This window comes from Diabrotica undecimpunctata, chromosome 4, assembly GCF_040954645.1.
Source record: "Diabrotica undecimpunctata isolate CICGRU chromosome 4, icDiaUnde3, whole genome shotgun sequence".
In the NCBI taxonomy this organism is placed as follows: domain Eukaryota; kingdom Metazoa; phylum Arthropoda; class Insecta; order Coleoptera; family Chrysomelidae; genus Diabrotica; species Diabrotica undecimpunctata.
In genome coordinates, this window is record NC_092806.1 from 68,872,107 (window position 1) to 69,160,464 (window position 288,358).

The 288,358-nt window shown below is 32.0% G+C and overlaps 3 protein-coding genes and 3 long non-coding RNA genes across 7 annotated transcripts; 3 read left to right on the forward strand and 3 right to left on the reverse strand.

The window, feature by feature from the left end:
- The first annotated feature begins 7,664 nt into the window (after positions 1-7,664).
- Positions 7,665-26,523, forward strand: Vps2 (vacuolar protein sorting 2). The gene is made up of 4 exons (XM_072529682.1): positions 7,665-7,946; positions 7,997-8,307; positions 19,041-19,174; positions 19,701-26,523. Exons 1-4 carry the CDS (start codon positions 7,779-7,781, stop codon positions 19,823-19,825), a joined length of 738 nt encoding a protein of 245 aa, XP_072385783.1. The 5' UTR covers positions 7,665-7,778; the 3' UTR covers positions 19,826-26,523.
- A 5,540-nt stretch (positions 26,524-32,063) lies between these two features.
- LOC140439646 (uncharacterized) lies at positions 32,064-33,524 on the forward strand. The gene is made up of 2 exons (XR_011950673.1): positions 32,064-32,398; positions 33,061-33,524. It is a non-coding gene; the product is annotated as an uncharacterized lncRNA (long non-coding RNA).
- A 5,790-nt stretch (positions 33,525-39,314) lies between these two features.
- Usf (upstream transcription factor usf) lies at positions 39,315-59,126 on the reverse strand. Its single transcript, XM_072529683.1, has 4 exons — positions 58,962-59,126; positions 53,216-53,370; positions 52,343-52,605; positions 39,315-40,180 (listed from the first exon to the last, which is right to left on the reverse strand). Exons 1-4 carry the CDS (start codon positions 58,988-58,990, stop codon positions 39,821-39,823), a joined length of 807 nt encoding a protein of 268 aa, XP_072385784.1. The 5' UTR covers positions 58,991-59,126; the 3' UTR covers positions 39,315-39,820.
- Positions 59,127-71,320: 12,194 nt separating this feature from the next.
- Positions 71,321-215,879, reverse strand: Nep5 (M13 family metallopeptidase neprilysin 5). Of its 2 annotated transcripts, XM_072529684.1 has the most exons (15): positions 215,598-215,879; positions 189,768-189,828; positions 180,206-180,300; positions 168,968-169,267; positions 153,862-154,114; positions 153,562-153,784; positions 151,119-151,498; positions 137,261-137,357; positions 133,611-133,787; positions 123,854-124,013; positions 107,686-107,734; positions 107,565-107,632; positions 90,012-90,142; positions 80,701-80,865; positions 71,322-71,810 (listed from the first exon to the last, which is right to left on the reverse strand). In XM_072529684.1, exons 1-15 carry the CDS (start codon positions 215,689-215,691, stop codon positions 71,634-71,636), a joined length of 2,430 nt encoding a protein of 809 aa, XP_072385785.1. In that variant the 5' UTR covers positions 215,692-215,879; the 3' UTR covers positions 71,322-71,633. The 2 variants fall into 2 exon arrangements, with proteins under 2 accessions (XP_072385786.1, XP_072385785.1); XM_072529685.1 differs by lacking the exons at positions 180,206-180,300; positions 189,768-189,828 and having other exon boundaries at positions 71,321-71,810.
- Positions 215,880-222,620: 6,741 nt separating this feature from the next.
- LOC140438265 (uncharacterized) lies at positions 222,621-223,208 on the forward strand. The gene is made up of 2 exons (XR_011950472.1): positions 222,621-222,752; positions 222,964-223,208. It is a non-coding gene; the product is annotated as an uncharacterized lncRNA (long non-coding RNA).
- Positions 223,209-250,205: 26,997 nt separating this feature from the next.
- On the reverse strand, positions 250,206-277,845 carry LOC140438266 (uncharacterized). The gene is made up of 3 exons (XR_011950473.1): positions 277,639-277,845; positions 255,783-256,020; positions 250,206-250,319 (listed from the first exon to the last, which is right to left on the reverse strand). It is a non-coding gene; the product is annotated as an uncharacterized lncRNA (long non-coding RNA).
- Positions 277,846-288,358: the final 10,513 nt, after the last annotated feature.

A 288,358-nucleotide genomic window follows, 5' to 3' on the forward strand; every position in this document is an offset into this window, starting at 1 on the left:
TGTCAAATGATACGAAATATCAAATGAAACAAAATGTCAGATGAAACAAAATGTCAAATGAAATAAAATGTTAAATGTCGAATGACACAAAATGTCAAATGAAACAAAATGTCAAATGAAATGAAATTTAAAATAAAATGAAATATCAAATTAAATTAAATTTCAAATGTAACGAAATGTTAAATAAAATAAAACGACAAATTAAACGACAAATCAAATGAAATGTAATGTAAATGAAACTAAATGTCAAATACAATAAAATGAAATGAAAGGTTACATGAAATGAAAAGTCATATGAAATGAAATGTCAAATAAACGGAAATGTAAATTAAATGAAATGTCAAATGAAAGTAAATGTCAAATGTGATGAAATGTCAAATGAATTTAAAAGTCAAATAAAATGAAAATTCATTTAAAATGCAATGTCAAATAAAACGAAATGTCAAATAAAATAAAATGTCAAATGAAATATGTTTTAAAATAGAATGAAATGTCAGATGAAACGAAATGTCAAATGAAACCAGATGTCAAATGTGACGAAATGTCAAATAAATTCAAAAGTCAAATGAAATGAAAAGTCGTATGAAATGAAATGTCAAATGTAACGAAATGTGAAATGAAACAAAATGTCAAATAAACCAAAATGTCAAACTAAATAAAATCTCAAATGAGATGAAATGTCAAATGAAATGTATTATTTAATATCGAATTAAATGTCTAGTTAAATGAAATATTAAATGACATGAAACGTCAAATAAAATGAAATGTCAAATAAAACGAAATGTTAAATAAAACAAATTGTCAAATGAAAAGAAATGTCAAACGAAATGAAATTTTATATGAAATGAAATGTAAAATTAAATGAAATGTAAAATTAAATGAAATGTCAAATTAAATGAAATGTCTAAAAAAAGCAATGTCAAATGAAACAAAATGTAACATAAAATATAACGACAAATAAAATGAAAGGACAAATAAAACCAAAGGTCAATAAAAATTAAACGTCAAATAAATTGATATGTTAAATGAGATGAAATGCCAAATAGAAATGAAATATCAAATGAAACGAAATGTCAAACGCAAGGAAACGTCAAATTAAACAAAATGTAAAATTTAAACGTCAAATGAAATAAAATGTGAAATGAAATGAAATGTCAAACGAAACTAAATGTCAAATGAAAGAATATGTTAAATATATCAAATTTATTAAAACTCCAAATGTAATGAAATGTGAAGTGAAAGAAATGTCAAACGAAAAGAAAAATGTCAAATAAAATAAAATTTCAACTTAAATAAAATGTCAAATGAAATTAAATTTCAAATAAAATGAAATGTTAAATGAAACGAAATATCACATTAAATGGAATGTCAAATGTGACGCAATGTCAAATGAATTCAAAAGTCAAATGAAATGAAAAGTCATATGAAATGAAATGTCAAATGAAACGAAATGTTAAATAAAACAAAATATCAAGTAAAACTAAATGTCTAATTAAATAAAATGTAAAATGAAATGTCAAATGAAATGTCAAATGAAATGTCAAATGAAATGTCAAATAAAATGTCAAATAAAATGTCAAATGAAATGTCAAATGAAATGTCAAATTAAATATCAAATTAAATGTCTTATTAAATGAAATCAAATGAAATGAAATGTCAAATGAACTAAAATGTCAAATTAAATGAAATGTCAAATAAAAAAATGTCAAATTTAATGAAATGTCAAATTAAATAAAATGTCAAATGAAATGAAACGTTAAAAATCGGTACGTTAAATAAAAAGAAATGGCAGATGAAATGTCAAATGGAATATAATGTCAAATAAAATGCAATGTCAAATTAAATAAAATGTCAAATGACACGAAATGCCAAGTATGATGAAATGTCAAATGAATTGAAAAATCAAATACAACGAAAAGTCATATGAAATGCCTATAAAAATAAATGAAACGAAATGTCAAATAAAACGAAATGTCAAATTAAATAAAATACATTATTACGTAGTTGGTAACTAAGCAATAAAAACACAATAATAAACTAGTATGATATAAAATTAATTATACCATTTTTCAAAGTAAAAACGTTGCACGTCACAATTTATATAAAGGCACGTCACTTATATTTAAAACTTCCAGAACGTCAACCTTAGAGTTCAAATTTTCCTAACACAGCTAATAATACGAAACCCATACGAAACTGCTCGATCTTTCGTAGGCGTTAACATGGTATAATAATCAGAAAATGTAATCATGATTATATTGGGAATTTTAGAATTATATTGATTAAATAACCAAAAATATTTGTTATATTATAAATTTATAAATATTATAAATTTTATGAAATAACTCTTTAAGTCTAATATTCCACAAAATAATAATTTTAATTAAATTGATTAGGCAATTGTATGCAACTGATACGGGAATTAATTACTATTTAACTGGGAATAAGCCACAATTAAAGGTTAAAATACGTTTATTGACGTTTCAATTTCCACTTCGGAAATCGTTCTCAAAATACAAACAATGTTTGTATTTTGAGAACGATTTCCGAAGTGGAAATTGAAACGTCAATAAACGTATTTTAACCTTTAATTGTGGCTTATTCCCAGTTAAATAGTAATTAATTTAAAATGCCACAAGAAAATAGCTTCAGAACAATATTATGATACGGGAATACTTCAAATATCAATGACAATTCAGCATGTGGCAAAATTGTTTAAAGTGTTGCCGCTTTTTAAGAGTAAGAATTTTGTTGATGTTTCGATTTCTTACACAATTTGATCATAATATATTATATATTAATAAATTGTATTTTTAAATACATATTAAATTTAGATTAATAGCTTTAAAAACTAATTATTGTTGTGTATTGTGATTGTGCTATGCCAAAACAACCAAATAGTCTATAGAAAGCTGATATGCTTTCATATAAGATAGATTATTTTGAACAAAAAAAATAATGGCGGGACGTTTTTACTATTAATGCTCTAAAAGAGGTAAGTTAAAAATTTAGAATATATAATTTTGTATTAAAATGTTTTCTTATGTATTTTAGTGTGTTGCAGTAGTCTTAAAACAAAGTGTATTTACTGTTAACCCTGCGTTGGTCGCATGGTGAGCGCAACGCTCACCATTTTACTTTTTTCTTAACCTTTTTCACAATTTTACTCACATTGGCAACTGCGCTCATGTAATCCTTCCTACTACTACTGTGTATATAATGTTTTACGCAGATTGTGATCGAGCAACCGTCACGTCAGTCTATTCCAAGTATTGATTAAACGCAGATGTCGAGAAATGAGCGACATAGATTCAGTAGAAGTCAGTTCTAATCATGAGACAGACTCAGAGTTTTCGGCCGATGATACGACAAATACTATTTCAACGTTTTGGTCTGAAGATAGTCCCAAATATATCGGCAGAGATATAGAATATAGAATATAGATAGAAAAACTAGCCGTATTCGACAGCACAATATTATTAGCAAACTACCGGGAGTGAAACATGCGGCAAAGGATGCTAAAACTCCATATGAAAGTTGGAACCTGCTCATAACAGATGATATCATTGAAGAAATTGTAACGTGCACAAATTTGTACCTAGAGAAAATTAGAGGTAACTATACACGCGAACGAGATGTTTTAGATACTGACTGTGACGAAATAAAAGCAGTGTTTGGATTGTTGTACATGGCAGGAGTTTTGAAATCCCGACACACCAACCTAAATGACCTATGGAGCAACGATTCTACAGCACCAGAGTTATTCAAAATGGTAATGCCCCTGAAACGTTTCTATTTGTTGCTTCGAGCACTACGTTTTGATAATATTCACACAAGAGCTGAACGCAAATTAATTGATAAGCTAGCTCCAATAAGAAATATATTTGAGAAATTTATAGAAAGATGCCAAACATAAGAATAGAAGAACCAAAGGTAAAAGGTTTGCCTAAGATTTGTCGCTTAATTTATGAATAATGTTGATTGCTAATAAACTACTTCAACTGTTTAACTTAATATGATAATGACCAAAGAAAGTGTACTTACTAGTTATTTATATAAAACAAAATTGTACATCAAATAAATATCTAACTTTACTTCAATTCATAAATTTGTCAGATATAATTAAAATTTTTTTATTTAGTTTAACATAACTATACACATTAATTTAAATTGTAAACGTCAAATATGTGTAAATTTTGTCCCTTAATTTTAGTTTTCATTTGTTGTTATGTATAGTATAATTTCTTTTCAATCAAACATCTTGACAAACATCCTCACTTAGTAAGTAAAAAAACTAACTCATCATGTAAGATATACCTAATGACCATCCTTGTATGATGGTCATTAGGAATATCTTATGTATGTCTTATATCATCTATCTGGTATATAAAGTATATCTTATATCATATATCTGGTGATGCCTATGAAAATAGGGGAAATATATTGGATATAGTAAAAAGAGTATAACTTAGTATATCAGCTGTTTACTCAATTATTTCCCTCCTTCGAATTCAAACTTGAGTCAGGTGTTATCAACCGATGTTCTTCTATATATATATATATATATATATATATATATATATATATATATATATATATATATATATATATATATATATATATATATATATATATATATATATGTTCCAAAGAAACACATGGACGATAACAAGCCACATGTGAAAATTATGACGAGCCGATCCAAAACAATCGAAAAGATTAGTGTGGTTTGACCCTCGAAAGAGCTTAAACCAACGTTCAAATGAAGCCATCGGTTAAAATTAAATGAACTAATGTTCTTACAGTTTTACTTGTATTTTTTGTTTCGTTTCTCCCGTTTAGTTTTTAATCTTTAATGTTTAGTTATCGTAGAGTTTTTATAACATCTTTAAAAAAACCCTACAAATTGTTTTTGTAAGTATGAACCCTGTTGGTTTGTTTACTTATATTCTAAAATCTTTTTTATTTGTAGTGAACTGATGATGCTTTTAAAAATAAAAGCGAAACGTATTCGAATAAAGCAATAAAGTAGTTGACGTCTTTTATTTGCCAATTATTGACCGATAAAACCTCTGCTATTCAACCATTGAATATATTCCAATATATATATATATATATATATATATATATATATATATATATATATATATATATACCTATACGAACAATAAAAATAAAATGCAAAGGCTGGTGAATTCTTGGACTGAAGTAATACTAAAAATGAACATGAAGGTGATTAGAAAAAATAAAACAAAAACGATGCCAATCAATCAAAAGGAAGACCAAAACAACAAGGAGATTAAATGGAACAATATTACAAAAAAATATCTATGATATTAATAATGAAATATTGTAATGCTACCCAGATATTCATACATTGCTATGATGGCAAAATCGATGCGGAAATAATAAATAGAGGAAATAAATTTACATAATTATACTACACAGTTAATACTACAATACTAGGTCATAAATATGTAAAAATAAAAGTCAAGAGGAAAATACATAATACAATAGCAGTGCCAATAATAACACACGCAAACGAAAACTGGACAATTCAGAAAAAATATAAATCAAAAATCAGTGCAGTCGAAATAAAACATTTGAGAAAAATGTAAGGAAAAACAAGGTATTTGACAAATAACAAAGCAGAAACCTATTAGTGAGTACATTTAACAGAAGCAAATGTTCTGGTTCGGATTAATAGAATGATACCAGAAAAATTGCACGGCAAATATCAGAATTGGAAAATAAAAGGAAAGGGAGAAAGGGAAGACCCAGAAGAAAATGGATAGATGAGATCGAAGAAATAGAAAAAAATAAAGGGAAAAGTATAGAAAAATTGAAATGTCAAATAAAACGAAATGTCTAATGAACTACCATTATTATAAAAATACATTTATTTATTTAGAAAATATCATTTAAGTTAGCTTTAATTAGCAGGACGGGACAGCGAAAATAGCTGCGGGACGGGACAGATGGAAAAGTGCGAGACGCGTTTATTATTTTTTACTTGTTCTAGCTAACCTACTCTTTTTTACTTCTAGTTTATTATTTTTATATATTCGTATGTAATTATCTTATTTTTTATATTTCCTTTTCCATTTCTATGTTAATTTCTATTAATACTAATTATAATACTAAAACAGATAATTAAAAGTATTTAATTATTTTTTGTTTAAAGTGATAGAGTATATTACTCCCACAATATGCTTTAGGAGCCCGGCGGAGGTATCCCTCGTTACCTTGACGTTTTTTTTTATGTTTTTTGGTGCGTATAATCGATTTTTCGAAAGTACCGATTGTTAGAACCGGAGTTATAACAAATTTCGTAAAAAAAATTGCAAAAAGGACATTCGATGGGGCTTTTCCAAGTATAACTCAGTTTTCATACCTGCGATTAATTTTCAAAACCCCCTCATTTTAAAGGTAATTATTTCAGTTTAAAATAAAGTTTGCAAAATTACTTTAACTGTAGTAGTAAAAAGGTTATAACTATTAAACATAAAAAATTTCATTAAAAAGTTGCAAACCAATTTGTGTATAAGAGATTTAAATAAAATTAAGCTATAAAAGGAAAGACAGTTAAGATTTGATTTTACGTATAGTGTGTCTGTGTATCCGCTTATACGTATTTCACCCTAAAAGGGATCTTCGGAGCGGCTATTCACAAACGTTCTGAACGTAAAAATAATCTTTTCTGTCATAATAGAAGCAACTTTAAAATGGCTTCGATCTGGACGCAATAGCGACATCTGATAAATAAATCGGTCAACTGATTTTTGAAACCAAATTCAGATTTCTGCTTTAATCTGTGCCTTCTAAGAATTGCAAGGCAAAACAGACGTTTATAAAGATGTTATTAGAGACATGGGGAATCTAAAATTGCATTCCACAACATATCTCCCCAACTAAGCAAAAATCCTTAGCGAATTTTTTTCTTGTACTCATAAAGAGTATATCGGAATAAAAGGAAAGATAGATAAGATTTGATTTTACGTATAGTGCGTCTGTGTATCCGCTTATACGTATTTTACCCTAAAAGGAATCTTCGGAGCGGCTATTCACAAACGCTTTGAACGTGAAAATAATCTTGTCTGTCATAATAGAAGCAACTATAAAATGGCTTCGATCTGGACGCAATAGCGACATCGGTTGAGTTTACCGAAAGTACAAGTACAAATATAAAAAGATAAAGCTTTAGAAAAGTTCATTTTGTTTATATTATGTTATGAATTTTTGATTTATATAAAACAACAATGAGTAAATATTTGTTTCTTTGTAGATTAATTGCAGTTAATTATTAGAAATTTTTTTAGCAATTGCCCATTATACCCTTTGATAGATTAGGGGATAGATTTGGCAATCGTCAAATCAACAGTTGCCAGATTACAACAGATGTTTAATCTCGAAAGAGACAAATATTTACTCGTTATTGCTTCATATAAATTAAAAATTACAGAATTCATAAAATAGTATAATCAAAATGTACTTTTTAAAAGATTTATCTCTTTATATTTGAGGCATACAACATATATATGCATTATAAAAACATGCCAACACTGCCAAACCGAAATATTTTTGACATTTGCGGCTATATTCAGCTTGTACTTACTCAAACATAGAACATATGTTTATATTTTTGCCATGTAAGTGTCAAAAAGTCAAAAACGTCAAGTTTTATTGGGTAGTGTGACATGAGTGTGACTCATTTTTAATTTTATACATTGTCAAATATTTAGGTGTTTTTCTGGTATTTATTATTATATTATTTAAAAATGGAGTGGTTATTTGGAAAAAAGGTAACCCCTGAAGAAATGCTTCGTAAAAACCAACGAGCGTTAAATAAAGCAATGAGAGATTTGGATAGAGAAAAGCAAAAGATGGAGCAGCAAGAGAAAAAAGTAATAAACGATATTAAAAAATTAGCCAAGGAAGGTCAAATGGTAAGTTCTATATCTCAATTGAGATAATATTTTAATAAAATTATTCATAGGACGCTGTCAAAATAATGGCTAAAGATCTAGTCAGAACTAGAAGATATGTGAAGAAATTTATGTTGATGAAAGCTAATATTCAAGCAGTATCATTAAAAATTCAGACTCTTAGATCCCAAAATACAATGGCACAAGCCATGAAAGGTGTGACTAAAGCTATGCAAAGTATGAATAGGCAGCTAAATTTACCACAGATACAAAGGATATTACAAGAATTTGAAAAGCAATCAGAAATTATGGATATGAAGGAAGAAGTTATGAATGATGCCATTGATGATGCGATGGAGGGAGATGATGATGAGGAGGAAAGGTAAAAACTAGAATTTAATAAGGTTAAGATAACAATCATTGATACATCTGCTATATCCTCAGCTTACTGTGAAAAATGCATAAGTCCAAAATACCTGATTTTACAGGAAACACAAAAAACCACTTTTGAGATTGAAATTTAAACAAAGTGCTAATCTACTGAAGTGAATACAGTTTCTAACTTAAAAGAATGTTGTTAACTTTAATTTTAACAATTATTTAAATAGGCATTTTTCATACTATAATTGTAAACTAAAATGGACTTATGCAGTTAAAAAACGCTAATCGGAACGCTAATGTTCTTTCAAAAATCATTAAATTTTCAAATTTTCCTTTTTTATTTTTAAGGACTGATTATAGAGGGCAGGAAATGATGCAAAAGGTACATAAACTTAATTTCTACATGGTCTAATTGGTAATTCCCTAAAATTAAGTGTTTGTCTAATTTTTTATTTAACTGTTCCTTTTAAGTTATACTTTAATGCTCTATCATTCACGGTGGGATCACCTGGTTCAAATCCAGGGCGAATGTTTTTAAGTAACTTTAATTCACCAAAATTTTTGTACTGTTAATGATTTATATAATTAACCTTATAGGGCTTTGAATTTTTTCTCATGTTTTTCATCTTTGTTTGGAGAATATAGTGCCAAGTTAAGTTCTTCAAAAACGTCATGAAATGTTTTTATACTTAAAGCACTTACCTCGTTTTTGATACGCCAATTGTTTCTATAAATTTGGTAAAGTTAGGATTTTGATTTAAAATGTGGTTTAAGTTACGGCTTAGATGTTGTTTTTCAGTAATAGTGAGATTAGAGCCTAGTTAATTTATTAAAAAATATTTGCTAACTTTTCTTCTTGAAAATCTTCCATTTTTTCTCGTAATATTCTGATTTGCAGTCAAACTATAATCACTTTTAGTGGGACTTTTTGTATCACTTTCAGTCTATATTGTTCTTACTAAAATACCTATAGACTAAATCTGTTCAGATTTTGTATTTAGGAAGTATTGATAGGAAACAGATCTTTGGCTACTGTTGTTTTTTTTGCACAAGCTGTAGTCAGTAACAATACCCTGGATGACACATAAATTTGTTTTCAAAAAACACTTTTTATTTTATAAACAATAAACAACAAAAAATGTAAACAATTATAGCACTAACTGTACAAGCACAATAAGGTAATATGTTTGAACAGGTTGGCCACTAATAAGAGCACTTGTGCAGATTTCATATGGTTGTCAAAATTAACAAGACTTATTTGGGGGGGGGGGGGGATCACGAACAAACTGGAGGAAAATTTAATGGTGAGTTTTATGGCACTTTTCACACACTTCTGGGTACCATAAAGAGATTCAAACCTTATTGTTATTAAAGTATATTTATTTATCTAGCAACGAAAAATCAGCAAATTTTAACCTAACCCCTGCACACAGAAGCATAGAAGGACCTCTCTGCTGTAGCCGCACTGACTCAGAAATACTAAAATACTGTATATACAAAAATTATAAAAAACTATTAACTAGCAAAGTCAAATTACTTTAAGTAGTGGATAGGATAGTCCTTCAAATAGTTGAAATCGTGGAAACAATTTTATCATATATTTATAATATATTTGAATAGTAAAAACAAATACATAATTATTTTAATACACCTACTAAATTGGTTATTTTGAATTAATGTTGCAAATAATATTATGCAAGCCAACTTCTTTTAATATTTGTATAAAACATAGAAGAGTACTAATTAGTGAGTTTTATTGTAATTACTTGACTTGTACATCTATAGTAAAGTAATATTTATTCTGTTTATGATTAAAATAGTTTTATTAGAAAATAAATAGGCCTGTTTAGTTACCTAGAAGAGTAGCCAAGATTTTTAGAAGGTTGTAGATTATAGAAAAAATATTGGCGTCACAAATGTCAAGCACCTTTGTTACTTCATCTGGCAGTTTTGCATTTCTCTCCTTTTTATTCTTCCAGTAATTTTCATAAATCTAGTTCACCTTCAAATAGAATGTTTGTCTGTGTATCACCAATGTCCATGATAGGAGAAAACTGTTCGATTTCTTCAAATCTTTTAATCGTTCCAATTCTTTTTCTTCTTGGGAATCAGTTAGGAGTGTGGGATTAATACCCTTAGCCCCTAGCATTCCAGTGAGGTGGCATGCAGTCTAGATGTTAAATTGGTACAAACATTGTTTAGAAGAGATATGTAAATTGAATGTCTGTAATATTCTTCTGGGCCACCTGGATGATTGATTCTCTTAGTCTGCCTACCCACAAATATAGGTAACTTCACTTCAACCTCTAATTTGTCTGCTAATTCCTTAACTAAGATCTTACTAAAACTTTCTTCGCAGTTAGATCTTCTATCTTTCAAAGTCGACATGGTATTGGAAACAACCTTAGTCACCAGGTTAGCATCAAGAGATTTTTGTTTGAAGAAGTTGGCTTAGTGGCAATGTTAATTTTAGTCTGTCAATCAGTGACATCATCGACACTAGAAACTCAGATGTGCATAAAGAATTAATTAAAGTTGATGCAAATGTAGCAATCTTGGGATCTTTCCATGTTGAGATAGATGTTAGTGCTTCAATTATATGTAAAATGCCAGATCTGAACTGTATTATGCTTTCATGGATCTCAACTGATCTTGTTTTGCATAAACTTGTTAAATTTTGTCTGAGTTTCAGTTTTAAAAGTTCATGTCTCTTGGCTGACATGTTAAAAAAATTATATTACCAACTTTATTGTTCCCACTGTGTTTCTGATGGACGATACATTAATAGAAGTTGAAAGTGAGTTGTTTAAAATATGATTCAAGCAAGGACATCTAACTGCATTTGTTGCAATCTTTTTTATTTCTGTTCTATCTATTCCATGTCTATCACCGACTGCTTCAGAGCTCAATATGCTACTACTGTCAGTACCGATTCCTACACATTTCTAGTACAGTTCTTTCAACTTTTTTTTTGATTTTCACTAATTATTTTTATGTTCTCATAAGCTTCAATGAACTTGACAAAGTTTTCAAGAATGTCGTTATTGATATGTATCACAAATTTAGGAAAGCTTTTTCACGTGGGATACGTCAGTCATTTCATCAAATATGACAGAAATTTGCACTTTTAACCACATTCATTATTTATTAATGGGGGGGGGGGTGGAGTGGGAACAAACGCAGACGCTTTAGTCTGTTGCTTTGTACAACAGGGCGTGGTTGTGTTATATATGTATGGCTTAAATAGACACATATAGCATGGTCCCCTCTCTGACACCGCCTTGGTACTATGCTAGAATAATGTTAACAGATGCCACCGAAAGTCTACTAAAATTGAATATGTTGGTATTAAGCATTTTTCGCAGTAAGCTAACGAAATGTTGTTTCTTTATATCTAGCTTTTGTTAAAGAGCCAATCCATGTAAATTTTTGTATAAATTTATTTATGTCTTTCACTTTTAAGCATTTAACATAAGCAAATATAATAAAGTGATTACCTAGTTCATGGTCATAGCTTGATTGGACATTATATTTAATGATTGTAATATATAACCAACTATATAATCAACTGTGGCAGAAAGAAAAGTACTTAAAAGTTGCATCCCTTCCAAATGTAATTTTATATTATTATTAAATGTAGTTTAAACCCCTGTTCCTATTAAAATAGAATTTAGAATGACATTAAGCTCATATTGAATAATTCCAAGTTTACAATCAATTCATAAATAACTAAGTAGAACATTATTGTCAAAAAAGCATAAGAAACAGTACTTTAGAATAATTTATGCAGTCATATAAATACCTTGTCTTAGCTAGTCCTGTATTGTTAATATTCTTTGAAAAATTCTTAGATATACTATTAGTGATCTATTTTAACATATTAATCATCAGAGCAAAATAGTTTGTGATGATCATATTTAGTTTATTTTCGTTAATGAATGAATCTATGAATTTTGCGAATACTTTCTATCTTTTGTATTCTTATGTGAATTTTAGACTTTATTGGTATTGTCAATTGTTCTTGTAATTTCATATACATATACATATATAATATATATATATATATATATATATATATATATATATATATATATATATATATATATATATATATATATATATATATATATATATATATATATATATATATATTGTTCTGAAGCTATTTTCTTGTGGCATTTTAAATTAATTACTATTTAACTGGGAATAAGCCACAATTAAAGGTTAAAATACGTTTATTGACGTTTCAATTTCCACTTCGGAAATCGTTCTCAAAATACAAACATTAGTAAATTAAACAAATTTTGTTTTTGTTACTTAGTGAAAAATTCTTCTATTAATTTAATTTTATCTGACTCATCTATATTGACAATTCAGACATACATTATACATTTTAAAGTAGACGACTTTAAAATAATATTGCCAATATTGTTGAGTTGCGTTCCTGGGACGACTTTACTTATAAGATAGTTCATTCGATTACATGAAATCAACTTTAACTTGAGAATATCCGTCAGAAAAGATCATAACATGTAATTCGTCTTTAAAAAGACAAATACATGCCATGATGACAGTAAAATTCTCCTGTTAGTGATTCCATAGTAAATTATGAGGGAAAAACCAGGAAAAAAAACCTCATAATACTATCCCGACATGGTAAGTATTTGATCTTGCATTTATTTTACCTTCAATAAATACCAAATTCCGATTTTATATGTTTGTTATTTAAAAAATATAAATGATGTATTCTCCATATGTTACTGACTTACCAATACTGGTATTTTCTTTTTAATAACTTCCTCTTTCAATATGGGTAACCAGATCCTACTACATTCTGCCGAGGAATTCGCGACACAATTGGTCTCATTTAGCATAATTAGAGCCGCTTCTTTGATTTTTCTCTTGAAAAATAGAACAAGACTAAATATATCAGCTATAATGGAGTTAATAACAGTATGTACTGATAATACATATTTTCAACTAAATAATGAATTCTATAAACAAAGTTTTGGACTAGCAATGGGCTCTAGTTTATCTCCATTATTAGCCGATATATTTATGGAAGATTTTGAAACAAATATTATTTCTAAACAAAATTTAAAACCCTCAGTATGGTGGAGATATGTAGATGATGTATTCTCAATATGGCCTCATGGATCAGAGTTGTTGGACACATTCCTAAATGATATAAACGATAAAGAAGAGACAATAACATTTACCATGGAAAAGGAATATAATAACACATTACCTTTTCTGGATGTTTTAATCTCTAAGAACGATACTGGATACGAAACTCAGGTGTATAGAAAACCAACACACACCAACAGATATTTAAATTTCAAATCAAATCACAATATTAATATTAAAAAGGGAATCATTAAATCCTTATACGATAGAGCCAAAATTACTTGTTCTAACCAAAATTCGTTCTTGGAGGAGAAACATTTGTTAACATCTGTTTTATTAAAAAATGATTATCCTTTATCGTTTATAAATAAGGAATTTTCAACAATAGATCGAATAGAACAAAACAACTTAGAACGAGATCCTACAACATATACAAGGGATAATACGAGGAAAATAACAATACCATATATAAAAGGATTATCGGAAAAGCTTAAAAGGATAGGAAATAAATTCAACATTTCAACAACATTCAAAACAACAAACACATTGAGATCTATTTTGTCCAAAACCAAACCTAACAATGAACAAGAAAGGACAAAGAATTGCATTTATAAAATACCTTGTGAATGCGATCAGTTTTATTTAGGTGAAACATCAAGGCCATTAAATGTTAGAATAAGTGAACATCAATCCTATATTAAAAATAGAGAATTTGATAGATCTCAAATATGTAAACATGCATGGGATAATGAACATAGGGTTCAATGGAATGATTCAAATATAGTCCTAAAAGAAACGGATGGTAAAAAGAGAAAAATCAAAGAAGCGGCTCTAATTATGCTAAATGAGACCAATTGTGTCGCGAATTCCTCGGCAGAATGTAGTAGGATCTGGTTACCCATATTGAAAGAGGAAGTTATTAAAAAGAAAATACCAATATTGGTAAGTCAGTAACATATGGAGAATACATCATTTATATTTTTTAAATAACAAACATATAAAATCGGAATTTGGTATTTATTGAAGGTAAAATAAATGCAAGATCAAATACTTACCATGTCGGGATAGTATTATGAGGTTTTTTTCCTGGTTTTTCCCTCATAATTTACTATGGAATCACTAACAGGAGAATTTTACTGTCATCATGGCATGTATTTGTCTTTTTAAAGACGAATTACATGTTATGATCTTTTCTGACGGATATTCTCAAGTTAAAGTTGATTTCATGTAATCGAATGAACTATCTTATAAGTAAAGTCGTCCCAGGAACGCAACTCAACAATATTGGCAATATTATTTTAAAGTCGTCTACTTTAAAATGTATAATGTATGTCTGAATTGTCAATATAGATGAGTCAGATAAAATTAAATTAATAGAAGAATTTTTCACTAAGTAACAAAAACAAAATTTGTTTAATTTACTAATGTTTGTATTTTGAGAACGATTTCCGAAGTGGAAATTGAAACGTCAATAAACGTATTTTAACCTTTAATTGTGGCTTATTCCCAGTTAAATAGTAATTAATATATATAATATATATATATATATATATATATATATATATATATATATATATATATATATATATATATACAGGTTGGTCCTTAAGTAATTGTACAAACAGAAACCGTAGATTCTGCACTTTAAAATATTACGATTTAAGCATGCTTAATTGCTTTAATAAAATGTTAATATGTATTAAGAAAGATACAGGGTGTTAAAGTGGAAATTTAAAATTTTATTTTTCGCTATAACTTTTACGTTTGTAAATATTTTTGGACAAAAATTTACAGTTGGGTGCTTTTGAGTAGGGCAAATTATAATTTTATACATACTTTAATGTAACTAATAGAAGGCGCCACATATGCCACATGTGGCATACATTTGCGCTTAACTTTTTTGCTCTTTCAGTTAGCTCTATTTGTGTTAAAAAATATTAAAGATACATTATTTTTACAAAGAAAAGGTATACTTGTTAGTAACCTGAAAATTCAACCGTTTTCGAGATAATCGCATTTTATAAGTCAGCTGCATAATAATTCTTAGTTTGATATTTGTGCGGTAAAGCACTGAATACCTGTTCTTCTTCTTCATGTGCCGAGCTCGATTATCGAGCGTTGGCTATCAAATTGGCTATAGTAATTTTGTTGACGGCAGCTCGGAAAAGAGATGCAGAGGATCTGTTAAACCCATCTCTCAGGTTTCTAAGCCATGACGTTCTTCTTCGACCTGGCCCTCTTCTTCCGTCTACCTTGCCTTGTATTATTAAATGGAGTATATTATATCTCTCTGGGTGGCGCATAACATGGCCAAAATATTCAAGTTTGCGATTTTTATCTGTTTTGACGACTTCCGTAACTTTTCCTATCCGATGAATACCTGAATACTGAATACCTGTAGATAAGCATAATTCATAGTTTATTCTTATTAAAACAACTCAAAGATGATAATGTAACATCACAAAATGCTTTTATATGGGTGCTAAATGTCTTATTGGAGAAAAGATTCTTCATCTTCTTCTTTAGGTGCCGTGTCCGTATTCAGACGTCGGCCGTCATCATGTTTACAATTTCCCTTTTCTATCGCTTCTTACGTTTCTATAATGGCGTTGTATTACTTTTTCTCTATCGTAAAATTCTGAAAGCCCAAAATATGTGGTTTATGCAAGATGGTACACCACCACATTCTAGAGAGAAGGCAGTTAGAACATACTTAAATACAACTTTTCTAAACGTTGGATTGGTCGTGGTAGTCATTTTCCTTGGCAATGTGGTGAGATATTGATATAATTATTTATTTCATAAAAAATCCGAAAAGAATACTTATTATTCATTACGTAAATTGTTTACCCATTTTTATTAGGACAAATAGAAACTAGAGCACAGGTATTGAATAACATATATATGTCCTGTTTCATAATACTTTTGCTACAAATCTAACCTGAAAGACTCAGCATTTTTACAAAAACATCATCGTTGGCCTAATAACCGATATTGTTATAAATATAGTAAACACACAGGCAATTTAGTTTAGCATAATATTAGTTCGTTAGTAAATCATAATAGTCCATTTGTTTGAGATGTAATTATAGTTACTGGTAAGCTGTAACGTAATCATATAAATAAGTAATATCATCGATAGGTTATTCCGTGTGTATATAAGTAACCAATGAACGAGATACATCACAGTTTAATACATTATTTAACCTCTGCGACAAATAAGATGTAGTTCCATAATATATCATAAGATTTGGATATATCCAAAATAATATAATTCATCCATTATACATTATAGCCACCACGTAGCCCAGAATTTAATCCGCTTGATTTTGGTATATAAGGCGCATTAAAACAACGTGTCTATAAGAATCCCATAAACAGTCGCAACCAACTGTGGGAAGAAATAAATACTGCAGCAGTTTCTTTAGAACCAATCTTTTATCGAATATATTGACAAATGAATTAAAGAAAATGGTGGACATATCGAACACTTACTTTGACAAAAAGTTATGTTATTTAGTTTAACTATTTCTTAATTTGGTTTGTAAACAAAATGTTTTGATTACGACTCTAATTTAACATAAAAAGTAAAATGTTTGATGTAAAATCCTATTATTCTGTTATTTTGTCAAATCCTATTATTAATAATCCTGCTGATATATTTATTTTATTTAATATTTCGTTAACTATTAACTTTAGTTAAAGGTATTTTATACCAAAATTCAGAAGTATTAATGTTTTTGTCTATTTTTTCTTCGTCGCCTGGAGTAATTGCCTTAAATCAGAATTATGCAGCTGATTGGTAAAATGCGATTATCTCGAAAACTGTTGAGTTTTGAAGTTATTAACAGGTATACCCTTTTTTTGTTAAAATAATGTATCTTCAATATTTTTTATCCCAAATACAGGTAACTTAAAGAGCAAAAAAGTTAAGTGCAAATTTATACCACATATGTGGCATATGTGGCGCCCTCTATCAGTTACATCAAAGTGTGCATCAAATTATAATTTCTCATATTTAAAATTTTTTCATATTCCCAGCTGTTAATTTTTATACATAAATGATAATTTATATATATGATTTTATACATAATTGAAAATAAAACAAAATAAAATTTTAAATTTTCACTTTAACACCCTGTATCTTTCTTAATATTAACATTTTATTAAAGTAATTTGGATTAAATCGTAATATTTTAAAGTGTAGAATCTACTATTTCTTTTTGTACAATTATTTAAGGACCACCCTGTATATATATATATATATATACATATTTACATATTTACGTCCTACTATCCTTATGGACTCAAACCATAGCGATAAGTCATCTTGTGTATTAAATCAAGAGACAAAACATTCTTAATGCACAAATTTCTGTTTGGATAAGATGAACTTCAATACTTTTCCGTTAGGTGCTCCTGTCATTACCAACTCATTACGATTTCCTCTTTTTACAACCTTATCAGTATAATTTTTATCAGTATTGTGTTACTGTGGTCTCATATACACGCCTTATAGACTCAGACAGTGTTGTCAGTTCGCTCACTGCATATTTAGATTTTAAACAAACACTTATAAATGACAAAATATTTTTATCATTTCTAAAAATTTGAACCTGATATTTATTGAAAGAAACATAATACTTTTGGTTAATTAAAGTCAATTTAATACTTTTTTAAAGAATATTTCAAGTTCTTCTGTCGTTTATTTTCCGGTCGGTAATCTAGAATTCCAGTGTAAAGAAGAAGGGGGCGACCTAAATTCAAATATCTGGACGATGTACAGGATGATTGAAGGGAGATTATAGTAAGGGAATGGAGAAGACCGACACTTAACATAAAATGATCTAAGAATATTTTGAGGCAGACCAGCTCACGGAGGGCTGTAGCGCCAACTGATGATGATGAATCTAGAATTCCTACTTAATATATAGTGAGGAAATTTCTTGAATTTTGATTAGAATTATTCTTCTTTTGCACGGAGTTGAGTCGTGGACTCTCACATACGCTAATCGACGCTACCGACCAAGTTACTAATCAGGACGTTTTATTAAGAATGCAAAAAGGAAAAGAGTTGCTAACCACGATAAAAACAGCCAAAATCGAATACCTCGGTCATATCATGAGGACCAGCGAAAGATATGGGTTGCTGTTGCGAACGACATATGTGGTTCACCACAACAACCTTAAATCTTTTCAGAGTAGCAGTTTGCAAAATACAGATTGCCATGATGGTCGCCAACATCCGAAACGGATAGACACTACAAGAAGAATTCTTCTTTTACATAGGCAAATTGTATATTTTTCTTCGATGGTACCTTCTACCCAAGTGGAATATTTTCCTTCCGTCTATTTTATGGTGGATCTGTGCTTTTTTTTTAAATGGTGACTTATCCTGTACTATTCTAACTATTCTGTTCTCTTCTATTCTGCTAAGCCCGTTCCATTCTCTTTTTCTTTTTTGCAATAATTCTTTAATGTTGTCTATTCTGTGTAGGTGTCTAATCTCATTACTCATTTATATGTTGAATAGTGTCTTCGCAGGTTATTAAAAAATGTAGTTCTGTATATTATTTACATTATTATTTACATTTATTTTTTTTTCAGTGATGCAATTGTCAATCAAGTTTTAGATGAACTGGGTCTTCAGTTGAATGATACTCTTTCTGGACTGCCTCAACATGCCGGATCTTTACCTGCCTCTGGGCAAAAACATCCTGCAGCTGCAACAGCTGTTGCAGGTAACTTTAAAATCATTTATTTCAGAGTCCATGAGTCCATTTCAGAAATCGTTCTCAAAGTACAAATTAAACAAATTGTGTTTTTGTTAATTGGTAATAAATATTTCTTCTAATAATTTAATTTTATCTGACTCGTTCACATTGACAATTCAGACAGATACATTTTAAAGTAGATTAGTTTTAAATGATATTGGCAATATTGTTGAATTGCGTTCCTGGGATGACTTCATTGGATAAAAAATTTTAATAATCGAATGAACTATCTTCCAATAAAGTCATCTAAGTAACGCAACTCATTTTACAATTTACAATTTTACAATGAGTTGCGTTACATGATGATTTGACAAATCATTTTAAAGTCATATAATTTAAAATTATAATTTGAGTCTGAATTGTCAATATGAATAAGTCAGATAAAATTAAATTATTAGAAGAATAAGTACCAAGTAACAAAAACAATAGTTGTTTAATTTGTATTTTAGAACAGTTTACATCTCATAATTATTATACAAACTATGTTTTGTAGGAGGAGGCAATGGTGGCACTGGTGGAAGCAACAGCAACAGCAACAGTGGCGGCGGTGGCGGAGGTGGCCTTTCTGATGCCGATGCTGATTTGCAAGCTCGACTAGATAATTTACGCAGAGAGTAGATATTAAGTAAGATAAAAGAGCAATTAAAAAATAAGGAACTTTGTATACATATTCTATTGTAAAACCTACGAACATTTGATCTTTCTATTTTATAAAGTTTATTAACAAACCAAATTCTTGTAGCTTATTGCTTCCACTTACTGTTTTGATAATGGTGTAATTATCTGTGATTTTTTCAAATATAATAATCAATCTATAATACTTTTCATCATTTAGCAATTTAACAAATCAGTTAAGGCGAATATGTTCTGTATATAATTAAATATTTTCACATATAAAAGTATTTTAAATAAAAGCATTTGATGTATTTACTTTTATTTTTAATAAAGAACAAATACATAATTAATAAAAAGGACTACCCGCAAATGGTTTTATATTTTAAGTTTAGTGAAAATCCCGATATCTATCTTGGTGATAGTGAAAATACTGTTATGATCTCTCCTCGATCTTGACCAGTTATACCTAAGTACTTGACCAATATATGACCTTTGTATTAACTTTCCCTTGACGTGATATGATGATACATGATTTGGGTAATGTTAATATGAGTCGCGTCGATCGGATTAACCAAGCGGGCTGGGCGGCTGGCTTCTCCTTCGCTTCAATGCTAGAGATGTCAGTTCGATCCCCGGCTCGGTGTACAGAAAACAAAAAGGCTAACGCAGCAGTTTAAAATTCTAAAATGAATCTGCGGCTTAGTCTAGAATATGCTGGTATCTGATCGGCCTATGGTGGAGCAGTACGGCAAGAGATAAGGGCTTGCGGCTAGGTGATACTCCTCCATAGATCCTTACCGGAAGGGCGTCGAACGCCTAAATACCGGGTGTATATATATATATATATATATATATATATATATATATGAATCGCATGGCTATAAACAAATTTTCAACAATCTACAGGATTCCGTCTTAAGGCTTGGACACGCCTGTTATGCAGCCTTCCGATTAGTGTTGTATCAATCGCGATTGATTCATTCATTTTGATTCAATTACTTCAAAGTATTGAACGACGGCACCAATCGAACCAAAATAAAATCCCACAGCCAATAACCTCATTATTTTCGGTCCTCGGTCGTTCCTCACTTGCGTCGAAGACCGATCAGCTGAATGCGTTCGTTTGAATGATTGAAATATTAAAATACTAAATATTGAATTAAGAATTGCGTGCAAGGCAGAAACTTAGCTGCAGACCGGGAGTATTGGATTTGGAAAATATTCTATCGGGCCCCAGCGATTGCTTTCGCTTGTATTGTTAATAGTTTAGTTAGGTAGTTAAAATCATAAAATATCTATTTGCACGCCTTTTAAACAAAGCTAGAGCGAGACCAAGCGTTTAAAAATATAATAAATTCTAGCTTTTCGAATAATTTCTTAAGAATCTGTACGAACTTAAATGTTAAAAAATATATATTTAGGTGATAAAAATAAACGTGATATTCCAAAAATTTGAAAATGAATACACATATGAAATACCGTAAGCAATGCTCTCGGTTTTCAGTCGATTCAGCTAAATCAATCGGTTACTCGTTATTTCTTTGAAATGGCGACGAAAAGAATTGAAACGAACCAACGATTGAAATAATTCGATCGTATTCGGAGTCGGTCACTGATTGATTCGGTCCTCGTAAAATAAACGATTGATACAACACTACTTCCTATCATACATAGTTCTGCGGTGGATAGTTGAAAACTATTTTATATAAATTGTTTCGCTGAATACAAATATGTAGTCCCCCGTCTCATTTTATCATAAGATGTAGTCTCCCATAAGATAGAATAGTTTTTAACATGTATACAGAAAAGAACTCAGCTGTCGAACTATATATGATCGGAGTAGGATTGGAAGGCTGTATGATGGGTGTGTACCGGGTTTTATGTTGCAGAAATCGGGAAGGCACTCTGCACGTACTGTTAGAACAGTGAACGTAAACATTGAGTACATGATGCTTTTACCTCATTTGTTGGATGACGAGACTTAATTTTTTTTCAATACTTCAGAACGCCGATGTACAAGTTCAATGAGTTGAAAGACACATTTTAGAAGAGCTATCACTCCCAGACACCGTTTGGCAGTATTTTTAACACATTCGCTGCCACTTCGCCAAAAGGCGTTTTGTGCTACTTGAGTCAAACTGTCGCCTTTTCGCATTCACAAACTATGGAATTAAATTTAAAATAACTAATTTTAAACATTGAAGGTGTACTAAAGGAATTTATTATCATAGTACCGTAATCTCAGTTTTAAGAAAACAACACCGCGCAAAATTTAAACATCACACGACAAGCATCCCGCAGCATGAATACAAATAGTCATGAGATAATACTTAATTGGAATATTGATCTGATCTTCCACCTGGCTATGTTAAAATAACTAGACCAGTACATAGTTAAAATGACAAGTGATGCAGCATATGGGATACAAGTATACTTTGATTTATGTCGAGGTCTTTGTGACATAAATAGAAAGACCTCTATAATGCAAAATATCGGTTGGCTCTTTATAAATTTTCAAATAATCATATGGCACCTTTCACACTTAAAATGGCTTCACCCAAAAATATGTGGACATATAAACGTATACCACTACATTGAAAATTGTAAATTAACTTTTTACCCTAGTAAACCCTAAATTAAATATGACTGGCAATAGTGAAGATCGTCAAACAATAATTCTAAATAAGAAAGAACTTAATATTATTCTGTTTAATGATAATAAGCCACAATTTTACTTTAAAATAAGTTTATTTAACGTTTCGATTTCCACTTCAGAAATCGTTTTTTCAATGCAACTTCAATAAAATAATATTTTTCCAAGTTACATTACCTGCTAAACCATGATAATACAAGTTGACTTTCGGTAATAACACTAATTACGAATAAAATTGTGCATTTAAAAAAATTACTAAATGTTTTTAAATTAGCAGAAATTGTATATAGACCAAAAACAAATCAAAAGATATGATGGGCTTTCTTGTCCGACATTATTCGTCAAAAGTTATGCAATTGTTTACATTTTTAAAGCTATTAAAATATTTTATTGAACTTAGTGGTTATTATATCTAATAATTATGTTTTTATCAACAACTATATCATCAATCAATGGGACTACAGCCTTATAATAGAGCCTCAACTTTCCCAACTTTATTTCGCCAGTCAGCCCTATCCTTTGCCAGTTTGCTGCATCTATTTTTCTAGCATCTTCGTCTACACCATCCCTCCATCTAAGCTTTGGCCTACCTCTCCGTCTACTTCCCACTGGCTGTGACATCAGGATTTGTCTAGAAAGGTTGTTCTGCTGCGATCTTGCTATATGCTCTGTTCATCTTGATCTTTCTATTTTTATGGTAGATATCACGTCTTTATCACCAGATTACTGATTGTATTTGTGATATATCTTATGTTGTACCTCCTCCTCCAAAAACCGTTTTCACAGATGCCATCGAATATTTCTCTCAGGACTCTTCGTTCAAATATGAGCAAGAGTTGTCAATAACTTAAGCAATGCAAAGTGCAATATAGTCATAAAGAGAATTTTACAACTTTCTGTGTTGTAGTTGTGGTTCATTTTGCGTTATTGTATCGATGTGAGAAAATTGAATTTAACAATTAAAAGGCCAGCCAATGTTAAAATAGTCTAACAGACTTCACAACTTGGCATTTCAGGTTAAATTATTAACATGTTAACATCCTCATCCGGTCGCGAGGACACGATTTTATGCGGTTTTAACATAGGAATGTGTCCGCTATGGCCCTGCAATATAGAATGTTGAACCAGGTTCTGTGTAGCAATTCCGATTAGAAAAATCTAGTGTAAAAACTAACTTGAAGTCTTTCATTAAGTATAGAAATAAGAATACCTACAATTAATAAAAAAATGTATTAAACAAATAAGCTATAGAAATACATATCTATTATAGGTATGTATATACATGTATTTCAAAAAAATTAATGAGTTTTGTGAAATAAATTAAAACATTCCAGACAAAACCTAGGACTATTTTTGTACTGGGCACAGTACGTTATTACTTTCTTCACCTTATTTTTATCTATCAGTCCATCCTGTTTTCTTTTGTAACATCCCTTGCAGTACCGTCTTTTTTCCCGTGCCTTACAGTCTAATTTTGTAAATACGTGAGCATTGAGGTTTACTGCATATAGAAAATCATTTATGGATATGTTGGTCTATTCGGCATTCTTGTAGATGAAATGGGCATTAAAAATTATTGAAGTACCTAATACAATTTCTATAGCTATTTTTTTGTACCAACGGACAGTTCGTCGCAGCGCCGTACTGTAACTCGACATATGATCGGATAAATCAATGTAGCTTTTACTTGAATTGAAATCAATTACCGCTTTCGGTTTTTGAAAATTATTTCCCCGACGTTGAAGTTAGACCATTTCAGCGTTGTGGCAGGTGGATAAAACCAAAACATCAATTTGCAAAACATCATGCCACTTGAAGACACATATTCTTTCATTTTCTCTGGCAATTACTTCACCTTTTTTAAGTTTTTTATTTATTACTTCGACTGGATTACCTTGCGATTATTTCGCAAAGTTCCGAGACAATAGGTGTTGTTATCCAAAAATATGTACGCTAATTGAAGGCTTGTATACCAGTTATCAGTTACACAAATTCTACCAGACCCTAAAAGACCTCGCGACAAGCACTGCACTGGTAGATGCTGTTAATTCACCTTGCTTCTCTTTGCCTGCATATACACTTAGGTTCCATGTATAACCATTCTGAGTACACAATTTAATTATTTTAATGCCATATTTATGGCATTTTTGTGGATTATACTGCTTGAAGAGTAAACGTCTCTGAAACGGTACCATGGCTTCGTCGATGCAAAATGTTTTCCCTGTTGTAAATATTTTTTGATAGTTGCTTATGATTTGGTCTATAAGTGGTTGCACTTTATACAGTCGGTCTCCTTCTGGGCACTTAGAGTTATCTGAGAAGTGCCACATTTTCAGAAGTAACTCAAATCGGTTGCGGCTCATAATATTAGGAGCAACATTATTTTTGAACATCCACTTCGTTGACGAATAATCCCGAATGGAATTCATTCACACTATTCCCATGTAGCCCAGTAAACCTAGAAATTGTGCAATTTCCTTTCGTCGCGTCATCGGACACCTCGATGAATATGGTGTCCGCTCGTTTTGAACGTCTCCGGTGGGCCATGGCGGACACCGGTGACCGCTCTATTTTTTTTAAAACTGTTAACAAAAAATGGTTCGAATGGTGGGGATTCGATTTGAATGCGGATTAAATGGTAAAATTTTGTTTAATATTGCTTCGGTCCAATGGAACATTTTGGTGAAAAATCCTTCTTAATCTGTTAGTCAAAGTTCTTGGCAGAACAAACCGCAAAAGATAATTTATTAAAATCGAATACAAATGCGACATAGGAGGAATATAAGCATTAATTCTTGAATTACGAACACAGGGATGGATTGCATGAGCTTATATTTGTATATTTTTTTAAAAATCGGGAAGGAAAAAGTTAAGACCTCGAAATCGGAGGCTACCACGTCCATATTCAGAATTAACTAATCGTCTGTCGAGTTTTAATTTCTTTTTAATATTCTGTTACTCGAACGATTACTTTGTGTCCACAATCCAGAATATTACTCATCGACATTTAAAATCTACTACATATCTAAGTGCATATAAATCTTACTTTTTGACACTACCACCCAGTTTGCATATATTCGCTATGCTACAAGCAGAATATCGGGACCATTTTCCGACCATCCCAAAAATTTTTCAAATTTCCCCTTGCTTTCAAAGATCTATCATTTTTTTGTGGTGTACTCGAAACACAAATCCAAAAATACCAAATATGCATTAGATCTTTTTTAAAGTTTTATCATTATTCCTTTTCTACGGTGGAAAAACTCTGCCAAGATAAAGTACCTACTTTTCATAATGTTTGAAAAAAAATATTCTTTCCAAAAATCTCTACTTCTATTTTTAAAAAATTTGTGAAACTGTAGAAATCCGAAGTCATCTTGAGAATATAACAGAGGGAAATTTACATTTTATCCCCTATTTGGAACCAAAGACTGCAGTGCCCGCCAGACTGCGTCAAGAGACGAGACGGCCGAAACCAGCAACCGCCGCCATCAGGAGCGTCACGACAGTAGTCGAGAAACCAGGTTGCAAGATGTATAAAGGCCAATGCATAATAGTGTAAACTTAGAAGCTACATAAAAGGTAGTGAAACGGTGAGATGAGCCACATACAAGTCGTTAAAAAGCAGTCAAAAACGAAAAGGAAAACCGGAAGACGATTAGTTTAGTATTCAGTTGGTTGAAATATTTTAAGAAGAGTGGGGCATGTGTAACTAACTTCTCGTTCTGACTGTGGATACTGATCTTGCGATATCAAAATAACGATATGTAAACAAATAAGTTATAACATTTAATAAGTATTAGTTATAACAAATTTTAAAAAATCTCAAACTGAACATTCATATGAAGCTTCCTTATTTTTTATTGCACAATAAACACATTTGGCTTAATAAAACTGTAATATAGGAATAAAATAAATGTAATATATATACCTACACCAGCTAACTTGTTAAGTAGTTTAGATGCTAGAATTTTTTAAAGGATTTATATATTTTTGAAATTTTGTTACATTGTCACAAGTGGATGCAAATTAAATGTCTTGCGTTTTATTGTTGTTTCATGTTTATTTTATGCAATAACAAGGTAAAATGTATTTCATTAAACACGTAAAAAATCAAATCACGTTTTTAAAATTTATGAAAAGATTTTGATCGGTGGAAAATATAAATATCCGTTGAGGATTTTGGGTAATGATTCGGGATACATTTTATGAAACGATAGTCTACAAGTGGATGCCCTAAAAAACTTGATTTTTAAGGAATGGATAGTTACTTCCAGCATAACCGGATCGAAAGAGAAAACTTATGACACTTTAATGTCGCGTGATACCCGCAGCTGAGGCAGCCTTAGCTTCCACTCGATTATGCTAACCTTACAGAATTGTTTATGCACAACGGCAAGGTCTTGCAGCTTTAGGAGGGCTGATAATCTTGATATAATATTTTACATTATATCTACATTGTATTTGAATCAGACCTAAATGGATGAAAAATGATCGTTAGAATATTGACGTACATTAGATATCCGTATCTAATTCTAAATGATCCTAAAATGCTAGATTTTATCACTATTGAAGTATAATTAAGAAACAATACAGAAGCCAAAGTTGTAATGATCTTAAATTTTTGAACAACTGGAAACTAAGGTTGTTACAAAAAAGGCATTGGTGAGAAGGATAAATCTTAACTTCAAGATATAAGAGACTACAATAGCACAGGTAGAAACACTCTTTACTGCGTTTCTGTGTCGGAATTCATCTCACTAGTAAAACATAAGGTTTTAAGTGCAGAAAGTCTGAAATCGTCTGAGATGTATTGAAATTTATAACTTTCAAAGCATAAAGTAGACAGGTATTAACTCCCTTAGTGTGAAAGTTCACACTCATACATTATTTAAAGTACGAGAACATGGGAACTAATATCGATGTTGAAGGATTAAACCATTTAGGCTGCGCTGACGATATTGTGTTGATTTTAGATAGTCTCAAATGCCTAAGAGTTGTTATGTACAGTAAATACTGTATCAACCGAGGTTCTTTACAAATTAACCCTACAAAAAATCAGCATATGGGAAACTTAGTCCATAACAGTAACATATCCATAAATGATGCAGTAAACATATCTTATAAATATTTGAGCGATGAGTTTGAATAGGTCGGGTTAAATAAACCTGCGAAATTAAACGTGTAAATAAAATTGGCGTGAGCGAATTTCAGCTACTAACTAATATTAAGATGAATATTTTGTGTTTACATAAAAATTAAGTAACAAAAATAAAATGTCACAGCTAGAGAAATTTTGATAACGGATTTATCTACGTGAAAAAACACACCAAAATTATATGTAATATTTTACTTCAGTCATAAAAATTAAGTAGTTTATTAAATAGTTCTATGCTGGGCCAGCAATTTATTTCGATACGAGAATTTGTGTTAAATTTAATATTGTCGCTCCTTTAAATTCTTTGATTTAACATTCCTTACCGTCAGAACTGTGAGTGGGTTTTGCTTTTTTCTCATGTTAAACCAAAATAAAATTTAATACTTTGCGCTGTATTATATAACAGTATTGTATAACAGCCGTACTGTTATTTGCAAGATTTATAATGCTAAGGGATTCCGAATTATTGCTTAGGGGCCGCGATCGACAGGTAAAGGCAAAAAAACATGGGTTATACACCTTTCACATTTAAACTTTAGTGGGAAAAATGTGCCTCTTTATTGTTTAATAGGTTTTCTAATCGTGATCTATATTTGATACGCAAGTAGCTAAAATAATTTTTCAACTGGAGTCTATTTCTGTTCTTAGTTTTTATATTAACCATTGAAGAGAAAATTAGTTCAAAAGGTAATAAGTAGCGAAATGAGGTAATAATTACAAACTTTCTCATGTCAGCTCAGGATATTCTTCTTCTCACTTCATTTAGAAGACGGTAATGGTTAATGGAAGACGGAATTCCCGCTATACGCTTGTTCTCGGCAACTAAATTCATAAAATTTTCCTTCGTCTTAAATAGAAGATTACCTATACCCGTTAGCTTGAGACTTTAGTTTTCTAAAGTAATTGAACAATAAGTGCGTAATAAATGAGTGTTCCTTTTAAATTTTCAAGCTTGCTACCACACAAGGAAGTGAGGAGTTCCTACTCACGATTGGTCCATTGTAGTTTCTTCGACAGGCTTCTGAATGCAAGGGAAAGACATATATCATTTTTTGTAAAGATGTTTATCAAAAACAAAACTATAGGAGTAGATTGTAGCTGGTTTAAAAGGGGTAATAAGGCATTATTGAAATTTGGAGGTTGCTTCAGGTTCTTTTGAATGAATTTGAATGAATTAGTTATGCGACAACTAAGACATATTTTTACTCAACTGGCTTTAAAAAATTACTTTTTTACGTAAGTTGTAAAACAGATATTATCTAATATTTGTATAATATCCAAGTTCGTCGCAAATAAGTATATAATCTTAGCAAATATTAAGTAAGCTACTCATGAACCTGACTCACTCATATGGTGACTTCAATGTACGAACGAGACGATGAAATCCGATATTACTGAAAACATTTGTCTGCAGTGCGTTCTCACGGCAAGACAGAACCGAACTAGTTTTTGCATTAGTAAAATAGTTGGAGTATTTATTGTTTTTCTGCTAACTGTCGTTTGTAAGACTTTATATGATACTAAAACTGTAAGTTAAATTATGTTTATTTTAATATTTGTTAACTTTTTTTTTTCTTAAACATGTGATATTTAATATCTTATCTATTATCTAATATCAAGTGGTTTTAACAATAAAAAGTGGTATATTGCTAAAGCAGGCAAATTGTTAGAAACGTTATTGGCATATGTCAGAAACGAAGGAACTGGTAAACTATCTTCTTTTAAAAGGACAGAATTTCTAATATAACTCCTGTTGCGCAATTCAGTATAAAATTAAAATCAATGTTTTCAGACTCATTTTTTGTCGGGCATGTGCATTTCCAAGGTTCATGAGGTTTTTCTTCAACTCTAATATATTAACCCATCTCATCCACAGCCCTAGTATCGGAGGAGTCTTGTTGACCTTGTTTGAGTGGAAGAGGTTTATTTAGCGCGGTGAGTGTGGCATATATATATATATATATATATATATATATATATATATATATATATATATATATATATATATATCGAACCACTTATTGACTAACATCTTTGGTCGGATGAGTTGGTAAGTTGTAGATCACCATTTTGTCCTGGGGTTCAGAAATCGGCTCCGAAGGCGGATGAACAACATTTGGTCAGCGGCATAAGGATAAAGAAGCACAAGTAGTTTAAACATCCCATTAAAAATCCACAGCGATATTAAAACCAATTCCGGAGTAAGTCCTCCGATCAGTTCTCCATGAAGTACCGTTTTGAATTCACCAAAAGATAATACATTAAAGTGCAGAAAGAAGATCAAGATCTACACATAAAATCAAATTATTAAAAGAATGCGCATTGAAATCATGGGAATAAAAAAAATGAGATGGCCAGATTCTGAGGAAACACAAGTGAAAGATCACAAGGTATAATACTCGGTAAAAGTGATGGATCACATGAATATGAAGTAATCGTATTAGTCAATATTGCCAAATGCTTACTAACTTTACACTAATATCTGAGTGTTACTACAAGTACAAGCCAACCTAATCAATATAAACATCATCCAAGTTTATACTCCCACTGCAGACAAAGAGGAAGAAGAAGCAATTGAGTTTTAGCAGAAAATCAACAGAAATAGTTCAAAATGTGAAGGGAAAACACTTAAATGCAGATAAAATAATCAAGAAAACAGAATGATACAAAGCGATAAATATAACAAAGAAGCAAAATCTTGAATAAATTGAGACTGCAGTAAAAATGCGATAGTCACAATGTACATAGGAAAGTTAAAGAACTCATAGGTGGACTAACACGGAGGGAGAAAGGAAATATAACTGATTCTGAAACATCATCTTGGACAAAAAGAGTAAAATAAGAACGTGGAAAGAATACCTAGAGAAACTGTATAAAGATCGAAGAAATAAATGATCTTAAAGTAGAAGGCCTCGATAATATACAAGCTCAAACGAATGGATAATGAATAGATAGCAATAATCACAAAGATACTCAACAATACATACATCTCTGGGGAAATACCAACAGAATGGCTGAAGTCTGAGTTTATTCCACTTAAAAAAAAACAGGTGCCAAGAAATTCGAAGAGTACAAGAGAAACAAAATTTTGGTCTAGCAATGGGCTCTAGTTTATCTCCATTATTAGCCGATAATGAAACAAATATTATTTTTAAACAAAAATTAAAACCCATAGTATGGTGATGTTTAGATGATGGCCTCATGGATCAAAGTTGTTGGATACATTCCTGAATGATATAAACGATAAAGAAGAGACAATAACATTTACCATGAAAAAGGAATATAACACACTACCTTTCCTGGATGTTTTATTTTCTAAGAACGATACTGGATATGAGACTTAGGTGTATAGAAAACCAACACACACCAACAGATATTTAAATTAATAAACCAATCACAATACGATATAACCAAAATGCTTGTTCTAATGAAAATTCGTTCTTGGAGGAAAAACATTTGTTGACATCTGTTTTATTAAAAATGATTATCCTTTATCGTTTATAAATACGGAATTTTCAACAATCGACTAAATAGAACAGAACAACTTAGATCGAGATCCTACAGCACACTTGAAAATAACAATACCGGACATAAAAGGATTATCAGAAAAACTTAAAAAAGGATAGGAAATAAATTCAACATTTCAACAACATTCAAAACATCAGACATATTGAGATCTATTTTATCTAAAAATAAACCTAACAATGAACAACAAAGAACAAATTGTATTTATAAAATACCTTGTGAATGCGATCAGTTTTATTTAGGTAAAACACCAAGGCCATTAAATGTTAGAATAAGTGAATATCAATCTCATGTTAAAAATAGAGAATTTGATAGATCTCAAATATGTAAACACGCATGAGAAAATGAATATAGGTTTCAATGGAATAATTCAAGTATAGTCCTAAAAGAAACAGATAAATGGTAAAAAGAGAAAAATCAAAAAAGCGGCTCTAATTATGCTAAATGAGACCAATGGTGTAGCAAATTTCTCGGCAGAATTCAGTAGGATCTGGTTACCCATATTAAAAGAGGAAGTTAAGAAAAAGAAAATATCGGTATTTGTAAGTCAGTAACATATCGAAGATACATCATTTATGTTTTTTAAATAACAAACATATAAAATCAGATTTTGGTGTTTATTGAGAGTAATCTAAATGTAAGACCAAAAACTTACCATGTCGGGATAGTATTATGAGGTTTTTTCCTCATAATTTATTATTGAATAACTAACAGAATAATTTTACTGTCATCATGGCATGTGGTTGTCTTTTTAAAGACGAATTACATGCTATGACTTTTTCTGAGGGATATTCTCAGTTAAAGTTGATTTCATGTAACCGAATGAACTATCTTAGTCGTCCCTGGAACGCAACTCGGCAATATCATTTTAAAGTCGTCTACTTTAAAATGTATAATATATGTCTGAATTATCAATATAAATGAGTCAGATAAAATTAAATTATTAGAAGAATTTTTCACCAAGTAACAAAAAACAAAATTTGTTTAATTTATTAATGTTTGTATTTTGAAAACGATATTGAGAAAAGGTTGCTAGGTCATACTTTATTTCTTCAGTAGATTGAGAATAATGGATATACATCAATAGATTTTTCAAAATTTATAGTTGAACACTGACATAATACTCACTTTTTGAACATGATTTTCTCATTACATATTTTTAGAAGATCGATATAGTGTTTCAGTAAATCAGTAAATTGAAGTTGAAATCAGTAGATCTACTGAAAAATCAGTAGACCTGGTAAGCAGAAACTGGCTTTACTTTTCGAAGATTTATTAAATGAGCATTACCTGTCCTCTCTCTTTCATTTTCTAAGCTTATTCCCATTAAAATAGTATCTTCTATTAGCGTCATATCAAAATGTCGTAGGACCAAAAACTGATTTTTTTTTCGTAACGTAGTATTGTTTCCGATATAAAATATATTTTCTATTTCTCGCATTTGAAAGTATAATATTCAATCCAATGTTGTATTATATGTTCAGTTCTTTGACTTCCAACGATGTAAACAAGTCTGCACAAAGTACATGAATTGGTTAGGAGTCCGATGATTATCACATTGGTATATTTAAAGAATACAAATGTATTTATACTTTCATATTCATTTATTTACAACAGTTTTTAAGTTTAAATAACCACTGAACTAAAAACCTAAAAAAATATGCAGTGAATATCTGTACATTATTTTTATAATAAAGTAAAAAATAAAAAATATACAAACATAACTATTCGTAAAAAAAGCTACGAAAGGCCACTAGCATTATTTTCGATATTTTTTCAAATAAATCACAATTTTACTAGTATTAAAAGTCCTATGATCACAAATACAAAATACTTATTTGTAGCATTCACATTACTAAATAAATTATTCATTTTATTATTTCTAAATTGTACTATTTTCAGGAATAAAAGTGACAGACAACAAAACATTGTCACTTATATATTTTACAGTACCATTTAGAAAATAAATGAACTTAGAAAGGGATAAATTCATTTAATAAATGTAAAATATATAAAAATAAATTAACAGAGTTGGAGAGAACGATAATTATTGCACCATATAACAAATTATTTGGACAAAGCCAGAAAAATGTTAAAATCGACTGTAGAGAGCATCTCAGAAAAAAGTACATAAAATGGATCAAGTAGACTTACAAATTTTTAAACCGCAACAAGAGATATAAAAATTGAAAATGGGATAGTTTTTCAACGGAGAAGAAGACTAATCATGGGTTGTCCCACGCATTGCATTGACGTTCATGTGCTTAACAATCATCTTAATGTTATCGATCTATATATTTTTAAAATGTTTTATATTACAATATATTGTCATACGTTAAATAAATAAATAAATATTATTGTTATAGTTTTTCTTTTCAGTATACGCTTTTAGATTGACTAACTCGAATCAGTTCATTCTTTTAAAGTATAGGTATGTGCACACACCATGTATTTGACGAAGAAAAACACGCATATGGATGGAGAGAGAATCCCCCTCATGGGCGGCATATAAATGATGTCAGCCAGGACTACGTCAACAATACAGCGTCGAACTATTGGTTGAGATCAGGAAAGATGTTTCTTGAAACAGAGGGTCCTGAAAATATCTAAGTTTATAGCCCAACATCTTATCGGGGTTGCCAGTAGAAAAAATGCTTCATTAAGAACAAGCTCACAAACTGCAACTTCCACACATCAACCATCTCCCTTTAATAAATATGTTCCTAATATGCTTGAGAATGACAACTTAAAGATGTTGTATTGGGACCTTACTATGCCCACAGACCAACTAATGGGTTAAGACCTGATCTCATACTAGTCAACAAACTAATTAGACAAACAACGCTTATTGATATGGCAATATCTAACAACAATAATCTTACCAAAAGCGTGTTAAATAGAATAAGAAAAGCGCTAAGTGTAGATACCTTGAGGTATAAATAAAGAGGCAGTAGAAATTGGAAATTACCCAGATGATATCTATAATCGTATCAACTAGGGTGTCATTTCGCAGAGACTACTAGAGAAAATCCAAGATGTGGTAAAGGCATGAAATAAATGATGAGTTAAACATAAAGAGGTAGGTGTATAAAGATAAAAAGTACACAAAAAGACAATTTCAAAAATTCTCAATTCTAATAATGTTGAATAGAACAATTTAGGCGGTTACCAAACTGCTTATCAGAAACTAGAATACTAACATTAAAACTAAAATAATAAAAAACTGATGAAGAAAATAAAAACAAATCAGCTAAGAGAAGGAACAAATACAAACAACGCTTTAAAAATTATTTAACATTTTTATAAAATCGCAATTTACAGCTAACAAAATGAACATGATATTAATTAATTAGCAATATTTCTAAATTTATTTAACATAATGAATTTTGTTGATTGTATTATCAAGAAATTACTTATATACTCAAATAAATTATATTAACTCCTGTAAATGAAATTATTGACTAGTCCTTAGCCATATTAAAATAATTTGTAATCAATAGAACGATAATTTTATTTTTAAACAAATAAACGTTACTTAAATAATATATTAAACTAAATTGTGAATGTACAAGTATGTTTTCAACCCATTAAAATTTAAAAAATAAAAATTAAACTAATTAATCTGCTAAAAATAATTTTCGATAATTTTTCTAAAAAATTTCTTTAATCGGTTCTAAATATAATTCACAAGTATGAAACTCAATTCGTTAATGAGATACAAGAATGTGTAGACCAAATTCCATTATTTTTCCGAACACTCGCCATACGCTTAATACTAACAAAATCCTCAATCACATAAAAATAGTTACCAAACCATAAAATTTTCGTGTACCACACTTATAAATCAATCAATAATTTTAGTAATTATAATCAATGATACAAAAAACCAATTTAAATTACGAATCGCAATTACCAAATAGGTGTATGCTATATACAGTCATGATATTATTCTCCTCAATATTGAAGAATAAACCAGAAGAACTAATAGAAATCAAGGAAGAGCAATAAGGATTTAGAAAAGCGGATCTGCAAAAGGCGCACTGTTTACTAAGCAAATAAATAGCATACAACACATTTTCACATACATTATTCCCCTTGAAGCTTGTTGCACGCCATCAATGAAAATTTTCTATGTCGTAGTGCAACCAACAACCAACTGATTAGAAATTCTCTAACGATAATTTTAGAACTATTTTAACTCATTTTCAATAGAAAGATACTATTACCATCCAGAATGCTATAAAGTGACATATTTTCAATAATTTTTTCTGAATGGAAATGGAAATATGGAATAGAATGGAAAAAAAATTCTTTCATTTTTTTTCCATTCTATTCCATATTTTTAAGAAGGCGGCTTCCTGCCATGGATTTTAGTGCTCCATTCCGGACAGTTAATCTCTGGAACGGCAAATCTGAAATATACAATTTAAGAAGGGTTTTAGAAAATAAGTGCCCTTACATGATAGTTTACAAGAAACATTGAAAATTCTTAAAAAAAAAAACAAAATGGTGGACATTTGAAAAATTTGCTCAAAAATTGACCTTTTTTAGTCACAAAATTTTAATTATTTTTTTTTTGGTCAAATTGTAAACTATCATAGAAAAAGCAAAACAAACAAAATGCATCCAGGTTTATTAAAATCTACCAATTGGATTCGCAAATTTACCTCTTCCTCCAGTTTTAAAAACGTAGTTTATCTCAAAACTTTACTCTCCGAATATAGTCGGTCGATTTTAATAAACCTTGACGCATTTTGTTTGTTTTGCTTTTTTCTATGGTAGTTTACCACAATTTGACCAAACAATGGAAACCAATGGAAAAAACAGAAAAAATTTTTTTTGTAATCTTCACAAGTTGTATAATATAAAAGAAGTTTAAATGCCACATATAATGAATAAGGTACAAAAAAATTGTTGAAAATGTGCCATTTTTTAGCATTCTAGATGGTAGGGGAGCATCTTGTACCTTGGACAGTGTTGTACCTTGGTCACAACACACTTTTCAGTATTTTTGTTCGTTTGATAATCAATTGGCAACGCTGCTAAAATCTTTGTTTGTAAAGTCTATAAACTGTGCATAGTGATAGCACGTCAAACTAAACCTGTTAAAATTTCAAGGAATTTTATATTTTTCCGCTATAAAGTAGATTTTTTTGATAATATTTAAGTCAAAAATTAGTATTCTGAAGACCAGATCATTTAATTACCTTGCAATCGTTTGAAGGTTAGAAGGTTGTAAGCAACACTTTTGAAAATCAGTTGTCGAACGTTTATATTTATTTTCTTAATAATTGCAGGCTCTAGAAAATATGCCACACAGTAAACAAGGCATAAAACGAACTCCACTCGATAAAGAGCAGTTGCGACAGGCCGCTCAATTGTTATGAGAAAAGAATATGTTACGCTAAACATTTTAATATCAGTAGAACTACTCTGAGGCGTCATTTTCAACATTGAACTGATACAGGAAAGAAAATTAGTACCTTACACGATAATTTAATGTACCATAAAGTCTTTACAGATAAGGAAGAGATAATTTTGTGCGATTATATTAAAAAGGCTGCAGATTTACAATATGGATTGACTCTAAAAAACGTTCAGATTGTGTTCAGAATATTATGCATGGATTTAAAGCTACGGAAATGTATCCAGTTAACGAAAACATTTTCGCCGACTCGGACTATTTATCAGCACAGGTAACTGATCGTCCATATGATGTTACTTCCGATAAAAACGAAGATACAATTACAGCCGATAATTCTGACATTTTACCTCAATTAGCTACAGAGTTGCAGAATCTGATATTTCATCTCAACCAGTCCCAGACGCCGATACTCCATCCACTTCTGCGATTAAAAATATTGTTACACCAAATATGATTAGACCTCATCCTAAAGCTGCACCAAGGAAGGGAAAGACAGAAAGGAAAGTCGTGCATTTTAACAGATTCGCCAGAGAAAACCAGGATTGAAATATTGAAAATTGTGAGTCCAATAAAACAAAAAAAGAGAAGAACAAATGTTAAAGTTTCCCAACGAAATTCAGCTAAAGGCAAAAACAAGAAAAAGTCAGTTAAAAGAAAAATCGTTTCTGATTCTGAATCTTCCATATTAGATGATAATTTTTCGTTACAAGACTCAGATATGTCTGAAATGTCTTTTGAAATATATGATAATGAAATTGAAAACCCAAACATTGATTCTGAAGTTTCAAAATTTCAATTACATGATTTCGTGATTTTCGTTTAAGAAAATAATTATTTTCCTATAAAATAATTGTCGATATTATAGAACAAGAATTTGTAATAGCGTCTATGGAAAAATCACTCAAAAATTGGAAATGACCTGAGGGAAGATCGAAACTTATACCCAGCATGCGATTAAACGTAAAATTGGACCTCCAAAAAAAATTCATTGCTCTAGGGAGGTTTATAAAGTTCCAGAGATGTTAAACTTTATAAAATCAGTTTAAACTACTTTCTGTTTTTTTTTAATATGTATAATAGTTTTATTTTTCATTAACTTTGATTCGTTTAATTTTGTGTTTATCATTTTATAAAGGTTTGTTCAAATAAAATTTATTTTTATATTTATCGTATACTGTGTCCATGGTACAACATCCTTGTGTTCAAGGTACAACACCAATGTTGTACCTTGGACAATTTGTCACTATTTTTTGAAATGACCTAATTTTTGTAAATAGAAATGTTATAAACATCCTTATATACCTTAAAAAAAGTTTAGTACTTAAAAAACAATAATTTACATTAAATATCATTGGAAAAATAGTAAGCAGATGACAGTTAGAAACTTTTACTTTGGAATTTTTATACTACCACAACGTTTTGTGTTGCAAATACTGGAATCAGCACTTTGTTGATGGTGTGTCTGTCAAAAACATGCCAAAACAATTCAACAGTCGTTATAAGGAACTTGCCTGTTTATTAATTTAATATTAAAAGAAAGGCCGACTCTTGGTTGTTGATATTTAAAAAAAAGTGTTTTATATTTGCCTCTTCTGTAAGTTCTGCAAATCCCTAGAACTTTACAAGATACAAAATGTTAATAATTATGAATATTTGGTCAAGTAGCAGTTTGTTTTGTATTTACATTTAATAACAAAAAAACTTTTTCTATAATTAATTATTTTGTGTCGTTGAAATTTTTATCATGTAGCTTCGAACAGATAAATTTATAATAATTATTTCTTTACATTTATTCAAAATCAAGATCATTTCAAAATCTCCGGATGATGTACAACTGAGCGGCCAATATAAGAACTTCGTAAATGTAACATAAAAATTTTGGATAGGTTGCGACGGTATAGTATAATAGAGATATCAAAGAGAAGGAAACACCCAATAACAATATAAAGCAATTAGAATGCATAAATGTAAATAATACCATAAAAATAAAAGTAGCAAAGCAAAAAGTATACCCACATGGAGAGGAGACAGGCAGGAAGACTGCCTTAGTCGATTTCTATCAGTTGAAAAGACAACGTGCATGCCCATAGCTAGAGATCCAATAAGATGCAAATCCAGAAGACAAAAAATTTAAACTTATTACGAAGTATATAAAGCAAAACTAGAAGATAAGGGAGCGTAATGTGGGATACAAGATATAGTAATGTGACGAAAACAGAGGTGACGTCAACGGTATGTCATGTCACAAGAAATGAGAAAGACAGACTGAAATTGTACCAGAGAGAAAACCTGTTAAAAACAGCACGCATAAGGTCACCGAAGAGATGGACAAATCGTAGACAATCTACTTTCCAATAAATATATCAGCTATGAATAAAAAAAAAACACTAAAAATTATTCTATAATCCAAAACGCCAAAATAGGGAACCTAAACTATCACACATCTTATAAATTGAAAGAAATAAAAACATTGCTCTACGCGTTAGAGGGTCCAGCGAGTCTACCAAACAATCAAAGGAAAAGTTCTACGCCATACTTGTTGAGCTAATGAGCATATGTTAGTAGTAACGGTAAAGCGTATAAAAATTTAATGTTTAAAGAAGACAGTGCTTGAGGCGGTTTATCTTCTAAATTAATAAATAAAATATACAAACGGTACTGTTAGAGAAAGATGGAGTTGTTACGGTTATGTGGTATTTACAACCGCTCGGAATCAATTTCTTTCATTCGATTTTTAATTTTTATTGGTTGTTCTAAAACAACATTATAGATCGAGTTTGCACTATGTAACTATCGATTTAAAAATGACAAGTCTCTATATAAGGGTATTATGAACACAAAAAGCATTTTTTGCGTTATCGTACATACGTAGCACTATCAATTCTAAATACGCGTGACTTGGTCATCAAATTGCCAACTTATTTTCGTTAGACCGTTTTTAAATGAGCTTTTTCGAAAAGTTATAGTAGGCAGACTTACTTCTTTCAAGTTTTTCAGAATTAAATATCATCACAATGTTAAACAAAGTTACAAAAAATAGTCAACAACTTGAATTATCACTATAAAAATCAGCTGATAAAAACTTGGCCAATATCAGTTCAATTATTTTTGATTTCATACTTCTGAATGATAATATACGCACAAGTTATATAGTCGTGTTAAAAAACCGAAATGTGACCTCGCCGTGCTTTCACAATATGTACTCTTAAAATAACAAAATTTCAAAACATAACAACACTAAGAAAGATTATTAGGTACGTAGAGAATGCTATTCTTTTTCAAAATAGCTTTAAGTTCTTTATTTTCTCTCTCTAGGGATGAATTTTTACTATTAACCATCTCCAATGCATTTAGAAGTTCGTTATGCTGTCGTGACAAATTCTCATACTTTTCTACCATAGTTTTGAGATCCATAATGTAGTCACAAGCCTTGGCTAGAATACCACCTTTTGATTGACCGTCGTAATGGCCGTTGGCTCGAGTCTCGCCGTTGCAATTTTCGGGAATTATTGTCGCTAGCTTCGTTATCCAATTGTTGATTTTGTCACGACGTCTTCGTTCTACTTCGTTGTGAGTTGCTCTTCGTCGTTCATCTCTCTAAAATATATTTAAAACGAATAAATATCGCAGCAGATATTAAATTAGGATCAAAATGTTTATCGAAAACACAAATCAAAATAATTAAAATTGGAAACTAGTAGAAGCAAGAAAATTAAGTTTAAATAAATTCATTCAGAATTACAGATAAATTTGTAGAGTTGTGAATTCAGATTAAATTAATGAAAATAACACATTTTTATAAAACTCATAGAACTATTAGCTTCCTTCCAGTCCGCCAATAAAGTTAATTCAAAATATGTAAATCTAATTTTTGAGCATCTGCCTACAAGCGCAATGTACTCATAATAAATTAGAATATAAAAAGTATAAGTTTTCAGCAGAAACTTGTCTTCGCATATTTAATTTATACTCAGAATTTACATTCATATTCAAGAAATTTTTGAAACAGTAGTAGAAATCAGCACGTTTTTTCCAATGGCTAACAGCCCAAATCGAGTATTGACTTCCAGAAATTTCTGCCTTCAGCATTGTTGGATATTGGTCATTATCAGCCCAAACCACCCCACTGCCTTATAAGCCTCCTCAACAAACTTCTTTTCCGATATATTCTACGTGTTGTAATTCAATTGGTACTGATCTTAATGTCGCCAGCCCATCTGATTGGGAGTTTTCCCGAATTTTATTTATCCGCTCTTTTTACCCGTTCTAAAATGTTTGTGGTCTATCTTGGTTTATTCTGGTAATATCTCCTGCACACCTGCATTTAGGTTTAGTTCTGTGTTCTCTACAACCCTCCTATGAATTTATTATTTCCTTATCATGTCTTTCAAAGTTATACCTACAATGTAATGGGATAGTGAAGGGCAACATACGAGGGTTGTTTTTTTAGTTCTGCATATAGCCATAAAGACAAAAAATATATAGATTTTATTACTTTATTGCTTTTCAAAATATGTTCCACCAAGACCGATACACTTTTGCATACGTTCAAACCAATTGGTAAAACAGTTATTCCACTCTTCAGTTGACACCTGCAAAATCGCTGTTTAAAAGGCACCGATGGCTTCTTCTGGCGACTGGAATCGCTGCCCACGCATTGAATTCTTGATCTTTGAGAACGTGAAGAAGTCGTCGGGACTTAGATCGGGTCTATACGGTGAACCATTCGATGTTATGAAGCTCCTATTGTCTTTTGGGTAGCGTGAGCACTAGCATTTTCCTAATGTAGGATGATTCGCCGTTGTGCGTTGCTTTGTCGGAGTTTTGCGATAACTTCTGGTAAAAAACCTAAAATATACCAATCAGAAGTAACCGTTCTTCGATCTTCTAAAGCAATTGTTGCCACATGACCTGATTTTGACACAAAAGTTGCCACCATTTTCTTTGACACAGTTCGAGAACGGATCACTTTTGTTGGTTTTTTCTTATCGTGAAACACCCACAAAGCGGATTGGTATTAACGCCATTAACAATACTATAAACGTTTCTTGAGCTCCTTTGTTGAACCGTCCCAATGTTTTTCGACACCAATTGATGCAAACTGTTTTTTGGTCTTCTGTGAGCAAATGAAGGATTCAACGGGAAACAACTTTGTTTGTTGTAACACCCAGTTCTTCATGTAGGATCTTTTGGATCGAGGTCTTTGAAATGCCCAAAGATGTCTCTATCTCCCGGTATGTTACACGGCGGTCATCCTTAATTAGCTGGCGAAACGCATTAATGTTTTGCTGTGTGACTGCTGTTTTCTGTGGACCTGGCCTGGATTCATCGCTGAAACTGGAGTGATCACGTTGAAATTCGCAATACAAGCGGGAAATAGTTGACTGGTATGATGCATCATTCCCAAACACAGAAACCATTTCAGCGAGACATTGCTGTTGGGTTAATCCTCTCCGAAAATTGGAAAAAATTATTGCTTGAAAATGTTCTCGGCTAAGATTCATATTTCGACCGACTTGCTAATTTCAAAAATTCACTTTATCTGTACGCTTTGTATCCCAATGAAACTCTCGATTTATGTCATCTATATGCAAAACTAATATAACCTCGTATTGCCACTCTTATTCAAATGTCAACTTCACCTGCTCTTATGATGATCTAGATCATGGCCATCTGGTACATCATGTTAGATAACTAACGGGACTCTAACGTCCGAGTGTTTGCCGCGATAAGCAATGCACCATTTACTGACCAACAGCTTCGGGCGGATGAGCTAGAAAGTGGAAGGGCACTCTGTTGTCCTGAGACTGTGGAATTGTCGGCGGAAGAACCAAGAAAGTGGTCAACGGCATCAGCATGCAGAAGGCAACGAGAAACCACTGGATTAAAGGTCCCTGATAACATCTCTAGTACAAATTCTAATGGCTAGCACTAGTTACGCGAGAGACAATATTGATTATGGTAATAGGAGCCCAAAATCGGCAGGAGAGGACAACCATTAAAATGCAAGGGCTCCTCAGTGGTCAACATGTAAAACCTTTGAAAACAAAAGCAAATAAATAAATAAATAAAGCAGATAAAAATAGCTACCTGGAACGAAAGAAGTATGTATCACCATGGAAAAATACATAACGTTATTAAAGAGAAAGAGATGCTAAAAATAGATATACTTTTAATACGGAACTGGAGGGATATTTATAAATATCCGCAATAGGTTTTACACTAGCCGTTTCATGACCGGCTGACACGATCGTGAGCTCATGTTTATATGGGTATCAATATCAAAATAAACATATTTTTACTGCGATAGATGATTCAATATGTTGTGTCTATCATGCATTATCAGCACAACTGAAATTATTTAACGAATTCGCGATTAGTTTGCAATAGAATACCCGAGAAGATGGCTGTGTATTTTGATGACAAAACCGGTAAACGTAAGTAAAAGATATTTTGTTTTTATTTTATGTATTTATTTTATGGTAACGGGTTTGTGGTATAAGTAAAGTTTAAACTTCGTGATAATAAACAAGATTTAAGAAATTATTGGTTTGTTTGTAGAGATCTTGTCCCATAATATTTGAATATCACGATAGTGAGTTGTCGTCAGAAATACAATTTTCAATAGCAGGAAATTAAAAATACTAAATATTTATTGGTTTAACTTTTTATTAATTTTTCTCTATTTAAATGATACAAATATTTTTTTCTAATTACAGGTGTGCCTCTTACCCACGATTTGGCTCTAGAGTTATTAAATGATGGCAACGAGTCTGAAATAGAAGATTTAGATGACGAAAATGATGATGCTTTTGAGGTTCAAACATTTGAAAATGACATCGATGACAAGGATATTGAAGAAACTGTATTGGATGAAGAACCTGTTCCTTCAACGAGCTCTTCTTCAGCAAGGAGGTAATGGAAAGACACGACATTTCAGCAAAAAAATCATAATTATCCAGAAAGTACACCTAAACCAATCAGAAATGCTATGGAGTACTTTTCCGATTATTTAAATAATGGTTTCTTTGATTTAGCTGCAAATTGTACAAATAATTATTATATGCGTAAGACAGGTCACATGCTGAACACAAACAGTGAAGAAATAAAGAAGTTAATAGGTATACACTTGATTATGGGATGCATCCCTTATCCTAGACTTCACATGTATTGGCGTCAAGAGATGCAAGTTCACATGGTATCAAGCCAAATGTGACGAGACCGTTTCAAGACATTGCGTACAGCCTTGCATGTAGTTGATGAGGACATAGCACCTGAAGGTAATACGAATGCACTTTGGAAGGTACAACCCATCATAACTGCAGTTAAACGAGCATGTGACAGATTAGAAAGACATCCAGGTAATTATTCCATTGACGAACAGATTATTCTTTTCTGTGGAAGATGTCCAAATGGTTTAAGACAAGTAGTTAAAAACAAACCGCGACCTCAAGGCCTAAAAGTGTTTGTGACTACAACAAGCGACGGTCTAATGATAGACTTTGAGGTATATCAAGGTGCAAGGACTCCCTTCCCTGACAGATCACTTGGAGTTTCCGCAGCTGTGATTCTACACCTATCAAAGTCAATTCCTCCAGGATGCTGTCTCTATTTTGATAGATATTTTTCATCAATACCCCTCATTGAACGTCTATCTCAAATGAAACTTTATGGAACAGCTACTTTGATGATGAACAGACTCCCAGAACGGAGAAAGATACCTTTTAAAGAAGATCGTTGTATGAAACGAGGCGAATCACAGCAATTTGTGTGTGGAGACTTAGTTGTTGTTAAATGGAAAGACAATAAATCTGTGCTTATGGTATCGAATTGTACATCAGCTGACAATACAGTGAATGTGAATCGCTGGGATAAAACTTCTAAAACTTATATTCAAGTTTCCATGTCAAAGCTTATTCACAACTACAATACCAACATGGGAGGTGTGGACGTTCTAGACCAAGGTATGGAATATTATCGCACATTCATGAAAACAAAAAAATGGACCCTCAAAGTAATATTGCACTTTATAGACCTTTGTGTAGTGAATGCTTGGCGCCTTTATATAACTGAAGCCATCAATGCACATATTCCGAAAAAGAAAATAGCAGATTTGCTTCAGTTCAGATTAGAAGTAGCCGATGGTCTCATTGGAACGAAAACTAAAAATCCTTCATCAACAAGTGAAGACACTCAATCTATGGATATTGATCCAGTTGTAAACCAAAAAAGGTATCGACCAGCCAATAATCCAAGTGACTCAAGGAGGTATGATTGTTATGAACATTTTCCCATTTTTGATGAAATTCCAGCTCCTAGAACATGCAGATTTGAAAATTGCTCTAGTAGGTCTAAAGTTAGATGTGAAAAGTGCAATATTTATTTGTGTTTGTCACGCAACAAGTCCTGTTTTAAAGATTACCATAAAAAATAATAATTATTTTTTTGAAATTTCTGTACCTGACAATATGTTCACGTATAATTGCTTGAAATTTACTCCTAGTTTTTGTTTTATTTAAGGTTGTATGTAATAAATGTTAAAAAATTATAAAATAATTTTTATTTGGTCCTAACCTAATCCTAATTAGGTTTAATAAAAGTGAGTTTTATTAAACACTCACGATCGTGCGTTGATAGAACATAAGCCGAGAGCGCACGAACGTGATATGTCATTTTTGACAAATTCAAACTGAATTTTTTTTTCTGCATTTTTTATACCTTTTTTTGGATAGTGTATATCGTATTTACTCAAAGGGAAACTTAATTTTCACTCAAAAAAAGTTCAGGCCTGAAAGGGCTAGAGGAGATAAAACTGATCATCGATACGGAGTAGCGTTTATCATAAGCAACACAATTAGAAAATCAGAGCTAGGTGTGGTTCAAATTTCAGAATTAATATGAATTAAGTCACACTGATAAGAACGAAGATGAGATCGAAAAATTTTGTTCAGGATTGCACAATGCACTGAAGTTAACAAACTCTAGAGACATTACGTACATTTTAGAAGACTTAATGTATAAATTGGAGTAGGTATAGTTGAAAATATAGCAGGACAGTTCGGATTAGGCACTAGAAATGAGAGAGGAGAAAGGCTCATAGAATTCTACCAAGAAAAGAATAGAGTAGAACCAATACTTGGTTTCAGCTTCCTAAGAGAAGACTATATACATGGACGTCCCTACACATACAGAAAACCACATTGTTAGAAATTAAACAGATTTTATACTTGTAAACAGCAAATATAAAAACTCTATAACCTCAGTTAAAACTTATCCTGGAACAAATGTTAAATCAGATTCCAATCCGTTAGTTGCTGTCGTGAAAATAAAGTTAAAAAGAATTAAAGAAGTCTCAGAAGACAAGAACCAAAAATGAATATAAGAATAATGAAAAACGATAAAATTAAATAATAATGTGAATGTTAACATGCAAAAAACACTAACTGGCAAGAAACAAATTATGGACGTAAGTAAACATATTACTGATACCATATCAAGACAGTTTGACACGACACAGATCAGAGGCTAAAAAATAATGGATGACAGAAGAAATACTACTACAGGTGGAAGAAAGAGGGAAATATAAAGGAAAAGATGTACAAAAATATAAAAAAATATAACGAAGAATTAAAAACAAAATCAAAATAGCTAAGGAAATGTATTTGATGAAACAGAGAAAAGAGATAGAAGAACTAGAAACAAAATATGATATAAGAAATATGCACAAAAAAATAAGAGAAATGATCGGAATGGGTAAAAAGGCAACAAGGACACATAAAAGACAAGAAAGAAGTGCTACTAATAGATTTACCCAAGAAATTAAGAAGATGGGAAGAGTACGTCAGAAAAATTTTCGAAGATAAAAAAGGTGAAATGAAGGTGATACAAGAATTAAATCCTTTAACTCTAAAGATAATAAGCTGAATAATAGCTGGATTAGACCTTAGAGCTGTCAAAACTAGTGGAAGAGGATAACTTAGAAGTATTGACAGATTTGTTCAACACGCTGTATTTATAACCATACTTAAAAACAAGCAGCACAAGAGTGCTCTGACTATCGAACTCTGAGCCTCACGAGTCATACTTTAAAAGTACTGATTAAAGTAATACATAAGAAAATCTATGAAAAGTTATAGGAGGTGAGGGATAAATTTTATTGATCAAAATGGCAAAAATCGCGCAACGTTGATATATTTAACACCTTTATAAAAATTGACTTCATTTGCGGCAAAGTAAAAAAATTGTATACGGAATCCGCACTCTTTACCTTTAAAACGCATTTTGATTTTTGTCGATAGGAGTCGGATGAAAAGATATCGAATTTTTACCGTCGAGTTGATACAAATTTTATTTAAAATTGATTTCTTGCGCGCAACTAACATTTAAAATTACCGGTCGCTTCAAGCGTTGTTTCTGAGAGAACGGTTCATCCTACATAAAAAGGGCTAATTATCATTTTTATTAAATATTATCTCAGCTACATTTTTTATTTTAAACATTTTTTTTTCTACGGCGTAGATTCTTGGTAAATTGATCCCCCCGCCCCCCTAATTATAACAGCTATAAAGAATATAACAGCTTTCCCAAGAAATGAATTGCCAAACTAGAATTAATTACGCTAGTTCTTGTACGTAGATCGATTTCATAAGACGACCATAGACCTATGAAGTGACTGTAGATGGCAATTGATAGAATCCCCCTTCGCATGGTGACGAGAAAAATGACTAGTTTTTTTCATAAAAGGCTTGATGTAAATGAATAATATCGACATGTATAAATAGTTTTTTGTTTTCACCATGTGTGGTTTTTAAGGGAAGAAATTGATAAAAAAACTCCAACATTAAAGCTAATATCTGTTAGTTTCATTATAAATAGCATATTGTGGTGTATTTTTAGATGGTATATAGAAGGTTCAGAATAGAAGTGAACAAAATCCACTTTATCTACATTTGAGCTACAGAGGTTTAAAGTTAAAGCTTCATAATAAAATTACCCGTTAACATTTTTAAAAGTCTATATTCAATTTAAGAAGGTCGATGAGTAACTTGACATTTACATAGTTTTTAGTGGCCAAATTTAATGTAATAACCCCAAAAATTTACATCTACTTGGAGATCAGATTCTTCTTCTTCAAGTGCCATCTCCGCGGCGGAGATCGGCAATCATCATAGCTATTCGGACTTTTAAGACGGCTGCTCTGAAAAGTTCATTTGATGTACATCCGTACCACTCTCTCAGGTTGCGCAGCCATGACATTCTACGCCTCCCTATGCTTCTCTTTCCTTGGATCTTTCCCTGCATAATCAGTTGGAGCAAGGTGTATTTCTCTCCACGTGTAATACGTCCGAGATATTCTAATTTTCTTGTTTTTATTGTATTTAAAATTTCCATTTCTTTGTTAATCTTTCCCAGAACCTCTTTGTTTGTGACGTGTTCTGTCCATGATATTTTCAGAATTCTTCTGTACACCCACAGCTCGAATGATTCCAGTTTTTTCATTGATGTCGCATTCAAGGTCCAAGATTCCATTCCATAAAATAAAGTCGAAAAAACATAGCACCTCGCCAACCTAACTCTTAGTTCCAGTTTTAAATCCCTGGTACATAACACTCTTCTCATTTTGTTGAAATTTGCTCTAGCCTTTTCTATTCTTATTTTGATCTCCTGATTGTAATCATTTGTGGAGTTAATCATTGTTCCCAGGTATGCATATTTGTCCACTTGTTCAACGTTGGTTCCGTTTATTAGAATATTCTCGTTATTTCTTTGAGTTTTCGATATTCTCATAAATTTCGTCTTCTTGACATTCATTGTTAGACCATACTCTGCTATTCTGGTCACCAGTCTCTGAAGATCTTCAATGTTTTCGGCTAAGATCACAGTGTCGTCCGCATATCTAATGTTGTTAATGGGAACTCCATTTACCTTTACTCCAGCTGTTTTTTCAGAAACTCTTCGGAGTAGGCATTAAAAAGAATTGTCGACAATACGCATTCCTGTCTCACTCCACATCTAATTTCAATTTCTTCTGACAGCTGTTCGTTAACACGTACTTTTGCTCGCTGTTTATAGTATAAATTTAATATGATCGTGAGGTCGTTGTAGTCAATCTTCTTTGATTTCAGGACATTCATTAACTGTTTATGTCGTACTTTATCGAATGCTTTATTGTAGTCAATAAAACATGCGTATATATCTTGATTGACGTCCAGGCATCTTTGTATTAGTATATTAAGTGAAAAAGAGCTTCACGTGTTTCTAGGCCTTTGCGAAAACCAAATTGTGTATCATTAACGTCTATGTCCAGTTTGTGATATATTCGGTTATGGATGCCTTTAAGTAGTAACTTTAGCATATGAGACATTAAGCTAATGGTGCGGTAATCGGTGCATTCTCTTGCGTTTTTCTTTTTAGGGAGACAAATAAAAATAGATGTTAACCACTCTTTGGGTAATACGCCTGAACTATAAATTTGGTTCAAGAGTGTCACTAAAACATCAATGTGCTTCTCATCTAGAATTTTTAGGATTTCTATAGGAAGCATATCAGGTCCATGACTTTTCCCACTCTTCATTGTTTTTAATGCGTGTAATATTTCTTCTTTTCTAATATATGGACCTATTTCTTCTGACGTAAGTTCTATGTACTCCAGATCTCCTCTTTCATCATCGAACAATTCGTCGATATATTCTGCCCATCTTTGTACTTTCTCGTCCGTATGTGTTATAGCAGTCCCGTGTCTATCCAGAATTGCACAAGTGGGATTTTGTTTTCTTAGTCCTGCCAGTTCTTTGACTTTCTTGTGTAGGTTAAACAGATCATATTTATTTTGAAGGTCTTTTGAAGAGATCAGATTAGAACTATTAAAACAAAATATTACATCTTAGATGAAAGGAAAAGTTAATTGACATAAAAAAAAAAACGAATTGTCGCCGTAGGTATCATTTCCGTCAGTCGCTTCGTTGTCCTGGGTTTGACGAGTTGGGTGATTTCCTGGAAGGTTTCTGAAGTATCCATGATGAATATGGGGTATGTAAGGTAGCAGAGACATGTCCCCTATTTTTTTTTTGAAATTAATTTGTCTTCTCATTAAGTAAAGCTAATCCTGCTCTACAATCAACAAGGTTTGCACTTCTACGGATCTTCCAGAAAGTGTTTTACTTGTATTTTTCGAGATGTTCAAGGTTCGGAAATTCGAAATTTCACCGAAAGATTCATTTATTTTTAATTGGAAAAGTGATCTTTTTTTAAACCTCAACCTCCTTATCTTAAGTCAAATGATTTGCCTACCTTCAGTGTCCTGTTTCCTGTTCGTGATTAAATCTTCGAGGGATTTTGTGCTCAACAACTCTTCTCGTAGTTTTACAACTTCAAACTGAGGCTTTTTTCCTTTTGCAGTTTTAATGATGTTGTACCAGTCATCAGCACATTGATGGTCCTATGTTTCTTGGTTGCTCTCTTTATTATACCGAATTCAGTATCATTGAGAAGAAAGAGTGACCTGGTATCATAAATTTTAAATCCATTGTTTTCACATCCAATAGAGGGTCTTGAACAAGTTTCAGTAGAGTAAGGCTAGTTTTTATATTCTTGTTTTGCCCAGTCCATGAGTCAGAAAACATTACAACCTGTTTAAATGTCCTGATATGTTCATACAAATGTTTCCTAAGGCATGAAACTAAATCTTCAGAACCCCTTCCACCATTAGTCTCATCATAGACGTGCATATAGGCAGTGATGTTATTAAAGCAATGAATGCCAAAGTTGTAGATGTAAAAAATATTTGTCTTATTGTAGACTATTGAAGTTGTGAGTTTGGAAATAGGCAATGCCTTTTGAAGCTCAAATGTGCAAACATATTTATCCTACGAGGCTTACGCTGCCTCTTTTTTCAGTTCTACGCTCGCTTGTTCTGCTCGCCTTAAGTGCAGTTCTCTTTGTCCCTAAGTCGGCTGTCTTTTTCTCATCAGTTTCAGCACGGATTTTTTGAAATAACTTGTCACAGTTGATGCAAGTATCATTTGAAGGAGGTTTAAATTGCAAGTTACATTTTTGACTAAAGACTTGGTAGTAATATTTTTCTTTTACAGGATTTCTGTTCTCACTTTCACATTTCTCTTTGTATAAATCATACTTACATTTTTTTTGATATTCAAATCTGCACTTAAGTATATCTGGTTCTCATTGTCTTTTCTTGTATAGTGGCTTTGTTGGCAACATCTGATTCGTCAATTTTACGCGACGCTGTTTTTCCGTCAATAACGGTAGTAACTTCTGTTTTATTTAAGCATCTTTATAATCTTCCCCAACTTATTCGTAACATGGTAAGAACGTAGGTCTTACAAACCCTCAGCTGATTATTATGTTCATCTGAACTAACGTCCTAATACATCTTTGATTTTGCTTCTCCTGATCCGTCTCTTGTCCAACGCCTACTGACAGTTAATGCCTTAACTAAGCCCCGAAAAAACGTTTTTTTTGAGTAATCTGCCAATTTCCAGAATGAATTAAAAAATGATTTCAATGTATCTTCTGAAGGGAACTTCTCACGGCACTTTTTGGAGCATTTACAGTCATATCCAGAGGGAAATATCTTTGCTTGGGTTACCTTATTATTGCGAGATGTGTACTCTTTACCGCTGTTATGATTCAACTTCCTTTTGTTCTTTCCAATTTTTTAAAATTGCTCAGGCGCTTTCTTCCTCGTGAAATCTCTTCATTTTCCCGATCTGAATGGAGAGGGGTAGGGATGATGTTGATGTTAACAGTTATCCGCTGGAGCGTCATCACCTTCAAACAAACAATTACTTAAATCAAGTAAACAATATTTTCCCATACAAAACATATTTATAAGACAGTCAAGAGAAACAAATAGACAAAACTTTAAGTTTGTAAATATCTTGCACTAGAACCAATTTATTTTAAACAATTGATATCATCATCTGCTGTCATCAAGCATTAAAATATTCTTTTTTAGACTTTAGGCGTAGTTAAAAACCTATTGAAACAATATTTTAGAGATTAAGATACCTTTTTCTCTTGATGTACTGGGTTAAGTTAGTTCATGAGAAATGTTTTCGGTTAGAAGGCTCTTGGGCGGACATCTCCGTTTAAATTTGGCCGACAGAACAGTCTTGTTATAGTCAGATGAAGTTTCACCCTCTAAAAAATATATGAAATCAGATGTTTACTGCAATACGTCAGGCTGTGATACACATTTCAACCAATATAAAACACTTTTAGTAGTTATCCTAAACTAATCTATAACAAGATTGTATTTACCTGTGTCAAATTCGCCTAGCGACCACTCTTCACCTGATCAAAAGCTATAACTAAAGGTTTAAAGCACGTCAACACAGAACTGTACAAAGTAAACAAACACAACCTGGACTTGGTTCAGTAGTATTCTGACAGAAAATAACAATCTGTTAGTAAACACCAGAACTTGCTCCTGCCTAGCTTATATTATTAGAACAAGGACTTGGATCCTTATTACACTGAAAAGTTACCTATTTGGTGCATATTATAGCATTGTTAACTCGTAAATGACAAAACGTGGACTTGGTTCAGTTCTATTCTGAACCCTCCATATAATACATACAAGCAAAAAGTATCCAACCACTAGACTTATACAAATGAATAAGAACTATAACATATTGAAGTGCATCTTATGTAATATATTGAAAATGTACCATAAGGTTGATACTGTAAAGTATTTCTAGATATTGCGTATATGACATTTCTTAATCGTTATATTACCCTTTTAATGCTCGAATTGATGCTAGAAACAACAGTATTATTGGATGGGTCAACAATGGTAGTTCTAGGAGCTATTGCTCTAGTTCCACTTTGTGTGGCAAACATGTCATTAGCATTGCCTATGAGGTAAAGTTGTCCATTCACGTTACTACCTATTACTTGAGGAACTGGATTATTAAAAGCCCCTGTAGTTGCAACAAGATGTGGCGTAGTTTCAACTGCTGAATCATCCACTTGGAGAACTCTGTATGTAAACATATTTCCTAAAATATAAAACAGTAACTAATTTAATTAATCCTATGGCACGTTAAACCAAGTAGCGTATCGTACGTATATTCAAACTATTACAAAATAGTAGCAACAAGTTATAAAAAAAGCTTACAACATCACAGATCACTGTTTCATATTAGAAAAAATAAGGCGAAAAAAAGTTAATGAAGGACTACCAAAATATATGCTAAAAGGTTTAGTTTGGTTTGGAGAACCAAATATAGATAATATACATATATTGAATTACACATTCCAAAAATAGAAACATTTAATTACTTAGGAGTGATACATTATAATGACTCAAATAATTTAAGTGTAAACTTAGGAAATATAATATATTGGAAATACCAAAAGTTACTAAAAGACAGCAACATAAATATGAGAGGAACACAAAAATCAAAATATACAAAGATGCCATGGAGATATATTAATAACCCTGAAAGGAGCAAAGTCAAATTTTCGGATCAAACAAATCCATCTTGCATCAAAAAAAAAATATGATCGGAGCAAAATAAAATCCAAATCTGATAAACAATAAAAATGGTTTAATATAAAAACCGGGACTGCTTATACATGATTTTTAGTATTTACAATAATGTGTACCTTCTGTAGGTTTCAATGCATATTGCACTTCATGGTCAGGTGTTTCCAACAATGTTTGTGGGGATAGTTGTTCTCCATTGGCATCTTCATCACTTTCAGCACCTTTAATATGAATTTCGTTTAAAATTATTTTACTTTCCACTTCTTCAGGTTCTCTACAATATAAATAACAATATATTTATTATATAATACAAGATTTAACATGACATCTAATAAAAATATCTAATAAAAATAATGTAGGTATCTCATGAATTAAAAAAATGTTTGTTTTAAACTATCTAATATTATTTAAACTGGGAATCAAACTAAAATGTATAGAAGGGAAGCCTAACAAAACCAAGATAAACATTAGGAAATTAAAGGATCCCAACATTAAACAAGTACAGGAATCCTTAAGAAGAAACATTGGAAACTTGAGTGAACCCGCACAAGACGCAGTTGCTAAATGGGAAGAAATAAAAAGAGCTGTTGAAATGACAAACAAGACACTTCTGTTACAGGAGCGCGTAAAGAAGAAAGAATGGATGACGGATGAAATCCTTGATATGATGGAAGAAAGAAGACAACACAAATGCAAAAATCAAGAAACAAGTCACAATATAAAAACAAAGATAAAGGAAGCGAAGGAACGCTGGCTGAAGGAGAAATGCGATGAAATCGAAGAGTGAGACAGAAGATATGACTACCACAACATGCACATAAAGATCAAAGAATTAACAACTAAAAAGAAAACCAATAATCCCCACCCACACTAATAGACGCAGACGGTAACCTTATATCAGACGACTTGAAGCTCATTGACACATGGAAAGATTACGTAGAACGACTTTTTAACGATAAACGCAGAGCGTCAGTGGACCAAGATGACGACATGACTGGACCCGAAATACTAAGGTCTTAAGTGGAAAAAGCCATTTCATCGCTAAAAAACGACAAAACCCCAGGTCCCGACAACATACAGAACGAGATCATAAAACTCCTATGCGAAACGGATGACCACTTCCTCGATTTTCTGACAGGCCTTTTCAACACATTTTACGACAAAGGGGAGATTCCGGAGGAATGGCTTCGATCGACCTTTGCAGCCATACCTAAAACACCAAGTGCAAAACACTGTGATCAACACCGCTTAATAAGCTTGATAAATCACATTACCAAAGTTTTCACCAAAATCATACACAATAGAATATATAACAAATGCGAAGCAAATATATCGGAGTCACAGTTCGGATTCCGAAGCGCATTGGGCACAAGAGAGGCGATCTTCAGTCTGCAAGTTTTAATTCAAAGATGCAGAGACCTGCACAAGGACGTCCACTTGTGCTTCATCGACTTCTCCAAGGCGTTTGACAAGGTCAAACATGATAAACTCATGGAAATGCTCAGGAAGATGCATATTGATGGCAAGGATCTGCGCATAATAACCAGTCTCTATTGGAACCAAAGTGCTGAGATAAAGATGGGCAACTTACACAGTGGGAAGATAGATATTAAAAAGGGTGTACGATAGGGATGCGTCCTCTCGCCGCTCCTGTTCAATATATACTCTGAACAAATCTTCAGAGAAGCACTGGGAGAAGTTTCGGAGGGTATCAAAGTAAACGGAGAGGTAATCAATAATATTAGATTATGCTGACGACACAGTTATTATCGCAAATGACTGCAACGAGCTTCAAAGACTCATGCAAAGCATACACACAGCAAGTCAAGAATATGGTTTAGAACTCAATACAACCAAAACTAAATGCATGCTCATCAGCAGAATACAACAACCTCCGATGCAATTGACATTAAACAACCGAAAAATAGAACAAGTGGAGACATACACATACCTTGGAACCACAGTCAACACAAAATGGGACCAGTCAACAGAAGTAAGATCACGAATTGAAAAAGCACGAAACGCGTTCAACAATATGAAAAAGTGGTTCACAAGCAAAATCTCAATGGAACTAAAATTAAGACTGGTCAAGTTTTATGTCTTCCCGGTCTTGTTCTATGGAGCAGAGGCATAGACCACAACGGAAGCCACCCTGAAGAAACTAGAATCCTTTGAGGTGTGGATATATCGCCGTATTCGTCGGATATCCTGGACAGACCACATCACTAACGTGGAAGTAATGCAGAGAATAGGCAAGAGCAAAGAAATAATCTTCACCGTAAAGAAACGGAAGCTTGAGTACTTCGGACATGTCATGAGGCATACTAAGTACCGGCTGCTACAATTAATAGTCCAAGGAAGAATCGACAGTAGGAGGTGACCGGGAAGAAGACGACACTCATGGATGCATAACATGCGACAATGGTTCGAACTAACATCGACCGAACTGTTCAGAGGTGCCGTAAACAAAGTCAAAATAGCCTTGTTAATAGCCAACGTCCGAAACGAATAGGGCAAAGGAAGAAGAAGAAGAATATTATTTTATTTTAAGAAGAATCTTCTTAAAGGAACATTGTATGGTAGTATAGAAAATAGCTGAATATATTAAGCTGTTAACACATGTACTAATTTTATTGAGTTCTGGACTCTGGTTAACTATTGTATCACCTTTTTAATATATATAAAATTCTTGTATCAAAGTTTTAGTCTTCATAATCCTCCGAAACGGCTGGACCGATTTTTATAAAATTTTATGTGTATTCGGTAGGTCTGAGCACAGGTTGTACTATTTTCCATATTCCTATGTGAAAATCGTGGTACACTCATTTTTGTTTTTATTTTTTATGATGTTACATTAAAAAATACCTACCTTAATTTTCACTTTTTTATCACCAACCCCTATTTTTCAATAGCCAATTTAATGTTACAATGTTAGTTGCCATACTCCTATGCAACGTTTTGACAGATTTTTATGAAATTTTATATGTATATTCGGTATGTTTGAGAATCGGTCGTAATATATTTTTCATACCTCTAAATGAAAGGTAACCCCAAACCAAACCCCAAACATTTTTTAAGTTTTTTAGATAACATTTTTTGTTTTTATTTTTTTTGCGGTGTAACATTAAACAATACATACAACCCTTAATTTTCACCCTTTTATCACCAATCCAAATTTTTTAATAGCCATATTAGTGTCACATAGTTAGTTGCCATCTTTTTCTTTGAGTACCGTGCCCAAATTAATTGTGGTGGGTTAGCTTCCATGACTATTTCCCGATATTGTTCTCGATCTTGCGCGGCATGAAACCATTCATCTGTATGAACCAGTCCATTGACGAAGGTTTCGGAGCCATGAATATTTCTTCGTACCAATTGGTCTTTTTTCCTCAATCTTTGCGTTGAGTATTAACTGTAGTATCCAGTATCTGCTCCCTCTTATTATATGCCCCAGATATTCAAGTTTTCTCTATTTTATCATCTTCGTCAAGTCACCTTCGCCTTGACCTATTCTGTTTAAAACTTCTATGTTTGAGATGCATTGAACACATGATATTTTGAGCATTCTATGATATGACCACATCTCGAAGACTTCTAATTTGTTCATCATATTAACCTTAATGATCCAGGTTACAACCGTATAGTAATACAAGATACACATAACATTTTAGGAACTTGATTCTTAGTTATAAGTTCAGCTGAGAATTGCACAGTATAGATCTAAGTTTCATAAATTACAATTTCTATACGAGTTTTAATTTCTTTATCCGGATTTATTGTCTCGTTTATCTAATATCATAGGTATTTAAAATGGTTAACTTTTGTAATAGGTTGATTGTTGACAATTAGTTGCATAGGGTCAACGTCTTGTTTACTAACCACAAGTAACTTTGTCTTTGATGTAGTTATGCCAAGTCCTTTATTGAAGAATTCTCTAGTGACTCGATCTATAAGCAATTGAAAATCATACTTTCAGCCATGATTGCTGCGTCATCTACATATCTGATGTTGTTAATAGTTTCTCTCCCAATTCGAACTCCACATTGCCCTTCCAAGGCTTCGTTAAATATCATTACTGAGTACACATTTAACAAAGTTGGGGATAATTCACAACATTGTCCAGGATTTCCTCTTTGAATGGAAATTTTTCATGTTTCGTTGCCGTCTACCAGAATAGAAGCTTCTTGATTCCAATATAGATGTTGTAAAAGCCTCAGTTCTCTATCATCATCAGATCCTAGTCATGATGCGACATTAACTGCTACTGGTAATGCAGCTTATTTTATTGATAATAAGTACCTTACAATTTTTACTATTTTAGGAAAATGTAATAGACAAGGTGCTGAAATTTCGAAACCACAGTGCATCATTGACTATAACAAAGCTAAAAAAGGAGATTTTAGTGATCAAATTTCTTCTTACCATACATCAGTTAGAAAATCCCTGAAGTGGTATAGGTAAGTTACATTGTTTGTCAAATTGTTGCTGCATTTTACATTGCTAATTTATTGTAGAAAAGTCATGTTTGAATTAATTTTGGGTACATCATTAGTTAATGCATCTTGCCCAAACTAAGATTGGAATTTTGGAATTCAGGAAACAGTTAGCTGAAAATCTTGCAGTATCTGATGAAATAGTACAACGCTCTGTAGATGATATGAGAAAAAGAGTTCATATGTTTGTAAAACCTGATGGTCCAGGTCGAAAAAAGAAGAAACCATGTAAAGGATGTTACCAAACACTACGAACAACTTTAAACAGCAGAGAAGCTGACAAAAAAGTTCGCCATGTAACAAGTTTTTGTAATAGTTGTCCAAATATGCCTGGATTTAGCTTATCTTGTTTTAATAAACACCATGAGTAACTTTTTCTTATAATAGTTAGGTATATCTTAAAAAAAATCATATTTCGTTTGTTATTATTTTCTTGTGGTAATAGAGATTAAGTTAATTTATTTTGGTTCCATAATTTATTATTTTCGTTTGATACAATTAGACACTTTTGCTCAGAGATGCCAAAATTTCCACTTTACTTACATATCCGCAGGGACTTGTAACGCACAAAAACTTAAGTGTACTTACTTATCGCCGGCGATATGTAATGCAGAGAAGGACAACATACAGATTTTCCGTTACGCAGTCAAGGTGTTAAGTAAAAAAAATCTTTAAAAAAAATTCATAATGCCTAAAATAGGAGAAGAAAACAAAAATCTAGCTGACTTGCTCACTAGGACGCTACTACTATATTAGTTAGTACCAGAGATGCTGGTTCCACCCTACAATAAGTCCCATATGAAGACAATAAAAAATATCAAGAAGTTCATGGTAGAATTGATAATGATGAGTATATACAAAAGCATGAAATTGAAAGACAGTAAGAGAATATGAGAGAGTATCAAGAGATTACAAGGGTAGGCAACATTAGCTATAGAACTATGTATTTGTATTATGATATATTATTGTTATAAAAACATAACCTGTAAGTAAGTATATAAAAACCTCCTTTGCAATATATTTACTTTTTTTTAAATGAGATTATATTGGTGTACACGGTAAACATGATTATTTATTGGTAATTAGAGGGTTTCATTATAATTATCTGGTACTGTAACTTATTTGAAATATAAAATTAGATGTTTACTTAGTGGATCTATATAAAAAATCTAGAGGTAGATTTTGGGTAAATAAATGTTCATTTCTGTCCATAAACAAGGTGTGCTTCACAACAAATATAAACAAACAATATTCTCGTTGTATACAAATATATTTAAAGATCTTTGGGAAAATTACTGATTGACCTTGTCATCAATACGTAGTTATATAACAAGTGAAAAACAAAATTGTATGTACTTATATAATAACTTACCCCGTTTCTAATGGATCGAGCATATCCATGATTGTATTATTTTATTTATCTTAGCAAACAATTTTGAATTTTCCTACAATTTTGGTCACGGGGCCAATGTACAGGTCATGTGACGCGAAGGCAAAATTGAAAACTGTTTAGTGCGCAACTCGAGAGATCCGCCATTAAAATTTTAATCTTTGGCTACAAACCCAATACCGTGAAAATATAATATGGACATGTATAATGTTCCTTTGATAGGGTGTTTAATTTGATCTAATGTTTCGTAATCAAATTTTACATATTGTGTATAAAAATAAAAGAGTAAAAACTTTTCAATTTACAAATACACATGTGTAAATTTAAATATACTTCGATCATATTTACTCTAAGCAGGTTTAAATTAAAAACTGGATGAAAAATAACTATAAAAAGATAACTAAATCTAGACATTAAATGAGAAGTAAAAAAATTAAAAGAATATCTGTCACGATTGTAACGATTGTAAACGATTCGATCCGTAACAATTATCAAAATTTAAAACAACATTGAATCATCTGTTTAAATTTTTATAATAATTCTCGTTTTAAAATAATTTCATATAAATACCATTATTATTTTTAAACAAATTATTTAGTTTATATTATCATTAAATTTACTATCCAATGATATTTATTTATATTTTAATATTAATATATGGCCTGACTTTGACTGGTTTGTCCTAAGTAAATAACGTAGGAATGCTTTGTTAATACGTTAACAGGTGGCGTTAGAAGTAAACAATATTTTTATTGAATTTGTTTAAATATTTAAATAATTTGTTCCTATAAAACTTTTCATCAAAATGTTTACAAAATGTCTGTTCTCAAAAAATAGTGTCAGCAAATTTTTTAGAACAGACATTTTGCAAACAAATCATATAGATAATTAATATCAAAAATACCAAAGAAAGTCTAGTTATTAAAAAAAAATAAAATGCCACAGTTAGTAAATTAATTTTTTTAAACGATTATTATTATTATGATACCTGTACGAAAAGGAACAAGGAAACGGTGTTGTTTAGCTGTAAATCATTACAATACATATATTATTTTATAAATTTTCCTTTATTTCTTTATTAAATAAAAAATATTTATTTAATAAAAATATCTTTATATATATATAAATCTTATGTCAGGGTGTTTGTCCAAGCTAATATTCAAAAACCACTGACCGTTTGCAATAAAATTGTCTGAAAGTGTATTTGTTGGTCCAACTTAGGAGATAGGATATTTTTATCTTGACGAATGACCCTTATTTTTTTAATTGTAAATTCAAAATGTTTTATATGACACTTCACCTCTACAGTTTTAGTTCATTTGATCCGTCCTGTCATTTTATGATATTTTACAACTACATATAAAATATTATAAAATAACATTTGGCAAACGTCATTTTATATTTTTATAACTTTTTTTTAAATTAAATCGAGAACGACTAAGTCGATTTGGCTTACTTTGGTTTCGAAATATTTATTTGAAAACCTAGGAACGTCTAATAGGTGAGACAATATGATGAAATTATAAGGAGAATAGTAGAAGCAACCGTTTTATTTTTCCATACAAATAGTTACATTATAACTTTATACAAAATGTTTTAAACGATTCTACCTACACTTCTTCTACAGTGGTAGTTCATTTGAACATAAAGTGACGTTTAACAAACTTCATGTCTATTTTCTTTTTCCGCTTCGTTTAAATTCGAGAAAACATAAAAGCAGTTTTACTTTCTTATACAAACAGTTATAATATACTGATCTATACCATATACCATCAGATGTCAACTTTTATTAATTGAATATGAAGTGTTTTAAAAAATGTAATTTTTACTCAGGACTAAAATATTTTTATTTTTAACAGAATTATTTATGTTTAGAATTAAAAATAATTTTAAAATGTTAAACATTGTTTATTTACAATATAAAAGATTTTTCAACATTTTCTCTGTAATAAAGTTAAGAATTTAAGTTTGTGAATTAATTCAATAATTTTATTATTTTGTATATTTTTATCGTAAGTCGTTGAGTTGCGCCATTTTGTAGGCAACTTACAGTTATATGCAATGCTAAGCATTTCATTTAATATTTCTTTAAAGTAACGAAAAAAATTAAAAGAAATGATTCTAAATGAATTTCATTATTTAATTTTCAAAAGTTTTATTTTATTTATTAATTCTTTTACTATACACCAAACAAATAGTGATGTCCCAAAAGCTATTTTGTAAATAGTAACCTTTTTATTTGTAAATACAAATCTATAGTATTTTTCATATAAAAATGCGTGCACGTCATTCAAGATTTACGACGTCAGAACCTCACAGCGTTGCCAAAACATCAGAATAGTTAGTAAGTGAGGAATTTTTAAAATGTCGACTATTTGTCAAACTATTAAATAAAAGTAAATACACTTTGTTTTAAGACTACTGCAACACACTAAAATACATAAGAAAACATTTTAATACAAAATTATTATATTCTAAATCTTAAACTTACCTCTTTTAGAGCATTAATAGTAAAAACGTCTCGCCATTATTTCTTCTTCAAAATAATCTATCTATAAGACTACTGTGTCATCGAATGCCATAGTCTGTGGACTAGTGCGCATTTCGATGCGCATCGCCCCGCATCGAATTTTCCCATTGGCTCTTGACCTGGAAATCCCTATTTATCGCTCGAATAGCGCATATAAATATTGGCGATTTTTAGGTCAGCCAAGTCAGTCCCTCACGGGCTCTCCGAGAGCTTAGTGCTCTCGGGGCTCTGTTTCCTGCATTTATTTTCCATACTCTGTGGCTAAGAATTGTTTCAACTTAACTTGGTGTCTTATTTCGACGAAGAAATTGTCATGTAAGAAATATCTTGCCTTTTTCAAGGCAAGAATTGTTTCAACTTAACTTGGTGTTTTATTTCTACGAAGAAATTGTCATGTAAGAAATATCTTGCCTTTTTCAAGGCAAGACACCGAAATATTTACAAGTCCATAACCCGAAAATGGACTTAAAGTACTCTACAGAGCACCCGGGGATATCAGAAGGTGGTTAGACCCTTAATTGTTCCCCCGAGGTGACAACTGCAACACACTAAAATACATAAGAAAACATTTTAATACAAAATTATATATTCTAAATTTTAAACTTACCTCTATTTAGAGCATTAATAGTAAAAACGTCCCGCCATTATTTCTTGTTCAAAATAATCTCTCTTATATGAAAGCTTATCAGCTTTCAACAGACTATTTAGTTGTTTTGGCATAGCACAATCACAATGCACAACAATAATTAGTTTTTAAAGCTATTAATCTAAATTTATTATGTATTTATAAATACAATTTATTAACATATAATATATTATGATCAAATTGTGTAAGAAATCATTACATAAACAAAATTCTTACTCTAAAAAAGTGGCAACACTTTAAACAATTTTGCCACACGCTGAACTGTCAAAAAATTTGAACTCTAAGGTTAACGTTCTGGAAATTTTAAATATAAGTGACGTCACTTTATATAAATTGTCAAAATTTTCCTAACACAGCTACTAATACGAAACCCATACGGAACCGTGCTATGATACGGAACTGCTCGATCTTTCATAGGCGTCAACATGGTATAATAATCAGAAAAATGTAATCATCATTATATTGGGAATTTTAGAATTATATTGATTAGATAACCAAAAACATTTGTTATTATTAATAATATAAATTTTATGAAATAACTCTATAAGTCTAATATTCAACAAAATAATAATTTTAATTAAATATATTACACAATTGTACATAACTGATACGGGTATACTTCAAATTTTTTGACAGTTCAGCGTGTGGCATAATTGTTTTAAATGGTTGCCGCTTTTTTAGAGTAAGAGTTTTGTTTATGTTTTGATTTCTTACAGAATTTGATCATAATATATTATATATTAATAAATTGTATTTGTAAATACATATTAAATTTAGATTAATAGCTTTAAAAACTAATTATTGTTGTGTATTGTAATTGTGCTAGGCCAAAACAACTAAATAGTCTGTAGAAAGCTGATAAACTTAATATAAGATAGATTATTTTAAACAAGAACTAATGGCGGGACGTTTTTACTATTAATGCTCTAAAAGTGGTAAGTTTAAAATTTATAGAGTAGAATATATAATTTTGTATTAAAATGTTTTCTTATGTATTTTAGTGTGTTTACTGTAGTAATCTTAAAACTAAGTGTATTTACTGTTAATATAATAGTTTGTAGAACGCTGTGGGGTTCTGACGTCGTAAATTTTAATGACGTGCACGCATTTTTATATGAAAAATACTATATACAATTAATTACACAATTTCAAAAATAAAAATATAAACCTTTGATTTATTGTTTCACGCAGTTTTATTTTGCATGTATTAGTAGTGAATAATTGCTAGTTTACAGGCACTTCCAGTCTGTCAAAATGTAACTAACTTAGTACCTATACATACTATTTTGATTTTATTATCATTCTTTCAATGTGTTATTTTATATACATATTATTAATAACAGTACTCAAATTTAAATTAAGTTTTGTGTATTATTTACACTGTTACTTCAGTTTATTTTCATTTACAACATACAACATCCGCTCCATGGCAAAAGATGAAAAACTCAACGAACTAGAAGAGGAATTGGGGAACTTGAATGGGGACTTCTTTTTACGAATACCTTAAAAAAGCTATAGACAACAACAAAGAATCCAAAATAATAATAAAGGGAGACGTTAACGCCAAAATTGGAAGTAAGATTGAAGACTCTGAAAGCAAGATTGGAAATTTTGGATTCAGCACAAGAAACACAAGAGGAGAAAAACTCATGGAATTCCTGGAACAAAAAAACATGTATGTTATGAATACCTTTTACAAAAAGAAACCTAACAGAAAGTGGACATGGGTAGCACTTAACGGAACTACTAAAAATGAAATAGACTATTTTCTCTCAAACAACAAACGAATATTTGAAGACGTCACAACAATAAACAACGTAACAACGGGTAGTGACCATCGTATAGTTTGAGCAAAAATAAATATTAACATGAAAGAAGAGAGAAAAAGGATTTTTAAAAAACAACGAGGATAGATGCCTTTAAACTAGAGATTAATAAAAATGTAAATAAAAACCTTCTCGCAGCAGGACTACAAGTCGCAAAGAAAACAAGGACTAAAGAAGACAAAATAAGCAATGAAACTAAACAGCTAATGACGGAAAGAAGACAACTACTAGCGCAAAACAAACGCTATACTCAAGAATACAGAGAACTTAATAAAACAATTAGAAAAGAACTAAAACGCGATATACAAAAATGGAACGAGAACTTAATAGAGGGAGTCATTGAAAACAACAGAGGCTTAAAATGTCTAAGACCCACACTGGGAGTTCAAAAAATCATCAAAATCAAAGACGCCAATAATAAGGAAGAGAAGGACAAATATAAAATAACAAATATTGTCGAAGACTTCTGAAACAACAAAGGAGAACGTCAAAAGGAAAATAAAAAACGTGGGATCAGAAGTGCTACCAAATATAAAGAGATTCGAAATAGAAAGAGGTTTAAAAGAGCTAAAAAATAATAAAGCTTCAGGACACGACGGTATAATTGCCGAGCTCTTTAAAACAAGTAAGACATTAACAATACCTGTACTAAGAGAGCTATTTATTAGATGTTTCCATAATAGCAAGATCCCTAAAGACTGGAACGAGAGTCTAGTAATACTCCTACACAAAAAAGGGGATAAATGTGATCTACAGAATTATAGACCTATATCGTTGCTCAGTCAAGTATACAAACTATTTATGAGAATTATTAACAACCGGTTAACCTATAAAATGGACAATTATCAACCGGTTGAACAGGCTGGCTTCCGCAAAGGATATAGTACATCAGACCATCTGCTGACAATGAGAACATTGATAGAGAAGACAAATGAATACCAACTACCCGTATTTCTTGCCGTCGTCGACTATGAAAAGGCGTTTGATAGTATCGAGATGTGGGCCATAGAATAAGCTAGTAGAATAGATTCGAGATATAGGCAACTAATACATAATATATATGAAAATGCAACTATGATAGTTAGTACAGCTAGACGAAAATACAAATCCCATCCCCATTAAGAGAGGAGTGAGACAAAGAGACGTAATATCGCCAAAACTTTTCAACCTAGCCCTAGAAGACGTCTTCAAAACTACAAATTGGTCAACCTATGGCATTAACGTTAATGGCAACAAGTTAAACCACCTCAGATTCGCTGACGACATAGTGATTATAGCGAGCACATTCGAGGAACTGCAAATTATGATGGGGGAATTAGCAGCCAGCTCCCAATACGTCGGTCTAAAAATGAATGTGAAAAAAACAAAAATAATGACAAACACAGATGATCCCAGACGTATAACTAGAAATGGCAGTGAGATAGAACAAATTCAGGAATATATCCACCTAGGCCAAATCCTGAGACTTAACAAAGAGAACCATAGTGCGGAAATTACTACAAGAGCAAGACTAGCATGGGCAGGATTTGGAAAACTTAGTTGGTTACTTAAGAATCGCAAAATACCCCAATATTTGAGGAGCAAAGTGTTCAACTAATGCATCCTTCCTATCATGACATATGGATGTCAAACCTGGACCCTAACCAAGGCAAACATAAATAAACTAGCCACAACAGAAAAATGGAAAGAGCAATGACGACAGAAGGCTAAGAAGAAGAAAAAGATCTTTCTTAGGACTTTTCTTTTAAAGACTTCCAGTTTCGTTTTGTGTCTTCTGTCACCACCCATGTCTCGCATCCATAACATAGTATTGGTCTGATAATAGTTTTGTAGACCTTGATTTTCGATCTCCAGTGTGTTTTTAGAGCGGAAAATTTGGGCGAATGAAAAGTAAGCTTTGCTTCCTTTTACTTTTTACCCTTTACTATTCTTCTTTGAATTTCTGGTTCTAAACTTGATTTTATTCAATTATTTTTTGAAATTGTTTTAAATCATATAAATTATCATTTTTTGTAAAATGCCCCGAAGAAAATCAAACCTCAACAGTGCATGTACCCAAGCCGCAAGATGTAAACGAAGTGCAGGGCTAATAGATTGGGCGAACAAACTACTCAAATAAATGAAGATCAGAGAACGAGGTCAGAAGAGAACCGTGCACAAGAATCTCATATACATCATGACCAACGTGTACGATAGAATATATTAAGAACAAGAATTGCACGTGGGCAGTATATAGTTACATCAGAACACAAGAACGAGAAAGACAGCGAATTCACCGCGCATTTACACTTATATCATTTGTTCGTCTTGCATTTCAATATGCACCAGACATTAATTATTTTGCGAATTTTAAAATTGCCATTGGTGCAATGTACACAGTATGCACAGTATGTCAGGCATTGAAGTTTCACAACCAAGCACTTGACATCTGTTGTGCATCAGGAAAAATTTTGTTACCATTTCTTACCACTCCGCTAGAACCTTTAAAATTACTTATTACTGGTGATTCAGCAAATTGTTAGATGGTGAGCGAACAGCACATGCAGTACTCAAGCTACCATTAGACGTTCGTAGTAAACCAAATGCAATGTGTACCATTAAAAAAAGAAGTGGAATTGTTTCAGTGATGCAAACGAGTTCAGATATTATCTGGAATGAACGTACTATGGCTCATAAACATTCACTCGAAGCATTACATAAAAGTATGTAAGATTTAACCATCAACGACAAATTGTTCGATGGTGCTGTCTTACTATTCCTCTCTTTACATATGCCGATGAGATTAATACATGTTTAAAACAATCGTTTTTATGGCGAACTGTGGAAACCATTGACCATTAACATAAGAGTACAAGTGAAAATGATTTATTGGGGCAAATATGTTAAAAACATTTGCCGGATATTGGAAACATAAAATAAAAATAAATCCAAATACACAATGCATTAAACTTTCAAATAATTTCTGAGCTTTTGTTGAGACCAAACATGAATTAATTGTAAGTATCTTCCAGGTTATACTAAATAATTACTTGCATCATAATTGGCCCAGTGAGCACGCAATTTTGGCGGCGAATAATGCTGATGTTGATGAAACTAACTTCCAGAATCAATAGTTGTTACCGGATGAACTGATGTCTTTTAAATTCTGATCTGATAAGTCTGAAATTATCCAATAGAATTTTTAAATTTTTTGGATATACTAGGGATACGCAATTTGAACCCACCCAGAATATGCAACGGCACAAGTTTAAAACATGGAGGCCGATGAAAAGTTTTATTGCACCTGAAAACCATAGACATATACGTAATATATACGTCTATGCAGAGAAAATGCTACGTCTACAATATTATAGAAATCTTGATTGATTATTGCAATATGAACATAGGACAGTAGCTTAACCAATGACATTAGACGTCATTGAGCTTAACCAAAGAGTACATCATTGAGCCTAACCACAGCACATATTATGGTATGTATATACCATGAGCCTAACCACAAAGAATAACCAATAAGTATGTTTTTTTTATCAAGGGTAGGCTATAATCAGTACGATAAAAGTTCATCACATCACACGAGGATACAAAAACTAATATCATAAAGAAAAACATTATGATTTTGGAAACAGAAAGTAAACTACACATTTTTTCTCAGAGTAACTACAAAGGAATAAATACTTGAATGTAATAGGCGGATATTTGTGATAGGAAATATCTGTATAGTCAAAACGTTAAGACTATGTACGAATGCCGCTTCGCTCACAAAACAGTTACCACAATAGAGCTCACCTTTAATTAAAAAGTAAATGCAGCAAGTAAAAATATTCATTCTGATCGAGGTCGTATTATTTATCATCGTTATAATCATCTTCAACATCTCCGTAACTAGTTATATCCTACCCCGTAACTAGTTAAAGAAGAAGTACGACAACAAAGAAGAAAAAACACCAAAAAACACCAAGACAAGACACAAAAACAAGAATCTATAAAGCAGCAATTAGACCTATATTAATATACACGGCGGAGACAAGACCTGACACATCTAAAACGAAACGACTACTAGAAACAACTGAGATGAAAATACTCCGACGAATATCAGGTAAAAGTCTGTTGGATAGGGAGAGAAGCGAAAACAGGAGAAGCGCATGCAATATGGAAGACATAAATGGATGGGTGACAAAACGGAAACAGGAGTGGAACGAACACATTAGTAGAATGGCAGAGGATAGGATAGTACGAATAGCACAAGATAAGTCATCAAATGGACTAAGAAGTATTGGCACACCAAGAAAAGATGATGCGATAATTTAAACAATTAAGGAGGCTAATATTGAAGAAGAAACAGGCTTTTAAGCCTACATACAAGAAGGAAGAAGAAGAAAAAGTTATAATCATCTGAGGCTGAATAAAGCCTCATTCCCTTGTTTCCAACCTATCTATCATAGACCGTTCTCATTTAATTTTTATTCATTATCTTTAAGTGGTTGGTCCATCGTGTTCGTGGCCAACGCTTCGTTTGTACTCAAGTGGTCTCCAATGCAATAAGCTCTTTGTTCATCGACCTGTGCATTATCAACATGTTCATTGTGATATTGTTAACAATAGCATACCTTCATCATTATCAGTGGTGCTACAGCCCTAGCTAATCCTCGACCATCCCCAGTCTATTTCGCCAGTCGTTTTTGTTCATCGCCAACCATTTCCAGTTTGCTGCGCCAATGTTCGTCACGTCCTCGTCTATTTCTACTCCTATTTCCCACTGGTGCCGCGAATAGGGTTCGTCTGGGTGGGTAATTTAACCTTACCTTACTATGTTAAATATTCTGTTTATATTTCTGGAGTGGAAATCGAAACGTCAAATTTTTGCAGTTGTGAATATAATAATTATCATTCAATCATCTATACCTTAAGATACCTACTGTTACCGCCCAGAATGATACAATTTTGTTTCTGTTTTTTTTTTAAATTGTTTTTGTGTATTTTAAAGATAGCGCCAAAAATTTTTCGTCCAAAGATTACTGCATATCATGGAGGACAGTTAACCTCTGGGACAGCAAATCTGAAATATAAAATTCGAGAAGGATTTTAAAAAAGAAGTACCCTTACGTGATAGTTTACCAGAAGAATTGGAAATTCTTAAAAAGGAACGAAATGATGGACATTTGAACAAATTATTTAAAATTGACCTTTTTTTTTCGACTTTTTTGGATTACGAAAATTTTATTTTTTTTTTGGTCAAATTGTAGTAAAATATTATGAAAAAACCAAAACAAACAAAATGCATCAAGGTTTATTAAAATTGACCAAGGCTTTACCATTCTGTAACCACCGTCAGAGTCTGTTGCATTATATCTCTGACTTATATCTATTAAATTTGGTGTGTGCTAAGATGACCAGGTCATCCGCATACCAGGTCAAGGACAAAATGCCTGTCGTTGCTGAGTCTAGCTATCAGCCCATCCATGATAAGATTTCACAAGAGAGGAGATAAGACTCCCCCGTAGGGACAGCCCCTGTCTACTTGTACTGTAGGACACTGTATGCCCCAGTAACCTTGTGTGTATCACACGCAATTTCTTTTAGACGAATCGCCCTTGTGATTGCTTCGTAGGTATTGTCAAATGCTGCTTCTATATCGAGAAATTCACCCAGCATTAACTCTTGGTTTTCTAGGAGGTACATCCTCCAGAGTCGTTAACGTAGAAAATCTTGCTCTATAAGGATACTGTTCCTGATGTATCAGACTTGCATCTCTAATATGCCTATCTAGAAGTTTTTCTAGAACATGACAGACTTATCGGCCTCAGCGACTTAGCTTTTTCTGCACGGTTTTAACAGGTTTGAGTATGAAGGCCATCCTCATAAGCCTCCAAACTTTTGGTCCGTACCTAAGTTCTAAGTTAGCCTATAGTATCATACATATTTTTTTTACAGAAGATCATTTCCCCTCTGTAAAAGTATTAGATAAATCCCATCTAGACCCTGTGATTTATTAATCTTTTGCCATTAGCCAGTTTTCCATAAAACTATAAGTCGTGGTATTCATTTCAGTCTGCTTACATGTGTCTATTGATATCAGTTTTGTGTTAAACTCAGGAAAGTGCACCTTGAAAAGTTCTTTCAGGCCTTACTCACCATTCTGAGTTTATTCACCTGATTTCTTTTGGAGTGAAGGAATACTTATCTCTTCATCTGAGGTTTCTTTGGGAGAACTTTATGGAGCCTAGACATTTCTGCAGTCTGTTCTATCTTGTCGCAATGACTTTTCCATAATTATCTTTGTCATTCTCAAATCCTTATTATATTCAGCCAGAGCCAGAGCTTTGTTATAACCGCCCCACTCACCTGATCTTTAGACGAAAGAACTGACTTCTGTTCTTTGATCTGTTAAGTTTGTTATTCCATCAGTGAACTTTCCTCTTAGAATTTCCCAGTGTCTCCAGAAATCTTTAAACGCTGACATGACAAGCTGTTAAAATTGTTCGGCGGCCATGTCTAGGTCCAGTGTATGCCTTATCATCCCTTTACTGTCTAAACAATATTCCAGGTCCGTTTAATATGCTTTCCAGTTTATTTTACGAGGGTTGCGATAAGTTTCCTTGATAGGTTCATTAGCTGTTATTTTAAAACAGATGTGTCCTTGATCTGAACAAGACAACTCATCTTACACATGCCATTTTTTAACAGATTACCAATTACCTACTTTCGTGTAAGGTTAAGAAAGTTTGTTTGTTTTCTACGTTTTATATGTCTAAATCATATTCGGTAACAAAATGTAATACTGACTCACCTCTTTCATTTGTATTTGTACTGCTCCAAGTCAGAGAAGGTGCGCATTACATCACAGCATCGTATCACAGCCGATGATCAATTGTAGTCAATTTTACCTGCAATATCTCAGTAGCTCAAGTAGCTGTTCTAAATCCATTGGTGGTGGTTATTTGGAATTATTATATGGGAGATAAGCTGATCTGAGAATGATCTCCTTCATAATTCCTTTCTCTGTGGTTTTCACTTTTACTAATGTAACAGTGGTTGTTGCTTGCTGATATATGTTATAGGTATAGTATAAAAGAACTAATGGCCGTTATATTAAGGTGGCCGCTATTGTCGGGTTTTGCAATAACATATACATAAAAGATATTTGGAACTTTATTTATTTCATTATTAAAACAAATATTATTTGATACATGAACGAAAAACTACTAAAATTACATATATGCCAATTTTTCTTTATTTTAAATTCTTTAGCTGTCATTATTATCAAGGTAGTTTGATTTGATTTCTCGATTGTTACTGGGTGGGGTCGAGTAGTGAGAGTATTGGCCATAAACCGAACGATTTCAGATAGCGCCAGGTAGTGACACTTTATTTTTATTATTGCTCTTGTATAGTCACATACGTGGAGGTATCCGTGCTCCGCCATTGTATTCTATATATGAAGCAATAATAATATTAGATGTATATTTTCCCCTTGATAGTAAGAATCATTTAACGACATAAAATACTTAGAAACTAAAAAACGATTTATTAACTTTGTATTACACAATATTAAACTTAATAATATATTTATTGCTAACAATCTTCACTTTAATAAATATTAAACTATTAGATTATCACCCATTTAAAATATAAAAAACACTAATTATGATTTTTCACCATATTTTACATTTGTTCTTTGGATTCATTGGACTTCCAGCAGGACAGTGAAAAGCGTTTGCAAAATCTGGTGAATTCTGAAGACTCCCCAATACTCTTATAGCATTTGGACAGTGTTCATCATATTCGATTGCGGTTGTGAGATCTTCAATTGATGCCGTTTGACACCATATCTAAAATAAATAATAAAGTTCCTAAAATGTAATTTATAGTGTATTTTTGTAGTTTTAAAAGAAAACTGCTAATTAAACTGTTTAATTAAGGAGGCCGTCCTTGGCGGTACATAAGTAAACAGTGCTTTTCTTCGGTCCTACAAAATTTGCAATTTATGGTGAGATTTATGCATAGTGTTTAGATAAGTTATAGTGCAATAATTAGCTGATAAACTGTAAGTCATCTGTATATAATTATTAGCCGCAAATCAAATTGGTCTCGATTTACAATTTAAATAACCTTAAAATTTCGTATCGAGGTGTATTGGGGTGTGCATGCCGTTGTTATCAGCAACTGGACAGTCAAAACCAATCTACCACCGTTAAGTCATATTCAGCTTTAGCCCAGCAGCAACTTCCAAAAAAAGATCACGCTATATGATTCCAATGGCCCAATCGAGGTTTAAGATCAAATTATTAAAGATGGAGATATTAACATTTATATCTTTTATTGTGGCATACGTCAATAGCTTTAGAGGTTGCCTTCTAAATGCATTGTTTCATATGTGTAGGGAGTTTTTCTAAGGATCGTTAATTATCTTGACTACGTTTTTGTCTAATCATTTTCAATATAAAGTAGTTGTTGCTACCACAAGTTATTCTCCAGTCACTTTAAAGTCTTGATTTTTTTTATAAATGCTGGTCATACTATCAATTATTGATTTTAAGATACTGGTAGATTGTATTCGTTTTTTTATTGCTCATGTCCTCCAATAAAATGATTTCTTGGAGATTCCTACATTTTTTATATTATCATTAAATTATTTAAACAAATGTTCTTTATGAAATAGAAATTCAAAGTGGTATGAAGTTCAAATAACGTGATATCGATTCAATTAAGAACCGACATAACACTATTTCAGAACAGAAATAACACTATTTGAGGGATAAAAATGAGCATTTTGACATTTTACAAAACAGTTTATTGCAATAATTTAAGGACTGAAGAGTCCTTACTTTAGAGAGAGACTTTTTGAGTCATACATAATAATTTAGAAGTTATGACTAAGATTAAAAGGAACGATTCAGTTGCTGCGCCACGAAAGTTTATAACCAAGTTTATATCATTAACTACAAATTCAATGTATTCAATTCAATTCAATTCAATTCCATTGTACTAAATTTAATGTTTATCTGTACTTAATAGAAATACAGAAACAACAGACAAGTGATACTAAATTTTTGGCAAATAAATTTGTAAAAAGAAAAAAACAGTGGCCATAGAAAGTATATAAAAAGCAATATAGGTCGATTTATACATATCCTTGCTGTGTCCGTTCCGTGTCAGTGCCGAGTCTGGGTATTTTTAATGTTATATTTATATACAACAACGTTGGAACGGTGTGAGTACCGGGCCGAATAAGAGAGGAAAACGTTATTACATATTTCTGTGTGAAAGATAGTTGAAAATATGGCGCCTTGGATAGAAGACCTTACCATGTTGGCATTATCACTTGATGAAGATAAAGAGCAAGAGCAGAAAATGAAAAAACAAAAAGTGTGCATCCTATGTGGAAAAAAAGAAAAACCGAAGAAAAATTTAAAATGTACAAAAAATTATTGGACGATGAAACAAAATTTCACGAATATTTTAGAATGTCGCAGTACTCTTTTTTTCTTTTTTCTTTAATATATTATATAAAAAATCATAACATACTAACCGCACATCTCCTGCTTATCTGTTTACCAGACCTCGCGTTTACAAAACAATATAATCGTGTTTATACAAGTCCGTGCGGTCCGCGTCATTTCCGTGCATCATCAGTGCCGGAAACAAAAATATTGTTTGGGGTTAATTACAGGCCGGGCACGGACGGCCCCCATCCGGAAAACGGTAATGTATAAATATACTAATAAGAGTACATTATTGTGTTTTTTTGCTAGTCACTGTCATAACACGGAACGGACAAGGCACGGTTATGTATAGATCGACCTTAAACGTTCAGTCTAAGACTCATAGACTAACAGTAATTGTGATAGTCCTTAACCCTTCCTGTAAATAATTTACCAAAATTTAAAATAAAAAGCTGATACCAAATAACAATACAAATATAAGGCATCAATGGAATTTTTCATCAGTGTTATAAATACTATTTATCAATAAAGGCAAGGAAACGAAGCACTAAACCTACCAATTTTCCTCAGAAAAATGAACCGGTGTGAAACTTTTTGCTTTCGATTCGGAAAAGTGTCAGCAAAGTTTTTAAATAAAATTCATAGTTGTAAAATGAAAATTGCGTTTTGTACGCAAGAAAAATGCATTTCCAAAGTGCATAGAAAATGTAAAATTTACGACTAGGAAACTATCGACAGTAATGAGTTTAATTATGTTTCAAGAAATTTTCGAGTTCGATGACCTCGAATATGATAACTACAATTATCTTCGAGCTGCCTGTTGCACACAATGTACCTGGTCTTCTGGAGTATGTTAATTTTATTCTAAATCAGTTGACAGTCATAACTCATGGGTTTTCGAAGTCGCTGAATACAAATATTATAATGACGATAGTGCTCGAGCTATCAGGTGTTCAGGATGGACTTCGTCTCTTAGGGTTTTATATTATTGTCATTCGTAACCAGTCGAAGGTCATTACTTGGAAGGTTTCCGCGGTCGCTGAACACGAATATTATGACGGTGATGATCCTCGAACTACCTGGTGCATAGGATGAACCTCGTCTTCTGAATTCTTATGTTATTATCATTCGAAATCAGTCAAAACCTCCTCGGGGGTTTTCGAGGTCGATGAACACGAATATTACTACCTAGAGCCCAGTATGGACCTCGTCTCTTTTATGTTATTTTTATTTAAAATTAACCGAACGTCATTATTCGTGTGTTTTTGGGGTTGCTGATCACGAATATTACGACGGCGATGATCTACAAGGTATCTGTTGTCCAGTGTGGACCTTGTCTCCTGAATGTTTTTGTTATTCTGTTATTTATTATTTTTATTGACATAAACTCCAAGAGACGAGGTTACACTTGGCAACGGCATTGGCCGTTGTAATATTCTTGTTTAACCACTCCAAAAATGGTGAATATTGGGTTTGTGATGGTTGCAATCAGAATATTCATCATCAATGTGCCAATCTGACAGCATCAGAAATCAGGGTGTTGGAGTTGAAGGGAAGAAGAGTCCTTAAAACTTTTTTGCGAATCCTGTGAGGAGGGTATTAAAATGATTCCTATGATAAAGAAGCAAATCAGTTCTCTTGAACAAAAGGTGGAACAACTTATTGATAAAATTAGCTCACTAGAACTGCCTAGAGATAACAAAGCCACAGATCTTGACACCATCATTCAGGAAGTGGAGGAACGTAAATTCCGTGAAAATAATATTATTATTTATAACCTCCATGAAACCAACTCTAGCACAGCACCAGCAAGAATTGAAGAAGATATGAAGAAAGTTAAACAAACTTTAAGCGTGATCAATCCCAATATTCAAGTTAAAAAAGTCATTAGACTTGGTAATATCAAGAATAATATGTCACGTCCACTTAAAGTAGTTCTTGAAAATAAGAATGTAGCACTATCAATTTTAAAAAATAAAAATAAACTTGCTGCATCCAATATTAAGATTAGCTCCGATTCCACCTATCTACAGAGAAAATACCTTAGTGAACTTCGTACTAATTTGGCAGATAGGGTTTCAAAAGGTAAAGAAAATCTTACCATTAGGTACATTCGTGGCGTACCAAAAATAGTAATCCAGAAAAAAAACTGAATTCCAGGGGTACCTCCCACATTGTGTCTAATGAACTAACAGTATATTATCAGAATGTTAGAGGAATTAGAACTAAGCTTGGTGCTCTTGAAGAAAGTGCTGCTACAACTGACTATGATGTGCTTATATTTACTGAGTCGTGGTTGTGTGATGGTATCAGTAGTGACGAATTGGGACTTTTAGATTTTAATATATATCGAAAGGACCGCTCTCCATTAACTAGTGTTAAAGTAATTGGAGGGGGTGTCCTTATTGCAGTTAAAAAATGTTACTCATCGAGGTCTATTCTATTACCACATGCTCACTTGGAGGAACTGTTTGTCGAAGTTCGCACTCTGAATCAATGCTATATACTTGGTACAGTTTATCTTCCGCCTAATTCAGCCTTAATATGCTATGAGAATCATTATATTAGTGTAGAATCTGTCTGTAACAATTTTCCTGAACACAAGTTCATTCTAACAGGAGACTACAATCTGCCAAACAGCGAATGGTACCATGATGAAAGAGGTGTCTTTAGTAATAATAGTAACACTGCTACTGATACTTTAGTTGATACTTTTGCATTTCATAACCTATTTCAGCTCAATCAAATCACAAATTGCAACGGAGTTTTACTTGACCTAGTTTTTGCAAATGATAATGAAAATGTAACAGTTGAAATTGCTAACGATTACTTATTGCCTTGTGATCGTTATCATCCTGCGTTATCAATTTCTTTAGCTATAAAAGATAATATGCCCGAGCTTCAATATGATAGTTTTGCCTTCAATTTTAGGAGAGGAGACTATGTTGCTCTTAATATGTATCTTGCTAGTATCTCCTGGGAGAACGTTTTAGGTATTTGCAGAGATATTAACGAAGCCACGGAACTGTTCTACTCCATACTGCAGTTTGGTGTCAATTGTTCAATACCACGTACAAGATTAAAAAATCCCAAATTTCCTCGTTGGATGACTAATGACCTAAAATCATTAATATTTAGGAAAAAAATGGCTCACAAGATATATAAACAAACAAATTCTTGGGACGATTATCTACTTTTCTCTTCCTTGAGAACCAAATGCAAAGAACTAAGCAGGTCATGTCATGAAATTTATATAAGTCAAACTGAATCTAGAATTAGTTCAAACGTAAAGCACTTTTGGAATTTTGTTAACAGCAAACGCAAAAATAATGGTCTACCAAACACAATGTTTTTTGGAAACACAATGCTTAATAATGGTGCGGATATCGTTAATAGCTTTGCGCAATGCTTTCAAAATATTTACAGAGCAAATGATGATGATTTAATACAGCCCATCTTAGAGTATGAGAAAACAGTGAGTCTAAATTCTTGTAATGTATCTATTGAAATCATATTTGAAAAATTAGCCAATTTGGACATTTATAAGGGCTCAGGGCCAGATGGAATTCCACCCATACTATTAAAAAAATGTAGATGTACTTTAACCCATCCCTTATATTTTCTGTTTTCTCATTCACTTGATTCAGGTATTTGTCCAAGTTTGTGGAAATCTAGTTTTATTGTTCCTATTCATAAATCAGGTGACAGGAGTAACATAGCTAACTACAGACCAATAAGCATTCTTTCTTCTATTCCTAAAATACTAGAGAGTATAATATGTGACTCTATTAAAACACCTTTATGCAATGTACTAATTGAAGAGCAACATGGTTTTCTTTCAGGTAGATCAACTTCGACAAATCTTTTACTTTTCACGCAATACATATCTGATGCTTTGGAAAGGAGACTACAGGTGGATGCTATTTATACAGATTTCTCCAAAGCATTTGACACTGTGAATCATAAATTGTTGTGTAACAAGCTTAAAACTATTGGATTTACAGGCAATCTGTATAACTGGTTATGTAGTTACCTAACTAGCAGAATACAACGTGTTAAAATTAAACACTTTCAATCTAGTGAGATCTCCGTAACATCTGGTGTTCCACAAGGAAGCCACTTAGGGCCTTTCCTTTTTAATATATTTGTTAATGACATTAAATCTCAAATTAACTTTAAATTTTTGCTATTTGCTGATGATTTAAAAATCTATAGAATTGTCGAAGACGTCTCAGATTGTGAAAAACTCCAAATTGATATTAACAAAATTATGGCATGGTGCAATTGGAACCAAATGAGCATTAATGTTGGAAAATGTCACTTTATTAGTTTCTGTAGAAGAATTAACAACCTCTCTTATAATTACAAATTAGCTGAAGAACCACTGAAGGCTGTCTCAACTGTAAGAGATCTAGGTGTTCAATTAGATTCCAAACTAAATTTTTGCGCTCATTTTGATTATGTGAATAACCAGGCATTTAAAATGTTAGGCTTCATTATTAGAACCTCTAGATGTTTGCATAACATTAATTCCATCAGACTGATTTACATTTCCCTAGTAAGATCTGTTCTTGAGTATTGCTCAGTCGTTTGGTCACCCACTTATGAAGTCCATATAGCCAAGCTTGAAAAAGTCCAAAATAAATTCATTAGGTACTTAAGTTTTAAATTACACAAACCTTTAAGCGACCATTCCTACTCAGAAATTAGAAATACATTAAACCTTCCTAGGCTATCTTCCAGACGGATGTATGCTGATGTTTTGTTTCTTCATAAACTACTGAATTCAAAAATTAATTGCAATGATCTACTGTCTCTAATCGACTTTAATGTTCCCTCTAGAGTTACTAGAACATCTCATAATTTTGCAATTAAATTTCATCGCTCTAACTTTGGTAGGCATTCTCCACTGAGTAGAATCATTCTAAATGGAAATAGAATAGACTTTGATTTGTTGCTGTGCGCTTCAGAAAATGTCTGTAGAATGTGTTTAAAAAAAATTTTGTAATTTTATGTGATATGTATTTGCTATGTGCTTTATATAGTTTTAATATTTGTTTTTTTTTTCTATATGGCTGCATCGCCAATTCTTTTCATACATATTTGCTATATCTTTGTAATTATTGTATCACTAGATAATACTTGTAATACTTTGTGTATATATTGAATTGGGTGGTATCCCGTTAATAAATAAATAAATAAATAAAAAACCCCCGAGTAATGACTTTTGACTGATTTATAATGAAAATAACACAAAACTCCCAGAGAAGGTATCCACCCTCCACCAGATAGCTCGAGAACCATCGATGTGATAATATTAGTATTCAGTGACCTCGAAAACTTCCGAGTAATGACTTTCGACTGATTTTAAATGGAAATAACATATAACTCCAGGAGACGATGTCCACTCTAGGCACCAGGTAGCTCAAAGATCATAGAAGTTATCATATTCGTATTCAGTGATCTCAAAAACCCCCCGAGTAATGGCTGTTGACTGATTTCTAATAAAATTAATATACTTAGGGAGACGAGGTCCATTCTGGGTACCAGGTAGCTCAAGGACAACTGTCGTTATAATATTCATATTCAACGACTTCGAAAACCCCCGAGTAACAAAATTCCAATCATTCCTGTCGATATTTTTTAAGTTGCAAATTTTTTATTTAGGCAGCTTATAAAAGAAATATGGACACAGAAATCCCTCCCCAATGATTGGAATATTGGAATACTTTGCACCATACACAAAAAAAGGAGATATCTTTTAATGCTCTAATCACATAGGAATTACGCTTCTAAATGCAGCGTATAAAATATTTTCTACAGTACTATGTCATCGTATGCCACCATATGCAAAACGCATAGTAGGAAAATACCAGTCTAATTTCAGAGGTGATAAATCGACAATTCATCAGATTGCAACCCTGAAACAAATTTTGGAAAAAACACTATAATATGGCATTGATAATCATTACATATTTATAGACTAGGAAGTTGCCTACGATTCTGTGAATAGAAGAGAAATGTTCAAAGCAATGAAAGAGCTAGGAATACCAAATCAGTTGGTAAATTTAACAAAACTAACCCTTGAAAAAATTGAATGTAGAGTACGAATTCAGGGGAACCTTTTAAAACAAATAACGGGCTGCGTCAGGGAGACCCTCTTTCCTGTATGCTGTTCAATCTGGCTCTGGAGAAAGTAATACGTATGTTACAAATAATAACCACTGGTTCAATATATAATAAATCAGTGCAAATCCTGGCATATGCTGATGATATCAATATTATTGGGAAAACGGAAAACGCTGTACGAGAGGCGTATGTAGCATTAAAAGAATCAGCTACAAAAATGGGTTTAATAATAAACACCAACAAAACGAAGTATATGAAAATAAGCACGCAACCACAAATACTACGCCCAGTTGTTATAGAAAACGACGTCATCGAAGCAGTGAACGAATTTGTATACCTGAGAGTGCTCCTTAACACTGAAAATAATACTACCGCAGAGATAAACCGCAGAATTTGCACGGCCAACAGATCCTATTTTGGGCTCAATCTCCTCCTTAAATCCACAATTATATCGAGAAATGCAAAAATAAAACTCTACAAAACAATAATACGCCCAGTCCTACCGTATGGTTCAGAGACCTTGATTTTAACAAAAAATAATGAAAACATGTTAGGATGCTTCGAAAAGAAAAGTACTAAGGCGAATTTATGGAGCACTAAATGACAATGGAGTGTGGAGAAGACGATACAACTTCAAACTTTATAGAATATACCAGGAACCTGATATCGTAAAACATATTAAGATAGGATGTCTGAGGTGGATAGAGCATGTCATGCGAATGGGACAAAATGACCCAGCTAGAAAGAGGCTCCTTGATAGACCTATTGGTGAGAGAAGAAGAGAAAGACCTAGAACAAGTTTCCTTGATAGAATCGATGAAGACATGAGAAATATGGGAATACGTGCTTGGCGGAGAAAGGCGATAGATAGGGACGATTGGAGGGAAATTCTTGAGAAGGCTAGGACCCAGGTGAGGTTGTAAAACCAGAATGATGATGATGATGAATTTTTTATTTTGTATGCACTTTGGAAATAGATTTTCCTTATACACAAAATGTGTGGATGTTGCTGCGGATAATTGGTAGGTTTAGTGCTTTTTAATGCTTCATTTCATCGTCTAATAAAGGTAATACTACCTTTACTAGGTATTTCTAAATAATATAATTTATGATAGTCATTTCTACTTTTCGAACAGCAAAAACTTACATTTGCATAAGCAATAAAAAACAGTTGAAAGCTGGTATAATTTTCGAAACCTGGCAATTTTGGTTCTTCGCCGTGCTTAGCTACATATCTTTTATAAGCACCAATTGCTTCATTTAGACCACCATTGTCTGCTATGTTTTCTCCCAAAGTCTGTTTACCATTTATCTATAAAAAATATTAACAATATAAAATATTGCTATTAAAAATGGATTTGTTAAACTAAATACGTTATGGAATTACAAAAACAATTTTTTTCAAAGATGTGGGAAAAAATAAACTGTAATAACATTAAATAACATAATTATATCTAAGTTTCTTTTGTAAAAACAAATATAATTAAAAAATGCCAGAAAAAAAAGCAAATAATAAATCCATACCAAAAATTTTCTTTCGATAGAACAAATAAACATGTACAAATTCTTTTTGGGTATATGATTTCATTAGAGTGTCATAAAATATTGGTTATAAATTGAGTTGCTCAGAAGCACAAAGTCCTAAGTGTAAAATTTTTGTTTTGAAATATCGGCAAATGTTTTGAAATTGAACTAAGAATGAAACCAGTTTGTTTTATTAACGAGTATTATTATATTCACTTACACAAACATTCTTGGAACCTTATACAATATATAAGTCAAAGGAAAAAAAGATTAATAAAACTTTCACTTGGGTCACCCATTGATATGTTTCCGATCCAATATCTATTGCCTCCACTTTTTTGACTCTGAAGGTCTTTATATTTTAGTTGCTCTATGGGTCTTCCAGCAGGATAGAGGATGTCCAAGTCTTCTCTTTTTATCTGAAAGACGTCTGTTCTTTTTTTTGAGACGTCAATACACTCCCGTTATTAGGATATTTAATATAGATTTTGAAGGGCTCTTCTGCTTTGAACATTAGTCACTGTATTTTAAGCCATTCTACTTTTATATCTTGCTTCTCTCTTTTCCAGTTTGTAAGTAACTTCTTTAGTTTTTCAGTACACTTTTGTTTTTCGTCTCAAAGTCTCTGTCACAATGGCAAATAGGAGTGACCGGATACTAGAAACTTGTGATGTACGACTGTGGGACTGAAAGTATTAGAGACAGTCATGTATGTACAAATATATGCCAGTTTAATATTTCGATTCTGACCTCTGCATTGATCGCTGTACAAGATCAAACCGGTGTGTTAACATACGTTTTTACGTAGTGTAAAATGCAAGAACCAATTTCTTGTGGGCCACGTGAGGCTATGCTTTCATGCCATACATGTTGGCATTAGAACATGAGAGCATAACAAACAGTTTGCATTAGAGCATGGAAAAAAAAGTTATTGGATAGGGAAAAATGAAAGGAAGTCCTGAAGCAAGCCAAGGCACATGAAGGGTTGCAGAGCCCTGGTCATAATGATGATATTCTGATGCCAAAGATTGTGAATTACTATAAACCTCCCCGCTTTTTTGCCTGAGATTTTAATGTAATAATTGTTTTTCAGGCAGCTCTTGACTTTGAATTTCCGAGGAGTCTGTCAATGTGAGTACATTGTTTATCCCAAAATTCATTTTTATCTTTCTTTACTGCTTTTTTGTTTATAATTGTATATGGCATATATTTTTCTATCCTTTGGTGTTCTTACACTAAGCAATTTTTCATGACTTTGTCTTTTTTTTTCTAATTCTATTTTATATCTTACATGTTCACCAATATGGTTTTGGATTCCTTATATTTGTTTTCTCCTCTTTTTCTGATGCTTTCATAACAGTATGCAGATACTCTTTAAGTTTTATCTATTTTCCTCCGATGTTTCTTCGTGTGTTTTCACTAGTTTTTTTGCTATTATCGTTTTGGGTAAGAATCTTATAGATTCATATTGGATACTATCCAAATAGTATTTAGGGTATTCTGGATATTCGCAGTGGTTTTAGTTTGCGTTCTGTTCTTTAGTTTTGCTCCATAGGTATATTTCATTTATATATTACACATAACTAAAAAATGGTCTGTTAAGCACATTGCTTCGCGTTTTATTTTAACGTCCAAGGGTCTTATTATACTTTGTTGTTTAGAATGTTTAGATAATATTAGCAGAATTCTATAAGCCGATCTTCACTATCATTTGTTGTTTTCCTTCCAAACGGTCCTACAATAATGCTTTGAAGATTTCTACGCAAACTCCATTAAAATCTCCTAGGATAATAATTTTTTCTTACCGCTTATATTATCCAGAAGAGATGCTAGAACTCAGAAGTTTTCAAGAACTCATTTTTATATTCTACACGTGCATAATAATTATCCTGTGCATATACACCTACTACAACTATGACTAACTCCTAAAAGCACTATTGTGGTAACCTTTGGAAGGGAAACAACAAATTATGATAGTGAAGATCGACTTATAGAATTCTGCTAATATTATCTAAAAATTTTAAATGGCCGTTTCCAGCATAGAGACATACAAAAGTATACATGGACGCAACCTACGCGGAACCTTAAATAAATCACTAATTATGTTGTGATTAAACAACAAAGTAGGATAAGACCCACTATGAATATTCAGAATACCCTAAATATTATTTGGATATGAATCCAATATGAATCTATAAGATTCTTACCCAAAAACACAATAGTTTATTTGAAAAGAACTTCATTTTTCTTTTGTCGTTCATTTAGAACAAAAGTCAGTGTAATAACTATAAATATGAGTAATTTAGAAATGATTAGTGACGATGCTCTGTACATTCCTGCCACTATTTCAGCAAGTGTCTGAAAAGTAAAATTACATATTTTTCTTAGGTCTTTTTCCGACGACGGTTAAATCAGAAGCGATCAAAAAGACGGTTTTTTTGAGACAAGGGCCACAATCCACTATGTACGAACTTATAAAAGACGGCCCAGTGTGGCGAAAGAAAAAGAAAGGATTCTGGCTGGTGCCCATCGAGTATTACCGAATTTTCATTTATCAGCTACACGTGAAACAATATATCATATGTATTCAGTGAATAACTTACCAACTTTAAATAAACTTTTGAGTGAATTAAGAAACAAAGAAATAATCCCCGAGTGTCATAAAATTACTTTTTAGAGGTTTTTAAAATCTAATCTTTGGACAGAAAAGAAATTTACGATTGTTGTCAGAACAACGAATATACAAATATAACCACCTTTGTTAATACCTGATGTCTTTCCTTAATGTACGTATACCTATATGTCCGAGGCCTATCTTTTATCGTTTATAAAAATGCCCTGATCGGCCCCTGGGCGAGAAGAGTGTAGTCCCTGTGTAATCCTTGCATTGTATCTGTTTTTAAAAATTTGTGTCTGGCTGTGTGGGTATTTACCCTAAAGCCAAAAAAAATCTAATGGTTTTATGTTTAAAACAGTGAATAAACGGCAGGCAATTATGGAATCCAGTCGTTTAATAAAGTGGAGGTTCGATTATTTGGAGAGTTTAAGGTCTTTTAGGAGTGAAGGAAAGAACTTGTATTATTTGGATGAAACTTGGTTTGACATCCACGATATAGTTAAAAAATGTTGGAACGATGGTAGTAAGAATTACGTCACCAATTTTCCTCCCTCTAGAGGGAAGAGAATTTGTATTTTACATTGTGAGGGAGAATCAGGATGGGCAAAAGATGCTTTATTACTCTTTGCTAAGAGTAAAGTGATTGTCACTTAGATTATCGTCAATATATGGGTAGTACTTTGTTTGAAAAGTGGTTTGAGCAGCAATTACTAGCTAAATTAAAAAGAAATAGTGTTATTATTTTGGATAATGCTCCGTATCATCATTGTAGACTAGAGAGTAAAATTCCAAATACTAATTCAAACAAAGCTCAAATTCTAGAATTTTCATCAAAACATGAAATATACAAGGTGGTCCAGAATTATGTACATTAATTTCTAGAGCTCATAGTACGTCCAAAAATAAGGGTACTTCTTCATGTACACTTTTTTATAAAACTGAATAATAAGGGAGATACAACCCTTTAAAGGGGTGAATTAAAATTATTATTTTTTCAAATATCTTCCAAACGGTTATGAATACGGAGTTCATATTTTGGGAGTGATTATAAGACATTAGGACAATTAATTTTATGTCACCACCTACCACATTACCTATATTACCTATATTAATACAGGGTAGTTTTGGAGGGTAAGTGGGGGTTATTGCGTCACATGTTTTTTAATTTTTACATATTTTAAAAAAATATTTTAAAAATTGTTTCCTTAGACTTTTCTACGCAAAAAAGGTGCTCTTATAATATTACGATCACCGTTTTCGATTTATTTAAACTCGAAGGTATACATGTATTTTATTGTAATCGTTACATTTCTTAATATTCATCAAGTATGCTTTGGAATTGACACTTGTGTTGGCAACAACACTTTAATCTCAAGTAGTCTATGAATTGTCAGTGACGTTTAATAACAATTAAATTATTTTATCTACACTTTTATTGTACTCGACAGTGAAATTTGTTTAACGCGTCTCTTTTGCTATATTTTTAAATTTGTTTGCCCACAATATGGCACACTATTCAAATTCTGAGATGACAGACATACTTTTAGTATTAGGGGAATGTTCGGGAAATGCTGCTGCCGCGGTAAGACGCTACAGAGAAAAGTATCCGAACAGAAATATTCCCAATGCCAGGACTTTTGTAAGTACTGAACGACGACTGAGAGAAACCGGTTGTCTTCAAAGAAGGAATACAGATGCTGGTCGTCGTAGAGATGCAAGAAATGTTCGCGTTAAACAGCAAATATTGGATGCTGTAATAAATGACCCCACAATAAGTACACGCAGGTTAGGATTAAAAACGAATATTTCCCATCAAAGTGTTTTAAGAGTTCTGCATGAAGAGCAATTACATCCTTACCACTATCGACAGGTGCAGGAATTGTTACCTGACCATATACCACTTAGAGTTGATTTTTGTGAAGTATTGCAAAATAAAGTTCAAACTGCACCAATTTTTTTAAGCAACATTCTGTTTACAGACGAGGCCACATTTACAAGACATTTACATTTGTTCAATTCTAAAAATATGCATTTCTGGGCTGAAGAAAATCCAAGGGCTACAATGGAAACTCATTTCCAACACACGTTCAAGATAAACGTTTGGGCAGCTACTTTAGGAAATAGTTTCATAGGATACTACATCTTTCCCGGAAATTTAAATGGTAACATGTATTACAATTTTCTAGACAATATTTTACATGATATTTTGGAAGATATTCCATTACAAATACGAAGAAACATGTTTTTCATGCATGATGGTGCTACACCACATTACACAAGAATTTGTAGAAGGTGGTTACATAAACATTTCCCTGATAGGTGGAGAGGCCGGGGTGCGCATGTACCGATTCATTGGCCTGCTAGTAGTTGTGATCTTAATCCAATGGACTTTACAGTATGGAGTTATTTGAAATCAAAAGTGTATAACACTCCAATTAATACAGTAAATGAATTAAAAAACAAAATTGAACAAGTATTTACCGATTTACAAAACGATCCAGTAACATTAAATGGATTAATGCGTTCGCTAAATAAAAGAATTAAATTATGTATTCAACAAAATGGAGGACATTTTGAACAGTTGTTGTGAAATATTATTTTAGCCATTAATTAAATGTTAAGTATTAATTAAGTTTTCCATTTTTTTGTAATATTATTGCTAACACAAGTGTCAATTCCAAAGCATACTTGATGAATATTAAGAAATGTAACAATTACAATAAAATACATGTATACTTTCGAGTTTAAATAAATCGAAAACGGTGATATTTATCGAAATATTACAAGAGCACCTTTTTTGCGTAGAAAAGTCTAAGGAAACAATTTTTAAAATATTTTTTAAAATATGTAAAAATTAAAAAACATGTGACGCAATAACCCCCACTTACCCTCCAAAACTACCCTGTATTAATATAGGTAATATAGGTAATGTGGTAGGTGGTGACATAAAATTAATTGTCCTAATGTCTTATAATCACTCCCAAAATATGAACTCCGTATTCATAACCGTTTGGAAGATATTTGAAAAAATAATAATTTTAATTCACCCCTTTAAAGGGTTGTATCTCCCTTATTATTCAGTTTTATAAAAAAGTGTACATGAAGAAGTACCCTTATTTTTGGACGTACTATGAGCTCTAGAAATTAATGTACATAATTCTGGACCACCTTGTATTTTATGATTCTTACACAAAAAAAAAACAAACTATTAAAAGTAGTTAAATGTGAAAAAAATTATGTTATCGACAGGCTAGCTGGGAATTATGGATGGAGTAACCTAAAACCACTGTGAATATCCAGAATACCTTAAATACTATTTGGATAATATCCAATACGAATCTACCAGATTCTTACCCAAAACGACAATAGACAGAAGAAATATCGGAGGAAAATACACAAAACTTAAAGAGTATCTGCATACTGTTATGGAAGCATTAGAGAAAGAGGAGAAAACAAAGAAGAAATCCAACACCGTATTGGTGAACATGTGCGATAAAAGACATAATTAGAAAGAAAAGACAAAGTTATGAAAAAAAACTTATTGTAAGAACACCAAAGTATAGAAAAATATATGCCATATACAATTATGAAATACAAAAATGTATGTACAATTGTACTAAGATTGATAGACTATTCGGAAATTCAAAGTCAAGAGCGGCCTGAAAAATAATTATTACATTAAAATTTCAGGCATTACATTAAAAAAAGCTGGAAGGTTTTTAGTAATGCATAATCTTTGACATTAGAACATCATCATGTTCATTAGGAACCCTTCACGGTCATTGGCTTGCTTCAGGACTTCCTTTCATTTTTCTCTATCTAATATGTTTCTTGTCCATGCTCTAATGCGAACTGTTTCCAGATTCTGTTCCACGGCGTCGAAATATCTAAGTGTAGGTCTTTTATTTTTTTTTATTTTGGAAATAAAAAGACGCATACAATTGTCTTGGGTAGCTTTCGGCAAGTTAAGCTTTATTTTGAAGAATAAAGATATACCAATGTGTCTAAAACCTAGAGTTTATGACAAATGTATCTTGCCTGTAACTACATATGGACTGGAGACCATGGCCTTTACAAAGAAAATCTTAGAGCAGTTCAGTACAACCCAAAGAACGATAGAGAGGGCCATGCTAGGGATTGGTTTGAGAGACAGGATTCGAAATAACGACATTCATCAAAGAACAAAGATTACTGATGTCGCAGAACGTATAGCAAGGCTCAAGTGGCAATGGATCGGACATGTTGCCCGAGATAATCCCAAAAAATGGACACAGAGATTAACAAACTGGAGACCAAGAGAAAACAGGCGAGGAGTAGGCAGACCACAGAAGAGGTGGGCAGATGATCTCAAACAAGTCATGGGCAAGCAGTGGATGAGAATTGCCAAGAGTAGAAATCAATGAAAGCAAATAGAAGAGGCCTATGTCCAGTGGATGAATACAGGCCAAAGAAGAAGAAGAAGAGGTGCTGCTCTTACTGTATTTCCTACTGGGTAGGCTATGTCTACGTTAACTTCAAAGGCTGAGGACAGATTTCCCTGGACACGTACCTGACACACTACCTTCTCCATTATTAACTTCACGAGTTTCATCTTCAGGAGTTCACAAGTTCCTATGCAGCCTTTAAGTCTACAAACAAGTGAAGTATTTGTCTCAGCGTGAAAATCTGGTGAGTAGCCGATTTATCAGCTATATAACCCGTCTGATATTTTCTAACTAACATTTTTGCGTATGGTCTTCGGCGACTATAAAGAAGTGTGGAAAATGTTTTATAAACGCTGCTAAATAAAGTTTAATACAACAAGCCAGAAAGATAAAAGAAACTATATAAATGAGATGTTAAATTAGTCAGAGAAAGCAGCGCAAGAAACGACCTACGAACATACTATACAATTATAAGAAACCTAACAGGAGAAGCACAAAGAAATATACGAGAAGTTAAGGATAAATAAGGAAACATAATAAAAAATCAAAAAGAAATACTACTAAGATGGAAGGAATACTTTGAGGAAATATATACTAAGTATGAAATAAAATAAATTACGGAAGATGAAAAAGAATCACCAGAGCTAAAAATAAATATTAGAGAAATTACAAGAGAAGAAATTGGATATACACTAAAACTTTTAAAGAATAGAAAAGGCGCAGGAATAATATATCCATAGACCTACTAAAAGCAGATGCTGAGCAATCAATAGAAAAGCTACATACACTTTTGAACAAGATATGGGCAGACGAAGAATAAAAGAAGTGGAAAGAGGGATTGATAATAAAAATGCAATATTTGGCGGCAATAACACTATTAAGCGTCGCATCCAAAGTGTTGAACAAAATCATATTGGAAAGATTAAAGCTGGAACAAGATAAAAAACTGAGAAGTAACCAAGCCGACGTCCGTGCCAAATGCTCCACCATTGACCACATTGGCACTCTTAGAATTATCTTGGAACGAACAAATAAATGGGATAAAACTATTAATGTGAGTTTTATCGACTTTGAAAAGGCATTAGACCGCGCAAATAGGGTACAGATGTAACAATCCTAAGATTATATGGGATAACATTTTTATTAAACTCTTCTACGAAGGATACAACGCCAAACTGGAACAATCAGGTAAAGTAACAGAAGAAATAGCCTTAGAAAGTGGAGTCAAACAAGGTTGTGTACTATCACCTACCCAATTCCTTATTATAATAGATTGGGTAATGAGAAAAGTAACTGACGATCGAACAGGCATCAGATGGAACCTATTCAAACAGTCAAATATCAAATTTGCGGATGACTGACTTTTGGCCAAGAAACGCATAAGCGCCCCATACTCCACAAGGAGGGATGGAACTACAGTGAGGAAATAATGTTCATCATTCTGGGTGACTTATTGTTTGATAGCTTATTTATTGCTTCATTTCGTCGTTTTCTCTTACTAGTTTATTTTATAGGTCTACATCTATTCGTCTTTTCTCGCGTTCTGCTTCACTTTCTGACTTAAAAAGTTCACCGAAGTGTTCTCTCCATCGGATTAGTATTTTCTATTTGTTTGTTTTTTACACCGTGTTTACATCATTTTTTTACGTGGTGTTATTCTAGGTTAGCATGTTATTTATTTCTTCGATATCTCGTAGTGGTTATTCATATAAAGTTGTTTCCTTCGCGTCTATAGCGTCCGCACATTTCTATGATCACAATCTCTTATCCGTATTACAGTTAGTATTAGATCTCAAGACGAAAAAAGAATAATCACTGAGGTTTGCACACAACTGGTATACTGAGGATTAAGTTATACGTTTTTAAACGTGTACTAAATGAAAAAGAACTTACATGTTTTTCGATGCCTTCTATAGTAAAGTTGTCATATTGTTTAATAAAACAATCTGTTAGGTTTTCAAAAGTTTCTATAGTTTTGTTGGTCCACCAATGTACATAGTCACCATATTTGTTGTATTTTCGTCCTAAAATATACAAATTGTAGAGTAATTTTCAAGAAGGATAAATTTGTTAAAAGTAAATATTCAATAATTATTTTTATCTAAAATACAGTTTAGAAATAACTTGAACCTAATAGATTCTATTGAACAGGTGTTGAGGTCTCGGGCAGTTTAGGTATTTACTTATCTACGTTTACACTTATATGTGAATTTTACGGGTCTACTGCAAAACTTTTTTATGTAGACGAAGTAAAAATATTTTTTTTTAAGTTTCACATTAATTTATTTTATGTAGATTAATGTAAAAATTAGATAAGACTTTTATATAAATACATTGTACTCATAACTGCGGTACTGATCACTGAAAGTACTTGAAATGAGTAGGTACTTAAGTACTTTGGTTAAGCACTTTAAGTAGAAACAAAAACTAGATGAGTGTTTGCAACGCCTCTATTATTGGCAAAGGTAAGTGAAACTATTGAAACAAAGTTAAAAAAATCAAAACAATATTTGATTTTTTTTTAGTTTTATAAGTTCCTATTTAAAAGTTTCAAAACACCAGAAGGATATTATTCGTAACGTAATGTTTGATTTTTTTAAAGAGTTTATTCACATTAATTTTCTAATTAAATCCAAAATTCGTACCAAAGTTTCATATAGTAATCATACTAAAATGTACACAATTAAAAATAAACTTGAAAACATTATTACTAGATTGATAGATATGTAGATTAGACGATTCATCAAGCCGTCTGGCGGCACTCGAATCTAGAACTACTTAAATGGATATTATTAAATTTATTAAACTAGCAATATGCCAATAGTATGGCTCAATCCAGCAGAGTTAAAAACGCTTATTTCTGAAATAAATTTTATAAGTAAAACTTGCTGGAAAATGCCAAAATATAATTTTTATACCACAAATCATCCTGATGAGAAAGGAAACCACACACGAAAGTTCTGAAATAATTATCAAAAGTAGAATAAAACATTGCGAACTACGGGTGCCTGTCCGTTCCGAACGTTAGAGATCATTCTGGCTATGATGACTTTGTTGGTTGCTATAAGAAATAGCTGTGTTGAGGTCTTTCTATACCATGCTCTCAGGTTAGCAAGCCAGGAAATTCTTCTTCGTCCTGGGAACTACAGGCAACTGTATAGGTACTCGGTTTACTGATCCCAGTCCCAACTTTCTAGTTAATTTAGTAATTATTTTGTGCTACGTTAAATGAAGTTTGACCGAATGGCAGTGGCTGAAAATTACTATACAACCAATCATACGCACCCATAGACAATATTTAAACAAAAAATATTTACATGCAGTTTATTAACAAGATAAAACTGCATCAATTGAAACAAAAGTTTATTTTTTAAAATTTTATAGCCGTTTATAGATCAGTATTTACAAATGAAAAGTTTTTAATAAATATACACTCCAGTTATTTATGATTATTTTTCTTTTTTCGATGAAAGAAGTCTGTAATATTAAGTTTACATTAAATTATTAATAGTGAAAGTTAAGAATTTTTGCGTTGTATGTTTCCCAAAATCGTATGATCAGAAATCAAAGAAGCCCTGAAGAAAATGAAAAATAATCGAACCCCGGGTGAAGATGGAATAGTATCAGAATCACTAAAAATTGGAGGGGATGTATTACTTGAAAAATTTAAACAACTTTTCAATATCTGCCTTCACAGCGCCAATATTCCAACAGACTGGAACAACGCTACTATGATTCTATTACACAAAGCAGGAGACAAAGCAAATTTAGAGAATTACAGACCGATTAGCCTCCTCAGCCATATATATAAGTTATTTACGCGAATACTAAATAAGAGAATGGAAAGAAAATTAGAGACTTATCAACTAAGGGAACAGGCATGATTCAAAGTATACAAAGTATAAAAACCATAATAGAGAAAGCAGTGGAATACAATAAACCTCTAGTTCTAATATTTATCGATTTTCACAAAGCCTTTGACACAGTTGAGCTAAGCAAAATATTACAGGCGCTTAAAGAATGCAGGCTAGATTATAGATATACTAAATTATTATACAAAATATACCTGCAGGCAACAACCACTGTCAGATTACATACTAACAGTAATCGCATAAAAATAGAACGGGGGGTTAGACAAGGAGACCCAATGTCACCTAAACTTTTTAATACGGTGCTAGAACATGCTTTTAAGAATTTGGATTGGATGACAAAGGGAATAAAAATAGATGGAGAATATCTAAACAACTTACGTTTCGCCGATGATATACTTATAATAGCTGAAGATTTAGGTATGGCAAGAGAGATGGTACAGGAACTCGTTGTGGCTACAGAAAATGTAGGTTTAAATATAAATATCTCGAAAACAAAAATCATGACCAATTTGGTACCCAACCAGAACATCAGTATTGGTGGAAAAGAAATAGAACTCGTAGATAGATATAAATACCTGGGACATGAAATTATGATTGGCAGGGATAACCAGACTCATGAACTGAAGAGAAGAATCGGCCTTGGGTGGTCAGCATTTGGAAAACTGAGAGAAACTTTTAAAAGTGAGCTGCCCACATGCCTAAAGAGAAAGGTATTTGATCAGTGCGTCCTCCAAGTCTTGACGTACGGAGCAGAAACACTTACCTTAACAAAAGCAGCAGCTACCAAACTGAGAGTCACGCAGAGAAGAATGGAGCGGTCCATGTTAGGAATAACTCTGCGAGACAGAATAACCAATGAAGACATCAGGAGAAGAACCGGAGTGACTGACATCATAGAGAAGATAGCCAGACTAAAATGGAGATGGACAGGACACATAGCCAGAATGACAGATGGGCGATAGACAAAGAGGTTATTGGAATGGAGGCCAAGGAAAGACAAGAGAAGCGTCGATCGACCACCTACAAGATGGACTGACGATTTAAGAAGACTCAATAAAAACTAGATAAGAGCGGCGCAAGATAGACGGGGTTGGAAACATGAGGAAGAGGCCTATGTTCAGCAGTGGACTCTTGAGGCTGGATGATGATGATGTTTCCCAAAATGAATAGGTCAAAATTTTACTAAGCTGAGCAACTGGACTATATCAGAACCGCAGGCTACAAACATAGTAACTGAAGACTGGAGAGTGCCAATCATTAAATAAGCATTATACTGTTCTCCCTAGTAGACAATTAAAGTCAGAATCATTATTAAATTCAATTTTCTGATTTTTTTAAATCACTTGGATAAAGAGTCCTCGCCATACGCACGGTGCGAATCATCCTTTTTGGGGTTCTAGATTGATGAACCCGTGTGGCTGACAACTATTTCAGGCATTTAACCCCTTAAGAAACTATCCCGAGATAATTCGTCTTACACTTGTTGTATCTAAAATAACTAACCCGAGATATATCGTTTTGAGGTATTTAGTGGGAATTTAAGCGATTTATTTCGTTTTTTCGAGTCGGGCTTTCGAAATTTGAACGAATTTAGACGGAGTAGTTGTTACAAGTCCTGGGTGCGTAATATTAGACAATGTCGAACGGTCGAGGATTTGTTTCATATAACTGCCGATCGAGAAACATTTCATCAGCTTGCGTACGACGATAGACAACTCTTAAAAACAAGCACGGCACACAAAGAAGAAGTTGTTACAAGGTTGTGTGCCGTTAATAAAACGATGGAAGAGGAATAGGACTTGTAAATGACCTCAGTATATAAACAACACGTGCTGCGTTCGGTTGTGTATACGAAATAGAATCGTTATTTTATTCACTATGAATTCTAGCTAGGGTAGTGATGATTCAGATGACAGTTTTGAGCTAGATATATCAGGAACATCAGAAAGTGACAGATCAAGTGACTCAGATTTAAATGAAGATGATGACAGTGCAACTGGTTTCCTTCAAGCAGTATGGCAATGGCAGACCGGCCAGGACCGGCTCCATCCAGGTTTTCTTTTACTGGGAAATCGGAGTGTCTTTTCGATATACAGAATGTTGAAAATAAGGTTAAGCTTTTCAATATGTTCTTCGATGATGGACTAGTGGCCAAATTGTTCAAGGAACAAATCGTTTTGCTCACAAAAGGCGATCAGGCTTTTGTAGAGTTATAAAAGAGAACAAAGGGACACCAAAGGATACGGATGAAATGCGAGTATTTTTGCAATTATATTAGCTTGGTAAATAAACCAGTACACTAGCTTTATTGGTCCAAAAAACCAATAATTAAAACATCTTTTTTTTTCCGTAAGATAATGAAATATAAAAGGTTCCTCAAAATAAAGCAATACCTGTATTTCTCTAATAATGAATCTTTCGACAAAGATACTCACCCAAGTCAGAAACAGAAAGATCTGGGAAGTTTATGAACACCTAAATGCTAAGTACAAATCTTTGTATAATTTGGAAAGGGATGTAACAATTGACGAGAGCTTACTTCTCTACAAGGCAGACTCAGATGGACTCAATACATTTCAAACAAAAGGGTACGATTTCCAAATTATAAAGAACTACATGCTGTGTGAATCCTCCTCCGTATATATTTGGCATAACATAATTTATACAGAAAATAATAAAAAGTTTGACGAACAATATAAAGATCTAGTGTCAATACGTATTGTGATGACACTAATGTTATGAACTACTTTCGACAGTGTCGAACATTGGGCAGTGAAAAGTTCTTTGATTAACAGCAGAATTGACCACATATATACGGAACTAATAGCCAATATATATAAGGAAGCCAAAACAACAATTAAAGTATATGAAGGAACAAAATCAATACAAATACAAATACAAATACAGGGTGACACAATATCACCGAAACTTTTCAATCAGGCTCTGAAAGATATTTTTAAAAGATTAGAATGGGAAGAAAAAGGTATAAAAATTTGTGGACAACGCTTGAACTATCTAAGGTACGCTGATGATATCGCATTGATAACCGATAAAAAAGAGTTATTTATTAAAAAAAGAATTATTTGAAATGATGAAAGAACTGGACGTAGAAGCTGGAAAGATAGGCCTTAATATGAATTACAGCAAGACAAAAATCATAAAAAATACAGATGAAGACATCACAATGAGGATCGGTTAAGATGAAATGGAACAAGATCAGGATTATATATATATCAGGGTCAAACTATAAAACGTAACAAAGAAATCCAAAAAGCAGATACAAAAAGACGAGTTAGACTGGCATGGGCGGCATTTGGCAAACTAAGCTACATTCTTAAAAACAAAAGATATCCACAGCATCTTAAGACCAAAGTATACAATCAATGCGTACTCCGTGTTCTCACTTATGGTTCCCAAACGTGGACATTTACAAAAGCAAACATGGACAAAATCATAAAAGCCCAAAGAGCAATGGAAAGACAAATGTTGCACATAAGACTAATGGATAAAAAGAGAAACGAGTGGATAAGAGTGAAAACAAAAGTGAGGGATGTTAGACAATAAGTTACAAAATTGAAATGGAGATTTGAAGGACACAATATAAGACAAAAAGAAGACCGATGGAACAAAATTTATTTTGCTACAAAGATAGCTACATATAGATGTTTGCTACAAAGATAGAGGTGTTTTCAAGAGGAAGACATTCAACGCTTCCAAATTCACTTAATCTTACTTGTCGACATTTCCCAGAAGTTGTTTTTGTCATAGGGAAAAAAGCTCGTCCAACTAGAGTGTGTGAGTGTGCAGTAAGGCGAAGTATGTATCTGGAAAGAAGTTGAGGCGCGAATCAAGGTACTTCTGTCCTGATTGTGATGTGGGTCTTTCTGTGACACCCTGCTTCAAGACGTACTATATGGTAACTAACTTTTAGTTTCTCTTGTTTGTGTTCATTATTATAAAAATATAAATACATATATGCTTGTCTTGTTCTTTACGCTATAATGCAACTGTAAGATCTTCTGAATAAACACTTTTTGATCATCATCCAAGCGTGCATAAAAACTTTTGTTGTCTAGTTTGCTGACAATGGCTTCTAGATGAAACACGAACACACAATGCTCTAGGTAAAGTAAACAACAAAACCTTTTGCTCCCAGGTTTTATTTATCCAAAAACCCGTCAACGAGATATCTCAGGATAGTTATTATATATATATATATATATATATATATATATATATATATATATATATATATATGTATATATATATAGTAAACTCTTAAATATTGGGGAAATCTGCAAGAAATACTCTAATGTGTATCAATTGTTTCGCCGAACGTTTTCGCCAAAGAGAATTAATTTGGCTTCTTCAGGGCTGAAAGAGAATAAATTATAATTAGCTACCATATATTATCTATTAAAACATTATTGATCTTACCGTAACTTAGAATTGTAGAGTTAGAATATTAAAAAACTTTGCTAGTAACATAGTGGTGTTTTTTGTTACTATGTGCAAAAAAAGTTTTTTATAAGGATTAAAATAATTATAATTTATTCTCTTTCAGCCCTGAAGAAGCCTTTCTCTTTGGCGAAAACGTTCGGCGAAACAATTGATACACATTAGAGTATTTCTTGCAGATTTCCCCAATATTTAAGAGTTTACTATTTAACTAATCTGCAAAGATTAAATTTCTTTTCTTTTTAGAGGAACATGGGGTTCTATAACAACATACGGGTTAATTATGGTGCTGAGGCGTTGAGGTTGCTCAAGGATTACCAAAAAACTAATGTAAGACTAGCAAAAGAAAGGAATCGGAGACTTTTTTCGTCGTTCTAAAGGTATAACACCAAAACACATTGTTCATGCCACCTCCTCTGTCCAAAACTATATTCACAGAAATGGTTTCTGGCAATTGCAGGGATGTCAACAAATTAACAGGTTAGATAGCAAACTTTTAAATGTTGAGATTGCAACCAATCATAGAGTTCTCAAACAGTTAGAAAAATCACTCACTGAACAAAAAACCGATATCATTAGATCAACCTCGGAATATGATTGGATGCAATTTTCACATATTCAATCTATTAGATATAATAAAATATTTTATTCAATTAAATCAGACAATATCAAAAAAATTAACTCACTATATCAGTCTTGTTGTAAATCTGTTCTTAAAACTGATCCAAAATGGATTAAAAATTTATCTACCACAACTATTCCTGATGATATTCTAGGTTTCTTGGCATTAGGAAATAAATTTAGCATCGAACCAAAGTTAGGAAAAGATTTTCAAGTAAAAACACTTTTAGCAGACTTAGAATACATAATTTCTTCATTGCCATCTGAATTAGAACAAAACTTAATCCGATCAAGAACCACCAACATTATCACTAATCACATTTTGAATACTTCTAAATCATCTAATACTTTTTTTCATAACTTATATACTAAAACTAAAAAATTTCTTAAATACAATCCTGAGCTCTTAGTGACAAAAGCAGACAAAGGCAATGTTACAGTCATCTTAGAAAGAACTCACTACTTACAACTGTGTTCTTCTCTTATAGATAATGATAGATCTTATGTTTCACTTACATCCAATCCCACTTCTTCTCTGCAAAGGAAATGCAATACATTAATCGCATCCTTAGCCTCTTCCAATGAGATTGACCGTAACACAAAGAAAAAACTAACAACATATAATGGGAACATTGCAAAGTTTTATGCTTTGCCAAAAATCCACAAACCAACACTATCGGTTCGTCCCATAGTAGCTTCCATTGGAACACCCACTGAAAATATCTCAGCTTTTGTTACAGACATACTTACTAATGCATATAATTATGAAAGTCAATATTACATTAAAGATTCTTTTGAGATGGTAAATAAATATAATGGCTACATACTTCCATCAAATTATGTCCTCGTTAGCCTTGACGTTGTATCCTTATTCAGCAATGTTCATCTAGGAATATGTTTGACATCAATAGAGATCAACTGGGACCGTATTAGAGGTTGTTGTTCCATGTTTTACGACAGATTCATCAGCATCGTCGAATTTCTCTTTAACAACACTTACTTCTCATTTAATGATAAATTCTATCAACAAACTTTCGGTACCCCTATGGGAGCTAAGATTTCTCCTATCATTGCAACTTACGTTATGGATTATGTATTAGACTCAGTCATTCCTTTACTATCCTTTAATATTCCATTTATTAAAAAATATGTTGATGATATCATTTTGGCTATACCCAATGACAAGGTAGATGAACTATTAGACACTTTTAATGGTTATGACCCCTACATCCAGTTCACTATAGAGAGGGAAGATGGTAATTGGTCCGTCCCCTTTCTCGACATAAGGATGATCAGGGAAACCAACAACATCAAAATAGATTGGTATCAAAAACCGACCCATTCTGGTAGATACCTTAACTACAACTCATACCATAATAATTCTACCAAAGTCAACTTAATCAAACAGATGAAAAATAGAGTAACAAAACTATCAGATCCTTCATTTCATACAAAAAACCTACAAATCCTACAGAAACTTTTTATTTCAAACGCTTATCCAACACCATTAGTTAATAAGATTTTGTTTAATACTATCCATGACGAAGATATTTCACCTTCCTTCGCGACTAACAATGCTGATCCTGATGTCTTAAGTGGGAACCCAGTCTCTGATACTCCTATAAACAAATATTTTTCATTACCATATTTCAGAGATATCACTCCGGGGTTAACAAGGATTCTGAAAAGTGTTGAAAATAGCTTTGGCAATAATAATAACAACATTAAACTTAATGTAGCTTGTAGATCAGCCCTAACAATTAATAATCTTTATTCTAAGATAAAAGATAAGACTCCCATAGATAGGCTTAGTAATATTGTCTACAACATTCCATGTCTCTCTTGCAACAATTCCTACATCGGTCAAACATTTCAATTATTGAAATCACGTATTACACTACACAAAAGTGATTCTCGACTTCACCCTGACCGTTGTGCATTAGCCAAACATGTCCATTCCACTGGTCATCTCATGGACTATACTAACACCACAATTCTCCACCGTGAGAACAATAAATCTAAAAGAGAGTTCATTGAAATGTCTTATATTTTCCTTAACGATTTCTCCATTAATGTTAAGAGTGACATCAAGAATCTAAGCGATATATACCACCTGTTACTTAAATCAGATACCAAGAACAATACTATATCACAGATTACTAACTTGACTGATATATCCATTAACAACTAACATACCTTTATAATTAATTTTCATTAACAAAAAATATATAACATTCCCTTGCTTTTCTTAGATACGTCTCAATAAGATTCAATAATACATGAACAATATAATATAATTAAATAAAGAAAATCAAAATAATATTTCCCTTTACTGGGATTTAAATTCATTCGTTTTTTACCAATGAACCTTAACGACATAAAGATTCATACCAACTAATAATGAAGTTGTCTGCGCTTGCGTTCTGGCTTAAACAGAACCTCACTTTTAACTATCTAAAAATCAAAAATTTAGTTATTGCCGACATTTCAAAGAATTACCTCCTTTTAAATGTAGTTGCATTGGGTTTTTCGATTAACCTTGGGTAAGCCTTTACGTGTCAAGTTCGAAGCTACCATACATTTCAATCCTTATAAAAAACTTTTTTTGCACATAGTAACAAAAAACACCACTATGTTACTAGCAAAGTTTTTTAATATTCTAACTCTACAATTCTAAGTTACGGTAAGATCAATAATGTTTTAATAGATAATATATGGTAGCTAATTATAATTTATTCTCTTTCAGCCCTGAAGAAGCCAAATTAATTCTCTTTGGCGAAAACGTTCGGCGAAACAATTGATACACATTAGAGTATTTCTTGCAGATTTCCCCAATATTTAAGAGTTTACTATTTAACTAATCTGCAAAGATAAAATTTCTTTTCTATATATATATATATATATATATATATATATATATATATATATATTTTCAACCGTTAAAAAAAAATAAAAAACAACATTGAATAACATTTTTAAATTCTGCAAGAAGTGAAAAAGCAAGTACATTAATAAAAAAAATGGGTTTTTTTGGGACTGTTGTTAAACAAATAAATGGTTCGTTAAGGGGTTAATATTAATAATCTCAAAATCTCAAAAGTCTCTCTACAGATGAATCTACATATTAGCCGACAGACAGAAGAAAACTTCCAGACCTTCTTGATTTCTGTAAAACCAAAGATATAGCAGATAATCACCTAACATCTACTATAGAATATTCATTTGACCTAACGACCGATGACTCACCAGTATTTCTCACCCTGTCTTCTAAAATAAATTGTTTACCGAGACCTTTAGCTTTATTTATCAAAAACACATTGGAATTTATTTCAAGAAACCATTACTAATAACAAACTTATTTCTAAAAACAGAAAAAAACCTGGATACTGCTGTGGATCCTCTCAAATTATGTATAAAGAAGCATGTTGGGAATCCACCCCGTCACCCAACTATAAAACTAGTAAGGAGTTCTAGCCTGAGGCCATTATACAAAAAAATGAAGAATTTTTGTGACCTAAAGAGACCTAAAAAATACATCAATTGCAAAATCTGAAATGAGTCAACACCATTAGAAGCCGCAAATTACAGTGTTTGGGAGGCTAGCAGAAGATTGTTACGACCACAACATATACCGAAAAACTGACATTCGACATGTACTGATGACGAAAGACATAGGTATTTGAACTGCCCATACCAGATGCCTACCAAACTTTTTACAAAAGCCGAAATTGTTGACGCAATACTCAATACTCATAAAAAATAAGCTCCTGCTTATAAGCTAATTAGTGGATTTGTCTTATGTCAATTATGCACAAAATAATATTGCTCAAAATCCACTGTTGTAAACACAAATCTACAACGCTGTATTAAGATTAGGTTATTTTTCTTCACAATGGAAAGCGGTTTAAGTTATTTTAATCCATAAATTCTTCAAACCTTTAGAATCCGTAACTTCATATGGACCCATTAATTTATTACCTTCTCCTTCCTTCCTTTTAAATTGCCTTCTCCTCAATGGAGGTCGGCTACTACAATTGTAAACTCTTTTCTGTCATCAGCTTTTCTTATTAGCTATTCAAAATTTACCCTGTATATTGTCGGATGTTTCTTAGCCACGATAGTCTTTTCCTTCCTAGTCCTTTCTTTCTCTCGATCTTCCCTTTCTTTATTAGTTGAGCATATTGATACTTATTATTTCTCAGTATGTGGCCAAGTTATTTGGTTGTCAAAAAAACTCGCTGCAACTGATCATGTGCACAGAGTTAAATATACTTACGACTTTAGTCCTTCATACTTTACATAATTTAAAAATAGTCTTCACACTGTATATTATACAGTGTGTCCGTAAAGTATGGAATAAATTCAATATTTCTAAAAAAAATCTAAAACACGTCAATTTTTCAGTTTAATGTTCTACATTTTAGAATAAAACTTCATTATACAAGGTGATACACATTGAAATGATGACGTCATCAGCTCTTTTTTTAAGTGTAACACCCTATATTTTATGACATTTTTAGATCGATAAGAATGAGCTGATTCCAAAAAAGTATAATACTCAGGGTCTAACGGATATAATTTGAAAGATATGCGCCTAGAAAATTAATTTTTATTGATTTCTAATATTAATAAATTATAATAAATAACTTGAAAGTTATTCAGTGATTAATACATGAGTTTACCTTAAATGTTCGAATTGTAGCCCTTGTTGTGTTTGACAGTAACCCAAACGTTGTACAAATTCTTGTAGGACCTTGTTTATGGTTTCTTGAGAAATAATGTTTATTTCTTCACGAATTATTGTTTTTAAGTCTTCAATATTTGCAGGTTTCGTTTTATAAACAACATTCTTCAAATGACCTCACATAAAATAATCCAAAGGATTGAGGTCTGGCGACCTCGCTGGCCATTCAATGTGTGCACGTCTTCCAATCTGTTCGGAAAAAATTCGTTTAGGTACCTTTTAACATCTGCAGCATAATGCGGAGGCGCACCATCCTGTTGCAACCATAAATTTTCATCAAAACCTCCAGGATTAATTCTACTGGGGAATAAATTAACTAAAGTAGGTACGAGATACCCTCTTTAAAACCGAAGGTATGCTGGCCCGTTTAAATTACATTCGAAAAAGTAGGGTCCGATGATTCTATTTCTTACAATGCCAGCCCATACGTTTACCTTTTGCGGGTATTGTGTATGATGTTCCCGCATCCAGTTGGGGTTTTCTTTTGACCAGTATCTACAATTCTGACGGTTGACCTCGCCATTTAATGTGAATGTAGTCTCATCACAAAAAATAATATTTTGAACCAAGAGAGGGTTTCGGTGGCTGTTATCCATCATTGTTTCACAAACTTGTATTCTTTTATCTGGTTTATCCTCGTTTAATTCCTGTATAAGTGTGTATCTAAAGGGGTGCCATTTTTCAAGTTTTATTACCTTGTGTACCATTGTTTTGCAAACATCGAGATCACGACTAACTTTACGAACAGAAGTGTGTGCATCTTCAAAAGCAAGTAGAACATCTAATGTTGTATCATAATTTACAGAGGGACGACCTGATTTGCGTGCATTTTCAACCGTACCAGTTTCTCTAAATTTCTTTTCAATCTTATTTACTGATGACTGCGTTATGGGCCTTTCTGGATATTTATCATTAAATAAATTACACACTTCCATCTGAGTTCGCGATTTGTCTCGATATCCAATCATCATGAGTATTTCAATTCTTTGCTTGACAGTCAAATTCATTTCTACTTCAAATTAATTCTAAGCAATAATACAGAACATTCACGAATTAATACAATTATTATACTACTTAATTGTTATTGAACGTTACTAAAAATCATTACATTTCACTAAAAACTAGTAGTAGGCTACTTTTTGCAATTGATATAAATAATTTATTTTCTAAGCGCATATCTTTTAAATTATATCCATTAGACCCTGGGTATTATACTTTTTGGAATCAGCTAATTTTTATTTATCTAAAAATTTCATAAAATATAGGGTGTTACATTAAAAAAAAAGAGCCGATGACGTCATTATCTTAATGTGTATCATCTTTTATAATGAAATTTTGTTGTAGAATGTAGAACATTAAACTTAAAAATCGACGTGTTTTAGATTTTTTTAAAAAAGCTTTTCATTTAGGAAATATCGAATTTATTCCATACTTTACGGACATACTGTATGTCCATACATATTATGTCAAATGTTAAATTATTTAAAAATAACGCTACACTAGAAAAACTTTGACATGTCCTTAAGGTTTTTATTAGAACCGTATATTCTCTTGGAAACGTAAGTTCTGAATTTCGTCGAATAATCGGAAATTATTTTAAATTATAGATGTCTTTGATAAACATCAGTTTTGGCACACCCTGTATATAAATAATTTACTATTTTTATCTACATATATATATATATATATATATATATTTAAATAGACTATAACAATTGGATTGAATACATTGTGAGGATTGCTGATTGACATCTAATAAATTTAAATGCATTTTCACATCGCCGTCGATCTCTTTCAATTTTGCTTCCAAAGCAATTGGCCGATCTACACCTCAAGAACGGAAGAAAAAAACATTACGAGCCTCAGATCAGACGAGCAACGAGCATTAAAACTGAAAAATCTTTGAGTACATGCCGCTGAGACCGGTTCGTCTGAATCATTTGAACAACGAGAAGTGAGGTTAGAAACTGATCCAATACGTACACTACTCCGGCCCGTTCGTCTGAGACGGCTGAACAAGTGGAAAAGAGACTGGAAAATGTTCGAATAAGCACCGCTCGATTAAGACGAACACTGCACGCTGATTTAAATCTTAATGTATTCCATTATGACAGTAATAATGATCACAGTCTTCATCCAAATATCGTCATTGGAAAAATGGATACAATTTGCATGTATTGTAACGTCCTCAAATTTAAGAATGAAACGCAAGGAACATGCTGTGCCAGTGGAAAAGTTAAACTGCCAGAACTACATTCAGGTGGTACAGGCAAGACTTTTCTTCTTTCACCCATTTTGGTAACCATATGACTACAAAAAATATTGCACTGGCCATTGTATCATCTGGAATTGGGGTAAATCTTTTGGATTGTGGACATCCAAACAGCGCATTCTGCATTGAAACTGCATTTGAATATGCAAGACACCGAGGTACCAATATGCAACATCAGCAAAAACTGTGAAATGGGAAAAGTACTTCAAACATATCAGAATATCATATGGGACGAATATATTAAGTCTCACAAGAATGCATTGGAAGCGCTTGATCGAATACTGCGAGATTTAAAAGGAAACGTACGGATCTTCGGTGGCGCACTTATTTTATTATGTAGTGATTTTCGACCAACACTGATTATATAATTTTTAACACCCAATGATGAACTTAATGCAAGTCTTAAATCATCAGTTTGATGGCATTATTTAAAGGATTGACTTTAAAAACTAACATTCTTGTACAACTACAACGGGATGCATCGACTGGAGATTTTGCAAACAACTTAATGCAAATTAATAATTCTACGCAATGTATCACCTTGCCGGCAAACTTAAATTTCTCAAACATTGCACAGAACTAAAAATCGTCAGTAGCTTGCACCGAGTCCGTCACTTCAATAATCATTGAATCGCTTTAATAAAATCTTAAAATCAATATTCAGTCGATATTTCTTAGTAATTTATAATTTCTAAGTTGGTATTAAGCAGCGACTCCACGCGGCAGTTTTGGAAAACTATATACAATTTAAGAATATTAATTATTTTTTGGGAAGAAGAGAAGTTGAAGAAAGTTTTGGTTTATTTTTGTGTGTGTCCTGTTTGGTTTATAGCCACTCTGAGCCGATAAGTGGATCTATAACTATCGACAAAAAAGTATAAAAATCATCAGCCATTTTGGTTTCTAAAATATTGCCATTTCTTCTTTGATAGTTGATATATGTATATCTGTCATTTTTCACATCATTTTATTAAGAACTATTCTAAATAAAAAATTCATTAATAATATAAAATCATATGTCAATTTTCTATTTTACTTATCAGCCTTAAAACCATATAATAATCTATCTTTAAAACTATCTACTATCTATTAAGACTATCTATAAAAATATTCTGTCTCATACCGTTCTTTTATATTCTAAAATATATCCAGAGCATGCTTTTTGTTAATATTATCTATTTAATCAATCCTTATTCACATAAAATATTGTCAAACCATTAAAATGTCACAGTTTTACAAAACCATTAAGTTTTTGCCTTCATACAAGGTTCTTTAGTAATTTTTTGTAGTTCTTTTCAAGGTTAATAAACCTTATGTTTTTCCCTACTTTTTCTCAAGAGTAAGAAAACACAAATGTTCTTTTTAGCCTACTAAAGGAGTTAATCAGGAGTCAAGAATTCCTTAGTTTGTTTTTTTTGAGATTTGTTTAAAGAAAAAGGGTTAAGTTGTTCCTGGTTGGATTGTACACCTGATCCCCAGGGTTGGGTCTCGTCATCCTTGGCTGTTCATTTAGAGATCCAGATCTCTACCAGAATATTCCCGGACAACTTCGGAAAGCCAGCCGGAAGGACCTCCCTCATTGATTGGAGTGTGGAGCATTGTCAATTTTTATTATAAAGTTTTGTTATCAATCAATTTTAATAATTTTTCTATAATAATTTTTTTTTACTTTAAATAATACTATTTCTTCTAATAATAAAGACCCGTCATTTTTTACACTAATACTGAATATTATTTAAGGACTAATTGTCAACTACACGTTGAAGTTTTAAATCCTCCCTATTAACTCTATTGTACGGTTTTATGTGTATACATTTAATCAGAGAGTTCTTTATTGGTATTTTCCTTAATATATATTTAAACCTTTGGACATATCCCGTCAGGATATAGTGAACATATAACCTTATTTGTACCTTTAATTGAAAGCCGAAGTACAGAATTATATTCTAGTAGGCAAGTAAATTACCTTTTTAGGTAGAATCATTAAATTTTTTTACTTATATTTATAATTTGTAAATTGAGATAATCAGGGATCAATTGTGTATAACCAGGGAATTTTTTTTAGTATTTAAGTAACTAGGTTAACTGTACATAAATGGTGATGGGTAGCATAAAGAATTAGACTGTATATATTTGGCTAGGTATTAAATTTGTTGTGGAGAATAAATATTTCAATAAATACCTTTTTTTTTCATTTCAGCACAACGGGTATATATACAGCATTATAAGATACCTTGGAAAGTAGATGTTAATACTTTCCTGGCGCCCACTCACATCTTAGAGCAACTTCCATATTCTGCCACTTACATTTACATCTATTCATATATTTTTTTTTTGATTACCTTGTCATCTATTTTCTCATTTTACGGCTGTGGGACATGAAAATTGGCCGAATCATCTTTCGAGTGTCAAGTAATCACTCTCCGGCACAGTCCGCTAGCCAGCCTTAATTCATTTGTTTTTTGTTACATTGGCGCTCTGTTGTAATTTGTTACATTAGCCCAAAATACTTTTGTTACATTACTATTACACATTTTTGTTACATTGGCGTCCAACGCCTACTCTCATTTTTGTTACAGGCCCAGTAATAGCAATATTCAGAATGGAATACCCGGCGAAACGACAATATGTAAGTCCATCAATATTGTAGTGAATCAACATGAAGATGTCAATAATCCAACTGAATTCTTGAATTCGCTTAATTTGCCAGGAATGCCACCGCACAATCTTACATTGAAAATTGGCGTACCCATCATTATTCTTCGAAACCCTCAGCCCTCAGTCATGAAAATAATGAACAATGTATCGAGGCAACAATTTGGGTTGGAAAATTCAAAGGTGAAGACGTAAAGTTGGCCCGTATCCCAATGCTCCCGATAGATATGCCGTTCGAATTCAAACGTTTACAGTTCTCAGTGCGACTAGTTTTTGCAATGACTATAAACAAAGCACAAGGACAATCATTATAAGTGTGTGGATTAAATTTGGAGAATCCTTGCTACTTACATGGGCAGCTCTAGGTGGCCTGATCACGCGTCGGAAAATCTTCTGATTTATTCGTTTACGCACCAGAAGGAAAAACAAAAAATATTGTGTATCCCACATCACTTCAATAAGTATCGAATTGAAACGAAATGCTGCAATGTCACAATTTTTTCGAAATGAACAAAATCAATAAAATGACTCAAAATGAGTTGAATATTTTTGTGTAATGTCTTTCCTTCAAATTTATTTTAGTTGGTGGCGTAGCAACGCGCGCAGGGTACAGCTAGTTGGAAATAAAGTTTATTTTGTCGTTTCCGAAGCGGAAATGATTACAAAAATCTGGTAACTTATGTATTATTTTTTTTTCTCTTGCATCTTTAATTACAGATTCTATTTCAGAAGGCTCACCAAATATTAAATAAAATAAAATAATAAAGAGGTATCATTGATTTAACATTTTTGTGTTCTGTAGTATATTTGAATTTTTGTCTTACCCGTATTGTCGAACGCATGGGTGAGTTCATGGCCTAGAATCGTTCCTATAGAGCCATAATTTAAAACCCTAAAATAGAAAAACATTTGCATATTTTAACAAGCAATGTGGAAAATACTTACTCTAGTCCTAGATGGTACATAGGGAAATTTAAAATAGCCATTGGAATATCTAAAAATTATAATATTTTAAGATTCATGAAATAGTATCTAAAGATTTAGATTTAAAATTATTTTAGATAATTTAAGTTGCCAGAACGAAATTGACAGGAAGTAATTATTTCAAATATTTTGTAAATTCACCTAACTTTACATATTTTCTTGTTTCTTCTCTTAACAATTTTTTATACATAATTTTATGCTTTTCTTGTTAAGGTTCTTTATCTTACTCTTACTTTTCTATTACCGGCGTAACAGATTTTTTAAGTCGTTGTTTTATTTTTTTAGTTTTGGACTTTGACTTCGGACTTCCTACATTTTTCTTGAAATTTTATTCAAATTTTTGTAATTATTGTAATTATAATTCCTGTAGTTATCCACTCTTTTTTTTGTAGATTATAGATGTGATTTACTTTTTGCGGGTATTCTTTTCTTGTTTTGGTCGATATTGCGGTTTATTCTTTTTGTCCGTTTTATCCCAACCTTTTTCTATATATTTCATTTCTTTTCCTCAAATATTCAGGTTTGCAATATTAAGAATTAATGATTTGTTCAGTTTTTTATGAATTCTCTATTTTGTTTAGAGTAGTGAGTTGTATTCCAAGTAAGGGTTTTCGTAGGTTTTTGGTATACTCAACTCTGTCCACAAGCCTTTCCTTGTGCTTTTGTACTAAAATATTTAAAAATTTAATCTGTTTATTGCTCTCTATTCTCACAGTAAACTGCTAAATATAAGGCTTATTATTCAACTTTGTTTCACAACAAAGCTTACAATATTTAGGCTGAATGAAAATAATAAAAGAAAAACATTTCACCAGTTATTTCAATACTTTTGGTCATCGTTTCATTGCAGAAAGGGACTTCAATGCAAAGCAAACAAGATTAAGTTCCAGGTTAATATGGTCACGCAGAAGAGAGCTTATAAAGAGCATAAATAATAATAATTTGACTCAAAATTTCCCTGTACAACCAACATACTGGCTTAGAGATAGGAATAAAGTATCCGATCTCATCAAGTTTGTTATATTGTTGTCATTATAAAAGTATATTGATCCGAAGCTATTATCTTGTCACATTTAAATATTATTTACTATGTTTATTGGGAATTAACCACAATTTTAGTTTAAAATACGTTTATTTGGATGTTTTAAAAATACGAATTAAAAATTCCACTCTTTGATCACAGCCAAGTTTTTAAACCACACTCCCAAATTGTCTCAATTTGCGAAGAAAAATTCAAGCACGAAAACATACACGTGCAGCCTAGCAGAGTCACCTCCTATACTCCGTCCGGGTTGCGGAGATGAGAATACAGCCAGGCAAGATATCCCTGCCTGTTGTAAGAGGCGCCTAATGGGAAGGAATGAAGAGGTGGAGAACCGTCGTTCGAGGTGTCGGGTTTGTAAAAACGCGCGCAGGGCGCTTCGGCGTTACGGTCACCGGTCTACACTCCTAGTATCCGAGACGAGTCTCTCGTGGGACCACTCTCTACTCTCATTCCAGAGAACTAAGGTGAGGTTGAACGTGCTGCGTCCCTCATACACCCTTTCGCCATTGAGGGCGTGGGATTACGGCACGTACCCACCTTGGGAGACTTAAGGGAGAGAAGAGTTCCTTGGCGGCGACCTGTCCACGTGCAAGGTCAAGCTGCGACCTGCGTTCACCTTTCTGTCCCGGGGAGATAACGGACGGGTGTTCGTACCGCAATACAGGTACTACGGGGAGGGTAGAGCCCCACGATGCTGCTTGCAACGCGCCACCCTCAAATGGTTTCAGACTCGTAGGGGTTAGTGACTAGCTAAAGGTCGTGTGCCAAAAGGCCAGGTAGACCTAGGTCCTGCCGGCATTTATTGTCGGGGGTACACGAATTTATTCATGACACCTCATATAGAAAAGATCAAAATAAATGAAATCAAAGATTGAATGAAAAATCTCAATATAAAATCTCTATATAAAAGCTCTCTCTGATGACGGGAAGACCCAGAAACACGTGTCAGGGAGTGGTAAGAAGCTCAAATTAAATCGAAACGCAACCATTTTCGTATATTTATCGTCCTTACTCGACGCAATGAGTACAAGAAAGATGGTAATTTATATGAGTAAATTGTTGATGCATAGTGGAATATAAATATTCCCAGCATCGCTCTTAATGGCTTGATTAAGCGTGAGTATACAATTTACTTTAATTGCTATCGACACATTTAACTTCGTCTGTGATCTTCTTGTCTGATTGAGACTGATTGAGATATCGTCATTCCATTTGTCAAATGCTTTTCTCATTACATATTTCCCATATTAGTTGAAGAGACTTGGAGATATAATATATACTTGACGGACTCCCCTAGAAAGATTAGGACACTGTCTTTAATTAGGTAGGACTTACGGTTTATAATTCTTATTATGGTTTCATTATTCTCATATAGGCTCTTATAGACCAGAGAGAGATGATTAGGAACTTCCATCTCGTGTAGAATTTTTCTCAAAACTTTCCAGTTTAGATAGTCAAATGCCTTCTGGTAATTCAGCAAGAAGATGATTATAGGAATTATCGAGATTTTTTAATGAGCTGTTGCATATTGAGAATTTGCTCCCTTGTGTCATTACCTTGGCCTATTTGTTCTTGTGGTATTTGTCTAGCCAGGTATGTCTGTATGCGACATTTGATGATTCTAAGTAGAATTTTACTTTGGAAGTGGAATTTTTAAGATGGTTTTGTAGTTGCGCCTTTCTTATGAATTAGAATAAATAGCGCAGTACTTAAGGCCATTTTTCATATCTGATTACATAGTTCCCAGATTAGACCAGGGGGATTATTAGAAAAATAGTTAAGTGATAACTTCAGTAATAATATTTGACTTATCTTCCCTCTCAAATAGATCGGGAACATTAATAAAAAATTAAAATATTTAAAAATTAACAAAAACATTGATTTTTTTCTACTTTCTTTGCTTATAACTTTAAAATAATACATTTTGGAGCAAAGTCGCAAATAAAATTACGATAATTGAATTTTTTATAGGATACAGCTAGTCCCAAATGTGTTAATTTATTGCCCTTGTTGCAAAATAACAGTAAATACAAAAAAGAGCAGAAACAAGCAGTTTCTCATTCAATGTTTTTTAACCACTTAGAATGCACTTAGGACCTTTATTATTCGTCTAGAATATCTATAGCTCACCAAATTTCATTTAAATAGATTTAATAACTTTCGCAAAATAAGTTTGCAATCTAAATTTTTTTAAAGAAATTTAATTTTTTAAAAATTTTGCACAACAAAAACTAGACCTAATAGAAGTTTGCCAATTTTTTTACTTATAAAAACGTACATATTCTATTTAACGAACTTTATGGAATTGACATTGGATTATTTGGACAACTTCAGGACTGTTTTAAAATTATAAACAATTTTTTGGCTTATAAACAAACAGAATATCTCAGGAACTATTAGTTTAAATTAAATTTAGGCTACGGCGTTGGAAGATTGGCAAGGCATTTCTTATTGAAACGCTTTGCCAATCAATTTCTTGCCAATAGCCAATCAATCAATTACCAATTGTTTGGAATTTGCGGCAAAGTTATAAAAAATAGAATGTTAAATTTTAAACCATTACTTTCATATTTCGGAGCTCTTTCTCGAGCTCCGAAAAATTCAGAACGAAAATTCCAAAAATTTTCATATTTTCAAGAGATTTATAACATATATTATAATAATAAAAACCATCGGTATTGTGCGTGAAAAATACCAAAAAAAATTAGGTTGAAGCAAATTTAATTTCAAATATCGAAATCGGTATACGTAAAAAAATGTATTTTTTCGGCTTCTAATGAAGCAATTTTCTTCATTTTTTTTTTAAATTCTGATGTAACTCAAATAGGGCCATTTAAAAAATGTATTACCAAATGCCGGAGATGCTTAAGTTTTGTTATAGTTGTTATAGTAATAAATAAATTTATTACTGCAGTCATCAAAGACGAAAATTTCACTGAACCTCTAAAAATCATACGAACAAGCTGAATTTTTCTGAGAATGTTAACTTTGGTTCCCCAAATAATATTCAAAGAAGTTTACTATTCCTACCCCCGGCTTTCCACCTAAAACCACCCTCACTCGTAGGGGAAAAACGGAAAAAATCGATTTACCTAGAATTTGTACGTCGTAGAAAAAAATATTTCAAATAAAAATGTAGCTGAGATAATTCTAAACAAAAATAGTTACTAGCACTTTTTGTGTAAAATAAAGCGTTCTCTCAAAAATATAGCTTGAAGCGACGCGGCTACGCTCGCGAAGACAATTTTAAATAAAGTTTTATCAATTAGAGGGTAAAAATTCGATATCTTTTGATCAGAGTATCCTATCTACAAAAATCAAAAGAAGTTTTTAAGGTGAATAGTGCAGACTTCTTATGTAATTTTTGTATTTTGCTGGAATAAAAGTGAGTTTCTATAAAAGTGTTAAATAAATAAACGTTACTCGACTTTTGTCATTTTTTACGATTCTCGTGAGATCAATAAAATTTATCACTTTTCCATTAACCAGTGATAATAAAATTATATATTAAAACCTATGGCATGCAATTTCGGTTTTGATTTTTAGCAACAAATGTGAGGCATTTGAAATATGCCTATAAAACGCTGAATTTAAACTTTTGCATTACAAACTAAAATATTTAAAACTGCTTTTCTTCAATTATTTCGATTACACAAGTACGTTTTTCTAAACTAGACTACTTCAGCTACAAATTTAACCCAATGCCGTCTTCGTGGAAGTATTTTTCGTGACGTGACATCGTTTGTAATGTGAAAGTTTAAACTCGTTTTTTAGGCATATTCGAAATGCCTCACATTTGTTGTCAAAAATCAAAACCGAAAATTTATGCCATAGGTTTTGAAGATTGGGCTTTAAAGACGGAAATTCCATAGTGATTGGGTAATGGAAAGGCGATAAATTTTATTGACCTCATGAGAATTTTAAAAAATAGCAAAAATTAATACCAAAATTAATTAACATTAAGCTACATTTTTTATTTAAAATTTTTTTTCTACGACGCACAGATTCTTGGTAAATCGATTTTTAACTTACGAGAAGGACTGGCTTTATGATTATTGTTAACTATGTGGGTACGCATAGTTAACTTTTTTGCATATTTTTTGGGGTCCCAAAATTAACACTCTCAGAAATATTTAGTTTCTTCCTTTGATTTTTAGAGGTTCAGTGGCATTTCCTTCTGTAGCGACTGGAGTATAAATTAATTAATTTTTTTGTAACAAAACAAAGCATGTCCAGCATCTAGTAATACGTTTTTTAGATAGTTTTATTCGAGATACATCCGATTCAAAAAATGAAGAAAATTGCTTCATTAGAAGCCGAGAAAATACATTTTCTTACGTATGCCCTATTTTTCACGCGCAATACCGATGGTTTTTAAAGTTATTAAAAAGAAAATACTACTATTAGTGAGTCAGTAACATATCGAGGATACATCATTTATGTTTTTTAAAGAACGTATAAAATCAGAATTTGGTGTTTATTGAGAGTAAACTAAATGTAAGACCAAATACCTGCCATGTCGAGATATTGGGCAGTGTGAATAAAATTGTAGTATGCACTTAAAGTACCTTTTTCGTAGCAAAAGCTAACATTTTTGTGAATAATATTAAGTCGTAGCTTAAACTTATAAGTTTATTATGTTTGCTTTAAGTATGTTCTGTCTTTTTGTAGTAAAAGCTTTAGATGTGAATAAAATACAGCATTTACTGAAATTTTAAAGTAACAACTTTGAATTTTTCAAGCCAGGTAATGTGCAGTTTAAAAATTAGTCTTGTATGGAACATCAATCGAACACGTTTAAAAATGGCTCAATTTATGAACATCAGACGTCCAAAATATTATTCTCAACGAAGTGAGTGTCGGGATGAGAAATATCATAATTTATATCGTTTTTCGAGAATTAATGTGGAGTGGTTAGCAGAAAATTTCCTTGAAGACACTGGAGAAATAAGGGGAGGAGCATTAAATCCCAGACAAAAATGCAGATATTTCTTCGATTTTTAAGTGATCCTGGATTTCAAATTGGAGTTGGCAAGGATGAAGTTGTTCATCGAACAACAGTGAGTAAAACTGTGAAATTTGTTTTGACTAAAATAATTAAAAAATCACATATTTGGTTACGTTTTCCTTTAAATAATATTGCTGAAGCACAACAAGAGTGGAGTGCTAAGTATCAGTTTACTTGTGCATTTGGTGCTGTTGATTGTACACATATAAGAATTCCGAAACCATCTGAGCATGGAGACGAATACTAGTAGGCAACATGTAATGCAAAAGAAGAATTTACTTCCATAGACGCTCAGTGGCCTGGGTCAGTAGGATACTAAAGAATTCTGCAATTTATGTCGAACTGAATAATATGCGGCATTATAATATGGTGTTATTAGGTGATTCTGGTTATGGAATCGGACGTTGGCTGAAGACGCCATACAGAAATCCCGAAACTCGCGAAGAAATTGCGTTTAACACACTTTTCATGAAAGAAAGAGTCATAATCGAAAGGTGCTTTGGCCAACTGAAGAGAAGGTTTCCAATTTTGCAATATATGGTTAGAGTAAAACTAGACAGAGTTGCATCTGTTATTATTAGTTGTGCTGTACTTCATAATATATCAAAGTATTTGAACGATCCACTTGACTCCAACGGAGTTGGGGGCATAAAGGGGAATGAAGACTCCAATGAAGGGGACTATATATATATATATATATATATATATATATATATATATATATATATATATATATGTATATATATATATATATGTATATATATATATATATATATATATATATATATATATATATATATATATATATATCTAAAGTATTCAACTAGTGAATTCAGAGGTTTAATCGGTCATTCAGGTTGGCAAATAAAAAAAGAAGTCAACTACTTCATAAGTTTATCGAAGACGTTTCGCTTTATATTTCTAAAGCTTCATCAGTTCTCTAAAATATAACAAATGACATAGAGTTTATAAGAAATACAGATGTTTATAGTTCATAACTTACAACTCAATATGTAGTATATTATCGATGTTATCATATATCTACTGTACACTTTACTCATTATATATATATATATATACAGGGTGGTCCTTAAGTAATTGTACAAACAGAAACCATATATTCTGCACTTTAAAATATTACGATTTAAGCCAACTTGCTTTAATAAAATGTTGATATTAAGAAAGATACAGGGTGTTAAAGTGGAAATTTAAAATTTTATTTTTCGCTATAGCTTTTACGTTTGTAAATATTTTTGGACAAAAATTTACAGGTGGATGCTTTTGAGTATGATAAATTATAATTTTATACATACTTTAATGTAACTAATAGAGGGCGCCACATATGCTACATGTGTGACATAAATTTGCGCTTTACTTTTTTGCTCTTTTAGTTAGCTCTATTTGTGTTAAAAAATATTAAAGATACATTATTTTTACAAAGAAAAGGTATACTTGTTAGTAACCTGAAAATTTAACCGTTTTCGAGATAATCGCATTTTATAAGTCAGCTGCATAATAATTCTTAGTTTGATATTTGTGCGGTAAAGCACTGAATACCTGTAGATAAGCATGATTCATAGTTTATTATTATTAAAACAACTCAAAGATGATAATGTAACATCACAAAATGTTTTGTTATGGGTGCTAAATGTTTTATTGGAGAAAAGATTCTTCGTCTTCTTCTTTAGGTGCCGTGTCCGTATTCAGACGTTGGCCGTCATCATGTTTACAATTTCCCTTTGCTATCGCTTCTTAAGTTTCTATAATGGCGTTGTATTACTTTTTCTCTATTGTGAAATGCTAAAAACCCAAAATATGTGGTTTATGCAAGATGGTACACCACCACATTCTAGAGAGAAGGCAGTTAGAACATACTTAAATAGAACTTTTCTAAACGTTGGATTGATCGTGGTAGTCATATTCCTTGGCAATGTGGTGAGATATTGATATAATTATTTAATTCATAAAAAATCCGAAAAAAATACTTATTATTCATTACGTAAATTGTTTTCCCATTTTTATTAGGACAAATAGAAACTAGAGCACAGGTATTAAATAACACATAGGTGTCTTGTTTCATAATACTTTTGCTACAAATCTAACCTTAAAAACTTAGCATTTTTACAAAAACATCATCGTTGGCCTAATACCCGATATTGTTATAAATATAGTAAACACACAGGCAATTTAGTTCAGCATAATATTAGTTCGTTAGTAAATCATAAATGTCCATTTGTTTGAGATGTAATTATAGTTACTCGTAAGCTGTAACGTAATCATATAAATAAGTGATGTCATCGATAGATTATTCCGTATGTATATAAGTAACCAATGAACGAGATACATCATAGTTTAATACATTATTTAACCTCTGCGACAAAGAAGATGTAGTTCCATAATATACCATAAGATTTGGATATGTATCCGAAAGAATATATTCATCCATTATACATTATAGCCACCACGTAGCCCAGAATTTAATCCGGTTGATTTTGGTATATGGGGCGCATTAAAACAACGTGTCTATAAGAATCCCATAAACATTCGCAACCAACTTTGGAAAGAATTAAATACTGCAGCAGTTTCTTTACGATTTTCTTTACGAAGAGACGATCTTTTATGGAATATATTGACAAATGAATTAATGAAAATGGTGGACATATTGAACACTTACTTTGAAAAAAAGTTATGTTATTTAGTTTAACTATTTCTTAATTTCGATTGTAAACAAAATGTTTTGATTATGACTTTAATTTAACATAAAAAGTAAAATGTTTGATGTAAAATCCTATTATTCTGTTATTTTGCCAAATCCTATTATTAAATTATCCTGCGGATATATTTATTTTATTTAATATTTCGTTAACTATTAACTTTAGTCAAAGGTATTTTATACCAAAATTCAGAAGTATTAATGTTTTTGTCTATTTTTTCTTCGTTGCCTGGAGTAATTGTCTTAAATCAGAATTATGCAGCTGATTGGTAAAATGCGATTATCTCGAAAACTGTTGAGTTTTGAAGTTATTAATATGTATACCTTTTTTTTGTTAAAATAATGCATCTTTAATATTTTATATCCCAAATACATGTAACTTAAAGAGCAAAAAAGTTAAATGCAAATTTATACCACATATGTGGCACATGTGGCGCCCTCTATCAGTTACATCAAAGTGTGCATTAAATTATAATTTCACAGATTTAAAAGTACATAGCTGTAAATTTTTATACACAAATGTTTACAAACATGAAAGTTATAGCGAAAAATAAAATTTTAAATTTGCACTTTAACACCCTGTATCTTTCTTAATATCAACATTTTATTAAAGCAATTTGGTTTAAATCGTATTATTTTAAAGTGTAGAATCTACTATTCCTTTTTGTACAATTACTTAAGGACCACCCTGTATATATATATATATATATATATATATATATATATATATATATATATATATATATATATATATATATATATATATATATACAAATTTCTAGATATTCAAAGAGACTACCATGTTAAACCCTATCAAACACTTTCTCAAAATCTATAAAACAGACGTACATTGGTTTCTGTACTTCCCATGATCGTTGAAGTAGTATTAGCATTGAGATACAGCTAAAAATAAAAAAAAACAAATAGAGTTTTATTTCCTGACCGATTGCTGATACTCTAAATCAATATATATATATATATATATATATATATATATATATATATATATATATATATATATATATATAATTCCAAATTATATTCAAAAACTGGTGAAACAAATAAAAATATACAGGGTGTGTACCTTAAAAAATATATCATATTTCATAATTTATAACATTGTACCTAAATATTTTATCTAAATATAAAGAAGTTGAAATTTCGGGACCTTAGCTTTCGGGACCTTAGGTTTCGGATAGACTTTGACGTAGCTTGTTCCATAAAAGTTGTTCTCGCTCGATCTGCATGCGCGTAAGTTTTAACTGCTCAAGAAGAACCAGTCTTTGTAGATCTGCTGTGCATAATTTTGCAGTCTGATCTGTTTCTTGCCCTTCCAGCTTATTTCTTTTTTGCTTGTGATGGTGTAATATAAGAGGAACGAGGAGGAGGTCTGACTAAAACGTGCCTTGTCTTCGCTGGTATTTCCATTTCTACATTTTCCAACGGCTTCAATGCCGTTGTCGCCGCCCCAGGAATTTTATGCAATGTTGGGTTTTTCTCATCTTTATATATAATGTCCAGCCATTCTTTTTCCCAATCTTTCAAAATAATTTTTTTATTTCCAGTTGCTTTCATATCTGTTTTCTTTTTTAATTCGTTTTTTATATTTTGAATCTTTTTTTAATTGTTTTACATTAATACTTTTCCATACATCGTTTGGTATCATTCCTGCATTTTAATTAAGGAAATTTCCTTATTTTTTCTTATTAATGGCAACTGCGATTTATCAAATAAAACTTTGTGATTAGATAAAGCCTATATGAAGCGCAAATTGCCTTTTTTTTTCTACACCAACTTCGGAGTCAGGATATTCACTGTCGTACTCTGAACTCATTTTTAACACTTTTACAAACGTGTGTCTGCTAATGGTTGTAATAAATAACTAAACAAACTGAAAAATCTGTTCACAAAAATAGAATACGGCCGGTTTTTATAAGTTTTTTCTAGATTTGTGTTTCCTGTTGTTAGTTTAAACTTAATTTTTTTAGTATACACTTATAAGTATAAGCAAAATATTATTCACAAATTTTTCAGAATGTACTTAAACTTATAGCTGAATCTAATAAGATTGTACTTATAGTATAACTGAATTCTTAAAGTAAACACTTATTTTTTATTCACACTGCTGATTATTAGGAGGTTTTGTTCCTGGTTTTTTCCTCATAATTTACTATGAAATCACTAGAGAATTTTACTGTTATCATGGCATGTGGTTCTCTTTTTAAAGACGAATCACATCCTATTATTTTTCTGACGGATATTTTAAAATGTCTACTTTAAAATGTATCATATATGTCGAATTGTCAATATAAATGAGTCAGATAAAATTAATTATTAGAAGAATTTTCAACAAGTAACAAAAAACAAAATTTGTTTACTTTATTAATGTTTGTATTTTGATAACGATTTCCGAAGTGGATATTAAAACGTCAATTAACTCATTTTAAACTTCAATTGTGGCTTGTTCCCATTAAAGTAGTAATTAAGATGTCACAAGAAAATAGCTTCAGAACAATTTGTAAACATGTTTACAATAATTATTTCACTTTATTTTTATATTATTTACCTTTTTATAATTTTTTAGACAATTATCTAGTCTTATTACGTGTACAGATTCCAACGATACACTTTTTAAAAGTTTCTAAAAAAATATCTTATACCTTACGTTAACTGGTTGAAGATGTATCAAACATGATAAGTAAATTAAAAACTGAGTAATCTATGGAAAATATAAAAGTAGCAAGGCAACGATAAAATCTTAGTTCCAACCCATCCTAAAAAGTCCTTTTATATAACAATTTTGGCATACTACATAATAATTGATGATTGATGTAGATCTGTATCAGTCAATGAGATTTCTTTTTCGCAAAAAATAACACCAAGAAATAATAATTAGAGACAATACCGTTAGAGCCAAAACCCTTCTTGCAACCTGCTCTTACGGATATTTTCATTACAGAAATATATTCTCAAAATACAATACCAACAAAAATTTTTAAAATCTTATAGTGGTGAAAATTCTGAAGAGAATATCAGTCCTTTTACAAATATTATTTGTTATTATTGACATATTTTGTTTATTTAAAATGTTTATTTACGTGGCACAAACAATAGTCCACAATTTTTGTAATAGTTTAATTTATTCTCTTTTTTACTAAACAAATTACAATTCATTTAAAATTAGAACATAACATATCAGTCTTCAAGAACTATCTTAAATAAAAATAAATCATTATTTCACTAAGATTTATCACAAAAAAATATAAGAAATGGCAAGAAACATAATAAAATTAAGCCCAAATATTGTTACAGTCACTGCGAATTGAATTTACATGTTCCAAACAAAGATACTTTTTATAAATCAAACAAAAATATTTTGTTTTTCGTTTCTTTTTCCATTCACAGTCACCACACCTTCCAATAATTGCTCTCACGACATCTTCATCCAAATCACAGATCTCCTTTAGTCGAATCCTTATTTCTTGGGTATATAGACATTTTAGCTTCAATTCTTCTGGTGATTGTACATAAGACTAAATGCTCAATTTGTCAAAACTTCTCGTCGGGTCTTTGCGGAATTTGGAATGTTTTGGAATTGTAAATAACAAAGGAATTTATTGCTATAACATTTAAAAAGATATACAAAACAACCATAGGCCATCTTCTATTACAACGTGCCACATCATATTGTGCGCATAATTTATCTACGGTATTAACACCGCTTTTTGTGCTGTTATATGCTAATTTGATTTCCGGTTTTCCAGTTACAGGATCAATGTCGTCTCCATGGTGCATAGTGGAATATAACAGAACGTTTTGGTTTTTTATAGTCTTTTTATAGAAGTTATATGACACTAGTGTTCCTCTTAAACCAAACACAAATGTACTGGAGCCAATAGGTCGTCCTTGGTTGTTAGAGAAATATGCAGTAATTTCTCTTCTATTTACTTGTACCAATTGATAGTGGTTATATTTCTCTTAGATCTGTAGAGATGTTGACAGGCCCGTTCTGCCACTGACTTGGTACTAGTGTCTAGATAGTATGGACTACCCACTTGGTTTTTGTCAAAATATACTTCCATGTTACTGGTATAAAATAACTTCGCATTAGACAGTGCAAATATTTTTATACCGTATCTATTAGGTTTGCTTGGTATGTACTGGCGGAACGAGCATCGTCCTCTAAAAGCCTCCAACTTTTCGTCCATGGTTACATATTGCGAATAAGAGAAACATTTTTTCTGATTTTCGTTTCACTCTGTAATAAGATCTCTTATTCGCGCTAATTTATCCAAACTAACTCTATCTTGCCTTGTATTGATATCATTAGTTCGCATGGACCTTAGTAAATTTCTGAACCTCGTGATGGTCATTGTTAGTCGGAAAACCTCTATACCAGTGTCATCCGTTTTCCACAAGTCTATTGTATTGGTGACTTGCCTTTCTTACACCTGCAAGATATACGAGACCTAAAAGTGCATAAATTTCATCAATGTTTATTGGATATATATCTCACTCGCGACTGAACTTCTGCTTTTCTGCTTCTATTTTTGTATTGGTTCCATCAACAATTATTTGCAACATATCGGTATCAAATAGATTGTTCAGATATCTAAAATATCGGTTTCCTATCTGACACATTGTTTTGAACCCGGAAGCTGCAGAACAATATTTTCACTTCGAGTTCCGACGTTCTTAGGGGTAATATGCTTAGCCCATTTTGCTTTATTATCTTTGCCCAAAAAATATGGACCAATAGCATAATCTGTCTCATCATCGAATTCCTCATTATCGTGTTCTGTATCGCTTCCCTCCAAGTTATCTTCTACATGATCTTCTTCTCCCGATTTCTCTTCATCATCATACTCATTACCCATCAAAACTACTTCAAAAAGTGCTAACAATATTTTTGCTCTTTTTTATAATCCATAATATCTGAAAAGCTCCGCTGACGCAGTACAAAGCAGATGGGTTGAGCACTTCAAAGAACTACTTGGTACCGAAGTTGAAAATGATGCGTCACCCCAAAAACCAAGAAATAACACTCACGTAGAACTTCCTTCAATATTTGAAGTGAAAGACGCAATCACACGACTCAAAAATAGCAAGTCCCCAGGAGTGGATTGTATCCCCGCAGAGCTCATCAAACATGGAGGTAACAGCATTATGCACCAAATTCACAACATAATAGTCAAAGTCTGGGAAGAAGAACAAATGCCAGAGGAATGGTGCACTGGAATCATATGTCCACTGCACAAAAAGGGAGATTTGTTGGAATGTAAAAATTATAGGGGTATAACTCTTCTGAATACAATGTACAAAATATTCTCCAACACCCTGTACAGCCGTTTAAGTACGTACGTGGAAGAAATCCTTGGTGAGTATCAAAGCGGTTTTAGGCCAGGTAGGTCAACAATTGACCAGATTTTTGTGCTACGTCAAATCTTAGAAAAAACCAATGAATTTAATATTGACACGTTCCATCTCTTTGTGGACTTTAAGTCAGCGTATGATAGCGTCCTAAGAGGTAAATTATACGAAGCCATGAATGAACTTAACATTCCCCATAAATTAATAAGGCTCGTAAAAACAACTATGAGTAAAGTAATCTGCAGAGTGCAAATACAAGGCGATATGTCACAAGCGTTTGAAACATATGCAGGGTTAAGGCAGGGAGACGCGCTGGCGTGCCTTCTCTTTAATATAGCGTTAGAAAAGACTATAAGAGATGCCGAGTTACACAATAGGGGAACAATCTTTAATAAATCAACGCAGATTATGGCTTACGCTGACGATCTGGATTTGATCGCACGTACTACACGAGGACTTAAAGAGATGACTTCCACCTTCTTGACAGCCGCACAAAATATGGGCCTTAAAATAAACGAGGAAAAAACCAAAATGTTAGCATCTATTCCAAATAACAGAGATAGAGCTAGAAACGCCGAAGAAAACTTCAGTATAGACCAATATAATTTTGAGGTAGTAAATAAGTTTACATATTTGGGTTCTCTCATAACAAACGATAATGACACATCTGAAGAAGTAAAACGGAGGGTACTGCTAGCAAACAAATGTTATTTTGGACTAAGCAAGCAGCTAAAAAACAGAAATTTAAGCCAGAAAACCAAACTAATAATATATAGAACACTCATCCTACCAGTGCTGACATATGGGTCAGAAACATGGACCATCTCCAAAACAGACGCAAATCTTCTGCTCGTCTTCGGAAGGAAGATACTAAGAAGAATAATGGGCGCATTCTGTGAGAATGGTATTTGGAGAAGGCAATATAATTTCGAATTGTACGAGAAGTATAAAAAAATAGTAAATGGTAGAGATGTAATATCCTTCATAAAAATAGGTAGGCTTAGATGGGCTGGACATGTGTCAAGAGCAAATGAAAATTACCCACCCAGACGAACTCTATTATCGGTCCCAGTGGGAAATAGGAGTAGAGGCAGACCACGACTGAGATGGAGGGACGGTGTGGACGAGGACGCAAGGAAAATCGGCGCGGCAAATTGGCAACGGTTGGAGATGAACAGAAACGACTGGCGAAATAGACTGGGGAAGGTCAAGGCTCAACTAAAGCTGTAGCAGCACTGATGATGATGATGATAATATCTGAAAAATGAAGTTTTTATTATAAAACAATTACTTACAAGTCACAAAATTCTATTATGTACTTCTCTAGACACACACGGTCCACTGCACCGGATTTACAAATTACAAACTTACAGTTCCAGCATCAACACTGCAATGCAATGATACGCAGTCAATAAACGATAAATGTACCTTATAAAAAGAAGGTACAGAGCCGGAGAAACTCAAAAGCTTCCGATTGGCTTTACAATTGGCCGTCATCGTTTCCAATATCGTCCATTGTCCAATATTTCAATCAACGCCGTCATTGACTCCAACTGGTCTTCTAGACAAGCTGCCTCTACTGAACGGTTAAACCCGTTCATAACGTAGAGTTAGCCGTCACTATCCCAAGAAGTAATTATAAGAATTTATAATCATAAAATCACAAGTATGACCGACAACAAATCGGATACTTACTCGTCCTTATCTAACAATAGTTATCTCAAAATTGTAGTGTCAAATCTATCAAAAAAATCTCTTACCATGGATAGTTATCAACAAGCCTAAACAAAGACAGGAAAAAAGTTCACCCTAGCTCTGTATTGACAGTTCCTTTAAACAGATTTTATTTATAGATATATATGTTAGAACACTTAAGAATATTGAGGGCTGATAGTGGGATGATTGAATTCTCGATAGCTAGCGTAGTCAAAAATGTTGGTATTACGTTTTTAAAGCATGTAGATTAAATCAAAAACGTAAAATAGTTACTTACTTATAGAGTTTTCAGAAAAATAATTAAAAGCGTTAACTTCAAGAGGTTCGCTAGCCATTTCTCTTTTGTGAATCTTTCGTAGACTTTTTAACAATCTTGTGGATTCTGACAATATCACGCTTACCATATTTTCCAAGTATGTATCTTCGTTTATTATAACCTAAGAAAATAAATAAGTAAATGAGTAATAGAATACATTAAACTCATGCACGTTTTATTTTATTTCCAATTGATATTAAATAAGTAATACTTCAAAAATAAAATCCGCCCCCAGTAGCAAGCAAATTTACGAAATTATCAAACGCGTATTAATGTCGCGTAGTATGAAAAACATTTTTACTTAATACTCGTATCATTTACTGGTGTAGACAGATTTTTCGCCTGGTTCACATAAGTGTAGTGGACTACACTAGAGTCAAGTTTTATTCCTACCAGGTTGGTTTGATAGTTTTTGTTTCAGTGACTGGGTTCAGTCCATTGCAATTCCCTTTTTCAAGGACCTAGAAGGGAAAAAATACTTGATTGGGGACAACTTGTCGTCTCACTTGTCAATCGATTTAATTCAATTGTGCCAAGAAAAAACATCAAGTTTATATTTTTACCAAGCACTTCCACTCACCTTACTCAGCCCCTGAATGTGGCATTCTTCAGACCCATGAAGATTATGTAGCGCAAAATAGTTGAGGAATGGAAAACAAGACCAGGGAGGAATGAATCCACAGTAGCTAAAGACAAGTTTCCTAGACTATTAAAGAAACTGGTAGATAGTCTTTCAGAGGAAAATGCCAAATCAGGGTTTAAAAAATGTGGCATCGTGCCTTTGGATCGCATCAAAGTCCTAAGGATGCTGCCGAATTCAGACAATGATAATAGCAGACAATCTGGAACACAAACGCCCTCGTCAGGTTCTGTTCGCGTAGAAGGAATTAATGACACTTTTAAAGAACGTTTGAAGACATTAAGACAGTCTGATACTCAGAGACAAAACAAAAAGAAAACAAAAATGAATATCGAACCGAGAAAAAGTGTTTTGGTGACAGATTTAGAAAAAGAAGAGTTTGAACCTGAATCAGTACCATCAGGAGTTCAGAATATAGAACTGAATCCATCAAAAGAAATTTCCAGGCGCACTAATAAGCTAAAACGAGAATCTAGTGCTTCAGAAAACTCTCTCCAAGACAGTGACAAGGAGCTAGTGTTATCATCTGATGAAGAAACGAACACTTGCGTTAACATTGCAGACTTCTTAATGGTCAAAGTGTATGGCAAGATCAAGCAATCTTTCAGGCTCTACGTTACTAAAGTTCTCTATCATCAAGATGGCGGCTACGAAGGAATCTTTTTTAAGAAGGTTCCCCAGGCTTGGAAATTTTCCGAAACTGAAGAGGGAGCATTTTTTAAACCCGATGATATTATAAGACAGTTGTCTAAACGTAAATACCTCGTCTCGGTTTAAAAACATGATTAGTTTTAATAATGATCTTAGTGATTTGTGTTTATATTAGCCGACCTTAAAAGTGTATTTTTCATTTCAACAATAAATTTTTCCAATAAAACAAACTTTATATTTATATGTGTATGTTACTTTACACCTTATACACTTTTTACCTGTTTCTATTGACCCTACAAATGTATGAATAGGAACACAATAGTTTTTCATACTGTTGTTCCTATTCACCCCACTTGGTGGGGTGAATGATAACACCAGGTTTTGATTTTTTTTTGTGATTAGAGTATTAACTTTCTAATTTTTTAACACCTAAATATTAAAAGAGGAAGGGGTTCAAAGGAGTAGTGATGCGCAATATAAGGTGTTGCTTCCTGATAACACCTCTAGCCACTCCTACTCAATTCCTATCCTCACTTCCAAGAAGTGTGACTTAATCACACGGGTGGACCCTGGCAAACCTGAGCAACCCTACCGGAGATTAGGTAACCAACCCCAGTGGAAAGTAGGGTCAGGGCCGACGAGGAAGGGAGAAATGGTCCTCCGAAAAGGGGGTAAGGCATAGGGCTAACAACCCTATCCTAGAAAACACACATGTTACGAATGTTCAAGGAATGAAAACCGGACTGATCAAACGACGACGACTGCGCGAGAAAAAGGTACATGATTTAAGAATCGCGACATGGAACATCCGATCCCTATACAGATCGGGAGCCCTCCAAAATCTGCTCGGTGAACTGAATAGATATGAAATAGATATAACAGCTCGGCAGGAAATAAGATGGACCAGGAGTGGCACCATTGACAAAAGACACCACATTATATTCTATAGTTGCGACGCTAAAGACCACGCACTAGGTACTGGCTCATTGTAAATAAGCAGGTTAAACACCTCGTACGAGACTTTCGTGCTATGAACCCTAGAATGTGCATCCTGAGACTAAGGGGAACATTTTTTAATTACAGCATCTTAAATGTGCATGCCCTACAGAGGAAAAGGAAGACGATGTCAAAGAAAAATTCTATGAAGAACTAGAAGCTGCATACCATTCATGCCCAAAGAATGACATTAAAATTATTTATGGTGATCTCAATGCAAAAATAGCAAAAGAGCTACCATACTTACCAACTATAGGTAAGCACAGCCTTCATGAGGTATCCAATGACAATGGCATCAGACTAATAAATCTAGCAACTTCCCTTAACATGGTCATTGCCAGCACATGCTTCCAGCGAAAAAATATTCATAAGGGAACGTGGAGATCTCCAGATGAGGTTACAGTAAACATGATCGATCATGTTATTATTGACTCAAGACATCACTCACACGTAATAAACGTATGCAGCAGAAGAGGGACAAATGCAGACTCGGATCACTATCTAGTGGAAAGTAGAATAAGAGCCAGAATCTCAAACATTAAAAAAGAAAAGAGATCCAAAATTGAAAAATATGAAATAAAAAACTTAGCAGACAACAGCAAAAAAGCAAAATACAAAGAATATATAAAAGGAAGGCTAGAAAACAGACAAAAGTACGAGGATATAAACAGAGAATGGGAAGCGTGTAAAAACATCATACAAGACGCGGCCAAAGAGACCCTGGGTCTACAAAAAAAGCCCAAATCAACTGAAGGACAGTGGTTCGATGAAGAGTGTCGTAACATAACAGAGAGGAAAAATAATGCATATCAACGACTACAACAACGACATAGAACACGAAAGGCAGAGGAGAAATATAGAATGCTAAGGAGGGAAGAGAAGAAAATACATCGCAGAAAGAAAAGAGAACACATAGAAAAAAAACTCCAAGAAATGGAAGAACTAAATAAACCATCAGAAACCAGAAAATTCTACCAAAAACTTAACAAAAGTAGAAAAGAATTTAAACCAAGAACAATGATGTGTAGAGGCAAAGAAGGATATATAGTAACTCAACAGAGTGAAATACTATAAAGATGGACAGAATTCTTCAAAGAAAAGTTTGAAAAAAACGAAGATCCACTATATGATGGAATTATACTGGATCAAACGGATACCAGAGAAACAACCCCCCTTCAGTGGCTGAAATGCAAGAAGCAGTTACCAGACTGAAAAACAACAAGTCACCTGGATTAGACAATATTAGCGCAGAATTAATAAAGGAAGGTGGAGACTCCCTATTGAATGCGATACACGAACTAATAGTGAACATATGGAATAATAAACAACTGCCACAAGACTGGAATACCGGAGTAATTATTCCACTACATAAAAAGGGAGATCAACTTCAATGTAAAAACTACCGGGCAATAACGCTACTGACTGTGGCATATAAAATACTATCAAATATTGTGTATGACCGATTGAGACCATATGCGGAACAAATAGTTGGGGGATATCAATGTGGTTTCCGCGGGCAGAAGTCCACAATAGATCAGATCTTCGTCTTGAGGCAAATCTTGGAAAAGGCTAGTGAATTTAATATAGACACACATCATCTTTTCATTGACTTTGAGAGTGCCTATGATAGCATCCATCGAGAATTTCTGATCCATGCACTGAAAGAGTTTAATATTCCAACTCAACTCATTGATATCATAAAAGAAACACTTAAAGTACAAAGCAAAATTCGAATTCAAAACGAACTAACAGATACAATTCATGTGAGAACGGGCCTACGACAGGGAGATGCCCTATCCTGTATTCTATTTAACATCACATTAGAGAAAATAATTAGGGAGTCAAAAGTAAACACCAGAGGAACAATAATAACAAAAAGTGTACAAATATTGGCATTTGCAGATGATGTTGATATCATAGCTAGAAGCGAAAGAGAGATGATAGAAGCATTTAATGCGATAGAAAGAGCGGCACAAAACAGTGGCCTAAACATTAATGAAATAAAAACCAAATACATGAAGGCCAGTAAATCGACAGGCCAAAGAAACCTACAGAATCTGACAATAGGAGACTATAACATCGAAAGCGTGAAAAATTTTACATATCTAGGTTCACTAGTTACCGCAGATAACAATGTCAGTGAAGAAGTTAAGAGAAGAATACATATCGCTAATAAAACATATAATGGACTAATTAAACATCTAAGATCTAACAACATCACAAGAACAACTAAATGCAAAATATACAAGACCCTGATAAAACCGTTCCTTGTATATGGATCAGAGACATGGACACTGTCGAAAAGCGATGAAAACCTATTAGGAACATTTGAACGAAAAATCCTTAGACACATATATAAGGGGGTGAAGGAAAATGACATATGGCGCAGAAGATATAACTTTGAACTATACGCAGCATACAATGAACTCGAGATCATAACATCCATAAAGATCGGGCGTCTGCGCTGAATGGGCCATGTTGAACGAATGTTGGAGACTGAAACACCAAAACATATTATGAGGCAAATACCAGTAGGAAGAAGGTCAAAGGGAAGACCCAAACTTAGATACATGGAACAAGTGGAACAAGATCTGAAAACACTTAAGATTACCAACTGGAAAAACAAAGCAAGGAACAGAACAGAATGGCGGAAAATCCTAGAACAAGCCAGGACCCAGAAAGGGTTGTCGAGCTACTGATGATGATGATGATTAAAAGAGGAAGGTAAGACCCAAATAACAATGCATACGTTTTATGTTTGCAACATGTGTTAGTGTTTTTTTTTAGTTGAACGTTGGAAACCGTTCTTATTCACCCCATTTTATGGTACGAATAATGTTTAAAGAAAATATAGCTTTACTATTTTTTTTATAAATTTAGTGAAAGCTAAAGACGGCCTTGATATATCTGCTGTACAAATAACCTTGATTAATTTAAACAAAATCAATGAACATTTTCAGTTTCCACAAAGCCAAACAATATCGTTCATGGATTTGTAGCGCTGCCAAGAAACGTAAATCGATATAAAATAGGAACGTTTTAATGAACATAACTGACCTGCTCATAAATAAACAAGACAAGTCTTGGAAAAAAGCTGAAAAATAAACCCGAGCAATATATAGAGAGTTTCAAAATAAGTGGTCAAAAATGTAGTTTCAAAAGCAATTTAAAAATAAATTGTCGCAAATTTGATACTTCTGTAAAATATATAAACTAAAAATAACGATTAATAGACCATCAAATTTCCGACGAAGTTTGACCATGATTCTATCCCTTATGCCTTTGAGAGTATTGAAAGATGAAATCAAGGGAAGTAAAATATGTGAAAACTGTGGGGTTTCCTGGGGACATTTGCGTGAAAATTGAATTTTCTTTTGAATAGAAAATCTTTTTTTGTAAGATAGCTTTCTCCCTTATGTCATTTTAGAAATATATAATATATAGAAGTATTGAACCTTTTTCAAAATTTTGGCATAAGGGCTGCTGGTACCCTAAGGGTGTTAATTATGATCTAAAAATGTAATGTTTGTAGGTCAGTGTCCGTCATTATTTTCTTCATGCCACTTGAAAGTTTGTTAGTTTTTACGATAAGGTATCTGCACAAAAGACATAACGGCATAATTTAATTCTAAATTTCCTTTTTTTTGCTTATTTAATATAACATTTACAATACCTACACAAAAAGGCATAAGGGATTAAATCGTGGTTGAACTTCGACTATTAACGTCCATTATTGAATAGACTATTACATGGTCAATAACTAACTAAATCATTGTATTGATAATTGCGTCCAGCACTTAAAATATATTGCACTTAATCGCTTAGAATTTTTGAAGTTATACTTCTATACGCGCGCTCCACGTTGGAAATTTGTACGGAAGTGAATCGGTGAAATCATTACATATGTAAGATAATGAGTAAGAGAGAGACAGAAGATACATTTTCTCTCTCTCCTCCTATCTCGAGAATAAAAATGTTCCTTTTGTATATATATTTAATATTATATATTATATTATATATTATATTATATATTATATTATATATTATATATTATATATTATATATATATATATATATATATATATATATATATATATATATATATATAATATTTACTAATATTATTATTTATGTGATATGTTTTGTATTAATTATTATTAAATGTTCATAATTATTTTAGACTTTTGTATTTCAAAATAATAATCTCAACAAATCACTGTATGACCGAGAACAGTCAATTTTGAAATATGTTTGTGTCATGTCTAATTGGCAAATATTTTACGTGTTTGGTTCATACGCTGGTGTATGTGAGTTCGAATCCCAATATGAATTTCCTTTTTTATTTTTGAAATATTTAAAATACCCACGTTAATTTTATTAAATATATGTAATATACGCAAAAATACTAAATTTTAAAATAAAATGAAAATTTATAACATAATCCGAGTTGTTGGTTTTTGAAGTTATACTTCTAGACGCTCGTTCGACTTTGGAAATTTGCACGGAAGTGAATCGGAAATTTGCAAGGGAGTAACAAGCCTCGTTAGGCATGTTAAATTATAAATTAAAACTTGTAAATATCTCAAGAAAGTTCAAATGTGTACTTACATACACAACAAACAACAATTAAGTATTGTATTTATCAATTTCAGATAAATTGACAGTTGTATCACCAAAAAATATTTTTTTTATTAATATTGTTATCATGATAAATCAAACATATGCGTAAGTAAGTTACGTATATTGTCATTTTTAAATACTTATGAATATTTCATTTTATTTAAATTTGTCTTAATATTATTATTATGGCAAATTCAACATATGGGTAAGTAAGTTATGTATACCTATTGTCATTTTTAAATACTGATGAATATTATTTATTTAATATCTTAGCATTTTTAGAATCGGAAACATTTATTTGTTATTATTTCCACTGATTGATTACTTTATTTTTAATTATTAGCGTACTTATTTATATAAAATGGTATATTAAATTAATATTAAGTACATTATTTCTTTTGTAAACAACTGACCTAAATTTGTTTTAATGGAATCTTAGGTTAGAGTTTTAAAATATTAGAACTATAATCGTAATACACATCGCCTAATTAGCCATGATCGTCTAGTGGACTAGTTGTTCGGATTCCAAGTTGTGGCTGTGGTAACCCAGGTTCGAATTCTGGTCACGGCAATGTGCTAACATGTCACGGATTTTACAAATTTTTAATGGAGTTTAGAATAAAAATTTTACAACAGCGATTCATTGCTCAGTTTTTGAAGTTATATGCGTTATAATAATATGTAAGTTATGTATATTGTCATTTTTAAATACTTATGACTATTGCATTTTAATTTGTATTGCATTATTATATTGAATTATATTGCAGTGTATTGTATTGTATTTTTATATTAATAACAAAATTAACAATGAATTTTACTGCAGAGTATGTGTAAAAAATTTTTTTTTGCATTCAACTCCTTTCATACATATATGAAAATAAAAATATACATTTTCATTAAAATATTATTATATTTTGATGAAATCCTCCTATTACAAGTCAAATGTTGTTTATATACAGCAAAAGATCCACCATATACCTACATACCTAATTCTGACAGTGCAGAATAGAAGAACATTGCTAAACAGGCCAAGCCTCACAAAGGGTTGTAGTGCCATTAGAAGAAGAAGAAGACTGATGACAAACCAAACTGATGTGTTATTTGTTATGCTGCACTTTTAAATGAGTCCATGAAACCTTCAAAATTGAAGCGACACTTGGAAAAGAAGCACCAGGAATACCGTGGTAAGCCAATAGATTTTTTTATAAATAAAAAGCGAGAATTAATAGCTACCAAAAAGACTAGGGCTAGGAATTTTTCTCAGAACGCTCAATCTGAAAACATTGTACTGGTTCTTATGAAATATCAAAATTCATTGCCGAAACCGGTTATCCTCACACACTTGCCCAAAAATTATTAGATCCAGCAACGAAAATAGTAGCATCTTATTTATCAGTACTAGAAATCAGTTCGCCAAGGACTTTGAGAGTTGCTTCCCAACACAGAAAAGATTTGTTTTTACGTTCAGAGCCTCTGTGAATAGCCATCTCTGATGATCCCTTTTAGCGTGAATTAAGTATATCTCGTTTCTATATCTCCTTCATAACATCTTCTATTTTTTGATTTTTTTTCGATATAAATAATTTCTTTGTGTTTTGCCTTTGATTTTTGTATTTTTCTCTTCTTTGGTTGTGCTTAACTATTTCAATCTTGTTTTATTCTTTTCTTCCACTGCTAATTTGTACTCATCGTGAAACCAATTATTTCTTCTTTTATTTTGCATTTTGTTAACCTTTTTCTCTGCTGCATTGTCTATTCCTTGTTTGAGTTTTCCACTGTTTCTCCATTTGTTGTTCTTTAAACTGCATCTCTGTACTTACTTCTTGTACAAATCTTCTTCTTACTTCTTTCTCTTTCAATTTATCTATGTCCCATTTTCTCTGTGCTTTTCGTCTCTGCATTTTTATTTTACATTTTGTTATCACTAGCATATGATCGATGTTGACCCTCTGTGAGATCTAACGTTATTTATCGCTGTTGTTTGTGTATCTTTTTGTCTTGGAATCGTATTGGATTTTAGGTCAATAGCCAAAAGTGATTAAAGTTAAAAAAAAGTTCAGATGAGGACATAGAGTCTTGAAAGTTGGTATATACAGTGTTTAAAAATATTTTATTCTAAGATATTACTATCTAGATAGCCATAAGTTTTTAGTTGCTCAGACGGCAACACTGAAAGCTCTGGGCAAAACCGTTTCAATTTTATACAGGCAGTCTGTTTTCATATTGTACCTTAAGAGCACAATACAGACAGTGTGAAGAGATTTCGTCGTAGCAAAATCGACAGGATGTCTCAATTAAAGTTTAGATCTAACCTAACCAAACTTCACCAAACTTGAATTAGTTACCAAATCCCGCTTGCTCTCACCTCAAAACTCATGTTTTTTGTTACCTTACACCTTTCTGTAACACAAAAATTCCTTTTGTAAGACAAAAAATCTTACACATTTGGCGTGAGTAGACTGACTACAAAATGCACTTTTAAAACAAAAATTAATTTTGAAAGTAGTTTTACAAGCCACTATGGCTATTTTTTAAATTTTAATCGTTGATATCACACGAACTTTATTATTTGCAGCGAAAAATAATGTCATATTCGTACTCATCACTTTTTAGTCGACTTTGAAGAATATTCGTCACTACATGCTTAAATGCATTTAAGCCACCAAATTAAGAAAGTACACTTTTTTACAAGTTAACATTTTTCGTCTCATTATTTCTAAATAAAGACAAAATATAATGGATTATAAAAGTCCATGACAATTGGACGATTCTTTTGAGTAAGCGTATTTTTTACATATGCATTTAACTTACGTCACTGTAGTATCTATCTAATTCGCCTTCTTGATACAGCCAATCTGGATATCCGATAAAAGATATCGTTTCCTTACTTTTTTCTACGGTAACTTTTTTGGTTTTACTATCCATCCAAGTTATTTGGTTAACACTATTTATAAACGAATCCTTCAATCCTTGAATCATTCTTTCAACCTAAAATATTTATTATGTATTTAAAAAGAATAATTAAATTTTATTTTATTATATTTTGTTTATGTTTTTAACTAGTGCCCAATCACAGTACCATCCAAAAATTAAAATACAGCACAGTAAAATTATAAAATAAAATACATTGAAATAGATGCAAGTTTATATAAAGATGAATTAAAACAATAAAACTCATATTTCGATTAACCAATGCATGGTTGACATAAGCTAATGCAATGTCGTTGCATTCCATTAAGTCTGCATTAAAGCACTCTTTAACATTTTACCAGACGACACTGCAGTAGGTGTCTCATTGATTGGTTCACACAGCGTGCACACCTGTCATCTCCCTCATATCATATTTAATGGCACATATTATACTACCAGCATATCATATTTTGTTTGGATCTTCCGATACCTGTACGCAGTCAATTCAGTGTTTTCCTTCTTTGCTAGTACACCTGGTGGGAGTAGTTCTGAGATATTCACGATATTTGCTATTTGCTGCTCTTACCCATTATGGATCTCATCACTTTTGCATTGTGGGATAATGGCTTAACTGTCAATAAATGATATTCTAGATTTAAGTCATTTACGTATAGGAATATGGACGAATAGGGGATGGCGATGGTCGTTTATCTGTTTATCTCGTACTGTCATGCTGTGCGTTTTCCGTCTAATAACTAAAGAAGCAATTTCTGACAGTAAATAGAGGTGTTCAATTCTAGTTAGCTTCACGCAGCCAGTAATCAGTCAGTATGTGTTGTTTACCATACTGTCTATTACTAGTATTTTAAATATGCTGCTTGCAGCTTAATATTCTATCTAGCGTAACTCAGAGGTACTTGAGGAATGGGCAATGTAACTATGTGGATTTTTAGGCGGTTGCACGTTCATAAGAATAAATAAATATTTTAAGGTATTAATGACGTGTTGGTCATTCTTGTATTGATTGAAGAGTATTGGCAAAAGTATTCCTTTTCATGATACTCCATTTTTTGAGCATGCCATCTATATAATTTTTTTTGCCTTCAAACTCAACATGGAAACATGTTGTTTTGGAGTATTCGATGGTTAACAGTATAATATGCAGCTCTTAGATCAATTAATACGAGTCCAGTCGTTAATTCCTTTTGATATACGTCCTCGAAGTACTGCGTAAGATTAAGGGTTTGGCTAGTATATGACCTTTACGCTCTAAAGCCTGTCTGTTCCTCTATAAAGTTTTCTTCTATATATGGATTGATTCTATTTAATATCAATTTTTGGGTCCTCTGAATCTTTTTCTGCCATGCCATGACCCAATCTTTATTTAAGAATGTTAATACCTATGATTTACCTATCTGAACTGCTGCAATGGCGATGTTCAGTTTGTCCTTTGTATCAGGTTTTAGGTACTGTCCTTTTTTTATATGCTTGGGATGTTTTTGTTCTTTACGTGGGTTACCGTTCTAAAGAAGTTGTGTAGCTATCTTATCTCCAGCTAGACTCTTTATTCATTTCTAGGCTTTCCTGCTACTGCGTGTTATATTAATCGGTTCAACTCTCTGTATCCATGCCTGGCGTGTAGTTTCTAATATTGCCGCGACTAATTTTTCGCTTGCTTCAACCGTCGTTGGGGATAGAACTTTCTCATCATATAACTTGCAGTAGTTTTCGATCAGTTTGTATTTTTTCTCAACAATTCTAGGAATATAATTGACTCTACATCCACTAGGGATGGCCTATCTTTACGACAGTTTGATTGTTTTTCCAAATGCATACAAAGTTTGCAGGCTCTGCTTTCTCTTAAAATTTCTGCTAGTTGGCTTTCTTAAAATTGAAACATCTCCTGAATGGGATTGTTTTTGATTGAACAGCTGCTTTAATTTGAATTACTTCTATTTCTTGTATAATTATTAATAATACCAGAATAAAGTAAATTATTAATAGTATCTTAATGTTTCTCGATATTTTATAAAACGCTTAAAAGTAATTAAAGTACATTTTATTATATGTTTTACTAATAAAATTTCAGTAAAAGAAACTAAGAAATTAAGTAACAGAAAACTTAAAATGATTCAATTACGCAAAACGCAAAAATGGTTAGTTTATTTATTGACTACTTTATAAAAATATGACAAACTCGATAAAAACAAAAGAAGAAAACATTAGTGAAACACTTTTTACCACAAAAACCTTATTATTTCTCATTCTTTATAGCTTTTTCATTTTCTACTGTAAATTCCGTTATTTAATGTTTAGAAAACCGCACATTCAAACATCGACTATCAGTACCCTTTCGTTCAAAACATACTATGTATCATCACTTTCTCTGGGAAGAGCTGTATATAAAAAACAGAATGTTAAAAAAAGTAAACCGAGCATACCTAAATTATTTCGGCCACATAGCTAGAAGAACGGTGACCATGAAACTATTGGTAGTAGAAGAACAGGTAGAAGCCCGAAGACCAAGAGGATGATCTTTAATCAGACCAAATGAAGACTCTGGTGGGAAAATCCCTACATGAGCCGTCTATATGACAAAGGATCGCAGCCAATAGGGACAGCAAGCTAACAATATTTACAGTGTCACTACACCCTAATAAAGGCTCAAGAAATGAGGAGGAGAAGGAGGATCATCACTTACAAGGTTAGGTTATATTAGTATAATTTATATTGAACACCAAAGTAGCAAAGATTTCTTGGCTGACGAAACCAAACTTCAGATTTTTGCTTTAATCTGATCCTTATCTAAATTGCAAGGCAAAACAGACCATGAAAACATCTAAAGAGAGACATGGGAAATCTAAAAATTGCATTGTACAACATATCTCTTCATCTAAGTAAAAATCTTTGGTGAACTTGTTTCTTGTACTAATAAAGAGTAAACCGAAATAAAAGAAAAGACAGTTAACATTTGATTTCAGGTATAGTGCCTCTATGTATTCGCTTATACGTATTGCATCCTACCAGGATTCATCAGAGCGACTGGTACAGAAGCTCTAAAAGTGAAATCAAATCTTTTCCGTCAAAAGAAGCAATAATAAAATGGCTTCAATATGAACGCTATAGCGTCATTTGAGAATAAAACACCAAAGTAGAAATGCGAAAATTTCTTGGTTTTAGAGCTTCTGTACCGGTCGCTCTGATGAATCCTGGTAGGATGAAATACGTATAAGCGAATATATAGAGGCACTATTCGTGAAATCAAATCTTAACTGTCTTTTCTTTTAATTTATATTGCTTGATATTTTATATAGTGATTAAAAAAAAAAAAAAAGAAAATCAATTATTATATTGAAGACTTTGAGTAGACTATTCACCTAAGACTCTTAGATAAAGTGCAACAAACATAGTTATACAAGAATACAATGTCATCAAATCGCTGAGAGTCAAACAATAAACATCTACTTCTAAGACAAAAAAGCAAGCCGTGAAAAATTAGTACGCTGTAGGACTAATAAATGAAAAACAAGGATACAGAAAAACAGTTTTACCTTTGGTTTTGTTGTGTTAGCAAAATTTGTATCTCCAATTATATAACTTAAACCATATCCCATATATGTTTGCGTTACTGTACTGCAAACTATGGATCTAAAATAATAATTAAAGATAGTTAATAGTAAATGTTCATAGGAACAGAAATTATTGTTTTTTTTGTATCTATTATTTTAACCAAAAATTTTTTTTATTGATTTATTTAATGTCTTCCGAACCACTGAGGTTATAGACGACAACAATGAAAAATACATATTAGAACACAAAAGGTAAATATGTATTAATTACAAACTAACATGGAAGAAGATTGATATATGTAATTTGTGATACAGACTAGATTTTAATTTAAGTATCTTTTATGCCTATAGCCGTTAAAAACTTTATAATATTGTTTAGATGATTGTTGTCTCTAAGAAGCTCGCCTATGTCGCTGGGAAGGTTGAGTTTACTTCTCGTTTCCTGGAAAATTTGACATTCGGTTAAAATATGTTTTACTGTACTGTTAGTTTGACACTGGTTGCAGTATGGAGGATTGTCTCTTGTAATTCGGTAAAGATGTGTATGGCTACGTCGAAGTCGAGAAAATATGACTTGTTTTTTTCTAGGTAACACAAAGGCTTATTTTTGTAAAGCATTGTCTTTAATTTGCCTTAGTTTTTCGGAACACTGTGACCATTTGTTTTGCCACTCACAACTAACTACGTTTTTTAAGCACAATTTAAGATCACTTGGCACTATTTTATTTAATTGCACTTGACCATCACTTGTCGCTGCTTCGTGAGCTAGACGGTCCACAACCTCGTTACCGTGTATTCCAGTATGAGATGGAACCCAGATTAATACCACGTATTTGTTTTCCTTTGCAGCATTTTGAAGTTCTTTGTAAATGTCTTTATGAATAGGGTTGCTGGAGTATATGTTTTGGATGTCACAAAGGGCATTCCTTGAGTCAGTTATGATTGTGTAATTTCTCTGGTTCGTTTTGTTAATGAATTTTAAAGCTTCAAGAATTGCGTATGCATTGGAGATAGTCCAGTTGCTATGCAACTTAAATTTAGCATTATGAGTATTACAGAAAATGGCTGCGCCGACTCCGTCCGTTGTTTTTGTTGCATCTGTGTAGATCTGTCGGTAGTCGCTAAATCTATCCATAATATATCTTTGAAGTGGTTTATTAATAAGGCTGGTGGGGATTCATGTTTATTAAGTTCTGATAGATCAGTGATTACTGGTGGTTTATTTACAGTCCATGGAGGAGGAGGGTTTTCGGAAGGGTGGTATATTGTCGGGAATATTATGCTATATTTATAAAGTAATCGGTTAATTCGTTCATAGAAAGGCGGATTACATTGAGGATGAGATAAGAAGTAGTGGCTAAAACGATTGCTATGAACGTTATGGTAGACTGGGTTGTCTAGAGAGGATATAACTTTACAAGCAAACGACAAACTTAAAAAATCAATCTCTTCTAAATTCTAAAGGGGTTTGCCCTGACTCACTGCATATACTTAGTATGAGGGTATTTTGAATTACATCTAGTTATTTAAGAACAGATTTCTTAGCTGAGTTATATACCATTGAGCCGTAGTCAATTTTTGATCGAACTAAGGATGACAAGATTCGTAGAAGAGTTGCCGTATTGCTGCCCCAGGTGATGTTTGACAGTGTCTTCAAAATAATAATGCTTTGCTGGCAAGTACCTTTTAGATTTTTAATGTGACTTTTCCAATTCAATGTTTTGTCAAATGTCTTTTTTCGCTTTTTTGAGAAGAGCAAGCATTTTGTTTTTTCGTTAGAGAAACTGAGTCCTGTTTTGTCAGAGCATTTCTGGAGATTATTTAATGCGCTTTGTAGGATTCTTTGGGTGGATTCTAGATTTGTTCCTCTTAGTAGGATAACCAGATCGTCTGCGTATAGTCTTGCTTTTACTGGATGTTGACATTGTTCCAAGATGTCGTTAATTGCAACAAGAAATAAAGTTACACTTAACACCGATCCTTGGGAGACTCCATTTTCCTGGATTCAAGTTGATGATAGTGTTCCATTTGCTCGTACCTTAAATGTTCTAAGTTGAAGAAAATTTTGAATAAAGTTTAGGAATTTTCCATTAATACCCCAGGAGTATAGCTGTTCTACTATACCATATCTCCATGTGCAATCGTAGGCTTTTGTTATATCGCAGAAAATAGCTAGACAGTGTTGTTTGTTAATGAGTGCTTCGTGAACTTCGGATTCAAGATCAACTAGATTATCCGTCGTTGATCTATTTTGACGAAAGCCATTTTGCTCCGGGATAAGTAATTTTTTATCTTCCAGAAACCATGTAAGACGACGGTTTATAATCTTTTCAAATAGCTTACAGGTTGACGAGGTTAGGGATATTGGTTTATAGGACTGGGGATCTGTTTTTGGTTTTTGGGGTTTAGGGATTGGGATAATATATGATTCTGACCACGAGTTTGGAAAGTAGTACGGAATCCACATTTGGTTCAAAATATTAAGGAGGTATGTTCTAGAGTTTGTGCTTAGCTTTTGGAGAAAAATTATTGGTATATCATCTGGACCCGGAGAAGAGTTTTTTATGCCAAACAATGCATCGTCCATTTCTTCCAGTAAAATTGGAGAGTTCATGTAGTCTTCCGTGTTCTCTGTGATCATTATCTTCTTCTTTTCATTTCTAAATTTAAATTGAAGAAAATTTGGAGAGTAGTTATTAGTGCTGGAATTTTGTTCGTAAAGGTCTGCAAAAATTTCTGTGATTTCTTCTGTTGAGGTAATGAATTGATCATTATGTTTTAAGAAACTAATTTGGGTGTTTTGCTGTTTTCCAGATAGTTGACGAATTTTCCTCTATAATGCAGACAGGGGAGTAGAGTTGTTGATGGATGCCACGAAAGATTTCCAGTTTTGTTTTTTGGTTTGCTTAATCTGATATCGAGATTCAGCTCTTAGTTTTTTATATTCTATTTGATTTTGTGTAGTAGGACATCGTCTGAATTTGTTAAAAGCTCGCTTGTATTTTTTGATGGCTTCGCCACATTTGGTATTGCACCACGGTACTGGCGTGTGAGTTTTTAGAGTTTTGGTTTTTCCGACTGCTTTGTGGCCTGCTTCTAATAGTACCTCAGAGAATTTTAGATAAGTTGAAGATATATTTGAGGTACTAGGGTCAGGGAGATATGGGAGTTTTTGGTCTACTTGGTCTGAGAAGAGTATCCAATTTGCCTGGTCTAATTTCCATTTTGAGAGAGGAGTGGTTAAGGCGGTTTTAAAAGGACGGGTTATAAAAATAGGAAAGTGATCACTCCCGTATAAGTAGGGATGGACTTCCCAATTTAAGGATGTTTGTAGGATCGGATCGCACATGCTCAGGTCGATAACTGAGGATTCTCCTGTTTGTATATTAAATCTTGTGGGTTCCCCTGTATTCAAGATGTTTATATTGTTACTGTCAAGTAATCGTTCTAGTACTTTTCCTTTTAATGATCAAAATTTGGATCCCCAGTAGGGGCTATGATTATTAAAACTTCTAATAGTATACGAGGAGATGGGATCTGTTGAAGTAGTTCCTAAATTACGGCAGTTGAAAAATTTTCACTCGGTGGAATATAAATATTGCATATTGAGATCTTTATATCACTATTAATTGTGATTGCAACAGCTTCTAAGGATGTATTTAAAGGTATTAGTTCTGCTTCATACATTTGGTTGATATAGATTGCTACTCCACCACTTGCTTTATCTCTATTGGTCCTGTTTTTATAAAAGCATTTAAAACCCTTTAACCTTGCATGGTAAAAATCTTTGAAATGAGTTTCTTGAAGGCAAATAACTGATGGCGTTTGTTGAGCAATTAGCTTTTGTAACATTTCGCAACGGGTGTGGTACCCATTGAGATTCCATTGTATTATACATCTGAATGTTAAGTACTTAAGTTTTCTTGAGAGGATGAGAGTTCGCTGTCCACTGATGCAGATGTTCTGAAGAGTTGATGCTGTAGTTTTCTTTTAATGTTTGTGATTTTTATTTTCAACTTTTTTGAGCTTTTTGTGTACATAGTGTCCAGATCCTTAAGCAAACCTGGTACATTGTCTGTATAGGTTTTAAGAAGATCCAATATGTCTGCGTTGTGTGGGGCTGATTCAAAGAAATTTAAAGTTTGGTTATAGTTCAGTGTAAAATTGTTTCTATTGTCTTCAAACATTTGTTTTAATGGTTGCATTTCATCGTGAATGGATTTTTCCGGTTTTAATTTCTTATGTTTGGGTTTTTGAAATGTGGTTTGTTTTTGGAGGTCTTCATGCGGTGTAGACTCTGACATTTGTCGTTTAATGGAAACCGTTGAAGTTTCTTGGGCTACCGTTTCAGATGCTTTCATTGATTCTGTATTCTGCTTATTTCGTGCTTTGGTTCTACATTAACATTTTGATTAACTGACGATGCGCTTATGTTTTGACAAGATTCATCATTAGATGCTAGAGTGTTGGCGGCTTCTGTGCATTGGGTGAAATTCTCTAAAAGAAGTTTGCTCGTTATGTGGTAAAAGTGTGCATACTACAGCTAAGTGACCTGATTGTTTACAAGAAAAACATTCAAGGTTGTCGCTTGCTAAGAAAATTCTGTATGATGTATTGTCGAAATTTATTATGAAAGAAGCTGGTAATGTTGAATTGTTTTCTAAATGAGTAATATAAGTTTGTCGGCGAAAACTGAAAATATGACTAAATTCTGGGCGAGACGCGTTTATTTTAAGAAAGTTGATAGGCGATAATAAATTTGGACCTAGCTTTATTAGCTCTACTTCTAAAATAGAATGTGGTATGCTGGGGCATACATTGGATAAAACAATTCTTTGGCTTGGAGTGATTAATTTGCGGGCAGTGAGAATTTGATTGTTGACTTGAAAATAATATCTTTAGGATTTACAATACTGCCCAAGGCTATTAGATAATCTTCAATTTTTACGTCGTCAATGGAAGTAAATAAGATGGCTTGCTGTTTATCGGGAAATTTATGATGTTTGATTTTTTGTTGTAATTGATGCGTATGATTGGGAATTGTATTGAGTTGAATTACTAGGTATGGGAAGGTTCAGAGGAGGGACATTGTCCGCTGGATTTTTGTTATCCATTATTTGAACGCCACATTAATAATTTAAATTGTGGGTGAGTGCGGTCCTGTTCATTCGACGAACTTGTTTTGATATTTCAACTAAGCAAAACTTCGAAAAATGATGGGTGTTTTTCGATTGACAATAAATGCTTAAATATATGTAAACAAACTTTGTTTACTTACTGGTTTTTGCAGATTCAACCATTGATCCTAGATGAATTTGATTATAACACTGTTTTTACCCAATGAAAACTAATTAACTCGAATAGGATTTTGATTTAACTACTATTCACTATTTACACGTTCAGAATTTAAGAAATAATCCTTTAAATATTTAAATTTTTAGGAGAAACTTTGAAATGTGTCTATACACTTTGATAGTTGTTTGACGTTTTTCACCAAATAATTATTTCATTTAATAAGATGTGTGTTCTTCTTCTTCTTATTATTTTGCTACTAAAGGTACCGTCTTAATTCGACGGTTGGTGGTCATCATTACTATTTGTTTTCTGTTTACGGCTGGTCCAAAAATATTTATTGGAACAACACTAGAATAATTCTCTGAGATTACGGAGCCAAGACATCCGCCTTGCTCCTACGCTACGTTTTTCTATAATAAATATAGAGATTGTAATTTTCGTCTTTATATTTCATTGTTCAATTCTATTTTTTTCGAGGGTCTTCGAAAATCCTCTTCATTGATAACTCGGTATTTTTAGTACTTTTTTTGTAAAGCTACATCTCAAAAACTTCCGGCCCTTTCATCATCGATTTGGTCAGCGTTGCTACTTCTGTACCATATAACATGATAGTAAATATGTAGTATTTCAACATGCGTATTTTTTAATTTTTACTTAAAGTTCTTTTAAAAAACAACTATTTCATTTCCATGAACTATAGAACATGCAATTTCAATACGTGATCTTAGTTCTATCGAGAAAGCATATTATCTTTTGTTAGCATTCTAAGATACTCATATTTTTGCACACGTTCAATATTTTGGTTAGCAGTAATGAGTTGTGCGTTATTATTTGGTCTCTTGGTAACTATGAGAAACATTGGTTTGTCCAAGTTCATGTTTAAGCCGTAGTTTAGACAAGCCGTAGAATATACTTTTTGAAATATTCTTTGAAGATCATTAATATTCTCCGTTAATATCATAGTGTCGTTTGAATATCTCAGATTTTTTATAGGGATTTTGTCTACTGTAATTCCCGCAGTCTCAGTTTCCAGAGCCTATTGCATGATCGCTTCAGAGTACTAATTACAGAGAAATGAAGAAAGAATGTACCCTCATGTTGCCTCATCAACATCATCAATCAGCTCTGATTTATCTATTTTTGGACATAGGTCTCCTCCAGATATTTTCATCTATTTCTGTTCTGCGCCTCTGCTATCCAGTTGGTTACAATTTTTTTAAGGCCGTCGGTCCATCGCGTTTGGCATCTTCATCGGCTTCGCTTATCTGCCCATGGTCTCCACTCAAGCATTTTTTTGTCCACCTGTCGTCTTTCAGTCTTGCAACATGCCCCGCTCATCTCCATTTTTGCCTTGTAATACGTTCGATAATGTTTTCCACTCCTGTTCGTCTATGAACTAACTTGTTTCTTAGTCTATTTCTCAAACTTATTCCAAGCATCGATCTCTTCATTTTACGTTGTGTCTATGAAAATCAATCTTAAAGAAATTTTTTATGTGCATTTTTAAAATTATTTTTATTTAAAATCCGTAAACTAATTTTCGAAACCAAATTCAGATTTTTGCTTTAATCTGTACCTTTTAAGAATTGCAAGACAAAATAGACGTTGATAAAGATGTTAATAGAGACATGGGGAATCTAAAAATTGCATTCCGCGACATGTCTCCTCAACTAAGTAAAAATCCTTAGCGAATTTGGTTTCTAGTACTCGTACAGAGTATATCGGAATAAAAGGAAAAGACAGTTAAGATTCTAAATAAAATCTTAACTGTCTTTTCCTTTTATTTTTATTTAGTGCTTTAAATATGTCATGGTTATATAGTTCAATAATTCAAAAGGCTTTTCTGTAGACTTCTATTTCAAAACTAGGCGTTGCTAGCGCCCCTTTGTATATAATTTTATATAATGTGAATTTATAGGATATACGATTATATATTTAAAAAATTAGTCTTAGTACAAACAATATCGGAGTCGTAGAAAATTGAAAGTTTCAATGATCCACGTAATAGTTTATTTATTATTTAATGAAAGTTAATATCGACTTTCATATATTAACTTTATAGATGAATATGCACGTTATAATGCATTGTTAACATCATGTTTTAAATCTAAATCCATATTTTGGAGATGATAATCTAGATTTAACTTCAGTGTATTTGTGTATTGTCCACTAGAGGTGTATTAATCGGTGATAAAAGGATTGCGTAAGATCACTAGTGTATAGAGAGAATAGTAATAAACAAAGATTAAGGACCTCAATATTTAACGTCCAAAAAAATTGAGTTGTGCCTATCTATGCTGACTGTTTGTTCAAGTCCTTAAATATATTTACAACTTTGTGATAGAGCTTTATCTGAAAATTAATTATAACTTAAAATATTTGTGATTAAGGTAGCAGGTAGATATTTATGTATGATCCCGATAGGTGACAGATCTATTTCAGAGATGCGCCCCTGCATACGAGAGCATAGATTATCTTAATACCGTACATGGGAAACCATTGCCCTACCCTCAGTCTATATTCAAACCTATTATGTGCCTCCTAGTATCTTACCGATAACGATTGAAAAGAGCCGCTATTTAGATTGAGTATGGAAATGATTTTGATTAACGAATAGGAACTACGGTCCTCCGAAAAATTGGGTGTTGAGGCGCTGGAACTGTTACTCGACACGGAAAAATCATTATGCAAAAACAATCCAACACAGCCTCGGAATTTGGATGGAAACAAGGATATATGACTTAGGCAAAGAAAAAGGACTATGACAATAGAAACGTGGAACATCCAAGGAATCGTAATGAAACAAAATGAAATACTCCCAGAAATCGGAAGATTAGGCACAAAAATATAACAGTTTTAAGTGACACAAAAAATGTCAAGGAGAGAAATTATATTAAAAATATGTTCACACATAGAAGATCATCATCATCATCATCATCAGTGGCATTACAGCTCGTTATGTGCCAAAGCCTTCTTCAGAACAATCTTCCATTCGTCCCTGTTTCTGGCAACTCTTCTCCATGCTTTAATTCCGATGGATTTTAGATCATCCTCTATGTTATCTTGATACCTAAGTTTTGGTCTTCCTCTGGCTAGTCTTCCCACTGGCCCTCTTCGGCCGAAAATTTTTCTGATCGTTGCATCTTCATCTCGCCTAATTACATGTCCTATCAATCGAAGGCTTCTTCTTCTTAAAGTTCCATCTCCTATCGGAGGTTGGATATCATAACGGCTATGGTCACTTTGTTGGCTGCTGCTCTGAAAAGTTGTAGTGAACTACAGTTAAACCATTCTCTAAGGTTCTTCAGCCAGGAGATGCGTCTTCTTCCTATGCTTCTTCTTCCTTGGATCCTTCCTTGCATAATAATTCTCAGCACCTCATAATCGAAGGCGTGCTAATTTAATACATTTCACAACGTTAGGTTCCCCAAAACTTCTATATAACTCAAAGTTGTAGCGCCTACACCACAAACACTGTTCTTGGATTCCTCCATATATTTTACTTAGAATTTAAGCAATTCTTGGTCGTTCTGTGTAAGTGACCACGTTTCTGACCCGTATGTTAACACTGGCCTTATTAGTGTTTTATATATGGTAACTTTAATTTTTCTGAGTAGTTTTGGGGCTACCTCTTTCCTGAAGCCATAATAGCACTTATTGGCAAGCACTATTCTTCTTTTAATTTCTTCGCTGACAGTGTTCTCTTTGGTCAGCAGCGAGACCAGGTAGACGAAGGTGTCCACACCTTTCAGTTCCAGATCATCAATTAATAGTCTAGGTATCTGGTTGCCTGATCTAGTACAATACATATACTTGGTTTTCTGTGCGTTTATTTTTAATCCTATTGCTTCGATCAGAGATTCTGTGGACCTAGCAATAATGGTTACGTCATTTGCACATCCGACCACTTGTACAGATTTATTAAAGATAGTGCCATTCGTATTAATATGGCACTCTCGAATTACTTTTTCTAGTGCAAGGTTAAATAAGAGACACGACAGTCCATCTTCCTGTCTCAGTCTATTTTTACAATGGAATGGTCTTGAAAAGTCGTTTTGGATTCTGACTACACTCTCTACGCCTGTGAGTGTAAGTTCCGGTAGTTGAACAAGATGAAGCGGCATTTGAAATTCCACCATAGCCTGTAGTTTTTGTCTGTTGACTGAGTCGTATGCGGCTTTGAAATTCACGAATATGTGATGGGTGTCGATTCCGAACTCAAGCGTTTTCTCAAGAATCTGCCTGACTATGAAGATTTGATCCGTTGTTGATTTATTGGGTCGGAAACTGCACTGGTAGTTCCCAACTATTTGTTCAGCATAGGGGATCAATCTTCTGTACAATACTTTGGACAATACTTTATATGCCACGTTAAGTAGGGTGATGCCCCTATAATTATCACACACCATCATATCTCCCTTTTTGTGAAGAAGGTGCATTACACCTAATTTCCAGTCCGCTGGCGTTTCCTTCCGTTGCCAGATTTTGGTTACTAATTTATGCATGTGTTTAAAAAGGGTGTCACCACCATTTTTAAAGAGTTCGGCAGGAAGATTGTCCAAACCGCGAGCTTTGTTATTGTTCAGTTTTGAAATGGCTTCTCTAATTTCTTCTTCGGTGGGGGGCGGCTCTTGAGCGTTTTCATCCATTTCAGGCAAAGTAATTTCTATTTGGTCTTCTTCACGACTATTACTAAGCAGTTCTTTAAAATGATTCGCCCACCTGTTTAGTATCTGTTCTTTGTCACTAATTATGGAACCATCTCTGTCTTTACATGCTGTTATTCTGGGTTTGAATTCTTTTCTGAAGCTGTTTATCTTCTGGTAGAATTTTCGTAAGTCTTTTTTATTGTGGTGGTTAACAATCTCGTTTAGAGCGTTTTCGTATGGTTCTTTCTTTTTCCTTATAAACGTCCTTTTTTCTTCTCGTTTAAGATTTTCATAGTCTTCCAGGTTTGATATCGTTCTGCGCTGCTGAAGCCTCTTATATGCTTCATTTTTCTGTTGGTTAATGGATCTAAATTCTTCGTCAAACCAATCTTCGTTTATTTTAGCCTGCTTAGGTTTTAAAAAGCCTTTAGCCACTGTATGGATAGCTTGTAGTTTTTTCCTGCAGTTATCCCTAGCGTCTTCAGATTTTAGCACATCAGTATTATATTTAGTAGATTTTGTGCTCTGGCCCTTCTTAGCGTTTGATACATGCTCTTACATCTAGAACGTCCGAGAAATGTCGACTATCAATTAGTACATGGTCAATTTGGTTTTTTGTTTGACCGTCTGGTGATTGCCATGTGGCTTTGTAGATATTTTTGTGAGGAAAACATGTACTTACTACCACCATTCCCAATGATGCTGCGAGTTCAATCAGGCGTAAACCATTTTGGTTGCTGACAGCATCAAGACTATGCTCGCCGATCGTGGGTCGATAAATAGTCTCTTGGCCGACTTTAGCGTTAAAATCACCAATAATAATATTTATGTCATTGTTTTGACATTGTCTGTAAGTGCACATAGAAGATTACCAGCAGATAAATAAACGAATAGAGGAAATTAGGACGAACATATTTAAAAACCAACAATAATTGTTGGAGTATATGCAATTAATGACAATGCGACCATAAGGGAAAAGGAAGATTTTTTTCAACGCACTAAAAGATGTATTAGACAAAGCAAAGGAAAAAAGAAAATATTCTACTAATTGAAGACTTTAAGACTTTAACATCCACATAGTGAGACGATTCAGAGAAGACGAAATTAAAGGCCACAATGGAATTCGACTAATTGAAATATGTCGAAAATAGGATTTGGAGATAACTAACACAAGATTACAGCATAAAATCATACATAGATACACATGGGAGAAACCTAATAGAAACCAGAGATCTATTATTACTTTAATAATAGTAAGAAAAGCCAGAAAAACAATAATAAAAGATGTAAGAGTATACAGAAAAACAGAATGAGTAAGTAACCCCGATTAGTAATAGGGAAATTCATATAAATGGGAAGACGACATAAAGACAATATCCAGAGAGATTATGAGATGCAAAAAATTTCAAATACGAGGTCGAAAGTAGAACTTCTACAACAATTCAGTATTCGAGTACCAAATCAGAATAGGCTACATAATATGCTATAGATGAAAGAAGAATGGACCCCAACAGAAATGTGTCAACACCCAAATGAAAAAATTAACAAAGCGGCAAACGAAGTGCTGGATATTGAACAACACAAGAATAAATTTGGAGCAATACAGTAACGACCTAGAAGAGGAAAAAAATACGTTTCATAACTGGCTAAACAACAGAGCCCCAGCAATACGAGCAAAAGATGTTACCCCCAGAGAATAAGTGAAGCAAAGAATAAGGCTCTAGAAGAACGATTACTGAGGGAGAATGTATAGAGACATAGACACCACGATTGGATATAAGTAATAAACGAAGTAAAAATATAATACAGGTAATGACACTCAAGGAGTGGACAAGCATTACACAAAATTATTGCAGCAGAATAGACCGCAGTATATCTCACTAGATCCTGTAATAATAATAACGGAGAAAGCCCAAATGACAAAGGAAGATATAACTAAACCACTAAAGAAAGCCAAAAACAACAAAGTACCAGGACCAGAAAACAGAAAAATAGAACTACAGAAATATAAAGGCGCAATGATTGTGAATCAATAATATTAGATATACTAAAGAAACATCGTGCAAAGACATGCAGTGATTATCAAACAAGAAGTCTGATGAGTCACGTTTTGAAGATCTTGCGAGTAATATTTAGCAGAATATAGACGATATTAGGAGAGAATTAGCAATATTTAATTCGGATTTAGAAGTGGCTTGGGTACTTAGTATCCAAGTTCTGATCCAGTTTCTATCCAATCAAAATGTATACATCTCTAATCGATTTTGAAACTGCTTTTGACAAGGCCCGAAATAACAAAACCCTAGAAATATTGAAAACAGCTGGATTGGACGATAAAGATTCCCAGACACAGCGTAATTTCAACGTCTTCTGCGATGGAATAGATAATTTCGAACAAATTTTAAAAATACTTGGTATCCGATGTTTCTCGAAAAAGTTTTTTGCATCTTTTTAGCCATTTTATCAGTAGGTTTCAAAAAAGCGTTGCCAATAATTATTATTTAGGAGGTTGTTAATCACCGAACAGAATCAATCGAATGGATGACATCCTTCTGATCTAAATACCCTAACTTAATTAATAAAATCAAAAATTCAGTTTTTGCATAACTATTCACAACTATCAAATTTACGATCACGAAATTGTCACGTTTTTTCTGCAATCAATGAATAAAATCTAAAATATAAATATAAAGCGATATTAGAGCACGTATTGAAACTCTGAAATGTTCAATGTGGTATAAAAATGAATGGCGTCAATATTAATAATTTGAGATATGCGGATGACACAGTGTTAATTGCAAGCAATTACGAAGAACTTAAACATCTAATTAATAGGATTACCACAACATGTGATGAATATGGCCTTAAGCTAAACACCGCAAAGACAAAGGTGATGGTCGTCAGTAAAACGCCAATACAACCGGAAGTGGTAACAGCTTATGGTGAACAACTGGAGAGAACTAACAGTATCACTTACCTTGGTTGTAATCTAAATGAGAACTGGGACATGAGCAAAGAAATTAGAACACGGATAGAGAAGGCCAGAGCTACATTCTTTACGATGAAGAAACTGTTATGTGGAAACAATATTACTTTAAGTCTGAAAATTAGATTAGCGAGATATTATGTGTTCTCTACTCTTTTGTATGGTGTCGAAGGTTGGACTTTGACGGATACACTTCTCAAGAAACTGGAACTGGAAGCCTTTGAAATCTGGGTGTATCAGAGAATCCTACGAATAAGTTGGGTGGATAGAGTTCGTAACGAAGCTGTTTTGCGTCGGATGGGAAAAGTTACGGAAGTCGTCAAAACAGTTAAAAATCGCAAACTTGAATATTTTGGCCATGTTATGCGCCACCCAGAGAGATATAATATACTCCATTTAATAATACAAGGCAAGGTAGACGGAAGAAGAGGGCTAGGTTGAAGAAGAACGTCATGGCTTAGAAACCTGAGAGATTGGTTTAACAGATCCTCTGCATCTCTTTTCCGAGCTGCCGTCAACAAAATTACTATAGCCAATTTGATAGCCAACGCTCGATAATCGAGCTCGGCACATGAAGAAGAAAAAGAAGATTGAAACTTACTTTCTAGAAAAATATGGACTTCAACCAGTCTGATGAAATCCTATATAAGTAATATGACTTACTTAGAGATTCTTTCAATATAAGAAATATTAAGAAAAGTAACAAAGATTCTCCAAGAAAGAAAGTTTCAGAATTATAACAAAGAAAAATGTTTATCTTAATGAGACCACTGTCTTGATAAAGAACAATGAATTCTAGATGATTTTAAAGTAGACCTACTTTTTAAAAAGTTTTGGTGACAATTATAAAAACTCTTTTAAAACTGTTTCGTTTAATGTTTCTCACATAATAACTTAAATATACACTTACCTCGGCCTTACAACATCAGCTGAATCACCTTCAATAGAATTTAACTGCTTGGTTATATATTGGGAAATATCCTCAGATGTATTGATAATCATCGCATATGCAGCCATCCACCACATATACAGCTCAATTTTGATATCTGATAAATCAGCTAAATAGTTCATAATAGTTTTCAAGAAAACTTTATCTAATTCTGTTACGTATAACGAATCATTTAAAGTAACTGTAACGTTAGTACCATTAAAAAGATACTTAAAATACGGCAATAAAAAACTTTTTTGGGGTTTGTTTAATATTGCTATTATTTCTTTGTCGAGATCCATAACTGTAATAGAGTATATATCATCTTCACTGAGCTCTGGATCAGTAGTATTTGTTTGTAACTAAAAAATATTAACTTATTACATTATTCATGTATATCCACATCAATCTATATTACAGATAACTTTTCTGAAAATTTTAATTAGTTAAGGCTGCGAAAAAGATAAAAAATATTAAGCGAAACATTTTTTTCCGATAAGGACATCACACGTTCAATTTGTATAATAAACTTGTCACACAAAGTATCGCTTAATTTTTATAATAGAAAAATATTTAAAAGTAAATATAAATTTTTAGTACACCAAAACGTTCCAAACGCAAGAAAATGAGGGTTAGGTAGTTTTTTTTTAATGGTTTGCGTTTCAAACGTACTATATTTAATTCAAAATACATTTTAATACTGTCTGAGAACAAAAAAAAATATGTTTATTTTACAAACAAAAATTGCTTTTAGCTCAAATTAGATGTTAAAATTTCCATCTACCTTTTTTTGACAGTAATTAAACCAACGACGACAATCTTCTTGAACATTGTGGATCATTTCTGGAGTTACATTACGAATTTCCAGTATAATTCTATTTTTTGTACATTTAATGGTGGATCAGCAATTTAGATCATTCTCATTGATTTCTTAAAATATATTGAATTAAATTCCCGAAGTCCCAAATTTTTTATTTTTTGTCTACTATTAAAACACTTAAAAAAATTATAAATAAATGTCTAGCACTGCACTTCTCCCTCTTTCAAGATTTATATCCAAAGTCGCCCATTCTCGAAAAGTTTATAAGTATAGACGTTTCGATTTCCACTTCCGAAATATTTTAAATATTCGTATTTTGAGAACCTCAAAATGAACCTATTAGGAAAATTATGGCTTATTCCCGTATATATATATATATATATATATATATATATATATATATATATATATATATATATATATATATATATATATACACTGTGTCCGTAAAGTATGGAACAAATTCTTTTTTTAGCTAAACAAAGCATTTTAAGAAATACTCCTGAAACACGTCGATTTTTGATTTTAATTTACCGTATTTTAAAATAATATTCTAATATACAGGGTGAATTACTTTCGAGTAATGACGTCACCGTTATTTTTTTAATGGAACACCCCCATTTTGTCTCAATTTTCGGATTACTCTAGCTGAGCTGATTTTAAAAGTGTATCACATGTTGATTCAAACTGGTACAGGGTGGACAAAAATACAATAGTTTTGTGTGTGTTCATAAAGTAACGCGTTAGTTAAATTAACAATATTCGAAAATGATTTACGGATTTTAATATCAGATGTCGCTATTTGCGTCTATACGAAGCCATGTTAGAGTTGCTTCCTAAGACAGAAAAGATTTATTTTCACGTCCAGAGCAACTTTGAATAGTTGTCTATGAAGAGCCCTATTAGGGCGAAATACGTATAAGCGGATACACAGACGCACTATACGTGAAATCAAATCTTAACTGTCTTTTCCTTTTTATTCCGATATACTCTGTACGGGTACTAGAAACCAATTCGCTAAGGATTTTTGCATAGTTGAGGAGATATGTTGTGGAATGCAATTTTTAGATTCCCCATGTCTCTAATAATATCTTTATCAACGTCTGTTTTGCCTTGAAATTCTTAGAAGGCACAGATTAAAGCAAAAATCTGAATTTGGTTTCAAAAATTATTTATGGATTTTAAACATTTAAATTTAATAAAATCTACATATTTTGTACTGTATTTAAGACCTTCCAGACTACATAAAATCATAAGTGTTACATATGGTTAAACTCGTATTGAATAGGCGATTACAATAATGACTGAATATACAGGATAATGAATTTGAAAAAAAAGTTACTAATAATATAAGAGAAACGGCAAATCTGGCAACATTGCAAATATCAAATATGGAATCTTCGTACCTCAAAATACGTATACCTTAAATTTTGTACAATTATGACTGATAATTTACGAGATAATTGACGTTTCAAGACATTTGGGCCACTCTGTATATTGTATTGTTTTTTTTTTGTCAAAGTTAATAAATTTTATTATATCAGTAACTGTATTTAAATTTAGATCAAATTTCAATATTATAATAATATATATAGCTATACTCACTTCGTCAATAAACTCCCCCACGTCAAGAATTACGGTAGATGCTGTTTCAAGTACATCTTCTGCTGGAGGTTTTCCGGTAACATTAAGCACTATTGTCGTTATTACATATTTGACAATATTATCATGAACATTTCTCTCCAATTGTTTATATTGATCTTCATCAGTTTCAGTTTTCCTTCCGATAATATTGTGGTGCATCGATTTTCTTTTATTTTTCGTCGGACTGAAAATATATAGTGTAACTTTTTGTTCTACATGTTATTATTAGTACTATTTTCTAATTAATATATAAAATTTTACCTGGGTAATGGACTCGTTTTAGAAAGTTGTCCCACATAAAGTACATTTTCAGATCCATTAAAAACATTGGAAGCCACATCAACTCCCATAAAAACGTCCATTAGTAAATAGTTTTTTATTAAAGTTTCTGTTCTTGGCCAATCAAATACAAAATTTTTATCATTCGGATCCGTCAGATAAGTAGGAATAGTTGGTAAATTTAATTTTTCCAGAATGGGGTAGATTGTTGTCGTTTCAAGTTCGTCTAAAGTATCTGCAACAAAAAATACCAATACTATAACTACTAGTATAATCAAAACATATGACTCCTACAACTACCTTGGATGATGATGATGATATGGTTATAATTACTAAAGATTGCTCTAGTGAGGTCAAAATTAAGAAACGAATTAGATACGGTAACCAGGTGACACAACAAATAAATTGCATACTGGAGAACACACAAATTAGACCAGATACAAGAATCAGAATCTACAAGACCATAGTCAAGAACATCACAACTTATGGACTGAGGTCTGGAAAATGACAAAATTTTCAAACAGAAGCTACTGTCAATGGAAATTGAGTCTAAAGACGTTGTTGTAGGCTAAAACTTTACGACAAAATAAGAAATGATGTGATACGGAAAATAATGGGAATATTTTATCATCTATCTCTCTCCAATGGTGCTACAGCCCAAATCAAGCTTTGGCCTCCTCCAAACTATGCCTTTAACTTTGCTAGTCCTGCGCCGATGTTCTCCAGGTTCTTACGTCTAGCAAATTTTGCGCGTCCGCTGCCACTTTATCCTCCCCATCTTTTTCGAGGACTTCCTTTGGGTCTTGAGTCCTGCATTTTACCATCTAGGGCTCTTTTTGGCAATCTTTCAGTTTCCATTCTCACTACATGATAAGCTCATCAAAGTCTTTACTACATGACCAGCTCATCGAAGTCTCTGAAGTTTAACGAATTCTGAGATCGGTGCCTCTTTGAACAGTTGGTAACGTACATGGTTGTACCTGGCTCTCCATACTCCGTTTTCGTTAATAGGTTCAAATATCTTTCTTAGGACTTTTCTTTCAAAGACTTCAAGTTTTGTGTATTCTGTCATCACCCATGTCTCGCATCCATAAAATACTATTGGTCTGATAATAGTTTTGTAGACCCTGATTTTCGATCTCCAGAGTTTGTTTCTGGAGCGGGACACATGGGTGTGTGAAAAGTAAGCTTTGTCTCCATTTACTATTCTTCTTTGAATTTCTGTGAAACTTTCCCCTAGCTCTTGCCTGTGTTAGTTTTTTTGTCTTTTGAATATTTATTTTTAGTCCGGTCTCTTCTGCCCCTGTTTTTAATTGTGAATATATTTCTGCCGCCTTTTTTATTCTACGAGGCATGATGCTAATGTCATCGGCATAGGCGGCAATCTGTATTGATTTATTTATTAGGAGATTATACCTCTTTCTATATTCAGCTGTCTAATAACATATTTAAGAGTCAGGTTGAATAGTTTCGGTGCCAGCCCGTCTCCTTGTTTTAATCCTTTGACTATTGAAAAGTTCTCAGTAAGCTAATTTTGTACTCTGATAGTTGCTGTTGACGAATTCAGCAGACCCGTATCCGGGAATATTTTATCACAGTTAGAAGTAAAGAGAAACCAAAGAAAAACTCCCTCAATAGTTAGAGTTAAATTAAGTTAACCTTTAATCAGTTCTCTGATATTTTAATTAGAAGCATAAATGTTAGGGTAGTAGCTAAGTTAAACTATATCAATATTAGTATTTATGGTTTTTTATGCGATACATCAAGGCTCGTGTATACGAGCACAAGCCCCGAACTCTGGACGATTTGAAGGAGGCAATTTACGTGGAAGTCGTCGAAGTTAAAAGAACGATATTGAGAGAGTCTACGCAAACTTTCAAGAACGCCTCCAGCAAGGCATCGTCAAACACGGTCACCATCAGACTGATGTGACTTTCCACACTTAATTGAAATAAATACTATTTTATTGTAAACCCGAATCCGACAATAAATTTGTTTTTGAGTAAAAATTACTAATTTTGTGATTTTTAAAAAAACCCTTTTAAAAACCTTTATACCGGACCCTGTATAGTGCGTAACAGTCAAATATAATAAATTAGATTACAAATACATGGGGACGTGTTTGACATAACGATTCGATACATCGAATCGTATTTTTTGTTACGTATTTTTTTTTTCAATAAAAACATTTTAAACGTAGTGTATCATATAGCTGTGGCCGATAACAACAATTTTAATTCGTTTTTTATTTTTCAGAAACATTCGAGACATATTTCATATACAATGTCCTATATCCATCTTTAGCTTTTTCGGAAATAATATGTGTATTCAGATTTATTGTGTAACAGACTGAAGAATTATTAAGTAATACTGTTTATTTGTTAATAACATAAAAAACAACACAACAAAATAAATTTAATGTCAATATAGAATACGTTTAACATGCTCGCCGCGAATGTCTTGGTAACATACTAATTTTATATAAAAATTTCTTTTTACTTTGCTCAACATCTCAAAGGTGTCCAATCTAATCACAAGTGTTATTCAAAGCCAGCTAAGTTGAGGGGTTTATCTTTGTATACAATAATTTCGACATAATTCCATAAGAAGAAATCTTAAAACGGCAAAAGTGTCCAATTTTACTAAAACCATATCATATAAGCTAGAATTTGTGGGTTTTGCTGAATCAGAATATAAGTTCATAAAAAATTGCACATTCTTTTGGAACAGTGCTAAATACTTATCTTTAATCACATTGCCAGAAAACACAACATTTTGTAATTTTATCACATTGTTATCTAGTTTTGTCACCATTTTTCGTCAAAAATAGGTTTTCCTATCAAAGTTGTTTTCCACGAGCTCCTGATTTGGTATACTTTTATGGGAATGCATTTTATTTTCGTTAGGGTTCGAATAATGGACGATCAAGTGAACATTGCGGCAGCTTTTCGATTAGAATTATGTGGATTTTCTTCAAACTCCAGAATTATATCCAATTTGGTATCACCACTTATTGCAGTGGTAATGCAGTTGTACTTAGTTCACTGGAAACTGTTTGTCTATTATACTTTTATACTATCGAATGTAAGTGGCAAATTTGTAAATTTTTAATGAAATATCAAAGCAACTTCCTCTTATGTCCGTGTGCTATCTCCATAACCAATCATCTGAAAAATTGCTATTTTGTGCATTTATGTTAAATGAACCATTTTCGGATATAAAACTAATGAAATTCAAACGACTACAATACTGACAAATAATAATGTCAATACTGAGAACTACCGTCGTGCAACCAGACAAATTTGCTAGGGCCAGGCGTGTTAAACATGTTATTATTATTAATTCTTAATTTACCAACAGTAAAAAGAAACGCTGCAATGAGTTTTGCTTTCATTTTTAGTATCCAGACCTCTCCATACGAACTGGACTGGAATACTCCAGTCACTCGGCTATTTACCTCCCAATTTTGTCGGACTGAAGTAAACTGAAGTGAACCGATTCACTTGAAATTTGATGAATTAATGGGAAAGTGCTTAAATAACCAAAGTTATATAACGCCAAAGTGTGCTTCTGTCCCATGGATTGTTTTGCCAATTTTTGTTTCATAGAGTTCTTTTAAGAAATTATTATTGTTTAAGCTATTAATGGTTGAAAACAGCGTATTTTCATTGAAAAAGTTACGTTTTTTAACGCTTTTTCCTGAATAACTCAAAAAAATGTGCCTTTGATTGAAAAAGTATACAGAGCAAAACTGAAGCGTATAAAAAAGAATAAGATTATTTTTTACAAGTTATTCTAGCTACAATATAAAGTGAGATATGGTCGGTGAAAGGAGACATTTTTTTTCTAATATTTGGATGAATATATTTAACGCTAAGATGTAAGAAAACGTTTGATTTTTTGAGGGTAATGTAAAGTTATTTATAGTCAATTAAAAAACCTTTAAAATGAGCACTACAAAAAGTGCAACAAAACAAAAGAAATAACAACAATACACCATGGTTCAGAAAAGAAATAAAAGAGAAATGTAAAGAGAAACGAAAAGCCTACACGAAGTACAAATCATCAAATACCCCAAAATCCTGAGACACCTATAGAAAAATACGAAATGAAACAAAGCAGTTGGTAAGAAGAACAAAGGGAACAGTTTCCAAAAAGATGGAAAGCGACTTCTACGGTACACAAAAACAAAAATGGAGATTTATAAGAAACCAACGGAAAGAAATGGCAGAATTAAAGGAATATAATAACATACCAGCAAATGAAAGATACCTGACGGAACTGTTTAAAGGAAAGGATAATCAACACAATAACGTACCTGAATTAAGACACGAAATAGAAATCAGTTTTCAAGAAGTAGAAATAGCCATAAATTCACTTAAAAATAAAAAGTCACCAGGACCAGACGGAATAACCAACGAACTTGTAACATTTTATTTATAATTAAAATAATAAATAATTTTTAATCCCTTTACCCCTGTTGCTGAGACGTCGATGGCTGTAATTGCAAATATATACGCAAGTGGTCGTGTTTACCATTAGGAAATTTTATTGGAATTTACCGACTATCTCAAAAGACGGAAGGTCCGACTTATTAAAGACGCGAAGTAGTATACTTTATTGTAGGGCTTAGCTTATCCTTTCCGGTGACAAGTGGGTTCTTTTTTGATAAATTTAATAAACATCGTCAAAGGCACGTTATAGTAATTTTCTGAGAAAACCTAATCCAAAAGGATTTATCTTTTATCACGTTCCTAGATAGAAGGGTACCGATATTTTCGATGTCGTTAGAACCTTTTACCTTCCTAGAAATACATATAGGCTGTCCTGTCATTTTTAAGTGGGGGATATCACACCTTATTTTTGGGGAAGCTTTTGAAATTTTTAGAAGAAGGACTTTACTTCTGGCAGGGCGATCTTTGAGTAAAGACGCTTGCTTTTATTACCGTCTCTGTGTTATCTTACCGTCTCTGTGAATTTTTTCTTTAAGTATGTATACACTTAAGTGTTTCAGTTTCTTAATCTAATGCCATATTAGATTAAAGATTAGTATAAACTACCTTTAATTTAATTAACATCAGTGTTTAATACAAGTAAAGTATTTAGCTTCAGTGAAGAGTGCAGTAGTCATCAAGGTTTATCGTAAGTTGTCATAATCATATTATCTTCAACTATCTGGGCGAATCTCATTCGACTATTTCTTCTTCTGTAGTTAAGGTTAACTACTGAGTTAGCATTCAATCAAGAAACATTTAATATTTTCATACGAACTTACAATCAGCTATTAAGAACTTCTAAATTACGAACATTTAATTCTCAGTTAATCATTAAACAACAGTGCGATACAGATAATAAATATAATAAACCTTTTTGTATTCTTTAGAATTTAAATTTAATTATTTTGTTATTTGCTATAATTGTCATACATTTTTAACCCGTTATCTCGAGATAAGCCCTGCTTCTATTAGAATTAGTTGAATTTTTTTAAATACTATCAGGCTCTCTTCGCTGATAATTTAAACTGTGCATGATTTTATTATATTCTTGTATTTGTAAAGGTATTCCCTAATTATAATACTGTTTATTGTTATATGTATACCACCATTTAATAATTGATGGTGCATTTTTTTTACATGTGTGTACATTCAGTTGCCTATATCATAGTGGTGTTGAATATATTGTTTTGTTCTATCAATGAATTTAATTTCTCGACTCCTAATAAGTTTCCTGATATAACAATACCTCTGAATGTCTGTTTATTATATTAAATAATTATTATACCTTTGACCAGAAGAAAGATCAGGCTGATTAAGTTTCGTAGGTAAGTAGGTGGACGGAGTCCACCTAATATATTTATTATTTGTTTATATAGTGTGTTGACCAAAGTTATTTAATAACTAACTGTTGATATCTTTCCTTGGATTTGGTCTCAGAACCTAAATATCTTTCCTTACCTCTTTTCTATTATAAGGTTTCTTAATTTTCTCCTTGAACCCAAAAAGTTAAGTGGCGCCCTGTTTATATCTTATCTTATTTTTGGTAATTTTACCCGTCTATCTTTTTGTTTATTTCTATATCTTTTCTAATATCTCTTATCCTATTCTACCTTTACTTATTTCGTCCGTTGGACCCATTCCCGGTTCCAAAAGCTAGTTTCGAACCCACGACTAGCTCTCCAACAACCATCTGGCTGTCGTCCGCAGTGTCTCCATTGGTGACCTTTCTAGCACCATTCAAAAAATGTTTCCGAGGTTACAAACTTCGAAAACACGGAGGGGAAAGTATAACTCTAGAGATGACAAAATTTATACAAAAACTAATATTGCACTGCAAGATACCAGACGCATGAAGAAACAGCAGAATGATACCAATGTTTAAGAAAAGAGATAAAGAAGACCTCAACAATTATAGAGTTATAAATCTACTGAACACCACACTTAAGCTTACATCAAAAGTCCTAACCAACAAAATCAATAAACTAACAACTTTATCAGATGAACAACAAGGATTCAGATCTGAAAGATCCTGCGAAGACGCCGTATTTGTACTAAGATAAATCACAGAAAAGGCCATCGAGTACAATAAACCAGCATATCTGTGTTTTATAGACCTGACGAAGGTTTTTGATCGCATATAAGTCGAAGACGTCTTACACCTACTACTATATAAAAGGAACATACCAATCAATATTATACAAACCATAGAAAACATCTACTTCCATAATCGAATACAGGCCAAGATAGATGGAAAACTAACACAGTGTATACCAGTACTAAGCGGAGTCAGACGTGACTCGTTAAACTCACTTCTCTTTAATATAATAATGGATAAAATAATACAAGCAGTATCTAAAGGTCATGGCTACAGAATGGGAACAAAGAAGTCAAAATATTATCTTATGTAGACGACGCCGCATTAATCGCCGAGACAGAAGACGAGTTCCAAAGATTAACACACATCTTCAATACAACAGCCAAGAAATACAATATGATAATATCAGCAGACAAAACCAAATGTATGACAACATCTAAATACCCACTACGATATAAAATCGAAATTGAAGGGAAAATAATAAAGCAGGAAGCAAGGTTTAGATATCTGGAAATAGTTATAACTAGTTACGGAGATGTTGAAGAAGAAATACGACAACAAAGCTTAAAAGCAAGTAAAGCGGCGGGATCTCTTAATGACACAATCTGGAAGAACAAACACCTAAGACAAGACACAAAACCAACAATATATAAAGAAGCAATTAGACCCATATTAACATACACGGCAGAGACAAGACGTGACACATCTAAAACGAGATGACTACTAGAAACAACTGAGATGAAAATACTCCGACGAATACCAGGGAAAAGTCTGTTGGATAGGGAGAAAAGCAAAAATATAAGAAGAGCATGCAATATAAAAGACATAAATAGATGGGTGACAAAACGGAAACAGGAGTGGAACGAATACATTAGTAGAATGGCAGAGGATAGGATAGTACGAATAGCACATGATAAGTCACCAATTGGACGAAGAAGTATTGGCAGACCAAGAAAAAGATGGTGCGACAATTTAAACACTTTAGTAGGCTAATATTGAATAAGAAACAGGCTTTGAAGCTTACATACAAGAAACAAGAAGAAGAAGAAGACTACAAAAAGTCATTTGCATGTAAACTAAGTAAGTTACAGCTCGTTATAGATGGACTCTTCAAATATTTTAAGGAAAAAACGGCAGTATAATTAACCTAATATCCAACAGAATCAAAATAATCGTTTCCCTTCTTCATTACATTTTACTTTAGTGTTTTTCATTAGATTCAGGAGTTTGACTGGTTTAAAAGGTAATATTTTAAAAAAAGGTATATTAAATTGTATCGTTTATTTTGAAAATTTCTAAAAAACTGTTTTTTTTTACAAAATAACTTAAAAATTATAATATATACGTAAAAATTATATAATGCAAAACTTAAGTTTTTTTCAATAAATATCCTCGTTTTTTATAAACTTCTGTACCGTAAAAAACAATTCAGATATCACCGATTAAAATGTACGTCTTGGTGTAAACACCTCCCGCTTCTGGTAATTAAAACCTTAATTTTTCAAAGTCGAAGGGTAGTTTAGCTTTCAAGTGACCCTAGTCTTGTAGCCCTCAAAATTACCTTTTAAATAGCTATGTATGAATATATCAAAGCTTGAAAATTAACTGACTTATTGAAGAAAAACCAATAATATTTTGGACCGTGAAAAATATATGTATTTTGGAGTTCTCACATAAATCTAAAGTACGCATACTAGTTTTGTAGATGAATATCTCGGCACCAATAAATCATATTCAGTGTTTCTGACTGTTATTAGCATAGGTGGTAGTTTCTAAGGGTTAAACAAGTTGCAACAAGTTTAAAATTTTAATGTGTACAAAATTATTTTTAACGTTGTAGTCGTCTTTAGGAATGATTTTTAAGGGTTGAAAAGTTTAAACTAAAGAAATATTGTTTTATAAGCGAGGAATGTATTTTTAGTTATCTAAATGGTAAATTAAAATATTTTAAACTATAAATAGGTAGATATATTAAGTATTTTTTTGCATAAAGAGAAGCTTTCTGGGATTAAAAACTTAAAACCAATAAAACATCATTTCACAAGCGATAAATGAATTGTTATTAATTTTAATTTATAAGTTAAGCATTTTACAACGTAAAAAATTATTTTTAAAGTTGTAAAGCGTAATCACCGTTATAAGCGGTGATTTCTAAGGGTTCAAATATGTATTAAACTGCAGGTTATCATTATCAGGATTTTAATGCATACAATGCTTAAATACGCGTTTCCTATTTTTTCTCTTAGGGGTAGTTTTAACTTCTTAAAAAAGCACACTACGCCCATAAAACATTTGCAAAGGAGGGCAAGATAAGCTCAAATCCAAATTTCAACTAAATCCATGCAGTCCAACAGAATTGGAAGATAAGGTCCAATTTCTGCCTGAGTTGCTGGACTATAAGTAAGAAATAAGTAATTAGTGTTTTGCAACGAAGGTATTTAACCAAATTAATAGTTTTTTTAATGTTGGTTTTTAAATCTAAAAATATTTAATATTTTCTTAATATTTCGGAAATGGACATTGTACATGAAATATGTCTAGAGTTCTGAGTATTCTAAATGTTGGTTAATATACAGGATGTTGTATTTAAAATAGGAAAGTTGGTATTGGCCACTATTACATACATCCTGTATAAAAAAGAAGTTTTTCCTAAAAAAAGCAGCAAATTAAAAATAGAAGCCAACACGTCCGAGCTTTTTTTCGAACATGTATTTATTTGTAATGGAATTTATTGCTTTTGGGTGATACACACTGTATAAAACTGATTTAGAGAATAAATAGTGTATCAAGGAACTGTTAAAAGCTAGGACAAATTGATTGGGACAGAAAAGAGATGAAAAAATGAAAAATGTTCAATACGCGAAAGAAACTAATAACTAAATTTCCCCATTTACACTTTAATAGCAATATTAGGGGTGTAAACTAGCTCTAAACTAATTCTTGACTATGAGTTCTATGTTCAAGAGCCATGATCTCACCCTAGAAATAAAAATAAGGCTCCTTAAATGTTATGTGTACTCAGTGCTTCTGTACGTAGTAGAAACGTGGACATTGAAGTCGGAAACTATCAAAACTTCAGGCTTTTAAGCTATGGTCATACAGAAGGATCCTGAAGATACCATGAACAGACAAAGTCACCAATGAAGAAGTACTGCGGAGAATGAACACAACTGCGGATTTGGTCAACATCGTGAAGAGCCGTAAGCTGCAGTACTTGGGACCTATAATGAGAAATCAAGGCAGATACAAGCTACTTCAATTCATTTTACAAGGTAAAATTGAAGGGAAAATGGCTTCAGGACGAAGAAGAATATCCTGGCTCGTTAACCTGAGGGCAAGGTATAGAAAGACCTCAATACAGCTATTTCGTATAGCAACCAACAGAGTCATCATAGCCAGAATGATCGATAACGTCCGGAACGGACAGGCACCCTAAGAAGAAAAAACTAGCTCGCTTACGTGGTAAATACCGCACGGGCTCCATAGGTAACGCTAAATTAGCTAGAGCAATCGGTACCAGATAATATCCCAGATAATATTTTTGATCTCCTGGCTACTAATCCTTCCAGCAAAATTCTCTCACCTCATTATGTATTAGAGAATCAGAATTTGCCAAATTAACACCGAAGAAGCAGAACCAAGAGTGAATGTACGTCAAAACTCATTTTAGAACAAAATATTGACATGACCATCACCCAAGAAACGCACATATAGAACGAAGACCAGCTACGATACAGAGGAAAGAGTGTAGAATATGACTTGTTATATGCCACCTATAATCGTTTCTACGATGTAGCGATTCGAGACAGTATAGAAAACTGCCAGTTGTTTCAAAACTATTTATGTGGAGACATACACCAAGTTTTCATTAAAATAGATAACATTACTGCCTTTAATGTATACAAGCCTTCCGCAAAATCATAGCCACTAACTACAATAAATACACAATCTATGAACACGATTTCAATAGCCACCATACGGTATGAAAATCCCGAAAAACCGATGACAACGGAGAACAACATAGATAGTTAGAGGTAAATCATCTAAGTCTATTATTTGATGCCAAAGGTAAGAGTTCCTTTTAATCAACAACTTAAAATACCGAAACCAGTCCGGATTTATGCTTTGTCACTGAAGATGTCTCTCATCGTCCCATTCCAATTTTAAGACAACTTCTCAATTACGCCTCATAAGACCAGCACCGCCCCATAATTCTTAAAGTAGGTTATAAATTCCCAATTTTTCTCTCCACTCCTAAACAAATATGGAACTTCAAAAAGGATCACTGATAAACTGGACAGAATTGTTAAATGGATTCCACCTAAGAATTCTAATTACCACAGATTTACCGGCGACTTGAACAGCAAAGAAGTTACAGCGGACCACATAGCTGCACGGATGGTAAAGTTCTCCAATGCTCCAAAAGTAGAAAAACACCACACGGTAATTAAAAAGGAACTTAGAAATCTTTGCCAAACCAATGGAATCCGGTTCTGAATAATCGAAACTCTTTGAAATAAAGGAGGAAATAATCATTAGGATTGAGCGATACCAAATCTGGAAAAGCACCAAGATTTGACAGAATCCTCCCATAATTCCTAAAACATTGTGGGATCAATGCTTACAACGGGATGTCTGCCAGCAGGTTTCAAAAAAGCAAAAAAACTGCAGTACTTAAACCCAATACACCCAAAAACGTTATGGAAAGCTACCGTTCGATTGCGCTGCTAAGCTCATTTTACAAAGTAGTAAGAAACTAGTAGAAAGGGACTACTCACGAACAGACTCAGCTCAGTCTTATCATACATATACAAGCTGGTTTCCAACGACGTTTAAAAACTACGCTAGCTTGCGTTGAATTAACTACTGATTATAACACCGTATGTAGGGACGGCTTATCTTTAAATTTCTCAACACTATCCAGTTGCTAACCTACTAAAAAATATGCTGTGCGATAGGCCTTTCCATATAATACTCGGTAGTAAAAATATCAGGGTAAGAAAATTGTAAAATAAGCTCCCTCAAGGATCAGTCCTTGCCCCAATTCTCTTTAAATTGTATATATCTGACCCTACAACGATGGCAAAGAAATGTGCGCATGCTGATGACTTAGCACTAGACTTCCGCCATAACACAATAGAAGGCACAAGCAACATACTGACAGACGAATTGGTACTTCTCGGTAAATACTTCAGTCATTGGAGGCTTATCTTATATATGAATAAAACGGATGTTGCCTTATTACGCCCGAATAACAATCAGGCCAATAACAACCTTAAAGTATATTCTAATAACAACCTGCTTTGTTCTAACCCATACCCGAAATATCTAGGCATCACAATGGATAGAACGCTGTCATTTAGAAAATACCTAGAAAACACGGCCGCCATAATAAAAGACTCGCAATAATATCATTTAAAAATTATGCGGAACATCTTGAGGAGTAAAGAATCGAACGTCAGCTCCAAGTTTGGTCTACTAGGTTGCCGAATACTGCGTTCCAGCGCGGCTGAACAGCAGTATGTAACGGTTCGATACCAAATTCAATAAAATCATAAGAATTATCAGGAGATGTATAAAAAGTACTCCTACTCCATGACATGAATTTTATTACAACTCCAAACTTCCATTGACAAGAGAGACTCGTAAGGGAATACAGGAACATAATTGCTAACCCCCAGCTACCGATACATATATAGATGTCCCACTGTTCAGATATCGCACTGAAGCGGCTTAAATCTAGATTGTCAACACTTCTTATGACAAGCCAACTACATAAAGAAGGTTACAACGCCCACGCAAAATGGAAGGAATACTGGAAAACCGTAGCCTCACCACATATAGCAATGAAACCCAATGAGCGATTGGAATGGAGCAATGAAATTAACCCACTTTGAGTGAGAGATTCTAAACCTTATTAGAACCACCGGTTGTGCCACGACGCACTCTTCAAATGGAGACTGAGCCAGATACAATCATGCGACTGCGGACTGCGGAGAACCTCACCAAACTATTAAGCACATTGTGATGGAAAGTCCCCTGACGACATACTTTGGTAGCATGGTCTTTTTTTTTCTATGCTACAGTTGCTTCATGGGATTAATAATCTCCACTAAAAATTAAAATTATGAATATAACACTTGTTCCTGCATCTGTGGCAATATGTTACATATTTAACATGAAATACATATACAGGGTGTCCCCAAAAATGGTGCGTTTCTTAAAGGTATAGCTAGAAGGCACCATTTATTACAAAAAAGTCTTATAACATGTTTTTTCTAAATTCAACCGTTTTACCAAAAATCTGTCAACTACGTGCAGTACGAAAATCTAAACGTAGACAGTCACAACTTTAATAAACAGATATTTTGGAACAATTGTGTTTAGTGTCACTGCTAAAATGTTTTCCATGATATGTTGATTATTAATGGAGAAGCGCAGTGTAACAGTAATTAGCTGTCCAAATTTATGTCGAGAATTTATGTATATTGAAATGTTAAAAAACGTTGTTCATAGAACATTTAGAGAACAACTTCTACATCCATACTGCTATCAAATAATACAAGATTTACAGGGTGATCTTCCTGTAAAATTAAAATTTTGTAGGTAGTTTCAAGATACACTCGTCAGAGAACCTGAATTCATCTAAAGTGTTATTGCCACATATGGTATGGCGAGAACCATTATTTAATACGTAGGACAAATTTTCAACGAAAATTTAGCATATATTTAACGACTAGAATAGTTAACAATCATTTGATAGGACTATATAAATTACTCAGAACACTAAATAGAGAGACCTACTATAATTTCTTACAAAATGTTTTGCTGGTACTTCTTGAAGACGTGCCTTTGCAAACACGTCGTGAAATGTGGTTTCTTTACGACGGACCCCTAACACATTTTACCTGAGCTGTTAAAATCTTAATACCACTTTTTCTCGTCGTTGGATTGGTAGAAATGGACCCATTCTGTGGCCACCACTAAGTCTCGAATGCAATGTACTGAATTTTTATTTTTGGAGACATCCGAAATCGTTAGTTTATGATAACCGAGATGAAATCGAAACAGAAGCTGAATTACGGGAACGAATCTTTAATGTTGCAGGAACTATTCGACATAATTTAGTTAACTATGGCAATTGGATTCGTTATCAATTTAAGGTGGAAGTCACTTTAAACATTTATCTTAATAATTATTTTCAGGCATCTAATTTAGTTTTAGTTCACAAGTAAACAAATTACTGATAGTCCGAGCATAGTGTGAAAAAATAAATTAGAATTATTTAACGTTGTCCGTTGTATTTAATTTCCACTGTAAACTATGTAATTCAGTTAAAGCCCTCGGCATTCAACACCTTAATCGCTTAACAAATACGTGATACTAGTTTAGTTAAAAGATAAGGTGTTTTTTATTGTAAACAATTGGAATTTTAATAATTAGTTTAAAAATATGCCATATTTCAATACATTTCAGAAAAACATTACAAATAATTGTTACAGATAAGTTAAGAAATAAGTTAAGAAAAAGTGTTACAGGACTTTTCTGTTCCAAATTGTGTATTATATCTATAGCTTAAAGGAACGTACTATTTTCGGGACTGTATGTTTTGATATACATTTATATATATATATATATATATATATATAATATATATATATATATATATATATATATATATATATATATATATATATAATATATATATATATATATATATATATATATATATTTATATATATATATATATATATATATATATATATATATATATATATATATATATATATATATATATATATATATTACTAAGTTCTGGGGAAGAACCGCGTTGAGCCAAATTCCAAATGCCAAATTCTCAACGCGGTTATTCCCGAGAACTTGGTATACTCGGTTCGCTATCTCCAGTCCGAACTGTCTAGTGAATTTAGTAATTATTTTTTTGCGAAGTTAGTTAATTTTTCACAGACTAGAAGTGGCTGGAAATTACTATACCACCAAGCACACGTACTTATAGCCAATATTAATAGTAAACAAACTAAATAGTACATAAAATAGAACTTTACAAATTACCGACAATCAATATTTTTTTTGTTTACATCATATATAATAAATAGTTATGTTAAATTGTAACAACTAAAATATATATTTTAAATATATACTACCCAAAATGTTAGTATACACTTCCACATTTAAAATAATTCTTCTTTTTCTAAAGAAAGAAGTCTGCAATAGTAGTATACTTGAGCTATTAATACTGAGAAATAGGAATTGTTGTGTAGGTTTCCGACAATGAATCTGTCAAAATATGCCCGAGCTAAGCGAATGGAGTATAATTTTCATTTATCTGACCGCGGAAATTTATCCGAATATTTGGTTTTATAATACATTATAATCATTTATAATAATATTGTTCATGTATGCCATACTCTTAATAAAATAGGTACGATTATTAAAACCAAATTATTTAATCGTATTATCTTTTAAAGAGACTTACCTACATCCATACAAGATTTAAAAAAGTCTCTAGTCTTTTTTACTGCTTTTGGTGCATTGAGATTGTCCGGTTCTTCGGTTAAGGCATTTGCGGTTTCGATAATAATTTTTTCTTCTATAGTGGAAAAACTAGAAAAAGTATTCCACCATCCGTGATTTAGATGTTCTTCTGACCACTTGCCGCATGCAAATTCGTAAAAATTATCACAAGGATCTACGCTGTAATCTATTGAGGAAACATAACTTGATGCCGTCTTGATGCATTCGCTTGATGTACATATTTTGACTTTTGGTTTTGAATCTATAAAAAGGATAATATATTAAATATTAGTTGCCAATATCAAGTAATATATTATTTTGTGCCACTATCTCGGGTGAAATAGCAAAACTGCGAAACCTATATTAATTCATACTACAAGTGATTCATAGTGCAAAAGAAAAAAAAAGTGCATTAAAAAATCAAACTTTCAAAATAACAGAAATCTTTGCCTTTTGCAATAGACGAATTACCTTTTTGGACTAAATATTATATTTGTTTATTTTGGGTTAACTTTTTTAATTTCTTATTACACTTTATTCCGCCAGGAATATGTCATTTTTATTTTCCCGTTTTACTAATTTCCTTTATTTGTTAATTTTTCTATACGTTTATCAATGTAGTAGTTTATGTGCTAATCTCTTCCATTTTTATTTAAATTGTACTTTTACAATTAATTATGCAACTGTTAATCTTTCCATCTTTTAAGTTGTCGTTTAGTCTCAGTTTATTATTGAGGTTGTAAGTAAAATTTATGTGACACTTTGTAATATGGGTACACGTAAATTCATCACCAATTAGCATAAATACCCTCGTACATAGTACAAACTCATCACCGCCATAAAAATAGTAATTTTAAAATAGACCCCGAGAGATTGGTAAACTTATCACTGGCCTACCTGCATCTCGTGGAAGATATAGACCATAAACCGCTTGCAAACCGCTAAGATTTGGTAATTTGACAGAATAAATCTAAAATAGATGTATTAAATGCAAACGCAATTCATTAGTTTTTATTTGTGAATTTCACAAAATTCTATTGATAGCTCCCTAAAACTGTGCGAACAGAAAAATGTCTCTTCATTCGACCTTGTTCCTTTAAAATGGATAGTGAACTGCTCATTGATTACGTTTTGAACCAACGCGGACGAAAAATGATAGTTATCAATAATTTCAAATGTAAATTGCGAAAGACTTCTAAAATCGAATTACCTTTTGTGGACTTGTGCGACGAACGGATGAGGCTAAATGTCATACAACTGGTGAGTAGATTTTATACCGTTTTTTAGTTGTTTCGCACCGGTGGCAGATCATTCTGATCAAACAAAAAAAATCAGCTTAATTAGGCTCAATTGTACAAGATGTTTTTTGTAGACAAGGCATAATATTACATCGTATTCGAAATGTGACAAATTTGTCAATATAGGTTTTTATGTTGAGTAATGTTTTTCCCATTTTTGTATGTTTTTTTATTTAGCGTATTATTTTTATAATATAATATAAATAAAATTCGTGTTAACATCTTACATTGAGTGAGTTATCGGGAAAAGATGTCGCGCCTTTTTTCTATCATATCGGAGATCGCTCAGATTCCGGATGCAGAAGGCCCTTCTGTAATCTCGGCAGATGCCAACGAAAGAAAACTAGCCAGGCGGCAGAGAATAGAACGAAGAATCGCTGCCATAAAATTGCAGCAAATTAAAGACATGGGTGAAATAATAGAGGAAGCAAAACATCCAGTTGAAATGCAGATGGAGACTAGTGCTGATATTTTGGAGCAATTTCTTCAAGAATCGCAAGAGTATTTAGAAAATATTAAAGTGGCTAATGATTCTAGAGAGATTGATAGGAGAGAAGTTGAAACCATTAGAAGGCAACAGGTGATAGCACAGTTAGAAGCTGAAGCTCTAGAAGCACATAAACAATTTAGTGAAATCTCAGGCAAATGGGCTGGAATTCAAGAATACAAAGATCCTTTGCATATCCACGAAGATATTCTAGAGCAGAAGATAAAGTGTGATGAACTGATTCAACAGAAAGACGAAATCATCGAAATGTTGAGGAACGAGCTAAAGATATCTGAGAAGAAGTTTACGAGCGATCAAACGAAACAGAACCAAGATATCAGCATTCTGGGTCAAAGGATTGAGAAGCAAATCCATTTTATGAAAAGTGCTTACGCCGCCGAATTTAATTTGATTGAGCAGGTGATAACCGAAGAAAAGCAAAAATATATCGATCGAAGCAACCAAAAATGGGAGGAACTTGCCCGAAAAAGACACCAAGAAGAAATATTATTATCTGAATATATATTTAAGAAACGAGAAGAAATAGCACATAACATTGGCCGGATGACCGTACATCACGAAGATCAATTCAGAAAGACAAAAATCCAGTTGGAACTGGACGTTCAGAATGCTCAGAATGAATTCGAAAAAATCAAATGCCTCGTTCTTTCGAATACGGAAAGACTGGATTATAATTACCAAATATTAAAACGGAGGGAAAATGAAAATATCACCATCAAGAGTCAGCAGAAGAGGAGGATTGGTAAATTGCAGGATACAATCAGTGAACTGAAAAGCTCTCTAACTAGTTATCGAGAAAACACTAACAAACAAATAAAAAAAAACCAGCGAAAATATCTTAAAAATGCATCAAAATATATTGGACATCGATTCCAAAGCTGACCACTTCGCTTTAACCAACGAAAAGAAGTTCAACGAGGTTTGGGACCTCAACAACAAAGATTGCCTTGCGTTACTGGATAAAATAACCGGTATTGATAAAATATTGCATCAACAGCAGTTGGGTGCGCGCTGGATTCCACCCAAATATAAGAAAATTACATTGTTGATTTAAGTAAATTACCTTTTCTGATATTACATTTTCAGATACTGATTAAATTGAGTAATTTTTCACAGGAAACGAAAAAATATGTAAAGAACTCTTTAAAATTTTAAAACTAAAGAAGACTTTATTTAATGGAATAAAATCCAGTTGTCTGAAAATGACCAGTATGCGTTTATATTTCTATAATTAAGCGTAAGCGACCTTCGAAAGCTAAGCCGTCAACTCATCAGCATTTCCTGCAAGATGAAAGCTCAAGAGGACTTATCAGAGAGGCTATCAAATACCATTCACCAAAAGATTTGAACTTCTTCTTTCAAAGAACACCTGTCAATAACGGACATCATCTCATGTATTCGGAGAAATATGAGCTACGATCGTTTGCTTTTTGTGCCACTCGAACTGAAGATGATGGAGAAGCGCATCAAGCAATCCGACAGATGAATCTAAAGACGGAGCGCGATAAATGTTTTGTGTTGTATGACGATTCGCAAGAAAATATTATTATTTTTGCCATTCTTGAGAATTTACCTTACTTGGCGAAAGCGAGGCATATTACATGGATGGTACATTTCAATATGTTCCGAAATTTTTCTTGCAATTATTTACCGTCCATAGCTTGTTAAATGGGTATTACGTGACTTGTGGCTGATTTTGAAATTTCGATTCGCAAGGCCGTAATTGCGTTGCGAAAATGCTCTTTTCCCTCTAACTATTAGGTGATCCCAGTCTAGCCATATACATTTCACAAAAAATCCATGCGAATCTTTTCATTCCCATTTTTCCAGCTGTTTTTACCATTCTCATCCCAATATCCTCACTTTTGTATCTATGCTTCTACAGTACTAAACAATGGTGTACATAGAACTGCAGAGTTTACATGTACCTGTCCGTACACTCATTAGGAAGGTCAAGCAGGCTAAAGACGTGTTACGTAAAAAGTAAGAAGAGCTGAGTAGGAACGAAATTTTCGATTACGAATTTGTGAAATTTGTGCCATACAGATATCATAAAAACTTGTAAAGGTAAATTATACTGCAAATAAAATGTTAAATTCGGCGGCTTATATAACTATATAAGCCGAATGACAACAAATAGAGTAGTAAACATGGCAATAGACGGTTCCCCAATAGGAAGACGATCAATCAGTAAGAAGAGCATGAAAACGATGGAACGACAACTTACTAGAGGCACATAGTCATGTGTACATAAGAAGAAGAAGAAGAAAAAGAAGAGAAAATATATATGTATATATATATATATATATATATATATATATATATATATATATATATATATATATATATAATATTTATTTTCTTTTGCCTATCCACATAGATTTCGTGATGTTTTAAATTTTATAGTTTTCTTCATTTTCATATTGGCGAAAAATTTTAAATTTAGTTCCATATTTCAAGTTTTTAAGACATTTAAATTTTTTTGCTGTTTTCACAGGTAATGTTTCATTAAGTAGGCTTTGATCATTTATAAAAGCCAGGAAACTGTACTTAAGCATTTTGATTCATTCGGTCATAATAAATAGATTTCTAATTATTTAATAAGTTTGGGGAATAATTACGATATAAACGGAAACAGCACATGCATTTTCATTATATTCACTTTCGGATACATATGCAACTGAATTTTCAGATCTCAAAACCATTTAGATTGGCAGATACGTCTAATAGGCCACACCGTAAGAAATCAGATATGAATATATATTTTAAAGCAATTTGCTTAACATAATTTCTGGATTTAATAAATAGACAGGTAAACAAAAAGTGTAACAGGTAACAGGTAATCTTTCGAATTAGAAACCAGCGCCTCGAGCTAAAAATGCTGGTCATGAGTTTACCCATATGCGGTGATGAGTTTACCTATCTCCAAAGGATGCCGGTGATCAGTTTACTATATCTCCGAGGGTCTAATAATTTTATGGGGGGTTATAAAGTAATGAGTTCGTACACATCCTGTAATACTTCAATTTGTGTGTTTCCCATATGTCCATACTGCATGAGAAATTTTAATTCTGGCTTTGATTTCGTAGGTTTTTATTTTACTCTTCATATTTAATCAGGATTAGTATTGTCATATAGTATGAGAAAAAGTATAGACTACCCGTAACAATTTGTTATCGTTCAGTTTCTATGGAAAACGCTTAAACACGCCAATTTATTTTTACATTTTCCCATAGTTTAGTTTGGGAATTTAGTAATTTTTTTAATGATAAAAACAATGCAGAGTGCTTTCTATAATTGCAATCTAGTTAACGAACAGTTTTGTACTAATCTAACTTATGCACAATTCTTGAAGAGTAAGGTCCTATTCACTAGTGTACCTTAAAGTGTAATTACTAATACCTTTGGTCATGTGCTACACAAAACCACGCAATACTCTGCTTTTAACTTTCACAGTCACTGAAGCAATCAAAAAGGCTTTCTTATTGTCATTTTCAGCAGTTACCACTGGAAATATAGTCCCACTACTACGGACACGCTGGCTAGGAAAATTATTCTCTAGGAAAAAATTGTTTAAACAATTTTTTTTATCAAATTGTAACATATATTTGGCAATCATAATCATTATCATTATTATTGCCAACCTCTGTAGGGAGACGGCACTCTAAGAAGAAGAACATATATTTTTTACAAAGAAAAATCAGATATCAAGCACTGAGCCTTTTATTAAATCTTGTCCAAGTACTTTTAAACTCAGAGCATTCTCAGCGGCCTTTCGTCAAAAATTGACTATCCAGCACATTAAGGAATGTCATAAACATTTAAGTACACTTATACAATTACTTATACATCATGGGTAATGGCAGAAGATAGAAATATTGACGAAATGACCCTGAAGATGCTATGAGAGCGAAAGTACTTGTTCAAGATTTAATAAAACAACTATGGTTTATATCTGCTTTTTTTGGTAAATTCATATTTTAGAGCATATCTTACATATTTTTTTCCAAAACAGGTTATTGGCTCATTCTGACCAAAATAATCCTAATGACTTTTCTCTAAAATGCATCGCAAGTTAGAAATACTTTAATGTCTGAAGAAGCGCGAAAAGGCTCATTAACTTACTGAAAACATAATATTTTTCAGTTTAGCATTCGTCAAATTAAACCTAAACTCCATTTTACAAGATCCTTACACAAGAGTTTTTATCCATAACTTTATTGTAATCTATTGTTTTTCATATATCATGAGCATATATTGTAGAAAAAAATCAGTTTCATACCCACAAGCTGAAACTTGTTTTAATCGATAGATTATGATGCCAATATGCTATTTTTAAAAGTTTGTCCAAAATTTTCCATGGAAACATATAAAAATTTACTTTTTTCGTTTTAAAACCACTTTTTTTTAATTTGAATTGAGAAAAAGAATATCTGGGTTAAAAAACCTGAGGAAATGGTTCTCCACAACAACTAATCTATTTAAAGCATCAGTCAATAAAATAACTATAGCCAGAATGATCGCCAATATTCTAAACAAACAGGCACCAAAAGAAGAAGAAGGTTTAATTTGAGTATTACTAAACATAAAAATATTAATATTTCACAAGTTATTGAGATTTGACCATTTTCGGGCTTTTTGAGACATTAAATTGTTTATAACTCGAAAACGATGCATTTTAGAAAAAATCAATTAAGGGCCTTTTTTTGGTCAGAATGAGCCAATTAACCTTAACATCTTGTTACGGACAAAAAAATTACATTTTATAATTTGTTTAAAAATCATTGTTTAATCAATTTTTGACCATCATTCTCTCTTGGCAATATACACTTTTGTTATAAGGGGACTATATGAAGTAAGATTATGCAAAAATATAAATTGGGGATATTTTTCCTAGCCAATGTACCCATACTATCCGGACTAATAAGTAATTTTTGTTATTATTAACGAATCGTTCCAATTTTTTATTAAATTGTGTATTTTTTTTTTGTTTTATTTAATATTTTTCGTTGTTCTAGTTTTATTCATAATAAATATATGTGCAATAGTTTGTTTTTTCTCATAAACAAAGAAAAAATTATTCTCTTTTACTGGGACTCAATTTAAAATAATTTTCATAATCAATACCAGCAATTTAAAAAAAAAGCGAAAAAATTTAGTTAGAGATATACTAAATGAAACGTGAACTGTAATATAATAATATGAGCCATAATATCGTAATTAAAAAAACTTTTCAACTACGTCATATTTTTGACAGAGCAATAAAAAAATCAAATGACTTCTATAAAACTGTTTAGAACTGTAAAAAGCATTGCCGTATTTGCGCATTTTCCATAAATGCAAGATACCCAATTATTTCCAGGGGCTCAAAGTAGTCCATATTTTTTTCACTCTGTGTGTATAAATTTAACCTTTCCCTTCATTTTATTAATTTTTGCTACATATCCCTATTCTACGGCATTATTGCATAATTTAGGGCTAGTTATCAAGACTCTCGGTATCTAACAACTACTTTTGATTTTGGTGATAATAATACAGGATAAACAAAATATGCAAAAGATTAAACTTATGAATAATATATAAATAATTTGAGATCGTTATTTGATTTTAACTAAAAGTGACACAATTTCACTGAAAAAGTATAGAAAATCTTTGAACAGTTATAGAAAATGAGACTTTGTAGAGTTATTTTTGTTAATTTTATGCTTAACTATTACACAAACGCTTCACAAGTCGATTTTTTGAAAATTATTATTAACTTATTATTAAAGGTATATTACAGTATACACCAGTGTTGGCAAATTGTACCAATTACATTAAGAAATGAACTGTGGATATAGTCAAGGCGATGAAGGACCTGTTGAAAAAATGACTTTAGTTGAGTCCAATAATATGCATTTGCGCCCATGGTCCTTATCCGTGTCTTCGAGGAAGATACCCGCCTATGAAAACAAAGCCTAGATCATAGGACGGAAGAATGGTTATTAAAAATTTGGAAGATCGATGGGCTGGATAAATCCTAGACTTTTCGATCGACAAGGGTTCTTACTCGTTTAAAGCTGCTTATTTAAAGATGTATATTCTTCAAAATATATTCTTCAAGACTATCTAAAATCTTGACAACTCCAATCAGAGTCCTGGAAGCAAATATTCAACTAGTAAAAATATACAAATCTTACTGTTGCTATGAGAGGGTTGCATAATGTAGCTTTAATGCAAGAGCCCTGAAATTAATAGGGCCCAATAAGCGGTCTATCAGGCGTTGATATGTCTAAGTTCCAAAAACTTTTATAATAGTCAAACGATATATTAAAATTCTACCGTTGATGAATTTGTGTTCCAGGACTTTAACGATTAAAAAATAAATATTCCAAAGGGGGAAAATATAAAAGCGTTAATATATCAGCATACCTTATATTTAATAGGTAACACCGAACAACATTCATCAAGGGGATGAAACAGATAGTGAGAGATTGAAGTATACATTGACTTTACCTAATTTAGCTGTGATGCGAATGCACCCTATTTGACTTGTTACAGCACAAACACACAATAAAAGAGTTAACTTGCACGAATTTTAAAAACTACACAACGAAAGAAGTTAATTGATATAACAGTAGTCACGAAACAGGTGGCTAGAACTATTAAAAAATATCATGTGTCAGATTAGGTGTTTTGGACTATCGGTTGTACATTTACATCTGTTTTAAAATATGAAATAATAACCGTTTTAAGAAAACTATCGCAACCCTTGTAAAACCAATTTGGAAACATATCAAGTCGACGTAAATATTGTTTATGCAGGCTTAAGTGGATAATAACTCATACCTTGGATTTAAATGTAGCTGCTAACAATATGCAAGATAAGAGGTTGCTAGGGCGGCATTAGACGAGAATTAACTATAGATAGCGAGGAATTTCTCACAGTAACAGTAAAGAACGCATTCAGCACTACCTGCTGTAAGTACCATGTAATAACTACCATGCAAATCAAAGGACAGTCAAAAAAAAATTTAATTTCGCCATAAGATTAGCTGAGTGGTTCGATAATGGTTCTGGTTGAATATAATAAGGTACTAAAAAGGACAAAAATAAAATCTCAGGAAATGAATTGCGAGGAAATAGAATAGAATACAGAAATGTCAAGGTTCCATAAAGTTTTCTCTAAGGACCCTCAGATAAGTGGACCTGCACTTCAAGAGAAGTCAGGTAAATACACTCGTTATGGTAAAGATACCCTGATATAACTTTTCAGAGTGCACATTCCTGAGTTTATAAAACTAAACTAATACCACTAGACACATGTAGGCAGCATACTGCACTGAAGATCATAATATATGGTTCTAGGGGCTGCAAACGTAGTTTTTATAACTAAACTTAGTGTATCTTTGATAAAGACAGGAAAAAGTCTTTAAGACCCATACCATTGGTACTAAAAATTGTAGAAAAACGGCTTAATAGTCCATAAACGATATGATATTGATTATAAGTCAGATATATTATGGGCAGTATGTGGATAGAGCACGATTATCTACGAAATTGCATTATCTCGTACATGCAATAGAATACCTTTTTGGAGACAAAAGAGATGATGTTGAACGCATTGTAAAAGAAAATACACAATACGTTTAAAAGAAATACCAAAAAAAAAACCAAAAAGTATCGAAGTACCTTCTATGACTAACACATATTTTTACCGGAGACCGGTATTACAATAACAACTTTAAAAATGAATTACTTGTTCGTCGTAGATAAAATATAGTATGCAAATCTTTACGTTGTTCCCTTCCCTTTCATTTAACGTCTCGTACGTCAAAATCGGATTAATAACAACGAAGATATGATTTTTTTATTTATTCTGTAAACAATAACGTAACCTGCAATTTCTTCTATATCTGCATTTTTTCTATTTTCTGTGATACCTTACATGTCGTTCTACAAACCTAATGGCTCTTTGACCGGTCGTCATGTTTGATTTTTGTCATTGTATTCTTTACGTTATATCCTTTCCAGCAATACATGAATTGCTTTGACTTTCTAACTATACCCTGTATATTACAAGAAGTGATAGACGGAAAGAAGAAAAAAAAAACGATGACACGTCGTAGTGTCTTCTTGATATGACGCTAGTCTATTTTAAAATATCTTACTTGTATACTTATAATAATATTACTTAATCTATACGTATTGTACCGTCAGAGTGGAAGTGGAGGGGGGTAGCCCAAGCGGCCCATACTCTGCTTCCTTACTAAATACTTTTGATTTTTTTGGTGGATTCGGCTACCAAACAATAAAAAAAACACTAACAAAAAACATAAGCAAGCCACAAAAAAAAATATAAAAAAACCACAAAAACCCGGGCACGTAGGGCCCAACTCCTTGAGCACCAAGTCTCCGAACTGAGCCTAGCTCAGAGAGCAGACTTGAGCTCCAAGTAAGCAATTTTAGTTCGCGGATAAGCCACATTATGATAACAGGCTTACAGCGACAATGCGCTGTCCTGACTTTGATTCGGTTAGTAATCTGTGTTGGAGTTCTATTATCCAGGACTTCCACATGAAGAGCATTTGGCTGATACTTGTGCCCCTATTGCGCATCAGAGTGCTATAGGGGGAAAAGGGATGGTCTGGAGCATTGGAGCGCGGTGTAGTGACTCCTGTTTTTACTCGAGTTAATACATCTCGTTCCAATGAATTGTTACACCCGAACGTAATTCTTAAGGGTGAACCTGTCTCGCAGGCTGGGTTTAATTAAATTGCTTGCTTACTTTAAAAGAAATACACGAAAAAAGCTGCAGATGGATAAAGTGCATGCTGAGAAGCCGTGAGATATACGTAACGTTACTGGAGGGATAAAGTAAATTCGGACAAAAAAGCGTAGTATAGCGCATCATAGAAACAAGTCATTTTTGACAGGACTTGACATCCGAATCACACTAACTCATCAGTCAATCACTGAATACAGAGAGCTTAATCATGGAGTATAAGTGAAATATGTAGATCTATTAATTAAGTCCTAACATATTCAAAGTTATTCATATTCAAATTATATATTCGCAAGAAGTTTACAGTCTTTGACAGATACTTAATATTTAGGTAGCAATAATTCTAAAACTTTGAATTGTAATTTATTCCTTATTTTCGTAAATCTAGGTATACAAAATTTATATTTTTTGCATTATTTATAAATATTTTTATAACATAACATTTAGTTTCGAAAACTATCAATGCCATTCTAGTTTTAATTCTAGTTTCACTGAAATATTTAAAATTAAATAAATAAGAGCTCTATGGAAGATATTGCTGTAATTGGTAGAAATATCCTAGAAGCTTTTTTTATCCGTTATAGTATACAAAACCACTAATTTAATAATTTAAAAAGTAAATTAACTTACATAATACTATAAAAACTATCATTAAAATAAAGAAAATTATTGCTAGAACTAGAAAAAGTATTGACAGTCTCTTATAGAAATGTGGTCGTTTAAAACTGAAACAAAAAGAGATCATTAATATTATTACAAATTTGTTATACAATGTATAGTATACCGTGTGAGGGCTTAGGTTGGAAATCTCAAATTATGTATATATATATATATATATATATATATATATATATATATATATATATATATATATATATATATATATATATATATATATATATATATATATATATATATCGGTTGGGAACCGTAAAGTATATTTACTAATAGATAAAATGTAAACAAAATCTCATGAATATGACATATTTTAAAATATGTTTTCATTTATTTTCAATATCCGTTTAAATAATACCATCATAATGACGACATAATGTATAGTCTGCGAAATAAAAATAACGCGGATTATGATTTTAGCCGCTTGAATATGTTACGGTAAATATGATTAAATGGGAATTATTAATAATTACCGGTTACTATTAATACAACCCGAATAGCTAGGTAAAAGTAATAAATATACCAGAAATAATCACATTGACCGGTTATTATTAATAAATTCCGTATTCAGACGGTAAACGTGATAAATGTTGAATACCAATAAGTTCTTAGCAGCTTGGGGGTGGAGGGAAGTAAGTGTATTAGTCACTGCGACATACCAGTGTTAAAATAAGGCGCGCGTATTACCACAGTGATAGTAAATCTGTAGTCGGAAGAGGTTCTGTGTCGTTGTAAAATATTTTTGTTTAGTTGAACAAGCGGTGTGAAGTTTCGAGTGTTCTGTGCATACCTACTAACTTATTTTATAGGTAATGGATTTTGACAAGAGCTGTGATCTTGTAAATAACAAGTAAACTTGTGTACTGCATCGGCATGACTTATAGCTCTTGTCAAAATCAATTACCTCTCTAATGAGTGATTTCGAGTCCATGAAAGCATGATTTAGCGATACGCTTAAATCTGGAAAAGGAAACAATCATCAGTTATTCACCACAGATGAGTATTATGCATTTTTAATGAAAGTTAAAACAACCAAAGACAAGACTTCCCACAAAACACCTGAAGAATATCAACGGTTATCCCGGTATGATATTGTAAAAATTGGTAATGTCGAGAAACTCGTTGTGCCAGTAAAAAACGACAGAGATTCTATTGTTTATTATGAATTTATGGAGGAAACTTTCGATATCATTCACGAGACTCATATTTCAATTGGACATGAAGGCCGCAACAGAATGATGAAAGAACTTAAGACAAAATATAAGAACATCACTGTGGAGTTTGTCAAGGTTTACTTAAATCTTTGTGTACCGTGTCAAAAGAAAATGAGTATTCCAAAAAAAAGGACTCGTTGTGAAGCCAATTTTAAGTAGTGCTTTTAATTCGAGATGTCAAGTCGATCTTATTGACATGCAGTCACAAGCGGATGGTGACTATAAATTTATTATGGTCTATCAAGACTATCTTACGAAATTTGTCCAGCTCAGAACATTAAAAACCAAGCGTGCCGAAGAAGTTGCGTACCATTTGTTGGAAGTGTTTACCATATTTGAAGCTCCACACATTTTACACAGTGATAATGGTCGAGAATTCGCAAATAAGATTATTGAAGAAGTCTGCAGTATGTGGGACGAATTGAAAATTGTCCATGAAAAACCCAGATATAGCCAGTCGCAAGGTTCGGTAGAGAGAGCGAACCCAGATATCGAAACTTCTATCTGAAAACTTCTATAATGTTTATTTTAATAAGTTACAGTTATTTTTAATAGCAAATATTTTATTCAAAAGAAACTTTTTATTTATTCTGATGGACTTGAGGTCCTCGGTTTTAACATAATTTTTCATTCTGCGTTTAATTTTTTTAAAAATACTTATTAGTTTTCTCAAGATTCCAAAAAAATGAATATATTTAAAACACATTGAAAATTTTGACAGGAGACATTTTGCGCCTTTCCCCTTAAGTGTCTTAACTGTTTTTACTTATTACATGTCTAGTTAGGTTTTTTTATTGATAAATGTTGTTTAAGTGTTTAAAGTTTGTTGCCAAATACAAGTCTAGTTAGGTTTTTTTGATTGATAAATTATGTTTAGGTTTAGGTGTTTAACTTTATTACCAAATTCGAGTCTGTTTTTACTTATTACATGTCTAGTTAGGTTTGTTGATTAATAAGTTCTGTTTTAGTGTTTTATTACCAAGTTTCATAAATAAACAGTAGCGAAGCCCAAAATGCGTTTTTATTACATTTACCAGAGCTGTTAAGATAGTATTAATAATAACCGGTTAATCTAATTATAAAAGCATTATTAGTCACATTGACCAACTGCTAAGGTTATTATTAATATTTACCGGTTATTATTAATACAGACCGGACTTATCACATTGACCGTAACATATACATAAACTATTGTTTACTATTAATAAAAAATTGAATACAGTCCGTTTACAAACAACATTTATATTAACAAAGCTAATGTCATGCACTGACATTAGCTAATTTTACAAACACTTTTATTTTAATTTGTCTTGAAAATAACTATGTCTAAATTACCACTTTGCTATGTTGAGTCTCCACGGTTAATACGTAGAAATAGCGAGATATGTAATTGTGAGTAGAGCCAGATTTAAAAAATTCTCGGACTGCTGACTAGAGAATAATGTGATTTTGAGAGTGTTAGATAATTCTGATTGTATGTGGGAGGAAACCAGCCTCTTATAGAAACTTTCAAAGCAAGAGGAGATTTTACGATTTTTTTATGGCTTTCCAGTTTGTAAATTCAAAAGAAATAAGATATTTTACGACCGAGTATTAACAAAACTTGTTAGTGAGAATAAAAAGATAAAAAATACAGATGTAATATACTACAGGTGTATTAATTCTATATTTGTGGTGTTTTACTGGAAACACCACACGAAATTGTATATAGCCGAAAACTTAACCGGTCTCTAAACGGTATCATCGTTTCGTCTGTACAGACTTTCTTGCCAGGAATATAAATATTCTGACACGTTTTAACCACCAAACGCCCTATAGGTTGAATATTTTAAAATTTGTCATTAACTGTAGTAATTTTGTAATCACATAAGTGTAAATTAGAGAAAAGGCTTTTAAATCTAATTCTTAACATACCAGTGTATTGTCCAAAGTTGTTAGTGTACACAAGATTTTTACTAAAGTAATCTTTCAACGTAGATTTATGATCTAATCCCATCCACATTCGATATCGTAAAAATACTAGAATATCATCAGGACCTCTTTCTTTCTCCATAACGTTAGCAAAGTTGTAACGTTATAAATGTCACATGTTAGTTATTTTTCTTTTAATAATTATTTGTTTTTATTTTATTTTTTATTTTAACTTTATCTTTCGTTTTATTATTTTTATTTTTAAAATACTTGGCGCTAAAATTTTAATTAAATTTTTTAAACAACCAAATATCCTATTTAATCTTTATTTTTTTATTGTGAAAATTTCATCCTTAGTTTTAATTTTAACAATTCGGACCTTGTCATTCCTGCCATGAAAGACCTATATCGCTATAGCAAGTGGCCAATATAAAGGTAGTGTATTAGACTTCTCTTAAAGGGAAAAAATCATCTACTTAAACATTCTTATTTGAATTGATATAAGATTAAATGCTCGAATAAATGAACTTTGAAAATTAAAGGCAGATATCGAGCACATTTTTATTAATTAAATCTTGCCCATGTACTTTCGCTCCCTACAGCATTTTCAGGGGCATTTCGTCAATTTTGGGCTATCTAACAATTGCAGAAGGTCAGTTTAAATTATTTAAAAGTCGAAGCTACATTCTGGTCGGCAACAGGAGAGAGAATCTCTCTCCTTGTTTGTCCTTGTTTAGTGTAGCGTTATGTTCAACTTTATGTTTAGTTTTATGTGTACGACATTCTGCAATTATTGGATAGCCCAAAATTGACGAAATGCCCCTGAAGATGCTCTAGGGAGCGAAAGTACTTATATAGGGGCAAAATTTAATTAATAAAACTGTGCTCGATATCTGCCTTTAATTTTCAAAGTTCATTCTTATTTGATGTGCGCCATTTGGCATGGTTTTGTAAGCAGACTTGCCGTCTATCTATCTTTGCCAGTAGACTTGTCGGATTTTTGTACCATTTTCCCAAAGGTTTAATCTAGATGATGGTATTTCCCTTATATTGGCTTCTAAAAAGAGGTGAGGGGATTGCATATTAAAATATTACCAGGTGTAAGGGCTGACAGATCCCCAGGCTGATTGGGCATGGCACAGAGGGAATGAGAATTGAGGACAGCATCTATTTGTGTCATTACCGTGGAGAGTTCTTCGAAAGTGAGTATTAGGTTTCCACCACACCTGTGGAGAGGGTACTTTGCACTTTTAATTACGCTTTGCTAAATTCCACAAAGGTGAGAGGCGTGACAAGAAATAAATTTCCAAGTGATAACTGAATAGGCCAGAAAATCCTTTATTGAAGCTTGTGTATTCTTATTCTTTAAAAATTGTGCAACTTCCTTCAACTAATTTTTTGAGCCAAAAGAAATGGACTTTCGGAGCAGGACTTTTTATAAGGCGTCAAACCTTGTGACGACCTGTCGAATTGGCTTAGAGGATTTTAATGGTTGCAGGTTGCTGATTCTTTATTTTGCTGCTTGTGGGGCGAAATTATACATACAATTTTCTTTACTAATTTATTAATCTTATACACAAAACACTTGGTGACTTACTTTGAATAGTTTGCTTTTATACAGAACGAATGAGCAAGAGAGGGAGAGAGAGAGAGAAAGAGAGATAGAGAACTAAACTAAACAACTTTCTTCTTTGAGTTATGTGATGAGATTGTTAGAGCGAGGGAGTGGAAGGCGGAAGTCGGAAGTGATTTTTTATAAGAAAGGGGAAGCTACCTGAATTTCAAGGGATTTTCTCTGACAACATAAGGTTATAACGAATGTTTATACTTGGTTTTCCAACACTTCGTTAAAGGAAATACTAAAAGATTGATAAGGAAATACACTAACGATATGCCATGTGTGAATTTTTCCATATAATTGTATGCTAGATGACTAATACCTACTATGTTTTATTTATTAACTACCTTGTAGAACTGTTCAACTACAATACAGTTCAAATTTGTTTAATTTTAATAATTATATATTTATTTTAACATTTTTTTACACCTTTTTTCATGTTTTAATTTTAATTTTCTTTCACCTAGTTCATTATAATCTCGTGAACTTAAAGTTTGTTCACTATTGGATGTTATAAAAAAATTTGGCTCCGGGATAGAATCATTGTCATTTTCAGAAAATTCATACTCAATATCATTCATATTTTCAATAATTTCCATAAGTTCCTCAGGCCTCAACACTTTTTTTGTCATTTCACGATTTTACTGTATGCTAATCAATGTTAATCAAATACAAGTTCACTCTACTCATTAAATGATTTTTATTGCATAAAACAGTGCGACAAGCAGTCCCATAAAAGTACCGACAATTCCTTCTATTGGCGAATTGCAGAACTGTTCCGCCAGCATTTACCCACAAATTGAACCAAGCATTTAAATTTCATGTAGTTATCCTCATATAACGTACACACCAGATAAAATTATTGCACGTTCTCCATATAAGCACATAGTTTGTGTTTAAGAACTTATTATGTACCACTTATGGTACGCACAGTAAAAAAAAGATACAAAGTGTAGCTCAATTTGTGTGAAAATGTATAAAATATTTGACAAATAGTCAGTGTTAAACTGATTTAGAAAAAGAAGTTAGTCATCCAATTATAGTTAAAATTTTTCAAGGAAGTTAAGTATAGACAATAAATATTTCGTGTCAGATGATTTAAAGGTTGGTAAAAGATGATTTAAAGAGGGTGAACAAGTAAAAAAAAGATGGATTGTAACCAGAATATTGGATATGTTACTTTCTACATTATTTTCGCACACATTGGGACAATGTAATGGCTATCGAAATATCATTAGAACTTTTAATCGAAAAGCTACGTTCTAGAGAAGATTGACTAAATGAAGTAGACACTTTAAATCGAAATGCATTAGTAAGCAAATTAAAATAAATGAAGGCACATATACCAAGGAGTTGTTAGGAGTTGAATATTTCAAATGTGGTCCCAAGAGCCCCATCAAAAAAAGTGCAGGAGTCGTCCTTAACTGGCAACTCCATTGCCAGTTGCCATTCCATCTAGAACCCATTCTGTCGAGGTCTGAGGGTCAGCAACAACCCCTATTTCCATGCAGGATATCTGTTAAATCCTTTAACATCACAACATATTTTCTACAATAATGTAAAACAACAAAATTTGTAACTTTTTAAGGGTTTTAGCCAGATATTTAATAGCTTGACTTTTGTATACCTGGTAATATTACACTGATGATGGACCTTTTAGTCCGAAAAGGATGTGTGATGTAGCCCTAAAGAGTATTTTTAATTATATACATTTTTTAAAGGATTTTTAAATAAAACTGTTGTGATTCATGGTATACAGCCAGCTACAGGAATTTCATTTTCCTCGTGGATTCTAAAGATTTTACTTTACCAGCGACCTGATGATGACCAGAAAACTGTAGTGGTCGAAACCGGAATGAGCATTGGGCAATAAAAACGGTCCTGGGATTGGCGATAAATTTTGGCTATGCCACAGTAAGCTGTTTCTGAGTTTCTAATCAGCATTTGTTTAAAATGTTTGTTATACAGTTTTTTTACGCAGAATTCAGTGTATTTCAGGGATTTTTTTCAAATATGATATTTTTTGATAAACGAAGCAATTTAAAGGGAATACCATGTTCATTGTTTAACAAACTGTCTATTACTAACTCGAGACTAATCATGTGTAATATGTAATAATATTTTTTTTTTTAGTTTAGCCTTTCTGTTATACCGAAAATATCAAATTTGGAAAAATATGGTATCTTAACCACTGGATTTTAGTGGAAAACTATATAAATTTTTAAAGTTTTTTTTTGAAAGTTGGAAAATAAGTAAAACCGACCACAAGAACAAAAAAAATCAAAATCCACAAGGAAACTAAATTCCTGTAGCTGGCTGTATACCATGTATCGCAAATAAAATAAAATTAAATAAAAAAATCAATTTTGTCTGGTTAGCAAAAAAATGAGCATATAATTGCGCAAATCTCAAGTCTGTGATGCCGACAGTACTAACAGTGCTACACTGCAAATAAGAGGAACATATAATTAAGCGTTAAGCATTACATTAAGCACCCCGTTTAAGATATATAAAGGATAAAGAATTTTTGTTGACACTAACTAGCGAAAAAATAAAACTCAATTTAATTATTCTTTTTCTTTAGGTATAGTCAAAATTTATACTTGTGTTACATTTTTGCTGGTTTTGTTTTTCCCCATGATTTATTGTCATATACACAAATTATGAAGAGCCTTTCTTTTCCTAGAAGGTAAATGTCCGAAAGTGGTATAGTTGTGTGGTCGTAAAGTCTTTATGGTAAGTCGAGATCCTGCTGGCCGACCAGCACTTACTTTTCATTTTCCCGGCAAACAATGCTTTCGACGTCCAATAGCAGTCGGTTGTTCTCCAATTTGATAAGACCTGCGAGATTTAGTAGATTTCAAAGTTATTTTTTGCTCTACTCCACTGTAACTTACAAAAGTTTAAAAAGTAGAAACCAAACATGTCTCAGTGTTTGCAAAACTGGCCGCATTGAATAACATTTTCGGAATCACAGGTACAAATATGGTGGGATTGAATTTAGCTCCATTTTTTATTCGGTCAAAGAGAGTTTCTAATTGGATTAATTCTTGGACAGAAAGAGTTTGAGATTTTTCAGAATCAGCATTGCTTCCTTGGTCTTTCACAAATGGTACATTATATTTCTGTGTCGCAGATCTTTCTGGAAGTGTTTGAATATTGCTGTATAAACTCTTTTCCAATGAGCAAAACCATTCTGGTCGTGGCCGAATACCATTAGCTATAAATAGCGCATCCCTCTTGGTTCTTATACTTACCAAATTGTATGCAGTTTTTATATCATTTTCAAGTGAGAATATTACCGCAGATTATTGTTCACTATTTTTTTGAAGTGCCTAGGCTACAGGTACATGCTCCTCTAATAATGTTTACTGTTCTCTTCCTGTAAACTTTAAACTTTATACACGTCTGGTGCATTAAATTGCTTCTCTACAGAAAAGTCATTGCTATGTGGTAGAATTTTTTTTACGGAGAGAACTAGAATGTCTTCCATTTCTAAAATCTGTTAGTCTCTCTGTTTCAAGTACAGTTCTTAACGAGTTATGATAAAATCTACTAATTGTATAAGATTAAAGCCAATGTTCTAATTAGTACACAGTCTTTTAAAATTCTAAATACTATTTTAATATACTTATAAAATAAACAAAACATAAAACGTAAAAATTTCAGGTTAGGTAAATGAGATTTAAATTAGGACCAATCGGAGGTTCGTATTTATTTTCCTATGTCGTACGTTGTGGGATTGGCGAATATGCAAACCGGTCTTCGCTTACTAAATAAACAGATTGTCAGTAAGTCTGTCTTTTATTTATTTATTTACTTTTTATTTAATTAATGGCTTTGGATAACTTGATCCATTCAGCCACGATAATGTATTTGACTACTTGAATTTGTTAATGATGCATTGACCTATTGCATTTGTTAACAAAATAGTACTTCGCCTAGAGGTAAATTAAAAATATAATGTAAACATCAGTATCACAAGAATCAGTAGCTTGGCAAGAAACCATACTTTCATTCGTTACATTGAAGGCCCTTATGAACTTAAAGTGAATAATTAGAACCAACAAGGGATTACATACTATAGGGATATTTTTCACGCTATGGTACCTTTCATAGCGACTTTATTACAACACAAGACAGGCAACGGCTAGGAGGTAAATATATAACATAAGAATAGACAGAGAGAACAAAGCTAGATTTATACATTCACATTACAAATTCTATCCTAAATTTGTCTTTTAGTTCTGTTTATATATTCCAAAAAAAATTGGCTATGTCATTTAAAAAAGCCTATGTTATTTATTTCTACTACCTAGTAAGGTGGTTGTGTAACAACTGTTATTTTCAAGCAACCTGTGGAATATTTTCTCAACCAAATTTTTGAAAAATGTCAATTATTTTTAAGAATTATTCTTAACCTACATTTTGTTTTTTTTTGTGCCTTTAAGTGCATTGGTTCGATTTTAAGAGAAATAATGAACTTGTCACAATCATTGTATTTATCGATGCAGACAAATTAAACGTAAGTAATTTAAAAAAATTACATTATTATGACAACATTATTCAAACTACCAACGATGAAAATACAATTAAAACTATATTTAACAATTATCGGCGTTTCTCGGCGTTTTTGCTCCCGGCGATTTTGCTTACACGTTACCTAACGTAGATAAATGAGATTTACCACCCAAAGCATTCACACTGTATGAAAAAGGATCGATTCTGATGTTAAATGATATGGGTATTATGTGTGATTATGTATTGAACTTACATTTTCGCTCTTGAATTGATTTCTACTAGATAATCATTGCGGTCGCTCCTAGGTTGATTTCCTGCAATAGGAAAATACTCGATTTATTCATTGAATCAATACAAAAGTAATCAGAGGTAATTTGTGAACGATAAAAACTATTGTTATATGGATTTGGATTAAAAAATAATATATTCCACTCCTTATTTCACTGACATGAAAAGTATTTTTCATATTATATCATGAACAGGGTAATAAGGAAATGATCTAAAATATATGATAATAAAAATGTAAACTGCATTGCACAAAACCTCAAAAAATTCTAAATATAAAAAGGTAAAAGGTCCAATTAAGTTTAAATTTGAAATCGATATTAAGATCAAAAATTAAAAATATACTCAGTTTGCCGATCCCAGTCCCAACTGTCTATTAGTAAATTTAGTAGTAATTTTTTGCGACGTTGGTGAAATTTTGATCCACTGCAAGTATCTGGAAATTACTATACAACGAAACACATGTACTTATAGCACATTACTTCTTTAGATTTTACTACATTTCAGTGGAGAGTTGGTGTGTACCTACTGCTAACTTAACAAGTTAACTGTCAAGCTATATTTTAAAATTAGGCCTACAGGGCAACTGAACTTGGACAATAATTACTGTTAGATATTTAACGTCATTGTTCTAATTTTTTTTTTAATTAATAATTAAAAAAATGATAATATTTGACTGCCGGTCCGATGGGCTCGACGCGGCGAAGAAAGAGTTTGAAAGTTATTTCACGCCACAGCGGTCCAACTTCGTAGGTAGTGGGGAGAGAGTTTTGGCACGCCACGCAGAGATTTAGTGTATAGCATTTTTCATATAAAAATGCTTGCACGTCACAATTTATATAAAGTGACGTCACTTATATTTAAAATTTCCAGAACGTCAACCTTATAGTTCAAATATTCCTAACACAACTAATAATACGAAACCCATACGGAACTGCTCGATCTTTCATAGGCGTCAACATGGTATAATAATCAGAAAAATGTAATCATTATTATATTGGGAATTTTAGAATTATATTGATTAAATAACCAAAAACATTTGTTATTATTAATAATATAAATTTTATTAAATAACTCTTTAGGTCTAATACTCCACAAAATAATAATTTTAATTAAATAGATTAGACAATTGTACGCAACTGATACAGGAATAGTTCCAATTTTATTAACAGTTCAGCGTGTGGCAAAATTGTTTGAAGTGTTGCCGCTTTTTTAGAGTAAGAATTTTGTTTATGTTTTGATTTCTTACACAATTTGATCATAATATAATATACAGGGTGGTCCTTAAGTAATTGTACAAAAAGAAACAGTAGATTCTACACTTTAAAATATTACGATTTAAGCTAAATTGCTTTAATAAAATGTTGATATTAAGAAAGATATAGGGTGTTAAAGTGCAAATTAAAAATTTTATTTTTGGCTATAACTTTCATGTTTGTAAACATTTATGCATAAAAATTTACAACTGGGTACTTTTAAATATGAGAAATTATAATTTGATGCACACTTTGATGTAGCGGATAGAGGGCGCCACATATGCCACATATGTGGCATAAATTTGCACTTAACTTTTTTGCTCTTTGAGTGAACTGTATTTGTGATACAAAATATTAAAGATACATTATTTCAACAAAAAAAAGGTATACCTGTTAATAACTTTTAAACTCAATAGTTTTCGAGATAATCGCATTTTACAAATCAGCTGCATATTTCTGAGTTAAGGTAATTACCCCAGGCAACGAAGGAAAAATAGACAAAAACATTAATAAATCTAAATTTTGGTATAAAATACCAATAACTAAAGTTAATAGTTAACGAAATATTAAATAAAATAAATATATCAGCAGGATAATTAATAATAGGATATGACAAAAAACAGAATAATAGGATTTTACATCAAACATTTTATATTTTATGTTAAATTAAAGTCGTAATCAAAACATTTTGTTTACAAACCAAATTAAGAAATAGTTAAACTAAATTACTAAACTTTTTGTTAAAGCAAGTTTTCGATATGTCTACCATTTTCATTAATTCATTTGTCAATATATTCCATAAAAATCATCTCATATTAAATAGCATCATTGGTTCTAAAGAAACTGTTGCAGTATTTATTTCTTCCCATATTTGGTTGCAAATGTTTATGGCATTCTTATAGACACGTTGTTTTAATACGCCCCATACACCAAAATCAAGCGGATTAAATTCTGGGCTACGTGGTGGCTATAATGTATAATGGACGAATCTATATCCAAATCTTATAGTATATTATGTCGCAAAGGTTAAATAATGTATTAAACTGTGATGTATCTCATTCATTGGTTACTTATATACACTCATATAAGCTTACGAGTAACTATAATTACATATCGAACAAATGGACTATTATGATAATGATGATAATATTATGAACTAACGAACTAATATTATGCTGAACTAAATTGCCTGTTTGTTTACCATATTTATAACAATATCGGTTATTAGGCCAACGATGATGTTTTTGTAAAAATGCTGAGTCTTTAAGGTAAGATTTGTAGCAAAAGTATTATGAAACAAGACACGTGTGTTATTTCATACCTGTGCTTTAGTTTCCATTTGTCATAATAAAAATGGGTAAACAACAATTTACGTAATGAATAATAAGTATTATTTTGGGTTTTTTTATAAATTAAATAATTATATCAATATCTCACCACATTGCCAAGGAATATGACTGCCACGTCCAATCCAACGTTCAGAAAAGGTATATTTAACTATGTTCTCAACGCCTTCTCTCTAGAATGTGGTGGTGTACCATCTTACATAAACCATATATTTTGGTTTTTCAGCATTTTACAATAGGGAAAAAGTAATACAACGCCAGTAGGTATAGAAATTTAAGAAGCGATAGAAAAGGAAAATTGTATACATGATGACGGCCAGCGTCTGAATACGGACACGGCACCTAAAGAAGAAGATGAAGAATATTTTCTCCAATAAGACATTTAGCAGCCATAACAAAAATTTTGTAATGTTACATTATCATCTTTGAGTTGTTTTAATAAGAATAAACTATTAATTATGCTTATCTACAGGTATTGAGTGCTTTACCGCACAAATATCACAACTAAGAATTATGAGGCAGCTTACTTATAAAATGCGATTATCTCGAAAACGGTTAAATTTTGAGGTTACTAACAAGTATACCTTTTCTTTGTAAAAATAATGTATGTTTAATATTTTTTAACACAAATAGAGGTAACTTTAAGAGCAAAAAAGTTAAGCGCAAATCTATGCCACACCTGTGGCATATGTGGCGCCATCTATCAGTAACATTAATTTATGTATAAAATTATAATTTATCCTACTTAAAAGAGTCCAATTATAAATTTTTGTCCAAAAATATTTACAAACATAAAAGTTATAGCGAAAAATAGAATTTTAAATTTCCACTTTAACACCCTGTATCTTTCTTAATATCAACATTTTATTAAAGCAAGTTGGCTTAAATCGTAATATTTTAAAGTGCAGAATCTATGGTTTCTGTTTGTACAATTACTTTAGGACCACCCTGTATATTAATAAAAAATTATATTTATAAATACATATTAAATTTAAATTAATAGCTTTAAAAACTAATTATTGTGATTGTGCTATGCCAAAACAAATAAATGTCTGTAGGAAGCTGACAAGCTTTCATATAAAATAGATTATTTTGAACAAGAAATAATGGCGGGACGTTTTTACGATTAAAGCCCTAAAACTAGAGGTAAGTTTAAAATTTAGAATATATAATTTTGTATTAAAATGTTTTCTTATGTGTGTTGCAGTAGTCTTAAAACTAAGTGTATTTACTGTTAATATAATAGTTTGACAAATAGTTGACATTTTAAAAATCCTCACTTACTAACTATTCTGATATTCTGGCAACGCTGTGTGGTTCTGACGTCGTAAATCTTAAATGACGTGCAAGCATTTTTATATGAACAATGATATAGGTGGAGTACTTGTCGATACATGTTGAATTGCTCAAATAGTTCAGATGAACATGAATTTTGCGATGATTCAATTATAGATCGTAATTATGAACCTAATTCCGATGAAATCTCTGATAATTCTGGAGACGAACTGGAAACTTTCGAAGAACGTAAGTTGTTTTACTAAGTATTATGTATTTTTGTACCCACTGTTATAAAAAATTTTATAAAATGAGGTTTAATTCTTTGTAAATAGGTATATTTTTATAAAATGTTTAACACTTTATTATTATAGCATTAAGCACACAAGATAATGCGAATCATCAGAATATATCGACGTGTGATGTTGGAATATCAAAGAGAGTAGATGATAATTGGACAGAACCAAAAGGCAATCAAGTACAACTGCCAACTTTTTCAATTGAAGCTGGTGTTAACAGTGATATACTGACATGTTAGCAATGGGTAAACCAGAAGAGTTCTTTTCCGCTATCGTTACTGACTCAATATTTGAAATGATAGCAAATCAGACAAACTTATACGCTACGCAAACACTGGTCCGACACCGACACCCCTTCATCTTCTAGAACTAGAATCACACAGATACTGTTGAAATAAAAAAGGTTTTTGGTTTAATAGCTTGGATGGGACTTGTAAAATGACCAGCATTGTCAGATTATTGGACTCAAGATCCCTTGTTCAAAATGGGGTTTGCATCAATTGTTATGCCTAGAAATAGGTTTGAAATTATATTGCGAATGGTTCACTTTTTAAATAATGGGGAATATATAGAAGGAGACAGATTATACAAAATAAATAATTTAGTTTACTTAATTTTGAAGAACTATCAATCTATTTACGTACCTGGAGAAATTGTGTGTGTGGGCGAATCAATGGTTTCTTTTACAGACAGGCTACTGATGAAACAGTACAACAAGCAAAAACGACATTAGGCATTATTGTGAAGATGTGCACACCAATATTAGATGAAAATAGAACTGTTTGTATGGATAACTGGAAAACCAATATAGAGGTAGCAAACAAACTGCTAGACAGAAATACACATCTTATAGATATAATCAGACGAAACAGAAAATTACTACAAAAAGAAGTAGCTAACCGAAAACTAAAAGTAGGTGAAGTAGCAGCTATGGAGAATAGCAGAGGGATAACTTTTCTAAATTGGAGGGATAAACGAAATGTGTTAATGCTGTCTACTTGCCATTTGATAGAAACTGAAAATGTACAAAGAAAACAAGGAACCACTTTAGTAAAACCAAAAATGGTTATAGCTTACAATATAGGCAAAGCTGGACTTCATTTATCAGATGTTATGACATCATATTCCAGTCCACTACATAAAACTATGTGGTACAGAAAAATAGCAATAGAGCTATTACTAAACAACACACCCCCTTACTTTGCTATTTATTAACAGGTATGTTTGATTTGAACATAATTTGCTGTTCTTCTCGATTGTCGATCATTTGACCGTCGCTCAGACAGCTGTTTCGAGATAGTTCTTTCACATTCATTGATTCTGCGCATCAGTGCGATTTCTTTTAAGCAATAATTATATTAATGTATGTAATAAGTAATTGTAATATTTGTTATTAAGTGAGCGATAAGTTAAATAAAGTTATTTAAACCACGTCCTGCTTTACTTAATCTCTGAATCCACAGAAAAACGTAACGACTGGTCTTAGAAATGGAATTAAGTGAAAAAAAAAGACATTTTCGAGAATTTGTATGGTCAAAACAAAAAGAGAAACTAATATGGAGAAAATTGGAAATATGATTACCGCAATGGAATAATGTCAACGGGAAGAAAAAGAAAATCGTCGATAAGAAACTGAAGAGAGACCTCGTTGGCAAAAAAGAAGATGAAGAGAGATGTCGCCAGGAAGAAAAGAAAGCTAAAGATAGATGTCGTCTGAAAGAAGATAAAGCTGAAGAGAGACGTCGTCAGGAAGAAAAGAAAGCAAAAAGGATAAGTAGTCAGGAAGACAAAGAGCTGCTCATGAGTCTCATAGCAAAAATAAAGGCTTCAAAGGTGAGTAAAGAAGATATGAAAAAAGAAATCAAAGAGACAAAAAAAATGACACGATTAAAGAAAACAAAGTAACAAATGGTCCAGCAGAGAAAAGACATAATGAGGTAACGAGAACTCTAGAAAATATCCACCTAGAAATTGAAAAGACTAAGCAACTCAGAATTTAAGGTAAACTAGAAGTGATTTATCCCACTGTCAACGGAATAAATAAGACTCGACAAATCTGACGGCGAGACTTCCTGGACAGTGACAGAAGGCAATTCGACGCCGCTGCACAAAATAATGAATGGAAAAATGAACAGAAGGCAATATCTCTCATATTAGCACTCTAGAACTAAGATATGGCAACCAATATTTAAAACAAATCTACCAGTCAACTGGTAGAAAAGATGGATGATTCGCTTTCGGCATGAAGCTCCAGAAGAGTTTCTGAACCAATTTAGCATCCAATGCTTCTGCGATGGCGACCAACGCAAAGTACCAAAAGAACAAAAGTAAGAGGTGTTGTCGAAGTCGAAGAAGACGATCTAAATACGTTGCCCCAAATGTTGGCCGCCCAATTTAAGAAATATCTCGGCCTAATAACCGATTCTTTAAAACAAAAACGTCAAAGGCGGCCCTAGTGTTTCGTTTGTGGATTGGTAAGCCGCTTTCAACGTGACAGCAGATAATGTACAAGATCAAAGGGCAGAAAATTACAGAACAACGCAGTTCGCAAAACTAGAAGAAGCCAACGTCAAGCGGCGTAAGTTGACTGCTCTGACCTAAGTCCACAGATTCTCAATATCCACAATAAGACAAAGTAGACACAGTTTAGTTGCCGATGAACTTCTTAATGGCCACAGATGCAATTTTAACATTTTAATTCATGTTTTGCATTTGTTTCTGTAAATTCGTAAAATTTGCATTTTTTAACACTTATTTATTTGCTTATTTTACCAAATTTACCTGGGCGTTTAAAGTCTATGCATTTTCAATTAAAAATATTTACGATATTGCTATCTGGAGCGATTACAAAGGTTTTCCTATTCATCTTCATCTTAATTGTCTGTGATTATAGTTTAATAATAGGTCTAATATTCTTGACAAATTTCATAAATCCCTTAATATATTTACGTTTTTAATGACGGCACAATAAATATTTTCAAAATCGCTTTTACGATTTTTCGTGTAAGAATGCATAGACTTTATCTATGCATTCCAATATCTGTAGTTTATTAAGGAATTAGTACTCTTATTTTGAAAGATATTTAATGTTATACTAATATTTTAATAAATCATTTAAGCTCCTCAGGTATCAAAAGCTGTGGAACCTTTAGTTCCAGCAGTAAAGTTGAGGTAGTTAGTTGTGTTTAATAAATATGTCAAAAGTCTAACCTAATGTGGATCAAACGGTATCCAGAACTGAGAATAGACGGAGAACATTTTCCTTACACCGTGTGTATGAAACTGTAAAGTACGAAAGTTATTTTTATTGTTTACATATATGTGCAGGTAAGATGAATAATACAAAGAGGAGAAATCCCAAAAATAACTATGCTGTAGATCTTCTAAAATAACTATGCTGTAGATCTTCTTCTTCTTCTTCTTTCTACTACAATTTTAAACTCTTCTCTATCTTCAGCTGTTCTTATTAGCTGTTCAAAATTTAGCCCTGTCCATTGTCGGATGTTTCTGAGCCACGATAGTCTTTTTCTTCCTAGACCTCTCTTTCCCTCGATTTTTTCCTTTCACTATAAGTTGGGCATATTGGTACTTATTATTTCTCAGTATGTGGCCTAGGTGTGATGTTTTTCTAACTTTTACTGTGTTAAAAAGTTCTCTATCCTTGCCTATTCTATGCAGCACTTCTTCGTTTGAGGTATGCGATGTCCATGAAATTTTGAGTATTCTCCGGTAGATCCACATTTCAAAGGCCTCCAATTTATTTACGGTTGCTGTTAAAGGGTCCAGGATTCAACTGCATATAGAAGAGTTGACCAGACGTAGCATTTTGATTAACGTAGTCGAATTTCGAGTTTTATTCGAGAATCACAAAGCAGTTTTTTTATTTTTTCGAAAGATTTTCTGGCCTGTTCTATTCTCGATCTTATTTCTAGATCAGGATTTAGGCTGCTATCGATCCAACATCCCAGGTACTTAAATCTATTGACCTGTTCTTAAATGTGCCCATTTATTGTGCAAGGTTGATGCTGTAGATAAAGACATTTATTGGCGACAACTACTTTGTCACTATAGTTGATAAAACTACAGATTTTTGTGGTAGATATATAGCACATCTGTTAATTGAGGTGTTAAAGAAAATAATCCAGGAATTTCTTATTTAATATCATCGAAGCAGCTTGACAAATCAAATAAAATAAAAATTATTAGGTTGATACAAGATACACTTACAAACTTATTCTTACCTAACATAATGCCTAGTAAAAAGTTTTTAATTTTATTGTCGGATGCTGCACCTTATATATAAGAAAACTTAAAGCAGGACAAAATTTAAAATTTTTTTACCAGAATTTAATTCATGTAACGTGTTTGGCACATGGAATTATTAGAGTAAAATAAGGTGTGAATTTTCATTAAAATAAATTAATTAGTATCGCCAAGAAAGTTTTTCTCGAAGCTCATTTGAGAATTCAATTATATAAGAAAAAACTTCCGGATCTACAATTGCCACCTCAACCTGTAAAGCGATGGGGAACTTGACTTAATGCAGTAGTTTTTTATGCCAAACATTACGATACTTTAAAATAATTAATTCTCGACATAAGTGATCCTTCTCCCTCAAAACGTAGTTTAAGTGTTTAACAAGTTAACTGCAGTGCTGGACCAATGGGACGACACCACAATATTCCATCATGCCACGTCGGTCCGATGGGGCTAGCACGCAAAAATGCTAAATTTTAAAATAAAATGAAAATTTACAACATAATCCGAGTTGTTGGTTTTTTATTTTTATCTTCGTAAAGTAAGTTATGTATATTGGCAGTTTAAAATATTTATGAATATTGCATTTTAATTTGTATTGTATTATTATATTGAATTATGTTGCAGTGTATTGTATTGTAATTTTTATATTAATAACAAAATAAACAATGAATTTTACTGCAGAGTTTGTGTAAAAAAATTTTTTTGCATTCAACTCCTTTTATACATATATGAAAATAAAAATATATATTTTCATTAAAATATTGATACAAGCCTTCATTTACTATACTACTATTACAGGTCAAATGTTTATATACAGCAAACGATGCACCATATACCTATATACCTAATTCTTTTTTTTCTGCTATCTCTTACCTATAGCATTAAATATATAATGATTGTGCAGATTGACTCCCATATAAATTTGTAACGGTGGACGCGTGTATAGAAGAATAACTTCTACCGGCAGTCCCACTGGACTGCCACATCCGTTTTTTTTCTCTTGTTGGGTCTTCACTGTGTAGTTGACGTTGTAGATTTTGTTGATTGTCTATGTTCTAGACAAGCATGCTAAATCATAATAGGAGCGATATCGACCACCACAACCTCATCATAGAGGGCATATTTGACCTTCATTCATTACAGGTAGGTTTGCTTTTTCGTTTCCGTTACTACCAGTAAAAATTCAATGACCTATATCAGTTGTACACCGATCCAGATGTAAAATTCGTTAAAGTGTAGAGACTTAGATGGGCTGGACACATTGCTAGGATGTCAGATCACGAATACACGAAGATATTAACATTTTCAAAACCAGAGGGCAAAAGAAGTAAAGGATGACCACGAAGGAGATGGGTTGATGATGTGGACGAAGACCTACAGATTCTAAGGGTCAGAAGATAGAGGGAAGTTGCCAGAAATCGACAGGACTGGCCACTTCTTTGCGAGCAGGAGAAGATCCACAACGGATTGTTGACCCACTTATAATGATGATACAGATGGCTCTACGAAGTCACGAAGATAATCCAAGGCTAAGGTTTAGTGAAAGCCCAGGTTATTCCTTAACTAGCTTCCAAGCGAAAATTTATGCTATAGAAATGTGTCTGCAGGAACTAATAAAAAGGATCTAAACGCATAGATACATAAAAACTATATCTGATACCGAAGTGGCATGAAAATGACTGGAACCGAATCAGCGTAACTTTTAGAATTGCCTTTAGAATCTCGGATCGGAAAAAGTAATAAAGCAAGTTTACTCTAAGTGTCTGGATATACTGGTAGTAAAGGGAATGAAAAAGCGAACCTACTTGCCAGGTAAAGAAACATTCATGGACACAGAACCTTTCATTGGCATAACCAGAAATACAGCAAAAAAAAAACAATATCGCACTGACAACAAAGAAGATCGACAGTTCTACTAGATATAAATAGGAATGATCTGCGAGTTATCGTAACTCTCCTAACAGGACACTGTCGCCTTAAGCTACGGTTTGTTAGAACAGTGCACAGCGCACAGCATACACGTACAGCAGAATCAGTTGTAGTCGACACACGGCAGTTTTGGTTGAGTCGGTTTGTTAGATTAATTCGCATAAATATTCTGTCGCTCTAAAAACAAGTTTAGAAATTAGTTTCACGTTTATTCTCGCAAAGGTTGTACGTTTAAAAAATGAATTCTCGCAAACTTAACGCAATAATTTTATTACTCCAAGAAGAGGAGGAAGAAGAAGAGTTGATAACGTTAACTCTAAATAAAAGAAATAAAAATGTAAACGAAATTTTTTCATGTCTTAATACAGAAGGTGCTTTTAAATTAACAGTCAAAGAAAGATTGTTTCAAAACGAGGAAAAACTTAGAGAATATTTTAGACTTTCCAGGGATATATTTGGAACTATCTTACAATTTGTACTAGATCCACTAGTCTTTCATCTTCCTCGAGAGAAAATTTAGTAGACATCACTTAATTATTACAATAATAATTACTATATAAAAATACAATTATAATTTCGGTATAGATGTGTACGCTGTGTCAGGCGGATAACGAGTAGACGGAATACGTTTTGTTCAACTGCCTAGCTCTAGACTAGGATAAGGCTTAGTACATTTAAGTATTATCAACTAGAGCCCTATCAGTTGAATTTTGAGCTCTAGTGTTAATAAACAATGGAAATATGATTTTAAAAATAAAAAGCTAACTTGGTTCCTATTGGTCAAAGAAGGTACTGTTTTGTCTTTTTCACCACATGTTCATTGAACCTACTTATAAGTTGTGACATAAAAACATCAAAGTTATTATAAAGGTTTATAAGCTAAAAAGCCAACCCTTTTAGAAACTGTTTTTAAATAAAAAATTTAATAGAATGTTGAAGTTTCTTTAATATACTAACCGCTCTCGGGGTAAACAAATTCAGTAACTTATAAACTATTTGTTAGATCTGGTTTGTACAATTTAGTAACTTATTAATTGCCATAATTTTAAGTAGCTATGTTACATGTCAATATACAAAAAACAAAGTTATTATTATTTATAAATTACTGCAAAAATAACGGTTTTTTGCAATTATCTCGGTCAATTGTTTATGTATTTTAATTTGGATACTCTCAAAATTACAGATCTTTTATGATCTACAACTTTTATTTGAACCATTTCACTGTAAAATGTATAATAAACGTTTTATTGTTAAAAAAAAACAAAAGCTTAATTAGCTGTTCGTCTTCACGGATTTAGAATCAGCTACCATGTCATCGTATGCCATAGTCTGTGGACTAGTACGCATTTCGATGCGCATCGCCCCGCCTCGAATTTTCCCATTGGCTCTTGACCTGAAAATCCCTATTTATCGCTCGAACAGCGCATATAAATATTGGCGATTTTTAGGTCAGCCAAGTCAGTCCCTCACGGGCTCTCCGAGAGCTTAGTGCTCTCAAGGCTCTGATTCCTGTATTTATTTTCCATACTCTGTGGCTGAGAATTATTGCAACTTAACTTGGTGTTTTTATTTCGACGAAGAAATTGTCATGTAAGAAATATCTTGCCTTTTTTAAGACAAGACACCGAAATATTTACAAGTCCATAACCCGAAAATGGACTTAAGTAGAGGAGCTCTCGACAGTATATTCGAAGCCCTCTACAGAGCACCTGGGGATATCAGAAGGTGGTTAGACCCTTATTTGTTCCCCCGAGGTGACAACCAGTCATATATCTTTTAGAATTTGCAAATATTTGTTTAAAATTTTTACGTGAAAGCAGTGATTTTTCCAGTTTTTCACATTAGACTGGTTTTTCCCAGTCAAGAGAAAAAAGCTGAAAAAAATCTTATACAGATATTTAAAGGTTCTAAAAGGTATATGAGAGAGCTGATGACAATGATTTGTCGACGTACAGCTAGCTCATTTTGCTTTGTTTTTTTATTAATCAATCGTAAAAAGTGAAAACAAAAAATAGTTTTTACCCATAAAACGTTTCTTATATAGTTTACTGGTTCAAATAAAAGTTGTAAATTATAAAATATCCTTTAATATTAAGAGTTTCAAAATTATAATACATAAAGTATTGACTAGATAATTTCAAGAAACTCTTTTTGCAGTAATATATAAATGTTAGTAGCTTTGTTTTTTACATGTAATATTACTACTCAAACTTGTGACAGTTAATAAGTTAATAAAGTGTGCTAAATTATAAACGGATCGACCAAATGAATTATTTATAGATTGTTAGAATCTATGGAAATTAACAATTTAAAAAACATAAAAATAATTCTGAATGACTAACTTGAGAAAACAGTTCTTCCCTCCTCAACCTATTTCCTTAAAGACTATAAAGTGTAAATGCATACCAAAAATAGATCACTTGAGAAAGGCACTCTGCCGAAATAGCTGTAGTGACAAGATTTTATAATAAATTTTTTGAAAGTTTTGAAAACAAAGTTTTCAGTTTATTTATAAATTATTCAATTTGTTTATCCTATAGAGCGATTATTTAAACAACTGTACTTACCCAAACAGTCACTCTAGAGGTATTTTAAAAATCGCAAATCGACATTTTTTATGTCACCCCTTGTAAGTTGGCCCAATGAAAATCTGGTGAAAAAATACACTTTTCAAATAAAAAAAGCAGACCCTTCTATGATCCATAAGAAACAAGTAGCATTTTTTGCTTAAATCAATATTTCCATTGTTTATTACCATTAAGAGCTAAACCTTGAACATATTGTCCGTGAAGATCTAAATTTTATGATCCCACGGTTGTGAGCCTACTCACAACCGTGTGACGTAAAAAATATTCGTGATTATAAATGTTTAGCCCCTAAATTTTCCTGTAACGGTATTTTACGAGTAACTTTACTTTAACGGGTTCTTACTTTTTACCAATTTACGGTATAAACTTTCTATAAAATAAATTGTAAAATGTACGTCTTCGTTTATAATCTGTTCAAAGTTCAGCCCTTAATGTTAGTAAGCAATGAAAATGTGATTTTAAGAAAAAAAGCTATCATGTTTCCTATTGGTCACAGAAAGTTGTGCTTTTTTTAAGTGAAGCTTCTATACTGCCGTTGCATTAGTTTTTTTTACAGTAAATTGCTGAAGTAAGCGTCACGGAACTAGCGCCACAAAACGGCATCGTCACAGATAGCGTCACAGAATAGCGGCTTTTGACATCGATTCACTACTCTCGATCAATTCGTTTTTATTCATCATATATTTGCTCTTAACAGGTTTAAATTAAAAACTGTGTAATAAATAACAAAAGATAGAGATTAAATAAGAAGTATAAAATTAAAAGAAAATCTGTTACTAAAACATCCGATTCGTGACGATTGTCAAAATTTAATAAAAGTCATAAATGCCATCCGATTAATAACAACATTGAATTATCTATTTAAATTTTTATAATAATTCTCATATAAAATAATTTCATATAAATACAATTATTATTTTTAAAAGTATTATTTAGTTTATATACTAATTAAATTTACTATTAAATGATATTTATTTATATTTTATTACTAATTTATGGTCTGACTTTGACAGGTTCTTCATAAGTAAACAACGTAGGTATGCTTTTTTAATACGTTAACACGTGACGTTGGAAGCAAATATAATAATTTATTGAATTTGTTTAAAATATAAAAAATGAATAAATAATTAAATAACTTTATTTAATTTTAAATGTATTATTTAAATTTTAAAAATATTCTTGAATATAACTTGTTATTTTTAAACAAATATTCTAAACTTATTTAGTTCATATAATAATTAATTTTACTCTTAAACGATATTTATTTATATTTTCATAATTTCATGTATAATATATATATATATATATATATATATATATATATATATATATATATATATATATATATATATATATATATATCGGTACCTCGGAGCTAAAGGACACTATGTCCATTTTCTTACTTTTTCAGGAGAGCAGTTTTAATATTTTTTAAATTTGTAAAGTCCAATTGTTTTAAGTTATATCGAGTTTTAGATTCAATTAGGTGAGCATCATGATCAGCCTATACACTGGTTAGTTCATCTGCAGTAAGATTATTTTTTTATTGAGCGGTGAATGTACTGCATGTATCGCAAATGTCTCTTTCGGGCGGTTTAAACTACAACTTGAAGTCTTTATTAAAAATATCTGCGTACAGCCACTTTTTTGCTCTGAGCTTTGGATCTACATGTCTTTCATTGCATTCATCAATGTACAGTTGATACATCTTTTCTATTGTAAGTTCTGTACCCAGATAATCTCTCTTACTCCTTTCTCTGGAATAATAACTCTCGTATTTTGGGAATGATTTAATATGTTGATGTATACTATTTATGGTTTCGGTAGGAGTTTTATTCGTTAGCGTGTGTCTACCTCTTTGATCAGCTTTTATTAAACCTCCTGGCTCAATTTTTTTCAACATATTTACTACTACTAAATTAGATATACAAAGTGTGTTTAAAAACATAACCTTGCACACCTTCAATAGCTGATTGTTCATAGTAAAATGGTAGTGTAGTGTATTATTTTTAGATTTGGTAGAATTTAGATCTTTTTTTCTTGATCGAAGAGTAGGTTGGATGTCGATACATGAGAAGATAAATTGCTTTTTAAGATCTGAAACGTTTGTCTCAATCCAGTATGAGTTGAAAAATGTTTGTCTTTCGTATTCTGGCAATCTTTCAGAGCATTTCATGCGACACATGCAAGGAGGCTTTAAAATTTTTGCAGGCATGTCTTTGCCTCTTTTACTGAGATACTCTTTCCCACCAGCTATTTTTCGTTTGCGAACATTACAGGCCCAATTTTGGTCATTTACTACACGTTTTTTACCTTTTTGTTTGCACTTAGTTATATTTTGTACCTTTCTCTTAACACTTTTCTCTTCTTCTAAAATAACTTCATTATGTTCATTGAAATTGCCTGCATCACTGCTTAGGGATAAATCGTCCTAAAGAAGATTTTTTTATTGCCCCACTAATCGCTAATCGTAGGAGTAATAATAGCTTTCTCTTTTACCTTTGTTTTCGCTGGTTTACTTATACGTCTCATATCATTGTCGTCCGATTCTGAGCTTTCACCACTTAGAGGCTCATAGATTTTATCAATATCCGAATTTTCATCTCCAAACAAATTATCATTTTCGTCCACTTCTTTCTTATAACGAATATATTATATCAAACCAGCTAAAAGAAGGACTTGAATCGTGTTTTATTATAATTTATGAAAATATTTTAATTCAAAAATAATGTTAAAAAATAAAAAATTTAGACATGACTTTAAATTATTATGTTTAATTTCAAATCGAGAGCTGTCATTCCTTTCTCGTAAAGTGTAGCACAAAACTGTATTGAGTTGTGGCATACTAGAATAAATAAAACACACTGGAAAAATTAAAAATTTAATTTGAAATTAATACAAAATGTGTGGAATTTAAATATATGTATTATAATTCGAAACTGCTGAAATAATAGTATTTTGTCATATCTCCATTATTAAAAAATTCTTCAAACATTTTGGACATTAACTCAACCTTCTCTCTGGTTATTAAATTTATTAGATACCGTTTTTTGTTGTTAATAATAAAAATAATATTTATCTAAACACATTTTTGAACGTTATTTTTTTATTTAGATTTAGTGCAATTCCGTTATCTGTGATATATATATATATATATATATATATATATATATATATATATATATATATATATATATATATATATATATATATATCACGACCCGACTATAGCTCCTCTTTTCAAAATGCGGTTATAAGTCGTCTTCTAGAAGGAGTGAATATCTTTAAAATATTATTCGTGTATATTAATTTTTTTACAATTCTTATAATGTATCGAAAATAAAAACATTATAATTTTTTATACAATTACCAAATTAAAATCAATTGGTCTTCCATCTAAAATTACTATACATACCTCCTCCAATGTATATTAAATTAACAAAATAAATCTTTCTGCTATTCAAAATATACGTCAAAACTACATTACAGTGGTTTACTCCTCCAAATATAAATCAGAGACTAAACGACGGTGGATACGTAAACCAAATAATATATTAGAGTATATTTGGCGCGAAAAAATCTGTAAGCCTAACGATTTCTAACGTTTTGTTTTGCAGTGATAAAATATTCTTTATTCATATTACACGTGTAGTGCACTGGAAACTCTAGGTATGTACTTATAAAAATTTTATTTTGTTACAGAACGGGTAATAAATACAATTTAATATTGTTTCAATTTAATAGGTAGTTGGATTGAACAAAACTACTAGATAATTATGCAAAATAATATATTTTCTGTCTTCTCCACATTACACATCAGATATTTTTGTACACTTTACAAATATATCTGAACTACATTTATGAACACATATTATATAGTGTATCAAGGGATTGATTTAACTATACATGTAATGGATCAAACATTTTTGAATCTCGTTTTGATATTTTGGCGTCTCGGCTGGTTAGAGTTGCACAAGTTTGACTTGAATGTTTGAAATTGACTTGAGTTTGACTTAATTTCCAGTCAAACTCAAGTCAATCCTTTTGACAAATAATTCTTCTTCCTGTGTCACTCCTATCGGAGATTTGAAATCATCAAGGCTATCCTGACCTTGTTTACAGCTGACCTAAAGATTTCATTAGTGGTGCAGCCAAAAAACTCTCTCAAATTCCGCAACCATTCTTTTACGGTCCAGATTCCGTTTTCCTTTTATTTTTCCTTGAATTATATTTTGAAGTAATGCGTATTTATGTCCTTTCATTAGGTGACCCAAATATTCTTTTCTTCATGTTATCGTTGGTAAAAATTTCTGGGTCTTTTCCTTTCCTTCTTAATAAGTTCCCAAGTATTTGTAACTTTATACTTTTTCAATTTGAATGCTGTTTATACTAATATATGCTGGTTGTGTCATGTTTTCACTGAAGACCATATACTTGTTTTTTTTATATTGATATTTATGCCATAATTGTTGCAAGCAATATTTATGTTTGTAAGTAATCGTTGTTATTCTTCTACTGTTCTTGCAACTAATACAGTGTCATCCGCGTATTCAATATTATTTATAACCTCTCCACTGATTACGATTCATTCGTTTGCTTGCAAAAGGGGTTTCTGGCAGATACTTTCACTATAAACATTACATAGCAGCGGTGACAAGATGCCTCCCTGTCATACTCCTCTACGTATTTCTATTGCCTGTGATGTCTTATTTTCTATTTTTATGATATTTTCCTGATTCCAATATATTTATATTGTGAATTATTCGCAGATCTTTATTATCTATGTCCTCTCTTTCAAGAATATCGCTTAGCTTATCATGGCGTACTCTGTCAAACTTTGGCAAATAATTCAAGTCAAGTCAAACTGGTCAATGGTTAAGGCTTTGAAAATTCAAACTGTTTGTTAAACTAGTTTGAAAGAGTTTGAAAATAATTTATTTATTTTAGTAGATATACTTTTTTTTCAAGATAAAAATAATATTAAGATGCCAATTTAGATAACAAAATTCGATTCAGGTCAGAATAGAGTCGTAAATTCAAGAAAATGATTCATTTACACGTAAAATTGCCTGCTTAGCAAGTTTCATTTTATCGGTGATAATTTTATGCCTTCTATTCTGTCAACGATATCATTTTTTTGTTTATTTAAATGTTGCATAGATTACGGCAAAAAATCCGTTGGATAGTTTTTTTATAATACCAAGTGTATCTGATTTAGTGAAATTGATCCGATTTTTGTGAAATTTTGTATTTTGACATAATTTCATATTTTGAAAAACTTTTATTAATATAATTTTGCCGTATTATTGACCGAAATGAAATTTTTTTTTCTCAACTGTCACGGACAACTTGAATTTTAAAAAGTAAACATGTGCTTGAAATTATTTTCAGATCAAGCAGGCCGGGACCCCAAAACATCAATACGAGCATAAAAATTTTGTATAAAAGTTTAAGAGTATAAAAAAAAGTAGGGTTCAAATTTTTGCCCACTCAGTTAAACAATACTTAGATATTTTATCACCAGTATATTTTTAGGATGAAACCAATTCGTTTTTGTAACAGAGCGTTAAGTCCCGTAAAAATTAACCAATCAGTAAGCGAGAAAGTAAATTCAACTGAAATTCTTTCGGTAAGTTCCAGTTAGATTTTAAAAAAAAAACATTGCTTATACTTAAATAAAAAAAATATTTTGTAGATCAAAAGCTCTCAATTTTATAGTGGATCTAAAGAAAATATACTCCCTTGTAATTTTACACTACAAGAACAACATAACAAAGATGAAGATCAGTATAAAGTTGGTAAAAAAACCGCTAATGAAATATTACCGATTGAAAATTCTAATGCATCTGACATTTCTTCCGTAAGTTTAACATTTAAGAGCATTTTATTCTCAAATATGAACAGTATGCGGCAAAATAAACAGTACTAAAATGCGTATGCCTCAGATTTGTATGTGTCATGCGCCGAAACGTATTAAGTGATTTCTGAACGACGTTATAACTTATGTGAATGTCATGATAATTTTAGGTGCTTCAGGATGGTCCTTAGTTTTGCAGAAATTTTTTTTATCGTGGAGTACTATTTTCGATCATACGGAAAAGGTCGCGAAATCGGTCCAAAAAGCTTAAAATCGACAATAGTTTTAGCAGGACGGGCAATCTGTCACACGGTCAGTGAGTCTCTTCGAATACTGTTCAGTGATTTTCCATACCCATCGCAATTATCAGGCCTAACCTAACTAACACCACATGATACGTACATATGGGGAATGCTGAAGGAGGCAGACCGATACAATGTCTGACATTCCGGAATAACAAACTCCAATTAGATTTTTTTAGTGCCAGAGGTCATCTTTAACATCTATTTTATCGGAAACGTCGTCGTGAATAATGTTGGTAAGGCTACATCATGTATACTAAATATATAGATATTCATATACATTTCAATATTTATTTCAGTACTGTTTATTTTACCGCCTACTGTATTTCCCTACTTCAGTCACTTTTTACTATGAAAAATAATTTTAGGAAATATCCTTAAGTTCCCCTCAATTTTATGGTTCACCTGACAGTATCTTCACACCTGAAGAAAGTGATAAAGATAACACAGATTCTCCAGACTTAGAAACTCCATCACCAGCTTCTGATGAAATGTTAGATTCCAATTATGTTCCCTCCGATGATTCTTCAGTAAGTGCAATAAAACTTTTAAAAGAATAAAATGTGTTGTGTACTCTGTAATATTGAAATGGATAACAGAAAAAATATAATATTTATTTAATTGGGTTTTTAGGAAAAGTCTTCAGGTTCTCCAGAAATAAATAATTTTTCTTCCCATTTTTGTCCAAAACAAGTTAACAAAGATGAGTTAAATATTGAGGTAAGTTTATTTCAAATATTTTAGCAATATAATTCAAAGCACATACTTTTTAGGAACAATCTAATTCACCTTCGTCTTCTGTCAGCCTAAATATCCATCAACATGTGGAAGAAACTTGCAATATAAATACGAAGTCTTTAAAAAAATCTGTTTTTTGTTACTTTTGTGAATCAGTTGTATCAAATTTTCCTAGACATATACTACGAAATCATCAAAGCGAATTAGAAGTTCAAAAAATTTTGGTTTACATTCCAAGAAGTAAAACGAGAAAGCAATTGTTATTTGCTTTGAGAAAAAAGGGAAACTATTTGTTAGGTTCTGCAAATTTAAAACCAGTTAGGAAAGGATCTGCAGATACAAACTACCTACCGTGTGACCACTGCTTCGGCATGTATTCGGCAAAAAACTTATGGCGCCATAGAAAAATATGTAATCCTGATTCAATAACCAGAAATTCCCAATCACAAGCACAAAATTTCTTATTAAGGCACCTTAAATTGGACACTTATTTAAAAGAAACTGTTTTTCCTCGAATGCGAGCAGACAATGTATCACTCGTGGCTAAAAAAGATCCGCTCATTTGTGCGTTTGGCTCAAGATATTTGAAGATCCATAGAGAACAACACTTTATACCAGTAGCGTCAAGAAAAATGAGGGAATTAGCTAAAATTGTTATCGAACTAAGAAAAAATAGTTCCTCAATCAAAACGCTTTTTGACTCGTTGAAACCAGAATATTACGATTCTTTAGTTTTTGCTACTAAAATAGTTTCAAAATATGATAACGAGAGCAAAACTTTTAAAGCTCCATCATTTGCTAAAAATATTGGCACTACATTAAAACAGTGTTGTGATATAGCACTTATGCTTAATGCGAAAAAGTCTGAGTTTACAGTTAGAAGTGCCAGCGCTAAAGCTGACTTAAAATCTTTAATACAAATAATAGAAGGAAATTGGAAATATGATATTTCCAGTCAAGCTGCAAATGATTTAGACATGAAAAAATGGAACAAAGTGACGTTAATACCACTAGCAAGTGACCTTAAGCTATTGAAAAACTATCTCGTGCGAAGGGCAAATGAATCTTGTGATAAATTACAGAAAAATAATAATGATATTAATTCTTACGTGTTTCTGTTAGAAACTATATATTGCCGTCTTATCTTATTAAATAGAAGGCGCCCTGGTGAATTAGAAAGAATGACCATACAGAGTTACATTAGCGCTAAAGATAATCAATGTTATGAAGAATTTTCTGAAGCAATTTCAGAAACCGAAAGAATTTTAATGAAAAGTTTTAGAAGAATAGTAATAAAAGGTAAAAGGGGACGTGGTGTACCCGTCCTAGTAAGTAAGGATGTACAAAAACACTTAGAAATGATTACAAAATGTAGAGATTTACTTTTAAAAACACCTAGTATTTACCTTTTTGTTAATCCAAAATTTGATAAACCAATTCGAGGGTATGAAGTAATGTCAAAATATGCTAAATTATGCGGAGCTAAAAATCCTAGTGCTCTTACATGTACAAGGCTGAGAAAACATCTAGCAACGCTAACCCAGTTGTTTACCATGTCGGAAAATGACATGGAGCAACTGGCTTCATTTATGGGGCACACATTAGGAATTCATCGATCTTCATATAGACTCCCCGATGACATTTATCAAACTGTAAAGATCTCTAAGTTGCTCCTGTTAATGGAGAAAGGTAAAGCAGGTCAATTCAAGGGGAAAAGTTTAGAAGAAATAGAGATAAATTTGGAAGAAGACATTATGGAAGATGATGATGGACATAATAACGAGGTATTTGGGGAACAAAAAAATGAAACCAATGATGTTATTGAATCAAAAGGTTCAGAAAGTTGTAATAATGAAAAAAAGGGAATATTGGATATGAAGGCAAAAAATAAAAAAAGGGTTTTAGTTCCGTGGACAGAAAATCAGAAGAAAGTAGTTAAAATGTATTTTAAAACCCACATTAAACAAAAGAGGCCCCCCAAAAAATCGGAATGTGAAGATCTGATTTTAAAAAATCCTGATATATTAAAAAATAAAAATTGGCTCAAAATTAAGGTCTTCGTTCAAAATGAATATAAAAAGTGTTAAATGTCCAAGTTTTTTTAGAAATTCAGTTTTTGCAATATATTCTGAGCTTTCGTTAAGTATTTTTATTTGTGTTTATATATTCAGTTTTGTTCATATTTTTATTATTTGTTTTTAAATATAAATAATGATTAAAATTAAATATTTATAACGAACATATATACATGTTTTTTTTCGTTAGCCCTTGTTAAAAATTTACAAATGATTATCAATAATATATATATAGCCCTTAAATAATCAGATTCGTTTACAATATAACAAATACATTACATTTGAATTCATTTTTCGTTTTCACCATCACTTTTATTGTGAACAAAAACCTGTCTACTTTGATTCAGATTTTTTGTTAAAATATATATATTATATTACTTTAAATATTAAAGAAAGATTGGAAGACTATTAAGTAGTTTTCGAATCATTATTCCAGAGGAGGACTAAACCACCGTAATATAAAAATAGGAAGAACTAAGGTCGGTAAACTATAATTTGAATATACGTAACGAAATATACGCCGACGCTGGCGACACAAAAAGTAATGTGGCGATCATATTGAACTAAAGTATTCAAACGTACAAAAACATGCAATAACTCATCCATCTGAAATTTTGCTCAATGGTTTAGAATGACGTTTAGACTTCTTTTATAATGATTGCGATAAGTCCTCCGTATACGGAGGACCTACCACAGTGGAGGACCTATTATATGTAAATTTCCTATATAAGGAGGAGCTATCCACTGGTGCGTATATATATATATATATATATATATATATATATATATATATATATATATATATATATATAATATATAATTTTGTGCAGGAAACAAAAAACATCTTATACGCTGCTAAAAAAAAACCCTCTACTGTAATACTTTTAATAACAAATATATTAATTATTACAATAATAAGCCCCGTGACCCCAAACCTTATTACGAGAGAGTCCGATTATAGCTCCAGACTGAACATTCAATTCCCAACAGTATTTCAAACGAATACCAATAACTATCTACCTTGGACTATCGAACAGCCCGAAGTGATTACAGCGTTAAGTACATATAATAAACATGAAACTAGTCCTATTATTTTTAAAGTTAAACTAAATTCAATCCTAGATCAACAATACAATGAGTGGACTTTTAGTGAGTGAAAATTTATACAGATGTATCCAAAGGTGAACTTGGCGTTGGAGTAGCAGTGGTAACCCCAAATGACACTTTTCAATTTAAACTTCCTCTAAATTCCAGCATCTATACTGCAAAACTATTTGGTTTGCTCAAAGCCATCAAGAAAGCAAATATTAAAAACATCCCTTGTTGTCTAGTCCTTTCTGACTCTCTCAGCGCAGTCAAAGCTATGCAAAATGTATACCCTAAACACCCCATTGAGAAAATTGTCAGGGCCGAATTAATGAAAGCTCAAGAAAATTTCAGAAGAGTCCACTTCTTATGGATACCATCTCATATAGGCATAGAAGGGAATGAAGAAGCAGATACTAGTGCGCGTAACGCTATCACCAGTGACGCATCAGAAACATAGTGTCGGAGTATCGCAAGCGATCTAAAAGTTTATTTCAAAAATAAGGTGTTAAGTGCGTGGAATCGGGAGTGGAATGACTCTAGTTCGAAACTCAGAACCATCAAAAGTGATATTTTTTCATGGAAGTCCACAGCCAGAAGCAGAAGATGCCAAACTATTATTACACGTCTACGACTTGGACACTGTAGGTATACTCATGCCTATCTCTTCTCAAATAGTGAACCTCCAAATTGCGAAACATGCAATACAGTAGACAGTATAAAGCACTTCTTGATAGACTGTCCTAAATATGTAAATCAAAGACAGTCTTAAAATTTGCCAAATAACCTGAAAGCACTCCTTAACAAAAGTTTAGTTCCGAACAATTTATTAGGTTACTTAAAATGTATAAATATGTTACACAAAATTTAACTTAATTAATTGTTACAAATGTTCAATTGTTCACAAATTGTAATTAATTGTTACAATGATTGATTGTTACAAATGTTAAATTTAATATTATTACAAATGTTACAGGAATGTCGCTAATAACCTTTGGGTGGATGCGACTTTGTTTCTTAAAATAAAACAAAATACTGCTGCTAAATAGAAATTTGATTGAAAATATTATAAAATTGTAAAGAGAATAGTAAACACAGCAATTTTGTTGATTCATATAAACCTTCGCGCTAGTTGACAGTACCGCCTACTGAACCCCTCTTTTTTGTTTTTGGACAGTGTTTTTTCATCAGCTTCTCCTTGAGCCTACTTTTTAGCGTGTGACATAAAAAATGTCAAAGTTCTTATAAATGTTTATAAGCTAAAATTTCAGCCCTTTTTAAACTGTTTTTTAATAACAAATTCAATAATTTTTTTTATAATATACCTCAACAATAAAGCCGCAAATAATCAATTGTGATTTACAAAATATCTCTAGAGTAACTGTTTGGGCAAGTATAGTTGTTTTAATAATCGCTCTTCGGGATAAACAAATTGAATAACTTATAAATAAACTGAAAACTTTATTTTCAAAACTTTCAAACTATTTGGTCGATCTGTTTGAAATTTGGCACACTTTAATAACTTATTAACAGCGATAATGTTGGGTAGTTATATTGCAAAAAACAAAAGTTATTAACATTTATAAATTACTATATAAAAAAAGAGTTTTTTGCAATTATCTGTCAATTGTTTATGTATTTTAATTTGGAAAGTTTCAAAGGTAAAAAGGTTTTGTGATCTACTTTTTTATTTAACTATTTACCTGTATAAAAACGTTTTATTGGCGAAAAATATTTTTTTTTGTCGGATTTTTTCACGGATTTTTACACCTCGTATAGCTTTTAGAACCTTCAAATATCTGTATAAGATTTTTTCAGCTTTTTTCTTTCTTGATAGGGGTACTAGTTTTCGGTATACAATCTACTCTAGTAATTCGAGTAAATATACTCCTTAGAAATTAGAATAACCGATACATAATGAGTAAAAAAAATATAAGAAAATATTAAATATCCGAAAAAAAATACATCCCAATCTCTTTCATATAAAGACAACAAAATATTAACAAATCAACAACTAACAGATATTAGGAAATAATTTGAGTGTAATTAACTATATAATATAAAATATACTGAAGAAAAAGAGAAGAAAGTCATCTACAGTAAAGGGGTATACTGAATACTGAAAAGGAAGTAATGGACACTAGAAATTAATCAGAATTGCAGAAATTAATCATTTAGATGATTCAAATGTACGAAATGTAAAAAGCAAATATTAAGGAATCAAATTCCTAGCTTAATGGGTAAAGTCAGAATAAGATTATTATATCTATTAAGTTCAGACACATTAGCACTACAATATATATTATATATTTCAAATAAAAACAATTAAATATCCAATTTAAAGTCGGTATAATATTATTGTATAAGAATCTAGCTTTCGATATAGTAAAAACTGCCAAAGGGAAAAGAAAAATTAAGGCAAGCAAAAGAGATAATGAATCTCAAAGCAGAATATTGAAACGCAAGGAATAAAATAAAAAAAGAAAATAATATGTAATTAAGTTTTGAGTAAGCTAAATACAAAATGAACAACTGAAAAATTTACGAAAATTAAATTCAATTTTAACAACATTACGAAGAACCACTACCAGTAAGAAACGTGACCATAAGGGAAATATATTTAAATAAAACTAAAATTAAATAAATATAAAAAGTGATAAAACAGAATCCAAAATAAAATAACCCTTTTTTAATTTTTATTTTTAATTTTTAAGTTTGATTTCTTTCTGTGGAGCAAAATTAAAAAAAGCTATTATGCCTAATATTTAAAACTTTTATTGAACTTACTTTCAACTGTAAATGGTCTACCGTTGCCAGCATTTTGAATGTTTCCCCGATTTTCCGGTTGATTTTCATCAGGGTGGTAAGCGTGATTATCCATGTTTACCAAAAATACAACTCTTGTCACTAGCTACAGCGCGATAATATACTTCTCGCGCGAGGACATACCTCATATCTGACAGAGAAATAACAACTATGTATGTTCATGCCCATCAAGTGTCATTTCGTACTGAGAATTTACCTCTTTATACAATAAATTGGAGTAAACACAAACTACAGATCGATTGACATTCGTTTATTGATTAGATAACTTAACTTTTAAGTACTTACCGGCTACATGTAATATCAATAATGTAAATTTAGTTACTCCTTAGAAGGATGTGCTTCCTTTAAGGGGTAAGGTCAAGTCCGAATATAGCAATACAGAGTGTATCATTGCTAGTGAAGGCAGTAGGTATAAATTATTGTTTAAATATTTAATATTAGTAATACGTAAATCAATTAGAAAATACGTACACGCAAGTAATAATTAATGATGTCGACAGACAAAAACCATTTAGTGACGTAGAAATATAGGAAATATTTGATATTAATTGTATATTAAACAATAATCGTTATGAGAGAATAGGAACATCGTCTGAAAGTTAGATCATCATTTTAACTATTTGAATTTGTAACGTTATAAACGTTTGTTATTTTCTTCAAATAATTATTTTATACCAATTTCTGTTAATTTTATTCATTTGTTAATTTTCTGTTTTGTTTTACAATATTTATTCTAAAAATAGATGGCGCTCAATTTTCTATTAACTAAATATTCTGTCTAAACTTTATTCTTTCAAAAATAATTCATCCACGATTTTATCCCTTATGCCTTTTTGTGTACTGAAAATTTCATATAAGATAAGCAGAAAAAAAAATTTAGAGTTGAACCAGAGTGCGTTTTTTTTTGCAAATCGAATTTTTCATATTACAAACAATTTCTTTGGTTTCACAATTTTATCCCTTATACGATTTTATCCTTTAAAAAAGTTTAAAAAAAAGGCATAACATTTTCATCGGGAAAAAAGGAAAATTATACTTGGAAAAGTTGCAAAGATTTTTCAGCATCGGTTTGCGATTTTATTGCTCATGCCGTTAAAACTATACTAACAGTGTCAGTTTAACACAGTCTGTCGCCCGGTGCTGATACGGATGCCAAGCTCAGGCTCAAAAATATTTCTTAACTTTATTTCAATTCAACAAAACATATTTTGAAAACAAGTTTATTAAAATAAGGAAAACAATTACAACATTTTTGGGTTTCAAACTTAAATGAATACTAAAAAAATACAAGAAAAAAATTAAGGGCGAACTTCAAAAAGTAAAATAAAAATGTACCTAATAACATTCATACATTTCCATTATGGAAAAAAAGTGGAAGATATTAAGTTATTTTCGTATAAAACCTGAACCAATTTCTAAAGGAGTGTCTACTTTTAATTGAGGAAGAGACGTTAACAAATGCTTTAAATGAACACATTCTTGGGGAAAATACTCATCCAAATTCTCCTTGTATTTTTGTTGTAATTCGGTTGCTGATCTGAAAATATCTTTTTCTTCCGTAGTTTTAAGTTTAACCAAATATTCAAATGCTCTTGAACAATATTTATAACTATCAGATCAGCGAATAATCTCCGACTTAAGATTGTCTATTATAAAAACGTAACATTCTGTTGGCAATTTTTTTTGGCTTAAACTTACATCCGAATTCTTTTTTCCTAATTGCAATTTGTTTTGATAATCCTCTTCTCAGCATTATTTTCGTTCCCTGTTAACAACATTCCTAAGGGCCTCGTAGTGATTAAAACGATCAAGTAAGAAATTAAAGTAATCTGCTAAAGATAATAACAGATGAGCTGTTGTGCTTAAATCCATATTTTACTTTTATACTGCTTTATTAACCTCATTAATCCTTGTAAAACGTCAAGCCAGAATGATAAAATTATTCCGTTTTCCAACAAATCAAGTTTTTCCGTTAGAGAAACTGCTTAAACTCTTACATTTTTCTCATTTATATTCGTTGACATTTCAATTAAACATATTTTAATCAAACCGTAATTGCTTTTTAACTTTTTTACGGCATCAAAACGAGAAGACCAACGGGTTGTATTCACACTTTTAGGTAACAGTGTCTGCCCCGACTCAGGCAAATCCTTTATTGCACGAGACAATAACTCGCACCTGTATGTAGATACGGAGAAAAAATTGTAGATAGCTTCTACCAACATAAAAAAGATGTTGCTTCCAAACAACAATCTGCTGCATTTTGGACAACGAAATTTAAAGAGTAAGCAGCACATGGCACAAAGAGAGCTAAATCATTGTAAACTTTAATACGTGCTTGCTAACCAGAATACTTGTCATTCATATTACTGGCATTGTCATAAGACTGGCTTCTACAGTTCTTAATATCTAAATATCTTTTTCAAGACTTGTGAGCTATGCCCAGTGTTTTTATAAAATCCCACAAATCTTTCCAAGGGATTCCCTTTATTGTTACAATCTCAAAATTATTGTAAGTTGGCCATGGTGTGTTATGACAGCTGTTAAATTTACACTTATAGAATAGTATTTGTTTGCCTTTATTTGTCTAACAATTTCATCAATGAATCGATTGGACAAAATATTTAGTAATTCGTTACATATATCTCTTGATAGATATGACGTTGTGCCCTTACCTAAATTTGCTCGTTTATTAATATGATCTTTTAAAAGTGGATCATATATTAACAATAGTTCCAGTAAACCTAAGTAGTTTCCATTCCGTTTTTCTTTTATGAGTACCTCTAAATTCCAATTCCCTGGTAGCCAGAAACTTTATTACACCTATAATTCTTTCTAATTCTTTAGCCCAATATTCTTTCGCAGTGCTAATTTTCTTTTCGAGTTCTACATCAACTTTTCCTTGCTTTAATAAGTGAGTTGTATAAATTTTCAGATTATCTATATGATGATTGGATCTTTCATGTTCGTCAAATATTTCCTTAGTTTTATTGCATAATGAAAATCCTGTTTTAAATTGGTTCTTTTTTTTTTCAACTAAGACACAATAAAGATAAAATATATTGCCAGTGCTCTCGGAGTAAATTGTCCAATCGCGGCGAACCACTTCTACATTAACCAGTTTTTTATAAAATATTTGCTCACTGGCATACCTGTTTTGTTTGCCGAAATTTCTTTTTGACATTGAAAAGTCCATATCTGCAAGATTCTGATCGATCTATTTTTCTAGAATCATTTCTGCATAAATATGGTAATCTTGCCAAAGTGTCTGTAAGTCTGTAAGTCTGTAAGTGGATCTTTAAAGTTAAAATTTAAAGGTACGCTTCGCGCGTACCGCCCTGGAACCTTCAACCGCCCGATGCTACAGCCCTGAAAAGACCCCTGGTTAAACCGGCGCGGTATACTTAGCATCGTATAGATAGAATAAATACTTTGTCTCATCGGCATAAGGATTCGACAAGCCTATGTCGGAGGCATAATTCATACATTTGTTAAAAATCTGAGTGAATTTCCACGATTTTCTCCCTTATGCCACATTGCATAAGCTTATCTGAATATATATATATATATATATATATATATATATTTATTTTACATATATATATATATATATATATATATATATATATATATATATATATATATATATATATATATATATATATACTAAGGTACACTCGAAGAGTGGTGGGTTTTTCGTCAAAGTGGAGAAATAAAAGACAAAGAAGGTGGCTACTTCATCTATTTATTGAAGACGTTTCGCTTTCTGCTCAGAAAGCATCATCAGTTCATCTAAAAAGAACAATATGAAACCAAACATCCATAGAGAAGTTACAACAAAAGTGTGTTACCTTACAAAGACATGTAGCAGTCAATGATGTTAAAAATATGAAAAAGCTTACGAAACTGGACATTCAGAGTTAACGTTGTATAAAACAATTAATTGAAACTAGGTATAGTTTGCAATTTAACAAAATTAGCACAGCAAAAGAACATGTGATAAACATACATGTATATAAAAAAGTTATTATAAAAACTTAAGTAAAAAACATTAAGGTTTATTTTAAGGTGTAAAGAACTAGAAAGATCATAAGAATGCACCTCCAACAAATTTATTTAATAAATTAGATTTTAATTTTAACTTTAGGTAACATTATAAGTTATTTAAGATTAATAGTAATAAAGATAAAATGAAGTTACCAGTCTTTAGCTTACTGAGTCTCGCCGGAAAATGAATTTACAGGTTTAACACCCACGCACACAACGTGAATAGAAGTGGCCTTGAGGTCAAAATGACACAAACAGCAAGGCAAACTATAAACCTCTATATAATAGGGCGGTATATTTAAAGAATGTGATAAATTGGTTGACAACTTGTCGTTAAAAAACCAAACAATGAAAGGAAAAGGTGGTTAAGATCACCATTTACCCTACAGTGATTGATCTGTCAAGAAAGAATGACTAAAATTGAAATTGATTCATAGAATCTTTTTCATTACGGTCCTAAATGTTTGAACCTTTGGACTGTGGAAGTTTGTTCTTTGTTGACAGATCAATCACTGTAGGGTAAATGGTGATCTTAACCACCTTTTCCTTTCATTGTTATCACATTCTTTAAATATACCGCCCTATTATATAGAAGTTGGTAGTTTGCCTTGCTGTTTGTGTCATTTTGACCTCAAGGCCACTTCTATTCACGTTGTGTGCGTGGGTGTTAAACCTGTAAATTCATTTTCCGGCGAGACTCAGTAAGCTAAAGACTGGTAACTTCATTTTATCTTTATTACTATTAATCTTAAATAACTTATAATGTTACCTAAAGTTAAAATTAAAATCTAATTTATTAAATAAATTTGTTGGAGGTGCATTCTTATGATCTTTCTAGTTCTTTACACTTTAAAATAAACCTTAATGTTTTTTACTTAAGTTTTTATAATAACTTTTTTATATACATGTATGTTTATCACATGTTCTTTTGCTGTGCTAATTTTGTTAAATTGCAAACTATACCTAGTTTCAATTAATTGTTTTATACAACGTTAACTCTGAATGTCCAGTTTCGTAAGCTTTTTCATATTTTTAACATCATTGACTGCTACATGTCTTTGTAAGGTAACACACTTTTGTTGTAACTTCTCTATGGATGTTTGGTTTCATATTGTTCTTTTTAGATGAACTGATGATGCTTTCTGAGCAGAAAGCGAAACGTCTTCAATAAATAGATGAAGTAGCCACCTTCTTTGTCTTTTATTTCTCCACTTTGACCGAAAAACCCACCACTCTTCGAGTGTACCTTAGTATATATATATATATATATATATATATATATATATATATATATATATATATATATATATATATATATATATATATATATATATATATATATATATATATATATATATAACTGTTTTGGATGGGTTGGAGTCAATAATAGGGCTATTGGTTAACTATTTTTTTATTCTCGAGCTTTCAATTGTGTTTACAATTATTATCAAGAGCTAAAAAAGACAAAATACTTACAAGGTTGAACTAAAAAGAAAAAACAATTTTTGTTAACTTACCAAATAAAAATTAGTTTGGTAAGTAAAAATCACTGCTTACATGTTCAAAATATTAATTATAAAAATGTTTTGATCTAACAAATGTTTCTCCGAAAATTTCTATAATTTTGAAAACATTTTTTTTTTTTTATTTAATATAAAAATAATTGAATTTATAAATAAGTTCAAATAGCAACCAATTACAAATAGCCTCAATGTCATAAATGCCAACATAAAATTTTTACTTTTGACAATTATATTGCCAAAAGTAAAACTTCGTTTAAACATTCTTTTTTTGTTTAGTAACAAAAAGAAGAAGATTTATTCACCCTTGACAGATGTCTGAAAGAATGTGACAGATATATGGAGAATTAAATATGACATTTTACAAGTTTTATATATAAATCATAAAGAAAGAATATAATTATAAATTTTACTTAAATTTTGAATTTCAGATCTTTTGTTTAAACTCTTATCATTTTTGCTAATACAAACCATTTCCAAAAAAGTCCTTTTAAATTTATTACTTTCACTACATAAAATTTTAATGTTATCAAAATCCATAATATGGTCTTTATCGATTATATGTTCTGCCAAAGCACAAGATGGTTTTTTAATTCTGCAATCACTTTTGTGAGAAATAATGCGATTTGAAAGATTTCTTCCGGTCTCACCAACATATTCAGCCTCACACTGAGTACAACTAATGCTGTATACTAAATTCGTTTTTTCAAATTTGTCTATAGGATATTTAGTTTTAGAATATAAAGATGAAATAGTTTTGATGTTCTTTGTTGTATTATATATTAAACATCAAAACTATTTCATCTTTATATTCTAAAACTAAATATCCTATAGACAAATTTGAAAAAACGAATTTAGTATACAGCATTAGTTGTACTCAGTGTGAGGCTGAATATGTTGGTGAGACCGGAAGAAATCTTTCAAATCGCATTATTTCTCACAAAAGTGATTGCAGAATTAAAAAACCATCTTGTGCTTTGGCAGAACATGTAATCGATAAAGACCATATTATGGATTTTGATAACATTAAAATTTTATGTAGTGAAAGTAATAAATTTAAAAGGACTTTTTTGGAAATGGTTTGTATTAGCAAAAATGATAAGAGTTTAAACAAAAGATCTGAAATTCAAAATTTAAGTAAAATTTATAATTATATTCTTTCTTTATGATTTATATATAAAACTTGTAAAATGTCATATTTAATTCTCCATATATCTGTCACATTCTTTCAGACATCTGTCAAGGGTGAATAAATCTTCTTCTTTTTGTTACTAAACAAAAAAAGAATGTTTAAACGAAGTTTTACTTTTGGCAATATAATTGTCAAAAGTAAAAATTTTATGTTGGCATTTATGACATTGAGGCTATTTGTAATTGGTTGCTATTTGAACTTATTTATAAATTCAATTATTTTTATATTAAATAAAAAAAAATGTTTTCAAAATTATAGAAATTTTCGGAGAAACATTTGTTAGATCAAAACATTTTTATAATTAATATTTTGAACATGTAAGCAGTGATTTTTACTTACCAAACTAATTTTTATTTGGTAAGTTAACAAAAATTGTTTTTTCTTTTTAGTTCAACCTTGTAAGTATTTTGTCTTTTTTAGCTCTTGATAATAATTGTAAACACAATTGAAAGCTCGAGAATAAAAAAATAGTTAACCAATAGCCCTATTATTGACTCCAACCCATCCAAAACAGTTATATATTTGTTCCAAACGAGTCACAAGTACTTCTTTTTTCTTATTCTTGTAGAAAAATATGGGTTTTTTCGATGACATCCGAAACGATTATGGGCAATCTACAGTCAGAATTCTGAAGGATTGGACTAGAATTACCATCAAACTTGCTGCTTTACACAATCAGAAGACTTTTTTGTTGAAGTGTAGATCTAATGGATGTTTCCCTGGACATGTTACAAATGGCCTAGTTAATGTAAATTCCCTTTTACATCATCGGACTGGGAATATTCACCATGATGCTTGGAAATTATGTGACAGGTTTGGAAGAAATATTATTAATTTAGAAATTAAAATCGCTTTTGCTGATATAAACTTTTTTGAAAGAAAATTACATGAGTTACGTACCAAGGCCTACAATATCTTAAATTTCCACACATTTAATGAATTTAATCGTAGACAAAGAATTAAATACAACACAGAATTTCATAAAATCAAAAAAATACAAATTAATAAGTTCAATAAATTAAAAATAGAAGCTTTTGATAAGATAAAATTTCAAGAAAAATGGTTTAAAAATCTAACATCTATTCATTTTCCTTTTGAAATTAAAAAATTTTTAGCATTAGGACCTAAATTTTCTTTATGTCCTTCCAAATCTGATATTAGAGTTCCTAATTTACTTTCTGATATTGAATCAATAATCAGACCACTTAATGATAGTCAAAAGGATGTTGTTAGATCTAAATGTACAAACGTTATTACAAACTTTTTGCATAAAGAAGTCAAAGATCATTTTTTAAATAAATACTATATGCAAACTAAACTTTTTCTTAAAAACCATCCTGAAATTTATATTGTTAAAAGCGATAAAGGTAACGTAACTGTTGTAATGTACAAAGAGGATTATCTACAAAAAACTGGAGAACTCTTAAATGATACTAAGTATTACACTACACTTAGAAGGAGTCCTGTTTGTACTTTGCAACAAAAAGCAAATTGTCTAGTATCTAAATTAAACATAAAGAAATTTATTGATAATAAAAAAGCAAAAGAGCTCAAAATTTATAATTCTATTGCTCCACGGTTCTATGCTCTGCCAAAAATACATAAACCAACTTTATCTATGAGACCAATTGTTTCATCTTTATGCCCTCCTAATGGACCAATAGCACAGCTCCTCACTGACATCTTAACTAATGCTTATAATTTAAACAACAATTTTTACATTAAAGATTCATTTGATTTTAGTTCCTTCATTAATAATTTCCAATTACCACAAAATTATGTTTTAGTTAGTTTTGATGTAACATCTCTTTTTACTAATTTGCCTTTAGATTTAATCATAAGTAGTGTTGAAAAACATTGGAATGAGATTTCACAACACACTAATATTGACTTATTGCATTTCAAAACACTTATCAACTTTGTTTTTGATTCTAATATTTTTATATTTAATGGTGTATTTTATAAACAAATTTTTGGTAGTCCTATGGGATCTAGTCTTTCACCCATTCTAAGTAGCTATGTCATGGATGATGTTATCAGTGATTGTATCAGTAATTGCACTTTTTTCATTCCTTTTATTAAGAGATATGTAGATGATTTAGTTTTGGCACTTCCTAAACACAAAATTCATGAAACAGTCAACATTTTCAACAGTCATAATCAGCATATACAATTCACAGTTGAGGAAGAGGTAGATAATTCTCTACCATTCCTTGACATGAGAATTGTAAGAAATACAGACAATATGTTGAAAACCAGATGGTTCAGAAAACCCATATGTAGTAATAGATTTATAAGCTATTACTCTCACCATCCAAATAAGATGAAAATGAACCTTATATCAGGATTAAAAGAACGTGTTTTAAAACTTTCTCATCCAGATTATCTACAGGAAGATCTTCAGTTATTAAAAAATATTCTAATTGAAAACTCTTATCCTCCAGATATGCTACATAGGATGCTTTTTTCTAATATTGGTAATATAAATAATTTAACACCATTTTTTGCTCAATCTCAAAACATTGTATCTAACAATCAGAACATCTATTATCATTCACTACCTTTTATACCATCATTAACACCTAAATTAATACAAACACTAAAGGTTATTGACAATATAAAAATAGCAACAAAGAACATCAAAACTATTTCATCTTTATATTCTAAAACTAAATATCCTATAGACAAATTTGAAAAAACGAATTTAGTATACAGCATTAGTTGTACTCAGTGTGAGGCTGAATATGTTGGTGAGACCGGAAGAAATCTTTCAAATCGCATTATTTCTCACAAAAGTGATTGCAGAATTAAAAAACCATCTTGTGCTTTGGCAGAACATGTAATCGATAAAGACCATATTATGGATTTTGATAACATTAAAATTTTATGTAGTGAAAGTAATAAATTTAAAAGGACTTTTTTGGAAATGGTTTGTATTAGCAAAAATGATAAGAGTTTAAACAAAAGATCTGAAATTCAAAATTTAAGTAAAATTTATAATTATATTCTTTCTTTATGATTTATATATAAAACTTGTAAAATGTCATATTTAATTCTCCATATATCTGTCACATTCTTTCAGACATCTGTCAAGGGTGAATAAATCTTCTTCTTTTTGTTACTAAACAAAAAAAGAATGTTTAAACGAAGTTTTACTTTTGGCAATATAATTGTCAAAAGTAAAAATTTTATGTTGGCATTTATGACATTGAGGCTATTTGTAATTGGTTGCTATTTGAACTTATTTATAAATTCAATTATTTTTATATTAAATAAAAAAAAAATGTTTTCAAAATTATAGAAATTTTCGGAGAAACATTTGTTAGATCAAAACATTTTTATAATTAATATTTTGAACATGTAAGCAGTGATTTTTACTTACCAAACTAATTTTTATTTGGTAAGTTAACAAAAATTGTTTTTTCTTTTTAGTTCAACCTTGTAAGTATTTTGTCTTTTTTAGCTCTTGATAATAATTGTAAACACAATTGAAAGCTCGAGAATAAAAAAATAGTTAACCAATAGCCCTATTATTGACTCCAACCCATCCAAAACAGTTATATATTTGTTCCAAACGAGTCACAAGTACTTCTTTTTTCTTATATATATATATATATATATATATATATATATATATATATATATATTTTTCAAATTATTTTTTCGACCGTACTGTTTTAAATATTGATTTAGAGTATCAGCAATCGGTCAGGAAATAAAACTCTATTTGTTCAGTCTCAATATTTCGTCACGATTTTGTGACTTCTTCAGGAGAAAACTGTAAATTTATTAGAATAATTAATGATTATATGTAAACAAAATGAATATTTTAATACTTACAACTATAAGAATGAATGAACTAAATTCTTATAGTTGTAAGTATTAAAATATTCATTTTGTTTACATATAATCATTAATTATTCTAATAAATTTACAGTTTTCTCCTGAAGAAGTCACAAAATCGTGACGAAATATTGAGACTGAACAAATAGAGTTTTATTTCCTGACCGATTGCTGATACTCTAAATCAATATATAAATATATATATATATATATATATATATATATATATATATATATATATATATATATATGATTAATTGTTGCCGTTTAAGTCGCAGGGCATATCAAAGTCGGCATTGCTCCAAAGACTTTTTTAAGTCATGCTACCTGCTATAATTAACATCATTATTATCATCATATAATATCAACATTAACATTAACATAACAAGCAACCATCAAATTGAAGTAATTTTTTTCAGAATTCGTCTGTTATTTCAACCGCCCCATAATTATTAATAGACAATTGTAGACGTGATTTATTTATTGACTTGAAATACGTCAAACCTTTTTTTTTGTTGCTTACATTTTACAAACGAATTCTTTCAGGGTATTAAATATTGCCCTGTAACACAAAAATATTTTATGGAACATTTACAGCAAATGTTATTTTTTTAATCAAATAAAAGGCAGATATCGAGCACAGTTTTTATTAAATCTGGCCCAAGTACTTTTGCTCCTAGAGCATCTTCAGGTGCATCTGAAATAAGCCAAGAAACGTTTTTTCAACTGAAGAAAAATTAATTAACTTAGAAAAAACTCGAGGGTAATAGTTGATAAAATTTTTTTATTTAATATAACGTTTTAGACCTACTTCGTCAAAATTAGGCCATCCAACAATATGGAGAATGTCATAAACATTAAATGATACATTAACACAACACGACACAAAGGACAAACAGTTTAAAAAGTATTAAAAATCGACTAAGCTACATATTGGGTGGCATTAGGAGAGAGAATGGCTCCTGGTCTTAACGGAAATGTTAAAGTGACATCTTACATATGACAACTTGGATGTGCAGTCACAGTGTTGGTGATATGACCTGCACATTTTAAAATTCTATGAAACTGAGCATTGACCAAAGGTCCAACTGACACTGCTATAGGAAATGAACTGATGAAATATGAAATTATATAGATTATTTTATGAAGATTGCATAATCCAGATCTCACACTCAAACCTGTCAGTTATAATTAGGGTGTTAGTTTGGGGGCAACTGAAGTGGACGTTGAGTATGAGTGTAAGAAATAGACTAAACAATATGTTAAAAAGTGGGTGGTTGACTACAACAAAAAGGTCTACCAAGCACTATCAATACTGTAGAAAAGAAAAAATGGAACTATGAAATTGAAATACTTAGAATTAAAAATCAAAATTGAAATCAGAGTGTATAAATGGGGTATAATCGCAATAGTTCAGTTAAACCCACAGTTAATGGGAGAACCATACAATTAAAATGTCAAAGCATTACTCAAGACCAACTGACCAACAGTGTGATATGTTGAAATATACAACTGTGGATATGGTATTGTTACGATAAATATCCTGGCCTAAAAATAACTGTAAAATATATGATGACTAATGCTAATATGTTTTAGATTTTACGAGAGGCTTCGATTTACCTGAATGACCTTCCAGAATCAGTTCGAACCGATGCGAGGGAAATCCAGTTTGCCTTTACCGTTTCGCCATCGAAGGTTTTAGACTTGTCGAGATAACGGCACTGGTATATAATAACGGAACTCTAATTGAAGGGGCAGTTAATAAAGAAGATTCGCGCTCGCGATATTGTTGTTACGCTCGCCTAAATAAATTATGTGTATTATTCGTTTAAATAAATTGATATAAATTATTGTGCCTTTTAATGAATTAAGATAAGAACAAGACATTATAAATTAAATAGACATTGAAATAAATATCACAACAAATGGTGCCAGAAGTGAGATCGAACATAAATTAGACTTATAATAATAATACAAGTGAATATAAAATAAATTGTGAAAATGACGACGATTTATGAGCTGACAGTGACTAATTTAAGAAGACATCTAGAAGACAGAGAATTAGCTTCTACCGGAAAAAAGGCTGAGTTAGTCCAACGACTAAAGAACGCTTTGCTAGAAGAAGGACTAGATCCAGAGACTTATATATTTGAAGACAAACATGATGCTGTCCTCTCGTCGATCTCGAAAGTTTCTGGTGACATCGCATCATTAGAGAACAAAGTTTCCGGCGACATCGCTTCGTTGGAAGACAAAGTTTCTAACGAGATTTCTTCGCTGGAAAGCAAAGTCTCTGCTAACATCTCTTCAGAAATCTCTAAAGTCACTTCTGAGATGTCTGCCCTGGACGATAGAATATCTTCGTTAAAAAACCAAGTTGCTACCGATATGTTGGCCTTCGAAGAAAAGATATGGAAAGAGATGGAAAAGAAGCTGGAGGAAACAGGGACGGCAGAGAGAAGAAACAATCCAATTACAGTGGAGATAAAAGAAGACGAGACGAAATGTAAGTTGGAGACACGGCCGCAATTTGAAGGAAGTGGAGGTTCTATTCATGTTAAAGTCCCAACTTTCGACGGAAAATCATCATGGAACAACTACATGAAACAGTTCGAATCAGCCGCAAGAGCAAATGAATGGTCTGAAAAAGAAAAGGCGGTAAACCTGACTATCGCTCTTCGAGGAGATGCCTTAGATGTGCTTCAGACCATAGCCGTAGAGGAGACCGATGATTTCGAACAACTGAAGAAGAGGTTAAATATGCGATATGGCCACGAACATTTGGAGCATGTATATCAGTCACAGCTTAAAAATCGTAGACAGAAGAAAGATGAGGCTCTTCAAGAATATGAGGTAGATATTGCCAGATTAGTACGATATGCTTATCCAACAGCTCCCGAAGACATGATGGAAAAATTGGCCGTTCAAACGTTTATTGATGGTCTTCGTGATCATGAAATGCAGAGAACACTACGATTAGCTCGTCACAAGACGCTGGTTGATGTCTTATCCGCCGCCCTCGAATACGAGTCAGCTACGCAGGCCTCTGGTGGGTACAGTAAAGTTAGGACTGTAAAAGAGGAAGGAGATGAAGATAAACTTGACCAGCTCGTTAATATGATGAAAAGCATGACATATAAGAAAACGAAGACCATCAGATGCTGGAATTGTGGCGAAATAGGACACGTACGAAGCTCCTGTAAGCACCCTAGGTACGACGCAAATCAAGAAACTCACCATCAGGAAAACTAGAACGGGTCAGCCTTAGGGGGGCAGCTTCGACCCAGAACTTTTCCAAAGACCCTCTCATACTAATAGCTTCTTTGAAATGTCGGGAAGATAGTGTATATGTAGATGGAGACATAAATGGTAAAAAGCATACGTTGTTGGTGGATACCGGAGCGACCAGAACCATTATACGCCCGACAGTTATAAACAGCCGAAAGAAACTGTTACCAACGAGGTTGCGACTTCGGACCGCTACAGGTGAAAATGCCAACATTCATGGAGAAATCCAGGTACAATTGGGAATTGGAGCAGAAAAATTCGTCCATACTGTTATAGTTGCTGACATCGAAGAGCATGTTATATTAGGAATAGACGTAATGAATATGCATGGATTCCAATTGGATTTTAAGAATAAGGTAATCAAAGTTGGCAACGAGGAGGTATTTCTCCATCCACATAATGACAACACTGTGCAAGCAGCCATTACAGAAGATACAGTCGTGCCTGCGAGAAGCGAAACGATCATAGTAGCGCGGCTACAGGGATTTGTGAACGAAGGGAGACCTGTTATGATGGAGCCTTGGAACCACGACGATGAGGTTGGCCGTGGAATCATAATTGGAAAGGAATTGGTGACTTCGGCTAAGGAAATTCCTGTGAGACTTATCAATGTCAACGACTACCCAGTGACCATAAAGAAAGAGACAAAAGTAGGAACTTGTGTACCTGTGACATCCATAATCCGTCAGGCGACAACATCTGATAATTCCAACGATAAATTCGACCAAATGGTTGCAGTTGCAGGACAGTCTCTAAATCAGATGGAGAAAAGGAAATTAAGGGAATTTCTTCGACAGTACCGTGATATTTTCGTACCGAAAGGAGGAAAGACGGGAAGAACTACCGTTGTTAAGCATAAAATTGATACTGGTAATGCTAAGCCAATTCGTCAAACAGCTCGACGATTACCACAGGCGAAAAGAGAGGAAGCTGAAACGATTGTTCAGGAAATAAAGAAAGACGGGGTGATAGAACCTTCTACGAGCCCATGGGTCTCTCCGGTGGTCCTGGTTAAGAAAAAAGACGGAACGACGAGGTTCTGTATGGATTACCGTTTGCTGAACAACGTTACCAAGAAAGATAGTTATCCTCTGCCTCGGATCGATGACACATTGGACACATTGGCTGGAAGTAAATTGTTTTCTACTTTGGATTTGAAGTCTGGATACTGGCAGGTAGAAATGGACCCAGTAGATAAAGAAAAGACAGCCTTCACCACAGGATCTGGATTGTGGCAATTCAACGTTATGCCATTTGGACTCTGTAATGCTCCTGCGACATTTGAGAGGCTGATGGAAAATGTGTTGAGAGGGTTATCTTGGAAAACATGCCTGGTTTATTTAGACGACATAATCGTCTTGGGGGAGACATTCGAAGATCATTTGAGAAATTTAGAAAACGTTTTTAATCGACTTAAAGCTGTCCAATTGATGCTAAACCCCAAGAAGTGCCAGCTATTTCAAGGTAAAGTCAATTATCTGGGTCATATAGTCAGTAAAGAAGAAGTGGCCGTGGATAAAGGAAAAATCGATTCCATTAAGCAATGGCCAAAACCAACTGACAAACACCAAGTGAGAAGTTTTCTTGGACTATGTACTTACTACCGAAGGTTTATTAAGAAGTTTGCAGATATCGCTAAGCCATTAACGCGACTTACGGAGGAAGCAAGAGATTACCGCTGGGATACAGACTGCCAAAATGCCTTTGAGACCTTGAAAAAGCATTTAATAACAGCACCAATTTTAGGGTATCCACTGCCAGAAGGAGAGTTCATCTTAGATACAGATGCAAGTAATTTGGGAATTGGAGGAGTGCTGTCTCAGATTCAAGGAGGACAGGAACGAGTCCTCGGATATTTTAGTAAAGTTCTTTCAAAACCTGAGCGGAATTATTGCGTCACGAGAAGAGAACTTCTGGCAGTAGTGAAATCAGTAGAGCACTTCTATCAATACCTCTATGGAAGGAAGTTTTTAATCCGAACCGACCATGCCGCCCTTAAGTGGTTGATGCAGTTTAAGAATCCAGAAGGTCAGATAGCCAGGTGGATCGAACGACTCCAAGAATACGATTTTAAGATTGAGCACCGAGCCGGAGTTAGCCACAGAAACGCTGATTCTCTTTCCAGAAGGCCATGCCCAGCAGAGTGTTCCCACTGCAACAAAACGGAATCCAAGGAAGCAGCAGTGCTAAGAACGACGATTGTCAACGACGACTGGACGCCTACTAAGATAAGGGAAGAACAAGAGAGAGATCCAGTTATACAGAAAATCCGAAAATGGAAAGAGGAAAACCGTCGACCACCTTGGCAGGAAATATCAAACCTATACTCAGTAGTTAAGACGTATTGGGCCCAGTGGGACTCATTTATCGTCGAAGATGGCTTGCTCAAACGAGTCCTGGAAAATGATGACGGTTCAGAGAAGAGAAGACAGTTGGTGATCCCAAAGAGCAGAATAGCCGAAGTACTTCGTCAGTTACACGACAGTCCATCGGGAGGGCATTTTGGTGTAAAGAAAACCCTTCAGCGAATTCGGGAACGGTTTTATTGGATGAACAGTTCCGACGATGTAAAAGACTGGTGTAAGAAATGTACTATTTGTGCCACGAGTAACGGGCCTTACCGAAAAAGGAGAGCTCCTATGAGACAATACAATGTTGGAAGCCCGTTTGAAAGAATAGCTTTGGACATCGCTGGGCCATTTCCAGAAAGTGAAAATGGAGGCAAGTACATGTTGGTAGTAATGGATTACTTTACTAAGTGGGTCGAGATTTACGCACTTCCCGACCAGAAGGCCGCCACCGTTGCAGATAAGTTGATCCAAGAATATATCAGCCGATTTGGAGTGCCTTTGGAGATACATAGTGACCAAGGCAGGAACTTCGAAAGCGATCTATTCCAAGGAATATGTGATAGACTAGACATGAAGAAAACAAGAACTACCGCGTATCATCCGCAATATGGTATGGTAGAACGAATGAATAGGACAGTTGGCAAGTATTTGGCAAAGATGGTGTCCGATCATCAGCGAGACTGGGACCAATACCTTCCGTTCTTCACAATGGCCTACAGATCTGCTGTTAATGAATCAACAGGCCAGACACCAGCCAAAGTCCTATTCGGACGCGAAATGCGACTACCTTGTGATCTCGAGTTTGGATGTCGACCTGGAGAAGATGTAGCAGGTGAAGATTATGTGATCGAATTACGAAGAAGAATGGACGATGTACATAAGTTAGTCCGTTCCCACCTTCAGATCGCTAGCGACCGAATGAAGAAACGGTACGATACACAAGCCGAAAAGGGTTGCTTTAAGAAGAACGACAAAGTATGGCTGTATAATCCCAAGAAGCGAAAAGGTTGTTCTCCCAAATTGCAGCAGTTTTGGGAAGGCCCATACCTAATTATGGAGAAGATCAACGATGTCATCTACCGAATAAGCAAGATTCCGAAGGGAAAGCCGATGATAGTACACCATAACCGGCTGGCGTCTTTCGAAGGTGACCACGACGTAGATGAAGAAGTGGAAGTAAACCAAGTCCTAGACGTGTCTGACCTCACGTTTGAGGAATTCATGGGTGCCTATGGAGGTACCGGTAAAGCAAGACATGGTGTTACCACTGAAGAAAAGCAAGATCTACTCGCGCTCCCCGATGACTACGCGCTGGCCCTTACCATCCCGGCCAGTATCAAAGACGCACCAGGGTTGGCATCCGTCTTTCGAAGGAAGTTTGGTCGAGTTGCAGAACTTCAATGCCAGGTGCCAGCTCCCGGTAAAACCTTGAAACTCCAAGATGCATCACGTTACCTTTTCTACCTGGTAACAAAAGACACTGCCCGTGACCAACCTACCTACCGAGATGTATGGGAAGCCTTACTTCAATTGAGAGAGCACGTACTAGAGTCCGACGTGCAAAAGTTAGCCATGCCAAAGTTGGAGTGCCGCCAATTAGATTGGAGGGTTATCCGAAATATGGTGGAGGAGATCTTCAAAGACACCGAAGTCCAGGTGTTAGTCTGTTGCAATCCGCATAGTTACTGGTGCGGAGAGAAAACCGTCCCTTGTCATTTTTATACAACTGGAAGTTGTAAAAGAGGGTCCAGTTGTCGATACCAGCATACAGTTCCGGTTCCAGTCCCGACAAGGTTCCAGGAGGAACCATCTTTTAAGAGGGGGGCAATGTTACGATAAATATCCTGGCCTAAAAATAACTGTAAAATATATGATGACTAATGCTAATATGTTTTAGATTTTACGAGAGGCTTCGATTTACCTGAATGACCTTCCAGAATGAGTTCGAACCGATGCGAGGGAAATCCAGTTTGCCTTTACCGTTTCGCCATCGAAGGTTTTAGACTTGTCGAGATAACGGCACTGGTATATAATAACGGAACTCTAATTGAAGGGGCAGTTAATAAAGAAGATTCGCGCTTGCGATATTGTTGTTACGCTCGCCTAAATAAATTATGTGTATTATTCGTTTAAATAAATTGATATAAATTATTGTGCCTTTTAATGAATTAAGATAAGAACAAGCCATTATAAATTAAATAGACATTGAAATAAATATCACAACAGTATATCTAAATTACGAAGAGATATGGAGAGTATAATCGACGCCAACTATAGATCAATGTGATCCTGAACAAGCTAGTTTTGCAAATTATTGAAGAATAAAATAGTAATATTAATCAAAATATGAATTTAATAAATTCTTAATGGGTATACTCACTGCAGGAAGTCTAAACAGTCGATCTGGGTCGAATACGAAGTGAAGCTGCAATAAAGTTTTTAAAAATAAATTAAGATTTATTATCCAGATGTAGCCATACGGCTCACACTCCCTCTAAGGGGAAAATTCACTCATCCCAGATACCTACGGTATCAAAAGGATTGAGCTCTGGTAGGACTCTTTCCGTGTTATCGAGCCCTAGGTGACTTGATTTGCTGGAGTATCTCCCAAAAATTTTCGTACACATCTGGACGTCGCGACAGCTTTCTGCATGACCTTATAAGATTTATTATTATATTTATTATTATTATTTATATTAAACTAAAATTTAGTACAATTTAAATTAATTTAAGTATTAAGATAGTGAGAATTTTCATTTGTTTCCCTTGTAATTTCCAAATCTTCTATTAAATCCAACTCCAAGTAGTTTTTCTTTCTACTAATGTCATGTAAAATAGATGAACCAGTATTGAGTTACCAGTTACTTATATTTTATGCTATTCTATGCCAGAAATATAAATCATTTTTATCCTTTTATTTATTTTATTATTTATAATTTATAATTTATTACTGTCACTAGGAAGATTTTTTAAATCTCAACCATTTTCTCCCTTATCCCTTTTTAGTGGGTATAGAAACCATATATATATATATATATATATATATATATATATATATATATATATATATATATATTTATATATATATATATATATATATATATATATATATATATATATATATATATATATATATTCAAATAAATAAAAAAAAATTTGCAGGGCATATCCAAGTCAGTATTGCTCCAAAGACTTTCTTTAAGTCATGCTGTCTGCTATAATTCTCGCGGGCAAGGTGTCAACATGCAACCATCAAATTTTAGTAATTTTTTTGCGAATCCGTCTGTAATTTCAATATAATTATTGATAAACAATTGTAGACATGATTTATTTCTTCTTCTTCTTATGCCGTCCCCATTAACGGAGGTTGGCGACCACATTTTTAAAAGCTTCTCTGTCTTTTGCAACGTGGAATAATTCGTCTACAGTCATGTTTGTCCAGTCTCGAATATTTCGCAGCCATGACTTCCTCTTTCTACCTATTCCCTTTTTGCCATCGACTCTACCCTGCATAATGACCTGCAGAAGACTATATTTATTATTTCTCAGTATGTCTCCAAGGTATGCAGTCTCGCGTACTTTTATTGTTCTCAACAATTTTTTGTCTCGACCCATTCTTCTCAGCACTTCCTCATTGGTGACCCTGGCAGTCCATGGAATTCTCAACATTCTCCGGTATATCCAAAGTTCAATGGCTTCAAGCTTCTTAACTATTTGCGCCTTTAATGTCCATGTTTCTACCCCGTACAATAGTTGCGACCAGACGTAACATTCAACAAACCTCAGTCTCAGTGCAGTATTCAGATTTTTGTCACAGAACAATTGCTTAAATTTTAAGAACGCTGCCCTTGCCATTTCTATTCGTACCCTGATCTCTTGGTCTGGATCTAATTCTGTGTTGATGTAAGCTCCCAAATATTTATATTTTGTCACTCTCTCTATTTGCTGTCCACCAAGAGTTTGTTGTTCATTAATGATTTGATTGATGAATTATTTACCGACTTGAAATTCGTCTAACCTTTTTTTTTTGTTGCTTACATTTTACAAACGAATTCTTTCAGGGTATTAAAATATTGCCCTGTAACACAAAAATATTTTATAGAACATTTACAGAAAATGTTATTTTACTTACTGTTATGCAAAATGATTGCATAACATGTTAATACAATATTTGATGCTATTCTATGCAAAAAATACTAATTATTTATTAACAGTTAAGCAGTAAATGAAGTAAAAGTAAAATAATATTATAACAGCACAAAGGAAAAACATATTATGGCTTAAAATTAAATACTCCCTGATAATCTTCGCAATTGGGGTTTTGGATGTCTATGAAGATTTTTGAAATTTCATGTTGTAGAGCATGTAAAGCCCACGGTTTCTTTTTACCGATTCTACAAATGTAAAGCCCACGGTTTCTTTTTACCCATTTCTATAAAATGACGGGATAAAATCACAGCCTGTAAAAGCGTGGAATGCATTAAGTCCCTCACAAATCTTTGCCCCCAGCGAACTATAGATGTTATTTATATCAATAAAATGCCTATTGTTTCTGTACCAAATTGTAGCCATACTGTTAGTCCTTATTTTAAATTCCCAATATTTCCTAAAATTATTATTAAAATATCTGTATCAGAGCATTGCCCTATGACTTCAGTGCCACATTCAATTTTACTCATGACCCGCGCTATAATATTCTTTAACAATTTTGCAATGAACTAGGTTATTGTTAAACGTATACCGGAACCAGTTTTCGTAAGAAACATAGAGCTCTTATCTTCTAAAAAATTGGAAAAAGCTTGCTTATCCCAACAGTCAATAAGGAATTTTACCAAAGCGTCCTTAAATTTGACATTCCGCAATTCTGCACCAAAATCAGAAGGTTGCTTTTTTAAGTACTCTTGAAAGCGCATGAGGCAGAAAATAGAGTCATTTAAATACAATTTGTCCGCAACTCAGTGATAAATTCAAAGAATTTAAAAAATACATTCTTAGCTTGAACATCTCTTGTGGCACTTATACCTATTTTCCTATAAGCTTAAAATTAAGTTTGCTATAAGTATACAAAGTAGCATAAGAGAAAATCGTGGAACAACATCCTACTTTTTCAACAACTTTTCCAATATTTTTGTCTATGGAAACTTCTACCGACCCTATTTTCAAAGGTAAAATTTTCGTTTTCTCGACCTGCAGTTATGCCTTTCTTTTTGAAATTTCCTTATCGGGAAACTAACAAACTTTCAAGTAGCATGAAGGATAAAATCGCTGACACTGACCACTTCATATTACGTTTTTAGGTCATAATAATCAACACCCTTGGGGCACTAGTAGCTCTTATGCCAAAATTTTTAAAAATAGAGTCAGTACTCTTCTATCGATTCGTAAAATGGCATAGGGGATAAAATCATGTCAGGACAAGCAATTTTTTTACAAAACAAAATTCAATTTATACTCAAACTCCTCTTGGAAACAATACAGTTTTCACTTATTTTACTGTCTTTGATTTTATCTTTCAGTACTCTTAAAGGCATAAGGGATAAAATCATGGTTGAACTTCGTCGGAGATCTGACTGTTTATAACTAGCTTAACCATAAACACATGAAATATCTATGATCTATTTTAAGTCAATAAAAAATGTGTCAGTTGTAAACTTTTGACTTCCGTCTGTCAGTTTCACTCCAAAATATAAGAAATGGTATGATAATAATAGAAGGGTATATATCTCTTTCGTGTATTTAAAGTCATATTTCTGTTCATAAACTGTTCTTAAATCTCCATTATGTGTTTTGGCCTTATTTAAAATGTTTCTTGTCCCCCTGTTTGTGTAGGACCTCTCGAAATACTTCATACACCACAGGGAGTAAGGGGCAGTAACATGGTTGTATGGTTAACTCAACACCTACTTGAAACTACTTCAGCTTACATGTATCTACATTCAACTACAACTACATTTAACACTACTTTCAGCAGCATGAAGCCAACGAGCTATTTCTTCAACAACATGAAGCCAACAAGTTATCTAACTACATGTTGACCAATATCAATTTTGCCATAAGTATTATTTTTACATGTTGTGCAGCTTTAGACAGGATTTGTTTTTTTTTATTGATACTAAAATTCGTTTTTGATGAATAATAAATATTATTATTTAATATCTTTTGTTTGTCCCTGTCATTTTCCTTTCTTCAGATTTATATTTAAAATAAGACGTACCTTCTTTCACCCTAGAAACAAAAATAAGGCTCCCCTAATGTTATGTGTACTCAGTGCTTCTGTACGGAGTAGAAACGTGGACATTGAAGGCGGAAACTCTATCAGAACTTCAGGCTTTTGAGCTATGGTCATACAGAAGGATCCTAAAGATACCATGGACAGACAAAGTCACCAATGAAGTAATGCGAAGGATGAACACAACTGCGGATTTGGTCAATATCGTGAAGAGCCGTAAGCTGCAGTACTTGGGACATATAATGGGAAATCAAGGCAGATATGAGCTACTTCAATGCATTTTGCAAGGTAAAATTAAAGGAAAATGAGCCCCAGGACGAAGAAGAATATCCTGGCTTGCTAACCTAAAAGCATGGTATGGAAAGACCGTAACACAGCTATTCCGTATAGCAACCAACAAAGTCATCATAGCCAGAATGATCGCCAACGTTCGGAACGGACAGGCACCCTAAGAAGAAGAAAGTACCTACTCTTTAAAGACTAGAGTTAGTCGAAGTCCAAAACAATTGGCTCTCAATGTTAGTTAAGGATATATTGTTACAAATTTTAGATAAAAGTGCAGATAATTAACATCAAGATAAAACAAAAGTATTATCTCAAATTTTTTTGAAGTAATGATAGCTATTTATGGACCTATTACGTGTTTTTAATACATTTTGATTTTGATTATTATGTAATAAAATGATGAAAGGACTCATTGAACAAATGAGTAAGATGTTAAACCTTTTGACTACAGTGATTGTTACACTTTTACCCTGTCCAAATGACCAAGTTGCTGAAAGCGGCACTTTGGAATGCCAACGGGCTAACCCAACATGCCTAAAAATTTAAAGCCTTCATAATCAAAAATAAAATTGACATAATGTTTATATCTGAAACCCACTTTACCAACAGCAGTTATTTCAAATGTTCTAATTATGTAATATAAAGCACCAATCATCGAGACGGTACGGCACATGGCGCAACTGCAGTCATAATCAAGAAATCAATTAAGCATCATGAGTATAGCAGAACAACTAAAGACTATTTGCAAGTTACCAGGAAATCCATTAAAGATTGGGAAGGGCCATTAACAATATCAGCCATCTACTGCCCACTACGACATAATATAAACAAACAACAATTCACACAGTTCTTCATATATCTTAAAACCAGACACTTGGCAGTCGGAGACTACAACGCTAAACATACACGCTGGGAATCTAGACTAATTTCTCCAAAAGGAAGGCAATTTTACATGTGTATGCAAGATACTATCGACAGAAATAAAATATCAGATCTGGTAGATTTTGGTGTCACCATGAGTTTAACAACCAACCACCTGAGGGCTTCTTCTTGTTATGATCTGTCTTCTAAAAATTCTCTTGTTTTAATAGAAGTAAATTCAGAAATTTACTTTGGTTTGGATTTTGACTTTTTGCGCCCTACGTGTGATAAGAACATTAATTACTACCCAACGAAAGAAAAAGGTGTATAATTCAATTGGATGGATGGAAAACATGGATATTTTGCCACCTACTCCTAGGATACCCCTGCAGATTCTTATAAATAAAATTATTATTTATGTTATATAATGAAGCCTCTAGCCTCTTTAAAAATTATCTGACAACTATTTTTGAGACCTGGTAGAGTTCGGTAAAATAAAATAATAATATATTTAACAGAATATGACGTTCTTCAATATGCGTAGCTTTTAATTTTGGAAAAAGCTAATTACATATAATTAGAATTGGTGCCATTATGGGCGTCAAAGTATAACTTAATACTAATAAAAGAAAAAACTTTAAGCGCGTAAAAGCTTTTAAAAGAAGTAATAGTATATTACTTTATGAGGCGGAGAAGCATGACATTTCTTGACGCGCCCGATATTACGCGCCGAACGAAGTGAGGCGCGTAATAGAGGGCAAGTCAAGAAAAGTCGCTTCTTTGCCGAATAAAGTATACTATTTTTTCTTCAAACGTAGCAATTTTCAACCATAAATAGTACAATTCTTACGCTATTTTTACTCGAAATTAACTGTGACAACTATCAAAGTCATCTAGATGTTAGAAATTAAAATAATTAAGTTGTCGGTGGGATTTGCGTCTCCCTGGTTACAGTTGTTTGCAATTATTAAAGACGGCTTATTGTTGTTGCAACCGCAAGCGCAAATTTAGTGCTAAAATGGAAAACCTAAACGAAATTGAGTCTGCGGCTAATGATGCAGTAGCACGTTTGGGGCCCTCCAAGTTCGATAAGAACGATAATGCTCAAAAAATTTTAAACCCTCATGATTCGCCAACATCGGGAATGATTGCTGAAAGTTGTTCTCGACCATCAGTATCATCAACAATTACCAATGCGTATCAAGAGTCGGGAACATTTTTGCACGGTTTCAATTTTAAAAATGCCTCATTAACTAATTGTACTTTTAATATTACTAATAAATGGAACAGTGACATCTCGCAGATACTGCAGAGTAAGGGTAAGACTTGGCAGGAAGCAACACAGATGGCATCCAATAGGAAGGAATGGAGAAAGTTCGTTAAGAGCTAGGACACCTCAAAAGACTGTCAAATATTGTAATTTAATGAATTGTATTATAAACGGCCCAACACCGAAAGGTACAAATGGGTCTACTGATTAAGTAAAGTAGTAAAAGTTGTAGTGAATAATTAATTAAACGTTTATAAAGTCGTATTAGTCTACTAGAATGTTTTATTTTTTGTAATATATAGACCGAATAGAACCTTTAGACCGGAGAAACAAATTTTCATTAAATTGATATCAGAATAACTTTTGGCATTTGTTTTTCTGTCCTTTATAGTAATTTTTAGGTTATTAAATAATTTCTATAATTCTCGGGAACTAAACAGATAGCAATTAGCATTAGACCTTTGTAAATAATATATACATTTTTATTTCATAAAAAAGCAAAGTATCGATAAGTTTTTTACTTATAATAAGGACAAATTAGACTTTTAAAAATAGTAGTTGTAGTGAATAATTAATTAAACGTTTATAAAGTCGTATTAGTTTGCCAGAATGTTTTCTTTGTAATGATAAGAAGCAAACTATCAATATAAATAGTACAAGGTTGACAAAATCAATATAATTAATGTTATACTTTATCAAAAACTTCGAATTGGTTACTCATTGTTTGCAGGACGAGTTTAGATATCAACGTTTTTATCGCTATTATGCTTCAAATTGTCCATTACGGGAGTAAAAACCTGAATACGAATATACTTTGTGGATGTTCATATAGAAGTCACGCTATATAGCGTTTTTATAACTTGATTTAATCGGGAAATATTTATTACAAGTTGGTTTATCATATGAGCTTGGAAGATAGTAATAAAAAATATTGGTTACCTTTTTGTTTTTTTTTTTTAATTTATTAACCGCATCAAACACTGAGGTTTATTAGCGGGAGAACAAACTACAATGATTACTACAATAATTACAATATAAAATTATAAAGTAAATTATAATTTTAGTTGGTATGTTAATTAAAAATTAAATTTCTATATTATTGATATCTATGAAACATAAAACTTTCATAAAATTTAAATTTATTAAATTTATTAAATTAAATTTATTTAAAATATTAAATATAATTTGTCAAGTATATTAATATCCCTTAGATAGTTTTTGAGTTTTTAAAATGGCATTTAAGTTCTAACACTTGTGATATATTGTCGATTATCGAACATCATCAACAATAGCTACAGGAGCTTTTCGTACCAGCCCGATTCAAAGTCTATTGTTTAATGAATGAACTACCTTTAAGATTCAGAAAAATATATTTTTCGTTAGCTTACGCTTCAAGCATTGAAGATATAAAGTCGCAACCCTCTCTTTACCATACTAGTGGGGATCGTTTCAAAGAAATTTACATTAAAAACAATTTGACAATCCCTTATTCTATGAAAGAAATCGAAGGTACTTATCGTCTCATAGCATCCAATTTCCAAAATTCTTCGATGCGTCAACTAAAGCTCTGCCTCCAACCTGGACCATACTCTTTATAAAAAGTGATCTAACTCCGACTTAATACAACAAATTTGACACCTCTTATTCAATACCATCAAACAAACCAATTGTTCTGTGAAAAACTTTCCTGTCTTTCTGATTGTTACCACATGTATATAGACGCATTAAAATCCAATAATTTGTCGGATCACCAGTCGTTATTGCAAATACTATATTACAATTTTAATTACCATCATTCAGTAGCATCTTGTTTGGCAAAATGTAGGCAATTCTGCAAGCATTAATTTATATAAGTGACCACATCTCCAAAGCTGTTATACTTACTGATTTACTGATTCCCTCAGTTCATTACACAAAATAAAGCAGCTGTATACAAATAATTCCATAGACTATCTAACTCAATAACATCTTCTAAACGAAGCAAAACAGCAATTTGGTTTTAATTGGTTAATGTTAATGCGACTTTAAAATTTAAATAATTACCAAGAATAAAGTGTTCAATCCTTGAAGATGAAAATAAATTTGAATTATTTCTTTTATTTTTTCTGATGTTGGGTAGTCAACAGCCCCAATTTAGAAAGTTGAATAGGAATGAGACAGCCCAATATCACATGGCAATCCTGCCTAACCATGAAGGACTTTACATGGCAAACTAAAATTCAGAACTTAAATAATTTAAAAATAAAAAATAATAATAAAAATAAAAATAATTTAATAAATTCGTGATCGATTACTTATTAAGTTATTTTTTCAACAAATATAATAATAAACTAATGCACAAAATTAATTATTATTAAAATAAATGAATTTCAATGATTCGAATTTTATTTGGAAGCTTGAATGCTCTTTTATATGTAGAAAATTTATTAAAGTCACTATATATTGATGCGAAATGCAGCGTGACACACAATGGGATCAACAGTGACGAATTCGACATACTTACTGGAGTTAGACAGGGATGCGTACTCCGTTTCTTTTTAACATAGCTATAGACTATGTTCTCTCCAAACTAGACTCTGACACAAGAGGGATACAATGGACGTTAACCACACGCCTAAGCGATCTAGAATACGCGGACGATATCTGCCTATTAGGTCAAAGGTTCCAAGATCTGGCTTACCAATCGGAAACACTTTCCACTGAAGCCAATAAAATAGGTTTGAAAATTAATATTAGTAAAACCAAGTCCATGAGAATAAATGCAAGGAACAACACGCTATTTACTATCGACAATATGCAGATTGAAAATGTGGAAAACTTTACGTATCTTGGAAGTGTCATAACAGAAAACGAAGGTACAGAAGACGATATTCGTATGAGAATACGAAAAGCCCAACAAGCTTTCAGCACGCTCAACCCTATTTGGAAATCTGGCGAGTATACTACAAGGACAAAGATCCGAATATTCCGATCAAATGTCATGTCTGTTCTACTCTACGGATGTGAAACCTGGAAAGTGACAAACACCCTCACAGACAAACTGCAGGTCTTTATTAACAAATGTCTACGAAGAATTGTTCGTATATTCTGGCCTAACATCATCAGAAACGTAGATCTGCTACACCTGACCGAACAAAAGAGGGTACAAAATGAAATTAAGTCCAGAAAGTGGGGTTGGATCGGTCACACACTCCGAAAAAATAGTTCCAGTATCGCAAAGACTGCCCTAGAGTGGAATCCCCAAGGAAAAAGAAAAAGAGGTCGCCCAGTACAAACTTGTAGAAGATCCATCATGGACGAGATAAGAGGCCAAGGAAAGTCTTGGAATGAGGTGAAGGCCTTAGCGCAAAATAGAACCCGATGGCGCGTTTTCACTGAAGCTCTATGCTCCACTTAGGAGTTCAAGAACCTATATATATATATATATATATATATATATATATATATATATATATATATATAATTATAAGTGTTCACATAGTGAAATTATAATTTCTAATATTTCGAAGCGATTGAAGCAAAAAATAGCCGCATAGATACCGCCTGGTCTATAAAGAAACATTGGTGGACTGAATTAAAATATCCAACGATATAATATTATGATGATAATAAATACAAAATAACAAAAAATGCTTCATGAAATGGAGCATCCACCATAATTCAGCAGTATTTAACAACTGTATGGTAGGGATATGTACCTAATAGTATATTATGATTTTTAAATTTTAAAATAAAAGACGTTTCTTAACAATAATATACCAAAATAATTTATTCATACAAAACATTTATATTGAATTACAAATTTAATAATAGTGTTTTTTCTCGCAACACGGCAATAAATATAAAACTCCAAACACGATTTCTGTTGTAGCCAGCATGCTCGTCAGAGAATTTAAGATAGTTTCTAATTTTAGAACAGGACTTTGTATGAAAAATGAATATAACAGTGCTGCTGCAGTAACCATTGTAAAGAATACGGCGATTGCAGTAACCAATCCTATAACAAAAAAAGTTCATTGTTATTTCATATACAAAAAGGTGTTCTAACATTTTTATGCAACAGCTTGATTAAAAGAAATAGTTCTAAAATTTTAGGAATAAAAATAAAATATAATGTTAATGTTTGTATATTGATTTTCTGATTAAAACGTGTTTATTAAATAAATACTTTTGTCAAATCTATAAATGAGGCGGTAGCTAGAAGGGCCTAACTGCTAAAAATTTATTTTGAGAAACAAGCATTCAAAGATTTAGCATCCATGCCTCAGGCGAACCAACGCTTACATTTTTCTTTGTTTTTTTTTTCAAATAAAGATTATTAAAACAAGTTTACATAAGCCCTTCTTCTGGAGAACACTTTGGCAGATTAAAACGGTATCTTCAGAAGAAAGGCCTATAACTTTTTACTGTATAGTGTACTAAAGTCATATATTATAGTATACAAAGGTTTAAAATAATAGTCAAGGCTTTGTACAAGATGAAAACTTTTATTTTGTTTACACTTTATTATATTTAATATAATTTTATGCTAAATTTCGTCACCATCTAAGTCATCAGCACTATTCTCATTGTCCTTTTCAGCCGGTGTGCCTTCTTGAAATAAAAGTTTTTAGAAGTTTCTACTTTCTTCTCTGAAGTACTGAAACAAGTCTCTCACGTCTTTTATTTTAGACTGATTTTAGACTACTTGCTCCCTTTTTACATTGAGATTCTATGAAGGAATATACACATGATATTCATCATTATGCACGTGTATATTGAATACGTACATCCATGAAAGTCTTTTATAGAACTGTTTTGTTATGCTGAGCATGAGCTACGGTAGATTTTGTGCGTAATCAAATTCCAGGATAAGAATGCCACTGTCATCTTTGCCTTTCTCAAGTTATCATTTTTTAGCTTGGAATATGCCTCGAGTCTCTTTTCATGGAGATTGTAATCAACACGGCATTCATCATTCCGGTTGTTTTCTAGTTTGATTTCACACTTACGACAATAATCACATGTGTCAGTCTTCGGTTTTTGAACGTAAAATTAATATCTCTAAAAAACTTAAAATAGTTCTTGTATGTCATGGTAAGATTATTCCAAGTAGTGTCTTTAAACAACTTTTAAAACGGCTTAAAATATTGTTCTTAATCGTTAGGTCTAAGTTGTCGAAGTAAAATCTGTTTGTTTTTCCATGTGGGTAATGACTAATGACTTAGTTTATATGGAATGGATTTTAAATATTCTAAAGCCATAGAATAAACATCATCTGAAATTTTCTTTGGTTTCCGTGTTTTTCACGCTTTTCATTAAGTGGAGTTTTCTCAACAATTTTTTTCTGTAATATTCTTACATGTTTCACTCCTACTTAATATAAGTCAACAAAAAAGAAACGCCACACGGGCACATCACAACCAGAAGTTTTAAGCTTGTATTTCTAGTGATACTGTCTGCTAATTTTGGGATTTCTTTCTTTCTATATCTTTCTGGAGGCTCCCCTAATGCCATACAACCAGTTAAAAGAGTATCTTGTTCTTTTTTTGAACCAATATTATAAAAAGAGTCAAATAAACGCTTTTGATCTTGCGAAGTTATTTTGCAAAACATTTTTTTACACAACACTTACGGATAACAGAAAATAACTTACTCTGTACATTTTTACCCGTAAATTTTTACATATACTCCTGTTCCAATGGTCTTTCTGAATAATTTTCTTTTGGCATCTTTTGATACTGCGTTATCTAAAATAGCTTTACGACTAGACATTGCTTTAAAATACACTTAAACTTATAGTTTAAAATATAACATAACTTCAATCACATTGTCAGAAATTCAATAAAAAAAAGTTGATTTAGAGGCACAACTCTTTCTCAGCTGTGCCAATACTTCACTAAAAAAAGTATTGTACGAATGTAAAAAACCGTAATATTGTAGAAAAAATTGGTAGACTGACAGAGAACAACATAAAGAGTTCAATTCTGTGTTCTCTAGAAGAAGGGCTCATATGCCTATAGGCCCTTATTCTGGCCACTGCCTCAAATATTTTTAAATCATTTCAAAATAAACGTTTTTTTCACAATTTTGAATAAACTAAAAAGTATTTCAAATACATTTAGATTATTTAGCAGACATGACTATAGTTTCTTCATTAATTTTTATTTTTTCTAGCGTTATTGTTAAAGTTTATAGTATTTCTTGCCACTTCCCTTTAGTGTTTTTTATGTAGTCTCTTGTGTTTATTTTATGTTTATGGACATTTACAAATACTAATGTAGATCACAGTAATGCTAACCAGAAATAAAGCACATTTAAAAATTGAAAAAGAGGATTGCCAAAAGCAAAAAGAAAAAATTAAGGGAATTTTTTCTTTTGGGTCCATTGGCAGACTTTTTTTCCGTTTCGTGTATTTCACTTTTCTATTTATCCCGTCCCGCAATTATTTTCGCCGTCCCTTCCCGCGACACGTCTCGCTGTCCCACAAAGCTAACTTAAATTATATTTTATAAATAAGTAAATATATTTTAATATTAATGCTATAAAGACAAATTTAATATTTATATTTTTTCTGAGCATATTTTGTTTTTACAAATTATCATAAAAATTAAACATCAAAATTATATTACTAGACCTATCTAAAAATTGCTTCAGTTTCTAGAAGTGTCAAATTTTCCTATACAATGTATAAAAAAAAATTCTATTAGTTTCGAGTTCGAGTTTCTCCCGTTTAAATTGTTTCAGATACTTATACTCATATAGGATCATTCCAGTAACAATTCAATTAAAAATTTTCAATGTTTTATTGTTGTATATTTATGAAAATTTAGACCAAAAGGGGGAGGTAGAAGATGTTCCACCTTCTAATTTAATATTTTTTATTAATAATTATTACTTTTGTTATACTGAAAATCGCTGTAAGCTTTCCTATTTTAAATGGAATATTGGAATTTTATGAGTAATTTTCAGTAATAATGTTGAATTATATTATTGATAACATGTTTATTATTTTAATTTTTTTTAATTTCATTTACAAACACTTTGTCTATACATTGATATTTCATCTATAATGAACTGACGAACCAATGACTTTTTGGTAATTTTTAATTGGAATCAAATTTTCTTGATAGTGAGTGTCGATATTTTTAAAAATAAAGGTACCTACTTTACTCTTCACTAATCACGATGGACATAGAATTCATATTTTTTGACAAGCTGCGAATACGACTGTACAAGGTTAATATTTGATAATTTTATTTTAGTTTTTATACCATGCAGAAGTTTATAAAGAATAACTTTTTTCATTTAACTAAAAATAGATAAAAGTCACATTTGGTACCGACTTAATTGGAAAGACACAATTAGAGAGCCAAAATTAAACAAAAATTACTTATTTTAATATCCACTCATTTTACAAATCTTCATATATATATATATATATATATATATATATATATATATATATATATATATATATATATATATATATATATATATATATATATAAATATGAATTATGTTCATGTATTATGAATAATAGAATATAATTAAAAAAGAAAATCAAAATAACATTTCCCTATACTGGGATTTAAATTCATTCGGTTTTACCAATGAACCTTAACGACATAAAGATTCATAAGAACTACTTGAATTTGTCAGCGCATGCGTTCTGGCTAAAACAGAACCTCACTTTTAAACTTTCTAACAATCAAAAATTTAGTTATTGCCGACAATTCAAAGAATTACCTCCTTTTAAATGTAGTTACATTGGGTTTTTCGATTAACCTTGGGTAAACCTTTGCGTTTTAAGTTCAAAGCTACCATACATTTCCAACGTTAAAAAAAAACTTTTTTTGCACATAGTAACAAAAAACACCATTATGTTACTAGCAAAGTTTTTTAATATTCTAATTCCAAATTAATTCTCTTTGGCGAAAACGTTCGGCGAAACAATTGATAGAGTCTTTCTTGCAGATTTCCCCAATATTTAAGAGTTTACTATATATATATACATATATATATATATATATATATATATATATATATATATATATATATATATATATATATATATATATATATATATATATATGTTTATATATCCACAAGTATTCTTTAATTAAATTAAAAAATATTTTATCTTTTGTCTGGACACAAAGGATCGCGGTTACTGAATCCTCGTTAAGCCGACTTCTTTGGTTCCTCATGGTCAATCCGGCTGAGAAGAGTATTTCTGCTGCGACGGACGTAGGCTAAAATTGATAGGCTATCTTTGGCCAAAGAGCCATGGAGGAAAATTTATTCTGGTTGTTTTTCCAGCAAGATAAGGTGTCCACATTTTTGTTTTCCCATTCTTCTACTAGATATCGATTCAGTTTGTCGTTAAGGTATAGTGACAATATTTTGAGATCGTTCTTGCCACTAATGGACCCAGAAGAAGATAAAACTTCCTTGTAGCTTCCAGGTTGAGGCTTTTATATAATTCCTTAAAGTTTTGTCTCTGTTGCTTGGTTCAAGGAACAATCACAATTTTTCAAATACTAAAATTAGATTTTATTTTTATTATTTTTGTTTGTTATATTTCAGTAAGTACCTACCTTAGACAAGGAAAGAAAAAGAACAGGTAACGCTCATTTACTAAACCCTCGCCTAGATGTTCCCTCTCTTTCCTTGTCTAAGGTACCTAAACAAAATGTTTTACTAAAAAATATGCAAAAACATAAAATCTATAGTTCTCCCCTAAATATATACAAAACGAAACATGCTAGGTATATAAAACTTCTAACCAAAAGAAAGGTTGGTATATTTTCTACAAAATACAATACAGGGTACAGAATACAGGGCGTTTCACTTAAAAAAATCAGAAAATTTTGTGTTTGAAAATAGTGATCACACTTTATATTGTATGTCTAGATTTCAAAGATATTAATTTATTTAAAAATAACACTACACTAGAAAAATTTTGACATTACATTTTTATTACGTTGAAAACCTAATCCACAGCCCTTTAAATATTATTGTTTTTCTAAAGAAAAGTGTAATTATTTCAAGAACTAATTACTTTAGCCTACAAAACCTATATCTGGTATTTATATTTTTAAAAAATACATTAAAAAATGCTTTAATATACAAGATGTTCTATAAAAAAAACCCTGTATAAACAAAAATAATTTTAAATCGTAGACGTCTTTGACATACATCAGTTTTGTTTAAAACATTTTTTTATTTAATCCATAGCTTAGCCGTAATTAAAGAAAGCCAGAGATTTGGCTTACAGTGTATATTAAAAGAAAACTTACAGTATTTGCATTGCAAAAAATTATAATAAATTATACAAAAAAATACTCTAATTTTTTTTTATAAAACTAACTTTAAATATCTTTTTTCTAAATAAATTATTGACATATTTGTATTGAATTTTGTTTTAAATTTAAACAAAGATTTTACTGGGATGTCAAATAAAAGTCAAAGTGTAAATACGAACTTAAAAGTTCTCCGCATTTTAAAGTTTAATTTGGAGTAAAGAAGTTTACTGTGATTTGTTAAATGCCATCGCATATAGAGTATTCATCACGTCCGTAACATCAGATAGAAGTTCCAACGTAATTAGCTCTGTACCACAACATACCAACACAATTAAATCCTACTCAAAAGTTCTAAGCCAACATACATACCCTAGTCCTGAACAAGCAATCGTTTTCTCTTCAAAGGATGGATTACGCCTACAGGACTACCTTATACCACTAGGAGCACTTATACAGCCCAAAAACATCTTATTTTCTTCAAGGCTGTCCAATAATCGAGTATGCATGTATCTAGCGAGCAAAGAAATTGTGGATAACTTTATGCAGGTACATGATGGTGTAATACTAATAAATGATGAACGAGTTCAAGCTAGAAAATATATTACTCCAGCGGATAGGTTGGTTCTATCAAATGTATGCCCCTCAATTCCCCATGATATTCTTATTCACGAATTAGAAAACCTAGGTCTCAACCTAATGTCTTCAATGACTTTTCTTCGTATTAGCTCTACCTTACCGGAATTCAGTCATATTTACAGTTTTAGAAGACGAGTTTTTATCAACCCTGTTATAAATCCTTTACCAGAATCTTTTTGATTAATTACGATAACAAATCCTATCGAATTTTCTTATCCCAAGATAATCAGTTATGCTTTAACTGCAAACAGCAAGGACATAATGCTAATAATTGTAAAAACCCACAAACTCTCAACAATCACCCACACCTCCAACTATTTCAACATCGTTAAACACTCCTTTACAAATAGACACCATAGAAAAACTTCCCAATCCAGATCTGTCAGAAAAAAACAAACAGACAGAAATCAATTTTGGGAAACCTACACAAAAACCCAACAAAAAATCCAAGAAAAGTTCTGATACTAACCTAAAAACAATAATAACTGAACATTCACCACCATATATCCTTAATCACGACCAATTTATTTAAAAACGCAGCAGGTTCTCCAAATATTATCACCACTATAACTAATTATACACATGATTTTACTGGATTACTAGGAATGATTAGTACTTATATGCTCATATAACAGATAGATCTCTTAAAATCAAATGTACCAAACTTAGAAAAAAAAACACAAAAACCTAAATGAAGAACTCTCTTCTACCGACAACTAAAATGACCTTTTACTTAACACAGATCCAGAGTCTTAATAAAATTAAAACTTTTTTACAACTAAAAAGTAAAAATAGCGTCGTTTAATTCTATTCAGTGGAATACAAACGGATACTATAATACCTTACCGATATTAAAAATTCTACAATCAGAGTATCTACCAGATATTATTTATCTTCAAGAAACGAATCTTAAGATCAACCAAGAATCTTGTTTACATAATTATCAAAGTTTTTCAAAAAATAGAGTATACCAAAGAATAGCAAGCGGCGAAGTGACAATTCTTGTAAATAACAAATTAACCGCAAGTAGGTTACCCCTACAATTACATTTAGAAGCTGTAGCTATTTCTCTAGAAGGGACAAAGGAAACAAATATTTGCACGATTTACTTACCCAAGGACAACTAATTGATAAACAGGACCTTTTTAACCTCGTGAGACAAATACCTTCTCCGCGTATTTTAACAGGTGATTTTAATGCTTACAACAGTGTTTGGGGTTCTACATATTATGATGACATTAACGATAGCGGATAATAACTTCTCTGCATTAATGACATGGCACAGATTAGACTATATATTAGACTTATAACAGTGATCATTACCCAATAATAATCACCAATAACTTGTTCAAGCCCAACAATGGAAAGAACGAAGTGGAAAACGAAGGAAGTAAATTGGACATTATTTGAAGATATCATAGAAAAACATGTCACAAACTGTAAAATATCCAACAATATTGACACAGACATTGAAGCCTTCTTCAGCATCATCTTAGATGCAGCCGAGGTAACCATTAAAAACTTCCAAAGGAAACTTGGAAGCTTCCAAAAAAGCCTTTAACAAATACAAAAGATATAAAACACTTAACAATAAAATAGAATTTCAAAAACTTAAAGCTAAAGCTCATTTAACAATAAAAACTTCAAAAAGAAATTCGTGGGCTCAATTTGTGTCCAGTATAAACAGTAGGACCCCTATGTGTGAAATGTGGAAGAATGTCAAAAAATATCTGGAATACCGACTTATAACAAAATCACTCAACTAAAGACAGATAGGTAATGGAATAATAACAGAAGACCTAGAAATAGCAGAAGAATTTGCTAATACGTATAAAAATAGATCTAATACAAGCAATTATAATAAAAACAGAACGAAGAATGCAATGTGATTATATCGTTTGTAGATGACAAAGATGCTTTAAACTCCAAATTTAATATGAATGAATACAAAGATGCATTAAACTCATTTAAAGAGACTAGTGAGGGTACAGATAATATCCCAATGGTTTATCTTATTCATTTACCTGAGAATGCACATAATCATCTTCTTAACATATTTAATATTATTTAGACAGAACAGAAATTTCCAACAGCGTGGAGAGATTCTATTATAATACCAATTTTAAAACCAAAATGCCCCAAAACAGATCCTGAGTCTTATAGACCAATTGCACTAACATGTACTGCATGCAAACTATTAGAAAAAATGGTCAATCGTCGTCTCCTCTAGACACTTGAAGATCGAAATATTATTATTCCAGAACAAAGTGGTTTCCGACAAAATAGATCAACTCTAGACAATATTATAGACCTAGAAAGCAGTTTACATGAAGCCTTCTCTCTTAATCAAAAATGTATTGGAATATTCTTCGACATTGAAAGAGCCTTTGGTACAGCTTGGCTCCACCGTATCATCAGATTACTGTACGATTTAGAAATTAAAGGACACTGCCTTGCATTTATAAAAAACTTTTTATATAAAAGGTATATGCAAGTTAGAGTAAATGGTAACTTGTCGTCAAAAGTGGAATTTAAAAATGGAATTCCTCAGGGATCTGTTATAAGTCCTACGCTATTTATAATTGCCATAAATGATGTTCTACCAAATTTAAAACTTCCACTTAAAGACCGCTTATATGCTGACGATCTCGTAATATTTGGTCAAAGCAAAAACTTAAACAACCTCTCACAACTTGCACAGAGTTTCTTGTTAGATATTGAAAAATGGTCACAGGAAACTGGATTTATCTTTTCAACAACTAAAACTAAATATATGGTATTTTCTAAAAACAAAGTCAGTACACCAATCCCATTATATCTATACAACCAATCACTACAACAAAAAGATTTGCTAAAATTGCTAGGAGTTATTTTTGACATAAAGTTGAATTGGAAAGAACATATCAATAATCTAACATGTAAATGTTACAGAAGATTAAATTTACTAAAAATTCTAGCACACAATAATTGAGGTTCAGATAGGAGTACATCGTTAAATATATACAGAACTATTATACGATCGCAACTAGATTACGCGGCTATAGCTTACGACTCATCATCGAAATCAGTACTTAAAAAGCTCGACACTATTCACAACACAGCACTCAGAATATGTCTGGGAGCCTTTTGTACAACACCGATTGAAAGTTTACTTTGCGAAGCAAATGAATTGTCGTTAAATAACAGAAGAGCTTACCTTAGTCTAACGTATGCAACAAAAATTAAGGATAATGCAAAAAATCCTGTCTATAGAAATACTTCCTCAATGCAAATCACCGTTCTGTTAAACCTTTCTATAAAAGCATAAAAGTCCATTTGCATCTGTTTGATATTGTCATACCTGAATGTCTTCTATACACATATGACCATAGTCCACCTTGCATTCAAATCATACCATCATATAACTTTGAACTTACGTCATTTGACAAAAACTCCACTAATCATGATTTAATTATTTCCCATTTTAGAAAAATCCTTAGTCGTTATAAAAATCATATCCAGATATACACTGATGGTTCAAAATCATCCGAAGGTGTGGGAGCGTCTGTAGTAACTCCAGAGAAGGTCCTTAAATTCAAACTATCTAATGTTAGTACTATATATACAGCTAAACTGTATGCTCTCTATCGCGCCATAGAACTAGCAATCTGACAACAAACTGCAAATATATTATCTTAACAGACTCACTTAGTGCCATACAAAGCATCAGACAACTGTATCCAAAAAACCCGCTTTTAATAAAAATTAAAACGATCCTTCGTCAGGATTATATCAATCCGAATGAGATAAATTTTATCTGGATCCCATCACATATAGGAATAAAAGGCAACGAAACTGCTGACCATAGTGCGAAAGACGCGATAGTGAGTGACGTTTCCGAAATCGTAAACACATTGGTATCAACGGATATAAAAGCTTACATAAAAAAATCAATCTTAAGTGCGTGGAAAAATAAATGGAATGTGTCGAATTCAAAATTAAGACAAGTGAAACCCAGCATAGAGACATGGAATGTGTTACCTACGTCAAGACGCCAAAAAATAATAGTAACGCGCCTCAGACTTGGACATACTAGGTTAACGCATGATTACTTAATTAAAAAGTGCGAACCGCCGCAATGTGAAACGTGTAATACGACACTAACGATAATGCACATACTATGTGAATGTCCCCTCTACAATCAACAACGAAGTAACAACAAGATACCAGGAGCACTTCTAGAAGCTTTAGGTGCGGACTGTAACTTTAACAATACTCTGAATTTCTTGAAAGTCAATAATAAGTACCACAGTATTTTATAAACCAAATCGTAATACAGTAATTGTACCTAATGTAATCCATAAATTTTTCGCTAATGGCAATTTGGTCGATGCGATTTTCTAAATAATAAAAAAAAAGATTTCACTAAAAATCAATCGCTGTACACTTAGCAGTAGACTGCTCGAAAGTCATACTCAAAATATTTGGGTCCATGTGTTCAGCGAGATAGAAATCGTTTATCCTTGACAAAATATTCTTAGTTGTACTTGAAGGTTTAAAGATTATAAAGCTTTTTGTAGAACTGCAATTCATTTAGTACTTTCTTAGAAAAAAATCCCAAACATCACACCAAGAGATATAAGTGTTTATTTCTATGAGATACTCCTAAAAAATTGATTCCGAAGCGATTCGGAAAAATTTTCAGAAATCATTTGGACTTATAATCAAGTATAAATGGTTTGGTGCATTAAAAATGTAACAAAAAAAATTTAGTCTGTATATTCTGTTCCTAAACGTATTTTTAAGGGTTTGCCTATAAGTTGATGATGATGTAACAATTTTCATGACTGGTATTTTTTCTCACCCTGCATTAGCTAAACTACGTTAATAATTACCTCTCGTTAATCGAGTGCAAATAATTACACATCATTGGGACCAAAATCTTAATATGCTGCATATTTAGTGCCTACTATAAGTGGTATAATACGTCATTTTATTAATAAGTAGTATTTTTAATTTATATTACATGGTAAACTTTGTATTTTAAATTGTTATCCAAGACCCGCCAGTAGTGATAAGTATCCCTTATATCATCCGACATAGATAAGAACACAACTAAGCGCACTTAAAAAAAGTTTTAAATTTACACGAATCAATAAAATTAATATGATTAACCACAATGAAACGTAACACACAATTTTATATTGGGTTACTTATTGTGAGTTTATGTTTGATAAATTTGATTTTCACAGAAAGCTTGAAACCTTTTGGAATGCGGTGAGCTATTTCTTTTTCATCCTTGAGATCAATTTAAAATAGAAAAGAAACTGGTAAATAATTCGAAATGTTTTTACTTACTTCTGTGATTTTCCTTAAATCTTCTAAAAATAAGTATTTTAAGCAATTCTACTGCCAGCTTCGTAAATACAACGGCTGCATCTCTTCCAATATCAGGAGTATCTATAATACTTTTATATTTGGCTGCCGTCATAATACTTTCACAAGTCGCAAATACCGAATAATAAAAGATGTTTAAGTAAATTAGACATTCGAACATTAATTCTGTGTCCACATACATCGCTAAAATTGCTTAGATCTGCAAGAAAAAATATTTATAGTGGAATAATTTAATCTATATTTCATAAAAACATATTTTATAAAGGAATCGTATTATATTTAACACTATTTTCTAGAAAAATTGACTTTTTTGAAATTGAAATTTTTTGTTTTAAACTACCTTTTGTTTTAATAAATGCAGTTTACTTTTGGTAAAAAATGTTTAGGAAACCAAGCAAAAAATCAATTTGAAACAAAATTTGAAAAATAAATTTAAAACAAAACTATGGAACGAAACTACGAGTAACGACAATAGAACAAGTATCAAACGTAGATAGTAAAAACAGATGCTCAATGTGATGACCATTAGTCTCTATGCATAAATTTTTCATTTTGATTAGATAACGCCGAATTCTTGCAAAAATTCCAAAGTTATTTCCAAATTCGTTGCAAGCATCTTGTATTCTTAGCCACAGTTGTGCACAATTTTGTATCGGAATGGAATACTTTTACTTTTAGCACTATGATGCAAAAATGTGACTTTAAAGTCGTTTACTTCAATAATTTTCGCTACATATGTATGTATGTGTGGAGAGGTTTAGCTTCGAACTATGTTTATTAGCCACAAATCTTAATAATAAAATATTACTTATGACTAGACTTCGGCAAATATGCATATTGCATATTTTGCATATTGTGCATATTTTATGCAAATATTTCATATTTTGGCATATTTGTATAAAAGTTTGCATAAAGTGCATAAAAGTTCAGATTTTTATACTGTATTTGAAAATTTTTAAACATACCAATTTATTTCAATTCTTGTATAAAATTTTGTAGTCATTTTAATCAAGAAATGATCTAAGTATGTAATCTCTACAGGTACAAAACATTTACAATTTCAAAGAAGATCAATTTAAGTAGCCCTCAACATTCTTAGAAAGTCTCGGTCACTGAGGCATTCAGTTATTGGATAATCGCTAAGGGTTCGCTCATTTGTATTTTATGATCTAATCCCCAAATCTATCTACAATTTATTGTATCTTAACAGCAGGTAAACGGCTAATAGTTTTGTTCCTAATTTAGGGATTTTCCAAAATCTCACAGTTTATTGAATTAGGTACCTAAACATTTCTAATTTGATGCTCAGATTTGTAAATCATTTTTGTTTTGATATTCAAAGCGTAAACACTCGTTGTGCGTAACAAAAAGGAAGATTGTGATTTTATAATGCCTAAAACAACCAGTGCTTCAACTTGGATTAAACCTTATAAAGAGCTGTCTATGGATATGGGAAAAATCTACTGTTCAGTCTGTGGCAAAATTGTAAGTATCTAATATTTTCTATTAAATATCTAATATTTCATACATACAGGGTGTTTCCAAATGACACTTACAACGTTTGACTGTAGATACTTCTCGAAAAATTGAACAAAACGATATAGTTAATGAGGGGTCAAACTTATTTACTTTTCGAGATACAGGGTGTTAAAATTAAAAAAAATTAAATTCTTTTAGTTAATAACAACAATAACTTTAAAACCAATAAACGTATTTACTTGAAATTTAGTACTCGTAGGTTGTTTTTAAATGAAAAATAGCTTCCTTTAGTGAGAAAAAATTGTCCATGGTACAATACAATGGTGTGTATTTAGAAAAATTTTTCACCTTTACTTTTTTTTATGAAGTCAGCTATTCTAAAACACAATTATTTTTATTGTAATTGAATTAACAAAAAACAAACTTTTGTTGAATTTTAAAATAAGTTATATGATGTACTAATGGTTAGTAACAAAAACTAATTTGTGGATTAATACTGCATTTAAAACACTTAGCGAGTGTTTTTTTTCCAAACCAGTTATTTGATTAACCAAAAACACCTTGTATATTTTTATATTTTAAAGGTTGGGTTAAAATAAAGGTTTTTATTTTTATTTATAGATAGCATGTGAGAAGAAATTTCAGATAGACCAACATGTGAGAACTGCTTCACACATTGCAAAAAAAGGAAAAATAGGAGGAAAACATCAAACTTCAATGGCTAAATGTTTCCAATGTACTTCAAAAAAATTAGATGAGCAAGAAACTTTTAATGAAGACTTGTGTCGCGCATTAGTGTCTGCAAACATACCGCTTTCAAAATTAGCAAATGTAAATTTTAGTTCGTTTCTAAAAAAATATTGCAAACTTAATGTTCCAAGTGATCGGTCTCTAAGAAGAAATAATGTGAACGGGCTATACTCGTCGGTGTTAATTAATATTAAGGAAGAAATTGCAGATAATTATTTTTACATATCTGTAGACGAAACCACTGATTCCTCAGGAAAGTATATTGCTCATTTATTGATTGGTGTTCTTAAAGAAGATACCTTACCAAAATCTCATCTTATTTCATGCCAGCAACTTGAGAAAACAAATGCTTTAACAATTTTGCGTTTTATACAAGAAACATTAGCAACTTTTTTTCTTCCGACAACTATTCCTTCTAATAAATTACTGCTTATTTTATCGGATGCTGCTCCTTATATGGTGAAAGCAGGACAAAATTTAAAAATATTTTTCCCAGATTTAATACATGTTACTTGTGTAGCGCATGGATTAAACAGAGTTGCAGAGGAAATACGAAAAAAGTTTCCTCTTGTAAATACCATGATATCCAGTGTCAAAAAAGTATTTCTTAAATCTCCTATAAGAATTCAACTTTATAAAGAAATGCTACCTAACATTCCTCTTCCACCACAACCTATTTTAACGCGATGGGGAACATGGTTAGAAGCAGCTAATTTTTATGCAGATAATTTTGTTAAAATAAAGAACATAATTGATACGTTAACAGATGAAAGTTCCCAATCTCTTTTGGATTCTAAACAAACTTTTCAGAGTAACTTGCTTCAACAAGAACTTTCATTTATAAAATCAAATTTTAGTTTTGTTCAAAAAACAATTACTCAGTTAGAATCACCAAAACTGTCATTGTTCGAAAGTACAGCATTAATAAAAGAATTTACGTCATGTTGTCGGAACGTTAGAGGTAATATTGGAAAAGATATTTTAAAAAAATTTGAAGCTACTATGGAAAAAAATAAAGGTTACCATATTCTTTCTGAAGTAGTCAGTGTTCTAGCTGGAAATATTTCGGAAACAATTAATTTAGAACCAAATGTTTTGGTTAGTTTGAAAAATGTTCCCGTTACATCAGTTGATGTTGAACGAAGTTTTTCCATATATAAATATATGTACTCAGACAGAAGCCACAAGTTTTTGTTAGAAAATGTTGAACACCACTTGGTCATTTATTGTTACCATAATTCTAAATAAGTTTATTCATACTTAAAAATGATGTAGTTACTTAAAATAAATGTAAATCTTAATGAATAGTAGGAAATATTTAGTTATGTACACTTTTTTTTTAAATAAAATTGTTACTATTTTACGATTTTTTTATTTATTTGTATGCATATTTTGTAAAATATTTGCATATTTTCGGGTAAACACGTGCATATTTATGCGCATATTTTCTACATTTTTATTTGCATATTTGCCGAAGTCTACTTATGACTTATTAAATGTATTGTAATATACCTATTTTTAAATATAATGTACTTATGGGTATCAATTGTATTTAAGTGACTTCTTCCTGATTTTTTATCACGAAATTCCACCAGCACTTAAGAATTAATCTCAGGCAAGTTCGGATTACGACCAAATGAATCAGACATAAATGAATCAGTGTCAGTATCACTGGATCTGGATAATGATAGTGCAACAGCTGAAGTACTCTCTGTTAATTTTCTCTTGGAGCTTTTAAAAAGAGCAATTGCTTCCTTTCTTTTTTTTTTCATGATGTTTTTCCTCGATTTCTAACTTCTCGATCACATCAGTTGGAATTTTGCTTAGGCCTTTTCTTCTCATTTTGAAATTTTTTCGGGGTTTTGCTTTGGGAGAACCAAACAATTGTTCTATTTTGTCTGTTTCGACAATTGCTTCATTGTGATGAAAACTAGCCTCTTTATTTGTCAGATGTTTGCTGCAGCGTATCTGACATTCTTAACGATTTGTATCACCCTCCTCTAATATTTCATTCCTATCGGTAACGTTACTAATTAAAAAGTCACTCTCATCGAAGACATATTGATTAAAAGGCACTATTCCGCATATTTTGGAACCTGCCTTTATGTTACTGGAAGTCATAAATTTATCAAACGCATATCCGACATATTCGGCGATTTCAAAAATTTTTATTGGCTTTCCTGGATTTCTCATCATCCATGAGTCTCATGATTCTGATGAATCTCAGTTCATTTCTCATCATCTGCAAGTCTTAATGTAGCAACTAGGGAAGATCATGACTGGGGGTAGTGCAGTTCCTGAAACATAAGGGTAAAAAGTTAAGTATTGTGTTGTTAAGTCATACTTTTGTAAAATTTACAAACCTGTTGAACTTATAATGCAGCACATTGTAACCAATATACTTCGTCAGCCGATTGTAATTTTCTTGATCTGTTTTACTCCCTTTGGCGCAAGAATCTTTGATGACCTTTGTACCGTTGTGGTCGAAATTTCATCTAAATTGAAAATGCGTGTGCCTTTAGAAAATACATCAAAACGCTTTAAAACTTCCTCTTAATTTTAAGGAAATGCATCCACATTACAATGAAAAAATTATATAGCCCTAGATAAGCTGCAATCTTCCGGTTGGCCGATACTGAGCACTGAGTTTTGGATGTCTCTTTCTGTATCCATTCTGTAGAGAATCAAGTCCAGCAGACTTCATGTCTACCCATTTTTGAGGCATATGAATTTTGTTACACACAGTTCATCTCACGTCTTTTGTAGACTTTTCGTAAAACGTTTTGCTGCATTATATTACATAATTTTTAAGTGGGGTTTATAAATTACGTCGTTAGGATCTTCTTTATATTTCTTTGCGTATAGCGCTAATGTTTGATGTTTAATACCATTTCTCTCGGCTGCTATTCTTAGGCTAAAGTTATGTTTTAATAAACCACCTACATCATTTTTCATAACCTCTGTGCTAAATAATACTTTGTTAGATTTTCTTTTTCAACCACGAGACATCTGTAACAAAAAATCATAATTTCAGATTAATTTACAATATTGTGGGCCAACCTGAGATACGTCCCATGGTGGCCCAAAACATTTGTCTCAAGATATAACAGATAACAGTCGTTAATATTGTAAAACATCGTGGTGCAAAAACAAAACAGACAATCACAGCTGAAGATAATAGAAGATCTTCTTGGTCAATTAAAACAATAACATTTTAAAAATATCACATCTGGAATATTTTATAACTCCTTAAAGTATTTAGTATACAAAAACTTACCTCTTTCGAAAACGAACAACACGTGTAAAAAAACTCTCGGGTTGAGTGCACGTACCTATACAACACGAGAACGAGTGACCATTGACGGCGAATAGGTACTCTATAAAACTAAATGGCATTTCTAGCGACTGTTTCATGGTGCACGCGTCTTAAGCATAGACGTATATATAAATAGACCGAGAAGTCTTTAGAGCTAAGTGACGACACCATCTTTATTGTTGTTATTAGTTGGGTCTCTATCTTACATTAAGTATGCATAGCAGCGTCTCTTTTTGGTCGGGAGAGAGCGAGAGGGGAGTTTCAGTGGGCTAGAGATGCGCAAAAGATGTTGTCGTCACTGCTCGTTGCTGGCAAGCTTGGTCTATGTGTCGTCTCCGGGGTAATTAATAAACGTATGAGAAACTGATTGCAACTTGGTGCAAGTTTCCATGTTTATTAATTTATCCAACTATTGCGCAATATGGTGTTATATTGCGTAGTTGGCCGGTATGCTCTTATTGTGGCATTATCTTGAAGAGACAATGCCATTATGGTTTTATTAGGTGGTGGAAATAAAACACATTCTTTCTAAGAAGAAAAAAACTCAGCTTCAGAGTCTTAGAAAGAAACAGAGCCCTTCGAGCAAAGTGCTCTAGGGAGCTACCCTACACGGGTAAAACCATGAGTTAGACACTACTATCACAACTGACTCGAGATCCGAAAATGTCCCATATTTAAAGATAAATTAACTTTTATATGAAACCTTTTCATTTCTCAACCAATTAAATTTAATTATATGTTCCAGAAGGAAGGGCGATGAACATCGAAGTGCGTGATTGGTGGCACTTGATGACATATGTATGTTAATATGTCTATGGTCTTAAGGTAGTCCACTCTCCCCTACAAATTTTAATAATTTTGGATGAACCGACGCGCAGATATTTTCAAGGTCATAGCCGTTTAGAAAATCACTATTATAGAACTATATCTAGATTTTTGTATTTTTTGTATTTGTTCGGAAAAATCATTAATGTATATTAATAATTATATATCGTTTGTATGCATATTGGTTCGAACATTGTTGTTATTGTTTGAGGTAGGTACTGGTACGTAAGTTTTTGATTTTTTTAAGATTCTTGTTAGGAGTTTTAATAATTCGTTTTCTACTAATAGATAGGATAGAATAGATAAAATGATAAAATTCAGGAGTGTAATCATTTTATTCTAAAATATTTTTGACTTTTAGATTTTCGGAATGAATTGGCGCAAGATCATTTAAGTGATCTTTATGTTATAATAAATACGTGTGATTCAGATGCATTGATATTAAAATAGACGAAATATCTTTTGTAAACCAGTCTGTAGTTATTTTGTGGTAGTTGTATTGGAAATATAATATTGTTCTGAAGCCATTTTCTTGTGGCATCTGACAGTTCGAAGGTTAAAACGAAAAGTTCCGGTAGTTAATTGATTAATACTAAATGTATAAGTACCTATTATGTATAAATAGGTTTCAAAGATATTAATATTAAAGACTAAATTTAAAAAAGGGTACATCACTAATTGTCAGTACTATTACTTACTATCTATTATCTACCTAAATATTTAAGTTGAGATTGTATAGATAGATTGTAATAGAAGCGGGGTTAATAAAAAAATTAATTAAAAAAAATTTGATTTTTTTTAAATAAAAATTTTAAATTAAATATTGAAAATTCCACCTTGTATTATTAATTATAATAGAACCTAAATAATATACTTTTTTGAAATGAGATTGCTAAGTAACTTTTAAAAATTTAAAAATATACAGGGTGTTTCCTTAAAAATACATATGATGATCAATGCTAGACTTGCGTAAATCATCCTTTACATTTAAATTTAAGTTTAAAAACCGTACGTTTTAATTTAAGCCTTTTTCATAATTTTATAAAATAAGATCACAAACAACTTTAGTCTATAAGTGGTTTTCACACTTAATAATTTCAAAATTTTACTCTGTATTATTCATAATAGGCCCTAGATCCTAGATGATATAGATCGTTGAGATCAGGTTGTTAAGAAGCTTTTAAAAATATCAAAATGTACAGGATACAAGTTATGCAAATAGGGTGTTTATATAAATATGCAAGGGTAATTTATGTTTAAAAGCGCACTTTTATATATAAAGGTTGACGGGTCTCAGTGTTTTTTTATAGTTTTTTAAATTAAGAAGCGAAATAAATTTATTCTATAATACTTTAAAATTAGCATATTAATTTTATTCCATTATATTCCATACATTCCATAAAGTGATTTTCAATCTGTATAAAAATATTATATTAATTTGCTTGGGGTTTCATGTTTTTTCGTTCGGGGCTCGAGGTCCAAAGTTCGTAGGTTTGCGCAGCTAAATCGCTTTTAGATTCTTCATTCAGACACTGGATGACTAAGTAATATATTATATTTTTATTATATTTTAAAGAGTACATAATGGGCCAATTTTTTGTAGTATTTTGAAAAAAAAACCTTGAATTCTTTAGGTTTTCGCAGCTGATCAAAACCAATTTTCGGTTTGAATATTGGGTTATTAATTTTCTTCTTCCTATTACTATTCTTGGACACGGGAGAAATAAATATACCCGCTTTTAATAAAAAAAAAATAATAGACTATTTGCTTAAATTTTTTTCAAATTACCGCACTCATGGTTCTTAGCCATCTAAAGACTACCGTTAGCTTTGTAGTGGACAAGGGGCTTTAAAATTTCAGTTCTGATTTTCTAAAAGGTAGACCTATGCAAATTTACGAATTATTAGTTGATCGAATATAGAAAACAAACATTTTTAAGCGCTTTTTACCCCACTGTGCGGCATGACGAGAGATATTTAAAACTATTGATAGTTAATTGAAAAAATAGCGTGAGTACCAACAGAGAAGGTACGACTTGGTAATAATTATTTGATATTTAAAACATTGATAGTTAATTGATAAATTAACATGAGTATCAACGGAGAAAGTATGACTTGGTGATAATTATTTGATAGTCCACATTTGTATTTGATGACAACATATGAAAATAGGGAAATAGAAATAAATAAATCATATGAAAAAATAGGATGAAAATTAAAATAATTAGTGCAGGTATTTAGATAGTATTAGTATATATTAGTAGACTATAACTTAGTATGATAAATAAAAAGTAATCAAATATATATTTTTATTATAAAGGAAATAAGTACATTTTGAAAACAATTAATATCTTTTGTTATTTGTCTAAAAAAGGAGCTCAGCTATCTTTTAACTCAGAAGCAACTCAATATAGTTTACGGGGCTAATGACCGAGCGGTCATTGCAAATGACATGGAAATAAAATGGAAATATTGTCGTACATTTATAGGTGAATCCAAATATCGAGCCATTGTTGTGAAATTACTTTGCTATGGTAACTGATGGACATATCGTGAAATGAATAGAAGGCATTCAACCGATTTTTCTTTGGAAATTATTTATATGAAATATATTAATAAAAGTTTATAACACTTAATATTATAATGCATAATATGATAATGTTTGTATCTTACAAGCGAGTTTATTAATTGCATTATAATTTCCGTTCTGATGTTCATACCGACCATATAATCGAATAATAATTTTACACGATATTTCAAGATGTCCCCAAGGAAAATGAATTTCTGTAGTTGGCTGTATACCATGAATCACAAAAAAGTTTGTTTTAAAAAATCCTTTATAAAAGGTATATTAATAAAAAAAAACCTATCGGGTTATATGACAGAACGTTTTGAAGCCACTAAATACATTGATAAAAATCCTTTAAATATAGTTAAATTAATTTTAAATTATATTTTTGAAGTTAAAAAAACAAAATACTAGGATGTTTATGTTATAAACGGAATTCATTTCATGACGACATAGGACCTCATTAGGGTTGAGCCCTTAGGCAAAGTGTGTCTAAAGACTTGTTGATGGCAACTTACTAAATTGCGTCATTGCGAAAACGTTTTGTGATCTAGCCCGACAGGGTTTCTATATTAATTTACCTTTTATAAAGGATTTTTTTAAATAAAAATTTTAAGATGTATGTTTTCAAAAATTCTTAATATGGCTAAGCTTTCCAGAGCTATCAAAGATAGACAAAAATAAGGGTAGTAACTATAAAGATATAAATTAAAAATTATACCTTTAATTTTAAACTCTGTACAAAAATACTGGAGACAAGATTAAGGGAAATAGCACCAAATGAATCAGAAGATGAACAAAACATTAGCACATATAAACCTTAAAATCAAAAGATATGTTAGCGCATATATATGTCAAAAAATTACATAACTGCATTTTCAACATATATAAGAATATAAATAATTGTCACTTACGACATTGCAGTTTTCACTTTAAATTTGTATAATATAAAATAAAAGTATTTAAATTTTTTGATGTATTGAATACTCTTATACGGAGTTTTACAAAAAAAATACCATCTCAGATTTCACATTTTATTATCTTTCGTTAACCTTAATTTCGAGAAACAGCTTGGCTGAACATCAAAAGATTTAAAACGAATTCTGATTCTAATTTGATTCTTAAAATCATATCTGTAAAAAATAGTGTAAATGGCGCATAGCCAAATACTTAATACATGATTACTCCTGTATTGTTTCTAAATCAGTTTAAAAATTCGTATCTATCTTTATTATTAATATAGAAATATTCCAAAAGATGTATTTTCTGATGATCATCTATAATTTGACATTTTTTATCAGAGTAAATAATAATAAGTTAGTCGTTACCTCGATAATGCAATTAAAAACAATTATTTGAAAAGAGTTAATACCAAGAGCAGGTGAGTTTTTGATACAAGAATTAATCCATTAAAAATTTAAGCAATAACCTGTGCATCCAACAAAATGGAATCCGAAGATAAGCAAAATAAGCATATCAAATAATTAGGAAGACGAATCTGAGCGAACAATTCGTAGTTGGTACATACAGATTTACACATTTCAGTTCGTAATGTAAAACATGGGTAGGTTTCTTTATCTTTTTTTGTCTTTCTTTGTCTTCAGACTATCACTATTTCATAACCTAAATAGTGTAAACTTGTTAAAAATATATAGATTGATGATCTAATTATCGTACAACAAGTAGCTTTGTTAGATTTGGTTGTGTGATTGAGACATATGCCGGTAAGGATGCATTGGTTACAGATTCAAGCTTTTTATTTAACTACGTTTACAAATTTTACATTTGTTTGTATCAAGTCAATTATATGTATAAGTAAAAAAGATAATATATAACATACACAAAATACAATAGGAGATGAAAATACATTAATGCACATAACATAAAATAAAATATAAAATATACAAAATAAGACATATACCAACATAGTGAGTACATCCATGTTCATGTTACTGCCTTGAAGTGATCAAAGTATTCACTAACCGAGTAAAGAGCAAATCTCAAAAGGTATCTTTTCAGACTTACTTTAAATTTATTCATTGAAAGTTGTTTTAAATCCTTAGGTAGAACATTGTATATATTATAGTCAATTGAGTTGTTTTGTGAGTTACTCAAACGATACTTGACTGTTCTGATGTTATTTGCACCTCTTGTGCTATAGTTATGTAAGTCAGAGCGTTTAATTAAAGTATCAGCGTTTTTATGTACTTCTACATTAACGCTGTATAGCCATAATGTTGGCAAGGGCATTATCTTATATTTAATAAACAACGGTTTGCAAGATTCCAAATAGCTAACTTTTGCAATTATTCTTATTGCTTTTTTGCAATTTAAATATTGTTAGGGCATTGCAAGAGTTTCCCCACAGAATCACACCATAGCTTAAAAATGAATGAAAAAGAGAAATGTACGTTATTTTCAAGGTATCAACACCTGTAACAAGTTTTAATTGTCTGAGTAAAAATAAGGTACTAGAAAGTTTACCTTTGAGGTGGTCAACATGGTTATACCAAGTCAATGTGTTGTCAACTGTTATGCCCAACAATTTGATACTGTTTTTTTCCACACTCACATCGAAGGTAGACGAAAAAATTAAATTTTGATTTTTGTTATCATTTAGTTTAAGTTTATTTGCTAAGAATCATGATTATGCATTGGAATTTACATACTCAGATGTGGTTTCTAAAACTGAACGATTTTTATCAGAAAAAACAAGAGTAGTGTCATCTGCAAATAAAACTGTTTTAAATGGAGCCATGAAATTGGGCAAGTCATTAACATATATTATAAATAATAGAGGGCCCAGTACTGATCCTTGTGGAACTCCATGATTTATCTGCTTAAATTCAGAGAGACAATTTCCGTACTTGACTGCTTGGTATCTATCCTTTAGATACGATGAAATTAGTTAGGAGTACCTCTTATACCGTAAAAATGCAGTTTTTTTAGCAAAATATCATGAGAAACACAGTCGAAAGCCTTTGAAAATAACTATGTTATAATAACTATGTAATATAACCGTGTTAATATATGGTAGAACAATTCCACAAAATTCAGATGTTTGTTCGATATTAAATTTATCACAGTTAATAGCTTCGAATTTTAAAGTATTTTTAACATATATTACAGTACCGCCGTTCTTTTTATTTTTTTTTTTACAGAAACTGTTAGCAAATAAATACCCATCGATGTTTATGTATTGGAGATTTGCTTCACTCTGCCAGTGCTCTGAGAAGCAAATAACATCGAAGGTAAATTCCAACAAAAATAAATCTATCATTTGTACTTTAGGTTAGATTCATTTAAGTTAGCACTTTGTCCGGGGAGTGTGTTAGGTCTATTACACATGTTGCACTTCTCCAGATTAATGATTTCAAACTCATGGAAATTGGAATTTCACAGCCCAGGATATGATAGACCATTCAGATTAGTATAGACGTTAAAACTTTAATTCTAATTTACTCTTGTGTTAATGTTATATTTTATTCTAAGATTTATTTGACAGTTATATTTTGATCCATCTAGGATCTCTCTCTCTCTCTCTCTCTCGCTCTCTTTCTCTCTCTCTCTCTCTCCCTCTCTCTCTCTCTCTCTCTCTCCCTCTCTCCTTAGAGTATTCTTTACTTTTTTTTAAATTTCGTAATTACTATTTAAATGGGAATAAGCCACAATTAAAGGTAAAGTAAAGTAAACATTAGTTTGTATTTTGAGAACGATTTCCGAAGTGGAAATTGAAACGTCAATTAACTTACTTTAACCTTTAATTGTGGTTAATTCCCATTTAAATAGTAATTACTGTAATATGTCACAAGACAATAGCTTGAGAACAATTTTAATTTCGTAGTTTATTTGGGCATTTTAAGAAGACATCGCCTTGCCAATGCCGGCTAATTCGTACGAAATTCTAAAAAAATAGTCAAAAAATATTTACTTATTATAATTATAAAAATATTATTTCTATCTTTAAGCTTACGCTTAATTATACCCAGCCACTAATTTCAGTAACAGTAAGTACATCAACCCTTCTTTTAATTGGGTTTTAACGGTATTGGTCTAAAAGACTGAAAACTCCAACATCTGCTGACATCAGACAGCAGCCTCTTTTTTCTTACATCAAGTGTATAAAACACAACATCGAGACACAGTCGATATGTTTGTGGAAGAAAACACAAGCAATCGTATTACCTTACAAGTACTTACTTGTATCTTGTTAACGACTTAAAAAGATTAACAAATTTCGGCGCGCTAGTATCAATAACACCTGTTACATTTGAATTATAAGTGGTTGCTCGCGAGATTAATGGAAGCTGTAAGATCGAGTTACAGAGTTGCGGCATACATCTAGGCAAGTGATGCCCATCAATCCAGCAGATAAAGTAAGAGCATAATTATGTCTTATGAGCTCATATATTATTCGCTGGTAAAGGCACGGTCGGCAAAGCGCCGGTAAAGAAGAGAGAAATGATCAGACTTTCTTAGTCCGTGGAATATTATTAAAGGCAGAATTTCATAGTTTTAGTTTCCGGGCATTTACACTAGTTTTAGTATTATTAGTATTTCCCATTATTATTATACTTTCATATTATATTGTAAGTAAAGTTCCGTAAGATTTATCCCACATAGAAAAAGTCCCTTAACGAAAAAGAAGTAGTTCGAGGACATTCAAGATGATGTCAAAAATTTGAAATGTCCAGTGAAGTTTGGAACGTCAGAAAAAATATATAAATAGATGTTTTTGACAGTTGATAACAGTTGTATTTTGAGTTTTGAAGTTTATAGTTGTTAGTCAGTTGAAGTATTGAAATATAGTTGGTGTTCAATAAAGTTAATTTTAAAGAAGTGTAACATTGGTGACAGCGGTAGAATTGAAGAGATATTTAAAGAACTGTTAATGGTTAATACAAGATCTTCTAAATTTAAGAAAAAAATGTATATGTCGAAGGAAAAGCGTATACAATAAGAGGAAGAACTGAAGGAGAAGCGTAGACAACAAAAGGAAGAACTGAATGAGAAGCATAGACGAGAAGCGAAACAGAGAAAGAAGAAGCGTATGCAAGAAGGGGAAGAGGTGCATAGGCAAGACGAGAAGGAAGAGAAAGAGAAGAGTCATATAAAAGCAGATTTCAAAATCATACATAGTTTATCTCAACTTCTCGAGAATTTTAAGTTAGAATAAGTCAAATTACTTGTAGAATAGACAAATTGGAAGAAAAACAAAACGATGTAAAATCTAATTTAGAAAGACAAATAGTTCAGTTCTTCTTCTAGTGCCGTTTCCACTAATAAAGGTTAGCTATAACCATTGCAAATTCATCTCTATCTTCTGCTTTTCTTAAGAGCGTCTGTGTGTTTAAGCTGGTCCAGTTGCGAATGTTTTTCAGCCAGGATATTTGTCGTCTACCAGGACCCCTTTTTCCTTCGATTTTACTCTTCATAATCAGCTGCAACAACTCGTACTTATCATTTCTAATTATGTGCCCCAAATATGCTGTCTTCCGCCTTTTAGTGGTGGTCAAAAGTTCTCTGTCTCTTCACATTATGTGCAACATTATTTAGTTCGTAATATGATCGGTCCGTGGTATCTTCAAAATTCTCCTAAAAAGTCACATCTCAAAAGCTTTCAGTTTTCTCATTAAGTCGACATTAACAGTCCAGGCTTCGACACCATAAAGAAGAATAGAGTGGATATAACATTTTACCATCCGATATCGGATTTGCAGATTGAGTCTTTGGTTACTCAGAAATTTCCTCATCTTCAAAGGCTGCTCTTGATTGCTCTATTCTTGAGCGAATTTCTGATTTCGGATTCAGATCTTCCATAATCCAGACTCCTAAGTAATTCATTTGGTTCACTTGCCCAATATCTTCATTTTTTGTCTGGATCCTTGTAATGACTCTGCCCCTCTTACTGATAACCATGGTTTTTGTTTTCTTTATGTTTATTGTTAAATCAAACTGTTCCCCAGTATCAGAAATTGTGTTTAGTAACGTCTGCAGGTCTGTCTCAATTTCAGCGATAATGACCGTATCGTCAGCATAACAGCATAAGTTCAGTTAGAAAGAAAAATTAATACACAAGATTCTTTATTTAATATTGTTTCAATAACTAATATCAAATCTGAATTAACAGCTTCATCATCTTCCTTAGTTAAACCAGGTACAATTAAAACTAGCAAAATTTTAAGACCACCCACATTCGATGGCCAAACAGCCTGGGAAACTTATCGTTTTCAATTCAAAGCTGTAGCCAGAGCAAATGGCTAGAATGAGAAAGAAATGGTAGCTTCCTTGGTAGTGTGGCTTCGAGGACAGGCAGTAACCGTTTTGCTGCCTGTCCTTTTTCTTTTCTTCCACAGGATGCACTCAGTTATTCCTCTCTCGTTTAAGATTTAGAAATAAGATATGGCCAACAGCATCTAAAGCAGGTTATCCAAAGTCGGTAGAAAGTGCGATATCAAAAGCATGCAAGCAAAGAAAGCCTGCAAGAATGTGAGGCCGCTATTGAGAGATTGTTGCATTTGGCATACCCTCAGACACCTAGGGATTTTCTGGAACAAATTGGTATACAGGCATTCATAGATGGACTAAAGGATATTGAAATGCAACAAGCTCTTCGATAACAAATTCACCAAACGCTAAATAGAGCTTTCATCTCAGCCCCGAAGTATGAAGCCAAGAAAGGTATTTCCAGATCTTGCCCAAAATTAAAAGAAATAAGATTTCGATAAAAAGGGGAAAGTGACTACCACATACAATTAACAACTTATTTTATCCCAGATGTTAAGCATATTGCACCATCTTCAACAAAAATCTAATACTAAAAACAGAAGATGTTTTAATTGCGGAAGAATGTTCCATTTGCAAAATAATCGCATAAGCCGATCCCAGGCAAGGAAAGAAGAATCAAAGAATGAGGTCAGAAAGTCACCTAGATCTACATCCAGAAGCCCGTCGTATAGTCCTACTAGAAATACTAGTAGAGATAGGTCTCTAAGAAATCGATCTCCCACAACTCACCACATACATGCAAATAATAACCAGGGAAACAAATAAAAGTCGTCAGTAAGAGGCGGTCATCGGCTGTATCTAATAAGAACACCTGAATTCGCACATACAGTTTAAATAAAAATGAACAGAATTTATTACTTAAGGGCTATGTTGATCATAAAAAATGAACCTTTATTATTGATACCGGTGCAACCAGATCTTTTATTCTAACCAGATTTCTGAATGGAAATCTAAAGCCAACTAAAACAAACTTAGTTCTTGAAACTTCAGGTCACCTTGATGCACCACAAGCTAACACCTTGATAAAATACCCAGAACAGAAAGGCGAAGAAAAAGTTATTGCATATTTTAGTAAAACAGTATGAAAGGCTGAAAATAATTATTGTATTACCAGAAAAGAGCTCCTAGCTATTTTAAAAGCCCTAGAATATTTTTATACTTTCCTTTATAACAGATATTTTATAATTAAAACTCACCATAGCGCTTTGCAGTGGCTAAGTTGCTCGTTGGATCAAAAGACTTCAATAGTATAACTTTAACGTAGTACATAGAAAAGGGCGTCTCCATAACGATGCCGATATTTTTTCTAGGCGAGCCTATTTGGAACTACAATGTACTGTAAAAGATTTAAAGATAAAGAGAACATAACCGACGAAGTGTCTCCAGGTAACCACAGTTATACAACAACAACATAATGATCAGACTTCCATGGAAATCCTTAAAAAGAGTCAAAAGAAAGATAATGACTCAAAAGTCAGACGTTAAAAGTCATACGAGAATGGCTTAAAAATGGAGTAAGTCCTATTTTGAAGGAAATAACCAAATACCGTGGAACTATAAAGGCTTACTGCGCTCAATGGGAATCTCTGTATCTTTCCAATGGTCCATTATATGGGAAGTGGGAGAGTCCTGATGGAGTACGTACAGTTCAATAAGTGGTACTGCCAAAATCACACATTAAAAGTGAATTACAAAAACTTCATAGTAGCCATTTCGGAGTTAAAAAAACACCTGGCAGAGTTCAAAACAGATTTTACTGAATCAATTATCGCCGAGATGTAGAAGATTGATGTAAGAGAAAGGCAATTTATGTAATGGTAGAAAAGACCCTAGTACAATATAGACCCATTTTAGGCACAATATCTTTCCGGAGAGCCTTTTAAACGACATGTAGTGGATATCCTCGGCCAACTTCCGGTTACAGAGAGAGGAAACAAGTACTTAATAGTCACAATGGATTATTTTTCATTACAGTAGCAGAAGCATTCATAACACACGTAGTATCAAGTCATGGAGTTCCTGTACATCTGATTAAGGACGAAATTTTGAATTAGAATTATGGCAAGAATTAATGAAAATCTTAAATAGGAACGTTCATCCCTGACGTACATCAAAAATTTGAAAGAAAAATTGGAAAAAGTCTACGAATTTCCTCGTAAAAGGTTGAAGCTTCATCAAAGTGATAAAGCCAAAGTCAGGCTTGACGTGCATGCTACCGGTACAACTTTCGAAAGAGGTGACCCAATATGGTTAAACAATCCCACACGTAAGAAAAGACTTTGTCCGAAACTTCAACAAAACTGGGAAGGCTCTAACACCGTCATGCAGAAAATATACGATCTAATCTACTGCACACAGTTTTCAGCTAGAAGTAAGCCCAAGGTAGTTCATGTCGAAAGACTAGCTCCATACTATGGACCTCATCCACCTTGTTGGCTGCAGTCGATTTTTGATAGTCCAATTATTCGAGGCAAATAACTATAAAGGAGAAGCAGTATTACAAAAGTTCCGATAGATTGTTACCTCGCAATATTTATTGTTTAAACTCCTCTTTTAATTATTTTCTCAATTTCTAGAACTTCATCGCCATTATATGTAAAGACTGCTTACATAGATATCTTACTTTTGTTGTACTTGTTCGAAATAATACTTACTGCTCTAATTTCGTGCTATAATCTTTAAATGTATGTCACCTTTTAAATGTACGCTCGTTATCGGGTAATTTATTTCCTTTTCATAAATTTTATCATTATATTTCTTAATAACTTTTCTGCCAAATACTTTGAAACATCTCAACAGTTATTTCATTTCTATTAGTGGATCTCTCTTCAATCCTGACCCACCAGAGGAAGTGTACTGGTCATGATGATGTTGTGTGTTGTCCGTCTCCAAAGATTACTAAAGAAGTTAGTGGATATATTAGAGTATATCATTAGATAAATTGAAGCTTTTTCCCTCTTATTATAGATCGTGCCTTGCATTCATATTACACTTTCTGTAAATGCTAACCCTAATAAGAAATTTATAAAAACTCTGATAGCGGATTCCGCTATCAAAAATATTTTTGTACAAAAATGCCGATGTAATGAACAAATTGTAAGACTCTCTTTAACAGGGAAGAAGAGCCCGAAAAAGGAGTTTTTAAAAGAAATAGATCTTTGAAAAATTCTTCAAATATTGACATAATATTACTTCTTTTAAATTTAAATAGATCTTTAAATTGATGCTAGATTTATTATAAGCTAAATAATAGAAAGCAGTCTAAATAGCTAAGAGGTGAGTGTATCCGCCTTTGGTGCCGGATGATATAAGTTCGATCACAAATTACAAAAATAAAAAAGTATTACCTAGGTTACCTCTTCGAAGGCCCTGGCAAACCACGTTAGACCAAGTCAAAGGCCATGGCAAACCAAATCGTAGTCTGGTTAGTACAACTCCTTCACACTTATTCAATCGGATTCGACGTTAAGCTGAATTTTACAATTCTTGAAGATGTACCCAATGAAGAGAGTATATATAGGCTAGATAAAGAGCAAGATATAGGCTATAGAGATGACGTTTTTAAGAAGAGTTAAAAGCGTTACCAAAATGGATAGAATAAGGAACGAACTAAAAATACAATCCACATTTGAGTTTATAGACGAGAGACAGCTGAGTTGGTGGGCTCATTTACATCGGATGAAGGATACCGTACCAGTGAGAAGAACGTATGAAGCAAAAATATTGAAAAACAAAAAAGGAGAAGACCAAGACTGATATGGGATGATATTGGAGAGACGGGGAGAGACATGAACAAAGGCAAGGATGTTGGCATGAAATAAAAAATAATGAAATAAGGACCCCAGTACTGTTGTTATGTAAAAGTGATTTCAGTTAAATTGGCTGAAACTTTGCAAGAAGGTAGCTTTGGTGATGCTGATCAAAAATTCTTATTGTCTTAAGAATCAGAAATCAATTACTTCTAAGTTACAGAGGTTTAAAATGTCGGTTTTAATTCTTTTAAATAATACATAATTTATTTCTACAATATACAGTATGTTTTACAATATATTGTAAATACGTACAGCTAACTTCAGGGAGAGGTTCTGGATGAAAAATAATGGCAGTCTACTATATAAACGAATGACAGCAAATGCTTCCTTCTCTGAGACACGATGTGTTGACATTTTTCTTACAAAGAAACGATTTATTTATTGCCTTAAAAAAGTAGAGATATGCAAATGAAATTTTGTGAGTTTTAGAAGTTGGTTATTGCGCATTTTTTGACATACGATTAAGAATTTTATATTCATATTTTATAGAAAAAAAAATGGTACGCAACTAAGAGTTTTTAAATTAAGAATTCTTCATTCAATTTTTGTCAAAAAATATTTTTTTTTATTGCCAATTGTGAACAAATAAAATATATACATCACAACTTCTAAAGAGATCGGCCATTTGTAAGCAAGTAAAGTATCTAAATCACAATTCCTAAAGAGATCGGCCATTTGTGATTAAGTAAAGTATATCAATCACAACTCCTAAAGAGATCAGCCATTTGTAAGCAAGTAATTAAAGAGATCGGCTATTTGTGAGCAAGTAAATTATCGAAATCACAACTCCTAAAGAGATATGCCGTTTGTGAGCATGTAAAGTATCTAAATCACAACTCCAAAAGAAATCGGCTATGTTTGAGCTAGTAAAGTATCTAAGTCACAACTTCTAAAGAGATCAACCATTTGTGTACAAGTAAAGTATTGAAATCATAACTTCTAAAGAGATCAGCCATTTGTGAGCAAGTAAAGCATCTAATTCTGAACTCTTAAAGAGTAATATATCTAAATCTGAACCCTTAAAGAGATTGGTTAATTGGGAGCAAGTAATGTATCGAAATCACAACTCCTAAAGAGATAGGCCGTTTGTGAGCAAGTACAGTATCTAAATCTCAACTCCAAAAGAAATCGGCCATTTATGAGCTAGTAAAGTATCTAAGTCACAACTTCTAAAGAGATCAACCATTTGTGTGCAAGTAAAGTATTGAAATCATAGCTCCTAAAGAGATCAGCCATTTGTAAGCAAGTAAAGTATCGAAATCACAACTCCTAAAGAGATCGGTCATTTGTGAGCAAGTACAGTATCTGAATCACAACTTCTAAAGAGATCAGCCATTTGTGAGCAAGTAAAGAATGGAAATGACAACTCCTAAAGAGATCGGCTATTTGTGAGTGATAAAAGTATCTATATCACAACTCCTAAATAGATTGGCTATTTGTGAGCCAGTAAAGTAGCTAAATCACAACTCCTAAAGAGATCGGCTATTTGTGAGCAAGTAAAGTATCTAAATCTGAACTCTTAAAGAGTAATGTATCTAAATCTGAACCCTTAAAGAGATCGGCTAATTGTGAGCAAGTAATGTATCGAAATCACAACTCCTAAAGAGATAGGTCGTTTGTGAGCAAGTACAGTATCTAAATCTCAACTCCAATAGAAATCGGCCATTTATGAGCTTGTAAAGTATCTAAGTCACAACTTCTAAAGAGATCAACCATTTGTGTGCAAGTAAAGTATTGAAATCATAGCTCCTAAAGAGATCAGCCATTTGTAAGCAAGTAAAGTATCGAAATCTAAACTCTTAAAGAGATCGGCTATTTGTGAGCAAGTAAATTATCGAAATCACAACTCCTAAAGAGATATGCCGTTTGTGAGCATGTAAAGTATCTAGATCACAACTCCAAAAGAAATCGGCCATATTTGAGCTAGTAAAGTATCTAAGTCACAACTTCTAAAGAGATTAACCATTTGTGTACAAGTAAAGTATTGAAATCACAACTTCTAAAGAGATTAACCATTTGTGTGCAAGTAAAGTATTGAAATCACAACTCCTAAAGAGATCGGTCATTTGTGAACAAGTAAAGTATCTGAATCACAACTCCTAAAGATATCAGCCATTTGTGTGCAAACACAGTATCTAAATAACAAATCCTCAAGTAATCGGCTATTTATGAACAAGTAAAGAATCTAAATCACAACTCCTAAAGAGATCGGTGATTTGTGAGCAAGTACAGTATCTGAATCACAACTTCTAAAGAGATCAGCCGTTTGTGAGCAAGTAAAGTATGGAAATGACAACTCCTAAAGAGATCGGCTATTTGTGAGTGATAAAAGTATCTATATCACAACTCCTAAATAGATTGGCTATTTGTGAGCCAGTAAAGTAGCTAAATCACAACTCCTAAAGAGATCGGCTATTTGTGAGCAAGTTAAGTATTTAAATCACAACTCTTTAAGAGATCGGCCACTGAAGATATGTGGGAAACTTACCGAGTATATTACTGAAATATTTATATATTATCTACATATTATCTGGAACCTGTACCAATTATTGTTTGTTAAATAAAATATGAGATGTATATTGTATATGTGTATAAAAGTGGACGCTACTGACCGAAAACGAGAAGAGATAAAATAATTTATAATAAAATAATAAATTAAATAAATAAAAAAATAATAAAATAATTTATATTAATTACTCTGTTAAAAATTGGTTTATGAAAAAAGTGTAGTCATATTTATTATTCTAAGCAAAACTAAAATATTTATATAAAACTTACTTTATATAAATCACAAAATATTTTCACAATCCTTTTTTCAGTTCCAACGATTTTAATTATATTCGTCGGTTTAAAAAAGGAAATATTAATAATGGCAAGAAACGTTAACATAGATTTACACCGTAAACTACATTCTCCTAATTAATTACACCTTTCTAGATTAACACTGATAACCGATTAACCATGGTATTTAAATATTGATAGAGTGCTATGCAAGCTTATAGCGGGAGGAGTTATTTTTAAATAAAAAAGGGGGCTATTTTTAGACGCGTGTTTTACTAGATATATTGACAGTAAGGTTCATACATCTTTGTGGATCGTGTGTACTTAAAGAAACGAACCACTATTTGCGGTAAATAAATAGAGTTTCATTTTTGCTAACTTCTGAGTACCAGTATTAATTTATAAAATGAATATGTTCAAAAGCAGTGTAGCAGTATAAACAAGTTTCATAAAAATTTGGCATATCATTAAACATATTTTACGGATTTATATAATAATTGCTGTTACAATTAAAAATAGAGCATGTCGTCTTCAGTATTATTCTGTAATATTCCCACGCTAATTTTTAACGAAATTGTTTTTTATAATTATTTTACAAGCCTCATCTTTGTATGTATGATGATGTTGTGACTTTTCCATATTTTAGTGAGCTTTGTCATTGCCCCCTTGGCAATTCCTGATCTTCTTTTGATTTCGTAGTTGCATATACAAATTAATTCACCACTTTTATATTATTGATTCTGACTTGTTGACTGGTTGTTATTTCTTCTACCTATGACCATAATTTTTATTTTCGATTAATTGATGGACAGCCCTGCTTCAAAACTCACTCGTTCTATGCGCTTCAGCAGCTCCGTCAATTTTTTCAAGGATTCGGCGAAAAGCCTTGTACGATCTGCCTTGTATCATCTGCCTTAAGTTGTTGACTCTTCTGCCGCCATTGGATATGCCTTCTTTAGATTCTGAGATTGCTTCACGCATAATAGCTTCTCCATATATTCTAAACAGAATGGGGTTTATCACGCAACCTTGTTGAGAGTTCTCCATGTATCCTGAGTATCCACTTTGGCTGAGTTTGCGGAAATACCCTAGTATTTCCTATTTTGGCCCATCTGTGACAGGCAAATTCTTTGCTTTAATGATTAATCAATAAAATACACGTGTGTACTTACATGGAATTCCCTTGATTTTTCGATAATCTGTCTTAAGTTCTAAATTTGTTCTCTGGTGCCCCTTTCTGATATAAATCCAGACTGTTCTTCTGGTATTTCAGGGAGCAAGTATGGCCTAAGTTTTTCTGAGATAGGTACTATAAGGTTTTTTGGATCTTTAGATCTTTTTTGTGGATTGGTACATAAACTGTGGTTGGCCACTGACATATTTGCCTTTTTTCAGATCTCCTAGTTTATGTCTACGCCCACTTTAACTATTGACAGGATAATTTTTGTTGTTACCTAATCTTTATCAGGGCCTTTATGCACTTTTAGCTTTTTGAGTGCTGCTTCTACTTCTGGTCTTATAATTGTTGACTCTAATTCGATAGCATTTGTTGAAATTTGTTCATAGATGAATGAATCACCCATGAGATTTTCACAGTATGACCTCCATCTTTGAGTTATCTGTGCTTGTTTATTAGGGAATCCCCATGGTTGTCGTCCTGGAAACCATTAAGGTCTTCTAACTTTTATGCCACAAATTGGTTGCATTGCTCCATTGCTACTGTGGTGATCCTTCCCAAGTTAACATGATCCTTTTCTAACTTGGCTGCATTGTACTGAAGACGACCAATAGTCAGAAATACGTATATACGGTTGCTATCCATCGATATACCTTTTTTGGTTTTCTGTTTTTCGAGACGTTGAAAAATGCTACCTTTAATACTCTTTACGTAGAGAAAAGAAGTTGAATGAAAGTAGACGATTGCATTTCTTTTCAATTGAAGCTCCACCATTGTTCTACACGTGTTTCGAGTTATTCAAATCTCATCAGAAACACTTGTGGTAGCTTAAACTTAAATCAAATGAAATATATTTGGCCGTTATGGCAACATATACTGCCTGAGTATGCTAACAGCGACCTCCATACGATACAACAAGAAGTCAGGAGACTTCTCTTCAATAGCGAATTAGGTGAACCGCAAATTCAAGCTTACTGGTGACTATTGGACGATGTTAGGAATAATCTTTTTTTCCAAAAGCTGATCTCTTCACCTTTAAATCGCATTTTAATTTTTGTTGATGGGACACTTTGTAACGAAATATTTTGCCTACCACATAGGGTATTATTATGGGGGGTTGAAAATTGGGACTGAAGTTACTGGGAGTGGAGATAGGGCAAGCAACATAAACGATACTTTGGATATTTGGAGAAGCTGGGTCGTGGATAAGTGAATGGCAAGGGGGTTGGATTAGGGCAACTACAAAAAATGAAACAAAGGGGTGCTTACATAAGTCTCTTAGAACAAACAAAACAAAACACAAGAAAGATCTCTAGTAATTTAAAATGGACGCCGCTTCGAGGTGCCAAATTATAACGATTACAACAACTAGTTGTAACTATTGAAATAATTATTAGAAATGAAAAATATATCTTTTTAAATGAAACTCAAAAAAGGGGTTAGAGTGTTAGTTAAGAGAAGTAAACAAAATGGTTTATAAAAAAAAACTAAACATTTATTGTTGTCTCACCACAAACAGTTACAAAAGTAGACAATACAAAAATACTTACGATATAAATAGTTACAAGGATTTATACCAAAATAATAAAAAAGAAAAACTTACATATGTCCTATTCGTTTACAAACTAAGTGAGAGATGCTACAAAACTTGTTACTGCATGAAGGTTAACCTTCTTAAAAAAAACAAAGCAAACTAATGTCAAATATGACATATACAATATTAATTATTACAAATTTTTTTTTTATGAAAGCAAATTATTATTATTAAAAAAATTTCTACCTTTACTTTAAATTTTAACACAAAAAAGTAACCTGGATTGCACTGGGGTTTTACACAAAAATTCTGGGGGTAGAAACTAGAACTTCACTGGAACTCAAACTCTGTAGTTATGTGTAGAAAATCATTCGCTTCCCAACTTAGTATAAACAAAACATATAACCTGGAATATTTCGTTCATTTGACGACGAAAAATATCTTAAAGCGGTTTCGATCAGAAGGATAAAAAGGAAATACACATCTGTTTTACATAAACATCTATAAAATGGTTTATATCAACTCGCGATGCAAAAAGGAATTAAAAGATTATTTTTCGGTATTTTAACTTGTACGACAGGAACTGAAATACACTAAAAATATTCTTTGATGTTTTAAATATATATGAGGGGATTTCAATATATATCAAGGAATTTTGCAAATGCTACAACTTTAATCAAAGGATATCGAACATTTACAATCGAGTTGATATAAATTTTCTTTAAAATTGATTTCGCGCGCGTACCTGGTATTGAAAATCACCGGTCACTTCAAGCGTTGTTTCTGAGAGAACGGTTCATTCTACAGAAAAAGTGCTAATACACATTTTTGTTCAAAATTATCTGAGCTAAATTTTTTATTTGAAACATCTTTTTTGTGGCGTATAGATTCTTATAAAAACAAATTTTTATGTTTTTTCTTCTCCCCGGGTAATGGGGCTGGCGAGATAAGTGGTAAACTTTTTTGTATCTTTTTTATGGTCCCAAAATTGACATTCTTAGCAAAATTCAGCTTGTTTGTGATTTTTAGAGGTTAAGTACATTTTCGTCTCTGACGACTCTAGTATAAATTAGAAGTTTAAAAATAATAATAATAACTGTACTTATATGAATTTATTTTAAAACGAAAAGCGTCGTAAAAATTTAAACAAACGATGCAATATTCTTATTATTTGGATGGAATTTATTAATTTTAAATTTTGACATTTATTACGACTCTAATCTATTATTGACAGATATTCTTTTAATTTTTTACTTCTCATTTAATGTCTGCATTTTGTTAGTTATTTTTAATGCAGTTTTTAATTTAAACCTGCCTAGAATAAATCTATGATGATTAGAAACGAATTGATGAGCAGTAAATCGATGTGAAGAACCGCTATTTCCTGGCGCCTTTTCGTGGCGCTAGTCCCGTGACGCTCGCCTCATAATTTTACTACATAAAAAGTAATACAACGACAGTATAGAAGCTCCGCTTCAAAAAATGATGGTACAGTAGGCGGTACACTAGACTAGCGTAATTTTGTTAATTAGTTATTATTTATGTTTTAAACAAATTATATTATATTAAAATAATTTAAAAAATTATTATGTTTGCTCCACCTGCGCCATTATTAACACCACCTGCTAACGTACTAACGTACTAACGAAATATTTAATTAATAATACAATATAAATAAATATTATTTGATGTTTAAAAATATTAATTTTATTTATATGAAATTATTTTAAAGCGAAAAGTGTCATAAAAATTTACTAATAATTCAATATTATTATTAATAGGACGTTTCATCAGCCGCCATGTTTTTCGTACAGTTTTGATCAATTATATAATTTTATCATTGATATACGGCATACGTCACTGGTTTATAAATTTATAAAACAATATTTAATAAATAAATATGTTTTATTTAATAAAGAAATTAAATTTAATAATTAAATAACATTGCTTATAAAGATATAAAAGCTTTGGAAACTTTAAATAATATATATTATTACTTTTAAATGATTTAGAGTATGTATGTATCACTCTTACATACTCCATAAGGAAATCGCATCGTTGTTCCTTGTCAATTTCGTATTTCTTTTTTTTTTTTAATAACTATACTTTCTTTGGTAGGTATTTTTTATCTTAATTATATGTTCACATGCACTTTATTGTTATTTATACATATTACTTACCTAACCTAACATATGTGTTTCTAAAAATCTGTTCGAAAAAAATGGCTGACACTATTTTTTTGATGCAAAGTCCCATTGGATGATTTATGACTTTTAAATTTTGACAACAGTTACGAATCGAAATTTTCATTGAAGATATTGTTTTAATTTTTTACTTCTCATTTAATATCTTATTTTTCATGGAGTTTTAATTTAAACCTACTTAAAATAAATATATAATGACTAGAAACGAATTGATCGAGAGTAGTGACTCGATGACAACATTTTACATAAAATGTAATACAACACCAGTATAGAAGCTTCTCTTCAAAAAGGAAAGTTTTAAGAATAATTAACGGAAATAAAAAAAAAAACGGAATTCTAAAGTAGTATATTCAAAATAATAGCAAGCGATTTCAAGGCAAAGAACTAAAGAACAACAGTATTTAAAAACTCTTAAAAACGAACAAAAGAGTATCTATAGAAAATAAATGAGACCAAATCGAAATATATGGCAATGAGAAAACGACAAATAATACAAATTTGTAAATTAACATAGAGTAGTAAGCCATTTTAAATATTTGTGTCATTTACAGCTGTATAACGAATCTATGGCACAGTAACAGGTTCAGCAGTAATGTGCTTCTTCCAAATAATGGGTGTTAAAGAAAGAGAGAGAGAGAGAGAGAGAGAGAGAGAGAGAGAAAATGTGAAAGATTATTTTTTGAAAAAATATATTGGTCATAAATTTTAATAAAAAATGTTGGTAAATGTTTTTAATTTTTAAACTTCGTACCTTAATTTAATTCTCAATATCTCAGCAACTATGCCCTTTAAGGCTTGACGTTTTTCTATCAAAATGCATCAATTAAACACCAACGATAATAATAATAATATATATATATATATATATATATATATATATATATATATATATATATATATATATATATATATATATATATATGTATATATATATATATATATATATATATATATATATATATATATATATAGATATGATCCGAAAATGTATATAAAGAATAATTAATAGAGAAAAAGAAGAAGACACCAAAATTACAATATCATATTAACTGTCTCCCAGCCATCATGATGACCAATATGGTTCCCAGCGAAGAGATACAGATCAATAACAACAAGGTAGAATTAATCGATAAATACACATACTTGGGTCATGAAATCAGAATAACCAGAGACAACCAAACCTGCGAGCTACATAGACGAATCACGTTGGGATGGGCGGCATATGGAAGGATGAGAGACATTTTTAAAACAAATACCCCAATTCACCTGAAAAGGAAGGCATTTAACCAATGTATCTTACCAGTCTTGACCTACGGAGCAGAGACCCTAACTTTAACGAAAGCTACTGCCGAAAAACTGAGGGTAACACAAAGACGAATGGAGAGATCAATGCTGGGCCTGACCTTGAAAGATCGCGTGAGAAATGAGGAGATACGCCGACGAACTGGCGTAGACGATATTATACTGCGAATCAATAAACAAAAGTGGAGGTGGGCTGGACATGTTGCTAGAATGGAAGACGGAAGATGGACGAAGAGATTATTGGAGTGGAGACCAAGAGCCGACAAGCGAAGTCGAGGCAGACCACCCACCCGATGGACCGACGACCTAAGGAGAATAGAAACAAACTGGATTGCAGCAGCTAGAGATAGAGAGAACTGGAGACGTTTGGAGGAGGCCTATATCCAACAATAGATGTGAAAATGGGGCTGGATGATGATGATGATGATTAACTGTCTCCCAAAGTAGAGGGCTGTGAAGAAATACCTAGTAAATAGTGTGAGATAGAACAGGAATAGAAGCATATATGTTATATGATTGAATATTCTTCTTATTTTCTAAAATTTTAAATAATTGTTACCTGTGAATTTACAAACATTCTAAAGTACATATTTATTTGAGGGATTTAGTATATTTGATAAAATTTGGAAAAACTTTGATCGAAGTGAAAAGTTTGTTTTGGTTTTTTTTTTATATATAAAAGATATTTTTGTGGATACTGGTAAAAATTTGTTAAAAAAACAATGTCGGTCACAAGATAACAAAGTAAAATGCAGGAGAGGAAAGAGGATAACAAAGAGGAAGAAGTAATTTTGGAAGATTTGTCTGATAATGAACAAAATGATACCGTTAGAAAAATTAATGATGATGATGAAAACTCAGCAAGAAGAAAATAGAACAATGATGATAACGCAGCAAGAAGAAAATAGAACAATGGTGAAAGCACATCAAGATGAAATTAGAGAAGAAAATAAAAAAATGATAAGTCAGATAGAAAATAAATTACAAAAAAATATGAATACGAAATGAAAGGTTATCTACAACAAATACCAAGTCGATAGAATAGCGGAAGAAACAGATATAAAACTAGAGAGTCAGAGGAAGGAAATAGAAATTTTACATGAACAAATAGAAACTGTGGAAAAAAACACGCAAAGAAATACAAGAGGGAATAAAAAAGGTGGAATGGAAACTGGAGAGAGCTTTACAAGAAGACAAGGTCGAAACAAAAAAGAAAATTAAAGAAATCCAAAAGACAGTAGAAGAAATAGGAAAAAGAGCTTTTGTTCGGGAAAATCGGGAAGTTATCATACAAACCTCTGGCGACATTAAGATCAAATTTGCCGGGGAAATAAGAGAACAACATCCAGTGACTTTCATTCGAATAATTAAAAATAAATTTCAACACACCGTAAATTTTGAAGATTGCAAAGAAGCAATAAGGAGTTCTTTAACGGATGGAGCATCACTGTGGTTCAAAAGCAAGGAAAACACATTAGTCTCATGGAAAGATTTTGAGACGAAATTTTTGAAATATTTTTGGGGAAAAACAAAACAGATGGAAATTAATAATGAACTACAAAATGAACAATTCGATGAAAAGAAAGGACTATCCGAAGAAAGATACGCTCTACAGATTTATAACAATGCACAACATTTAGAATATAATTATTCACAAGAACAGTTGGTGGATTTGATAGCGCGTCATTTTGATAAGACCATGGAAGATCAGGTGATGCTACAAAACTACCATGATACAAACAGCCTATGCCAATTTTTACAGATTCCAAAATAACAATCAAGGCAATAGACCACAAGGTCAGTTTAATAATAATTTTCTACAGAATAGATTCAGGGATAATAATAAATACCATAGACAAAATAGAAATGATAACATGTACAATCACAACCAATCAGTAGCAAATGGAGGAAACACGGAAAATTATAACAACAATAAATAGGAGCGGGCAATACCATAACAACAGAGATGACCGAAATGGTTTTGGAAACAATAGACCGCAAAGAAGAGACGTAAATCATATAATAACAGAACGTAATGAATATGAAAAAGAGATCCAAAATGATAGACCAGCAGACAACAGATCTCAAGGTTCGTCTTTTCACGAAGGCGCCCACTAAATAAGAATCAGAGCAAACTCGGAAATTTTTGTCATCCACGCAAATTTATTAAATTAACGGAAAATAAAGTAGATAATCAAATATTGAATTTAGTTTTGGTTGATGGAATTATTAAAGGTAAAAAGGTACAGATACTCATTGATACGGGATCAGAAATTTCGTTAATAAATAAACGTTTAATATATGAATTGAATTTAAATAAGTTTATATATAAAATTCTGAGGGTTACCGTTATGGGCGCGAATAATAAGAAATTAACGGTTATTAATCAGGGTATAGGAGCCAAAGTTAAATTTGAAAATAATTACTATTTTATGCATTTTGTTGTGATTGACAATATGAAATATGATATGGTTGTGGGAGCTGACGAATTGGAGGACAAAAAGGCTAATATAAATTTTGCTGAAAAATATGTTCAAATAGACAAGAATAAAAAGAAAATTTTTGGATGATAACGAAGACAACAAAAGTCAAGAAAGCGTGAACCTAGTAAAGGTGCAGGAAAAGGAAAATAATATAAGATCGGAAAAGATTGACAGGAACGAAAAGCCTCGAGATTATGAAAATGAGAGAACAGTGGAGCATTGGAATAGAAATACCTGGGTTGCACCGAAAAAGGATGACTTGGAAGAATTTGAAGCAATCGAATGTAATAAAAATGGAGCAGAAGAAGTAGATGTGGAATTAAATGTAGAGAATTTTAAACAGGAGGATTTGAAAGAAATAAAGAATTTTCAAAGCGAATATGTAACTGAAGACAGAAGAAATGGCGATTTTACATGAAATAGAAGGGGAGAATTATTATGAAATAAATGTGTGTGATCAGTCTGATAACCAAGAATAAATCAAACATACATCGAATTTTTGTTGAGGAGATACATGAACGGGAAAGTTTTTTTTTGTCTTTCTGTAATTTGAGGGAATGGATAAAAGATACATTGGCGGGGATAATAAAATTAATTAATAATAGAGTTTGATTTTTTTTTAATTATTCCTTGTTTAATAGATAAAAAGAAAAATTTGTAAATAAAAATCAAAGGCGGGGATGTTGATATGATTCGAAAATGTATATAAAGAATAATTAATAGAGAAAAAGAAGAAGACACAAAAATTTGTAAAACTATGTTATAGTTATAGCATACTTATATATACGGTTTAATTTTATTGTGTTGAGAAGTTATATTGTTTTGTGGAGAAAAGAGACTTTTTCAATTTTAGATTTACGGTAAATTTCGGACTTTTCAAATTAGGATAGGTATTGATTAGCTTAAGTAAACAAAATGTTATATTGAAATATCAAATCTACCTGCATTTTTTCAAGGAATAATTTCGGTTACCACGAAATAAGTCATTAAGGGAATTAGTACAAAGTAGAAAGTCTTTTGTCTAATGTTTTGATGTACAAGTATGGGAATTGGAAAGTGTTGGCGTTTGGAGAATTGAGTCGGGGATGTTGATCGGCCAACAGAAAATTATGAAAGGGATTGAGAGATGAAAATAATTTTGAAGCGAAAAAAAGGGATCATCTGCTGTTGGACGGAGAGTGAGAAAAGATCAAATCGACAAGTGTATTTTGTTTTAAACGTTGAAAGAAAAGTATAGAGTTTGTGAAAATAGTAGTGTCAGTAAGTTTTGAAAGCTGAATTGCTGGATAAAAAGGGTGAAAAATTTGTAAGTACAAACAGATTATTATTCCCGGAGAGATTCGTAGTTAAGCAGATAGGGCAATCCCAAAAGGAGATAGAAACGTGAGTCAGGACGTTGTTTTGATCGGCAGGACTGTTTTTGTATAAGCAGTACCAGGAAAGGAGTTTTTTCGATAGAAAGTTGATTAAAGTGAATCATTTTCATAAAGTTTAGAGAGAAATTTATTGAGACGAGACAATAGATTGGACATCCGGACAACAGATGTCCGTTTGAAGAGGTTTACTCTCAGGACTCTGGAACTCACGTGAGGCATGGTTATGTGTTGCCTGAAGTTAAATCTAATAAAGTAATTAACATCACTCACTTTTAATCAACAACATGTACATTTTTTGCTAACTTCAATTTTTTGTAAAGGGTTATACCCTAATATTTTGGTGGCTTAATCATGTTAACCTGCTTTTTAACCTGATGATTTTTTGATTTGATTTTTTAACACGTTTGTGTTTTTTGATGTAGCCCTTTTAAGGGTTTTTAAATATACCGACATACAAAGATTAAACCTCTTTTTGTGATATATGGTATACAGCCAGCTGCAGGAATTTATTTTCCTTGTGGATTTTGTAAATTAACTAAAGTAGGTAGGTACGAGATACTCACTTAAAACCTGAAGGTCTGCTGGCTCGTTTAAACTACCTTCGAAATAGTAGGGTCCAATGATTTTATTTCTTACAATAC

What these genes read in the sequence shown, in the direction of transcription:
- Vps2 (XM_072529682.1), top strand. Translation starts at nt 7,779, where the DNA reads ATGGAGTGGTTATTTGGAAAAAAGGTAACCCCTGAAGAAATGCTTCGT. An exon ending in GATGATGATGAGGAGGAAAG is followed by an intron (nt 8,308 to 19,040) that starts GTAAAAACTAGA and finishes TTTTTTTTTCAG; the next exon opens with TGATGCAATTGTCAATCAAG. An exon ending in AGCTGCAACAGCTGTTGCAG is followed by an intron (nt 19,175 to 19,700) that starts GTAACTTTAAAA and finishes TATGTTTTGTAG; the next exon opens with GAGGAGGCAATGGTGGCACT.
- Usf (XM_072529683.1), bottom strand. Translation starts at nt 58,990, where the DNA reads ATGGATATGCTCGATCCATTAGAAACGGG. An exon ending in CTCGATCCATTAGAAACGGG is followed by an intron (nt 53,371 to 58,961) that starts GTAAGTTATTAT and finishes TTTATATTGTAG; the next exon opens with AGAACCTGAAGAAGTGGAAA. An exon ending in TGCATTGAAACCTACAGAAG is followed by an intron (nt 52,606 to 53,215) that starts GTACACATTATT and finishes TTTATATTTTAG; the next exon opens with GAAATATGTTTACATACAGA.
- Nep5 (XM_072529684.1), bottom strand. Translation starts at nt 215,691, where the DNA reads ATGGATAATCACGCTTACCACCCTGATGAAAATCAACCGGAAAATCGG. An exon ending in TGGGGGAGTTTATTGACGAA is followed by an intron (nt 151,499 to 153,561) that starts GTGAGTATAGCT and finishes AATATTTTTTAG; the next exon opens with TTACAAACAAATACTACTGA. An exon ending in TTTTTATTGCTTATGCAAAT is followed by an intron (nt 71,811 to 80,700) that starts GTAAGTTTTTGC and finishes TATTTATTTTAG; the next exon opens with ATATGGTGTCAAACGGCATC.